At 40.2% G+C, this 288358-nt stretch overlaps 4 protein-coding genes across 7 annotated transcripts; all 4 read right to left on the reverse strand.

The window, feature by feature from the left end:
• Positions 1 to 7776: 7776 nt before the first annotated feature.
• LOC106925519 (ribonuclease inhibitor-like) lies at positions 7777 to 12143 on the reverse strand. Its single transcript, XM_014999917.2, has 6 exons — positions 11992 to 12143; positions 10578 to 10671; positions 9910 to 10080; positions 9017 to 9190; positions 8566 to 8736; positions 7777 to 8181 (listed from the first exon to the last, which is right to left on the reverse strand). Exons 1-6 carry the CDS (start codon positions 11999 to 12001, stop codon positions 8157 to 8159), a joined length of 645 nt encoding a protein of 214 aa, XP_014855403.2. The 5' UTR covers positions 12002 to 12143; the 3' UTR covers positions 7777 to 8156.
• Positions 12144 to 17647: 5504 nt separating this feature from the next.
• On the reverse strand, positions 17648 to 27145 carry LOC106925522 (ras-related protein Rab-18). Its single transcript, XM_014999921.2, has 7 exons — positions 25944 to 27145; positions 23627 to 23682; positions 21390 to 21451; positions 21146 to 21218; positions 20097 to 20215; positions 19238 to 19304; positions 17648 to 19100 (listed from the first exon to the last, which is right to left on the reverse strand). The coding sequence occupies exons 1-7, from the start codon at positions 26009 to 26011 to the stop codon at positions 18931 to 18933; spliced, it is 615 nt and encodes a 204-aa protein (XP_014855407.1). The 5' UTR covers positions 26012 to 27145; the 3' UTR covers positions 17648 to 18930.
• Positions 27146 to 27566: 421 nt separating this feature from the next.
• On the reverse strand, positions 27567 to 59514 carry itgb1a (integrin, beta 1a). Its single transcript, XM_014999919.2, has 16 exons — positions 59187 to 59514; positions 41454 to 41517; positions 41069 to 41154; positions 40041 to 40275; positions 39779 to 39949; positions 38085 to 38323; positions 37682 to 37837; positions 37498 to 37593; positions 36644 to 36733; positions 36264 to 36404; positions 34522 to 34724; positions 34166 to 34404; positions 33020 to 33242; positions 32355 to 32590; positions 32099 to 32265; positions 27567 to 28625 (listed from the first exon to the last, which is right to left on the reverse strand). Exons 2-16 carry the CDS (start codon positions 41515 to 41517, stop codon positions 28560 to 28562), a joined length of 2412 nt encoding a protein of 803 aa, XP_014855405.1. The 5' UTR covers positions 59187 to 59514; the 3' UTR covers positions 27567 to 28559.
• Positions 59515 to 65332: 5818 nt separating this feature from the next.
• Positions 65333 to 145355, reverse strand: nrp1a (neuropilin 1a). 4 transcript variants are annotated; one of them, XM_014999922.2, is made up of 18 exons: positions 143801 to 145355; positions 142193 to 142708; positions 140322 to 140496; positions 120993 to 121174; positions 112246 to 112473; positions 107832 to 107987; positions 104377 to 104543; positions 88467 to 88622; positions 85695 to 85839; positions 81236 to 81567; positions 78276 to 78420; positions 73233 to 73343; positions 72511 to 72561; positions 69653 to 69796; positions 69287 to 69564; positions 69103 to 69199; positions 68958 to 69011; positions 65333 to 68335 (listed from the first exon to the last, which is right to left on the reverse strand). In XM_014999922.2, exons 2-18 carry the CDS (start codon positions 142257 to 142259, stop codon positions 68043 to 68045), a joined length of 2781 nt encoding a protein of 926 aa, XP_014855408.2. In that variant the 5' UTR covers positions 142260 to 142708; positions 143801 to 145355; the 3' UTR covers positions 65333 to 68042. The 4 variants fall into 4 exon arrangements, with proteins under 4 accessions (XP_014855408.2, XP_014855412.2, XP_014855410.2 ...); XM_014999926.2 differs by having other exon boundaries at positions 73254 to 73343; positions 143801 to 145353; XM_014999924.2 differs by lacking the exon at positions 143801 to 145355 and adding an exon at positions 142835 to 143755.
• Positions 145356 to 288358: the final 143003 nt, after the last annotated feature.

Genomic DNA, 288358 nt, shown 5'->3' on the forward strand with positions numbered 1-288358 from the left:
AAAGTCTCTCTACAGAACCCCACTACGATAAATATTACCTAGCTCTTCAACTGTAATGGTGTGAAAATGTAACAAATGAATAACCGAAAAAGATTATTTTCTGAAAATATTCAGAAAATAGTTTTGTCTGATCATTTTCAATTTATATGCTGATTGACTAACAACTGGCTTTTTCATTCAAATGACTTATTCTAGTCCTTTTTATAATATATATTTATAATATATGATCACAGAAACAGAGGAAATGAAGCTACAAGGAGCCACCGCCCACTCTCCCAGCAGGAGGCGCTCTGACCTCTGAATGGCATAAAGCAGACGCTGGTAGTCAGGAGGTCACAGTCAGGAGAGCAGAGATGTTTGCATCAGGAAGGTGGGAAAATCCATATTAACAAACCAAAACAAGTTTAATAAACATCATAAATGTAAAAAAAATTAATGGAGAGAAAAAATATCAGCTGATGAAGATGAGCAGGAAGCAGCAGACAGAGGAGTGGGTTCACCGTCTGGATCTCCCTGAGTGGGAGCCCAACCAAACTGAGCGGAGGCGAAACGGCTCCCTGTCCCCGGCTGAGTCCAGAACCAAACTCCATCCCAGCAGAACTGGACCAGAAATCACTAAGCAGCAGCTGTCTGGAGGAGAGGAACGACCTGCAGAGCAGCTGCTGGACAGTTTTCCTGCAGGCCGGTGGGAGGTGGAAGACTGTTTCTGATTTCTGATTGATGAATCTCCTCACTACGAAGTGTTTGTGGCGTTAAAGGCTCGTTTTACGTGTCTTCTTGTTCCAATCAGGATCAGAGTGTGGTTGTGTGTTAAACCTAGTGCTGTCAAATCGGCAGTTAGAAATTGAATCACACTAGCGCTGTGATTAATCACGATTAATCACTCTGCCTAACTTTGTTAGCTTGAAATACATCCCTTCACAGCTGAAGGGTAACGTCTCTGCCCTTAAAGCGGTAGAGAGGCTTTTAGGTGAAGATAGCTAGGTCAATTAATCTGCGTTATGTAATATTACCACATTAAAATTTTCCGATTAATCGCATGCCTTATGAGATGTTAAAAACAGGAAGCAGGAAAGAAAAAAAGTGTCCTGACGAGCCGAACTGGGACAGGTTCACTCGGCTGAAATGTTCCAAACCACCAGAACCTCATCAGAACAATCCCTCAGCTCCGCTCCATGGAACCATTTCGAGGACAGGATCCGCTGTTTATTGTTTTATCGAAGTTTATTTTCTCACTATTTGGTTTCATGTATTAGACTAATCGACACAGACGTCTGCTGTTGATTTAGGCTGAACACATTAGACGGTCTGATCTTAAACGTGTCCATTTGTCTGCCCTCGCGTTTTCTCTCCAAATACTTTAATAATGAGGGTTTTCATTCAGTGGACACTTAAGACGCAACCTGAAATATTATTATGTTTTCCCTCCCTCATATCTGTTGATGAAACCGGAGATTTATGATTAAATAATTGTAATAACATCTCCTTCATATTCTTCAAACAGTGAGTTCCACTACTTTATCACTTGTGTGGTACAAGTATAGATTTAAAGGCCTGCAGATGGACCGACCACCACATCTGGAGGTGGGATTGTTTCTGTTCCTGTCCACATGTTTTATCTTTTCGGAGGGAGTCGATGTGAAACATTATTAAATATAATTACTTCAAATTTCCCTTCAATTTTATTCACGAGCAAGTCTCTTTTTTTCCCCCTCCACCATGGTACGCGCAGAAACACACAGACCTCGACACAAAAGCAGCACAGTCTTATTTCTCAAACTGCATTTCCTTTCATCTCATGCAGTGTCAGCAGAGACGACTCTTGACCCCGGTGTGCCCTAGTAACACTTCCAACGTACGGTAAGCCATAACTACTGAGAAAAACTAACAAATACAAATGTCATTCTGTTACCGTTTATTGTGTGCAGCTGCAAATTTTTATTCTTCTTTTTAAGCTAATGTTCATTTTGAAAGAACAAACTGAAAACCAACATGGTTCTCAATATAAAAAAAAAAAAACATCAAGCATAAAGGCGATGTTTATATGTCATAGCCAAATATTAACTTTGTGAATCATTAAAATGGGATTTAGTAAAGTGAAGTTTTTTTTTCTTCTATATTGCGAAAACTGTTGGTTTAATTAAGGTAAAATACCAAAAATAGAGCAGATGCTATTCACTATTGCCTCGTTTTAGTTGTATCTCAACATTCATATCTGAGTTGACAACTAGCTTTTCTCCACTAACTTGAAAACACACATGGCTGCCCAATAACTTGTTTGGTCAAATTCCCAAGTTTTCAAACCCCAGGCAGATTTAGACTAAAAAATATTTTCCATTTCGAAATCATTATTATAAAAATTCATTTCGGTTAACTGAACTCTCTGATCAGAACTTCCCCAAACTTTGAGCACTGCAGGTAAGATACTGACTGCTTATATGAACTCCTATACATTTCAAACTGTTTCTAAGCACAACACTGCCAAGCTGCAGTATAGAAAAGTCTCAATAATGAAGGGGTTCTGATGAAGTAGGATCTGCTATCAAACATATATATACCCAAATATATATTTTAAAGATTTCAACATTTAGTTATCTTTTTTTTTTTCTTTTTTTTTTTGTCGTTATGAACACTTTTAGATAATTTTGCAGTTGTACTACACTAGATAGGACACAGTTTGGCGTTTATTTGTTCTTTCCTTATTTAGAGCTACAGTATGTAGCTTTTATAATAAATAAATGTTTCTTACACATTTGTTGAAACTGTCACTATGTCATGACAGTATGGTATGACTCAGATAATCTGTGAAAAAAAATATTAATTTTGCTCTTTCTTCCTGAGCTACAATAGCAATCTGCAAAAATGCAGGTCAAAAACAACCAATCAGATGCAGGAGGCACGGCTTGGCATTGTCATTTAAATACTTATATATATTTTTTAAGATAATTGTGTTGTGGTTTCCTTTAAAAACTACAAACTACTGATTGTAGCTTTTCTAATTATTGACAAAACTTGTGCAGTTATGTCATTTTGACCTTGTCTGGACAGCCTTTGTTTGTTTCTAGCATTGTCCAGGGACAACAGAAGAAAAATAGCCTTTTGGCTAATTCTAGCGCATTTACAGCAATATCAATTAAAAGTACATTGTCCCTACCAATTAAATGAAATTAATCGACCTCATGTACTTGCTAAACTAAACATGCTGACAGTGGAGAAACAACTTACCATTACAGGAAAGTTGTAATCCACTGTCATATCAGTGGCCATGCTAACTAGCATTAGCATTGAGGGCCAGCTCTCTGAGCTGAGTGAAGCTGACACCAAACCCAAATAAAAAATTCCAGCAAAATGGAACGAGAGGTTAGTGGTCGTTTATCCCGGTTTGTCCCCTTAACATTTTTTTAGTTTGTTCGGCTTTGGTTTCTGAGATATTAAATTTTTTTGTTTTGTTTTTTTTAGGTCCAACAAGCTCCAAAACAAACCAGTGAGGCCCACTTCTTTTAGTGCTCGTTTGTGCCGTTAAAACTGTCGTTTGTGCAGCTGAATCAGATAAATTTCATTGTTGGCAAATTGAAAGGCGCCATATTGTAAACCGTTCTTCGTGTTTAACTTTCTTGCTGAGGCATTTACAAAAAAAAACAAAACAAAAAAACGAACAAAACACTCAGCTGGTGCTTATTACGACATGTCTGACTCTCTTTAAGCAGATCTGTAAATCTTTAAGAAAAAAAACACAAAACAACAATTTGTTCTCTTTCGAGGCGCTGTCTTAGGAACCTCCTAATGTCTTTAGTTATAATACGCTGACGTATTATAACACCTGGCTGGTACCGGTGCCGAGTAATCCGGGACATAATCGAGTCTGGGAGCTCGGGGACGCTCTCGACCACGATTCACCTGCGCACACCTTCGTGAGACCATCAAGCGAGGGACAGGGGGACAGGGTAAGCAGAGGAGATTTTATGGGTTTTATTTAGAAACCCGAGTCCAGCCCGGTAATTGGCCGCAAAGTCTGTAATCGTAAACTGTCTGGATTTCTACTCTGCGTGCGCAAATTTCCACAAGGGACTGAGGCTGCGGTAACTGCTCAACATCTGGATGGAGTAAAGCAAAGCGCACACTCTATCCATCCGAGCAGGTCCCAGCGTCCGTCCGGCTGTTGTCCCTCAGCTTTAAGCGTGTGTGTGTGTGTGTGTGTGTGTGTGTGTGTGTGTGTGCGTGTGTGTGTGTGTGTGTGTGTGTGTGTGTGTGTGTGTGTGTGTGTGCATGCGCCTTCTGGCAGATGTTTCACCGATGACAAGCTCGATAAGTCCCTCATTCTGACGTCATGCTCCCATCCACACACGCCAGTGAAATGAATACGCACCGAATTGTTCTCTCTCTCTCTCTCTCTCTCTCTCTCTGTCCCTCCTCCTGTGTAACGGGAGGTTGAGTGGATCTGGATGCGCTGCCGCTCCGTGTTGCTAAACTGTAAAATTTGCAGCGGTTTGTTTCTCATTTACCGAACTCAACACTGAAAACAGACCTTCTTTTCCGACCACAGCTTAAACACCAGCTGAACGGCAGCCTATGAGAGATTTTTCTTCTCTACCTTGAAATTAAATTTGGACACGGGGTCGGGAAAATTAGTCATCTTCAAGTTGTGGTTTGATTCCAGCTCCATCCCACACACCTTGGGACTGGACACTTACCCACCTAGTCGCCCGTTGATCTGCTGGCGTTTACGTGACTATTTGAGTGGCTGGTAAGAGCAGAACATCACCAGGCCCTGAAAACAAAGCTTATATTTTCAGTGAGTAACCTTTTTTATTTAAAGGGGCAGTATTATGTATTTTCCAGCCACATGGTGCCATTTTATTGCACAATTAAGTGCGTTATGTTACCTTTAGTTGTTATTAAAAAAGGCTGCATGCATGAAACATGACTTTCTGAAGCTCCGTGTTAGAATATGTTCTCATCTTAACTTGTCTTTGAGTTATTCTGTGTTATGTGTTCATGTTTTCTAATTTACTTTGAAAGGTAAAGCTGCAAGTTCTGTATCCTGTCACTTTGTTTATGTGCATGTTGTACTGCTGTTGTCCACCAGGGGGCAATGAGAGTGAGTTCTTGTGTAAAGGCAGCACTGTTCTAACAAGAGAAGTAGACATGAAGTTAACCGAAGGCTGAACGTTAGCAATAAAGTGAACACAGCTATCTAACGAAAAGAAGTGTGATTCATTTTAAAGATGAGTACTGAACAAGAAAACCCAACACTCCGCCTTCAGGAAGTCATCACAAGTGTTTTTCCATTAACCCTTTAATGACGTTTCAGTGAGAAGAGGTCATTATAGATAATGACCCCATCAGCAGACTGGGGTTGAACCAGGTGTTTGCTAATTGCTGCCACCGCTAGTCTGGAGGAGTTGACAGCAACCTCTAATGGTTGCCACAGGAGACTAAAGGATTTCTCAAACATGCAAATAATCAAAGTAACATTCCAGGTATGTTGTTGATGATGGAATATTATAACAAAACATTTGATTTTACATAGTACCGCCCCTTTAAAAAAAATGCTGTGAGCTGCTGGATCTATATATTTTGTTACTACATTAAATCGTTGAGTGTGTTTTTGAAGCAAACTCTGTTACTGAATGAGTTCCTTGCTGAAAGGTCCATACCTGACTCATGGTCCGGTCCGGTCCGGTCCGGTGGTTCCCCTCAGGCTGTGGAAAATGGCAGCAGCATGTCAGAGTGGTGAGTTGCTGAACAGAAACCCCACAGAGCGGCTGGACCTGAAGACGGCCTTTATGGACTCTAGAGGCAGCTCGTCAAATACTTCATCTACATACATGTGTGCTACAGCAGCCTGTCACCATGGAGATGAATATCTGTCATATCTAACAGACACGTGCATGTGTTTGTAGCTCAGCCAGCCGCTGACTGACTGACTGTGTGTTTGGCACATTCACACTCTGGGTGTTTACGGTCCAACAGGTTTTCCCCAAAGCTGCAGAACATCCTGCTGTGAACATGAGCCAACCACACCTCGCCTGAACCCAAACACACATTCAGCTTCACACACTTCCTTCAGAGTACATCAGAAACAAGGAGAACCTTATCCACTGAGGAGAAGGAAGGAAATGCAACAAGCCTGAGAAAAATCAGATTGAAACAAAATCATCTCATGTATTCTTTTTTTGCATTAGCGTCTCATCGTGGTCTTGTATTGATGAAGGGAGAGTTCACCCTCTTCTCAGAGCCACGTTCAGAACTTCCCAAAGATCTTCAGTGGGTTCAGGTTCACAGTCTGTGCTGAAAATGATTCTCCTCCCCTCAAGTTCTCTTTCCCAGCCTGAGCTCCATGAAACGTTATCAGTCATCCTGGTTATCACCGAGACGTCAGCGAAGAAAACATGACCTGATCATTCCGGATCTTCAGGTGGTCAGCAGTGAACTTGCATCAACCTCGAATCATAGTGCTTCCTCCATAGGCTGCTGCAGTAGATGCATGATGGATAATCACTTCCTACCCTGAAGCGCCCATCAGTCTGGAAGAGGGTAAATCTGAACTCATCAGATCACATGACTTTCTTCCATCGCTCTAAACTTCAATCTTTCTGTTCCCTATGAGATTGAAGCTGTTTTCTCTGGTTAGTCTCACTGATTGGTGGTTTTCTTACGGATCACAGATGTTCAAACCTAAAACCTCCAGTTTCCGTCACACTGAGTGGAAAGGCTCTTCCTTTCACAACTAAACAGCCTGAGACCTGCTGTTGGCTTTCCTCCGATGATCTGACCTTCTTATATAATCTCCACCACATCAGGATGTGTCTTTATGGTTGATGAAGAAATTAGAAGCTGCTGATTGCATCAGCTGGGGTTAAGTAACTTGCTGACATATGAAAATATAATGACGCTACTGACACCTCAGTCCTATCGGCCTACTTAAATCCAGTGAAGTGACATTCTCTGGCCAGCCAGTGTATAAATAGAAATGTCTTTAGACTGAGGTCCCTCTGTTTGTTGATTTTGCTGGAGAACCAGAGCTCGCAAGGAAACTGTGATGGTTATTAGAGAGGAAGGTTGAGATGTTCAGTCAGACCAAATTCAGCAGCAGGAGATTCAAAGCTGGATTTCTACACAACAAAGAAGAAGAAAGAAGCAGAGGAAGACGGAAAAGTTGGAAAATCAACCTGGAAGTTTCTCCAGAAGCAAGTGAGTTAATGACAGGTGTTAAAATTAAATTAAAATTAAAATTGGGTATAAACTTAATATTGGCTTATATTTCCCTCTTAATGAATCTGTTTATGAACTGATGTCTCATTTCTCATCCTATTTTCCAGGATATAACATTGTTTTCCTGATGAGTTGAGCTCAGGAATCCACAGAGCTTCAATTTGTTCTTTACGTCTATCGAGGTTTTTATTATTCAGGTTAAGGTGATCAGAAGATGCTGATCACATCAGAGCATTTCATTTCTCCTTCAGGACAGAGAAAATCCTCCAAACAAGATCTGAATGTCTGAGTCGCTCCAGAAAGTTTCCAACGTTACCAAAGGAGAAGCTGGAACTTTATCTTTACGAAGTTTTAGATTTTACCTTCAGAAGGAAGGAAATAAAAAAATATTTGATTTAAAATCATGAAGAAAATCAGAAAATCTTCTTCCTCTGACTGCAGAATCCATCACTGACTGTCTGAGCTGTTTGCAGCAACAGATAAAATGAAACATCAGAAAACTTAAAATATGATGACAACATCCAGAAACTGAATCAGAATGAATCAAACATGCAGCCTGGAAACTGTTGAATCGTTTTATTTTGCATTTCTGGTTCCAGGATGAAAATAAATCACAAAGAAAAAAGATCAGCTTTCCAGTTGAATCAAGTTCAGAACAAAACTGAGCCCCTCCAGTATAAAAAGTGATTACAGGTGAAAAAAATTACCAATGGTGAGTAAATTTGTGTTCATAGTTGCAATTGAAAGGGACTGATTAATAGGGATTAATTGGAGTTTGAATTTGATCATTGATCTAAAGAGACAAAATATCAGACATTAAATGATAGACATGAGAAAATAAGATGAAAATCTTTCAGGTCAAAGGTCACCATCATGATCCAGAAAGAGCCTCTTTAGACTCAAACTGCTGCAGCTTCAACCACTCAGCTCAGCTGCTCTTTTCAAACTGGTGTGTTCCCCCTCCACCTGCAGAGAGAAGAGATCAGATCAGTGAGTGTTTCCAGCTTCTCTCCAGCAGCAGTCAGTGACGCAGCACATCCAGTAGAAAGAGCAGCAGGGCTCTTTCAGTTTTGTTCAGAGCAGCTTCCTTTCAGCTCTCATCTTAACTCTTAACATGTTGCAGTGAACACACTGAGCTCCAAGCTCAATTCTAGAAACTTTAGTACATACAGCACTTGATGTCCCAATCCACAGCCACCCCTCTATTACAATTGGGGGTGGGGCTGCAGAAGCAAGGTCTCACTTACACCACTAAAATGGCAACTCAGCCCTAGATCTTTGTTTTAACCCTAATTTGACTGATGATAAAACTGCCAACATCAGCTGGTCTCACTCCAACCATCTACTCACCTCACAAGTCTCAGTGCGTATGGGTCTCTCTTTAGCTGCAACAGCAGCTGAACTTGAATCTTCTTCAGGTTGTTAAAGCCCAGGTCCAGTTCTGTCAGATGGGAGGGGTTAGCAACCACAGCTTGGCCCAGATAATCACAACTGGTGTCTGATAAATTGCAGTTCTCCAATCTGAATAAAGAATAAAAGATGTGAGCTGATGCCAACGTGCAGGTTAACCAGTCCAACAGAACCAGTTAAAGAATCTCATGAATATTAATTAATGTCTTCTCCAGTGGCCATCCCATCCCATGAGAATAGGACAACACATGTTGTGGTGGGCATTCTTATTTTAATTTCTGAAAGGTGGCAACCCTACTAACAAGTCAGGAAGTAAGTCAGACAGAAAGAGTCTGCAGTTTAGTGGCAACACAACTTTCACATCTGAAATTACTAAAACATGGTTACTTACTCTAACTGCACTATGATGCAGTCAGGATTTTGTAGAAAATCCCAGAGCTTCTTCACTCCAGCATCTTCAAGGTCATTCTCACTCAGGTCCAGTATTGACAGTTTGGAGGGGTTGGACTTAAAAGCTGCAACCAGAGAATCACAGCTATCCTTCGTCAACCCGCATCGCCTCAATCTGAATATAGAATGAAAGAAGTAAGTTGAAGCCAATAGGACACATGTTAAAACGGAAATATCAACAAATAAAATGTAGAAATGTATTTTTACTGAACGTAAAAGTCACAGAAACATGATGAACTGATGTCTCATATTTGATCCAGTCAAACTGGTTTATAGAGTCCAAACCAGCAGAACCAGAACATGTTATCATGACATGCTAGAATATTTCATTTGGGTCTTCAGTGGTTCTGGTCGGGAATTAAAATGGACTTTAAGAACCAAAGTGTGACATCAGAGCTGTTAATAAATGCTGTTTGCAACTATGCAGAATGCAGAGAACTATGGGGTCAGAGTGATAGTTTCTCCATGAGTCAAACCACTGGCTCACTGGGCAAATTCCAGTAGAATCCAGTAGAATCACACCCACTAATGAACAGTCTAATGGCCAACCCCCCCTTTCCCCCCCACATACACACACAGTGGTTTCTAGATGGTCCAGATAAGGGCATCATGGAAAGTACAGACAAAAACCCTGTGAGACCTATATTGTTGCCCCCATTTATCCCATATGCTGGCTGGTTTGTGTGGCCTGCTTATTGGATTTGTGTTGTTTACCATTATATCACCACATTACTTATGCACAGGTCTCAAACCTCGGCTGCTGATCCAGTTTGATATGATCGGTCCATGACTATACTTGAAAAAGCACAAAAACAGCATCTGAGATTAACTGACCTGAGGGTTTGTAATTTACAGTTTGGATTGCCCAGTCCTCCACAGATAATTTCCAGTGCATCAGATGGCATGGGTGTGTTTATTTCCAGTTCAATCATATTAGAAGGGTCGCCTTTTAGAGCATTGGCCACCTCTTCACAATCAACCTGAGAGAGTTCAATGCCAGAAATTCTGCAATTGGAGAAACATAACAGATAAACCAGGGTAAATACAAATGTCATATGATGACAAATAGTGATCTGATGAACATTTCAGTTCTCCTGAGTCACGACTCATCATCTACCTCTTACCACTTTTACATATAGCTGAGTACAAAGAGCAGAGCAGGAAGCATATTACTAGGGAAAAACATTTTACATCTGGTTTGTAAAATGTTTTACAAACCAATATAAATGCAGTATTGTAAGTCTAAGTCAAGATTTGGGGACAACAAAAGTCAGATCCATCTCTGCACACTCAATGATCTCTATATCCATTCTGGCTTGGATAGAATTAGGATCCCGGAGTTTTCCTCCCAGATCTATTAGCTCCCCAACCTGATGTAAGCTTTAGATCATTTCTAAAATACGTTTCTGGTTCTGTTTTCAATTCCTTTGCATTTTTGGTGTTTATTTCTTAAATAATGTTTTTTCTGCATGGACTAATGTTAAAGGCACATCTGGACTCACCGGACCCTTCTGTAGTTCTCCACACTTTTTAATGCTTCGTGTTTTTTCTCTTCTGTGTCATACATGTCCAGGTCCAACTCCTCCTGAATCACCTCTGACAAAAAAAGGAAACAACATAAAGAGAAAAGTTAAAAAATGTGAAAAATTCAAAGACTGCTCAGATTTTTTTGTTAAACTAAAGGAGGACTTGTCTTAGCTTTGGAAACCAGTTGTTTCCTACAATATTCAATTTAATTCTGGAGCCATAAAGAAATTCTGTTTAAAAAATGTTAATTGACTTCTTTTTTTTTTTTTTTTTTTTTCAGTTTCAAACTTCTGATCCTGTATGGGCCTGGCCTCAAATAAAGGGACAACAGCTCAACACAGAAACTGGACAAAATATTCCCTGCTGTTGCAATTAAGAAAAGTGGGAACTACAAATGTATTTTAAAAATAAGCAATAATCCATGTTCATGTTCATGTGATTGTTTCTCATAATAACCTGCTTCACAAATATGAGTTGCTGTGGTAGGGTAATATCTGATGATTTTATCTGATGGTCATAATTTTATTTTAATGTTTACGATTTTTCAGCAAAGGAATCTGAGCTGCAAACCCAAAGTTAGCTTCACTGGAAATGTTTCTTGCAGCTGCTAAGGAGCAGGACTCATGTTTATGTTCTTGGTATAAGAACGCTGACTGACTGATGTAGCTTTACTCTGAGCTGTTCACAAGTGTCTGATTTTGTAAGGTCATCTCATGGATGATGAAAATATTTAATGAGAAAAAAAAAAACTTAAAAATTACAGGTGACCAGCAGTGATGTTACTTTGTAACACGTTACTGACGTCGGACAACTTTTTTCAGTAACGAGTAATCTAACGCTTTGCTATTTCAAATCCAGTAGTCAGATTACAGTTACTTAACAAAATCACTTTGCGTTACTGTGCGTAAGTGATTTCGTTAAATTAAATTACAATCTTCTTTTGTAATTTAATTTTATTTCCTCTATGCATCTTGGGGAATGACTGCCATTTCTATGCGACAGCAGTAGCAGCGACAGAAATATAAATAATGGAGGGAAGAGGAGATGCAAAATTCGTTGCTATAAAAACAGCAACTAGACTAAAGAAAAATAAAACTAGAGTGACAAAGACCAACTACAAACAAGAATAAACATAACTAGAAGCACTAAGAAGACCAGAACTAAAGTATAACAGAAACAAGACTGATCAAAGAAAGAGATTAAGAAACACAAAATAAAAATCAAAACTCTGAAAGAATTCAACAACTTGGGATCATGAAATCAGTTTCTTTCAAAAATGATTTTGTACCTCCTGTACAGTGAGGACAGCTGATTGGTTTTCATGTGCCTCAATAAGATCCATATTTAATGAACAAACATAAACAAAAATAATGTGGAGTTAAAACTCACCCTGAGCCATATCTTCAGTTCTTCTTCTGCTTTGTTCACACAAATGGAGTCTGAGCAAACTGGACCCGTTTGTCCTGGTCTTATACCTGACCCACCTAAGGATCCGCCCCCCTGACAGAAGTGGTGTGAACCTCTGTGTTGCAACAGGTTCATTCTTTCAGCATAAACTGGCTTTAACCTGTCCAGCCCTCAGTCATCCTGATGATGATGTTCAGTTCAGGAGGCAGGCTTTAGGTTTTGTTGAACCAGTTTCTAACAGTCGAATCCAAGCTAGCGGTTAAATTCCTGCTGTTGTTCATCAGGTTTTAACTTTCCATCTGCATTTACTGTAAGATGTGTTAAGGAAATAAATAAGTCTTACCAAAGGTGAAACACTGTCAATTGAGAACAAATCAGAATGAATTTTGATTATTATTTTATTAAGAAATTAAGGAAAGAAAATGAGCAATGACTCCCATGGATAGTCCAGGGAAGTGAAGAAAACATGAAAGTACATCATTTTTAAACCCTAGAATCCGACGGACCCACCGGTGGGTCCAGCTGCCACATGACCTCGGCTCGCTCTGTAAACAAAGGCTCCACGTGCCTTTAAATTTGTTTTTATTTTTTATTATCCGCTAAAAGAGGCTTTAATCTTTCAAAAACTATTCCGCATAAAGGTTTTGCCCAAAATGTTAAGATTTAAATTTATATCCACCAGCCCTCTTACAAACATGGATATAAAGGGAGTATCTTTTAGCTCTCAGAGGTCTGGAAAGGAGCCGCTTGATGGATTCAGGGGTACTGAAGCAGGCAACAAGCTAAAAGTTGCAGGGTAGTAAATCTCAAGGACACGGCCACTCTTGCTGAAGAATATTTTGCTATTTAGAGGAGTTCATGATTGGGACGGTGTGATTTAGCTGTAAAATAAGGCCTCACCCAATCACTTCTCTCCTATTCTTTCCCATTAACCAGCTATTGGTGACATAATAAAAAATGGAGGGGGCAGATCATTGTATGAGAGTTGAAATTATCTCACTGCATTTTCTAACTGTTCGCCTTAAAATTTGGAGGTTAAATTTAACCACATCAGCCAGTTTTTAATCATCTTTTTTCATTTCTCCAGGAATCCTAACATTGAACACTAATTCTCTCTTTACCATCCAGAAACATGTTGAAGCATCTAAAGTTCAGTTGGTATAAACATCCTGCAGACGGTTCACAAGAAAAGTTGTAATGATTCCTCTCTGTTTCTGTCATGAACTGGGTTTTGTTATACTGAACAGAGGAAATAAAACTGGTCCAAAGACCGACCCCTGAGGGACACCCGAACATGGGGACTGTTGCTGAAAACACCTGAAAACACTGATTCAGAAAGGAGATAGAAAACATGCTTCCTCCATTACCTGAACAAACTTTTCTCCTGTTTGATCACATTTCTAACTAGTTTCTACAGGTGGAGACTCATTTTCATCATTCCAGTTAAACTGGGAATGTCTGAGAGACACGAGAAACCAAATCAACACCTTTCAAGGTTTTAAACTCAGGAGCCCAAATGTTTTTATGTTTGACATATAAACTAATCTCCATCTTATTTTCACATCAAAATGAAGGCGCCCCTACAGTTACATAGTCTCCTTGAAATATTTTCAACCTGTCATGAAAACCTGGCTGGAGGACTAAAAAGCAGACAGCAATATGCAGCAATATGCAATGTTTCAGTCAAATCCTGTTAATAATCTAAAACTAATCTTGTCCAAACACAATCTGGAGATAACGTTTGTTTTTTGCTCTTTTCACAGCTTCACCAGGTTATCACAGTTCACTTTATGCTGGGACAGGTCAGACTTGCTGCTGCACATCTTTTAACGGGTACAAGAAAACATAAACACATCTTACCGGTTCTCGCTGCCAGTACACTAAAGAATTTAGTTTAGAATTGCTCCATCCTTACGTCTAACAAAAAGACCATTGTCTTTTAGTTTTCCCAATATGTAGCTTGAAGCTCAGAGGAGACGTGGCCTTTTCTGTTCTCACTTCAAAATTGAGGAACAAGCTGCCATTGAAAACTAGACAAACTTCTTCTGACAATATTTTCTAAGTTTCTCTTAAAAACACTTGTTTACAGTGGCTTACGACAAAAAGAGAGTTAGTTGGTTGATTTCAGTTTTATTTTTCAGTAGTATTTTATGTTGTTAAATTTTTTTTCACAATTATTCAATCAAAAAAAATCATGTCAAATAAAAAAAACATAAAATAGTGGTCAAAACTTTTGGATTTGCAAAGACATTTTTGTTTCAAACAAAACAAACATATCTCAATAAAAAAAAGATGGTTCAGACTTTTTGAATAGTAATTTTTTATTATTATTACAATTAAAAAAGTTTCAACTACATTTTATTTTTTATTTTTTTGATGGATATAAAGGGAGCATCCCATCAGTGTCAGTTTACTTCACAACTCTGATATTTGCACCTGCAGACTGAGACCCTGGACGGTTCAAGCCCACAGCAGAAAGACCCTTTATTATGTGTTTCCAGTGAGCTGCCTCCAACATGAAGGGTGCTTCATAGTTAAAATTGATTGATTAATTGAAATAAAACAAAGTTTTGATATAACAATGTTTATCAGTCTCTCATCATGTTGAGCAACTATTTAACCCGCTCTTCATCACATCGTTTCCTCGTTGAGTTAAGAACAAGTTTCAGCTAGATGGCCTCACATTCAACTCTAGAACAGGAAGTTTCTAAGTTTAGTCCTCAGGACTTACCATCCTGCAGCTTTTATATTTCTCCGTCCTCCAACACATCGAACCAAATGGCTCATCAGCGTCTTTTAGCTCTCAGAGGTCTGGAAAGGAGCCGCTTGATGGATTCAGGGGTACTGAAGCAGGCAACAAGCTAAAAGTTGCAGGGTAGTAAATCTCAAGGACACGGCCACTCTTGCTGAAGAATATTTTGCTATTTAGAGGAGTTCATGATTGGGACGGTGTGATTTAGCTGTAAAATAAGGCCTCACCCAATCACTTCTCTCCTATTCTTTCCCATTAACCAGCTATTGGTGACATAATAAAAAATGGAGGGGGGCAGATCATTGTATGAGAGTTGAAATTATCTCACTGCATTTTCTAACTGTTCGCCTTAAAATTTGGAGGTTAAATTTAACCACATCAGCCAGTTTTTAATCATCTTTTTTCATTTCTCCAGGAATCCTAACATTGAACACTAATTCTCTCTTTACCATCCAGAAACATGTTGAAGCGTCTAAAGTTCAGTTGGTATAAACATCCTGCAGACGGTTCACAAGAAAAGTTGTAATGATTCCTCTCTGTTTCTGTCATGAACTGGGTTTTGTTATACTGAACAGAGGAAATAAAACTGGTCCAAAGACCGACCCCTGAGGGACACCCGAACATGGGGACTGTTGCTGAAAACACCTGAATACACTGATTCAGAAAGGAGATAGAAAACATGCTTCCTCCGTTACCTGAACAAACTTTTCTCCTGTTTGATCACATTTCTAACTAGTTTCTACAGGTGGAGACTCATTTTCATCATTCCAGTTAAACTGGGAATGTCTGAGAGACACGAGAAACCAAATCAACACCTTTCAAGGTTTTAAACTCAGGAGCCCAAATGTTTTTATGTTTGACATATAAACTAATCTCCATCTTATTTTCACATCAAAATGAAGGCGCCCCTACAGTTACATAGTCTCCTTGAAATATTTTCAACCTGTCATGAAAACCTAGCTGGAGGACTAAAAAGCAGACAGCAATATGCAGCAATATGCAATGTTTCAGTCAAATCCTGTTAATAATCTAAAACTAATCTTGTCCAAACACAATCTGGAGATAACGTTTGTTTTTTGCTCTTTTCACAGCTTCACCAGGTTATCACAGTTCACTTTATGCTGGGACAGGTCAGACTTGCTGCTGCACATCTTTTAACGGGTACAAGAAAACATAAACACATCTTACCGGTTCTCGCTGCCAGTACACTAAAGAATTTAGTTTAGATTTGCTTCCCTATACCTCTCCGAATTGCTCCATCCTTACGTCTAACAAAAAGACCATTGTCTTTTAGTTTTCCCAATATGTAGCTTGAAGCTCAGAGGAGACGTGGCCTTTTCTGTTGTCACTTCAAAATTGAGGAACAAGCTGCCATTGAAAACTAGACAAACTTCTTCTGACAATATTTTCTAAGTTTCTCTTAAAAACACTTGTTTACAGTGGCTTACGACAAAAAGAGAGTTAGTTGGTTGATTTCAGTTTTATTTTTCAGTAGTATTTTATGTTGTTAAATTTTTTTTCACAATTATTCAATCAAAAAAAATCATGTCAAATTAAAAAAAATAAATAAATAGTGGTCAAACTTTTGAATTTCCAAAGACTTTTTGTTTCAAACAAAAAAAAAAAAAACTTATCTCAATCAAAAAAACAAAAAAGAAACTGTGGTTGAAACTTTTTGAATTCTACAATTTTAACTTCATACACAAGGAAACCACATTGCAGCCGTCCAGATTACAGATACATGATTCTGTTGCTTTATATATTTTAGACATTTGCTGCGACAGCAGACGCAGTCTTTGACTTATTAACCTTGAATGATGCACATCCCTTTCTAAGCTGTGACAGGGTGATTTAGGGCCGCATTGGTGTAAATGATTTAGATGGATTACAGTCTGGGACGCCTGGGCTCTGTTTAAACATTTGTCTTTGCTCTGAGGACAGAGGAATGCAGCGCGCGTTGTGTGATCAAAACCCAACGTCTAACGGCGACATTTCCAGCACAGCAACGACGTCAGCAGAGCTATTTCTATGTCTGCCGACAACTTCTTACAGCTTACTCTCACTTCCCATAAAGGTCTTTATTATCAAAGGTCATATTTTCAACCGCAAATTTTACTTTATTTTGTTGGGGTTTTAAGTGACAGACCAGCAGAAAGTAGTGTGTCGTTGGGGAAGTGGACAGAAAACGTGTCGGACTCAGTTTTGTTTTGAAGTGCATAGATACAAACTTACCCTGAAGCTGTGATGTTGTCCTTCCTCTGTATAAATATGGGAACAAAAAGTGAAAACCATAATTATTCCTTCCGAGTGTTGGTCTGTCACATAAAATCCCAATAAAACAAAGTAGTAATGTGACAGAACACAGTAACAAATAATAGACTTCATTGATTCCCATTTGTTAACAAGCTACTTCAACCAAAACGTTAATAGCAGACAAAATTTATTTTAAAAAGTGATCATTTAAATATGACAAAAATGTAATTAATACATTAAATGAGTGGAAATATGTTGATTCAAAAATACTTTGATCCCAAAGATAAATTAAATGTAACTCATTAAATAGTAAATATATAAATGAGTCCAGAGCAAACTTGGAACTATATGAAGCTAAATTGGGGCTGTAAAGTTTGTTGAAACAAAAGGTAAAAAAAAAAAAAAAACTAATCCATACGTATAATATGTGTGTGTGTGTGTGAAACTGAAAAATACCTTAATTTGGAAAATGGTTTATCGTTTTCAGTTTAATTTTTTTTCCTTTGAGCAAACTTTTTGGCCCCAATTTAGCTCCAAAAACTTGATTGAAAGTCAATGTTCACTGAGTGGGAATATTTTTAAATGCATTTGTAAGAATGTGGCTTTTTTTTTTAATTAATTGAAATCAAGATATTCACTTCAAAAAGGAATTTTATTAAGTTTAATACACTGGGCGGATTAAAGTCAGATATGTGTACATTCAGCTTTACAATTCTTACATGAATTACCCCATTAAAGTCCTAAAATGTACAATTTACAAGGTTTTACATGGTTCAACTTGTTTCTAACCACAAAAAATAAAATAAACAGTGGTTTTATTTTGAGAAGTACATAAAAATCTAATTCAATTATATTTAGCTGATCTAAATTCAAACGCTCATGTATGAAGCATTAATATAAGTTAAAATCTTTATAACAAAACGGTCCGAGAGGACTATTTCCCAAGACGGACAAAGACGAAGACAAAGAATGGCACACACAAACATGCAAACATAAACTGGTTTAAAAACCGCGTCCTGTGTACAGATCCCAGTCAGGACACCGAACGCATCGGGAAGGAAAAGATACCGGCATTCAAACGCAACGTGTTCAGAGTCTGAACGGGTTTTCTCAGACACCGGCGCCTCAACGGTGTCGCTTTAATACTTCCAGATTGTGTAGAAACACAATCTGAACACTTTATGTCTCCGCACTGCTAACACTTCTGATGTCACCCGTCTTGTGAGTGAGTCTTTCTCCTCCTTCAGCGGTGCCCGCCTCTTTTGATTTATGCGCTCTTCAAAAACAAAGCAAAGGGTTACAGTCCAAGTCAATAACAGAAAGTAAAACGGCATTTCCAACACTGAAGTAAAACGAGGCAGCTGTGCGGACGACGCATGCTCCGAGCCAGAAGCGATACATCGACGGAGTCTGTGAGGAAGAGGAGAAGGACGAAGAGGAGGGGGCAGGATGAAGCACATCCCGGTAAAACGCTTCAGAGAAGTCGGGCCAGCATCGATATGGATGCAGTTGCTAAGGCAATGAGCTCTTAGGACAGAAAACAGCATGCTGGAGGCCGAGAACCCTGGTTCCCTCCGATCACACAGAGACTGAGAATAAAGACGTCTGACGAACTTTGGCTTCCACTTTTCGAGTTACTTTGACTAAAAAAAAACCCAGCTTGAAATAGAAGCAGAGACTTTGAACGAGGTCCTAAAAGATAAACAAAAAAACAGCAGGAAGAAAAAAATAGCCTGACTCATTTAAATTGAGACTGAGCTGCGCAGCATCTTTTCTAATTGTGCAAAACTAGTGTCTTAGTGGAAACGGTCGACCGTCTGGAGAGAGAGCTCAGCTCAGGACGAGAGACAGAGGGAGAGAGAGAGACGGGGTTTGGGGTGTAGATGTTAGCATGTGCTGCCGTCGTGTTGTGTGGTTTAAAGCATAGAGCAGTAGCCGCCGCAGGCTCCGCCCCCGGCGTCTTCGTCCGTCAGCTGCACCGCCCTGCCGTGGCCCTCGCTCTGCCACAGCCCAGGCGTCTGGATGATCTTCTCCACCAGCTCCTCAAACGCACACTGGACTCCATCCTTCGTCTTTGCGCTGGCCTCTGCGTGGATGGGGGACAGAGTTAGACGGCATGGACCAAAAGGACAGAGACAAGATGACTTGGAAAAGCAGCTTCCCTCGTGTGATATTCGGCTCTACCTCATACGCTCGCCAGGTCTGAGTAGAGAACTCGCTTACCGATGAAAAGCATGGAATGTTTTCTTGCAAACTTCAGCCCTTCGGCTCGGTCTACGTCGTGGTTATCCTAAAACAGGAAAGACGTCTTAGCTTCGTTTAAACCAGTTAATAAAGTCTGACTACTAACTGAACTAGAGATGCACTGATCCAGTATTAAAGGGGTATGTAACATTGACTTTTTTGTGGTGTTGCATCATGTTGTAATGTCAACAAAATCATATCTGGAATGTTATGCTTGAGAAATCCTTTAATCTACTGTGGCAACCACTTAGCTGTGCAAAATGCCTGGGTGGACCTAGCCCCGCCTTCGAGGCTCGAAGCTGCAGTTTTAAAGCTTTCAAACTTCCATCTTACAGAGCAGCCGTCCCCTTTGACTCAACTCCAGACTAGCCAGCAGCAATTAGCACCTGGAGGAGCTGAGCACCTGCTGAGCTCATCATAGGAGCCACGTTTCAGTGTAACGGCGGTAAAGAAATTGTTACTGTGTTAACAGAGGAGCCATGTCGTGATGATTGCCTGAAGGCAGAGTTTCTTAAAGAGACAGAGGCCCAATTGCAAGGTGTTACATTACAAAGTCAAATTTCTTGCATTATATTTGACAACTATTCCATTTTTCTAACAACGTGGCTGGAAACACAATGCTACCCCTTTACTATCTGTATCAGCCCGGATATTGAAAAAAAAAAAAAAAAATTGTATTTTGGCATTTTAAGCCAATCCAGCACTGATTTTCCGTATGGGACCTGTATTTTTAAAAAGTTGTGTATCGGTGCATCCCTACGTAAAACATTCGGCGGATTTTTAATAAACACTTCCTGTCAGGCTTGAACGTAGAAACGGTCGCGTCCGACCCGCTCACCTTATCGATTTTGTTTCCGACGAGCATCTTGACGAGGTCGTTCCTGGTGCAGTAGGTCTCCAGCTCATTGAGCCAGTTGTCCAGCTTGGTGAAGGTCTCTCGTCTCGTCACGTCGTACACTGCAGGTGATCAGAAAATAATGATAATAAAAAAACTGAAGCTCAGACCGACACGTCTCCAGTTAATAACTAAAACATTCTTCAAAACATGCTGGATGTTTAGTGGAGGCCTTGAGTCTGAAAGGTAATCACTGCAAATTAGTGATGCAGAGATCTGAGAATCTGATATTAATATTATTGATTACTACAGATTATTACCAATAATATTCATATTTTATTACACTTACAACACCTTGACAAAATAATACCACTGATTTCACCAGTGCTTTTCCACCTCAGTTAAACTACCCACAATTCTTTGCTGTATCACTTTCTCTGACACATGTATATACAGTAGTTTCCAAACTTCTGTCCACCTTTAAACGGATGTTTATCAAGTGAAATCAAACTGAAAAACATATATTTGAGTTAGAAAGGGGGAAACAAGCTAACACTGAATTGAAAGATGCTGTAAAAGAAAAAGTATCTTTTGATTCAGTAGCAGCACACCTCACAAACATTCAGTCAGATTTCTTTCTGAACTTTAGTGAGTTGATTCCCAAACATCATATTTTGTATTAAGTTTGCTGCATGACACATTTTGTGTAAAAGAGAATTCAAAATGCTTTAGAGAAAAATGTCAAGAGTTTGAAAACACATGCATAAATCAAACAAGATAAAAGAAATGGAATACAAGAAGAAACAAAATTGTCAAATTAAATTAGAAAAAAAAATTTGATAAAATACTGTCAGTGAGCACTGTTGACTTAGGTTTTTATTTTTATTTTATTTTATTAGATGTCATTTTGCAAGGCCAAGAAGAACTGTTTTCACCTCGTATTTAAAAATGGTCTAACAGTGGGATTCTACATTTTCCTGACCTTAAAGTAAAAAAAAAAAAAAAAAATTCTTTTTTTTTTTTTTTTTTTTTAAAGATGGTGGTTCACCTACCCAGGATGACTCCCTGGGCGCCGCGGTAGTAACTCGGTGTTAGGGTTCGAAAGCGCTCCTGTCCTGCAGTGTCCTGCAAAACAAAAAGCCATGCAAGGTTACAGTCTAGACAAGACATTCCTGATGCACAAGTGCCATCTTGTGGCAACTTAGAGGAACAGCAATCACACAGACAGGTTTGGTTCTCGTTTCTAATAGTAAAGAAATGAATGCCGTTAATCTAAATGTGAACATTTGAACTCACCCATATCGCCAGCTTTGCCTTGTTTCCATCCACTGATATGGTCTTCACCTTGAAGTCGACACCTACATGCAGCAGAAATTCAGACAATTGGTCAAATCGCCGTGGTTACCTCATGCTCCAGTGTGATGACTCTCACAGGTTTTAATCCATCAGTGCCAAGAATATCACATCCAGCAGACAGACTGCAATCATCACTGGGAGTCTGCCAAGACACAAAGAACCGCAAACTGTCTCCAAACCCCCGGTAACCCCCGGTAACCGGGCCCGTCCCACGTCTTTTAGATAAACGACGCTGTGACGGAGCATCCAAACGCCACACTGGGGGGACAGAGTGCTTTTTGTGTCTTAAACTCGAAACAATGGGAGTCTGTGCTGAAAACCGAGGAAGAACCAAATGCAACCAGCTGTCAAACGGCTCAGAAAATATTCAAGTCCAAAATCCCTAACAGGCCCATACGTCAGCGTGAACAAAGCAGAACACAGAAGAGTTAAGTCACTTCGGTGTCTCGGAGCATGGAGGGCTAATAAACGTAGAATAAAACCTAAAAATAAAAAAAAAGTGAATCTGAAACTACTCTGTAGCTCCACGTTGCAGGTTCATCCGCCAGCGAACCTACAGACCGAGTGTTGACGTCGTAAAGCATTTATATGGTGCATTCTTAGAAAGAACATTAGATCAGACAAAGTAAACAGGAAATCATGGAGGAATTTAAACTCTCTTCCAGTCTGACTCTTCACCGGTCTGACTCGTTACACAATCTGACGTGTGTTTCCCTGTCAAACATCCAGGAAAGCATCTGTTTGCAATCGCCCTACACAATGAGACGCCAAAACGGTGGAGGTCGAAGCGAGGTCGATCTGTGTCGGCCGAGACGGCAGAAATGTTTATCGTCTTTTGTGGAATGGATGTAAAGATCTGGTTTCAACTGTGAAAACAGGACTCTTATTTTGGTGAAAGGAAAGAACTAGATTTCTCTCACTGCTTTGAAATTCTCTATATGGCAGCATTTGGGAGAACTGGATACAAACAAAAAAACCATAAGTGGTCATTTTGAAAGGTTCAGTGTTGAGTACTCTGTTGGGCTAAAAAAGGAAGTAGTGGGCAAAGAAGGAGTTTTTCTGAAAATGTTGTAATTTAAAGGGGCAGTATTATGCAAAATCAACTTTTTTTTTTAGCTTTACATCATCAAAAACATACCTTGATTCTTTCATGCAAATTTGAGAAATCCTTGAATCTCCCTCAGCAATCTTTAGGAATGGTTGCCAAGGGAGATTCAAGGACCTTTAAAGCCTTGGTCTCAGCAAGAGTCAAATCCGTTGAGCTCATCATACAAACTACTTCTCAGTCCAACGCTCCTAAGAACAGTTGTAAACGGCATAATGGAGAAATAATGTGATGACTTTCTGAAAGTAGAGCATTGGAAAGAGTAGGAGCTTCTTAAAGAGGCAGAGCCCCAATTTCAAGGTGTCAAATTGTAAAATCATTTTTCTTAAGTCATATTTGACTTAAAAGAAGTTTAAGTCAAACTTAAACTTCTTTTAAGTTTAAGTTTGACTTAAACTTAAACTTAAGTTTAAGTTTAAGTCAAACTTAAACTTGACATAAGTTTAAGTCAAGTTTAACTTGACTTAAACTTAAGTTTAAGTCAAGTTTAAGTTTAAGTCAAATATGACAATTTTATTATTTAAATCTTTAAATATGAGACAGTTTTTATAAGTTTTTGTTAGAAAAACTGGTACCTTCAGTTTCGCCAAGAACTGAAGATAACATAGTTACTTATAAAATAGTGCCTGAAAAATACATAATGCCGCCACTTTAAACGTCATTTTAAGCTAGCGCATCACCCAGACTACATGGTTTAAAAAACAGAACTTGATAATAGTCTCTATGTATTCCGGTTTGTCCTTCACAAACTGCTTCATCTGGGTCGTCGTGACATTTTATCTCTTCTCATATATAACTCAAACATCTCACTGCTGCTAGATGAATTACAACTAAACATCTTTGAGAGAGGAGCTTGACTAAAAACATGCAAACAACAAAAAAAATTCACTTTATGTCTAATCTGAGAGGATGGGTATATGAGAACGTGCTTATTAGAGGGGACATTTTTCTCTTGAACATGTCGCAACAAAAGTGGGGAGACTTCAGGTTTGTTTCAATTCTTCAAACCCAATATTATGTGCAGTTCTGCAGCAGGAGCAGAAACTCTGACAGACGTGGCGTCTTAACTCACCTATCGTCGCTGACTGCTCCGGGTCAAACGTGTCATCTGTGAAGCGTAGGAGAAGGCTGTTGGTGGGAAAACAGGAAGTTAAGTTCACATCTCGTTATGACTCACTGCTTCTTTATCCCTTCATGATTCAGCTCTGGACAGTGCTTCCTGTTTCCTGGCTCAAATATCCACCAACCTCGTCTTTGTCTCTATTGATTACCTCGCCCTTCACTTACATCACTCACTCACTCGCTCGCTCGCTCGCGCACACACGCACACACGCACACACACACACACACACACACACGCTTCAGATGATGTCACCGCTACACATGAGCCAGGAGGACAGAGATCACTTCCCAACGGTGACTGATAAAGTTCAAAGTCCTTCTTCAGAAGCCTGATGAGGAGGCTCGCTTCTGACCTCTGACCCCAGCAGAACTCTCTGGGATGCCCCTATGTAGGGCGACAAACAGCACTGAGTGTTTACTGTGTAAGAGGGAAGGAGCTGTGCTGTGGAAATTACTGGTTCTAGGAAAAATCAAATGCGCATCCTCCCTGCCAAGCAGACATCTTCCTGACGATCGGAAGCAATCACATAAAACAAATCCGCTCGCTTCCCCCGTCCTAATGACACTACCTCGGCTTGGGATTATCATTATCATTATTGTGACATCTGAAACTAATCCTGAGCTGAACTTGTTTGTTTTAGCAAACAAAGGCCCACTGTAACCGATGACACCAAATAGCTTCGTGGAAACGCTGCCATTGGTCTGAACGACGAGCTAACAATCAGCGTGCAGAGCAAACCCTTCTGATGCCTGGGAACATAAGCAGACGTACAGTATCAGGGAGACGGGTGGGAGATATGGACGTAAAGTTTTAGCACTGCAATTTGTTGTAATATTGTAACGATAAGAACCATTTAGTACTTTTGTTTTTCAGGTAACTGTAGAGCTGTGACTCCATGACGTAGCATTCACAGCCCCAAAGACAAGTAATGCTCTTGAAAAACATTTACATTTAAAATATGCTTCTTCAGGACACCAGTATCATAAAGAAGTGGGACTTATATCAATAGAAACAAACGCAGTAACTGCATTTAATCATATTTTCAAGTTATTTGGTGTTCATTGATCATAGAGTGGAGAAAATATAGCAATAAAAACCTGACAGTTTTAGGGTTTTTTAAACATTAGAAATTTCAGTTTTTTTAACTAATTGATTGGAATTTATTGTGACAATGATAAATCAAAATCTTGATAAATGATAAACAACGCAATAAATATTAACTGCTACTCGTGGATTCGTCTGCAGTAACGAGCGCCTTTAAATTACCCATCCATCTACATTACAACGCTCCTTTTTGGGCCTGTTTAGGAATTAAAGTCAAAATAATTGCATACCAACTGTAATTACATATTACGGTATTTTTGCTTCAGTAGAAAAAGTATTATAATTGTCGGTGTTCTTGTTATAAAAGCAATTAGAGCAATTTTGTTTACAATTGTGCGTAAATAAAATGGTTTTGTGCAAGAAAAATCTCCCGTGAAGGCATGAAAGATGAACAATGGGCCAAAAGGATGAGCGGCTGGGCTCAGAGGGAAGGAGTGGATCATCCATCCATCATCCAGGGAAGAACCGGACCTGCAGCTCCTCAAAACGAGTCATGACTCCGATTTAAGCCTCTTCTTCCAGGAGAGAAATTCTGATCCCAATTTGTGTTCCGCAAATATTTAACTTTACAAGCATTTTCCCCTTTCTGTTTACTCATTATCCGTGTTCCATGAATGGTCCTGGATGACATGCTGCGGTGACATTTAGCACTGAGTGGTTGGCAGCGCAGGCTGCTCGTCTGGATCGCATTTATGACCACGGGCAGCAAACCCGAGCCAAGCTGCTTGGTGCGAGACTTAAACACTGACCAGGGTGTTTTTAGGAGGCAGTTGTTTAGCGTCATGGTAAAAACATGTGGCGGTGAAGAGAAGGTGAACTGGACTCCTGTGCGGTAACCTCATCCCGATTGCAACATCTTAAGGAGTGAACAAAGATGAGCTCACCCAGCAGCTAGCCGCTAATAGCTAGCCGCCAGCAGCTAACAGGAGGCTGCTACTGTTCTTTGGTGTTTATTAGCCCTGACAGCTTTGTAAGTAGTGCTAAAAATAAAAACAAACCCCGATGGAAAATGTTCCTTCAGGTTAAACTCAGCCCCACTGTCCTGTTTAGCATGTTTAGACGCCTTTAATAAAACAGACGCTAGCAGGCTGTAGCACTAGCCGACATCCAAGGCAGCGCTGATTCTTGCCATGTTCTTGACCCGAATAAAGCTTCGTCTTACCTGGACTTGCCAACGCCACTTTCACCGATGATTAAAATCTTCAGCGTCGTTAAGACGTCGTCTTCCATTTCCCCCTGCGAGGGCCTGTTTATCTCTTTGTAATTTCAAAAACAGAGAAAGAGAACTTGGCTCCTGGATACAGCTGGCTGGAAGCACAGATGGTTTGACTCGGTAAGACGTCTCACTCCAACCATATCCGGTGTGACTTGTTGGCACTTCCGGTTATCCAGCAGATTGCATAAGATAGAGCACATATGCGTACAGTCATGGAAAAGAAGACGGTTTTTTATTCTTTGGTTTTAGAAGTCGGAGCATAATGACATATGATGTGAATTTTACCAATTAATAGTAAAAAAAAAAAAAAAAAAAAAACACACACACACACAATAAAACATATATAAATTTAAAAAAAGTTTTTTTTAAATGTCAGTCCCCCGTTTTTTTTGTTTTTTTTTCTAAACAGCAGAATTGTTGGTTACATTACTTATCCTGAAGCAGCAGGATAAGTATAAACTGTTCTATGTCCATTTTCTGAAATGCTATGTTAGTTTCAAGCCAGTTGTAATGAGATGCACTTCTTCCAACAACTTCCACTCTTGATTTATGAGTCCACAAGATATTTTCCCTCAAATCTTTGAGATCAAGATGTTTTTGGCTTTACTGGAGTTAATTTATGAGCTTTTTAAAAAATTTTCCTTGGAACTCTCAATGGGAATAGTTGCCCAGTCTCTGTCTTGTTGTTGAATCATTAACGCTGAGGTCTGCGATGCTTTAGATGTTATTCCTGGTTTTCAGTGGATGTCTTGGAATAATCACCACTGTTCTATGTTTATTTTTTGTAGCTGATGGCTCGTTCTGTGGTTTGCTGCAGTCCCAAACCTTAGAGTTGGACATGTAGTCTGAAAAATATCACTGACTTTGTTCCTCATCTGTTCTTGAATTTCTCTAAATTGGGAGATTATCTGTTGCTTTTTGACAGCTTTAAACCTACGTCCTGTTGTAAATGTCTGCCAAAAACAGCACATTTTGAGAATGGTCTCAGAAATTTTCTACACAAAACCTCTAAAATTTCTGAACTCCAAAAGTAAAAAATATCTGAAAGAAAAAAAAAATCTGAAATTTTGAGATTGAACTCAAGAAATTTTCTGGGAAAACGTTGAAATTTCCGATTCAGAGGCCAAAATGTTTCAACTTTCGAAAGTCTGACGATTTCCAAAAGTCGGAATATTTTTTGACTTTTTTGAAATTTTTTCTAGACAATTTATGAGACTAAACATTTCAGAGCTTTTTCTGTCAAATGTTTGACTTCTCAAATTCAGAAATGTCCTTGTTTTTTCTAGAAAATTTCTGAAATTCTTTTAAAAAAATCTTTGTGGAAATTTTACTATTTTATTTTTCTATCTAGAATGGCTGTAATATGCCATCATAGTATGCTGCACATTGTTCAGACAATACAAATTAATATTAGACCCTTACCAGTATAGCATGGTATAATAAGAATTGAATTAATTCAGAAAAATAAATTTAAAAGTTTCCACTTTAATAAAGTGGACATAGTGTACAATGAAGAACTACTGTAATGGTGTTAAAGAGAACCACAAACTAGCCACACAGACAAAAACACCTTTTTTTTGGTATTTAATAAATATCTTGTGAACAGCACTGGGGAAAACATGGTAATAAAATTAAAAAAAGGCACTTTAAAAGCAATATTTTTGAAAGGCCTGTGTGTTGTAGTTTAGAGGCATCTGGGTGTGAGCACACTTTGAGGTGATTCAGGTGACATCTTCAGTCATTCAGTGTGAATAATAACAAAACTGGCACAGAAACAAATCGATAAGAAAACACGTGGGACCTGAGGATTAAAAAAAATGTCATAAAAAAAGAAATGTGATTACATCAGAGCTGTATCTCAGAGCTGTATATAACTGCAGAGATTTTTTGATTGTTCAGCATTGCTGTGATGTCGTTTTAAACAAGTGGTATACAATCCCTTTGCGGTAGCAGGCCATCTCAGCACTACAAATAAAATACTTCATATCTGTCTTGTGTTTTGACTTTTATAGTAGGTCAGCACTCTGCAAGAGTGCAAAACAAAAAACAAACTGAAATCATTTGCAAATTCAAAACTACATGTACAACCACTTTATTCGCTCCTATTGTCCAATTTGTTCTGAATTCTGCTCGACATTGTTCAGAATACCTTATTGCAATCGTTTTTCTAAATATACACAGACGCACGTGACACGAAGTGCAGCAACAGTGACGCGTTAAACAGGAGGCTTGACTGCTAAGAAGCACAAACTGGAGAAGTCTTTCTAAAGCCGTAGGCTCCGAATCGGACCAGTCCGTCAGCAGAAAACAAAACGCGACACTTGGAAGTATGTACAAAGACCGCATACTGTACATCAAAAATACGACACGTGGGGTATAAATTGTACGTGTTAGTAACAACAAACAGGACGCAGTGGCTGAGTGATACAATGCTACGACGAAGCAACAAAGACGAACGCACAAATTTTCCGCCACTCGCTCCCGCCGGACGCCGGACCGGCTGGTGTATGACTGCAGCTGTTGCAGAGATGGTGTCAGAGTTCAGGAAGGACCCCAGGGCCATCATTTGCCCTCGTACTTCGGATTGACCACAGTTGTGACAGCACTTTTGTAGATTGGATTTTCACCCTGGAGAGAACACAAAAATAACAGAGTTCAAATTCAAAACCCTCACAGCTTTGAAGGTAACTGAACAAGTACAGCTCCTTAAAAAAGTTTTTTTTTTTTTTTTTTGGAACGTTTTGTCATTTTTTACCACAAACTTCAAATCCCAATAACTTCAAGGTGTGTTATTGGGATTGTATGCAGTAAACCAATACAAAGTAGTAAATAGTTGAAAAGTGGAAGGAAAAGGACATAAAAGGGATGTGTATGCATTCAACACTGATTGAATGCATAGTTCTGGTGAAAGCTCAACTCTTGCCCCAGACTTCTCAGGTCAGTCTGAAATAGTTGCTCACCCAGTTATCTACCTCCAAACATCTTCTGATCAACTCTGAACATTTTCACTGTCCCTCTGGATAAAAGCCTTTCCCACCATTCCCCAGCATGGGCCACAAAGTGATATTTTGGTCTCATCCAATTATGGTAGACTTATTCTTTCCTTCTAGGAAGGTTTTATTGTTGTAACGCTAATGTAAACGTCAGCTTTATGGACATATTTCTAGGGTTTCACCAATTGCAGTTTTTTTTTGGCTGATTTTAAAAAGCCTGACCTGCCGATTCAGATACTCATTTGTTGACTGAAAAATCGCTAAATAAAGTGACCAAATTGCTAACTTGGCCACACTGGGGTGATTACTGTTAACCTGTTGTGCGGGTCGGTCAGTCAACCCTCTCACGGTGGAGCAAAAGCGGGCAGTGGCTGATTTTCAGACCTTTACCCAGGTAGATAAAAACCATAGAGAAGATCGGTTTCTCATGTGAGTATCGGCCAATCATCGATCTATCGGGGTGGATTTATGGGTTCACTCCTACATATTAAAATTTTTGGAGGATGGATTGACAAGGTTGGGATATAATTTTATACCTTAACTCTGCTTTAAAACTCCTGATAACTTCCTTGATAAACTGTCTAGTAAATTCCCTGATCTTCCCAGAACAGCTGATTCTGTGATTAAGTCGGTGAACTCAATACCAACCAAGTACCTTTTTAAGGCAACTGGCTGTATGGAATTTTATTGTGAGGCATCGAGGTAAACTACCCACCACTTTTCAAAACTTTATTTGCCAAGAAATTTGAAGATTGTGTTTTCCTTACTTTCCACATTCTTTTTGTGCTCTACTTAGTCTTGGTCTAAAAGAGAAAAATCTCTTGAGGAAATATTAAAGTTTGTGGTTTTAATGTGGAAAAAAATGCAAAAAAGTTCAAGAGGCACATATTATTTTGGGAATGTGCTGCAGTTTTAGTTTAAAAAAAAAAAACAACAAAAAAACGAACACACAAATTAGTCGCTGAATGTCAGTAGAGATCATCCCTTAATGAACACGTCTTGTATGCAGGTCACACTTTAAGGACATGCCAGACAGCCACTAAGCCTCATAAACACAATTATTCAAACACTTACCACATAATGCTTTAGTTAGACGTTTTTCATACCACCCAATATTTCCAAAGGTGAGTATTTTTTGCTGCATTGTTTTGTCACAGCACACTCATGCAGTCTTTTATAAACTGTAAATCCGAACAGGGATTTTACCCCTACTTCTGTAGCGGCTATGTTGTAAAAAAAAAGAAAAAAAAGAAAGAAATACAGAAAAAAAATAGAATGACAGAAGGAACTAAAGGCAGAGGACACACAGAAAAAAAAAACAGCCCATGCAGGAAGAACAAGAGGAGAGGAAAAGAAATACGAACTCAAAGGACAGCGCCTTTACGTCCATAGTTCGGGTTCTGGAACTGATTGATTGGACTCTTGTAAATTGGGTTTTCTTGCTACAGGTGGAGAATGAGGACAGAGGAGAGTTCACAAGGAACATCAGAACAGTAGAGAGGAATAAATAAGAAGCATACAGGGAGAAGAACAAGGTCAGGTGAGAGCAGAGGACGGAGGACAACGCAGCGCTCCCCGACGTCTTTCTAGAGAATGCCACGTCTGTCTGCCAACTTTTGAGCTATGGCCAGAGAGACATGATTTTAACAGTCAGTTTAACTTAAGAGTTACATGCAGAAAAAACAAAACAAAAAAACTAAGCTGATGACATACTCAAATGACAAAGTTTTCCTGCCACTCATGTAACTCCTACTGAATAACTGATCTGCTCTTGATGGATCCACCAGGCCAGTAGCAAGAACGGTAGAATACTGTGATCTACTGACTGGAAGATCCTGACCTCCACCGTTCTCTGTATGCTAACGCTACACTGCCGTCCTTTGACATCTGCCAACTTCACCTTTAGATGGTGACTATATTGCAGCGTGAATACCTTTGTAAAAACATTAAAAAATTAAAAAATAAATAATAAATAAAATGTCTGTTTCCTGGAATAATTTGGATTGAAATGAATTGTGAGAACTGGATAACTGGGGAGAAAAAAATTAATTTGTTAGTTAATAAACTGAGCTTAATGCACTTCTTGATAACTAGGACCAATTAGAATATATGAGTGAACTGAATTGAGCTGGTTTGTGTTGCTGTGTTCTGGCTTTCCTAAATCCCTTAAATCCTTGAATCCTTAGCACAATCAAACTATGATTATGCTGTAAATTTTTGTAGACATCCAGGTCACAATATGGTGTCAAAAGTGGGATTTCATCCTGCTGCTATTTTGCTTCTAGATGCATCCTAGCTGCATTTAGAATACATTTCAGACAGTCAGGTTGTGGGAATGAATACATTTGTAATTTGTTGAGAGGACATGATCAGCTGCTTTTGCTACAATATTTTCCTTGTTTTTCTAAAGGGGAACTTAAATACAATTATTGTCACTTAAATAAAATTAAAACCACACTTTTTGCCAAAAGAGTGTTTTTCTTTCTTTTTTTTTTGTTGCCTAAATCATCTTTTGGCAAAAAAAAAAGTGGTGATTTTTTTGGACAAAATCACTTTTTGTATAAAATGACTTAGGCCTTTATTTTAGGAAGGTGAATACAATATCAAATTTGTCATGTTAATCTGAATTCAAATCAACTGTGATATAACCCTGCCACTAGGTGGCGGAGTATGACTTCATATGGTCCTGAGTAAATTCCTGCTTTGCCTCCTGTTGATCTTGGCTGCCATTGTGACATGAGGGAGGAAGCGGGGCGGGAAGAAGGCTTGGCCCCTCCCTGGAAAAAGTTTTGCTATGCACAGAGCACATAGCATTCCCAAAAAAGTCCACACTGACTCCCAACATTTTTCCTTCTTCGGTCGAGCCCTGTTCAAAAGCAACAAATTCAATCTGTCTTCACAGCTGCCAGAGCGCTCAGAGCAGGAGCGAGGGCGCTCGTAATGATATAAACACGGCAGTAAATCCCATCTGCTGCTAAGAACAACTGATTACCTTCCCTGTGAAGGAACAGAGCAACACAGAGGGCCGAGCTGCACCTGTTTTCCACATCTGACTCGCCTCTGCTAAAATGCTGGCCAAAAACGTCGGCGGGATTTCCAGACACCCACCGTATCCCACTTGGCGTTCATCTTCTCTTTCTCGAACTTGGCGAACTCCCTCCTGTCGTGGATGATCATCAGCAGCTTCCAGATGAGCAGCAGCGCCAAGCCGATCAGGACGATGCCGGCGACCACGCCCGCGACGATCGGGATGAGGTCCGGGCCCTTGGGGCAGTCTGGAATGGGGCAGCAGAGTTAGGATCGCCAAAGATGTCCGGCTAGGGCAACCTCTGTAATCGCTATGGGGGCTGGGGTCTGTGCTCACCCGGTTTATCCAACACGTAGACCACCTTCTCCGAGCTGTTGGTGACGGTGTACACGTAGTAGATCCAGCAGTCGTTGGCGTCCTTCTCCTTGCAGTGCGTGAGGGGGTAGGATTTGTCGGTGGGCTGGGGAAACTTGTCTTTGGTGTCCACTTTACGCATGGTGAAGTAATTGCATTCCTCCTCACATACGTCTTTCTTCACCCCAGTAAGAAACATCCGGCACTCCACGCAATCTCTGAAGAAAACCGCATTAATCATAGTAAAAACATGTTAAAAACGGATTGTTACAGAGTCTTTCTGGGAAGGGAAGGCAAACAAGGTGTAGCTAAATCATATCTGCCGTTCTATCTAATGTTTCGGTTCCCCTCACTGTCCTCCGCAGAGCCCTCTCTACTCTACATTCTAAATTCCTTCTCTATGTATTTCAACTCAGGGAATTCCTTTGTAAAAACTTTGTGCTTTAAAGTACAGATGCGCCCGTCCAATATTAATACCTGTGTTGGTCCTGATATTGAAAAGAACAGTGGATTGGTGCATCCCTACTGTTAAGAAGAAATTCTACCAGACCAAAAAGAAGAATTCAGTGTTCTTGACTTTGTGGATGGATTCAGTTGTGAACACAGAAACTTAAAGGAGGTTTTTATTCCACACAGTCATTCCTTACTTGTGTTCAGCACAGGCTGAAGGACAGGTGGGACACGTTTCGCACTTTGGGCCCTGGAATTTGAGGTCGTCGCACTTGCAGATGCCGCATTCGCAGCGTCCCCTGCCGTTGCAGATCTGCTTGTTGCTGGCCAAACACGTGCTCTCGTCCAGGGAACAGTCACAGGCAGTTCCGTTCCACATGGGGTCACAGATGCACTTCCTGCACTCGCAGCGCCCGTGTCCTGAGCAGCAGAGAGAACAGAGGGGAGAACGACGGAGCTCGTCTCAGCATGATGTATTATGGTCATATTTCTTACGACACAATTAGCGTCATAAAAAAAAAATAATAATTCTGCGATAATCAATCAATTCTGAGGTTCACAAATCAGAATTTTTAATTCCATTTCCAGTTCATGCCAGTTTCAGACAATTTTCACTTCTCTTTAAGAACTTGAATTTAAAGAGAACAGAACTCGAAAGGTTTTTTTTTCTAAACTTCCTGCAATGAGCTGTTTTTATTTATCTATATTTAGGATCAGAGGCAATGTCATACAGTGACTTTATGAAGGAAGTTACTGTAAAACTAGATTTCAGAATTTTAAATGAAAGACATTTTAAACCAGAGTTGTCCAAAGCAGTAATGGGTGATATGGACTTAAAAGTTTTGTTACTATATTTTGTTTTATTACTGTGATAACAATAAAAGTGACACCAACAAAACAGAAAACACCCAACCCGAATAAGTTGTGTATATAAGATCCTTTAATTGTTTTCCTCAAGAAAATATTATGTTTATTTTATTTCAGAATAGATAAAACTAAAACAAAAAAGTCATTCTTTTTATAACTTGGAGAAAAGAATTGTGGCCATTAAGTATTTCCATGACCGATTTTGGTCCATGTGGATAGAGTTTAGACATGTAAGTTGTAACCTAATATTACTAATATTACTAACATCTAATGCTGAATACTGGGATGGTGTGTCAATGGCTGCATCAAACTATTAGAAAAGAGCAAAAATGATATTTTTGGTCATCTTTCGGTTCTTTTTCTGGTTAACGTTCAGTCAAGTTTCCAGGTTTCATGTGTTGCGCTCACTCACAGGAAAAAGACTTGGCGTGACTCTTAAGATCACGAACGGCATCCTCTCCCCTCCACAGACTCACCTCCACAGAGCTTGTTTCCAGAGCGGTCGCAGTTGAAGTTGTCACACTCGCAGAACTGCCCGCTGTACCTCTCCTCCGGGTTCTCCCTGGCCTTGCACTCGCAGGTGCCGCACACGCATTCCCCGTTGTTGCTGCAGATGTCCGTGCCGTTGTCCTTGCGGCAGGTCCGGTCCATGTCCTCCGTGGACACTTCGTTGCTGCTGCACTCACACTCCCTGCCCACGCGGCCCTCTTTGCACCTGAAGCAGAGGGTTAAGGGTCGCCAAGCGAACGGGGTTTCTTTAGACAACTGGAAGGGCAATTATGACCCAAAAAAAAAAAAAAAAAAAAAAAAGAGGTGTTGGAGGGATTCGTACCTGCAGGCTCCGCACTCGTAGGTCCCGTTCCCGTTGCTGCAGACCTGGCTGTTGTTGACAGCTTCGCTGTGGCAGTCGCACTCGCAGATGAAGTGGAGGATAATCTCCACCTCCTCTGTGAATCCCAGGGGCTTTATCTTTATAATCTCAGGACTGGTATTGTTTGGACAACCTTTAGAGGTGATGCTGATGTTAAAGTGGACCTGAGGGAACACAGGAGAAACGCTTATTCACTGATGTCAGACAAGCTGCTGGTGCCACTAGACATCTTAACTGACATGTTTGGGAAATCTTAATCTTAATTAATCTTCTTTTTCTTGAAAGGGCTGCAGGTTAATGCCTGAAAGACAGTCTTTAAAAAGCTGAAAAACTTTTATTTAACCAGCCACGTCGAATAAATTCTAATTTTCAACAACTTGTTCAGAAAACATTAATGCATTGTACAACAGAAAATAGATTTAAAAAATAGATAAATATCATAAAACAAACGTTGTAAATGCTTTGAAAAGGATATAAAGGTATGATTGAAAAAAATTCTAAAATAAAACCACTATAGTAAACGACAGCGTAATGAAGTATCTCGAATAAGATGAAAAAGAAAAAAAAATAATCAAACCAGAAAATGTTTCAGAAAATGTTCAATAGGATTTTTAGTCCTGTGTAACATGTTCTGCTTTACGCTGCTCTAAAGGTAAAATGGAAAATTGTTAAGGGTGGGCAGCAGTTCTTTGGCCGATTTTTTTATTTTATTTATTTTTTTGCTTGAGAAGTCGCAAAATATAGCATTTTAACAATACACAGAATACATATTTAAACAGTAAAAATAATGGCCATTTTCCCTTGTGTTTTCCTTCCAAAAACTTTGATATATAAAACAATATACATTCCTATGTTGAGCACAATTTTTATTCCAATCTTCATTGTTTGTCAGACCTAAAATTAATTTGCCTCCTTAGCGACTTCCTTTGCTTTTGCTTTGTTATGCAAAAATGCAGGGTTTCCCCCAGTGTATTATAAGCCTTTGTTTTTAGACAAATAAAAAAATAAAAACCGCTTAATTTTTTTAATAACCTGGACTGCAAGCTTCTCTGTTGCGGTGAGCGTTTCACTGGCGGAGCAGAATTATTCCTAAAAGATGGGTTTATAGTTGATGCTTTTAACAGGCCACAGAGCCAGAGAGCGCACCAATCACACTGCTGGCGTCTTTGCATGTTGCCTGCCGCTGCTTGATGTCTGAAGTTTACCTTATACTTACTTTAGCTTATACAGTTTTAGAGTGAAGAGTTACCAGAACCATTTCTTCCAAGGATGCCTTCTTGATGGCACTTTATTGAACATAGCTCACATCCCAATCTAGCAATATTAGAAGTTGCTTACACCCAAACTTTCCCACTGCATATTAATTAACACACTTTCTCACAATTTTTAAATCTCCTTTAAAAAAATGGTTGTTTTTTAAGCTTGTGTTTCTGATGAGATTTCAGCTTCATTTTCATTTTCATTGTTTTTTTGAAGCTCTTATTTTCTTATTGCTTGCACTGATTGCTATCAATCTAAATTCAAATAGCTCTGCAGGGTAAAAATAGGGCGTGTTGAATGTATTGTTATTCTTTTGCTTACTGCAGCATGCATGTTCAACATTGTAGAATTAATCTTTTTCTAATCAAATGACAATGCCTCTCTTGTCCAATGAAAGACTATATGATATCTGTGACATAAAAGCATCATCTTCCACATCCCACCTCATCTCCAATGGAGATATTGGAGCACTTCCTTCCATTTTCGCCCTTATTGATTACTCCGTTCTTACAGCGAGACGTGTACTCGATTGTCACGTTGTTTGAAACTTTGGTGTTCTCCAGAATCACTTCGGAGGAAAGAGCCTGGCAAAGAAAACAACACAAAAGATAATACGACATAGCTTATTCACTGGAATGCCATCTGGAAGCCCGGTTCAGACAGCAGAGAATAAACAAAGCATTAGCTGCAGATTAAGAAGGAATGCAGGCACAACTTAACTCGGAATGCTGCACAAGGTTCCTGTCGCTCGTTTGAGCAAATGATAATGTGATCAGTTTGACTGGATTTGAGTTGTACTTAAAATCCTGAAGAATGTACTTACATTGTAAGCATCTATGATGAGGTTGATGACGTTGCTCGAGTTGGCAGACAGAGTGCCCACTGCAGACTTTGGTATCAGATTTTTCAGTTCCTGCAGAGTTAAAGAGGAAATACCAAGAACAGCGTTTAACAAAAAACTCTTGTCCTTAAAACCAACCTCTACCAAGGCTGAAAGGATTAACATGATTCATTGATGATTGAAATAACTGTCAACCAATTTAGTAATCAATTAATTGTTAACAACAAGTGGCCGAAAAAATGGCCACTTGTTGAAAGAACAAAACAGTCAGAGCAGTAATTAAACCAAAACTGTTTACTACAAAAAACTCCTCAAATGGCATTTTTAGCTTCACCTGGTTTGAGTTCTGTAAGAACAAGCTCCTCAGTAAAGCATCTTTTATTATCTTAAATGGATAACAAAAGTGGTTTCATAAAAATGGGCCATTTATAAAACCAAAAAAAAATGAACAGATTAGTAGACAGTACTTTAGTACTTCAGCTGCAGATGTATCTTTAGCTACTAATGTTCAAGCATACACTAAATGAGTCATTGCATTTTTGGGAATACAAGTTTTATTTTCTTAGTCAAAAAAGTAACTGTAGTATTGTATAAAAAAACACAAGAGGTTAAATAAAAAATCTGTGGAATTTATCAATTTTCTTTATCCAATTAATCTATTAATCATTAGAATAATTAACAGAGCAATCGATTGCAAAGATCTCTAGGTATTTTTGCAGATGAATGTACTGAAACGGTACATTGTTGCCAACTTACGGCAGAAGTTTGAGGCTAAAATTTCATTATGATTACAACAAAAGCTTTAGAGGAGAAAAAAAAGGCTAATGTGTGCTAACCTGATAAACGGGCTGGAACTCTTCTGTGACGGCAAAAATAGTCTGAATGTTGTTGTCACTCAGCTTCTGAACCAGGTGAGCGATCGAGGGGTAGTCCTGAAAAGACAAAAGAGAGAGTAGGTTACTTGCACGTCACAGAGTCTTCGATACTGTCAGAACAGCCAAAACAGCAGACATTCCCTACATAGTAGTGGCTCATGGTGTAGATGTTGTTGTCTAGGTGGCATTTCCCGTCGTTGGGCAGCACAATGCCACCCAGCTTGCCGTCGCCAGCAAAGTGGAATCCGGCGTCAGTGGAAAACACCAGTAGGCGGGTTACGTTCCTCCAGCCAATCTGTTCCTGTAGAAAAAATGAACAGAAATACCAATCTGCAATCAAATCTCTGGAAACAGAGTTGTAAACGAGCAGCTTAAAAAGAAACATATGAGGGCTTGAGTCGCATCCAAAAATAGAAGACTCATAAAATATCTCCACCCATTTCAACGTTACTAGATACATCTGGTGAGGTGAAGCTGATAGAAAGCGGCGCGAACGGTGGGAAAATTACCCTCAAAACCTGGACCTCATGTTGAGGTCAGTGGCTTACCCCACACACGGCCACTTGCATGATGGCGTCGAAGCCGCCCTCGGGGGAGTCCAGGTTCCCCGAGATCTGCTGCTCCCCCACCAGAGTGTTGAAAGTGGCGCCATTGTTGGTCAGCGGCAGCACATTCTTGTAGCTGAACGGGCTGGTGCAGTTCTGGTCACCTGTGCATGGATTCAGCAGCTTGGCTGGAGTGGTGCTGATGTAAGGCATGACTGTCTTCTCCACAAAGGAGCCAAAACCTATGAAGAAAATCAGAGTTAAACTACAGGTAAAATAAATGTATCCGTGTTTTGGTGAAAGGATAATGCTCTAAAACTGCATCCAGATGGTGAGCCTATTTCTATTCATTTGTGAATATTTTGCATCAGTGCATGACATGAGCTGCGTTTCCATTACAAATGTGCATAAAACTTATAGTACTGCAATAAACAATATTATTACAATAGTATTGTTTATTGCGATACAATACTATACAATAAACAATAGTATCGTTTATTGCGATAAACAATACTATTGTTTAAATGGGTAATCATCTTTATTCTTAATTCTTTATTATCTTTATTCTTATAGATAGATACAGATAGATACAATAAGCAATTAAATCAATTAATTGCAAGATAAGTTCAAATGAGTTTGATAATTTCCATTTGAATGCCTGATTGTTTTTCTCTTTCTACCACAGTCTGTATGACAAACAGCTTCAGTCTGGCGATTTGGTCTCAATTAGCCTCTTTTTCAGGTGCAAATTTGCTTAGAGAGTTTTAAGTGTACATTTTATTTGTTGTTTCGGTTGTTTTGTTTATTTACTTTAAAGATTCAAAATGTCATTGAGTTCCAGTGTTAATGTTCGTTAGAAATGGAAGTTTACTGGTCTTTGAGAGGATGTACTTGCATTACTATGTCCTTACCATTATATCTCTTGACTATAGTCTCAAAACGACAATATTATTGTTTATCGCAATAAATTCCTGGACAATTTACCGACCTGTTTTCTGTGACAGGCCTAACTGTAGCCACTTGTAATTCAAGTGTGCTATGATTTTGAATACATTTAAAATCATGTGGGGATTTTTCACCAAAATCCCCACAACCTTTTAGCAGACTATTTTTTTCTGCACAACACAAGGAGTTTTATTCTTGAGAATGTCTCTGACTCTGTTTTACATGACTGTAAATAAATATGACCAGCCTCTCCCCAAAATAAGTGCATAATGTCTTAGCTATATGAGGTCAAACTGTGTCAGCGTGGAGAGATGCTTGTTGAACCAATTTCAAAAGCAGAATGAGGCTATTGTATAGATTTAGAACAAGAGGCATACATAAACTTAGGTTGGCTGAGGAATAAATGGGTTAAATCCCCCTGTTTATTACCACTTAAAATGAATTGTATACAAACTTGTGAGTAGTTGCATCAATAATGAAATAAAATGTGAAAACAGATTTGAAAAACAGGCACTGCTGACAGAATTTCTGTAGTCTGTTTCAGACTACAGAAATTGCCCTCTCATTGTAAAGCTTTCCAATGAGAGGGCAAAGAAGCTAAATGCTAAGATGATGAAGGTGATACAAAAAGAAAAGTCATACTTTGCAAAGCTCTGAGGAAGACAAGCAGTAAAATGTCCAAGCACAATCCATTCCCCGTTTCAGAAAATATAAACAACAATAAGAGACTTGAACTAATGAGATTTCCTGACCTATCTTGAAGTCGGATGTGATCTTTGACATCTCATGCATCAGACTGGTCCCCAGGTTCTTTACGTTCTCCAGATCGTCCTTCATGGAGTAGGACAGGTCCATCAAGTAGTACAGGTCAATGGGGTAATCCTCTGCACGCTTAAACTTCAACTCAAAGGACTGCGGCTCACCTTTATATAGTTATAGCGGACAAGAATTGTCAAAATTACAAAGTGACTGATATACATAGCTGGACCAGATGTGAAGTCGATGTTTACGCACCAGATCGGAGGGTGAGGCTGACTTTTTGGGGCTGGACCTGGGTGATTTCCTCTGGTTTCAGTTTCTGGTTTTCAGTTTCAGCTTTGGCTTTGCTGCGATCGGTCACTGGATTGTTCTTGAGAATCGTCCGTTTTCCCAGCGGGTTCTCGATCAATGTCTCGTTGCAGCCCCGTTTTATCAGAGACTGCATCTCGTCACACCGGCTCGACACGGTCTCACCCTGCTTCAGGAAGTCCTGAAAAGAGGCAGCACAGACAACATTTATGATGGGATTAACATTTTGAGGTGCTTCAGTCAGGGTCCGTTGGACGGATCGACAATAAATGGAGAAATTAATAGACAGCTTGTTCATGTAGAAAAATGTATTCCTATTCTTGGGAATTCTGAATCGATAGAAATTGCTCAAATCAATTTTAGTCTGCTTAAGTTTTTGCAAAATTAGGTTTTGAATATTGTTTTGATATCTTCTTTTTAATACAAAGTCAGGCAGCTAAGATAATCTAAATCTGATCATTTAAGTTATGAACAAACCCTATTTTTGTTTAAATATTAACTGATGGAATTTGATACAACTGGAATTGTTTTAAATGAATTTTCTATTTTCCTAGACTGCTTTTCCTTTTGACAGTCACATAATTAAAACAGAATCTCTAAATAAATTGGTTTCTGAATCAAACCATGACCCTACAAAACAGAATCAAATTGTAAGTCACTGAATAGCATCACAATACTCAATCATCCTTTTATTTACAATCTCACTGTTTTAATGGTTTCCTTTTCATTTTTTGTTATTATTCATTTAGTTTTTTACATTTACTGTCCCATTTGATTTGCTTAAAATGCAAAACAATAAGCCATGCCTGTGTTGTTTCCAATCAGAAACGGGTATGAAGAATTTTGACAATAGTTGGAAGACACATAAAAAAGACACTTATGTAAAGCAGAGCCTTCTATAGAACAGAAACACATGATTTCACCGCTGTGCATTACTCTGCAGTGAGTGTAGCTGACAGCTCTGAGTTACACACCGGGTCTGTACACCAGCCACATTTGGCTCCGGCCTGGATGCACTCTCCGCAGTGTTTGGCATTTTTGTTGATGCACTCGTTCCCCTCTAGATGGAAAACAAAGAAAAAGGAGTGATCAGAGTCAGAGGGAGCAGCGCTACAGAGCGGCCCTGCGACAGAAACTTCATACATTTACGCATCAGTAGGTGTGAAACACTGATTGAAGGCTCAGAATATTCCATCTGATTCCAGGATGCTACAGCACAACAGCTTCTTCTACGAGTTCATTAAACTAAAGTAGCAAACGCTTCTGTTATTATGGCCATTCACTAAACAACCCAATGACATCAAGTGAAAAAGAAAGTTTTAGCTTCATATTAGAAAAAAATAATAAAATCAACTTTACCTTTCTGAGAGTTACAGCAGTAAAAGAGTCCTATAAATGCAATGAAGATCAGCTTCAGATCCATCTGAAAACACACAAGACAAGACATTAGGGCTGAAACGATTAATCGTGATGAATCGATTTTTGAAACAATTGTCAAGTAATCAACTATTTGACAATTATTTCACCTAAATAATTGTTAAATATTTTGAGTAAATAAAAATATTGAGAATGTGCCAATTTTTAAATCTGATTAATCGATTAATCGTCAGAATAATCAATTACTAAAATATACACTAATTGCAGCCCTAAAAGATATGATCACAAGAAAAAGCACCTTTAGAGGTGACCGTGTTTTAGATCCAGTTGATAGGACTATGTGCTTGAAGGTCTTAATGTTTCCATGCGCAACACCACCGAGCCGAACGAAGCCGACCGCAGCAGTGCAGACGGATCTGCTCGAGGTAACGGGCTGCAACTGTAAATGGCCTGCCTGTAATTGGAGGTCATAAATTATCCAGGGACAGTTGCTTGGCTTCTCTCTAGCGGTCACGGAGGAACAGACGGCTAATTAAATTCAGACCACTTTCGCACACAAACATGTATCCACGCAAAGAGCAGGCCGCCACTCCTCCCCAGATTTCCCCCATTACTGTAAATAGCATCGTCTCCTTGGAGTCCCACCCCTCCGCTGTCGTGTTTATTGATCCCGCAGGCTTTTTGGTCGGAACCGTATTGACGCACCCTGGTCTAATCCTAATGCAGAGCTCAGGGCTCACTAATGGATGCGGTGACTGCAGGTCCTTCCCCTGCAAGAAAAGGTTGATTTGAGACATGTACAGCCTTGCTGGGCGTCTCAAAGCACATTTAATCTTTTATGTCTACTGTTTATTGTCTATAACCTACTAATAGTCTTTTCTTCAGTAAGAAAATTTAGATATATTACTAATAAATACTACACAGAATGATTACTGGTTGACCAGGAGTTCGAATTTGTCAAGAGTCATCTGTCCTCTAGTGATCAGAACCAAAGAAAATGGAAATAGAAACTCTTTGGAAAGAAATATATAATCAAATTAACTCACACTTGAGATTTGAGATCATTTTTATCAAATAATACATCAACTTTCCTTACTTAAAATAACTGTTTAAGTAGACGGGAACAAAAGGGCTTGTCTACAGGTACAAACCAAAGCAGGAAGGCGCACTCTTACAATGTTATCTCTGAGGTATTTGAAGACTGAAACTGTACTTAAATCACTTCCAGCTGTCCTAAAGAAGCCCTAAAATTTTAACAGTTTATGTTTTGGAGATGAATACCGTTCCCTAAACTTCACCACAGATGATTGTGGTGTTTGGAAGGTGCAAGAATAACTTATTTGTTTCCTGGAACAAAAGGTGGATGTGGTGAAACTGTCAGTGCTATAGAGGCCAGCAAAGTAGAGCGTAGATGTGAATTGAAAGGACAATGATGGATGGTTTTCAGCATCTCAGCATATGTTTCTATTCAACCGTTCCAGGCCTATAATTTGTCATGTCACCTTTCACTGCAAATACAACTGCTAGTCTTTAGCTGTACTTCCTCAGTAGTTTTTTCACATCTAGACTTAAATCTTTACCAAATGATGTTTGCAAAAACAGCTCAGTCTCAGTCAAATTGGATTTAGGGGAACAGCTTTTCAGTCTTGCCACAGATTTCCAATTGGATTTAGATCTAGATGTCGATGGCGGCCATCCTAGTTTATGAATCTTCTTTAAGCTTAATCATTCTGTCGCAGTTTTGGCTGCATGTTTAGGGTTGTGGTTCTGCTTACAATGGGGATGTTGTGTTTCGTTTTTCTGCCACACGCAGCATTTTGCTCGTCAGTCAAAGTCCTGATTTGGTCTTATGCTGTTGCATGACTTTTTTGACTTTTACACCTACTTTAGTATGAGTTGGCAACAGAAGGGAGATCATCCATCCAGCTGCCAACTTTTCCTGATTGTCTCTCTACTAATGCTCTTTAACAAATTTCTGAGGGCCTCACAGAGCAACTGCACCGAAGCTTAAGGTAATCAGGTAACAAACTATGTCGCTTTGGTGATGCTACAACTACAGTAGCCATGTTAATGTAATGAAAGCTGCACAACAGAAACAAACAGAACAGGAAATATTATGACCTCGAGAAACATCAGTGGTGTAAGTTTAGCTTTTATTACACAGGATAGCAGGAGCTTAAAAAATACCGCAGCTAAATAATAGCTGGAATGTGAGGCCAATGTTGTGCTTGAGCGATAATCAGAAACTCATGGAGATTCATTCCACAGAGAAGCTCCTGTATTCGACACTGGATATCAAAGCATGAGGTTCAAATTAAATCCAGAAGGACAGAGATAAGAGGACAGAAGCTTTTATTGTGTTGATTTCTTTTAACTACCAGCTTCTGCTGGTCTTTTATAGGGGCTGGATTATAAAATTACACTGCCTTACACTGTTGGGAAAAGAGGTTCTGACAGTAAGTGTGTGCGGTGTTGACCAGTGCATTCCTGAATGCCTATGTGACTGCGTGTGTGTGCGTGCGTGTGTGTGTGTGTTCATTTAAATAGACACAGAAGAGCAGACAGCCTGTCTGCAGCCCCCCAGATTAGATCAGATGGCTTAAATCTCCAGTGCTGCGCCTGGGACTTTTGTATTAGCCTGTGTATTTTCATTTAAAGTTAAAACGAATAATAAGAAAGAAAATGCATAACCAATGACTGACAATGTGACACAACTATGAAAAAACGGATTTTATATAACTTGAGAACCTTCTGTTAAAACAGAGACGTAGAGAGAGAGGTTTACACACAGAGTGTGGTCCATATTAAGGAGAATAAACTACTATTTCCAGAGAGACCACATTTCAAAATGATCAATTTCACACAACATTCCGGCAACTACAAAAACATCCAACTATTTTCTTTTCACCATAGCTCCAGTTCTGTTTTCACTTCAGGTTTGGCGTTCTGAAGGATTCATTCAGATGCAAACTAGGCCTATAAAACTCAAGCTGGGAGTCAAGTTATCTTCAGGCTCACGGCATTTAGAGGAATGCTGGTTAAAAATATAAAACAGAGCTGGAGTCAGAGAGCTAAAGAACAGGAAAAGAGCACAATGATGCACTGTTTCTAAAGGTCATTTTCAAGTGTTACATTTGACTTACTTACAGTTCCAACATTTTCTTTCAACATTGCTTTTAAAAAGCTTGATGTGAATTAGGCAACTAGGTATAACAGTATGACAAATTAACCATCAAATCTACCCAATAAGAGTCTATGTGATAAACTCTAAACTCCACAAAAGGTCCAAGTTAGCAAATATAAAATAAATATGGACAACATTATTGTGAATGAATAAACAATATGAGTGGGTTATTTTAGCAATGACAATTATTGTAATTTTCGTGTCTTTTTTATCAAAGCAATTAGATCTTTCCTACATGTAGTGATTTAAATATACAACTCTTCTCTGTGACGACAAAGAGTCACTTATGCTAACAGTGTTTCTTGTGCTTTTGTCATCCTAAAATAGGGTTAAAAAAGGTTTTTGTTTGTTTTAATTTAACACAGCTGATTCTATGTCTGAATCCGTTTGGATCACCTTATCAAATTTCTGTTTCATGTCTGTTTTTTTTTTTTTGAATGTGTATTCAGATTATTGTCTACAACAGCAGAATTTCTCCCTAATAAAGTATTCTGACTCTGATTTTAGTTTATCATATCATATCGAGAGTCTCATACCAAGTAACATGAAGATGCTATATCAAAATAATAATAAAAAGAATACTATTCCTATTGACCAACAATAAACAGTGTTTCTGCCAGTGTATTATAAGCCTGGCGGGCCACCAGGCTTAACTTGCCTCCAAATTTTTGTAACTTTTAAGATTCTTCAACATAAAAACGGAATGAGCCACTGGTGGACTGCACTAGTGCCCCTACCACTGGAATTAGCAGGTTTTCCAGGGGAAATCCTGAGTAAACCATTAAATGTACATAACTTTAAATAGGAACCCAGACAAAAACACTTATAAAGCTCAAGTGTATTCATTTCTTGTAAACAGAACAGTTGTGTAAACTTGATTATCACTCTTACGTTGCTTAATCTGTCCAAATCTAAATAATAATACAGTCTGAAGCTCCCAAAAATAATATATATAGCCCACCCTCGAGTTTCTAACTGGTTCATGTTGACAAAACCACAAAATGGAGTGAATAAGTAGGCATCTTTAGCCTCGCTGTCTTTTTTTCCAGTAGATTCCCACGGAGGAAGAGCAGTCTTCTCTGAGTCTACCCAGATTCCCAACCCTCCCACTTGGTCTCACAGACTAATGTCAGTGACCCCATGGAAAACGACAATTTACAAACCGAGTTAAAAAAACAAACAAACAAAAAAACACTTTAGTGCAGACAAGGTTTGGGGCTGTAAACTTAAAAAATACTGGTAAAGTGTTAAAAAAGAAAAACCATGCAGCCCCAATTTTCATAATATGTTGGGGGGGAAAAAAGGTCCCCTGCTCATCCAAAACACCCGAAGCTGAATGTCAATGTGACAAATCCAAAAAAATCTACACAGTTTAGAAACCGAACACATCATTTTGAAAGAGCATCCGATTGCCAAGAATACCGCACACTCTTCCATCATCCAGCAATACTCAGATTTACGAGGGTTGAAATCTACAAACAACTTAAATATTTATGAGCCAAAAGATGTAACAAAAAACAAATGTGTGGAAGTGAGAGGGAGGGGTCCAGCAGACCAACCAGAGGACTCCAATGTAGAAGAAACCTGAGAGAACCAGACGACGTAGAAGTTACAGACAGCTCCTTTAGTAGGGCGAGGGCAGCTCAGCACTGGCTGTTAAAAGTTTATTTAGCTGTCCTTGTCATTCTTCCACCGAGATAGCAACACATAACACACACACACACACACACACCTGAGCTGTGACTAAAGGCAGCTCGGCTTTTTATGGACTTCACACGGATCTGTCACTCAGCAGGAGAGGCTGGAACATGGCAGATAATTGCGGTGTGTGTCTAACAGGGGCAGAGATTCTAAGGCATTCCTGAGATGTTGAACACTGCTTGACCGTGATAGTGACCCATCATGCTGGTTCTGTATCCACTATGAATACCGGTTGAATTTGCAGAGAAATGGGTTTCCGCTTGCCAGACCCTAACCAGAAATGTACTAACTGGAAAGTCAGATGTGCCCTGTCAGGTCGAGATAATAGGAACACTCTTCGGTGTCAACGCTATTACCGAGTGAAGAAGCCTCAATGTTAGCCTCTTTTCAGTATCAGCAGGGTTTCTGTTGACCAGAATATTGCACAAATAGAAATTACAGTAATAAATTTGCTTAATGGAAACATGGCAATTTTGACAAAACTCACATTTTTCAATAAAACTTTTTTGAGCTATGATGATTTGCTGGATGTTACTACTGCAGAAAATGACATAGAAGACAACAAGAAGTGGTGGGAGGATGATGCTTTGTTTCTGTTATTTTTTCAGACAGTGTGAAGCTGACTTCACCAGAGCTCTCACAGCTCTGGTGAAGTCAGTTAAATTAAAATAAGCTCAATAATTTACATTCTCATGATTCATATTTTTTGAAGATTGAGAAAGAAAACTTCCAACACTTTACTTACAGATCCAGCTGTTATATTATATCTCTTAAACCAGCAGATAACTAACTCAGACATCCTCAGGAGACAGAGCTGAACTGAATCACACACAAGAACACGACAGGACCGACTCCCTTCTAACCTAAACCATACTGCCAAATTCTCAGGAGAGCTGACCTCAGTCACACTACAATGATTAATGACTAGTAGCATCAGGAAGTAAGCAGTTAAAGCATATGCCGCAGTGTTAAAGAACTGGTCATGGCTGGGAGGGGCAGTGAGGGAGCTGGTGCTTCCCTTACTGAGAATGGGTGCGAAAGGACAGAATGGAGAAGAAGGAAAACAGGAAAGGGCGGCGCACAGCTTGGTAGGAGAAATGGTACTTTTTTTGCCGAAGCCATTGCTTTCCATGGTGGTAAACAAGTTCATTTTAATTTAAAGTTATGAGGAAAAAGGAACCTAAAGAGGCCCATCAGTCTTCAGTAACATGATTAATACACTGTCAGTGTTCTGTGGTTTCAATTAAAGACGTTTTAGGGATCTGTTCAGCTATTCCACTGCTCTCCTCCTACCCTCTCGCATTGGCCACACAATAGTTCATGCTCCCCCCGTGAACCCCTTCCTCCACTTACAAGTGGAGCCAAACCAGTGGCCCCTATCCCTCTGCGTAACTTCAGCAGCGCCCAATGAGCAACATGCTTAAACTCTGAGATGTACAAGCGCAGGAGTGTTAAAGAAGAATACCAAACAGAGCTTGTCTGTGTCCAGCTCCGCCTCCACACCCCCCGGTCTGGCTTCCCACCATGATCCGATCCAGAGGACCTTCTCCTACCACACAATAGGAATGAATCAGGCTGCCCCCAGGGACTATAACACAGACTTTGACACTCCAAACACCCACACTCACTGCCCTCTCATCCCTGAAAGAATCTGTGTGAGAAGCAGCCCTAATGAGATGTACTGATGGCTTAACTCCGTTGGTTCATTGTAGGATTTAGGAATAATCTGAGGATTACAGTTTGATACAAAACAGAAGAAACTCTTTCACTGTACTGAGGAAAAAGTGGAGTTAAAACCGGCGAGTGACGGCAAGTTGGTATCATTAGATTCAGATCTTTTAAAAGGAATAAATCTCCTCAGTGAGTGATAACGACAAGTAGAAACCTGGTAATTACCCGTTTGTTAATGCTCAGTGAGCTGAAGCAGGAAAACAAAGCATTAAGGGTATACAGGTCTATACATCAACAGGCTAATCATATCCTTGATATTTCAGGAGATTACCCCAACAAGCCCCAACAATGAGGCTTGATCTTGGCATATTTGTTTACAACTTTATAAATTCAACAAGTCAATTGATTATGTGTTTCTTTCCATTATGTGTTCCAGATACCACTTAGAGCTGGGGCTACATTCACACAGCAGGCCAAATGTGACCCCAATCCGATGTTAAGGCCCATGCTCTACGTATCTGACTTTTTTTTTATTGCTGTATGAACTTCAAAGTTCATTAAGGCCTGCTTTGTGAACTCTTAGCATTAATCATAAGAGTTGCAATTTCTATCTTGACAGGTTTAACTGATTTCTTCAGGTTTCAGCAACTTAAGTTTAAGTCTTTCTAAAGAATTTTTTGAACATGTTAAACTAGATAAAGTGCCTGTGTCAAATTTTGCAATATATTTTGTAATCTTATTGAAATAATTACCACAAACATCAATTTGAAATTTCAATATTTTACAATTTAGTTTGTTAATCATATAAAATCCCAATAAAACACAACCAGGTTTGTGGTTGGATGAGTTTGATATTCTTTACTAGGAAACATTTAAACTTAGCTGAGGTAGATATGCATTTGTGTCTCAAAAAAAATATAGAGTAGAATACCTCAGTTTGATTCAGGGGAAAAGGAGAAATGAGAAAATGTAGTGAGAAGAGAGAGGCAACACCCCCACATGTGCTGATCTCAAATCTAGAAACCAAATTAAATTGCGAAACTGTCATTTCAGCTTTTTTAACAATATTCTAATAAGAGAAACACAGGCATAAAAATATCTTCTGGCTATTGCTGTAACGGTGACATGTAAAAGATAAACTGCATGCCCAGTTTTTTCTTGGCTAGCATACATTAGCATGGCAGCTCTCTGTGAATCCATATGAGGTGAAATACAGGACAACATACTAGCACAGTCTTCCAGAATTGTCTTGGTAGATAATTCTGGAAGTGTTTGGAAAAAGTAATGTGCATGTAGAAATATGGTTTGAACCACAAAGTTCTTTGTTAGAAATATCTGCTGAGATTTTCATAAACATAAGTTTTACAACCAAATTAAGTTGGTGTGGGGAAAATGCAGATGATTCACTTTAGTTTGGAAGAAAAATGTATTTTGATGCATCTTTCAAACTATCTGTAATGTTTCCTCAGAGGCCCACTGTTTGACATATTTGGAAGTAATATGAGCAAATTCAGTAGTGTAAAACAGAATCTGCTGCCAGTCCTGAAAACCAATCTGTTCTGTTTTTCACTTCCTGTAGCCCCAGATATTGTCTCCAATTCCACCAACATTCCTCAAGTGTTCAGCAAGGACTAAAGATACACCTCTGGAGGGGATGTGGCTTTGGAAAGACTGTAGTACTTCCAGACAGAAAAGCTACAACATTTAACCAGAAGTGATATCATTTTCTGCCCCTCAAAATGCAGCTACGTTGTACAGTGTTCACCTCTAATCAGACCCTACTCCTACAGAATATTTAAGGAGAAACAATGAAGGCAAAAACCACAACCTTTGGAGTGAAGCCAACTCGCTATTACTGTTCACGTCTCTATTTCTGGCCTGGTTATTTCTGACTCCCCATGTGGCTGCTCTTGTCTCTCAGCAACATTGACTTAAACTGTTTTCCCACATGAGCAAATACTTTCTTGGCATCTTCCTGAGGCCAAAAACTAAACTAAAGCTTGCACTGGGAAACATCCAGCCCGGCAGCTCGTGATCCGTTGGAACAGGAAGGGGCCTATGAAACACTTCTTCTGCTGTCACACCGCTTCATATCTTTCCACATATGTTGTATCTGAAAATGTGTTCTATGTGGGTCTAAGCCTGAAGGAATGGAGTGTAGTTAGAACATTAAGTCGCGTTAAGTCTAATAAGTTTGTGTAGGCTTATGGAGCGACCCTGTTTTGTACCCTTTATCTTGATTATTAAGCTAAACGGTAAAGTGATGATGAGTTGGGACAGATTAAGCTACTTTTGAGTCACTGTTTCCATACTTTGTGTGAATCACCTGACTGACAGAGGATGATGGTTCAATGCCCAAAACATTGGGCCAACATATAAGTCAATATTAGGGTTGTCCGCTAATAATGGTATCGGAAATCGGTCCCATATCAGCCAAAAACTGAGTATCGGAATATATCAGCCCACATCTAAAATTTCTGATCTAAGCACTTCGCTCCAAAGTTTTGCTGCAGGATTTAATCTACGTCAGCATAGCCCCATTATTATTAATTAACCTTTTTTTTCTAAATAATAAATGAGTTAATTTTTCTCATACCTATTGTTGTTGACTATTCTTCTTTGTTTGAGTAATATCACTTGATCAAGCCTTTTCTAACATTCCACACTACAAAATAAGTAATAAATGTAGGATTTGAGCCCATATCATTGTATCAGGTAAATATCGATATCGGCCAATACTCTAAGCTGCGATGTTGGTATCACATCAGATGTGAAAGCTGAAGTTGCCTTGGGACGCTTCTAGTCAGTTACCTATTCATAGATTTTTCTGTAGAACGTAATTATTCAAGGAAATTTTGTGTATTCATGGATCTTTTCCTAGACAGGGTTTCCCCAAATGTATTATAAGCCTGGTGGGCTTATAATATCCCCCTTTCTAAGCATTGTTTATTTATTTATAGATGACACATTTAACTGGGTGTGAGAGTGTGTGCACCAATTGTGCCATCTTGCACCTGCCCATTGGCCTCATATGGTATTATTTCCAAATTTTGATGCCTGATCGTGCACATTCAAATTTTTTTAACTTTTAAACATTTTTTTAATACAAAAACACAGTGGGCCACTGGTGGACTGAACTTGCATACTATCAGGCTTATAGGTTTTCTGGGGGAGACCCTGATAGACATCTGAAATAAAATTAATATTGGGAAGTTGGAAAAACCTCAGCACAATGCTACTTGACACATTATTGGCAGAATTCATTTTCCATTTATTTTCTTCGGCGTTGACTGCTAGCTTCCAGCCACGTTAGCTGGAGAAGGAAAAAAGAATGCTTAAGGATCAGATGAACACAAAATGATTCTTTAAGTTTTTTTTCCTAAACATATCTTCATATGCCTTGGAAATGTAAGGCAGACACACAAAAGTGTTATTAGATTCTATAGACAAAGAATATGCACCTCATGAATGCTTCGTGTCTTTCTTTCTTTTAACCAGATGACTCCTTTCAGGTTTACCCAACAACATTTTATTAAATGGATTATAGCGTAAGCAGTTTATTATGTGGCTACCACCCTTAAGCACTTTGTATTGCCTTGTTACTGAAAATGTGCTATATAAATAAAATTACCTATATCTTCACCTAATGGTTCCTGTAAACTCTACTTGGGAGGTTAAATATCTCATTGTTCTGAGAACAAATCTTCTGCACTGAAACCCACACTGTCACATCTATGTGTGAACACAAGGTGCTAAAACCACAAGGACCTGTTTTCTTCTCGTTCTGGTTATAAACCAAGGCTGGAGTCGCTGCATAGTAGATGCCATGTGAGAAACCAACTCAACTAATTTTTTTTAAGGCACATATTAGTGGTTACCTAAAAGTAGGTGAAGTAGAATATCTTAAGTTTTTTTATTCATCTGTTTCAATATTAATGCTGATCCAATAAAAGAAAGTGCACAGTAATCCTCCACAGATTCCCCACGCATGCTGAGGCTGCTTTTCCTCTACTCAAAACACAGTAAACTCAACTTGAGCACACAGGAAGCTTGCATCTAAATGCCCAGGAACGAGCCAACTCCCACTCAAAAATGACACAGTGGCTGTTCAAACATGTGAAAGAGAGACGAATAGAGGCCAAACTAAACTGCCTCGCTGCAAAGAGCATCAAATGTTTATTTTAAATGTTAAATGACCCTAAACATGTCATCACTGACGTCTAAGCATGGAAACTGTTTCATACAGAGCTGGAGAGCAGCAAACAACGGACGCAGATGTTCTTTCTCTGAATCGGTCGACAAAGATCAGCTCAACAACACTGTACTCTGGAAATATTTACATATATGACAGCAGCTAACGGCAACGCAAATATTTCCAGCTGTGAGTGTGACGCGATTAATGAAAAGCTGTTAGACAGAACAAGTTTAAAGTGTGTGTGTTAGCTGCTCCAGAACTACTAGATAGGCATTTCAAAGTTGAGTCTTAATCTAGTATAAGCCAAGCAAAAAGGCCATCTGTGGGCTGCTCCACTGTAACTGGAGCAATAATGACACTCAGATGTCTTTCATTAGGACCCAGACTTAACACTTTAACTCATGGCTGCTATTTCCGTCGCTGCAGGAGAGGAAAAGCGGCGCAGAGTTTAGCAGTAAGCACTCCGCAGTTACGCATATTTCCTCAAGGGAGCAGTGAAGGAAAACATGTCATGGGAGATTATCAGGAGTCAGCAATGTATTTCAATATCTGCTAGTTGTTAAACAGAACAGTGGACCTCTGTAACTGCTCTTAAACCTATTACAGTTTCTGACCTTGATGGATATTCAGACATTAACTAGTAGAAGCCCGTGTGTGTTCCTTTTTTACATCATTTAGACAACAGGAAAGAAGGGGGAAATTCCAGTAGATCTTAGAAAACACTCAGCATTTGATTACACATACGGAAAGAAAATCTAATCAACCATTAATGTTGTTGATCACATTTGTATGACATTATGTGTTCAAATAATACTAGAAATAGGAAATATTCTATCACTTATAAGTGAATAGTAAATGCTCATTCTGTAGTAATAATAATAATAATAATGACTAGCTGAACTGGTAGGGCTGTTGTGACAGAGTTTAGAGAGTTACTTTTGATCATTAAGTTAATATTCTACAGTCAGTAGGGACCAATTTATCAGACAGCCGACATATTACTGTACCCCTACTAATAGTCACTGCATTATACAAAATTAGGCTGTATTTTCATAAACGGCCTGCTAGTTTCTACACAAATCACTTGGTAATCAGCTGGTCAGCTTGGTAAAATGCTGTTTCTGTAAAGTTGTTTTCAACTGCCCAGAAGCAGCAAAGAAGCTTGTATTGTTAGTCGGGCAAATCTTCAGTACTCTTTGAACCCAGATTCCAATAACTTTAAAAAAAAGAATAACGTCCTGAATATCATATATATATATATATATATATATATATATATATATATATATATATATATATATATATATATATATATATATATATATATATATATATATAAGTAAAAACAAGTCAGAAGAAAGTATCATACTGCTGAATGTGAGTTGACAGGTAAGTTAGATGAAAAAACCCAGCACAACCTTGGATGATGATACTGCTATTATACTCAGTGCAGCCTAGCAACAGTCACTCAGACTAACCTGTGTTTGGATGACTGTGATGAATTCAGATTTATCACAGTATTAATTGTTCATCCATATCCCTTGTAGCTACAGTAATTAAAACTTTATGAGCATGGGGGCAAAATGAAGATGTAATTAAATGCACAATAAGCTGTGATTCGTTTTGAATGCGCATGAGTAGGTAGGTTGTTAGTATGCAAGATGTGTGGAGGAAACATTCAAAAGCATTTTAAAAATAAGAAGTGAATGTCATTTTTGGTTTCAAAAGGCCATTCTTAAGAGGAACTAACTACATTTTATTCTATTTTAGAGCTTTAGTTGGAAGAATGTGCAAAGTTATCTTTGTATCACAGCAAATTGCACATTTCCTCAGAAGAGAAACTCCCTAACTGGTCAGCATTCTGAAGATGGACTGTTTGAATGTGATAAGACATAAAAAAGTGACTATTATGGTAGATATGGTCAGATGGGTAGCTACTGTTAGGAAAGAAAAAAAAACATGATAGAAAGAGCAAGTTCCTTTTCTGAAAAAGAAAAACAAGTAGTTCTTCTTTACAGCTTAACGTTTTTCTCAGTCTACTGAGAAATTAAAATAAGCATATCTGCACTTTTCTAACCTGTCTTAGAGAAAATAAAATATTGAGTATTCATACACATCCATATTCAATCAAATAGATTATTATTAAGAAGTTCATTTACTTCATTTACTCCAGTTACTCAGTTCAATAAGTGAAATCGTTATATAGATAACAATACAAATGTGCGCATAACAGTTAATATTTGGCTAATGTCGAAAAAAAAAAAAAAAAAAACACAATTTCACAGTTGCTGTGTTTCCATTAAATAAGAAATGCAATTAAAATCAAATTAAAATCATGTGAATCAGTTTGTTCGCACGATAAGTCATTAAAAAACATGCGGCGCCATGATGCTCCTACCACTTCCTGTAGTCCTCTTTGCATTTTCCACCAGTAGCAACATCCCAACGCAAAACGTTTCATTGAAAGATTTGTCGGGTTTTTTTTTTTAAATTGGCACGTCATAAAACAAATTTATTTTCAAAAATCCAATCTGAGCAATTCTCAATGTTAACACAGCTACTAATGTTTTTGAACCTTTAACTTTGTTGATTAACAGGATTTTTTACTTACAGCTAATGAAAACATGACATTTAAAATAAGACCAATTAAAAAACTTTTTAATATCAGTAATATGGAATTAATAGAAAACACGTTTAATATCTGCTTCACAGTTGTTTTTAATCAATAGGCACTTAGTAATCTGACAAACAAGCTTCATTGGAATTAAAATATTTTTTATTTAATTAGTATACTGTACTGTACATACTTGCTGTTTTTTATCTGTTCTTTACATTTAACATCTACTTGCTGTGAGGATGTGAAACTTAAATGAAAATCCTCGTTTGTGGGAACAAATTTGGCTGATTCTAAACAGAAAATGACAAACTTAAGTGACCCACTCGTTGAACTCTAGTGTAAAAAAAAAAAAAAAGATAAATATAACAAAAAAGACACAAACTTTGAAAGGCTTAACAGAAAAATTAAGGTTATAAAGTTACAAAATTGCGAGTCCAGCTGGGAAACTTGGCTGCATGTCTCCTGACTCATTTCCTGCCTCTAATTGAACAAAGGAAGTTGATAACATGGCATTCAGGTCTGGCCTTGCATTCTGGTATAATGTACAAGTTTTTCTCACGTCATTTGTATTTTTTTATTCCACCAGGATCAGAGAAATAAAAAAATATTTCTGTTGTTTTCTTTTGATTCCAGTTCGGCTATTGTTCTCACTGATTAAAGAATGGCCAGCATGCACAGCCACATCTCTAAACACGTTCATCCATGTGGGCAGGGGCGTGGAAGGATGAAGGGCCTTAAAGTTTAGCCTTCATACGATCACAACAACAAATGCGGTACGAAAGAGAGAGAAAGAGAGAGAGAGAGAGAGAGAGACAGAGAGAGAGAGAAAGAGAGAAAGCTCAAAGGCTTCTACTATTTACCACCAACGCAGCATGTTTGGCTTGGTCTCCTCAGCAGACCATGGCGAGCAGAGGTCAGCTCTAACCACGCCGCTCCTCCTTGGTGCTTCAGAAGTTGTTTTTAGAAGCAACGGGCAACACCAAAAATGGCCCAGAAGAGTATTTGGAGCTCCCTGGAGTGTGAGACTGGCAGGGAAAGAGCGAAGGCAAAATAATGGAGCTAAAAACGGTTGTAGAGGTCATAAACACGCCACTGGGAAGAAAACCTACCCTTCAATCCAACTCTGAAAACATTTGTATTAGCAGTTTGAAAGACAAAGAAATGTGAAGATGTTGTGTAGAATTAAGGGGAAACGTAACTGTTGAGGTCACCATAATGTGCCAAGCAAAAGTATTCCCACCCTTAGAAGTTTTCCTTATTTCATCACAAGAAACCTCAATGTAATTTTATTGGGGTTTTATGTGATAGACCAACACAAAGCAGTAGATTATGATGTGGTGGAAGGGAAATGGTGTCTTAATCATTTGACCATCTTACTACCAATTTCATTTCTAAAACCTTTTTACCATCCATTAAACAAAAAGTGTCACCAAAACAAGACATTTAAAATTAGAATGTCACCAACTATATAATAGACTTGTGTGGTACTTTATTGCAGTCCATGCAGTTCTTTGCCATAGACACATTACATATACTAAGACTGATAGAACACTCAATTTGAGGAACAGGGAGATTGTTCAAACTTGAAGGGAAGATGTGTGAAAATAAAAGTTGGTCCCACCTGGAAGACACCACAGAAAAAGCTTGACAATAATAAATGGCAAGCCTATCACAATAACCTATAAAGTTAAATTAAAATGAGGTCAATAATTTCCATTCTGATGATTAATCATTTTCAGGGGTATTTCATTTAGTTTTGATTGTGTGTGGTTCTCATTTCTATTTTGTTTACTATTTTTGGTCATTTATTGATTTTTTTTGGTTGTTTAGGCTTTTGTTTTTTTGTTGTTTTTATTTGTTGTTGTTGTTGTTGTTTAAAATATCTTCAAAGCATCACATCCCATTGATGAATCTAACTATGCATTCCAAACAGACTTCTCTAGAGAGACTGCAGTCAATGCTCCACAGAAGATCAGTGCCATTGGTTGTGTCCCATTGTTTTTTTTTTATTAGCTGACTTAATATTATTATGATTCGGTGACGATATTGTCTGCCATCATTCCTCAGTCAATGTTGAAATCGACCCATAGACAGCGGCATCCATTAGTATTTTCGTAAACAGTGTTCTGCTGGGTGACGTCAATTAGAGTTGGGTGACATGGATTTTATCGCAATATTTTGTACTACTTGTTACAGACTTAAGGTAGGGGTTATACAGAGTATGTTATGGGATAAAAGGCTGATTATCTCCCCTACTCAGAGTCTCTGATGCTTCGATCTTTGCTTAGTTTCCCAGAGGAACTAAGCATGTGTCACAGACTGCAGTGGTTCACATTCATCACTTCTTTCCCAAAGGAACAGTGAAACACACATACTTGAGCAGAAAACACAAGGCAAAACATAGACTAGCTGTGCGAATGTGCGCAAAACTTTGTTAATATTCCGCTAATGTCGAGAAAAACACAATTTCGCAATTGTGGAGGTTTCCATTAAATAAGAAATCCAATTTCAAAAATCACATGTGAATAAGTTTGTTCACGTGATAAGTCATTAAAAAAACGTGCTCCATCATCATCCTCCTACAACGTCATGTCGTCTTCTTCGTCTTTTCCGCCAGCAGTAACACCTGGATGTTGATCATGTAACGCAAAAAAAAAGTTGTTTCCGTTGCAATTTTGCAGAATACATCTATTTCGTTAGGGCTGGAAAAACCACCTCATGCTAGCATGAAAGCTTCTTCATCAAAAACATGAGTTTTTTTCAAAATTGGCATGTCTCCATTAAGCAAATTTATTTTTGTAAATTCAATTTGCGCAATTTTATGGTTGACAGAAACGCAGCTCCTCAGAGGATCGTCCTGGGTGTGGCTCTCAGGGGAAAGAGAGTGGCCTCATAACTCATCTGGGATGATACAGCAGCTGTTCCCTCGGGGACGGGGGTCCCAATCAGTTCAGCTGATAGTTGCTGGCTCTGTTGCCATCTTACCAACCTCCACCCTACATCCATCCTACATCTACCCTCCCCCTCAATTAGCCTTTCCTCTCCCTCCCCTCCTGGCCGTCCTTCCTGGCTGACATCCTCCCATTCTCCGTCTGTCCTCGCCTCTCTTCCTGGCCCCATTTCCTTGATTAAACTGCGCTCCCGTGTGCCGTGTGGAGTCAGTGCGGTCGGCTGGATTTATAAGGCTTTCATCTTCCATCTCACTCTTCAGATGAAACAGCAGGAAGGAGTGGGGTGAGGGAGGAATTGGGGGTCGCACTGGGGTTGCTGCTTGGTCCCACTCAGTGGAAGTTGTACAACCTGCCAATCAAGGGCCGAGTTGTTTTAGAAAAGCCAACGTCTTTGTTCAAACACAAAGTCATCAAAAAGCGTTGTGGACAAATCCCCGCTGCGAGAGGCTTAAATACTCAAGGGTGGCTCTCTCCCCGCCTCATGTGACGAAACCCGACAGAAATCACAACACATCATGTGAGATCACTTGTTGAAGCCCCTTTCATATGACCAGGCGCACTGAAGGGCCTGCTGCAGATCCATTTAATCAAACGGAGAAGATAACATCTACGCGGGACTGCAGCAGAAATTCCTCCTGAACCATCACCCATGAGTTATTTTGGAAAAATAAACTGAATTTTTCCACAGAGTTCACATGTTTCAGGTCTCGTATCCAAACTTTCCCACCCAAACATACCAAAAAGTCTTAATCTTTTTAATACAGATACAAAAGTTGGGTGTGACTTCCTAAAGAGGCTTTTATGACCGAATATGACAAAAAAAAAAAATCAATGGATGGATGGTTGGAAATCAAATGAATGTAATAGATGAATAGCAAAATGGATGATTACACTAAACAAACATGGTGATAGAAAATAATGGTTGACAGAAAAATGGATAGGTGGATCAAAGGGCGGTTGGAAATCAAATGAACTGATTGATTATTGGGTAAATAAATGGATCATGAACAAATTGAGGGATGATGGAGATGTTGTGCCTGGGTGGATGAAAAACTTGGATGGGTGGAGTCAAAGTAAGAGATAGGTGGATGAATGGTGGAAAACAAAAAAAATAGTTGATATATCCTTTTTTCACACATATCCTGTTTTGGAAAAAGAATAAAACTAAGTGCAATACATTTTTCAGACTGTAGGAACTCTGGTTCAATTCCAAAGGAAAGCTCCATCACAGTTTGTGGCAGTAATTACACTTTTTCAGCTCACTAAGCGATTACACACCATTCAAACAGACGAGGGGGTGTTTAAACGTGGTTTTTTTTTAACCAGCTCAAATTAGTTAGGGGAAGAAAGAAAAAAAGAAAAGAGAAGAGAAAATTTCCAGTTTCAGCTTGCTTACCTCGCCGCTGTGCTGTTATATCCGATGCGACATACAGGAGCAAAGAGCGAGCTGTCCAGCTCCCTGTGATGTCCCGCTACACAGAAGCACTGAGAGCAGCGGCTGTCTGCCCTGTTGGCACCGGCGGACACTTTCTCCTCCGAGGACTCAAAGCTTCCTCCGAATCTTCATGCCACTCAACTTCCACTTGGACGTTGAAAGCATAAATGTTACCATGTATTTAAGTCGAAAGAGGGAGCAGAAATCCTTAAAAGAAACAACTGTATCCTTGAAGCGCCGGGAGCGGGTCTTCTCTCCTCAGACTAAATTAGGATAAAGCGGAGGGAGACACCGCACCGTCAGCAGCAAAGCGGTCCGTTAGGAACAGCGCTTCCCTCTTATTCTCTTCACAATAAAAGACAACTTTTAGAAAAACGAGTATAACAAAAAAAATAAATCCAATCAATATTTTCCTACTTACAAAGCACTATCTCATTTTGAACAATTTTATATATAGTAAAATTCATTAAGCATCGAAATTATTGCTCTAACATTGAATGAAAGTACTACAGTTTCTGACCATTCAAGATGCTCAAACAAATGTTGCAATATTGGTATTGTGATTTTTTTTTTCTGAGTAATATTGAGTTCAGGATTGCTTCACAGTCAAAGCCATGAAAGACAAAAACAAAAACACACACATAACAAATAATATGGTATTGGAATTCTGAAATAAATTACTAATAGATATCAATTATCTTTGTTAAATGAGGTCTATCTCTCTTATCTTGCATTCATATCCTTCATAAAATGTATGAGTTTCTGTCAGAAGGCGAGAAGAGGCCTGCAAATCATTTTAATATTTGGTGCTGCCATAGTGAAGTCCAATTCAGTGCCTTTTGTACATAGATTGGTTTTGTAATCTGTGTACAAAACTAAATATGTATAAAACTGAAACTGGACTGTTGCAACACATTTCAAAGTAAATATACTATTATATCATATTGAATGAAACATCTCACATTCCAGCACACTGAAATTAATTACACACTTAATTTTATTTAATTCTGTTTTTTTTACTTTTATTTTGAAGGCTGAGGCTGGACCGCGATCACGTCACTACCAGACCCCAAAACTAGATGCCTATTTATACAGATGCTGCTCATGTCGACGGTAACGCTGCACCAGTTTTAGTCTGTGCCATCATCACATCGTCATCATCATCATCACCATAGCAAAGCCCACCATGTTTTAGCTTGAAAGATTTTTTTACGCACTTTTGAAGTACTTTTTTCTTTCTTTCTTTCTATTCATTCCTAAAGACCACCATCATTTTTTAGCATGATTTTGACGAATCAACTTCTTCGTATTTTAGCTTTCCACATAAGTGCTTCTTTTGGGTCTCTTTTTGTTCAAATAGCAAAGTCAGTTTATTTATTTGCTTTAAGCTTAGTGGTCAGTGTTACTGTCTTTGCTCTGGAGACATGGTGGAAAAAGAATGTAAGAAAAACAAACTATCAGGTCCGGAAGCTCCTTAAATCCTGTTTAGTCTTCAGGGAATGTTTACAAGGGAATTCTTTCAGTCCCTGCGATGTGAAACAAACCCACTACCCCACGACAAGGATAAGACGGACGGAAAATGTGTCTATTGAATTTTTCTTATGGTTATAGAAAGCTAAACATCTAGATATTTTTTTGTCATTTGGTATAACTAAAAAAAAAAAGTTCCCGTAGGCACAATCAGTTAAACCGGAGTATGACAAAGCCGGATGAGGCGCTATAATTTAACTGATATGAATCAGATCTGCAGATTAGTCAACACCGTGGGGCAGCCTCATTCGTTCACATCCCAGATAGAGTTAAAATTACTAAAAAAATATCTTCCTTTTGACTAAGCAGCAGGAAATAGTAGTCGATGAAAGATATAGGCCGTCTGGAAAGCCAGACGTCCCCCACAGGCGTCCAAATATTTTGACATTTCCTGTCAGAGAATTTATGGAACTAAGCAGACAGTCCAGTAGATTGGGTATTTCATTATCATCTGGGTTTATCGTCTTTGTGATCATCTTACCTCCGATTTTTATAGGTTTTGGCTTCTCAAATGGGTTAAATCCAAAGAGGAAACCCCAAACAAACAGGAAAGGGAAGTGGTATTATTATCTAGTAACAAGTTTTGTTGTTAAATTTGTCCGACGCGTTTAGTGTGTACAAAGTCTAGTCATACAGTTTATGAGATGCGCTTTACAGTTTTCTCTTATATTTTACCTTTACTCTGATGCCCCATTGTGGTGGAATGTAGATACTGCATGATCATAGAAATAAATGCAAAAGAAAAATGTTTTTCACCAAAAATGCACACACACTTTTTCCAGTAAAGACCAAAACCACTTGATTGGTAAAATTATAAACTACAGTCTTCTTCTTCTTCTTCTTCTTCTTCTTCTTCTTCTTCTTTTTTTTATTAGATGCTGTTTTCATAATAATTTTTCCAAAAACGAATGAGACTCTCTGCCGTCCAAAAGATTTATCAATTAAGAGTAAAAACATATGTGGTGAAACGGTTAATATTCAACAATGATACTCAAAGTAATGTATATGTTACTTCCATATACTATCCCGTGACACTGACTTATGAATGGCAGAAAAGAGTCAAAAAGAAAGAAAAAGGCTAGAAGTATAAATGTTCTGTCGGAACAGGATGTCTCATATTATCATAAAATGTAGGAGTGTGTGTGGGTTTGGGGTATTTTTGGTTAAAATGTTTGTTCTTCCTTCAGTAAAGTTACTCACAGTGGGTACACTAACTAGAAATTTCACTCAAGTAAGAGCAGAGATGCTTTAAAATAGTATTTTTCCCAAAAAAAACATTACTTAAGTAAATGTATATGAGTAAATGTAGCTAATTACTACTCACCTCTCTAAATGTAATGGATCATTTGGTGTCGCTAATGGCAACAAGACACAGTGAAAAGGAGAAAAGGCCTGACCTAAAAAAATTTAAGGCTAGAGTTCAAAGTTCAAATCACAGTAATATCTGGTGTCTGAGCCTTAGATGAAAAATGACATTGAAACCAAAGTCAGCTCAATAAAGTCCATAATAAAATACTTTATCAAACACACTAATCTGTTTTTTTAAACCAAAAATGTTACGCACCTTTGCTTTGTAAATACTCTTGTGATCACTTTAAGTTAAAATTTTCCAAAATTATTGTTTCAGAATTAATTTATTAATGCATCTGCTTACAACTTACCTTACTGATTGATTGATTGATTAATTGACTAATTACCTGGTCTATATTATAAAGTCCCAGTAAATTTTTGTTTTCAAAGCTATAGTCAGTTCAAAGGGTATGAATACTTCTGAACCAGAGAATGTCTGGTGAGGATTGAATTTTATTGCTTAAAAATGTATATTCCATGTAAAGATGTGTTAATTCAGAGTTTCCCCCAGGGCCGCCAGGTTTTACTTGTGCCCCCCACCAGGCTAAACATGGGTTATTTCTTGAATTTTTTTTTAATGTTTGCTTTTTTTAATACCTTATAGTTGGTGTTTAAATATTAATATTCCAGTATTTTAATAACACATAATTATCATGTGATATTTTCACATGATAATTATGTGAAAATAATTCACATAATTATTTTCACATAATTTAAGCATTATTTTTAAGCATATAATGCTTAAAAATTATATGCTTAAAATAAGCATATAATTATTTTAATTATTTAATTTAAGCATTATTTAATGCTTAAATTAAATTAAGCATTATTTAAGCATTATTTAATTCAAAAACATGGCGGCCCGCTGGATGAATGACTGTCCTAACGTCCAACCACAGGACTTTACAAGTTTTCTAGGGGAAGTCTTGTAATTGCTAACAGATTATCTGAAATTAATAATATGTGTAAAGAAGTTGCAAATAAATCTCTTCTGTATTGCCTCTTGCTCTTATTTTTTCTCCTCTATTTTTTTCTACGCTACCAAAATCCCTCCCCCCAAAAAGGCAATAATTAAAAGATTTTTGCTTGGCTAAAACTAAAAAACAGTAAAAATAGATCTTTGGTTTAATATCTTCTAATGACAGGACATAGAAAGCCAACTGTTGGGCGGGGTATGGCGCTCATCAGTGTATCATTAGTGGTCGGTACCCTCTTCACTGCCGCTGTGAAGTGGAACTTCAGAGATATTGCTGGAGTTGCTTCCATCTATTCCTAGATCTGAGCACAAATCTTCACCTTTTCTCACTTAGTGTCAGACCAAACCGACTTCTAGTTACAGTAAAAAGAAGTACACCATGTGTTAAATCTGGGATTTTACTTCCCAAGATATGAAAAACAAATCTGGTTAAAAGGTCATTCTTAATTATTTAACAAAATCAGAAATAAAACCTTGGCATGTGATGTACTCCTTTTTATACCAGAGTATTTTCGGGTAATCTGTCCAATCCCAAAAATAGACAACCCCCCCACCCCCAGTTAGTAAATTCACAGCAGTTACTGATAAAGAAAAGAATCAGTGTCATAAAATGTTTTCCTTTCAAAGTCGTTTCAGCACATTTTGAAGTATCACGTTAGAAAAGGCTGATGTAACTGGCAAAATTTTTAATAACTGTCTCAGTTTTCTAAATAAAACAAAAAATTCTAAGTTTGCTTGAGGTGTTTTTTTTTTATTTGGTTTTTCCACAAAAAAAAAAAAAAGACTTAATGCTATAAAGGGAACATGGAAACATATTTACCGATTAAATTCTATAATGTAACAAATGTACCCACCCAATGGTGGGTCTGTGCCTTACCAGAGGCACAAAACTAGGAAACATTTCGAGGTCTGAACCTCAGAAGACTCTTACCGTTTGTCTGAGATGTATGGTCCACGCTAGTTTGTAACCTCTACATCTTGTTTACTACAGCCTTGCTTAACATGAACATCTGACACAATTATGCTTTGTGTAACCTGTAGATGGAAACACAACTAATTTGCATTTTCTCTCTTTCTTTCTTTTGTTGCGTTATCTTAGAAGGACGCTCCAAATTAGCATTATAATTGGATGAAAACATAGCTAGCATAGTGTCCATGCTTATAATTATTGTGCTGCTGTGGTGGAATATTTAAAGACAAAATCAGTAAAGTGAAGCAATGGAGCAAAGGAGAGTGGGCCAAAATTCCTCCATGACAGTAACTGCATTTCCTTTACACAATTTGTCATCAAAATTGGTTTATTTCTCAAAACTGCAGTGGAAATGTTATAGACACCAGGGATGGTGTCAGTGTAGCAGATGCTAAATTTCTTGTAAGGAGGATAAAACGGGTGATGTCGAGGCAGAAACAAATCCGTGCTTCACAAATTGTCCTGGAATCTGTCCTGAAGCCGGATGTCAGGTACGCAAACTCTGGAGCGATTACAAGCTCACATTGCCTCCTACTGGTATCTTTCTGCTACTGCAATAAAATTAGGTGCAAATTTTGATATTTGAAATATACATAAAAACGCATAAATTAATTCAGTAGCAAAATAAATACAATAATAATAATTTCATAACACCAATCATTACTTATTTTCGCATCACACATGTCACATGATCCCCAACCGGATGTTGTCGCTACCATGAAGAACAGGACAGGAAGTAGTGGGAGAGTCATGGCGTAATATGATTTTCAATGATTTATCACGTGAAGAAACGTATTCACGGGTGATTTCATTCGCGTTACTCGTTAAATGGAAACACCGCGTTGTGGTCTTCTGACATTAGCTGAATATTGACACAGTTTTGTGCACACTTGTAATGGAAGCACAGCTTGTGTGAAAGACTAATAAAGAACAAAATTATTTCAAATTATAGCCGTTTCTTGCTTTTTCATCGCACCTCTCATTCATGAAATAAAACCAGAGTGGAATCTGTGGGGTGTTTTTTTGAGTTTATAGGTTTAAATAACCTGGTAAAAAAAATTTGTATAAAACTCTTAAAGTTGTTTTATGTTTTTCACTTTAACAGAGTTTTTACTGTACTTTTAACAGCAGACAGTTGTAAGACAGTGAGTGGGCCCAGACGTCGCTATCACGTTACTCAAATGAACAAAACAGAAGTTGTGCTTGAAAAGGGCCGCTTGTTAACCCCCTCGCTGCCAGGTCATGGATGAATTCTGTACATAACACAGTCATACCCAATGCTTTTTAAGGCCTTTGCTGTTTTATTACTCTTTTTCCTACAACAGCAAATTACAGAAGCATTATTGAAAATAAAAGTCTCGTTTTTCTTGTAAAAAACAAACAAAAAAAAACAAAGAAATCTGCACAAAATCTGAATGACAGTACAAAATGAAGCGCTGACATGGCATGTACATGTAAGGGGAGGGATGTTCCTTCTTTTAAAAAATCTGTTCTGTCTTTTCAATAATGAAAACTTCTCTTTTTTTTTACATCTTGGATCCATTTCAGATCATCTAAAATTTTACTTTAAAAAAACGAGCACAAGTTGTTTTTTTTCTCTTTGACGTTTTTTTTTTTTTTTTTGCAAATGAACACTATAAACACATAGACCTCTTAAATATATTTCTCAGTGCAACATTGTTGGTTTCGAGTCCACGCTACAGAATCCTTTTTTTTTTTTTTTTTTTTTTTTTTTAGTTTAGCTTGCTTCAGCTTCCATCCTCTGAAAGTGAAAACTGAGGAGAGCGGGGCGTCCGATTTGAAATGGGATAAAAAAAAGAAAAAAAGAAGCTAAGAGTGTGTGTGTGTGTGTGTACAACACGGCACGACATACAAAGCACATGGATTTAAAAGACGTCATCCTTCTTAGATACAAAATTGATCAAGTTCGTGATTGGATCGGTCGGTGGTGAGGCAAACCGATGAGTTTCATCGTTGGGCTCGCAGGCCCCGTCGTGTGTGTGTGTGTGTGTGTGTGTGTCCTCGAGATTCTCACCATCCGAATGTGTTATGGTGGGATTGTCTCATCCGTCCATCTGCAAACATCTCGACTGAGATTGTAAAAGTTTACACTTTTTAAAACATTGAAATGACCTAGAAAAAAAAGCGCTTTGCCAGGTTTTGCAATTTTCCACAAGTGTCCTGTGTTTCCCCTTCCATGCCAGAAGGGTGATCACTTGATGATGAGCTGTGTTCTTGCTGTACTCTCTGTTAGTGAGAAGCCCCTGGAGTCAAGAGGTGTGTGTGTGTGCGTGTGTGTGTTTAGGGGCAACAATCCTTTGGTAAAGCCACGGAGGGATTCCCAGATAACCTGATTCAGGTGATGCCACTCGATCCCCCGCCGTGCCGCTCCAATGACATCGGCTCTGACATCACGTCGTTATGGCTGCTACATGTGAAACGCATAAAACTCTCGCAGGCCCAAGCGAGACCCGTCAGCTACACGTCTGGGTTTATCACGAGACACGTCCATGTCCGGCTGAACTACCGATAGCACCGTCGTTCAGTGAGTGGGTCGGCTCCTCTTCTTAAAAAATCGGCTTCCTATCAACAAAGTGCATTCAAGCTGCATTGTTCAGACAGTGAACATCCACAGTGATGCTGGAGGGACAATAAAAGACAAAAAAAAAAAATAATAATAATAATAGAACGTTGGTTGATGGTTTTCCTTTTGGTATGCTGGTCGACATATATATATATATATATATATATATATATATATATATATATATATATATATATATAATTTTTTGACATGTCTAATTTTACCCTTTAATTTTGTCAAATGAGACATTAGCAATGGAGGATGTTTTTCATGTGCATGTTTTACCCTTTTATTCATCCATCCTTTGAGTGTTTTTTTTTTTAAATGAAAGATGGCTTCAACGCACAAATTTAGCGTCACACACGCACAAAATCAGTCTTGCTTGCCTGAGCAACGGAATCTACGGCCAACGCCACACTTCTGCACAAAACAGTCAAAAGATTGTATTTACACACATACACAAACGTACTCACTCACACTAATGGAGGGGAAAAAAGGGATACTGCAGCTTTTTTTTTCTTTTTACTTTCTTTAAAAAGGGCAATAAAATATATTAAAACTTATTTACAAGTATTTTTTTTTCTTGGACAGAAAAACAAAAAAACAAAAGAAAAAGCGCTGCAATAAACTATAGTCCTGTTTCGCAGGAATTCGTAAGGTAATGTGCCCCTGTTTCCTTTCGTTATAACTTAACCCTAATATAATTAAAAAGAGAACTCAGTTCAACGGAAAAGGCCAAACAAAAGGTACTAAAGGCACTGTCAGAACCATACGTGAATGGGACCCGAACTGCAGGGTGGTCAAGGGGGGAAAGGATCGGGGTCGCGCTCGTTACGCCACCCTGCAGTGGCAAAATGTACAGTTTCGTCAGGATATGGTTCTTTAAGGGTTTGGATACGTCTCTTTCAAAGCGTGAAGAGAAACAACAGCTTTCATGAACTGATTCTACAAACAAAACCTCCCCCATCACATTTCTCACCCCGCCAAAACTGATAAATACTTTAAACATTATTAATAAATTGGTCTCAACACCAGCATCCGATTGTAGAAATGAATGAAAATCAAAATACAAAATTATAATATCATCTAAATCATCTGTACATACTTTTTTTGTTTGATTTTTTTTTCCTGTATTTTTATTTATTTATTTGTACACAGTGTCCCCTACTGGTAGGTTCTTTTTACTGCAGCTCCTGAGAAAAAAAGCGTGGATCAGTCCAAACCTCCCACTGGTTTCCTGAACCCTAACCCTCATCTGTTGAGCGGAGGGTGTTTGGCAGTTCTGTTGAGCCCGCTTACGGGGCCGGCATACAAAATATGCCTAGAGATGTTTCTTTTTTTCCTTCTTTTTCTTTTTGTGCGAGTGCTGCTCTGTCTTTTAGTCTTGTGACAGCAGCCTGACCCATCTCATGCCTCTGAGTATGAGTTCTGTACATTGAGTTTGTCCTTTTTTAGCTTGACGCCGTCCACCAACTCAAAGTTATAGTTCTCCAGGGCCGATAAGTTCCTCTCCGACATCCCGCCGTGCGAGCAAGCGCAGTACAGGACCACGCCGCAGATGGCCCCCAGGAAAACCCCCAGGGCCGACATGGCGATGATGGTGATGAGGATGGGATTGAGAGTTTTCAGCATGTTTCCAGCGCCGCTGATCTGGTTAGTTTCTACCAGGTCTGGATAGTCGGTGATGTCCTCAACCTCAACTGAAGGAGAGAGAGCAGAAACAGAGGAATGTGACAAATTCAGAGAAAGCCTATCCATACTTCATGAACTTCTTCACATTATGTCATGTCAGATCCATGAAACCCAATATGTTAGTTCTAGACCAGGAGAACAAAAGTAATGCAAATCTGCTAAGTGGAAGGAAAATTTTTCAAAATTTTACAAATAAAGATCTCAAAGGTAAAGCATACATATGTATTCAGAGTAGGGGTGCACCAATTGCAATTTTCTGGCCGACCACCAATTAAGACTTACATAAAGTCTGACCTTCAGATTATAATTTTGGCTGACATGGATTTTTTTGTCTGAAATGTTGCTAAATATAGTAAGAAAGTTGCTGAGTTGGCAATAATGTGGTGAAAACTGTTAACTACAAATGTTCAGACATGACTTAGTGTCACTCAAACCTCTCTCACAGCAGCGCAAAAGAGGACCGTGGTTGATTTTTAGACCTTTACTGAGGCTGATAAAATCAGTGGACAAGACTTAATTTCACATGTAAGAATTGGCCGATCAATGAGCTTCCAAAATTACAGAAACTAGGGCTGGTTTATCAGTGCACTCTAAATATCAACTATTAAAACTCCATTTGAAATGGCTTACAAATTTCGTTGTTATTGTCCTCCGGTAGCATTGGCTCAGTGGGCACATCAGGATCTATAAAAACAAGAAATTACAGATTAATCCAGTACTTCAGGGAACGTCTTCCAGAATAGCACGAACACAAGAACTGGACTGTGATCCTCACCTTCACAGTCTGATTTGCCAAGCCCGTCGAGAACCTTAATGTCATCCACAGCGATGTCTCCCCAACTCTTCCTCTGCACAAGACCCTCAATCACCACCTTTGAAATAAAAGCATATACAGTTAAAGTCAATCCGATGTTCAAGTTTCAGAGAGAAAAAAGTAGGTCAATTGACGAGACACTGACCTGATAGGGTTTGCTGATCCGCGGGACAAGGACACGCCCTTCCCTCCACCGATTCCCTTGGTGACCACTGACCGTCCAGAGCAGGATGTCGGCAGTTCCTTCCTCAGTCTGCTCGCGCTGTTTGATATGCAGTGTTCCGATGTGCGACCCGTGCATGTGGTACCAAAAGGACACACACAGGTCGGAGTCCTCAGAGCTGACCATGGGACTCACTAGTCGAGCCACTTCGCTCTCCTGGAGACCTGTCGCTAGTGTATAAATGAAGTTTCCTGACCCCCCTGTTGGATAGTTAAAATTAGTTTACCTTGGGGTAGAAATGGGTGAAAAGTTTCTTTTCTATGTAGGCCAACAGATTGAGGTACTCACCTGTGTGGTCCATGTTGGGGCCGGTGTTGAGAGTTGGGGTGCCGCTGGACTGGATCTGCCACCTGGAGCCAGTGTCCTCTGAAGTCCAGCGGCAGAAGGAGGGATCATTGGGCCAACCGAAGTCGCAGGCAAACCACAGAAAGGCTGAAAGCAAGTTGAAGACAGGTCTAGCTTTATTGAGAGATCTCATTTTATTACAAAAGGAGAAATGTCAATTGCTTCAGCTGGAATCCAGACAATTATTGAAAGGTTTGTAGCCTGTAGTCATGATTTGACCACGGGCTACAATCAAGAACATCCTACTCTACAAACTCTAGAGGGCAGCAGATCACTGTAGAACGAAAGACTCAGGTCCCACTTGTTGGTGAGGCAAAAGTTGGAAAATGAAATCAAAATGTGACACGAGACAGAGAGAAGTGTTGGTGAAGACATCACACCGTCCTTTTATCACGACTGCGCTTAATGATATCTCTTAATGAACGTAACAGGGTTGAGTAGGGAACAGACGGGGAGGCATGCTGGGAACACACGCCAAACAATGACGGGGGGATGGAGACGACAAGGTCTGGACACAGCTTAGAAAGAGACATTCAGAGCATCCCGCTGAGAGATGAGGATTTTAATGAGAGTGGGGACTTGAGATTTCAAGACGGCAGCGCCGAGGCGCCGTTCCAACTGCGCGGTCCCCCACGGACCTACGGCGTGCCGGAGCAGCCTCCGCAGAGGCCAGAAAACGTGCGAGAGCTTTTGGACAAAGAAAGACTTCCAATCAACACACAGGAGAGGGATGTTTGGGATGTTAGGCATGGTTTTAAGCTCCAGCAGGAGATGCCTTCGAAGATATAATGAGACTGCCTTCCAAGTGACAAAATATATGAGCCAATATTCCCTTTAATAACGGCGAGGGTTTAACTAGCTTCTGCAGGCTATGACTCTATTTACCCATTAAGCACAAAGGCTGGAATTCTCATGTGGAACCACATTACAGACTCCAAGCCACGTTCACATATATAAATCCCACTCCCAATTAAAAGGCGTTAGACTTTCTTTTTTTTATTCCACTATTGGAAGGCTTTGACTGAGGCGGCCAACAAGCCCTGGATAAGATGAGCAGCCACATGACGCATTTGGGCATTTCATTAAAAGAAAAGGAGACGTTTTCCTGCTCAGTACCAATGGAAACTAGATCCTCGGAGATTAGGATACATAGGAGACATGCACCACACAGACTGAGGACACATAAACATGAACACATGTATGGCTCGATTCTACTGACATGGAATGTCTTTACCCTGAGATAGAAGGTTCATTGAATCCAAAATAGGAAAAAAAGAAACCCAGATATTCTCATTCATTAGCTGCAGTGGCTTGCAAAAGTATTCATACACTTTCAACTTTTTACAACTACAGATGACTGTTTATGCTATTGGGGTGTTGTGTGATAGACCGACACAAGGCGGGACATAAACCCAATAAGTTGCTTCTTTCCAAAATACTTTGAAATGAATCCATGGATGGAGAGAATTTGAGAACATCAGGACATTTTGGTCTGGTCTCTACATGGGCTATTCTGGGATATGAATATGCTTCAGGCTAAATTATTGCACTGTACTTCTGACTATTTATGGCCTTTGATGCATGGATGGAGTGTTCAGCAGTGTTTTTGCATGTAGGCCAAACATAAAAACTATTTTCTCATCTTGCCAGGCCCAGGCACCTTGGTTTATCCCTTTCAATGTCTGTGGTAAACTGCAGACAGGACTTCTTTATTTGGTTATTTAACAATGGCTTTGCTTCCTGATACTCTTTCATAAAGTCGTATCAGCGGAGTGCAAGACTAATAGCCGTCCTGTCAACAGATTTCCCCACCTGATCTATGGATCTCTTGGCTGCTTGCATGATTAATGTGCTCTTTCTGCATCCTTTCACTTTAAGTGGACGGCCACGTCTTAGGAGGTTTGCTGTTGTGCCGTACTTTTTCCATCTTCATGCGATAGACAGTGCTACGGGAAATGTCCAAACTTTGGCGTGTTGTTTTCCAGTTTTCCACAGCTTTATCCCTGACCTGTCTGCTGTTCCTGGATCTCGACAGTGCCCTTTGTTAACAAACACCTGTTTTTATTGCTACATTAAATCAAACACAAGTGGACATAAAGTACCGAAACAAAACAGTAAAAAGCTCAAGGTGATCAAAGACTTTTTGTGAGGCAACATACACTCATAAAACGAGTTAATTCTCCTAAATCGCCGTGCATTTTCTCTAAGACACAAGGCTGAGTTTAAGGCAAACACACAATACATGTCACTTTTCTCCATTAGGATAGCCACTGCCCCAGCAGACTGCAGACAGACCATAAAGCCAGCTGACTGAGTAAATGGGGATGGGTGGAGCCTACGGACCATTAGCCAAGGTCAGACTGGGGTGCTTTCTCCCAGCTGGCTGCTGCCTCATCAGCCTCGCTATAGGAGACACTGCTATGTGTGCTTGGCTGGGGAAGTGGCCCCAGAGTCCACCTAATTTCCTCCGGTCATCTGCATCGTGCTTCCCTGCTCTTCGCGCCAGCTCCTTTTTTTTTGCGTGCGTCAGTGTCGGCCCGGTGATTAGTGATTATGCTGAGGAGGCAGCAGCGGAGCACCGGTGCTAATCATCAGCTAGCTTCACGTCGTGCAATCCCTCTCACCCCGTCAGCAGGAGCCTCTCTGGGCCATATCATCAGCCTTAATAACAGACCAACGCCAGAGCAGAAGAGGGACCTGCCTGGCGATGGCATTCATTACCTTTGGTCTGCTTCTTGTGGTTTAAAATTAAAACTCAGCAGGTAAACAAGAACAAATCCTACAAAACTTTAGAAACTTACCTGGAATGGGGTCCACTTTTAAAGTTGTGGTCTCTGGCATTGTGGTGCCACCTGTCACAAGATGGAGCAGCAGCACAGTTAGCATTGTTGGCAGGTTGATTCCCTTCTCAGACATCGTCTGCATTCATGCCAGATTGAGCTGATCACTTCATGCCACTTTCCATTCATTTCCTTCAGTACACCCTTTTCATCAACTATCGTCGCCTATGACTGAGACAGTGCCATGCTCCTCATTGGAGACTGCTGGTTAATGGAGAGCACCAGCGGCGGTGCAGGCTCATTGAGTTACTGGGTTAGTGGGAAAGGAGGCCAAGAGGACAACGCATATGAGAGAGCTAATGACAGAAAGAGGCAGAGCTCTGCTGCAGAGACGCAGAGACAGGTGTGTGTGGATCGGTGTGTCCCCCGTGAGTTTCCACGAGGGGGGTCGGGGGGGAATAGGAAGACTGACGAGGGAGGTGGGAACTAAAGGTGCAACTAATTAGAGCTGTATCTATCAGTGCCAGCTCACATATAGACGCATGCATGCATGCTGGCAAGCGTGCACGGGAGATGCCAGATTGGCTACACTAAGAGAACTCGGTGGCATTGCGTAGATGGGGGGAGGAAGACAGGAAGCAGAGTCAGAAACAGAGTAAGAGAAGCGGGGGGGTGGGGTGGGGGGCAACGGGAGGGTGATGGGGGGGAGTTTGGACGCAGTCTCATGAAGGCGATGTTAGCACCTGTCACGTCGTAGTCATCACCTGTGCCGCTGTGGCAGCTCGCCTGGTCATCGTCACACTCGTCCGAAGGGGTGGTGCTCGGGGCCGGAGTGGTCGGGGGGAATGTCGGCGCTGGAAGACAAAGAGTGAGGGGAGACAGCAATCAGCACTGACTGGATTTCTGAGCCAAACCGGTATTGGTGAGGAGGCTGGATGTTGATGAGTCTGACCTTATGCATATGTGACTGGGGGTCAAAGGAAAGTATTGCGCTCACTTTTATCAGGAAATAACAAGAAATCTGCATGCAATGATCGTCGTGTTTAAAAGTCCCCGGTTTTAATTTTGATCTGAGTCGTTTAACTCAATAAACAATATTAAAAAAATGCAGATTCAACATTAATTCCTGATTAGCTTTAAAATAAGATGTGATCACTCTTGAACATGCGGGTCCCATTTTTCAGCCTGTTTTGAACCATTTAGGCTTTCTACGTAATTGTTGGCCAGATACCTGTAAAACAGCATTATCATGTTATTGTAAAAGCAGCTGCATTTACATTGACCGAATAGTTGCCCATTTTGACAGTTCAAAAATAAATTAACTTAATGCAAACATGCCAATTAAAAAAAAAACTTATCTTTTGATAAAAAGTTTTGGCAGTAGGATAAGTTTTTTTTTTTTTTTTTTTGGCCGTATCAAAATTTATTAGTTTTGCAAAACTGCAATGGAAACAACAGGAAGTAGGCGGAGGATGATGACATATCGTGTGAACAAAATTATTCATGTGTGATTTTAATTGTGTTTCTTACTTAATGGAAACACCGCAACTGAGAAATTGTGTTTTTTTTTATCAATAGCAGCGGAATATTGACAAAGTTTTCCACACATTTGAAAAGGAAACGCATCTACTGTGGAATAACTCAGTAAGATTTTCTGTCATGGTGTTGGAGAACAGAGGTCCTCCGACCCAGACCTCCAGGGCCGGGGTCCTGCAACTTTTAGATGTTTATATGATAGATTGGTCTTTGTGGTTAAAAAAGAAAGCTAAAGAAAATAAAAATTAAATATGTGTAAGTACCCCAACCACAGCTACATACTGGCTTTCAATGTCAGTTTTTATTCTTTGTTTTTTTTTTTCTTCAGCTGGAGCTGCTAGTAATGCTCCTTTTATCAAGTTGAAGAGGTGTGGGTGTATAAATACAGCCTTGAAGTTAGTGCATGATGCTTGAGCAGTTGAAACTACAAGATGCAAAAAAAAAAAAAAAAAAAGACATCCAAATGGCTACATAGGCAGGGCAACCATGGCCTATCATTACAGCCCTGAATCACTTCGATGTGGGTAAGGCCCAAGATCCACTCCACGCTCCGCTGCCGCGCAGCCGTCCTGCGGTGTGAGCGTGCATTTGTAAGTTTTTATACGGTATGAGTAATGATCGGGCTTCCCCAGAGCAGAGGGAGGAAAGAGAACGAGGAGAGAGGTGGAGCAGGGAAGAGGCATAGACAAATGGGGGGGGGGGGAGAAAGTGTGTGTGGCGTCTGTGCACGCGAGCCGATCCTCCTGCTCTCGGCCTCCGCTCGATGAAATATGAGGCTGATCAGCCCCTGTCAGATTCAGGGTGGGAGAGGTCAGGGGTGGGGTCAGGGATGGGGTCAGTGCTGCGTTAGGAAACCCTCTTACAGAAATGAAGACTTAGCCCTCCTGCTGTGGCTCTTACTGATCACACGCACGCACACACTCTGGCACACGCTTGCAGAGACAGACAGGCCCTGTGTATGTGTGTAATTGTATACGTTGTCCTGTTAACCACAACCTTGGCGAGGTACTTGCGGTTGCTGTGAGTGCATCCGTCTCTATGAGTCTGTCTGTTTTTGGCATTAACTGTGAAAACAAGCATTATCATCTGTCTGATGCTCCTGCTGGGAGTCCATCAGGTTTATGACAGAATGGACTGCCCTGAAATCCAATATGTAAATCCACGACTATACCACTAGGCGCTTTCTGTGCTACACAACTGCACAAAAGTGTTGCTCCTCATTTCATTAAATTTTGTTTCCAACAAAAAGCACTTCTTTTATATATATATATATAATATTCTAAAATAAAAATGTTTACAAGGATTTTCTAAAGATTTTATTTGAACAGTAAATAAGTTTATGCTGTTTTTAAGCCAGGTTGTACATTCATCATAAGACTACAAACTAAACAGATGAACCAGTGCGATGTGTTCACCTAGCAGGGTAGTTGCAACAGATTGATTTTTGCAACCTGTTGCAAAAATCACATGTGTGTAATTGAATCTATCAAAGATACTGGAGAGACAAACATGTTCAATTACCTGAAAACTTGAGATAGCTGATCAACTGAACAATATCTGCATCTCCACTGACTACACAATGGCACAATTTGACATTTGAAAAATAAATTTGCTTAACGGAAATGCAACAATTTCAAAACAGATCTTGTTTTTTGATTAAAAAAATAAATAAATAAATTGTGGCACCAGGATGAGATGGTTTATCTGCTAGAAACAGTTTGTTAGGTGTGATGCTTCTGGTGAAGACCCACTAGTCATTTTTACAGAATACCTCAACTCAGGACTTGGAGAACCAAAGTGACAAGTGGCCTTGAATTCAACCTGCTACTCTTAATCTCCTAATGAGGCAGTGACAACGCTAAACACAGTCGATTTGTAAAAAGGTTCAAATACGTCAGGAACACCACAGTTCTCATCGTTAGTTTGATGAGTCAAGTTAAGGTGCAGTGAGACAAAACAAATAACTGAACTTTAGCCATGGTTACGGTACTTTTTTAGTAGCTGTGATGTGATCTAAAATAGTCTCTTTGCTAAATTTCAGCCACCATATCAATTCATTACTTGAGTTATGAATTGATAACTCATAAGTTGAGTTACAATGAGGTTTTTTAAAGCCTCATTGTAAGAGGCTTTAAAAAACCACATGGAAAAACAAGTTAGCGGTGAGCGCCGTTAAAAGAAAAAACCTTGAAATACCTTCATAAAGTCTGGGAAAGCCAAGGGTCAGAACCCTCTCAGGGCAAAACCTCAGACCAAGTCTGACTCCTTTCACATCGACGGAAAGAAATAAAGGTCAGCTCGGTCGCCTAACCCTAACCCTCGGTCGCACAGTACTCTACATCTGCTCCCAGAGAGAGACCGCTAATAGATAGAAACAATATGGATCAATTCAAATATACCAAAGTCCACTGGCTCCTTTGAAAGACCAAAGATGAGGACGGGCTGTGAAGAGGGTGATGGGGGCCAGGCGGCAACAAACCGAGGAGGCCAGGTGGGCTTTTATTTGATCCCCTCCAGAAGTGGCCGGCCATGAGGGCAGCTTTGATGTAACAGGGAGAGAAGACAAACCGTCCCTTGTTGGAATAAACAGCATGAGCTGGACAGCTGTGTGCTGAACACAGGGAGCCTTCATGCCCATCATTAAATAACCAGGGATGTTGTGAAGAGATGACGTGAAAGCTGTGTCTAGTCATGTTATTAGTCTGGTTGATAGATTGCTCACCTCACCGAGCCTGACACATCACACGCGAAGAGATGTAACACACTGTATGCTCAGACTGTGAGAACTCTTATCTAGATGTCCCTACTGTACTCACGTCATCGCTTTGGATAAAGTAATCACCGGTTTTCACCTGACCGCTGGGAAAGAGAATTTGATTATGCCGGCTAAACCTGTTTCTGCTGTCAACGGCAAAGATAAAAGGTTTCACTTTGCCACCAAGAAATCCCACCGGCCCCCACAGCAGCCAGCCAAAACCAGGTATTTACATACGCTGTGAGGAAGATGCATAACCATAAACTGTTCCTGCTTTGGGTCAGTTGGAGCTTCCAAATATTATTTGTGGTTTTAGAGTATTTTTTTTTAAAGTTCACATTAATTTCCCTAGTATTTAGGGTAATTAAATACTTTTTGGGGGTCTCACAATAACTTGTTGGAATTTTGGTCGATTCCCTCTTTCAGCTCACCAATCTCTCCCATCTGGTCACACTTGAGGAGTTCAACATTTCAATAAGTGATTTGAAAAAAAAAAAACAAAAAAAACATTAACTCTGCTCATTTAATTTTTATAGAACTGAAATGAGGTTTGGTGATGGCCACTGCAAAAACACAGAGTTTGTCGTCCTAAATCCACTTTGTAATTAAGTGATGATATGCATTAGGATAGTGTCTATTTGGATTTGGAAGACCCATTTATACCCAAACATTAACTTCCTGTGTTCTTCAACATTTCCACATAACATTCTTTCATCAAGATGCCATCTATTTAGTGACACGTGCCAATCTGTGCAACTCTCTTCCTGACGCCTCGATTGATTCCTGTTTTAGTTTCCACAATATCACGCAAGGGAGCAGTGTGTTGCCTTAAGTCAGATGTTATTAATTATTAAAGGTTTACAAACCCAATGACCTCTTTGTCTACGTAGGCAAAGTATCCTCAGTTTATGTAAATTTCAGAATTTGAGGAAATTTTTTCTCTCGTTGAGGAAATAATTTTGCTAATCCTATCAGACCGAAAACCAAGAAGAGCTCGGTCTCATTTTCTATCAAATAATATTGAAAAAGTGTTTTTTTCTTTTTATATCATGCTTGCAACCTTTGGATATTTCATCACTTCATTATTTATGATAATAAATTTCTTATCACGATAAGAATTTTGATTTATCAATATCAATTTTTGAAGTTTAAACCCCGTAAAACTGTCCAGATTGATGGTTTTGCTATTTTTTCCACTGTTTTGTTCAATGACAGTTTAGTGATGCAAATCACACTTCCTTATGTGACTGGTGTCCTGTAGATGCACATAACTAATGGAAGTTATTTTCAAGGTCCTTATTTGTGTTTGTGGGGTCATAACTGCTGTCATACAGTTATCCAAGAAAGATCTGGTAAATATGTTATCGTCACTTTTATCGTTATCACAATAGTTCCATCAAATATCGTGATGAAAAACTTTAAGCCCATATTGCCCACCACTAAGATCAAACAAGATTCTTATTCGTTTTTTTTTGTGTGTGTTGCTCATGTTTACCTTCAATCTCGCAGCCGAGGAGCTCCAGGCGCAGGCCCATCCCAGCAGGAGTGGCCCTCTCTGGATAAATTCTGATGAAACGGGTCAGCAGGGGCTCCACTGTCCTCAGCTCAGGAGTGTCGTAATTACTGTTACCTTCAAATATCTGGGACAGAAAAAAAAAGAAAGAGAGAGAGAGAACAGTAGGTACAACATGTAATATGCTGTACACACCCCCGAGCACGCTCTCTGGGATTCTTATTGCGGCATTCTGAACTTTACAGTAATACGTGTGGGTGGTGAGTGCTGGCTTTGGTGGAGAGTAACAGGAGACTGGCGGGAAATAAAAGGCGATCAGCAAATCTGCGGTCTTGCTGACATCTAAACCGCAGCATACGTGGGTGACACAGAGGGTAAGAAAACAAAACAAAACAAAACCAAAAAACAGCATGATGCAGACCTTTTTGTCAAAAAAGCAACTTTCAGCTCCCTGAACTCTGTTGCAAACAAAGAAATGGCTGTTGGAGGGGGGGAAAGTGGGAGATGTAGGATTTAGGAGCAAGGAAAGAGAAAGGTAGAGGACTGATGGAAGTGGATTAATGAGGGTGATCACGTGAGACAGCCTGGTGCGCTTTAGATGCTTGGGTACCTCTCTGGCGAGGTAAGAAAGGCAGCTAACTAGGACAGTCGGGGGTATGGATCTCTCCTGCACCCATCATAAATCAACCATCAGCCCATCTGGATGAGATTTATGCCCTGTCAGGGACAATTGTAATTGGGGACAGGGTGTTGCAGCTCCTCTTGGAAAAGTATGTGGCTCTTTATGAGAGCATGATGTGTGCATGATACATCGTGCCATAAGTGGAGTGTGTGTTCTGTGGATGCAGCAAAGCTGGCAGATAAATCTTTGGTCATTTGCTCAGTTCTTCCTCTCCAAGTAGGTTCTTACTGTCCCCTGACAGACCTGAAGAGTGTGACTCACATGTAATGCCAAGCGGCGTGTGGGAACTTGGGATTGCGATGTTTATTTTAATGTGATTCAAAAGCACAGCCGAGATTGACTCGCTGTGACTGCTTTATTACTCACAACTGGCAGGTGCGACGTTCTGGCGAAAGTGGACCAAATTCATCATAATCAGAAACAATGTACAGAATTATCCGAGATGTTTTCAGAAGCACCTTTAAATCGGGTCAGAAAACAAACCATCTATTTTAATTTGTTGCCTTGACAGAAATATGGACTTTTAAAGGGGCGGTGCTATGTGTTTCCCAGGCATATAGTGCCATTTTATTGCACAATCAAGTAACTATGATAACTTCAGTTGTTAGAAAAATGCTGTATATATTAAATATGACTTTAAAAATTTACTTTGTATGCAACACCTTGAAATTGAGCTTCTGTCTCTTTAAGAAACTCCTTCTCTTTCTGAAGCTCCACCTCCAAGAAGTCATCACAGCATGACTCCTCTATAAACCCTTTAACAATATTCTTACCAGGGTTTCACTGAGAAGTAACTCGTATAATGAGCTCAACCACCAAGTGTTTGCTAATTGCTGCTGGCTAGTCTGAAGGAGCAGAGTGGGGGAGTCACAAGGGAAGTCTGCTTTACATGCTGTGGAGACTTGGAAGCTTGAAAACTGCAGCTCTGGGGAGGAACTTCTTCTTGAAGGCGGGGCTAGGTCCACCCAGGTGTTTTGCACAGCTGAATGGTTGCCATGGGAGATTAAAGGATTTCTCAAACATGCATAAAATAATCTAGGCAACATTCTAGGTATGTTTTTGATGAGTGAATAACATCATGACATGTTGTAAAACTCAAAAATGTCAATTTAACAATATATTGCCCCTAATACATTATCTAAAGTTCTTAAGCAACTTGGTTCTAGCAGATGATTTGTCCAATCAAACTATAGGCTTCCATAGCATTGATGGAGCATTCACACTCTGAGGGTTAAATGTTTGTCACTGATCCACCTGGCCGCTTCGCCAGCCATCCATCATCTGTTGTTTAATCTAAGATCAGGTTGTAAGGGTAACAGGTCCAGGTGGGAATATCCTTCTCCCCAATGACACTTCAGCTGATTCCCAGGGATTCCTGCTTGTTCCCAGGCCAGAAGGTTCCTCCCTCCCCCCCACTTCACTTCTAGGTTGAACATGTCTGGAAAACCTCCAAATGTAGGTTAATTATCTCTACAGCTGAGCCCAGCCACCCTAAGAACGGCTCCCATTTTAGTCTGTTGCATCTGGAATCCCATATCTCAGTGCTATCAAACGTATTTTCATTTTGAGTCACATTAAGATTATGAATGTTTTCAAAGAGGCAGATTTGCTAGAATGTACTGATAAAATCAAGTTACAAATTGTTGCAATATTAATAAATACAAAATCTTTTCTCACTGATCAGACTCCTGGATTTTGCGATTGTTTTTTGTGATTTTTGTGTGTGTGCTGATATAGAAATATTTGTAAAGAACTGCAATATTTGTGCTGATCCATGACGGTAAATGTGACTTTTTGTTACTCGGCGCATCGATCATGGACTACAGCTTGACGTCACGGCAGGCTGAGGCAGCACTGAGGTGAAAAGTATCACTTATCACATATCTGCAGAAAATGTGCAATAAATTCACAAATATGCCATACGCAGGGATATGTTGATTTTGCGTTCATTTCTACAATTGCGAGTTGGGAAAAAAATTGGAGTGACTGATGTAATTTGGCAGTTTACAGGAAAAAGTTGCTTCGGTTTGATTGATACAATATTATTTAAGATATTTAAGCACACAACTGTTAACTTGAAGCTTCTGGTGTCCAGAGGGCCACATAAAAAGCTATGAATGCTTCATCCTTCACCCTCATCAGTTCAAGTGGTACCTTCTACAAAATGACAGATTTTTTGGTAAGGAATATGCTTCTCTGATCTCTTCAGAACTAAACAAATGTCCAATCGGTTTCTTATACCCACCCCACCCGAACCTACCTTTGGTTTATTTCCACTGGTGTCAGACACCACCCTCCAGTCAGAGCCGTTGTTGCTGTACCCGAGGCGGAACTTCTTCATGAAGACCTTGTTCTCACGGTATTTCCCTCCCTGGATGATGAACCCCTTCACCAGCTTCTCTTCACCGAGATCCACCTGCAGCCACTCATTGGTGAAGGGCTGCGGCTGGGGCAGCAGCGTCCACCCGGTCCTGCTGGTGAGAAGGCGGGCGTTCTCGGGCACCCAGCTCCGGTCGGTGTGAGAGGACGCCGTGATCTGGTTGTCTGTGATCAGGCCCGACACCATGCCCAGCATGCCGGAGCAGGGGTACTCTGAGAGACGAGAGAGGAACAGGAAAATGTGCTTAACTTTTTGTTTTTTTGATGGAAATCAACTGAAACCCCCGCAGAGATGCAACTTATGTACAGAAAGAACTTCATCTTTAACCAAAGGGGTCGATGTCCAAGATCATCTAGAGTGGTAAGAGGTTAGTCTGGGTCTGAGTCTTGCATACAGGATGGCCAAAGTCAAAGGGAGGAGGCTCATTCCCCAAACTCTTTGTGATGTTACTGTGATCTCTACCTCTGTTCTCTGTCTCTCTATGTGTTGGTAGCTCTCGTGCACACTAATTCTTCAGCCTGAAGCGATCGTCTCCAGGCAGCCAATTAAAACTCTCTTCCCGGCTGGTGCTTCCACCTCCCGCATTCTGGGAGCCCTGGTTTTTTCTTCTCCTTTCTATCTCTCTGCCCCCTCTCCATAGACTTACATGTATCTACACACGAAAACACAGTCTCTTTGTGCTGTTTTTGCTGCCACAGCAATCAACTCGCCTTCTGCTTCACAGCTGTCAACATCTGTGGGACTATATCTTTGAACATATCGTTGTTTGCCTGTCCGGTGTCCCAGATTTCCCTCATTCTTTGAACTACTTCTCTGATCTTGTCTTCAGCTCTTGATGAATTTTAGCTTTTTGCACCTTTTGCATTTGGTTCCAAAGTCAAAACGCATGTCTTTTCAGATTTACTTCATTTTTGTTTGTGAACTTTATTTACACTCGAAGTTGAATGGAGGAGGCTAGAAACCTTTTGGTATTCAAGCATTTTGCTGTTCTTCCATCGCTTCTCCAAATCTTTCATTCAAACCCAAAAACAACAAATCTAGAGACCTTAAGTAGCTTATTATATCTCCGCTATAGAAGAAAAACTGACGCTTGTGTTCATTTTAGAAAAAAGCGTACATTTTCAGCTTTGTAGCACTGTGGGAGAAAAACAGAAGAAATATTTGCAGAACAAGGCCTCTTTCAGCCAACCTCTGCCTATGTGAAATGGTTCCCATGAAAACCCATGAGATGAATTCCTGGTTGTGCAATCCAAAAAAAACAAAAAAACAGCTATCGCTGAATGCACAGAAGCATTTTTCTGGGACTTTCCTCCTGTTTTTCTTTCGTCTTAGGCCAAGATGTGTTGAAAGTGATCAGAGGAGCTGGCCTTTGGCTGTGTGAAACGAAGACACTGCGATATGAACGCCTTTGAAGTGAGGAGAATTCAAGGGAAAGGTGCATTTGTGTGTGTGTGTGTGTGTGTGTGTGTGCGTGTGTGTGTGTGTGTAGAGATAAAAGCAACTGATGCGACTTCCCCCCAACCCCCCAGATCATCTGGAGCTGTTAATCGAGCTCAGCTGCGATTACAGAGGCAGCGCACACGCCGTGACACGCCCCGGTGGAACAACTGTTTACATTTGTGTGTATGGGTAAGAGGAGTGACGATGATGCAGGCCTGCCGGCCACAACCGAGGTTTGGGTGGAGCTATTTTCGGCGCTGTGGCGTATTTACCAACAACTGGGTGGTGGATCCTTTTATTAATGAGTAGCTGTTTGCATCAGAAGGCACGCGACCATGGTCATATGCGGCGAAGAGTTTTGTGACATTCAACCCACCCTCTCTTGTAATCTCCTGAATAACTGCTTTGACGTTAACCGAAGACACGACCTCTCAGACCGAACGCCTTTCCTCTCTGGTCTCTGTCACATTTCGGTGCGTTGCTTTGGCTGTTCGTGATTCAATGAAAGCAACGATGAACTCAGAAAACTCTCCGTAGGATCGAATGTGGAAGAGGAGAGTCGAGTCACAGGGTTTGTGCAGCCCTGTACAGCCTCGGTTTCCCTCTGCCCGACCATGCTGGGAGCTGGCAGAGTCTTCAGAGAACCAACGGGCACTAACGTCATATTGGAGGCCGTGCGGTGACTTCGATCCTGTGATGTGTTTACGCGCGGTGCAGCGCTCTGATTATGTGCCCCGCACACAGGCCTCAGCTGTAACCCCCACTGCACCCACAGTGCCATCTGCTCTTATAGGATTGACCACACATATGTGATGCATAAGGGACTCATTGCCTAATAATAGAGAGGAGGACCACAAAGTCACTTCACAATTTTGGCTCCAAATAATCCCGATTCCATTATAGGCTCTGTTACCGATAATCAAGGTTTGAAAGAGGTTGCCATTTAAAGGCGCAATCATTTTTCATCATACCATTCCTGGGGTTGAAAGTCCTTTTAAAGTGATAGCGAATAAAGTCCAAGAGTGACCCGAGTCTTATCCAGCACTGACTGACACTGCAACGCCCTCTCCCCACCTGTTGCTGCACGTTATCATCAAGCTGAAAGAAGGCAATGAGGTTTGTTTTGTTTTTTTAAGGTTGCTTTCACACTAGCCCTATTTAGTACACTTTTATTGAACTTTGTTAGAAGTGAACTCTGGAAGGAGGAAGTTGCACTTGTGTCTTCTTCTGTGGTTTTTGTGTTGTTTCTTTTGGAAGCTCCCCATCACAGGTGAGGGGGTAAACAGGAATTTCAAAGGGTCTGGATCGGTTTACACAGAACCAATCAGTGAAAGTGAACCACATCAGCTGAAAATGTAACAAATGTTGCAATTTTGTTCTCCAATATAACTGAGACTACTGGACTATCAGGGGTGAAAACACTAAGAAGAATAAATCTGGTTGTTTGGGAATATTTCCAATCGTGAACACCAATACAAGCATGAACAGATACAGTGAAAGGATGATGTTGTTTTTTTGACTTGAAGTCACATTTGGTCCTTAACCCTCACACATTTCTTTAATTAATAAGTAATTTTTTGGCAAACGTTTTCTTTTTTGCATCATGTTAAATTATTTTAAGAATTTGAGGAGTTCATTTTTTACAGTCATTGCAATTTTCTTTAAATTTTCCCCTTCGATTATTTCTAGGAACGTCTTTATCCCAGAGGTACAGAGGTAAATGACCCAAGATGTTAAACATCCCAGTAATTCGCCATGCCTGCAGGTGTTTCTACGTCTGATGTGGGGCTAGGATCCAGATGAGTGTGTTTGTAACATAATTTAAAAATTGTAACACAGAAATTGCTTACACTGAAATCTAACACATACACCTCACTTGATAAAAAATAAAAAAAATAAAATAAAATAAGTCGCCCCCAAAACAGAGGCAGTAGCCCTTGGGCTACTGCCTCTGTAAGCCCAAAGTTGAAAGTCTTGCTAAAGCCATGGAGCTTCACACTAATTAAAGTCGCACTGTTGTCGATAAACACTCACTAAACTATGAACGGTGTCTGTTAAGCTGCCAGCTGAAGGTTGATTTGGGTTTTTTGTGACACTCCATAAAAAGCTCAACGCCAATATCTATAATCTTCCACCTACATTTGTTTCTTTATGTATCAAATTTCAAATATCTGATAACTGGTGCGGATAACATCGTCATAATGATAATAATCAAATTCTTCTGTTATTCTAGCAAGATCAGAAGCAAATGATACATTTCTGATAAAAAAATGTTTAATCATGATACACATTCTGCATAAATGCGGTGAGAACCTCCTTCTGGCCCAGACCCATTCAAGATGTTGACAGAAAAAAAAAAGACTAACTCTTTTCTGCCCTTAATTTAGTCAAGCAGGAATCCAAATTGAATACACATGTTCGTATCCCACAGAGACAAAGATAAATGCGATAAAGCCACACTAACTGGAGCCACCGGCATACACACACTAATTTAAAACATCAACAAAAGGGCAAGGGGAAGAAAACTGTTGCTAAAATCAAAGTTACATAAGCAAAAAGAAAGAGAGAGAAAAAAAGCTGTGGCTAACGAGAAGGCTGAGCGCAGATCAGCAAGAGCCCACCCAGCTCCATCAGCAGATGCATGCCAGCTGTTTACTCATTTATACTGAATGAAATTCATCTAAACACGAAGTCATGTTAATAGATAATTCCCATTCCTTTGCCACTATTTGGTATTATGCAGCTGGGGCCTGGACTGGGAATAAAAACCAGACAACTAACTGAGGCAGCAGAGTGAGTTTGGAGTTCTGTAGTCACTGCGGCTAAAAACGAGTTTTGTATTTTCAGGGATGGAAAGGTGAATCATGGGTAATGCAGACAAGCATCAGATGTAGCCAACCTGATATTTTGCAGCCGTAGACCTCGAAGCGCAGCGCTATACCCGTTTCCCAGGTAACTGGACGGATGCGGAGGAATCGCGTCAGCGTGGATTTGGGCAGCTTGGTCTTGGTGACATCCGTTGGGTTGGTGTTGCCCTGGAAAATCTGTGAAAGAAAGGCGGGAAACAAACTGATTATTGACAGAATACAGGGAAGGAGACACAGAGAGGGAAACTAGAGTTTATATTAGCTGCGTTTCCTTTAGCAATAAAATTGCACAAATCGAAATGAATGGTAACATGCCAATTTCGAAAAAAAAAAAAAAAAATTATTTTTGTGCTAGGATGAGGTGGTTTACCAGCCATATTGAAATAGTACTTGGGAAAACTGCAGTGGAAGCACTTTTTCACATCACACGATTCATGTGATCAAGTGCTGGATGTTGCTACTAGTGGAAATGCAGAAGAAGACGACAGGAAGTGGTAAAAGGATGATGGTTTGTTTTAGTTTTTTTTTTTTTTTTTTTTCAGACAACATGCAGCTGGCTCACTAGAGCTCTCACAACATCACACAGTTCATAAAACGTTGTGTGTCAATCCGACGTGTTGAATCCACAGCTCTTCTGTAAAATTGCGCACTACAATTTCCCCAAAGCACCATATATATGTAGCCTCTCCCAAGTGGGTGAGGCTTGTCACTCCAATGTTTCCTCTGATGACTGATAGATGATGAGTACTAATTTCTTATTTAATGGAAACTCAAGAATTGCAAAATTGCATTTTATCGACAATAGTGGAATTTCGACAAAGATTTTCATACATTTGCAGTGGAAACACAGCCAGTGCCAAAAAACAGCTGTAAGTTCAAGATGTTTCACGTAAATCTCAAAATTGCATTAACGTTTCCTGAACAGAGTGTCAGAAGTTGCTGAAATGTCAAGAGGAAAGGAGACGCCCTTGCTTCACATGTCACAGTCGAAGCAGGGGGAAATGCTGTGAAACCTGAGGCTGGATGTGTAACAATGATCAGATCCGATTGGCTCAGGGTGCCCTTTCACTGTCCTCCGCTCCCAGATCGGGTGTGGGGTTTTTACTGCGCCTGTCTTGTCGAAAGGTCAGAGACGCCGGTGTTCTCCCCTGGGGTCAGATGACTGTTTACTAGCGCTACACGACGAGGCCGGCCACCCAGCCGAACGACCGCCTGCGGTCCGTCACAGTTCATTCTGAGTAATTGAATCTCAAAGTTAACCGCGTGGCCTCCTGACCTCCCTGACTGAGGAGTTACGAGGCGGAAAGGATTCCAGCTGAGCAGAGTGGGATGCACAGATGGAAAGATGGCAGTTTAGCTAATCTAAGATGAACTGAAACGCGGCTGGGGCTGATCCATTAGACCAGGCGGCCTGCTACCAAGTCCCTCACCCGGCATACCCATCGTCTACATCGCTGAGGGACCCTTCTAAAGTCGGCCACTTCCTTAAATGCCGTGCAGCGTCTCCTCTCTGCTCGCTAACTGTAAAGTGGCTTTTTTCTTTTTCCTGAGCTGCGCTAAGACGCCAAACTGCAGGCTCAGCATGTAGCAAATGGTATCCTTCCACACAAAAGCACTTTAGAGGCCGGAAAAACACACGGCAAGCTTTAGGCGGCACCTTTAAGCTGCCACTTTACAAAGGGAACAGTGTACTCTGGAGAGAGGCCGATAAAAGAATCAAGCTTGGGGTGGGGGAACGATTGTTAGGATGGTTTGTTGAGGCTGGGAATTTTATTTGTACTCATTGTTTTTTTGTTTTTTTTAAAAAAACGCCTTATGGGTTTTTCCACACAAATGAGGGGACTGTGAGGGGTCCAAATGCATCTTTGGCCCCTCCGGACACCCGCAGCTGAAGCTGCCTTCGTCTGCAGATGGACAAAGCAGGGCCTTTTTGACGAGTCCGATCAGCGATCAATGGTTAGAGCCAGTCACACTCCGGTCAAGCATGTCACTCGTTTTACTTCCTTCCTTCCTTTTTTTTTCTCTTTAGTCTTCGAGGTCCTCCTCTACCAGCTGCTCAGACATGACAAGCTATTCTTTCATTCAACTTTCCCACCTATTTGTCACTGCAACTGACATCTATGCTATCCTGCAAGCAGCAAGCAGATATCAATTGAAGTCATGTGCCAAAATCAATCATCTAAAAACAAAAGTTTTCCAAAAATACTTATGGAAGTCAATATAGAAAAAAGGTTTAACAGTTTTGTATATTTGTTAAGGATACATCATCATCTGTATTGACTGATCTCAGTCATTTTTTAACTCATTGTTATTTATTCAATAAGTAAACACGTCAATATTAGTATCAAATCTTTTTTCAAATTCAAGTTTGAAAAATTTGTTGTTCCTCTTACAGCAACAATAATGAGTTTATCTTTAGTCACTGAAATGTTTCAGTTCAAGTCAAAGGAAGCACAAAAAGTTTCATTAAACTATTTACTAAAACATGTGATGTGTTAGTTTGATTCATTCAGCCTAATATTAAATCTATTAAGTTACCATGTTAAACCAACTCAAATAAATTAAGTTTGACAAATTTAATTAACTCTTTTTTTTTTTTTTTTAAGTTGGAGCGTCATTCTCTTTTTTCAGCACACACAGATGGGTGTTTCTCTGTCAGCCAAACTAATGATGCTAACTGGCTAATGCAAGGTGGTGAAGCCGTAAATAAGCGATTGGAAATTGGCCAGAAAATTCCCATTGTCGTTCTTTAAAAACCATTCCCACATGTGATTTGCAGTCTGAAGCAGATATTTGAGTCGTACCTTCTGTTTGGAGCCTTCTTTCAAGGTGATCCAGTCCTCTCCGTTGGAGCTGACGTCTACTTTGTAGGACTTGACAAAGTATATCTTGTGAGTCTCCTGGGAAATGGCACCCTGTGTCCCGATGGCAGAAATGAAGCGCAAAAAGCCGAGGTCCACCTGCAGAGGGGATGGAGATACAATTATAAATTTGGGTTTTTACAACATAGGTAACATGCAACACTCTGTTCAAATCAGGAGCAACCTTTTAAGAGAGGCTTATAATCCACAGTTGGTATTAATAAAACACAAGCAAGTAGGGGAAGATAAAACCAGAGAATCACCTCTGGCCACAGTCTCATCAACTTCTAGCAGGAATTTAATAAACAGCAATGAAACGATAGGCACATTAATGAAAAAGACACGGGATGACAACTTAATTTCCTGAGATGGGAGACAAGAGGCTGCTGGATGGGAGTAGAAAAACGTCTGGAATCACATTATCAAAATCGGCCAGGAGGAAAGAAGGGTACAGAGTGAATATAAAACGCTGTGCATTTAAAATATGCAGGAGGGGGAGGGATGGGGCATTTACGGACTGTGGTACCTTTCTGCACGGTTCATACATTTTCACACAGAAAAAGCCACATGCAGCGGGGTCAGACAGGAGCATGGGTCTATAGCTATGCTGAGTTTTTTGTTTGATTTATGCGTACGTGGATTTTGTTAATTTGAGCTTGTTTATTTCCAAAGATCCGCACACTGAGCCTGTTTACAAGGGTGACCACAGATGCCAGGAAAGAATGAGCGCAGACACCACTTTAAGTTCTGCTGACATCTGTTTATGTGGCAGCAACGGGATCCAAATTGGCTTCTGATTATGTAAATGATGCTGTCTATCACGAGTGGGACCAGAGGTCTGAATAATACCTAAGCTGAGAAACAAACATTACCCTTAAAAGTACTTAGTACTTCATCATGCTGCACACTGGATCTTAAATGTATTTTATTGGTATTTTATGTTATAAACCAAAAGAAAGTAGAGCATGATTGTGAAGTGAATGATGTGTTTTTATAATCTCATTAGTATTTTTTTTTTTGGTTACTATTTTGGGTAAAATTATCTGAGAAGTATACCGAATGGGTTTTGAGAAGACATAATGAAAGTAGCGCTTTCTGAAAAAGATACAGAGGGTTTGATTATGTGTTTGTTTATTCTGCAGCAACCCACAATGCAATGCTTATCTGGCCACGGAAAGGCGTTTGGTTCAAGGTTGCGGCATACACTTGGTATTTAGTTGGTTATGTTAAATTGACCAAAAATTCAGGCCTAAAGACCTGACTAAAAGGAGGACTTGTAAACTGATGTTAACAGTTGTTCTGCATCTGATTTAAGCTTGATGAAGAACGAGCAAAAAAAGCCTTGAACAAATGAGCAAATGTGTTTATATGTGCAAAGAAAATCCACATAGACTTGGAATTGCAGGTTTTGATGAAAACCACACTTTAGTAAAACAAAAAAATTTAAAGGGGCAGTATTATGTAAATTATTTTTTTTTTTACATTTACAACTTGTTATAATGTTATTCCCTCATCAAAAACCTGGAGTGTTGCCATGATTCTTCCACACATGTTCGAGAAATCCTTTAATCTCAATGGCAACCATTCAGCTGTGCAAAATACCTTTTTGGACCTAGCTCCGCCTTCGGGACGCAGACTCTCCAATTAAAAAACACCTATAAGAGCTACTTATTAGTGAAACGCTGGTAAAAAGTTTGTTAAAGCGTTAATAGAGGAGCCATGTGATGCCTTCCTGAAGGCAGAGTTCCAGAATGAGCAAGAGTTACTTAAAGAGACAGAGGCCCAATGTCAAGGCGTCAAATTACAACGCCTATTTGATAGTTGGTAAATATGGTATTTTAATAACAACTGAAGGTAACACAGTTATTAGATTGTGTTTTCAAATGGCACAATGTGCCTGGAAAACATATAATGCTGACCGTTTAAAACAGTGCATCATTTCCTTCCACCGCACATTAACTTTTCATTAGTCGATTGAATAAAATCCCAATAAAAGTACATTGACATGTGTGGTCATAGTATTACAAAATGTGAACAGGTTCACAGAGTACGGACAGCTTTTACAGGCTACTTCACCCAACTCAACTCAACCCCCAACAAAGACAAAAAAAAAAAAAAAAAAGTTTGAGCGAAGCTGAGAAACTTTCAAAGAATCCCAACCCCTCTGAGGAAAAAGCAAAGCAACTAGTTTTAACAAGCGTTAGCAGCACCTCTGACAGACTGAGCTGACATTAATGAGAAGTAATGGTGTTGCGTGCCGGCGCCACTGTAACGCAGGAGCGGTGCAGGAAGCCAGGGTGTCGGAGGAGACGAGTTTCCAAGATCACGGCGAGAGACGAGGGAGGCCCTTTGATGTTGACGTGAGACGGGAACGGGCCCTGATGGATGGAGACCGGCGGATTACTGAATCGACTCAGAGGAGATCCCCTGTGTTTGCACCTGAGGAAGGGAGACAGCTTCCAAGATCCCCGGCGCGAGAAGCGTATAGCAAACAGACACGGATTGTGCGAGCATACTTTGGGTAATTAAAGTCAGGGTTATCTGCCGCCACGCATCTTAACAGGGATCCAGCATGTTAAAGTCATAAAGGCAAGAGTCAGCTCCAAGGCCCCCCCACACCCCTGTCTGCCAGGCCCATATTCAGCAATCCACCGCACTTAATGATTCCAAGCTAAGAGAGCTGGAAAGGAACACAGGCCCTGCCACAGAACGCTGGTCACTCCGGCCCCCTTTAGGTTTCTTCCAGCGGTAAAAAGACATAAACAGATGGGAGCAATAAATGAGATTCCACCGTACCCGTTCTCTCTGTCTCATTCCAACGATTTGGATGGATGGAGCCAAACACACACACAGACACACACACAAGAAAAAAAAAATCAGTCATATACAGACAGAATACTGTTGTTCCTGTCAATTGGCTCAGGGGACTTTCACAGTTAAACCCCACATTTTTTTTTTTTTTGGATCCGCAAATAGAAGTAAAATCAAATCCTTTCGGCCTGAGACGGTTTAATGACGCAGGGGCTGAATTCTTCTCTGTGGGGTAAATGGCTGTTTGTGGCAGAGCTTGATGGGAAAAGCAGCGGATGGCAGCGAGGTTTGGACCGCGGGTTCAGCAGTGAAAGGTCTCCATTATCTACATCCAGATAGCTCTCCTGACTTGTTTTCTGTTTGGACCGAGGGGCAAAAGCACAATGAGGCAGCTTATGCAAATCTTTGGGCTGAAATAAATGATAATAATAAAAAAAATGTTTTAAAAAACTGAGGGGAACAGCAGAACAGAGGTTTGGAATACCTTCTGTGAAGCTGAGTCTTTAGGAAGAGATTGAAATGAGTGGGTAGTAATAGGGAACACTTGGTGCTTGCATTTCAAGCCATGTACTTTTCAACAAATTACTTATTTAAGGAGTGCTGTCCTAATACGCGACTTCAGTCAATCACTTCCCCCCCTTTATTTGGTTTTTACATCTGTATTTATATGATTAACACTTCGTTTAAGGCATTCTGCCATGCACCAGCACAAAGTTAGACACTAGACTCTTACATGAAACAGTTGTGTGAAAGTGTTACAAATATAAACTCCTGTTTCAGTCGCTCCTGGATGGACAGGAACCTCATTGACGATTTTGATTGATTGATGATGGTCAATCAAAATGGGGAGGGATCAGATCCCCGACTCCCACGTCTTTCTCTCCCCGCCTTTCTCACCAAAGCTTTAAAAAGGAACGGCAAAAGCCAGCGAGGTGGATCAGCAGTCTTGTCATTGAGAACTTCTTACTGTGAAATGTTGTCTCTACTGTGCGGATGAGCTATTAACATGTGATGACAGTCATGCATGACATCAGCAGTGTCTTCAGTGTCTTCCTGAGACACTTCTTTGAAAATACTTCCATGATATGAGTTACGGCAACATTTATTTTCCCTTTGGGATGAAGTATTTTTGAACAGAATTGAACAGAATATATAAATGTATGTTGGACATTTCCTATCCCAGTCGGTTTAGCTCATTACTGGCATGTTAGTAGACTGGTAAAAACCAGACTCTTATTCTATGCTTTGCTTGCCCAATCGCTAATGTTTGTTGGTAAAATTTCTAATGCACCACTTTGACGATATGAAGCTTACCATAAATTGCCTGTGCTCTAAACAACCATCATATGAAGAGAGAAGTGCCAATTCGAACAAGGCAGCTATTAATGCTAATTTAATATTTAGCTCCACTGCTATTGCTAAAACTACAGGCAGACTACAATTGTAAAACGATGTCATCGTTCACAACTTCTTCTGTTAGTTGATTGGCCTGATAGAAATTCTACTGGAGGAATCCAAGTCAGTGGGAGAAAGCCCAGAATGAGCTCTGAAGAGAAATTAGAATGGAACATAATTGCATAGGAAAGCAATGGCCAGGCTAGCAATGTCAGCCCCTTACTGGTTTTGTTCCACTGGCATTTAAGGAGCTACCCATGACTGAATTCCAATGATCTTGTTCTGATGAGCACAATTCACCACAACCCATCAAATGTGAGTAAACGGCTATCAACCCAGTGTCTTTCTGCCTTAAATCCACTGACCAGGAGGTTGGACAGACATCTCACTGCTTCATCACTCCCTAGAGAAGCCAGAAAGCCAGCTAATCCTTACATATGATGACAGATGCGAAGCTGGAACTACCTTTCTTGGCAGCTCAGAGACACAGCAGTAAGATTGACTTGCCTCTCCGTGCCGCCCTTTGTCCTTTCAGAAAACACCAGGGGACGATGAAAGGGGGTCTCAGTCGCAGCTTAAAGTGTTTTGTAAAGAGATCAGTGGCTGTTTAGATGCTGGCTTGGCAAGTAATTGGGTGATGTATCTATCGCTGTCCAACATGAACAAAACTTAACCTATGAAATCAGTTTTCCAGTGACGTCCGACAGCAACATGGCTCTCAAAGTCTGACACAATTCAACTGAATAACAAATAACTCCGGTCAAAGGAGAAAAAATATATAAAGTAGGTGTGCACATCCTTATACTAACACCTTGTGGAAGCAACTTTTGATTTGTTTTCCACATTTCAGCAGTATTCTTCAATAGGAGTCCATAAGCATTCCACATTTTGACAATAATAGCCTGGTTTGTGTTGCTGAAGTTCTCCACGTCCATGAGACTGTGAGGATTTCTCTTATTCACAGCACTATGCATCTAAGCAAACATATTTCCTGTGTAGACCGTTCCAACAATTGACTTTTGCTCTGAAAAATGGACTATTGTCCCATATAGAACACAATCAATCCTATTTGCAAGTTTCTGTAGCTTTTCCAGTTTTGGTATTGGTCTCCTGGAAAGTTATCAGAACTTTTTGCACCCTTCTCTTTACTGATACCTCTGCACAATGAGATCATTTCGGTCCTTTCTAATCTGTCTGCAGACTTGTTTGTTTTTCAGTTAAGTTGTGCTCACTACAGCCTCGCTTGTGGTCCAATACAAGTTGGTGCGGTTTGGTACTTTATTTTATTGTCAGACATATCCAACTGAACTCTTATTGGGCAGGCGGAGTTAAACCCAAATGCCTAACGTTGCGTCAGACTAGTTCGACGACAAGCACCGGCAGCTTTCCACTGACCATATAATTGCGCAAATTATATTTACAAAAATAAATTCACTAAGTGGAAACACAGCAATTTCAAGAAAAAAAATAGGTTTTCTAATAAAAAAAAAACATGCGCTAGGAGTAGGTGGTTTTTCAGAAGAATCAAAATTAGTGTATATCGCAAAACCGCAATGGAAACACTTTTTCAGCATCACAGGAGTCATGTGATCAACAACCGGATGTTACTACTGGCGGAAATGACAAATAAGACGACAGAAAGTGTTAGGAGGATCATGACGCAGCATGGTTTTAACAACTTATCGCATGAACAATCTTACTCAGTGTTTCTTATTTAATAGAATCACTGCAATCTGCAAATCTATCTACAAATTTTTGTAAGCATTTGTAATGGAGACGCAGCGAGTGATGTTTCTTTGTCCTCCAGTCAATGGACTGTGTTGTGTGGTGTCAGTAGCTCCGCCCTAATCATACCGTACCATTGTCTTATGAGCCTACAACTTCACTCAGCGCGTCCAGGAATGCTGCGTTACGGGTCGGTTGTATGGGACCGCTGTTGTTATGGAAACAGACAAAAGAGCGAACCAAAACGCACCACTCCATGGTTTACTGCTCAGTGGAAAAGGGGAATTAAATGTCACATTTTTATATGGCTCAATTTTTGTCTTTCTTATCATAGTCATTAACATTTTAACAGGGGTTTGTAGATTTCAGAATGTTAAAGTTAAGAGAGGATGGGTTCTTTTACTGTCTGAGGAATGTTTAATGGTACCGAAACTTGCCAAAAAAGTCATTCCTTGCAAATTTGTGAATGTCTTGGGCACCAAATTTGAAATCCCTTGCAATGTGAGTCAAGAAAGAAAAAAGGCTCATCGAGGTAAGCTGTCACAGGATGCATGTGGAGAAGGAGATGAAACAAAGCATGGTGGAAGGGAACAGGAAAGCGGAGATAGCGGAATGCAGAGGGGAACTCAGGGAGGGGAAGTTTTGCCACCGACGGCGAAGCCTTGCAAGATGTGAAGGACAGAAGCATGGGGTCTCCAGCAAAGAAGTGCACAGACTAGATCAATTCCACAGACAGAGGAGGATAACAGGGCCCGGGTAATGAGCAAAGCATGATTTATTAATGGGTGCTTCTTAGAAACAGAGGGAACGCTGGCGAGGCTGCGCTAACAGACTGAGGTTTCTCGGGTCAGGGAGGAAGGCAGGCTGTCAGGGTGCTTAGATGTGGAACAAAATCTTCCATAAACCGCAGAGGCCTCTGTAAAAACAAACAGGCCCAGATAATGATTACAACTGGGACTCCTTTTAACCCAACGCCAAAAACAGCACTTACTGACCTATAAATATAAACCAATAACATTTAGAAATCGTACGAAAACCCAGTGAGGATCTTGGGGTAAATAAATCCTCCTCAGATATAAACCTATTTGTCATCGAGAGCTGAAAGGCTGAATCGTGTTTGATGGCTGATGTAATCACTCGGAGGGAGACGTGAATTATGACTCCTGATCTACCATCGCTGCAGTCTGAGACTCTGCTGACTCAACAGAACCAAGCATTTATCTCCTCCACATTTAACATTTGGTTATATTTCCAGATAAGTGCTTGGACTCGAGCCCGTCTAAACAAATGACACCACACATTCTGGGCATGCAGGAGCACAGAGGATCGGTGAGGACCACACAGTCTGACTCATAAAAAAATGAGAGCCAGGGTAAAGAAATCAGCCCAATCTTTTCAGGCAGCTCAATATCAGAGCCAGACTTCTGTCTGTAATTGTCCTCCAGGAACTTTCTTTCTACTTCAGCATTGTCTAAAATATACGCTGGTGTATTAGGGCCTTTGTAGATGGAAAATAAAAAAAAGGGAGTAAATTTCCACTACAAAACTCAGAAGTTTTGAGAATAGTCTAAGAAATTTTCTAGAAAAAACAAGAACATTTCTGTGTTTGAAAGGTCATTGCTAGAAAAAAAACATCAGACATTTTTAGATTAATCTCAGAAATTATCAGAAGTTTCAAAAAAATTGAAAATGTTAAACTTTTCAAGCTCAGAAAATTTCCTAAAGTCAAACTTTTTTAACTTTTGAAACTTAAAAATTTCCTTGTTTTTTATAGAAAATTGCTGAAACTAATCTTAAAATTTCTGAGTTGTTTGTAGCAAAAGTTATGAGATGTATCTTCAACTTTCTGGGAATTTTCTCAGAATTTTCTTCATTTTTCAAACTCAGAAATTTTCTTGTTTTTTCAATACATTTTTTGAAACCGATCTCAAAATTTCTATTTTTTTTCCTCACCAATTTTTGACTTTTCAAACTCCAAAATGTCCTTGTTTTTTCTAAAAAAAATAAAATAATAATAATTCAAAGTTTTTTGGCCATAAACTTGCCCTGTCTTTTTTTTTCTTCTGTCTACAATGTCCCGAATAACTTGTTGTAAAAATAAATGTTTATGAGCCCATTTTTGTGTTTATTTTCCACCTTTTTGCTATGAGTCGAAAGTAATAACTCAAATCCTGTTGTGCTCCGACAGCCGCTCTGTACAGTCTCCAGTGGCTTCACACACGCTGATGAGACCAAAAAGGCAAAAAGAGAATCAAGTCGTGCTCAGACTTGTAACACCGTTAGACCTGTCAGTAGATCTTGCATGCGCAAATTAACTCTCAGCATTTAAACGGAGGTAAACACATTGAGCATGAGCGCAGGAAAGTAAATGATAGGACTAACAGAGATACATGGTATTTAAGTATTTATGCATGTTTGTATAGATATAGTTTAGTTCGAGATAATTTTCCAATTACACCCTTAAAGGCAGAGTGTAATCACTGGGTCGAGGTATTACTCAAGGTATTGTCACAGAGTTTGAACTATATGACTCAAAGTTGCATGACAGACTAAAGCCTCGTCAGGGTGGCTGAGAAAAACAACAACATGGTGAGAGGTTCGAGGCAGAGCTTCAGAAAAGGCATCTGAACACTATCTGTCCCTGCCTGATCGGCTTATAATTGAGTTGGATGCAGCAAACAGTTTTCTGCAAGATGAAATAAATGCATTTCTTTAAATCCATTTCTCTACTTCCCCAACCGAGTGGGGGTAGGGAACGGCTTCCGATTACTGCGTTTTGTGCGTCTGTGACTGCGTGTGTGTGTGTGTGTGTGTGTGTGTGTGTGTGTGTGTGTGTGTGTGTGTGTGTGTGTGTGTGTGTGTGTGTGTGGGCTTCTGCCGACTGAATAACCGAGGCCTCTACGGAATGAGTTTATTCGTCTTCCCTTACCAAGAACGACAAAAAAAAAAAGAGTGAAAATGGGAAAGAACAGAGTGCTCCTCTGTGCGTTCTGAATTCAAAGAGCAGCAGCTGGCAGGCCTCATTCCACCCAGAAACCTCTGGAAATGCTTTATGGATTCCCGATGATGGCGCTGTTAGTCACCAAGTGGATGTGGACACTCAAATTGCCTGTTTCCTCTTTTCCTCCGTATGCTAATGATAAAACGGACGACAGGCTATGAGCTGGAGGGTATGCACGACAACTGGTTGAAGTGATGTGCTTTCCTCACCAGAGGTGGGATGCTAAGACGGCCTGTCCCTATTCGCTCTCTAATTTCCCCAGTGTGGCTGAAGAGACGCTTTAAGGGTCTTATGTAATTCTTTACATCAGCATCTGTGTGTGGTTTGGACCTCACAGGCAGCCATATTTGCACTTTATTTGTCTCAGTTAAACTGCAGCGATCCCCTCAGAGGTACACATGTTTTGCTACAGCCCCACAGGGGGCACTAATGCACTGGTTTGTGAACTCTCGATTCATAAAAGAAGAAACCGACTGAAAAGAAAGAAAATATTGCTTTCCCACTCTGTAATTTATGTGTTTTTGCTCATCTCACTACAATACGTTTCATAAAAAAAAAAAAAAAAAAAAAAAAAAAAAAACCACACACACACACACACACACACACCCCCCCCCACACACACACACACACATTATTGCTGTTTTTCTTCCTCTGCTCCTGAAATGGTTTGCAGTTTTCTGTAAGTGCCGTGTATTTGGCGCCACCCTTTGACTGGGGGTGTTATTAGCACCGCAGTCAAGACAATCACAGATCTCTACACTACACATGGAAGTTCCCTAAGATTCCTGGAGGACCGTGGTGGGGAAGCACAGATGACAACATTTATGTCCTACAGGCATGATGCTTAAGCAAAAAGTAGTATGAAATGGGGGTTGGGGATGGGGGGCATAATTTTGCCTTAGGCTCCATTTCCTGAAAGTGTAATTAATCCTTCTTTCTTGAAAATGATATTACTTAGATGCTGCAGGACCTATGAGCTTTGCTGCCGACATTCCATTTATCACATTATTCACCTGACAGAATTACAGTTTATTTTTAGCTCCCCACACCTCTTTGCTGGCATTTAATTATGCATGTCTTCTCATGCACCGACGATCTGTTATGGTGACAAAAAGGGATGCATAGTTCAGATGACAGTGATAATAAGGTAAAAAGTTTTCAGTTTTTCTCTTCTCAGCTGTGAAGAGGTGCCTGATTAAAGGGGCAGTGTTATGTAAGACCAACCATTTTGAGCTTTGCATCACATTATAATGTTTTTCTGTGATTAAAAGCAGACCTGGAGTGTTGCTTTCAAGCATGTTTGATAAATCCTTAATCTCCTATGGAAACCATTCAGCTGCGCAAATCGACTGGTGGGACCAAGCTCCGCCTTCAAGGATGAAGCTCCTCCTCGGTTGCAGTTTCCAAGCTTCTGCCGCATAGAGCAGCCCTCCCTCAGCTCCTTCAGACTAGCCAGCAGCAATTAGCAAACACCGGGTGGAACTGCACATGTGCTCAGCTAAAGCTACTTCACATTACAATGCTGTTAAAAACATTAAGGGGTTGATAGGGGATCAATGTTTTGATGACTTCCTGTTGGCAGAGTTTCAGAAAGAGCAAGAGTTTTTAAAAAGACAAAGGCCCAATTTCATGGTGCTAAATTACAAAATCACAGTTCTTTTAAGTAATATTATATATATATATATATATATATATATATATATATATATATATATATATATATATATATATATATATATATATATCAAATATTACTTAAAAATGTTTAAAAATACTTAAGAATGCTTTATATATACAGCATTTTATATATACCAACAGAGTGCTGTATATCTACAGCATTTTTATAGAAACTTAAGGTACTCAAGGTTATTTGATTGTTGTGTCTGGAAAACACATAAAACTGCCCCTTTAAAGATTTCAGTTTTCCTCAGTCAAAGACAGGGGAAGGAAGGAGTCTGACTTTGAGGTTTCTTGACTTGTGAATCATCTTTGAAGATAAAACTTAAGGGTCATTCCTGAGTCTCCCTCCTTCCCCTCCTCCACATACACATACAACACACTCATGTGACTCACGCTTTGAGTCAGGATTTTGAAACCAACAGGCATTGATAGGGACGGAAAACACAGCGACCTGAAGGTATGTCATGTCTGGATTCTTTCCCAGGATGCCCAGCTGCACATGATCATTTGGTGATGACTACTGACTAAAAGGGCTTCAGGCTCCTCCACACGCCGTCTTCCTCTGTAAGGCAGACACTGAAAATGGCACTGATTGTGCCTGAGCTGAGTTTATTTTTTTGTCTCTAGGTACTTATGCAGGACTCATTTCATTACGTCATGCGACCACTCATGTTTCGATTACCGGCCGACTGTGGGTCTCTATCCTCTCATTGATTTTCCCATTGAGAGCGAGGGGCCCAGAAGCGGCGCGGCAAAGACAGCAGCCATTGTTTCCACTCGGATGGCATGATGATGATCTCACCGGCAGCTGCGTGCCAGCATCATGCTCTTTGCTAGACTTCATCAAGTGAGAAGTTGCTGTTAATTACAGGTCCGTACTTGGAGCACTCGGAGAACTTGTCACTCGACGGGTTGGTAAGACATCGGAACGAGGTGTCGATTTAAAGAGGGAGACAATGCAATGGGACAGAGCTCTTTCTCACCGATCGCCGATTTGAAGTAATGGAAACTGCATTAAGATGGAAAGAAAACAGGATGCGCTGGCTTAGCGTCGGATGTTGGCCTCGGCGTGAGGACTAGAGTGGCGTTTTCGGTCAGGAAGTGTGTAATTAAAGGTTGCTTACCCGGTCAGCCAGAGATGTTTGCTTTATAGATTTGAGAAAACACAGTCAAGACAAGCTGGCGTACCCCTCCCACCTTCCGAAGGTCCAAGGTTTAAGACTGACATGTTTCCATGAGTGATTGACTTTACCTTGGGGGGTCATCACAAACCGATAAGATAAGGGAACATTTTGTGACAACAAACAACGATACGTTTCTTTGCTTTTTGTGCTTTTATCTGTCAGGAAGTAAAGATAAAAGAGTCTCTCGCATGACATGAGCTGGGTTGTCTTTGTATGATTAAACCTTTCAAGTAATCACTGGCAGACAGACAGACCACTTGTAAATATATAAATACAGTTGCAGACAGAAGAAGCTAGTGAAGCAAAATCACCATTATGGGATAAGATATACAGGCTTTCAGGTATTGACACTTGGGCTCTCTCCAAAACAGTCTAAATTATTGATGCAGTGAGCATGTGCGATCAATGGCATCTGCCTGACGGAGGCTCAGCCTCGCAGTTTGTCTTTTATCGGCTCGTTCTCATTGCTCTTGCGGCTCTCGGTACCCATCACGTCCCCCCTGCCCACTGCCATCAAACACATTTGACAAACTCATTCTGCACAATGTCAGCGATTCCTTCAAAAAAGTTCCAGAGGAACCCTTACGTCAGTCTGTAAACATTTCGTTCTTTCCCTTACGGAGACAAATGTGTTGCACAGATGCAGGTGTTTCCATGCCAGTCAAGAGAGTCCGTAGACAAGGAGACAGCTCATTGACTCGTCTGAAAGTGTAATTTTGTGTATTTTTCCCTTGAAACCTCTGGTGGAGAGCTCCTACTGCTTAAACTATTGAGCGTCAGACAAAGGCAGTTAATATGTGCGATGAAGCTGGAAAATTCAAGTTCATAAGAAAGAAAAAGCAAAGGAATGAGAGCGGATGATGAAATTTAGTAGAGGGATATCCAGAGTCAATCGGAGAAATCGTAGCAAGAGCGGCGCTGAATTGTGTCACAAGACAGATCATCAAGAGAAAGAAAAAGCTGCTTGCGTTCTTTCTTTCTCTCTTCAAGCCATGATTCTCCTTTATAAAGGACATCTGTCCATCTGTGTGTTCACCAACGGGGGCTGATTAATGACCTGGCTAACCCAGCACTCAATACTCAACCACACTACACCAATCTAATTAGCCAACGAAGACCGCCCGTGAGTGTAGCATCTTGTCCTCCTCTCTGTGCATCAGAATGAAGCAGCATTAAAATGGATGGACAGAGTGAAGGAAAAGGCCTTGGACTCAAAAGCTGCCTATCATGAATAATAAAACCGTCTGGCCGAGACGGGAGTCAGAGAATGATCATGAAATATAAAATGAATTGATTGCTATGCATCTGACTGCGCACCGAGATGATTTGTACATGCCGGGAGGGCGCCCCGGCTTGTTGCAACGCCGCCGACATGCTTAATGAAAGAGAAATGAGAATTTCTACTCTTCTAATACCACCTGTGATGACTGGAGCTCGGACCGCTCAGCACAAGTGCAACTCATTCCTATGAAGAGTAGAAATCATTAGCCAACCGTAAACCCTGCCGCTGCCTTCGAGATTAGAAATTCAAAGGTGGTGGGTGGGGTGAGGTTGTGGGGGTTTGGGAGGGATTCAAGGGTTTGATCTGATTAGTGCTGGGAATTTTAGCTCAACCATTACAGCACAGAGACTTGAAAAACTAGATTTTAGGGCTAAGTCAAATCCTGAACATGATCAATACAGCGACAAGGCCAACAAAAAGAGCTAATTATTTTCATTTAAAATACCATGCATTTCCATTGCAAATGGAAAACTTTGTCAATATTCCACTGATATCGAAAAAAACACAATTTCGCAACTGCGGTATCATTAAAAGAACATGCTGCGCCTTCAACTTTAAACTACTTCCTGTTTTCTTCTTGAGGTTTTTACCAGTGTCAACATCCGGTTGTTGATCAAGAGTGAAAAAAGTGTTCCCACTGCAGTTTTGCCAAATAAACCAATTTCGATGCGACTGAAAAAAAAAATCATCTCCTAGCGACAAAACATTTTATTGAAAAAGGAGAGTTATTTTGAAATTGTTGTGTTTAAAGAAATTTATTTTCAAATTGTCAAACTGTGCCATTATATGGTCAATGGAAATGCAGCTTATGACTGGGAAGCTTGAAATTCTCTCCACATTTGGCTTTTAGCAAAGGACTTTCCTATGAGAATGACTAATACTTTTTAACAGAGGTTTTAAGGGTGGCCTTGCTTCTTCCTGATCCACTCAGACGCACAGTGAGTTCCTCTGCAGGACACGTTGGGCCTTGCCAAACCCTCCTACTCACACAGGTCGCCAAACACGCACACACACACGCACACACACACAAGAGGAAACACACAGAACTGTGTGCGTATGCGGTTACACACCGATTAAATTAGCTTGAAGGAATAACAGAGGCCCTTAGGACAATATTTTCATTGCAATAATAACGCAAAAAGCTTGCTTATGTCCCTCCCCGAGCAAATATTTGGCTTTGGGTCAGCTCTATTATCTATCCCTTGAGATATCCCCCTGGGGCCAAACTTTTAAGAAATGAAGCATAAGCTGCTGAAAAAATTCGAAAAAGAAAAACAGGCTGTGTATTTATAAGAGGTTGGGGTCTTGGGTTCATAAATCAAAGACAGTGCAAATGCATAGAGGTGGGGCTGTGATGGGGAGGGGGCTATGGGGAGTTCTTTGTGATGTGAGTGGACTCAGTATATGTGTCTTATCCCCATCATGGGATGAGAGAACTAAATCCTTAATCTTCCCACATAAAGTTCCCTTGGTGGGTGATGATCACTCTGTGAAGATAAGCCAAGAGACAAAAAATATGACAGCGCCTGAGCCAGTTTGCGCGCGTGCGTGTGTGTGTGAAGCTTGGCAGGTTGCCTGGATTAAATCTGAGCATCTCCGGAGGCAGTTTCAGTTCCAAAGGATAGGGGGGAAATTATCAGGTAGGACTGGAAGACAGAGGCAGCCGCACGAAGACAGGCTGAGAGGGACAGAGTGGAAACACCGATGTAAAAGACTGACTATGATAGGATGGATGGATGGATGGATGAATGGCTTTCTGTTAGGGAAAGTGAAGACTGTGAACATTTGGAGAGAGAGGGAGATTTTAGGTACAAACGAGAAACAATTATTTCTTGGTTTGGCCCAGCTGTCTGTGACAAAGTACAGTTTTATCCATCCATCCTGAAAGCATGGGGCTCTACTTGGACATGTAGTCAGTCCATCACAGGAAATATGACTCTCTCTTGCTAGAAATTCTGCTTAAGTTATGTGACTAACAAGAAAAGACAGTATAAACCAAGAACATCCATTTAAACCAATTCTATATTCAACTGTTTTAAGAAACGGGGTCTATTGGATCCCATTAGCTGCTTACGCTTTGCATGGTCCAGTGGGGTGGTACTGACCCCACGTGCGCTTATGAGAGGGTTTTTTTGTGTGTGTGTTTTTGGGAACTGATCATCAACCCAACCTTCATACCCCTCCTTCCCCACTGTCCAACCGTGGCATCTGCCATGCTCCTCCCGACTACTGTGCTAAAACCATGGGAGTGTTAAACAAAAATAGGTTTGTGCACTAAATCCTGTAACTTAAATTACCACTATTAGGTTAGTTTAGCTGTCTGACTTTTTCGTAAATAGAAAAAATACATATGGTAGGCGAGACGGCCTTATATGAGTGAACACATGATGCAATACAGAGTACACTTGCAAAAGGGAGCTGCAAAGATGTACAACTTAAACGCATTTTAAAATCATTTTTTGAGAATTCTGAATCGCTTCATAACTCCCACGACTAGGAAACTGCCATTCTTTGAGAAATGATTGTTTTCTGAGCTTCTACAGACGACCGTGGATTTACACATTCATTACTAGGGGCACTTTTGATTGGAAAGTGACCATAACATATATGTTTCTGAATTCTGGGAGGGTCTCATCATGACCTAAGCCCACCTTCAGACAGAGCAATTGGCAAATACTGTTGCATTTTTAATCTTATTTATTCTTCCATGGTCACTAACTTTGCTTTATTGAGGCAATTACTTTTAATACAGGAGAAAAGCAGAAGGTGTGCTACCTGAATCCACTCCTTGTTTGAGTCCTCTGCAGGCGTCCATGCATTTTCGTAGTAGTTGAGTCTGGAGCGCTCTGGGGACCAGCTGGGGTTGTACTGGGATGAAGCCATGATTTGGTCTGATGTTATCTCCCCCGACTCCATTCCCAACGGATCGCTGCAGTCAAAGTCTGAAAGGCAGAGGGAGAGGAGAGAGGAGATGAAAAGGGAATCAGAAAAAAAAATAGATAGAGGAGACAGTGAAAGACTTTCAGCTGAATTCTAAGCAGTCAATATGTAGTCAAAGAATGTGTCTTCTGTGTCGCCCCCCGCCCCTGCTCCCTGTCCTCCTCCTTGAATCCGAGCAAATCTCCAGGGCGGAGGACGAGGCCTCCACATGACTGGCCGGAAGACAACAGCACGTCGATGGCAAACCCCTTCTATTCCTCTTCCAGTGCTTTTTAATGGAAGCTGGAGGGAAAGTGTACGAGACGTAAAAATGTCTTCATGAAACATTCAGCGTGGTTTATGCTCGTATTAGGCGGTAACAGTGACTTTCGCTTTGGTTGTTTTTTTTTTTCCCCCACTGCCTGAATGTGTTATGTCTCCCTGAGGAGCATTTATCTTTTTTTTTTTTTTTTTTTTTTTTTTTTTTTTTTTTGTAAACCACAATGTTTTCTTGGTCCAAACAGGAATATGTAGAGTCGGTGTGTGAAGGAACGCTTTTAAAATAATTTGAATTCTTTTTTAGAAAAATCCCCTAAATATAAATTCCGTTGCTCATTTTGAGGCCTTTGGATGAAGAGCAGTGCTGGATGGAGAGCCATGCGGTGACAGCCTGAGAGCTAACACAGATGGACTCCCCCATCTGCCGCACCGCTAGCGCACCCTTATTCAACGGGGTCACCGTGTGTACGGCTTGCGGTCTTAATGTGCAGCTGCATGTGCGTGAGTTCATGCCTGTAAGTATGTCAGAGTACTAATAAACTGTCTCGCACCTCTCCCGCTTTCTCTCCGTGGAAAAAAACAACAACAAAAAAAACCCCCACATCTCTTTAAGCCAACATTATTAACCAAGATCATTGAAAACACAAAGAGGTGTTTTGTTTTGCCTGAGCTCATATCTGATCATGTGGCTTACCGAGCACGGCCGGAGCTTAATGACTGAGAAAATACAAGAGAAGGAACAAAAATAAAAAGGATAAGATAAGGCCTCTTTTCATCACTTTATCGCATCTCATCAGTGGTTTTCAGCTACCCTTCGCCTCGCCACGTAACAGCATAAAAAAAAATAAAAAAAATCTACTGTGCATTATGCATAAGGGGATTATGAAAGATTCAGTTGGTACAAGCTTAGAAAAGCAATGGTGATGTTTGGGGACTTTCTATCTCCAGAGCGTCTGAGATGATGATGCAAAAGCCAAGCAACTCGCTCTTCAATTGAGGTATTTACCGATGGCAGGTCAGATAGTCAACCGCTCCCGTCTAATGGCGAACGTAAAAAGTTGCATTGCACAAGCTGACTTAGGAAAACCACCAGCAGTGGCAGCTCTGCTCATTACTTGGAGGCAGGCCTTGTTTCTCTTGTTTTGTCTGTGCTTCAACATCATCTCCCTTTCCCCCTTTGGGCAAGACAAAATCCCTTTTGGAGATGATTAGTAGACTTGTTGAAAGTCATCTACCTCTGTTGCTATTCAGAGATGGACTGTGTGAGTGTGTGTGGGTGCGGGTCCCTGTGTGCGGGGTGGTCTGGCTGCCGGACAGATTTATGAGCCTTACCAGAGCTCGTCTTCCTTAATGAAATGTTTAGATGGAACGTTTTGCAAAATGGGGTCAGCGGGGGTCGAGCCCCGTGACAGCGATGTGGCATGTAAAAAGCCCTGGGGGTGTGTGTGAAAAGAGTGTGTGCTCGGGCAAGCTGCTGACAGAGACCGTCTAGGCAAACGTGTTCCGCGTGAGCCATCGCTGCAATGAAGAAGCGGGAGGTGTTCGTTTAATAACTCTTAAACTCTGCTCAGCAACTGGCAATTTGTCATAATTGGACAACATTTGCTTTCCGCCTGGATTATTCCTCCTCTGGTGCTTTAATCTGCTTCCCTGCAATTCTTTTACACATCCTTGCCTGAGTTTAAGCTCCTCAATTTTCCTTAACCTCTCTGGATGTATTATGTATGTTTTTTCTACCTCAAAAATGGTTATTGGTCTTCTGAGCCGTAGGAATCTAAAACATAGTTTAGGGGAGATTGCACAGGTGCTTTGAAAAAAGCACCATATCTTTAAAGGCAATAGTACCTTCTGTTTGCTTAACACTTAACTCCAAAAGGTAGAGTTAAGCGACAGTTTAGACAATATTGTGCTATTAAATGAGAAGCTGCAACGATTACAATGTTTCCTGACCGATGCTCACACCTTTAGGGAGAATCATGTAGTTTGACTATAAGTTTTTCATTGTATCAGGCAATGTGAAGACACAATAGAGAGTGAGAGAAATGTGGTAGGACTTACTGTACATCCTATTTGTAACCAACAGATAGCCCAGTCATAACAGTGGAACTTATGGAGAACCATTTCACTCTGCCCTTTGGGTTTATGTGAGTGCGTCTTAGAACCAGAGGCAAAAGCCCCTTTGAAAGAATATTTAGGGATGAAAGAGAGAAATGACTGAAATAACAGAGAAAATGTGTTCAAATTCATCACTGAATTAATGTGGTTGAATTAATTATTGTGGCCAACCAAAAGTTGTGTTTAAGGTTTTACCAATGTAACATTTTTCTTTAGATGTTTGTACTTAACCAGGAAGTGAAACTGCTTTTTGGATTTTTAAAAAGTCACACAGGTCTGGTTTAAGAACTTCCTTCTTAAAGAATTTCATTGAAAAGAATTCAAACCAAGCAAGAAACAGTAACATACATGGTAAAAAAAAAAAAAGGAAAAAAAAGGTCTGAAATAAAAGTAACAAATCATCAGCATAAAGTTTAACTTTCCTGTTGTCTTGAATAAGGACTATTGACCACGGCTATGTTAACTGCATCAAATAACAGTGGACTAGGCTGCATACCATGTATAGGGATGAAAGGTTTTGATTTTTGATTGTTAGGACACATTCAGGCTCTACTTAATGAAGTGCAAATCAAAAAATGACAAATCTTCCCAACACAAACAGATCAATTTCACAAATTTGACGGTTGTCGTATTAGTCCACATTCTCATTATTCAATACATTGAGAAGGTGTTGAATATTAAAATTTCAGTAGTAGAAGTGAAACATGTTTTTGTTTTTCCTTGTTTAATGAGCTTAAGAAGCTTCATAACAAGAAGTGTGGAGCTCGTCCTGTGTTAATGAATCTGAACAGAATGAATAAAAGTATAGCTATGACTTATGAGACAAAAGACTTATATAATGCTTGTTTATCATGGCCGTCAGAGTTTTTACAGTTATATCAACGGGTTCCTCTTTCTTTGTTATTGAGCCAGCTCACCCTCTGGGACGGTCCGGTCGAGGACAGTGAAGTTGGCAGAGAAGCCTTCCTTAGCAATGGCGCTGTCGGTGTTGATTGTCAGAGCCAAGATGCCTGTGTAGGAGATGATCCTGCCGGGGGTGTTCTGACCACAGTACCTCCCGATATAAGGCCCAACTGTAGAAGGAAGTGAGAGAAAACCACAGACATTACAATTGTGCACAAAACTTTGTCAGTAGTTCACAAGTGTCAGAAAATGTTTTTTTTGTCTTTTGTTTTTTTTTTTTGTTGCAAATGCGCTGTTTCCATTAAATATTAAATAAAAATAGAAATAAAAATAACATGAATTAGCTTGTTCACATAAGTTTTTTAAAAAAAACATGCTGCGCCACGAGCCTCCAACCACTTCCTGTTGTCGTCTTCTTCGTGGTTTGCGCGCCAGTGGCGACATCTGGTTGTTGGTCACATGATTTGTGCCATGCAAAAAAAGCTAAATAAACCGATTTCTATACGGCCAAAAGAACCCATCTAATCTTACAGCAAAACAAGTTTTTTCGAAATCGGAGTGTTTCCATTAACCAAACTTACTTTCAAAATATCAAATTAAGAAATTTTATGTTCAGTAGAAATGCAGAAAATAAGTTTGTCCAGGCGAAAAGCCTTTAAAAACATGCTGCGCCATCCTCCTCCTGCCACCTTCTGTCATCTTTTCCCCCAGTGGTAACATCTACTTGTTGATCTTGTGACTTGTGTGATGTGAAAGATGTGTTTCCATTGCAGTTTTGCGAAATAAACAGATTTCGATTCGGCCAAAAAAACTAATCTCAGCCTAACAACAAAAACATTCCATCAAAAAACTTCAAATTGCGCAGCTTTATGGTCAATAGAAACGCAGCTAGTGTTAGACTTAGCCTAACTCAATATTTTTTGGGTTGCCTCAGCCGTGTCACACAGGGGTTTAACTAGTAACTTCCCCCCTACAGAGGTGTGAAAACTAGTGTGTCAGTGAGGTATGGCACTGACCCCATAAAGAGGAATGAGAAAAACTTCCTGGCATTCCAGACCCGCTTGCCTGCCGGACACAAAGAGAAAGAAGGGTGACCTGTGGTGTGGGGCCAGGTCACCGTCTCCGTCTATTTGCTCGGCTGTAAATACCAGGAACCCCGGACTCATTTTCTTTGACGGCCGCTGCCTGGCTGGTTTTGCCAAGGAAGTTAAACAAGTAGAGGCAAAGCGGTGGACAATACGAGAGTATTAAAAAGATAGAGAGCAATAATAAAAGAGAAAGAAGTACGCCTTCTACTCAGAGGCTTGAGAAGAATGGGGGAAGATCGGGGAGAAACTTTTAACAGGAGAGAGATAACGAGAGAGGAACCTGGGGGGGAGAGAGCGATAGGAACGAGGGGGAGCAAGACAACACGGCGTCCTTGCTCCAGTACTTTGATGTGTGCCATGATCCATGCCCGTTTATGAATGTGTGTTCCTGTCAGTGCGTGGGGACCTGCAGCTTATCTGCGATTAGTAATGCTGTGATCAGCGGCGAGTGACAGTCCTGCCTCCCCAAGGCCTCCTGTCATCCAAAACATGCCACTTCCAGCACAACTCCAACATAAAAGGCAAAGGCCAGGCCGCGGGGTGCGAGACGTGGGAGGGAGGTGCTTATGGGGCAGTGGTGTGACGGCTCAGATTAATCTTCGTAAACCAGGTGTCCGGTATATATTTGAGAGAATACGGTGTGCATTTAGGCCCAGTAAGACCTGGGCTCAAGGAAAGGAGAAGGAGAAGGAGAAGAAGAAGAACAAGAACAAGAACAAGAACAAGAAGAAGAAAAGCCTATCTACCGGATTATCTGCATGACTCCACAGTGGCATGAAATTTTAAAGAACCTTGCCATAAACTCTGCGCCTTGCCTTCTGCAAGGAAGAGGAAGAAAGCCAGAGGTTCTTCTTTTCTTTGCCAGCGCCTGTCCAGCGAGGTGTACTTTGAGAGGTGAAGGGTGTGTGGGGGGGGAATAAGGAGGTGTGAATCCCCGGCTGCTTGCCCGGACATCTCCAATCTCGGCACACTCCAGCAGCAAGCATGCCTCCTGTGCTAATGCGCTATCGATCCGGCAGGCACAACAGGAACCGCCTGGCAAAAGGCAACACTCTATTTTCCTCCCGTGGTTTATTTTTATACACCGCTATCTGTCACGCACAGCAACCTTGAAAGGGAGTTATGGAGAAGAAGAAAAAGAAGGAAAAAAGAAGAAGTTCATGACAAGTTTCTGTCACTGTTGGACAAAAGGAGACCTCGTTTGTTTTATCCTACTACTGTCCTCAGTTAATTTTAATAACTGGAGAGGACAGGAGAAAATGGTCCCTGCTGTCTTCTGTCTCAGAAGGCGATAATAACCAGAAATGTTCTCTCTTTTTTTTTCTCTCTCCTCGACCCTCTGACAAGTCTTCTCAATCAGGCGCGAACCTTGGAAATGAGACACGCGAAAGCTCGAGGGGGAGAGCCCGCGAACGAGCCCCGCTCCGAGGAATCAAAAGGTCACCTCTACAAAGTTAACATCTTCAGAGATGTGAACTTTAACCAACCAACCCCACCCCCTCCGGAACAGGCGCCTGTGATTAACACTTCAACCTTATCACCCAGAGAACGCGCGGAGCAGCGAATACTGATGCGCACCGGGATAAGCGTAGCTAGATAAAAAAAAAAAAAAAAAAAAAAAAACATTCTTTCAGTTTTCAGCCACAGACGGGTGAGACAGGCTTTCATCTCGCCTGCACCCGGGGTTGGGATCGCCGGCAGAAAGAAAAACTTCAAGATGTGATTTTGCTCGCCGAGTTAAAAGACTAATCTCAGGCTGTGGAAGCAGTGCTTTGAACCCTCCTCGCCCTCATCTCAGCCCCATCCCGCTGACTTATAAGATGAATAGATTTTTGAAAACTGTTTCAGGGCAATGTTTGATTGTGCATGTTTGGATGAGTGTACGCCAGCAAGGTTTGGTTCGAGTCAGGTCCGAAACGGTTTAACTGAATGAATGAATTAGCTGGGGTAGCTTTTTTTTTTTTGTTTTTTTCTACCTCATTGGTGGGAATTGCAAGGAAGTTACCCAAGGAAATTCCTTTTTGAGTCATTTCCTGTGAAATGGAATTGTCAAACGAAAAAAAAACCCTCAGACCCAACATCCTAGATTAGACCTTGAACTCCCAAATGTATTGGCCCGAAAACATTATCACACACAGCCAGCCTGTGACATGAAAAACAAAAGAGCGGGAGGCTCTTTTTTGCCTCTCAAAGTACAGAATTATGTTTGGCACTGAACAACGACTAAAGTTAAGCTTATGACGTCTGAAAGACGTCTGCACACCACCGGGTCGGGGTAAAGCTGTCTTACTGTGCGGAGACGGTCATTTTCTAAAGAAAAGCTGTAATAAATGAAACTGAAACCAGTATTGTACAGAGAAAATCCCTTTTCCTTGGTGTTCACAATGTTTGGTAAAATCTCGTTTTACTAATAAAACTGCATTGGAAACCAGCGCCAGCAAACAGCTTGTACTAAGACCATTGGCATGTGAAACATAGCAGAGGCACAAGCAGTGAATAGATGGTAGACGAAAGGCGATATCTGCATTTCTGCTTCAACAAATGGTTCACAAACCACAAACTTTGGTGCCCCTGAGTTGGTGTTTAAATGCTTCTCCAGTCCTAAGGCAATTCTCGAAAACCATGGAAAGTGTCTTCGTGATGCGTTTTTCACAAACCTATTGAAAGTTTCATGAATCTGAAACTTTTCCAATTGCTTACCAGTTGTTGACTCACTGCGCCTATTTTTAAACAGAGTGTCCAGAAAGCTGCCACAAACCATTTAGAAGTGGTGGGAGCATCCTTATTGCTTTTTGTTACAACTAGAAGTCTTTACTAGCTCACCCCGTCAGCAGAATAGGGTGAGTCAAAAGCGACTGTCTTTCCAACACCAAAATAAGAGTGTCAAACATTTCTGGGAATAAGAACAATACTGACTTCCCCAGATAAAGTTATCAAGTCACAGTAGATGAATAGTGCTTAAATGACATATGTTGTGTTTAAGATTGCAATATCTTGTGACATGAGATTCTGTCACACCATCATTTTTCCAAAACTGATACTAAATTGTAATAACTGAGTAAAGCTTTTTCAATGAATAAGTAGACATTTTATGATTGAAAATAGCTCAGATACTTGACATGAATTTATTTTGCAAATTCGTGAAATCAGGCTAAAGTTTGATATACCTTTGACCTCTAAATGGATGGAAAATGTTTCCTAAGCAATGAGTAGAATATACGTCAACAGGCATCAGTGGTAACCATGACTAAGTGGTGATTTAGGATGAGCTAATAAATATAATACTACTATTTGAGTTTTAACTCAAATAGACATTTCAATGTGTTGTTTTTTTGCTCACCTCCTGGAAAGCCGTCCCAGATTTCCAGCCGGTCATAGCGGCAAAAGACACCAGTAGGGGGCGTTGTGTCAGGTTCAAGCTCAAAGCTCTCAAACTCCAAAATGATTTCCGACATCTTTGGGGCGAAGATCATGAAGGTGCAATCGAGGTTGTTGGGGTACTTCTCTGGAAACCCCGGAGACTTTATGACGCCGCTGTTGGAGGTGAAGTTCTTGGAGCACTCGGGACCTACAGAAGCAAAAAACAAGACAGTAAATGAGAGATTGGGAGAAAAAGGAAAGCTCAAACATATCAAAATTGTGAAATTGATTTTTTTGAGCTTCCTCTGCTTCCCATCTGGTCTGTTGAGACTAGAACAGTTTATGACCCTAAGTTGAGGGACCACCTTCATGGCTCTGTTCATAAGGTGCCACATCTGGATCTCTTAACTTTGCCCCTGAGTTACTCTTTGTTTTCCTCCACCGCTTTTTTGGACAAATGTCACTCCACATCCCACTGTGTATGCTAAATCAGTGATTCCTGGAACATCTGGACCAACCCTGTAAACATTTGTCAACGGCCTCAATCACCAGAGTCACAGAACGACAAATAAACAGTTTGAGTCAAGCTGTGATTCCTCCTTGTCTCACGCGCGCATGAGCCCTCATCCAGATATGTCGGCAAAACCTGTGAGAGGTGCTCAAGCCTGAACGACGGAAGGGTGAGCAATGGCTGCGCACACACTCACACAGTTTTACACGGAGGAAAGTCAAAATATTTATGCACAGCTCCCCAGAGAGTTGGCTTTCAGCTGATGAGGAACGTTAACATGCTTCCCATAGTAGCTGCCTCTCATGAGCACAAAATTATGATTTGAAAATGAATGACATGTAAAAAAAAAAAAAAAAAAAAAAAAAAACCCTTACTCCCAACAGCTGAAAGATGATTTTTACAAGCATAAGGGGAAACGAGGTTAGGATTTGCAGGCTCAAATCTGGGTCCAAGCTTTGCTCAATGCAAATACATATAACATCAGGAGAAGAAAAAAAAACGGAGAATTACTGTCATTCAGGGCAATTATTTGGGGCCATTAGCGGCAGAAATGTACCCAGGATAACATCATTTTCATGCCAGTCTGGCAGCTGGCGCTATGAGTGCAGATGGGGCCAATAGACACCAAAATTGCAGGGAGTTATCGCTGGATAGAGCCGCTGTGCTGCAGTCACTGTAGCTTAAATGAATGTGGCAAACTGCTTTTTCCAGCGTCACTCAAGCATCTTGCCCGGCTCCTAATTGAAGACCATCAGGCCCACTTGAGACTGTCCACCAGCAGAGTGAGTGAGGGGCTGGAGAGCCATATTGATTTTCTTTCTTCCCAAGCTGAAAGCCATGGCAAGCAGCATTTTGACTCGAAAAAGAGTTGACATTTAGCACAGCAGCTAAAGTGTGGCCTTCGAGAACAGTGGGTACCATTAATTTCACAGCTTCCCCCTTGTATTTACTTCAAGAAAATGGAGAGATTTTGCTGAAAGATGCTGTTCCTTGGATGTAGTCCTGCACTTACCTTCGCTGCATTTGAGATAATGTCAGACGTTTTGTGGTGGGGAAAAAAAAAAAAAAAAAACAATAGATGGAAGCCAATTCTGTTAAAATCGTTGCCAGAGAGTTGGAGTACTCTTCAGAGCTGTCGAATTTCCAATGGATATTGGCATTAAATCTCACTCACTTGCCTGCACCCTGACACTTACAGCTGCCCAGAACAGATTGGAGGTTTGGGGATGGTTTACTTACAAAGGGTGCATTCACACCACCCCCGTGTAGTCCGCTTTAATCAAACTCTAGTTTGTTTGCCTAGAAAGTCTGGTTCATTTGGGGAGGAACGAATGTGATCACTGGAACTCTGAAAACCCTAAAAAAAAACAAAAAACGAGGTCTTGTTTTGGTTAACGCAAACTCAGGCATTGTTTGAAAGTAGATGCAAGTGAAAAAGAACAGGAAGTGGACAGCAGCACAAAGCATACTGGGTAACTATACCTGAAACAAATGCTGGTGTCTACTGCTTGAGGGAGAAATAGCTCGTGATCTTTTACCCAAAAGAAGTCCTATAAATGCTAAAATCTGAAGCTATACTCCATTTTTATTTACATTTTGAGAAGGAGGAAGTTGCACTCTTCTTCAGGGGTTTTTATGAGGTTGTCTTCAGTAGCCAGCACCACCACAGGCGAGAAGGTGAACAGGTTTCTCAAAGGGCTTGGGTTGTTTGGCCCAATGCAGTGTGAAAGCAAACCTCACCAGCTGAAAATGTAGCAAACGCTGCAATTTTGGTCTCCAATCAAGCAAAGTCTACGGGAGTATCAAGTGTGAAAACACCATTAAAACCCAAATCACACAGAACTCCCATACATTACCTTAAATGTGCAATAAGCTGGAACCTATGACTTTTCAGTTCCGTCCTTCTGCCTCTACCCTCTCTACTCGGGTTGTGACGCCCTCAAAGTGACATGTGAGGCAACCAAACATTTATGCAGACATGTGTATTCTGAGTCTGTAAAATAACATTTAAGTACCTGGAGAGAATCCTCACAAGCATGTGGAGTATATGCAAAATTCTCATAAAACGTCCCTCGGCAGGATTGAACCCATGCCATTCTTGTGGGGACTTAACAGTGGTAACCATCTTTTTTTTTGTGTGTGTGTGCAGCTCCTCAACGCAAGTATCCCTAACCAAATAAGAATACATGCTTATATATGTGGTTGTTTGTCCCTTTTGCCTTGTCCCACATCACTTGTCTTGCATTTTTTATAAAGACATTGATCCAGCTCAACTGTGCGGTTTCTCTCTTCTTACTGAATTATCATGACTGAGGTAAAGCCAAGGGCAAACCTCTCTACTGACAGCTTTAGTGTCCCTGGCTGTATACAAAGGAAAACAAAAATGGACTGGCCAGAAAGACAGAATACTCCAGTTGCTCCCACTGGGCAGATTATCATCTGGCAGATCTCTTTTATCTGCTACTTCCTTGTAAGGGAGGGGCTCACTCCCTAGCTTCTCTTTACTACACCCACAATGCTTTGTGCTACAATCAGTGATGGGAATATGGAGGGGGCTTTTACTGATAGCAGTCATGCCTTTCTGTGGTATTGTCCGTACACACACACACACGCACACACACACACACACAGCTTGTGTTGACAGGGAGCTTCTGGAGACAAATATATTGAAGGGTCAATTGAATTCTTACTCCCTGCCCCCAAACTTAATCTCTGTCTCACCTTGTGTTGTTTTATTGGCTCACTGTTCATTGTTTCTCCTGGCGGACTCCATGCCGTCATGGGGAAAAAGGTTAAAGCAAAAGGCTTTTGTAAATACATCTGCAACAGAAAAGCAATAGTTTTGTCTGCAGTCCAACCACTTCTTCTAAACAAACAGCTAGAGTTATGGCCGGACGCTTAAGGAAGGAAAGAGAAGTGACCTTGAGCGTGCATTCACTAGCGCCTTCCTAAAGTGCCGTTTGCGACACGGCTCAGTGAGTGATTAGACTCTTTTCAATGGGTGAAGTTTGAACTTGGGGACTGGTACATAATGAAGCTCTGATTTTAATCTGGGCAAGTGTTCGAGAATTGGAACGAATCTTCAATAAATTTGCTACCAAGAGAGCGGGGTGTCTTTCAGGCACTGGCTTCCCTGATGACTTGTTTCTCTTCGACTCTATTAAACTGTTGCTGAAAGGCGGACCAGAGCTAATCATAGGAACAACATTTGGTCAAGAAAGTGGTACTAAATGTGACATTTTTTATAGTTTTTCCCTCTGCCTCCTTCCTTCTCAATGGCCCCACGTTGTTCTTTTTCAAGCTAATCACCGTTTCTGGCCAGGGCGACGGTGTTGATCTTGGACTGCAAAGGAAATCACCACTGTTTATGTACCATGTTGTTCTCTCGCTGATCATTACCCAGCCCCATTCCTCATGACTTCCGTATACTCACCCCTCACCCCTCCAGTTCATTTTCCCCTTATGTCACACTGACAGACGGCCTGATTGCTGGTGGAAAATTAACTCTTTCGGCACTACATCAACCATTAACCAGGAGCGTGTGGAGATCCAATCACTGAAACAGATGGGGTAAGGCAGGTTTACACTCACCGACACCCTTCCATACATCCTGAGGTTCAGCTATGCTGACATGGTATTTACCACATAAACTGCATTCTTGACAGGCCACTCCACCTCAGCAGAGGGAGAGAGGAAACCTGCCTGATAAGATGAGGTGCAGGCTGGGGTGCAGTCTACTTCCTCACCGCTTCAAAGAAGTTTGCTATCTGGCGTCACCATGCCAGATGCTGCCGGGCTTGTACCACTGACCAAAGCCCCAAAGTGCCCCATACACTCCTGTACACATGGCAGTGGCCTTTTTGTGAGATAACAACAGGATTTCTGAATGAAAAGTTTTGTTTTGTAGTGGGACATGGTGAACCTACTTCCAACAGAATTAGTTGCGTAATTCTGTGCGTTTCCATTCACCACATAATTGCGTAATTTGAAATTACAAAAATAAGTTTGCTTAATGGAATCGCGCCAATTTCAAAAAAGCTGAGATAGATGAAATACATCTATTTCTTAAGTAATTAAGAAATAGATGTATTTCTTAATTACATCTATTAAGAAATAGATGTATTTATTCTATTTCTTATACATCTTATAGATGTATAAGAAATACATCTATACAACAGACAATCTGCAGCTGGTTCCACCAGAGCTCTCACAGCAGTGAGAGCATGATTGTGCACAGTTGTGTCATCGCATGTGTTGAATCCATAGCTCTTCCGTAAAAATTGCAGACCACAATTTCCTCATACGTAGCCGCTCCCAAGTACAAGAGTCTTGTTGCTCTAATGCCTGAATAAGACACTGACATGTCCTAGCTAATAGAGCCACTGCTGCCAGTTTGACCATGTTTTCTTCTCTGGTTTATATAATTTATCTTGTTCTTCTGTGTTAAACCTGTTTTCTTTCCTGAACAAACCAATTGAAGGCACTAGTGCTGTCTGTGTTTCTATGCATTATTACTATGTTTTTGAACTCATGCTACTCCTTTGGAGCTCATCATTTTAGCTGTCACTAATGAGTCATGTCTTCCTATAGGTTTCTTCCTACTGACAGAGTTATTTTCCCCTATTGCCATCTGGATTCCGAGCATGAGGGATTGCCGTGAGTGAAGCTATATTTAGCATATAATTTGGCTCTGCATTGGTTATTGCAATGACATTGTGTTGTGAAATTGTGCCATATACATGAAGTCAATGGATTTCCGAATAAGACTGATCTCGAGAAACAAATGGTACATCTTTGTTAGTTTTAGGTAACTTGATGTTTTCAAGTTTTCCAAGTTAACCCCGTGTTGGAGTAGCACATTGAGGCTCTCCGGTACAACTCTAACCCTAAGAAGAACAATATTTTGGGAGTTATAAATCTTAATTATAACATCCTTAATTCATTATTTCTTCCAAAAAAAAAAAAAAAAATAACAACAACAACCAAGGCAACTCCTTTCAGCTCAAAAACTCCTGCATGCATCTCATTCCCTCCCCTCCTCTCCTACTCTTGCCACTCTGTAGCCAGTGAAGCGTCGCTGCCAATTTGCAGGCTATAAAATAAATAGCCCGTGCTAATTAAGATGGCTGGATGGGACCGAGGAGTGGAGAGGGGTAGAGAGAGTGATGTGGAAGCAGCCAAAGGGAGCCACAAAACAACCTGTTCCCTTCCAATTAAACACTTTGCAGGCCGCAGCTGATAAAAGCCAGAGTGGTGAGAGCCAAGCATTTTCAGGAGTGTGTGTGTATGGGACGGGGAGAGAGAGTGTATTTAGTTTATGGCTTTGGTGGGGTCAGCGTGCCCATGTAAACATACTTGTATAAGCTGGCACATGATCCCAAAGGAGGTGTGTGTTTACATATGTTTGCTTTGCGGGTTTATTTATCTTCCGTGTGACCTTTTGCTGGAGTTTAACTCTTTGGGACTATAATCATGGCAATAAACAGCCGGCGTTCTCTGTGTTTTCCTTCATTGACATGCACAAGTGCAAGCCTCCCGTTCCTCTATCTGTTATCAGAGCATCTGTGTCTCATCATTAACGTTACATGTGTTAGCCAACACAATGTGTTTTTTTTTTTTGTTTTTTTTCCCCAGCTAATACCCTGTGTTTGTTGATAAGCCGTGCTAATCAGCTAACTTTGTATCTCCCGTTCTGCGTTGGCTCTCTCTCGTTTTCTCTTTCTCTCTCTCTCTGCCTCTCTCTCTGACTCCAACAAACAGAGCTGCTAATTGATCTCAGAGCCCCTTCTTTTTGGCGGGAGAGCCAGCACCGCCGCAGTCAAAACACCGAGCAAATTCAAAGCGCAACGACGGTCTGGATCCACTAAGGAAGCAATGGCACACCCGTGGTTCTCCTCTCCACAGGGGGCCAGAGAGTGCTGGGTGCGAAAGAGCCAGATGAAAAGCTTTCTGCCTGCATCTCCTTCCCTCACCCCCTCTTCCCCCCTCATCCTCCCCAAACTCCCGACTCGACTTCGGGTTCAATCAGCGAAAAAGGCACAGCTTGTATTCAAGCTCCAACTATTTATACTCCGGTCTCTGTTGTAGCATATTTTCAGCTAGATCTGTTATTTTCTCATCCAAGCTGCTCGAGAGCGTGTTCTGCTTCGTCAAAGGACTCCCGCCCCAACACAGCTCATTTCTAATCAGCCACCGCTAATAGGGGAGACCGGGGAATACCAAGCTAATCGTGAAAAGAATGTAGCGATTTAGCCGGCCTGTATGGAGGTTGGGGGGCGGCGGGGGAGCTGGAATGGACCAGCGTGTGCAGATGAGTTTGCGTATGTCTGGGCAGAGAGCCGCTTTGATCTCTTAAATGGCCCCGCACTCCACCAGCTGCCCTGCCGCCGCGGCGACGACGCGCAACAAATCCAGCCACTCAAACACACGGATTAAAACGAAGGAGGAACCTCGTCGGGCTATTCATCAAGTCTCCGAGGTCACAGGGGGCCTTCCCCCATAGACTGCTGCTAAGGTTAATTAATGAAAGTGAAGACTATACCACCTGTCTGCTTACTAGTCACTCTGGAAAGGCTCTCCTCATCCTTCATCTCCCGCCAGTCCAAACAAAGGAAGGCCGCCTATCAGCAGGAAATTCTTCTTCCAATTCTGCTGTGCTCTGATAAGACAGACGTAACCTCATAACATTTGAGCCGACAGGCCAAGTTCTGCCTTTTTTTTTTTTTTTTTTAATGAAACATTGGGAACAGTGACATTATAAGGACTTCCTGACGTGGTGCCTGCTTAAAACGGACCGAGTTGTACTTTCTCCCTCAACTGGCTTTCCAGCTTTGCTTCAAACCGCCCCCCTGTTGACTGCCATCTGATGAGAAGGGAAAAAAAACAAAAAACACTTTAACAACATTTGTTCAATCACTGCTCAGCAAATTATAGCTTTGCTTATAGTGTAATATTTCACACCAGAAAAGAAAAAAAAACTGCTACAATTATGAAACATATGGGCCCATGATTCATTTGTTTTGAAAGAAGCATATTGCCTGCCATATTGCATTTGCATAATGTGGCGCTCTGACGCCTTGACTAAAGCACAAACAAAGCATGAAATTAGACAGAGTCTCGTTCTCCCTTCGTTATCAAGATCCTTCCTCCAGTTTCCAGACTATCGCAGATGCGGCGGCGGATGCATTGGCGGCTTCAACGGTCTTCTGTGGCATCTGCTTGCTTCAGAACACTGGGATCTGGATCTAGTGCTGGACGTCACGCTCACCTTCACTGCGTTCCAACTCAGCTTTAACTCGGACTGCTAGTCCAACTTCTAAACTTGTAAAAGATACCACAGCGCCTTGTAGTGAGATTGCAAACTGACAAAAGTGGAAATAAAGTATTTACTACAGCAGTTTCCATTACATTTTTTAAAAATACGTCAGGTCGTTATGTTGGAGTTCAATGTTGTGATTTTGATGGGTTATATACCAGTAGATTAGCAGTGCAGTTTTGATCTGCCCATTGTGATGAACCAAAAGTGCTCTGTGCATGTTAACATGGACATCTGGCAAAACAAATACTTTCTGCTGTGCTCACACTAGGAATCAAATAAGGAAAAACAAAAATAGCTGTTTTTTTTGTTTTTTTTAACACTTTCAAAATCTCTGTTTATGGTGTTTCCATGTGAACTGGACATCCAAAAACTGTTAAAAACATGATGTAGGAGCCCACTTGATTCATGCCCAATTCAGAGCTGGCATCTCAACAACACTGAAGAGTTGTTGAGATGCTAACAGTCGGTTTTTCCTGACTGTCGTTCCATAAGGCTTCAAATGTAAGCTAAAGAAGTCAAAGAAGTCACGAGCTACAATTCATTTGGTAAAATTTCTAGCCTTGCACTCCTTTAACCATGCTTAGATTCTTGTTTGATTGAATTTTGATGTGAATAATGTCAACGACCTTGCCTCCTCCTGGCGCAGTACATCTACTACAGTGTTTCTGACTAGAACACCCTGTCAAAAACATCTAAAACATTAGAGAAGTGGTTTCTCCCTTTTCCAAAACAGGAGGTTGCACCAATTCAATGTTTTGAATCAACTCTATTGGAGAGATGTCTAAAACTTGCAAAAGTATGATCCTTACGGACTGAAATTGGGAACCATTTAATTAAAAAAATACAACGCAGATACATAAAGGAGTTCAGGAAGGTGAAAGCATAGTTTGCAACTTACCCGTCTTAAAGATCTCATATCGGATGGAGAATCCGGCTCCGTGTGTCTCGTAGTCCGACACAAACTTGATAAACAGCTGGTTTCCTGAGGAGACGACCGCTGAGGGGGCGATCTTCCCGCAGTACTTCCCCACCAGCTGACCGTTCTCGTCCACACCATCTCGCACCTCCACGTAGTCATACCTGTCAGGAGCAGAGCGAACAGAGCCTCAGAAGTGGGGTTAACATGCTACAACATGGTGTTGCTCTCCATTAGGAGAGCTGTGCTTTTCAGTCCTCCACCGGGAATTTAGGGAGGAAGTTCAATGCCTAGACGTATATACACAGGAACAGAAACACCATGCTGCAGAGCATATTGTGTGAGTAATGTAGTGGAAATAAAACACTGTGCTAATGAGGCTTTGGGTAAAAGCTAACAGAACAGGTGGGGAGGCGATTTACGTTCATTACAATTTAGACACAAACAGTGAGAAGGTTTCCAGCTCCTATCAGCACTGATGTTAGGGTTCAGCAAACTACTTTAAACAGACAGTTTTTGCAGGTGCACAATGCTGTTTAAAAGCACAATAAAGTATCTATGTTATCTTCAGTTGTTAAAAAATGCTATATACATCTAATTTAACCCCCTGAAATTGGGTCTCTGTCTCTTTAAGAAACTCCTGCTCTTTCTGAAACTCCGCCTTCAGGAAGTTATCATAACGTATTTCCTCTAATAACCCTTCAACAACATTTTTTACACTGATTAGTAGCTCCCATAATGAGCTCAGTGGATGTGCAGTTCTACCAGGTATTTGCTAATTGCTGCTAGCTAGTCTGAAGGAGCTGAGTGGGGGAGGGCTGCTCTGTGAGGCTTCAGCAGCTTGGAAACTGAAGCTCTGAGGTTGAGCTTTGTCCTCCAAGGCGGAGCTAGGTCCACCCAGTTGTTTTGCACAGCTGAATGGTTGCTACAGGAGATTAAAGGATTTCTCAAACATGCATGAAAGAATCAAGTCAACACTCCAGGTATGTTTTTGATGAGGGAATCACATTATAACACGATGTAAAGCTCAACACAGGTGATTTTGCCCCTTTAAGTACCAAATTCAAGCTAAGTGGTTGTTCAGATCCAGTCTAACCACCGGATCACATTCACAGCATTCCTAACACATTTAGGATAAAATATAGGGCTGGAGCTTAATTACATTTTCTGTTTTCAGAAAGAGCAGATGTTAACAGGTATTTATAATCCACACACTTCATCATCTCATTCAAGCGGATTTTCAGACTACCGTCTATGGAATGGGATTACATTTAATTAAGTCAGAGTGGAGTTTGGAAGTAAGCGAGGTGAGCTTTGCAGGGACACGAGCCGCGGCGCAGAAACACGTCCGAGGAATCTGGCGTGCAAAGACCTAAGCTGCTAAAGGAGAAACACCGAAGGTCTAGCCAGCGAGGGTGGTCCCAACAGCCTGTGGAGATATCGGTGTGTGCGTGCGCTCTTGGGCTCTCGTTAAAGTCGACAATAAACGCTTTTGATTTGCGGTTTTCACTCCAGTGCCTGCCTATGGTGGCGTGTGCGCATGGGTTTGAAGGACAGGTAGAGACGACTTTTCCATGCCGTGTTTTCATTGAGTGAAAGCTCTCTTTTTTTTTTTTCCCCCCCTTTTTTTTGGTAGGTTTTAGGTTTCGACTCTTTCTAATTGCTCATAATGTGAATTTCTGACATTTTTCCAGCATTGCCGGCTACTTATTGAATATTTTCCCGGCGTAAAGGCTCGTGACCGTCACCTCCGTCATCATCAGGGAGCAGATGAATAAGCTGTAATTCAAAGACAGTCAAGCGGAGATTAATTTTGATGTATGGGAGAATAACAAGCAGCAGGTGTGTGGTCACGTTCAGTCATACACACACACACACACACACACGCACACACACACATCTCCTTCTGTCTTCTCAGAAAATGTGCGCCCCCAGGCAATAGGGGCCTATTTTCATAGTTTTGCCTGATTCCCAAATTACTGTCAAAACATCAAGTCTCCTTAGTGATTCTGAACTCACTTAATGCATGGCTTTTTTTTTTCTCTCTCTCCCACCAAAACGTGATTTACACTTTGAATGGCAGTGCTGTCGGGTGAAATCATTTAGTTGCGGTTTGACATGCATCAACACGCAGGATTTGACACCTTATTTTTTATTTTCTTTTTTTTTGTATCCTCCACCTGTGTTAAATTTTGAAAAATAATATTTGCAAGATGGAAGTCTTGTTACGGGGAAGGGATTTAGAGGAAATGGGAATGGAGGTTATGAATATTAAGGCGAGACGAGAGGACAAAAAAGCGCTGCTGCTCCCGGTGGAACAGAAACCGAGGGGATGACTCGGTTCAGCTCGACTCCAAAACATTCTCGTGTAATTTAAGATTCACCACAAAATAAGCTAACATTTTTGTCACCCTCCAGCCACAAATTTAAATGTATTTTATTGGGATTTTATGCGATAGACCAACGCAAATAAATGTCTCAAAGTTTGGTGTGCGGGTTTTTAAGATTCAGATCTTTATAGGTGTTTCACTGAAAACAACAACACGCCAACAATTAGTATTTAACAAGAGGGCGTGGCATTAAAATGCCACTGCTTCAGCCAATAGAAGTTCAAAATGCAAAACTTGCCGATCAAAAAACATTTAAAGCACTGGTTGGACTAAAAATGAATAAATACATAATTCTTAAAATGTGAAATCTCTAACTTTAAGAGACACCAACACTCTATTAAAACTCAGTGGTTATTGCTGCTGGTAATAGCAGGTATTGCTGCACTCCATAAAGTGGATGTCATATTTAAGGTGGAGAAATCCCTTCATATATAACTTCAGAAATCATCTGACTGTTTTTCCTCCTCCGTATTCATTTTGTTGTTTTTAGAAATCTATCTGCGTTTCTTGGGGTATCTTTGCCCTGCTCTGTGTTTTTTTGGTGTATCCATGTTTCTCCTGTGATTATTTTGTGATTTCAGTCCAGGTCTTTTTCCTCCTAATTCGTCAGGCCACCAGCTGTGGAAACAACCCCGCTCGGCTTCCACAGGCACCGCTTTGTTCCACCTCCCCCCTTTATCAGCTACGGCTCCGTGAAAGAAAACATTAGTTTTGCATGTTGTTTACAGTGTGTTTCTCCCCTGTGCTGTGATCAAACATCCAGGAAGTCACTCATTTAGTGGGCTCCTGTTAGAGTGATGTCATACCATCTATTTTGAATAGAAGTTGAGATTTTTTTTTCCAGCCACAAATGATTGAGCAGAAGTAGTAGGTATGAATATTTTTTGGGTCTCCTGGCTCACAGCAGAGAGCATTAATCTTCCCATAGCCCTCCTCTGGTCTATCAGCAGACTTATAATTCACCTCAGATCCTCTGTCTCTGCAGCTATCTCAGCCTTCCCCGCATTGCAACTGCCAAAAGCCGAGCTTTGCCAGACGCCTTGAAAAATTGATGCTGAGATGCATCACCGAGACGAGGAAGAGCAGGCCGCATTAGTACAGCCGGGGGAGCTCTGCCGAGTGTCGAAAATGCATATTGTGTCGGGTGAAACGGTGTGTTGGCATTTGCAGATAAGTAGCATCACTCTTCTTCTTTCTTTTTTTTTTTACCAATCAAAGAAGAAGAAGTTGTTTACTGCATTTTTACTCCGGCGTATCATCAGCTCTGATGGCCCTCGTTAAGACGACGCAGCGGGGGGGAATGGAAGGCAGATGGAAGAGAGACGCACCCGTTTCGGGAAGAAGGGGGGTCCTCGCTGTGAATGATAGGAACCCATCTCTTCAAAATATCTCTATTTGTGCCTAAATGAGTGGCGCGCCAACCAGAACTCCAACGGTCCCGCTCCAGTGCGTCCACACTCCCCCAGCTCGGTTAAACACGGGTCCATCCGGGCCCTCGTCATCTGGAAGGCGTTTACTGGGGGAAGCGCTCGGCTGGGCGGTCCGATGCCATCGAAAATCTCTCCCATTGCCAGCTGTGCTAAATGTAGCTCCAATCTGTCGCTCTAAGCACCTGTGGGTACTCGCTTCTGTGTTTCAGGGCCTTTTTGGGGATGCGACAACCTTGATCTGGGATCATAAAACAAGTTCGTGGTCTTGTCCCACTTAGCAAAAGCCCCAGACACAATCACAGTTTGGGTGTTTTTGGCACTGCTCTATTTCCCCCTGACCTTTCAAGTTAAATGTAGACTCTTCTTCTCAGCTGGATGTGAGGTGATGCTTACGTTTTATGACTTCTATTCCATTTTCCTCTTGACAATACAATCCAGTTGAGCCATGCAACTATTTAGCTTTCAAGTCTGCTTTGGGTCTTGGTGGGCAAAGGCACAACACACACACAGACACACGCCCACACCGATAAGTACACGCACATTTGGACACACGGTGAGCAGCCTACCACAGCGCTAATAGTGAAAACGCTTTGCCAATCCAGTGGGGAAATTAAAGAGAAAAAAAAAAGAAAGAAAAGGGGGTAGGAGAGTAAGGGGGAGAATGTAATTCTCAACGACCTTCGCTTCACCAACCCAAACATATTAGGCTGCCTTCTTTCTCCAGGCACAGAGAAAAAGCAATCCGCCAGTGTCAAACGAGAACATTAGTCCTCCGCGCAAAGCTGAAGAGAAGGCGACAAACCGGCAGTCTAACAATATAACAGTTATATTGCCTGAAGCTTTCCCATGGAAATAATCTGTCCTCCCGCTATAAATGTCTGCTTGATATGGTTCTACAAAGGCAATGCAATCTGAAGCAATGGAATAACGGTATGACAGACTGTATAAGCCTCATAGAATTGGTTAGCTTCCTTAATCAGACCATTTATAAGTCGGGGCCATTCTGCAGAAAACCCCAGAACAAGACCTTTTTCTTCAGCTGCATCCACAACTACAACGTCTGGCCCGTTTGCTCGGGTTTCTCTTTTCTGGTTTCTGGTTCTGACAGAGTGCAGCTTGTTGTTGGGGGGAGGGGAGGAGACATGTCACCTACAACATGTCAAAACACCTCCGGGTAACACAAGTGGAAATACCTTAACAATGAATTCAGGACAGCTCTGTGAGGTCCAAGGAGAGTTAGCAGGGAGAGAGAAAAAAAAAGGAACCTGGCTGTCAGCTGTCAGAAATCTCCAGCTCCAGCAGATCTCGGGTATTAACAAGTCCCCGTCTAACAAACGGTCACTTGGGGCCCAGGAAAAACATCATTAACATTTGTACTGGGGCCCAAAGTCATGTTGATCTCTGAGTTACTGAGAGGGCTAACCTCGCAGGACTTCCACGCTGCCTCACAACCGCAAGGGAGATTCATTAACCCAAGCAAGGCCAAGAGGTTCCCTTTTTTTTCTTTGGGATCAATTGAGCCATAACTCAGTTGCCCTGGGCAGATACAGCTACACTCTCCAGCCTCTTTATTAGATACACCTTGCTAATGCCTGAGTTGTACCCCCGTTTCGCCCTAGAACTGCCACAATCTTTGTAGCAGTGTTTCAACGAGGTGTCGAAAATGCTCCTTGGAGATTTTAAACCACATTGCAACAGATTTGTCAGCTATACATCTGTATACTGTTCCAAAACATTTCAAAAATCCTCCACTGGTCTGAGATCTGATGACTCTGGAGATCATTGGAGTGGAGTGAACTTACTTCTATGTTCAAGTTAGAGACAACTGTGGGTGGGTAGAGTACCCAATCATTGTACTTATGTCAGAGCAGAACATTTTTGTTACTCAAATAAAAAGTAGCTGTCCAAGAAATTCCTTAAGTAAGGATAAAAATGTATTTGGTTAAAGGTTACTAAAGTACTGAGTAACTGATCAAAACATCAATCATTTCATATTTAAAAATGACATTGTCACACAGACCAAAATATAAAGTCATGTATAAATAACAAATCCAGAAAAAGAATCAGTTTTGCAAATCAATTTATTTCACTATATAACTTGTGCACGTGACGTCACGTTGCAATGTGTCTTCATGTATTGAGCTGCTCCAAAGTGATTTTCTTATCTGTATAAATAAGCAGCAGAACAGATGCACCATCAGACATGAGAGAATATAGACAACCTCTGTAAACCATATCTACGTCTCTGTGCTTACAGCTACAAAAATAAAAATAAGAGAACCCTTCTATTGACTCGCACAAAGAGATTATTTTATTTTATTTTTTTCATCAAAGCACCATATCAAACTGCTTTGGCAGATGCTCGACCACAGAGCATTAAAAAAAAAAAAAATCTACAGACGTTTAAAGCTATCATCATCGCAACTAATGTTGGAACTCCGCAGAACATAGCTGCAGGAGCTCCAGAATGTGGCAAGTCACTCAGCAGGGACCAAACCACCAACCAATCAGAGCTGCTGGCTTCAGAAGTGGTTCCTCCAGGGCGCGTCTGTTTTACACACCATATATATTTCCACAAGCATGGACGAAGATGAAATATACGGATGCAAAAGCCGGATATTTTCCTCCTGGTTGGCCCAGCTGTGCCCGCTCCAATAAGCGTCTGCGGGTGTCGCCGCCGCTCGGCTCAGCTCGGCTCGGCTCGGCGCTGCCGAATATTTTTAGATGCCATAGCTCGACGTTCCCAATCTCGCCGTGGCCACGAGCTTGTAGAGCATATTCCTATGCTGCAATTATCATTAGCACTGATGGATTTAGCATGCTTGCATCCATTAGCTTCCCTAATTACACTGTCGAGAGATCTGCTGTCGCCAACAATCAAATTAATAAATTTGGCTGTTTAGGCTCTATTATTGCATCCAGCCTCCCTCTGCAACATGCACAATAATCCTTTATTCAGAAATACAAGCGCACAGTGGCAAGATGGAGGAGAGGGGAAAGGATTTCTGCCCCCAAGGGTGGAGGCACAGTTTATAAGTCAGAACAGGGATGGGTGGAGGGTGTGGAGTTTTGAACGAGCAAGAGAAAGTCTTCGATCGCTCCCACTCTAAGACTTCCAATGCTCTGACCCCTGAGCAAGCGCAGTTCTGTTCAGCTGAAGCACTTTCTGCTGCTATTACAGACCGCGACACGCCTTCGGGGTCGAAGAAGAGCTGCGCCTACAGCAATTCATCTTGCTAGGAACGAGTTTCTCTCCTAATTAAACATTTGAAGTGTGACAAATAGGTCAGAACAACCTGATTGTGTAGTAATCTCAACATACACCAGTTGCTCCAGCACAAAGACGGGTTTCGCCTGGTGTTCATTGTGACGTTTCTGGGTTCAGGAACAGTTTTCTTGACAGAATGTCACCTTTTCAGACCCAGTCTTCTAACCACCCCCTGCTTTATTTTCATACTTATCCAATTCCAGACTTTTCCAGACTCCTTGAGGCTGAGTTTTGAGCTCATGACTCAAGAACTGCAAACATTTTTGACACTAACCAGTTCCAAAGAGAATTGTTTGTGTTATTCTGTTGAAAAGTGAGACTTTTGCCCGAGTGTTCATTAAAAAAAAGGTTTGATGGCCCAAAATAAAGAAATGTGTCTAGAAAGCACAAAATGTTAACAAACAGGGCAACAAATGGTGATTATCAAGTTGTTAACTGTTATTGGTCCTTGCAAGGTTCATGATCATTTTCTTATTAATCATTGACTGCATTTACAGCATGACATATATCAAGAACCTCATCTCTGTTTCTATGACACATCATATTTTTTCCATCACAAATGTTGTGAGATTGACTAAGTGCCGTGATTTAGAAAACTGCTAGTGGCAAAATGAAAACACATTTCGTACTGCTAACTGGGCCTCAAACTTAAAAATTGCTGTGAACACAGCAAATCTGAGAGTGCAAATGTGAATATTCCCACTCGGAGTGTGTGCTTTTTACAAATGAAGCAACCCACCCTGTGGCTTGTTTAAAAAAAAAAAGTAAGAAAGAAAAAAACCTTCATAAACTTAGCAGTAATGGCCTTATATAGTCATTCTGACTAAGAGCTAATAGATCAATTATACACTCTCACTTGAAAAGGTTCAACGTTTTCCTAACACCACAGCCTGAAACGCTGTGATATGATTCACAAAGCACCCCAGCAAAGCTGGAAACTGGTATGAAATTCAAAGGCAAAAAAAAGTAACGAGAAGCAAAAGATAGAGGGGATGAAAGGCAGGCATATGTTTTCTCAAAGCGAGAGGGAGAGAAAAAGAAAGAGAACCTGCTACAGACCATTTCTGGCAGTCATTACTGGAGGGAATGGCTTCCATTTGTCCCACCTTGACATTTGAGAGGATCTCTGATTACACAGAGAGCGAGGGGGCGGGCAGAGGTGAGTGAGGAGAGAGTCCTCCACAGGGGTCGGTGGCGTGGCGCGGATGATGCGTTGTCGCTACAACAATGAGAAGTCAAGGGTAAAAATAACAGGGAGCTGGGAGGGAGGGACGATGTGGCCCAGCAGGAGGTGGACTTTTACAGTTGTGCCTTTTAAACAACAACCTCTCTGCCTCGTTCTTGTTGCTCCCTCTCCCCATGAAACACCTGAGTGACATGAATACAATGACATCCTGCGGGGGTTGGGGGGGGTTGTTTCTTCGAGGTTTGCTATCCGGTTTGAAACTGCATCTGATTTCATGTTCTGATTCCAACGTTACAGTTGTGAAATAAGTTTGGGGGATGACAGAATTGTTTGGTTTTGCAAACGATGCATTAAATTTAGTGCGTCAGTGATCTGACATGTAGTAGTTCATTACAAATTACTTTTTTTTTTTTTTTGCTAAACTACTTTATAGCAAATCTTAGGTGTAAATCTTGTCCCATCACAAAATGACCAACTATCACCTTGTTCCTGCAGCGAGTCACAACGCCACAAAGTGGCTCAAAAACCTTAAAACCCAGGAATCTGAACGCTATCAATAACCTGTGAATTAATCTACAAAAGCAAGGGGATCAACAGATACCATCAGACTGATTAATGGCAAATAGACTATGTATTATTAAGTCTAAAGGTCCCCAAAGCACTTCGCACTACATTCAGTCATTCACCCATTCATGCACACATGGTCGCTAGCTACTGGATACCAGCCACAGCTGCCTTGGGGCAGTCTGTCAGAGCCGAGGCTGCCACCGGATCCTCTGACCAGTGGGCACTCGGGTGAAGTGTCTAGCCCAAGGACACGACACTGACTGTGGGACAAACTCCTACCACCGTCAATACCCATCAAAATCTAACTAGTTAGACTGAATTTCAGAAATTGTAATTGTAAAAATGACTTTTTGGCTGTAGTGGTCTTTACTTGACAGCGAGTTGACAAGAAAACAGGTTGTGAGAGAGGGGGAAGACATAGGGCAAAGGTCAACGGGCCTAGACTCAAACCCATGACTGCCGCATAGAGGACTGAGGCCTCTATGCATAGGTCGCGCTCCTACATACGCTGAGTTCTAACATAAATGTTAATTTTATCTGTTAATAAAGGTATTTCAGAGCCACAAAACACAACATTCATGTCAACACCAATTTTTGGCATAAATATTGAGATATTTGAGAACAATTTGGACTAGGTGACTCAGTGAGATAAACTTTTAAGTAAGACTATTCCCATGTACTATTTATGGCTCAAACATTTCATGAGCTGGCAAGTGGCAACAGCAATTATACGCTTTCCTCCAAAACCACAGTTAGCAAGTAAATTGTCCGTCTGCTTCTGAAGCTAGCAGAGGGCCACCGACACGCTCCTGCATGCAAGGAGCGTATCGTACTTAAAGAACCCAAGAGGAGCAGAGGACAATAATGGAGTCAGAGCGGAGGTCAGGCAGAGGTAAAGTCATTGAAAGCTAGTCAAAACCACCATGCCTGCTCACAATGGACAGGAAGTGAGGAACAGTAAGGTGTGACTGCCTTTGGTGGTGTTATGGGAAACTGCTGAGCAAGATAGAGAAGGCATGCAGAGTTGTAGATTGAAGGAGCCAAAAAGACGATGGAGCTAGTTCCAAAACAAACTACAACATAACTATAAGGGGTTCAGCAACATGAGCTCTTGCATGCTAAGATTCTCACACAAGGATTTGCAAAGGAAAGGACGCTTGAGGGCAGTGGTAATAATAACTGTACTGGGATTTATTCAATTAAACACTCCATCCGTTCCCCCTGGTGCTCTTCCTCCTCTTTCTCTTCCCTGACCTCCCGGGAGTCTGTGAAAGGGTTGACAGAGGGGAAAAGCAGTGGGGAGGGTCAAAGAGCAGGCTTGGCTGGATGCATCATGACCCGGTCATCTGGCTGGACATGGAGGACTTGCGCTCACACCCCTTGGAAATGTTAAGGATGATGCTGTATGCACCTAACCCAAACAGTCAGAGCCAGTCTAAATCAACCCAGCAAACAGGAGACGGCTATTTCTAAATCTTTACAGGAAACAGACATAAAGTGAAATGGAAACATAAAAAAAGAATAGGATGTTTCCATAAGGGAAGGATATTTGCAGGCGCAAGCAAGTAATCCGCTCTTGTTCGAATCTGGCAGCTTCCTCTGAATGTAGATCAGTTCAAAGATGCAGAGTCTGACGTTGAAATCCCCATCTCTTGTGTCTTTTTTTAAGCCGGCAATGTTCCCTCTGCGTACACAGAGCTCAGATTTTCCAATGATGGAGCACTTTAGAGGCCAAAAAGTCCATACTGCGCAGGACACGTGCCAAGTGGTACACCTCCTCTGGCATCGGCCAAGGAGGGGAAATTTCTTGGCACTACACAACTGATTTAGTTTCTGCTGGTCAGTCACCTGCTGCCAACATTTGAAGGACAGTGTGACACTTCCCACTTGCTCTCCTGACAATCAAACACTGCCTGGCTTATTTGAGGCCTTCAGCACTGAAGAGAGAGCCTCTCCCGTCACTTATCTGGTGCACACCGGGGTCATCCTGGAACGGCTGGCCAGGCGCCAGAGGAGCGGGCTACTAATAATACTTTCAGCACTTTAGCCCACTGAGATAATGCCAGAAAAGATTGCTGTTAGGCTGTCCTCTTTCATATTTTCCCTTCTCTAATGGAAGAAATAGGGGGCTGCGAAGAGAATGCGATTGTTGCCGCAATGAAAAGGACAAACCACAACTAATGTTGGCAATTTAGTGTGGCGAGATCATACAAAGAGCAAACAAAGCGAGGGATTGTTGAGTGTCTCTAAGTCAATCAGAGAGCAGCTGGGTATCAACCCATCAATCATAGTCTTCCCCGCTGCACTGGCCCAATCATAGAGAGCTGAGTGGTGGAGAAACACAAGCAACACTGCAGCCTGCTGTGGGCAAACATAGCAACCTAAAGTAACCCCAGGGAACCTTCCTGTACCAGCCTCCCCTCTTTACCCACTACACACAAACTTTGGTTTCACCAAAGCACCTCTGGGAACTTATGAGTTAGGATCCCCATGGTTGCTGAGCCCTCCCTCTTGTACACCAGTCCGATAAGCACAGGGGCATCGGGGCGACAAACTACCTGTGCCGAACTGCAGTCACATCAATCAAAATCATAGGGTACTACTCAAGGTTAGACCACTGACGAAAACATGTCTGACAAGGCAGGACATGCTGCGTTAAAGTATCCAGAGCTCACCTCATCAGCTCAGCTAAGGTTGCATCACATCAAGAAGTTGCAGGACTAACATGTCTTCCCTATGCATGCTTTTCTTCTAATATAATGGTAATCTGCTTTTCTCGAAATTTCCAAACTGAATTTTGGTCATCCTGTAAGTCAGGATGGACAGGGAGCCTATTAAAGTTGTACCCTAGTGCTGACCAACTGGCCAAGGTGATCCTACGCCACCTACAAGCAACGACTTGAAGGAACTCATTATCATTCCCAAATTAGATTGTTATTTCTTGTATTTTGTGAAATGTGAGTGTGGGAGAGTCAAACACAACATCTAGCAAACTCTAAATCTTTTCTGACTAAATCACTGGCAATGGAGAGACTCCCCCTGTTTAATCCATACTATTCATTCCTTGTAATCTTTCCTGAATAAAAAATAAGATAGAAAACAGCTGACGTCTACAGTTTGTGTGGTTTGCAGCGTCAATATAGAAAAACTTCTATATGGAGAAGCTTGTATTGGTTCAAGGCTGAAAGGGAACAAAGAAAAGAAAAACATCAGCCATGTCCCAAAAGCAGCTCATGGACATTATCAGTCTATGAGTGGCTCTGTCCAATCAGATAAAAAAAGAAACAAAACAGACGGACATGTGAGAGTGTGGGGCTTTCATGCTGTCTCAGATTTCTGACTGGTGCTTGAAACCTAGTGGCTTATTTATGAGCAAGAACCTCTTTCTCTCCTCCTCTCCATCGGCCTGCCTTTCTCTGCTCCCTCCGCTGCGAGGGGGGAACTCGCGTCCCGCTGTGAGGCAGAGTGGCTCGCCTCCCAGTTGTGGTCAGGCTGTGCATGAATCAAAGCGGTGACAGAGCAGCGGGGAGGACGGCAGATGCCACGGCCAGAAAGCTTTTCAATCAGACTGCCCTTCCAAGCTACGGCCAAGGTGAAACACTTCACCGGTGGATTAAAAAAAAAAAAAAAGACATTCAACAGCCTTATGTGCGCACACACACTCACAATGACCTATTTTAATCCTGCTCATTAGCCAGGAAGTAACCCCTCTACAGTTAAAAGAAATAAAAAGAAAGAGTAATGAATGTGAAGGCCAATGGCTGTCTCATACAACATCTCTGTCTCCTGTCTGGGAGTCTTTGCCCTCGACTTAATTAACAAGGTGAGCACTCAAAAGCACATGAGCGCTGCAGTTTTGCTCCTCTTTTGTCTTTAAATGCCACCCCTTCCTCATCACTGAACAACACCGCCGCATTGCAAACAGACATTTAAAACGCAGGATGTCTTTTCTTTTTTTGTTTTTTGCACCATTTCACCATGCTAACAACATAGGGTATAATTGGCGTGAGGCGCAAACAAGTCGTACTTAAAGTGGATTGCTCTTCTGACAACCTCTTCTTCAGAGGGGCGCCCGCTTCAGTTTGCAATTTAAGGCCTAATTTGATTTCCACTGCTATGAACTGTGGGAGTCTATTGTTGTGGAAAATACCGGCTTGCACACTTTCTGCTGTCTTTGATGAGGAGGGTAGTTAAAAGAAGCGGCGGGCCTCTTTCGCAATCAAGTTTACCGCTCCATTTCTGTGCCTCCACTTTAGACTACAACGCCTCTTTGACTTGTGCTTTAAAGAGGAAAACAAGTCCTCTACCAGATCGTGATCAAGCCAAACAACTCCATGTCAACGGTCCATTGACAAAGAAAGGCTGCATTTCTCTCTTGTTTGTTTTCTTCCCTGACAACGGCTGATAAACCAATAATCTGTTGGTAGCAGCCTTACATTGATTGGTGAGAAGTGATTGTTCCTCCTCACTTTCCAGCTGTGAACTTTGAATGTTCTTTGTTATAGAGCCGCCAAATCAGAATGAATGGCATTAACAAAATGACTGAACCCCCCCCAAACCCTTCTGCTCCACACTTCCTAGAAACAGGTGGCTCTCTTCGCAGGACACTGAGTTGGTGGGATTCCACGTGACAGACCCAGCTTTAGATGTGGGGTCGGTCAACACCTCTCTTTCCCCTCTTGTGGGTTTGAGCACACTCAGAAAGGACAGGAAAGGCAGGATGTCTATTGTATGAGGTACACAGTGGCGAATGTTTTCTTTCCCAGCAGGCCAAGAAGCTCTACAAGAGGAAAACACAGTGGGATGTAGATGTAAAGGAGCAGTGAAATGGAAAGTGAGGAAAGCTAATATTCCTTTTCCAATTTTTCAGTTTTGGCACCTGAATGTAGGCGACGGGCTCCACTTTGGCTTTTGAAGTGTGGCGAGCCAAGAGGTTTTCACTCACTTTTCCCCCTGAAATAGCATTCCTCGAATCGCTCGGCTGCCTTATACATCTCATCTCAAACTTCTCTCCGTGTACCCCAAACACTGTCACAGTGGAATTTTCTGTGGCGGACCGGAAAGAATAACAACACCCAGGTAGAGAAGCACAGACTTAAGAGACGGCTGGGAAGGGATGAGTCTGCTTCTGTCTTCCGCTCTAGTCTTCGACCCAACTCTTCTGCTCCTCCAAAACAAACAAGACTGAAGCTCTGCCTGACTGCCTGACTGCCTGAATGTCTGACTGCAAGGAATTTTATTGTGTTCAACACTGAGCCACTTTCTGGTCTGGTCAGCAAATCCCACGCTATCAAAGATTCATGGTGTTGTCAGGAGCTCGTCGGATCCAAACATCGTTGGCGCTCCGCTTTCGAGTCAGCAGGAGAAGATGAGGTGGGAAAGAGCAGGGCATGGGGAGCAAAGCTGTAGGTCGGGATGGGAAACTTCAATGGACTTGTTAAAGTAAGTTCTGAATCTCAAACTTTACCAAACCTCTAAATAGAAAACAGTAAGCCATAGCATTCCTTTTAAAGCAGATGAATTGCCTATCAGGTCTGCCGCTCTGTCACTTGTGTAGATTTAAATCCACTGAAGTTTCCATTCCATTCCAGATGAGCCTGACAGGCCTTATCAGCTCCCCCCTCTGAGGAACAAAGACTAGATGCATGGAAGGGGAGTGGATCGCGAGCATATCTGTTTACCTTGTTGTCTTTGTTTCACCTCAGCTCAGCTAGCTCATTCCCCTGATTTTTGCAGCAAATTGACTTCAAATATTTGTCTTGATGCGGCCCGCATCTTTTCCCTCAAACTTCATTAGTTGGGAGAGGCGGCGGGGAGGGCGGCCCCACCCCGCGAAGTCTCCACTCCATGAAAGTCTACAACGGTGCGTGAAAGGTAAACACGTCATGCATTCAGAATCGCAAGGCTCACTTAGTCCCCCCTTATCTCTGTGATGGAGTGTTTTCCTCCTGCCGCTCTCAGGATACAGGCCTCTGCACTTCCCTAAACAAACCTGTCAAGGGTAGCGCGCCCATGAAACGGCTGCTCGGCAGCCAGACTCCACTCTGCAAAGACTTGTTTAGTTTTTTTTTGTTGTTGTTTTATTCTTTTTTACGAGCGCCGCTTTGAGTGGTTCTTGTTTGGTTTGCTGATAAGGCCCATGTCGGAGGAACATGTGGTGCATGTGTGTTCCACTGGCCCGCTAATTAGATTGTGTGGCAGGGCAGTGAAGCATGCATTGTGAGCGCCGTCCAACCCCCACTCACTTTAGCAGCCTATCAGATAAGGAAGCCATTCTGGATCTCATCAGTTTCCATTATGGAAGGGCTGATTTGGTGAGTGGCACTGCGATGGGGATTCTAATACGTCCAGCTCAAATGTTGCCCAACTGTACAACTGACACAAATAGTGCCTTGTAAAAAAAAAAAAAAGTGTTAATACCCTCTAAACTTTTTTCTCTTTGTCACATTGCAGCCACAAACCTCAGTGTATTTTGTTTGGATTAAGAGTGGTAAGAAGAAAACCAAAAGATGTTAGGTTGAAAGGGGAAGGATCATGTATTTTCCAGGCACATAGTGCTATTTTATAGCACAATGAAAAACGTTACCTTCAGTTATTATAAAAATTCTATATAATTCTGTATAATCAAAAATGACTTAAAAGAAATTTAGCTTTGTAATTTAACACCTTGAAATTGGACCTCTGTTTCTTTAAAAACTCCAGCTCTTTCTGAAACTCCGCCTTCAGGAAGTTATTACAACATGGCTCCTCTATTAACCCTTTAACAACGTTTTTACCAGCGTGGCACTGAGAAGGAGCTTGTGTAATGATCTCAGCAGACATGCAGTTCTACCAGGTGTTTGCTAATTGCTGCTGGCTAGTCTGAAGGAGCTGAATGGGGGAGCTGCTCTGTGAGGTGGAAGCTCAGAACCTTGGAAAATGCAGCTCCTCCTAATGCATTTAATGCAGATCCATTTTGATCTGCATTAAATGAGATCAAAATGGATCTATTTGACTAATACAATCATTACATATGGAGTAAAAGTAACAGTGCACAACAAAGGGAAGATGGTCACAGTAGATGAGAAAATCTGAATAAAGACTTCACCTTCAAGCAGGACTGTAGCCCTATGGCATTGTGTATATAATAGTCCAGTCAAAGTCCAGACCCCATGGACAATCTGAAGCAAGTTTTGAAAAGTCATGTTCAAAGATGCCCGCCTTGCAATTTGACTGAAGTTGAGCAGAAAAGGCATAAAGTTTTGCCTCCAGACCGGTGAAGCTGGTAGCGACACGCCGTGAAAGACCTGCAACTGGAGCAGATGGTGCTTCTATAAAATTTGGCTGGGTCTAACTCCAAATTCATGCCACATACTTTTTTTTTATGGTTTTTATCTGTGAAAATGTTGTAAACCATGCATCATTTAAATTTTATTTCACAATTATGTTGCGCTTTGTATTGGTTTTCACATAAAAGAGTATTACCAAAGCATATGTGTCATTGTAGTGTAATAAAGTCCTTTGAAGTTTGTAGCTGCTAAATGACAACTACAGGAAAGGTTAAGGGGTTTAAATATGTAATTGTAGCTCTCTACAATCACACTGACACCCTTATGTTGCAACTAGGCGTGTCACCATGACAAATTTTGCTAGATGATAAATTGTCCCAGAAGTTACTGCGAGAAACGATAGTAATGTTGTTTTGAGACCACTTTCAGGTAATATAATGGTAATGGCATAATAATCCATGAACACATTCTCAACAATCAATTAACTTTAAATTGTAACATTGAACACTGGAAGTGGAAAACATTTTAAATATCCAAGATAAATAAACAGAAGCAACAAATAAAATGAATTATGAAGTTTCTGTGAAAAAAACTGTCCTTCAAAAAAAAAAAAAAACAGGGCTAGCTGAGATCAAATTGAAGATTTGTGTGATCCAGTTTTTCAGAAGTTGGGATACATCACAAAGCGTGACTAAAACCCTGTGCACAAACAATATTAAAAATGAAACGGCTCATAGAGTAAAAGAAAGGGGGTGAAAGGAACCGAAAGGGGCCACTCCAGTTTTTGGGTGAAAGCTCTGTGAGGCCCACATGAATCGGTTCCAGACTCGGGTTTCACGGCCGTCTGCCAGGGTCATTTGTTAACGGATCCTGGAAACAAGCGATTAGGAACCTTTCTGACCACAGTGCCGGTGCTAACGACTGCTTTGAATGAGCGTTTCATCAAAGAAAAACGCTGATTGTCGCAAGAATCTTGGTCAATAGATAAATTAATTTTTTATTGCTTCTTTCCACTAATATCAGCATTAAATAGAGCAATTGAGTTGGGGAAGTTCCTCAGATATAGCCGAGTTCTGCTGACATTCAGTGTCTCCTACAGGAAGGAGGGCTCCTTCTCCCCCAATCCAGAAGAAAACTCACATCCAGGAGGCCTGGAGGAACCCAATCCTGCCTCCACCATGTCCAAGATGTACATTCCTGACTAATTAGATTAACACAGCCCATTGTTACTGACCCTTCCTCACCCTCTGTTTCTACATATTGGACCTCATTCATATTCAAACCCCCCTCCCTCTGGTGCTGACACTGGAACCAAAAGCAGTTTCAAAGAGCATCCAGCTGCTAAAAGACAGCACCATTCATAGCCTGCCATAAATCTCTGGCAGCAATAAAGAAAGGTTAAAGTGGAATTTAAATCCAAGGTTTGAAAAGAAAAAAAAAAGAAGAAGGGAAGCTGCCGCAAGTGTATACGGGGGACCATTCAAGGAGCACAAAGGGAAGCGTAGGGTCCCAATATTGGGTGGAGCGGGGATACAGTAACAGGATCCAGCAAAGCTCTGTGCTCTCTGGAGGCCCTGCAGCGTAAACAAACAGCTGAGACAGAACAGGGCCGACACACACACACACGCACACACACACACACACACACACACACACACACACACACACGCACGCATGCAAACGCTTGCAGAGAGACGAGCAATCAGAGCAAGGCAGTGAGCCCAGCAAAGCTCACCTCAGGGCACCCGCACTGACACAGCCTCATCACATTACTGACTGTCTCTGGTTTCAGAGGCTCAGGCTACCTGTCTGACAATAGGCCGGCTGCTTAGCCTTTTGCTGGATGCAACAGCTCGTGGCTCACGAGTCCAAGGACGATCAGTTACCGGACCATCACAGAGAGGTCCCGTTTTAAAGGTCGCTTTTATCAAGCTGGGAGTTTGGAGGCTGGCCTGTGGGTGAGCCCATCCTTCTGAGATGCATAAGTGTGTTTTATAGTTGCTAGGGATGGACCAATCACAGTTTTCCAGCTGACCTCCGATTACCAATCTTTACAAAAGTCTGACCTTTTGGACGATACCATTTTTTTTTGTTAGAAGTGTGGCTAAATATATAAAGAAAGTCACTGAATTTCCAACAGTGAGGTGACTAGTGCTAGTTGTCAGTCAAGTCTCTCTCACAGCAAGACTGTGAGAGACTGGTAGTCTATCAAACTGACCTCCCAAAATTAAGGAAATAAGGGCCGATTTATTAGTGCACCCCAATCAATTAATGTGGAATATTTCAGTCCAGTTTCAACTTTTCCTATGTATTATAGCTTGTATAGATGTCCTGATGCCAGAAAGTGCTAGAAACCTAATATTTTGGTGTTTTCAGACACAGAATAAAGGTTTAGGAAATCTTCAACTATGTTTTAAAGAATCTCTGTTCAGTGTAGAATCATCCACTCGGGTTTGACCAATCTAAGGTTTTAAAGTTTCAAACTAGACATGGTGAAATGCAGTCCTGATTCCTCAGGAAACATCAAATAGCTTGTTAATTCAGCAAAGAATGAGAATCTTGAAATTAGCCACCCCCTGACAGCGACACTCTGAGCCATGAGTCATATCACAAATATTGAAGCTGCCATTAGAGGAATATCTAAGCTTCAACTCTGATATCAAAAGTAGCAGTTAATCTCCAGGAACCTCTCACATCTTTATCGAGTAACGAGAATGTGTCTTAACTTGGGATTTGATCTTCACTTTCTCACAAACTAACCCCAGCTGACATATCTTTGAGAAAGAATTTGGCCCAGCAAAAAGAAAAAAGAAAAGTCTAATCAATATCACAGCCTGATGACTTCACACCACAAAGACGCAAAATGACGGACTTTCCCAAAACCAAACAGCAGGGACAAGACATTCCTTCATCCTTCTGTCTCACCGCAGAAAGGATCGCTTTATGATTGCTTGTTGGCGCTTTTAGACGCTAGATGGCGCAGTTTGGCGTGCAATAAGGGAGAAAGGGAAGAAGAAAAGTGAGGGGGTTGGGGGAAGGAGAATCTCTCCCACAAAATACACACACACCCACACCTGCCATGCACACGCACTTATGATCGGAACATAGGCTTTCTGGGTGAACACGGATCTGGACGGGGTTCCGAAAAACTGCACATCTCAAAGCATAAAGAAAGAAGGTGCATGTGTTTGTCATCACTCACTTGCACTCTCGGTCCTCCAGGTCGAAATGTGGGTTGAAGTTAATAAGGATCCGCTGGTGGGGCCCCGGCGCCGAGATGACCCACATGCACCTCTGAGAGGGCGGGTAGGACATCGGGTATCCGGGCGACGTGAGGTAGCTGGCACTGGAGATTCTGATGTTGCCTCCGCATTTATCTACAGAGGGGAGCGAAAGACATGCTCTTTAAAGAGTATTGCATGTCGCGCCAAAAAAAAAGAAAGAAAAAGAAAAAAGCCCTAACCAATGTCATAGATATAAACAGTCATCAAAAGATACTTCAATTCCTATTAAAAAGAAAACACACGAGTCAGCATTTAAGTTACACTGGTAAAAACCGACTGAGTTTAACCATGAAAACCGCGTTTTATGTGGACATATCTGAACCAAGATGTCTGCCAAATGACACGCAGTAATATTAGCTAAAGCCTATTTAATGAAGACGAGTCTGTGTAGTTGAAGAACAAAACATTATCATTACTTTGTTCCCATTAGGATGCCACTAGTAAGCGAATAACTTTATAAAATAATCTGCTTTAACTTCCATTGACAACCATGACTAAGATGTGGCATTCATGGTCAACAATTGCCTCAAGGTGGCTAAGCGAGTTTCGACTTTACTGCTGTATTGTCGTTAGCGCTGGAGCTAAACGAGTCCGAGCTGGCTACACACTTCAACACAGAGACTCTCTCAACCTTTTTTTTTTTTTACTTCTCCCAAGTTTTGGCCAATAAATGTTCTCTGTTGTACACCTCACATCTCAGGGTAAAGGCTAACCACGTTAACCACATCTTTAAAGTTAAAATGAAATTTGTTGGGGATTTGTTAACAAAGTAGCTAAGTGTAGTTAAAATTTTACCACTACATGCACAAGCGGCGTATAGTTGATTAAAAACGTCAATCATTTTAATGGGTAACATTTAAGACTCGTTTTTAAAGTGTATGGTCATGAGAAACTTCTTGTTTTGATCGTTTGTTTGTTTTGTTTTGTTTTTACCAATTTTGTTCGACAGAATACAGGGGTAGACAAAAAAAAAAAAAAAAAAAAACATCGCGTGTTGCTTAATCGAAACCGGAGATTAATCATTTAAAAACAAGAAAAGGAAAATTAGGCCAACAAATTATTTATCACGAGCGCGTTTTCCCCCCCACTAGAACTCCACTCTGCCACGCGCGTGTGGTAAGCGACCTCCAGACAGACAGAAGGCACATCGTCTTTGTGTTTAATATTCTAATAAGCATATAGTTACAGTTTGGAAAGGGAGGCAGATCACCCCGGAGTCTGAGCTCACAGACGTTTCTGCGGAAAGTTTGGTTTTGAAGTCAGGCTGATCTGTTCCTCCAAACTTCCCTCATCCTGACAGCGCGTTTCATCATTAAAAATAGGCAGAGTCTATTTTTAAAGGCCCACTTTTTTTACAGCTATATATTTATTTATAAAGCATCTGCCGTCAACATGAGCCCTTTGATTTTTTTGTTCTAAATAATAAAAAAAACATGTACTGGATGCTTCAATCTTTTCAAGCATCCAGTACAGTAAATAAGAAAAGTCCTTATTTAATAGCCTTTAAAGTGCCGATTTAGAAGCAATAAATATGGTGTTTTATTTGAGTTTAAAGTCTGATTAAGAAACTTTTAATGTTATAATTAAAAAACAAAAAAGATTTTCTGAATCTAAGTTTTAAAGACAATTCAGACGTTTTCCTTAGACTGACACCAGCTCGGAGTCAGAGTTTGCCCAAAGATCAGCGCAGATCAGAGAGGGGCTAATCTTCAGGAAAAACAGCGGGATTACGTGGCTTTGCTGGGTACATAACAGCTTTATTTATACTCGTATCAGATGTCACACTTACCGTTTTTAAAAGCCTCGAGCACCACGAGGATTCCCATGAACAGGACAAAAACTAATCCACAATGCATCCTCGTTCTGTCTCCTCCAAAATAAAAAAGAAGGAAAAACAAAAGCACCCCAAGAAAAGAAATATTAATTTTCTTTAAAAGAAAAATCCTCCAAAAGCTTTTTTGTTGTGTTGTTTCTTTCTTAATGTTTCTCCGTTATAGTTCGAGAAAACAAAACTAAATAAAATAAAAAATAGAAATGTACTTAAGCAGCAAAACAATCAAAAAAAATGTTTTAAAAAAGAGGGGGGAAAAAACTCCAGGCTGAATCGGTGTTCCGAGAAATCAGGTTGCGGGCATCCTGTCACTCAGCTCCGGCTCCGGCTCCTCTCCTGCGCCGGCTGCACTCCTCTCTCCAGCGCCCGCCTTGCCATTCCCACCGCGGAGACGCCGAATGATGCGAGTCCTCCACCCCTCCACCTTGTGTCCTTACTCCGTTGGATGATGGATAATAATCCTTGGCTGTGGGACTGCACAAAGAAAAAAACAGTAAAATAAAATAATAATAAAAAAAGAAAGCAGGAAGATTGTAAGCTTCCTGCTTACAATCTTCCTGTAAGAAGATTGTAGAAGGTGCAGAGGCGCGCGCTCTGCACCTTCTAACTGCTTCTATGCGCCCGTGGAGTAAAGTGATTGGCTTGATTATAGCCAACCTGTGTCTGGAAGGGTCCTTATATGTAAGCGGAGTTGCACACTGAGCAAGAGAGCTTCGTTAAGTGACAAGACTCTCTCTCTCTCTCACTCTCTCTTTCCCCCCCTCCCACTATCCTATCCTATCTCACAAAAACGGAGCCAGACAGTAATGGAAGATATAGTGACTCAACAGGACACTCTTGCTCCGGGCCACGGCCAGATAACAACAAGACACGTTGACAACCATAAACAGACTATTTTATTCATCGAAATTGGCTTCGCTTCTTGTTTTGAGGTGATTACTGCAAAACTTCCCCGTTGTGACTCCTGAATCCTGTCCAAACACTCTTCTTCCCATACAACTCAAGTGGAACTGGATCACATGTCATGTTATTTTCTCTCGTTTTTTTCTTATTCTGGAGCCACATAACTGTATTTATTTAATTTTTCTCTCTCTCTCTTTGTGAATTTTTATATATTTTTTTATTTTATTTTGCGCACCAGTGCGCCTGTTTGTTAAAACCTGTCCCGCAACCGTGACACCATTAAACCGGGCGCTCTGAAATTTAGAGGAAATCGATGAAAGTGAACATTTCAGCAAAGCCTGCAAGTCGTTTAGCTGCTGGATCAGAGAGAGAGCATGGAAGCCTGATGTACAACACGCAGCGCGGTGAAATTGGAAATTGTGACATAAAATAGTAGAAAAGTCTGTTAGATGTTAACCGTGTTGCATTTTTATTAACGACGAGGAACAGGAGAGAGTTTGATATTTGGATTTGGTCAAAACGGTCAAATTCATGGATTTCTGTGAGAGAGAAAAAAAAACAAAATAATGAAAAGCGGTTTTTGAACATTTCTTTTACAGGATTCTGCGTCGACTTTTCTGCCAATCTTGGACGTAAAGTCAAATAAAAAACATCTGCATTCACCTGCGTCTTGAGGATCCGCGGACCGGCAGGCATCCAGCCCTCCTCTCCTCTCTCTCTCTCTCTCTCTCTCTCCGCTTTCCAACAACAGCAGAACAGAGCAAAGTGCGCGATCCGAAAGGCTTCCCTTTTGATTTCCTTAAACAAGTGACAAGAAAAATATCTCCCAAAAGCGAGCAGAAAGAAAACTTATTTCATCTCCAACTTTGAACCGCCCGCAGAGTCCCGGAGGTTGGGAGGGGAGGGGGGGGAGAGCGCTTAGCGCACAGTCGCTGCCCGGGAGAGCGGCTCCTCCGCTCGGCGTGCAGACAAGTCCTCTCCCCGCTATGAGAACGGCTCTCTCCGGCTCTCATTCAGCGGGGCTGTCACAGCTCAGACCCTGTCCACAGTGAGGAGGGTGGGGACGGGGGAAAAACAACCAGTTCCCAAATACAACACCTCTATCAAAAAATAAAAGTAAAAAATAATCTTTCAAAATAACTTTCCCCCTTTCTCTGTCTGTGCTCCTCTCGGCGCGCGTCTTCGCTCCTTCCACTGACTGATGCAAATGAGGGAGGGTCTGAGTTCGTGCCAGCCCAACACGCCCCCCTTTACTAGAGGAGAGCGACGGATGCGCGCGAGGCTGGTTCCCCCGCGTGCGCGTGCGTCTCTGCAATCGATATGCAGATTTCACGCAGCTGCCTGGCCGCTCGCTCGCTCCCCGTCAGCCTGCAGCCTTTATTGGATGCGCCAGAAAGTCTCAGTAAACAGAAGAAAAGAGGAGAAAAAAAAAAAACACGCGCATTCTCAATGAGATCTATCTCCCAGTTGTGATCCATTCACCGACAACCTCCCTCCTGCCTGCCTGATATTCTCGTATGATAAAGAGCGGAGCAACGCCGCAGGACGGCGTCCAGAAGCCTTATAAGGATATTGGGGGAAGCCTCTGATTCCATCTCCCAAGTCCAGAGGAGCGGCGGAGCTCACGAGGAAGATAAAGGATATTAAGACGAGCGATGAGGTCACGCCAGTACAGCTTACACATACAGTCCCATTGGCATATCGTGTTAATATCACTGGTGAACTGTAGGCAACTTTAATGCGTTTTTCTTGTAGACCATGTAAAACAGCACTACTCTGTGATGATGTTTTTTCCTTCTCGATTCTTTGTAGCATGATGGCTCTATCCGGTTAGTTCCTTGAACGGAATTATGCGAAGTAGGTAACAAAAAAAATAAAAAATAAAATAAAATAAAAAACGGTTGAAATTAGCATAACAGCTTGATGTTTGCTAGGAACCATCTTCTCTGAGGACCCATAATGCCTAGTGAGTAGATACCTTATCACCAGCGGGATGACTTTGGGTAAAAAGTGGGATGTTTGGTTCTGAATATGCTTAACAGCTTCAACTGATCTCCTTAAAGGGGCAGCATAACGTATAATCGACTTTTGTGAGGTTTACATCATATCATAATTATTCACTCATGGAAAACATACCTAGAGTGTTGCTTTGATTCTTTCATACATGTTTGAGAAATCTTTTAATTTCCATCGGCAACCACTGATGGAACCAGTGAGAGGCTTTGTGAGAGCAAGCCTAAGCGCTTGCTCTCACAAAGCCCCGCCTATTTCCACAGAGCTCCTCCTCTTTTTCCTGACAGCTCACTCCTCGCCTTGTGCCTCCCCACTCAGCTCCTCCAGACTAGCTGCAGTAGTAACTAGCAAGCACCTGGTAAAACTGAGAAGAACTGAGAGTCTGATTAGCTCATTATAGGAGCTACTTCTCGGTCTAACACACCTAAGAACAGTTGTAAATGGCATAATGGAGAAACCAAAGGGTTTGGTCTGAATAGGGGCTTCTTAAAGAGACGGGCCAAATTTCAAGGTGTCAAATTGAGAAGTGAAGTTTTTTTCCACATTTTGTTCGACATATACAGCATTTTCATAACAACTGAAGGTGACATAGTTATGTGATTGTGCTATAAAATGGCTGGAAAATACATAATACATAATAAAATTCATAATAAATACAATACAATATAATACATACATTGTCCTTTTATAAATGGGCGGTATTATAAAAGCCCATCTCATACTAAGCCCTCCTCATAGGCAGTGTAGCTCATGTTACACTCTTGGAAACTAAAGAGATACGCTGAAGTTGTCAAAGAAATCCACAGACATGTCTGAAGATATCTCTGTTTATTACAAAAAAAAATCACTTTTGACAAAAAATGACTTAGGCAATTTTTTAAAAGGTGATTATATTCAAGCAAGACAGTTATTTAGACCCCTTCTAAAATCTGAGAAAAAGAGGGGATTGCTGGCACCTCCATGCTAAAAGTAGCACTCCATTTGTATTTCATAACGTGATTCGAGACTAATGACATCAAAGCTGTGAAATCTGACACCAAACTAATATCTGAAGAGTTGAAAAGAAAATAAATTCCAGCATTTCTTTTCTAGCACGAGGTTTCCAGTTGTCCATAACTTTTATAAAACATTAGGAAATATCTAAAAAAAAAGAAAGGAAGAAAGAAAGAAAAAAAGAAAGAAAGAAAGAGAAAGAAACGTGTTCATCTCATTGCGAAACTCTTATAAAAGGAAGTGAGAGTTAAACACAATACTTTTTTTTTTCAAAATAAAAAAACAACCGGTTCTTCTTTTTAAAACCCTCTCGGCCTGAAGGCTTAAACCTGACAGAGTTCGAAACTGAAATTCAATTGTCTGCAATTAGCGGAGATCTCCAGGCTGCTGACCTCCGTGGTTAGTAAACTTTTTGTCCTGAAGGGGGCGTAAGAGCTGGGGAGCACAGCTGAGCAGGAGGCACGCGCTTCTCAGCTTTCCTTACAGTCCGCTTTGCCTCTTTGTGAACTGCTGAGTTCATAAAGTGCAGTGCACTCATTAAACTGTCCTCACAGAAGGTTATTAATAGTGATGATAATAACAACAATAATAATAATCTGGTGAATAGTCTGGCTTTACTGTGTGTTCAAATCAGGGTTGTAATTTATTGGGTTTGTTTGTTTTTATAGTTTAGTTTTAATTCGTTATGACATTTTGTTCATCTAACTCAGTTTTATTTAGTTTTTGGAGTGTGTTTCAGAGTTTTCATTAGTTATGAAATATTGTTTTGTTTTGTTTCCCTTAGTTTTAATAGCAGTTTTAGTTTATTCACACTTTGGTTAATTCAAAAAGGTTAAAGTATTGTTTTGTGATTATACATCAATTTAGTAATGAACACTCAACAAAATATACTGTTTAAAAAAGAAAAAGAAAATAAATCTTTTTAATTATTTCCGAACAACCAACTGACTGGTGTTTTCTCCCAGCTTTTGCTGTCGCCATTTTGTGAACGAGTGTATAGGTGCAGTCAAGAGTATGGAATGACTTAATTTAACGACAGGTGACATAAGCTGCTTGTTTGCTGAAAAAAATAAATTTTACATTAGTTTGAAAGGCTAATAAGCACATTCCTAAGCACAAAAATTAAAATTATTAAATATATAATTTCAACATGTTTTAGTTAGTTTTATAAACCCACAACATAATCCTAGTCAGCTATAGGTTTTTGTTTTTTTGTTGTTTTGTTTTTTTTGCATTATTTACAGCTTTTATTTATTTCAGTTAATGAAAATCTTTTTCTCAAATTCAGTTTCCGTTCTTCCCTTAGTTGTAGTTACCTATGCCCTTGGTGCAAATCTGGGTACAAGTGAATTGCTCTGTGAAAATACAAGTGCCACTTTGTCATTTTGGAAGGCTTACATGTTAAACACAGAGGGCTCTATATTGAGATTTACTCTGCTTGAAATGAAGTTTTTTTTTTTCACACGTCTCAATAGACCAAGATAGGCTTCTCAATCCTTGCATGTTGTTATTATCACTTTATTTTATTCCCAAAGAGAGATGGAGACAGAGGCTCGAGTGGCTTTATTCTCAGTAATTCTCCGTCTCGCTGATAACAGTGTTCAAATTTTTGCTGGGCATCTCTATCAAAGGTAGCTCTAACAAGTCTTCGGTGTCATCAGGATAAAACAGGAACAATGGCTCAGAGTCATTTCACAAGGGGTCCCCCCCCCCCCCACCGGTATATCTAAAATGAGGGTGGAGGTTGAGGGGGCGAGGGAGTAGTAAGAGAACAATAGAAGAGCCATTTAAAGGATTTGCTTCTTCATATATATCCACGCTAATCTTTACTACAGCGCTGATGAATAATTAGCTCTGGTACAAAAGCAGACGTTTTACTGCTCCTGTCTAGCAGCTGTCTTGATTTCATTAGCTTGCCCTTTATTCACCGACATGAATGAGTCAGGGAGAAAATGGACAGACGAGGAGCGTCAGGCCTGGTTTTCGACTGAGAGGTCTGTCTCCGAGGCAGCTGCTAAGAATCTAGGCAGGGTTTTATTATTTCTGTTCAAACTTCTGTACTCTGTTGGCGCAGTCAGGGTAAAGTAAAAAAAAAAAAAAAGCATAATGGCCTCTGAATGGCTGAGTAAGAGGATAGCAGGCAACAGATGTTATCAGATTCCATTAGGAGTATGCAAAAAAAGGGACAAATAAATAAAACAACATATGAATGCGAGCTTTTTGAAGACTTACTGTGTTTTCACACCTGACAATCCAGTAGTCTCGGTTCGACTGGGGTCCAAAATCCAGTGGTGGGAAGTAACTTCCCACCACTGGAAAATTGTAATTGTACTTAAGTACAATTTTCGTGTATCTGTACTTTACTTAAGTAGATTTAATAATGAATACTTTCTACTTTTACTCCACTACATTTTACAGTAAGTATCTGTACTTTCTACTTCACTACATTTTTACAAAACTCTCGCGTTACTCGTTACATCCAAGTCGCGTTGCTCTTTTTGTCCGTTAAAATGTGACGTTCAGGGACTGAAGGTGGCGCTGTAAAATCCAAGCAATAACGTGACTTACGTGTCCTTTGTCACCCATGGCCTCCACCTTTACTCGCACGCGGAGCTCCAGACAGGCGCAGTGGTTTCCTCTGAGCGGGAGAAGAAGTCTGTCTAATCGTCAGTAATATAATAGCGCTGCATAAATCATAAGATATAGCGGCATGTAAAATCAGCAGCGCTTCGCTTTCACAGACGGTGGGGACTTCGTCCAACTTTTAGCGTCACTTCGAAGGGCAGCTTAAAGAATGGTAAGATCTGTGGACGTGATGCTGCACCAAGAACTACTGAAGGAAACGACACAAAAACCTCAGAAGAAAACTCGCAAAGTGTAAACAAAAATGGCGTCGCATAATTTTGTGGTGGTTGTGGGATTTCTCTTTTGTGTTTGGTAAAATACCACAAACCATTTTGACCCGCTAGCGCCAGACTCGCACATTTGTTTTGCTTGCATTTACCCAGAATGCCTTACGCTATTGTCCACTTCCTGCTTTTGGAAAATTCCGCTTGCTCCCCCAAAAGTATTCGAACCGCACGAAAGTTCGCTTTTGGGGTCTGCATCAAAGTTCGAAAACTTACTTAAAAAACTTAAAGCTTCTGTTCAAAATATAATGTGGAGCTCAGAACAGACAAAACGAACAGGAGGACAGGTTGAAAACAGAAAAAGGATTAAATCCGGTGTGCATAGGATATCTTTATCCTTCTGTCCTTTTTTCCCCTTTTGAATCAGCAGCAACCTAATCACTGTTGGGAAACAGCTTTAGCCTAGAAAGTGGCTACATAGTCACTGCTACACAGCAAATGGTGAGGAAACCTCATTCTGACAGACCGACTAAATCGTAAGAGCCGTGTTTACGTGCCTCCATCAGCAGGAGTATACCATGCTGTCACTGCTGCATGCATGCAATGATTTATATTACAGTTAATATGAACTTGTACATATGGTGCTTGTTGGAAAATGCTTGTTGACTCTTCCTGTTTTTAGAATTGTAAAAGCAGACATGTTTGTAGTTTTTTTTTTTTTAGGGTGTGGGTGTGTTAGGTTGACTAGGTGTCAGTATGTGGTAGTTGGGACTCCCACGTTCCATGCTCCATCTAATGCCTGGACCAGATTTTGTTTTAAAGTTGTGCTTGTGTCTGTCCCATTAATACCATAATCTGGTGCACATGTTTTAAATTAAATATGACATAGTTACAGCTAGTAAACTGGAGTGATAAAAAAGGCATCTTATTAATCTATAAATAAGCATTGGTCTCCTGCATAAGGGTATGATACGCTACCAGGCTCTATAACCTTCTGCCCTCCAATAACTCGGACCTTTGCCTCACAAAGGAAACAATTCTTTCTGTGCTATCACTGATGATTAGCTCTGAGTAAGTCATGAGGGATGCAATGTTCTCATTAAGAAACATTTCTGCAGAAATATTGCTGAGTTCAGTTTCCAGGAATCTTCAACTGATATTAAACTGGGGATTGTAAAGGGGCTGGCGAACGTTACTAATTACAACCAAGACTGCAATGTGTCTTTCTGGGATTGAATGAATACACAATAACTTGTGAATTTGGAGGAAAAAGATATGTTGATATAGATTTTATTATTTGAAAAAGAAAAAAAGAAATAAAAATCTCAGAAGTGTAGCATTCATTTGTATATTGCTCTCTTTGCTCTGATATTCATACATAAACTGTAAAACAATCAAGTGTTTTCAGAAGTCAAAGAGTTGACGTGTTTGGAATCTAATCTCGGTATGAATCCAGATAATGTGTGGAAAGGTTCCAGGCATTACATAATGAACATTAATAAACAAACATGGAAACCAGATGGGTCGGAAAGAAAGTTTGATCAGAAATGTGAAGCCAGGTTAAGTTCTGAAGCAAAATCGAAATGGAAAGACTCTGGCACCACTGCAAACCTAGCAAGATGCAGCTGTCCTCCTAAACTATAACTGAGGTGATCGAATCAGAAACCAGGACAACTGAGTCATACACTGCCAATTTGGCCTTTTACCTAACAAAAGAAAGCTTTTGTTTAAATCATGCTTTAGGAAGTCCCGTTTACATTTTTCCACAAGGCTTTTAGGGATCACAAGAAGATGAACACCGGGCGACATTTTTTGGCCTACATGCAAAGCTAATTACTGCACATCTCCCTAAATCCATCACGTCCATGGAAAAGCACGGTGGTGGCACCAAAATCATCTTTTTTCATAAGTACTAGGGAGGAGCTGATGGAAAAGATGGATGGAGCTACATGTAAGACTATCCCAGGAATGAAAAACAAATTAGACTGTAAAGGACTTAACTCTAGCTGTGAAGTTTAAGAAGTGGAAATTCTTTTGAAAGGCATTTCTCACTTAACATAACTGGTGCCTTAGTGTTATTAATGTTCTTTCAGTTTGATTAGATCTAGTTTGGTGCATATAATGTATCTGGGTTTGAATGCTCCATCAAACAGAAATCATGTCCATTAGACATGAAGTGACCTTAATCTGAACTTAAAATATGAACAAGATCAACAGAACCAGGCAACATGATAAATCAAGCAAATTAACTAGTAACTAGGGGCATTTTTAAGATGTCATTTTTGTGACTTCTTCCTCCAAAATGATTAGAACTAAATGTTGTCAATTGGAACACTTGTCTTTTTTACGTGCAGGAGGCTAAATCCGTGTACTAAAATAACAAATGAGTTCATCTTATTCCCTAAAAACATCCCTAAAAAGATTTGATCATCTCCTCCAAATATGAGGCTTAAGCACAAAAAAACTTTTCTTCTTTGTGATAATCAAATCTGCTCCTGTCCTCAGGGGAACGGGTCAAACCACGCATTCACAGATTCCGTCCATTCCCTGATTGCAGCTGCACAGTAATGTCGGATATTTTCAGCTCCGCTGCCCCAAATGACTGGTTACGGCGAGCCGGCCCTGATGTCATAGAAACTAAAGTAAGCTCCTGGTAGTCAGGTCTGACGTGCTGCTTTCATACAAAACGTTTAATCCCCGGAATGTACGAGCTAAGATGTGAGGTGTTTGCTTGCTGCATCGTACCCCAGTCACAACTTTCAGGGTCATTACGGCCGGACTTGTACGTGACTTGGAAGTCCATCTTAAATACCATATTTTCTTTATCATCCACTACTACTTAAATGCAGCATTTGTGACAAATAAAACTCCATGACAACTGCTGTCTATAAAAAGGTGCAGAGTGAGGGATTATTATGCACATGAATAGGAGCTATAAGAGCTCTCGGAGTGAAGCAGCTGCTGTACCTGTTTCACACTTGTGGCAGCTGTTGATAATTATCGGGCAAAGAACGTTTCACACACTCTCTCTGGCAAATTCCTCGGCGCAAAATGACACACCTTCAAAACTTTGTGTTGTAATCGCAGGCGGAATGTGCGCAGCTCGAGTGAACCCGGAGGGAAGGCGAGGGGTTGGATGGCTTCATAAACAGAGCAGAGGGAGAAGCAAACAGAGACCTCGGTGAGCTTGCATTCTTCCGATTGCGATAGAGAGGCCTGGGTGAGGACGCAGGAAACAGTAGAAGCCACAAAACATCCCCACTCTGCTGAGAACCTCAGAAGCAGGTTTGGTCTCGCCGCTACAGAGGTACGATTTGATCTCTGTGGCCAAGGCAAAACAAAAACGGGAACAGCACAGCACTGAGGTTTGGAAATCTGCTTTCCAGCCACCCTACTAGCTATAACTGTTCAAATAATTTGTTAACATAAAAAGAAGCAAATCAGCCAAACACAGAGGAGACTTTGAAAGTGAAGTGGTTACTGGTCTGACATAAACCTTAACAGTATCTGGCTTACAGAAAAATGGTCTGAAAAAGGAAAGAATCCACTCTTGTTGATGTAAGAGAACAGTTGAGAATGGACAGGCTAGTTTAAGATGAGAGAAATGCAGCAGCGTTTAAAATGACCACCAATGTATGGAGATACAGTGGGAGAAGACTACGCTGGGTGTCGTTACTGTCAGCTAATGACTAGAAACTGAGAGTACAAGTTACACAGCTTCACCAGTACAGGTCAATAACAGATTGGACAAATGTTGCCCAATCTAACAAGCCTTGAGTTTAGCTGTTCATATATTCTGCTTTGATTGCTAGTTGACTGGATTGGGAGGTTGGGCTCAGTAATTACACAGTAAATGGTGTTTCTCTCCAGACCTTACACCCCATGGGACTGACCTTTGCCTGAATGAGGTCAAGACATCAAAACCCAAGGTCCTTTTGGGTGGTGATGTCAGGTAATCGCAGGTGCAAACCAGTGTCACCAAGAGAGTTGGTGTGGCAGTCAATTGTCTTGCACCAGAATGTGTTTGGAGTCTTGCCGTTCAATAGCTGGTTGATGCTTGTATCGTTTTGGGATGGTGGCTTTCCCATCAGATCTTGATGAGAGATTTTAAGAATCCGATTGACTCCGTAGATGAGAAACCTTCAGTTTGCTCAAGTTTAGCAAAAAATGGTCCAGATCTAAGCTACGTAGAAAGATAGACAATATCAGAGTGTGATCTGCCTTGTTGAAGAGGCAGATCTTTGTCCTTGGGGATGATGAAGACACGTCCCCAATTCAACAATTGACCTCGATTGTTGAAGCTGTTTTTTTATTCTACTCCAAAACCACTGAGCGGACATGTTTAAACTCTAGGATCTGTTCAAACTGAACACCCCTGAGATAGACCACGCCGCGGCGAGGATGCCAGAGGAATAAAGTGAAATCTGAAATGTTTTCCAGGATATTCTGCTTTCTAACAGAAGCAGATGGGGCGGAGGGGCCACTAAGGAAGACAGCACAGGAAAGAACGCAGGGGGGACGGGAATAACAGGACAAACACATGAAGAAATGCCTTCATTAGAAATAGAAATATTTACAGTGACATTTAGTAACACAGGGAGGATGTAGGAATAAATATTCAGGACGTTGCCGGGAAGCATTGAGGGTTTCTCAGGGGCAGAAGGATGGTGAGAGTGATGGCTCCTGAATTAATAATGAGGAAGCCTCCTGTCTGTCTCTATGTGTGCATATGGGCCTGCATAAATGTCTGCACATGTGATAGTGTTTATCTGCAAATGTGTATGTGTGTGTGTGTGTGTGTGTGTGTGTGTGTGTGTGTGTGTGTGTGCGTGCGCATCATGAATTCACATACTCAAACACACATTTAGCTCAGTCTTGCAGCACCCCAATTTCTCATCATCACTGATGGAAATTACCCAATCCTAGATACCTAATCAAGCGATCATTTTTTTTCCTCTTTCTTCTTCTTCTGCTTTTTTTTTTTTTTTTTTTGGAGACAGATTCGCAATTGTCTCTGATGCTTAATTACATTTTTTGGAAAGCTATGGAGCAAACCGTCTGGCAAATTCTCATTTTTGGCATAGATATGTTTTTTCTTCCCCACCCCCCTTATCGGTTGGGTTAATTTTCCATCCTCCACATCATTTTTTTTTTTTACTTCTTCTTTCCAGGCTGAGATGATGAATATTGTGCTGCTCATCATCAAACGTGCAGGGAGAAGCCCCGGAGATCGGGGCAAAGGAGGGAGGGATGGAGGGAGGGGGATGTAGATCCGGGAGGGAACTGTCAGGAAGAAATGCTATGTAGGTCAATGAAGAATTGCACTGGGATATTGCCTCCTCAGCTCACAGTCTTGGAAGCTGATTTGATTTCCGGTGAATCCATCCGACTTGAATTATGAGAGATTACCCCGCTTAAAATCACCTTGGTGACTGCTGCAGGAGCTCTGGATCCTGGCACGAGCGTCGGCTCAATAAATACTTCTGGTCCGTTCAAGTTTACGCGGCACCTTACTATGGGCGGTGAAGATATTCTCAGAGACAAACGTTCATGAAAGGTTGTAAATGAAGAAACAGTTTGACATATCTATGTCCATCCGTCTCTCCTCAGGATAACATAAAATTTAATTTTCTTAGGCAGTGGACAGTGATAGAGACCTTTTGATCACAAATGTCGAGACGTTTTTATTTTTTTTTCTAAGTTCAAACATGAATGTGCCGATAGGTGAAACTCTGGGCCCCACCTCGCCATCCACTCTTTGTTTTGGTAGCAATCATCTCACAGGGTGGTAAACCTAGCTGCCCCCTTTTGACCCTGCGGCTTCATGGGAGTTAGAGAAACAACAGGGTGGGAAACTGAGCCTGAAACAGCAGCAGTGCTAGAACAAAGCCCCGTGTCTTGGTAATTAAGAGGAGGAAATCCTTAACAATGGCGGCCGGCGCTCTGAAGGGAAAGACGGCCTGAAACGGAGAGATGGGCCGGTGAGGAAGATGAGACGTTCACCTTTGTTCCGGTTTGTGAATGTTTTCGGAGTGCTGGAGGGTTGGGAGGGTTCTTGTTTTAGTTTGAAAGAAATAGAACGCAATCATGAAACATTTGCCTCTTTATCCTCTTTATATTTATTTATTTTTGTGTGTGATATTTTTCAAAATGCTGCACAGACTTCTTAAATTTCTATCGTTGTTATATCCAACGTGAAACCACTGTTGATCTACTAGATTATTTACAGCAGACGGGCAGTCAGGAGGTGACTAAAGCACCACTGAGCTCAAGGAGAACAAGCTGATATTTTTGCTCAAAACTCCCTTGGTCACGAGGTAGAGGTTGCGTTATGTCATCTTCTGCATGAGAAACAAACATGTATCACAAGATTGTAGTTCCCCAGGAATACAAGAGGTGGTCACAAGGCAAGCGAACCTTTTGAGCAATAATACACCACTTCTCTATTTTCCCATTAGACGGAGAAAGACTGTTCAACTAGGAGCAAACCAGCACATCTTAAGTGTCAAATTAAATGTGTTTGTACCAGAAACCCTTAAAATATAAAGTAAAACTACACATATGCTTTACTAAGTAGGTAATGTACATCGGAACGCTAAAATGGAAAGAAAAAGCAATATGATTCAAATTGAAACTGCCCAGGTTCTCCTTGGAACGTTCACTTTTATAACTTTAGAAAGTAGTAAAATAGAACAAACTTTCTGCTTAAAGCTGCTTTTATATTTAAAAAATGCTGTATATGTATTTATTTAAACTTTCACCAAGTCGTGGGAGCATGTTATGAGACAGATAATCAGTGAAATGAGACAGATAATCAGTGAAAAGTTTGATCTCCTCCATCTCCTTCTTGAGCTACTATTCCCGTCTGAAGAAATTCAGCAACCAATCAGAATCAGGAGGCGGGTCTTAGCGCTGTCAATCGATCTCATGAACCAGCTGCTAAATGTACTAATGGCAGAGAAACAAGTTACCAGTATAGGGAAACCATTTACAACTAGCCTTAGCATTCACAACATGTTCTGCTAGCAGTTAGGGGCTGGGTTGAGGGTGACTGACAGCGCTAAGACCCGCCTCCTGGCTCTGATTGGTTATTTCTAGTTGGCACTGGGAGCACAAGGAGAAGGAAAGGGTATTTCTGACAGAGTATCTGTCTCATAAACATACTGGCACGACATAGTGACTGTTTTAATAAATATGTTAAAAAAATAAAAAATAGAAACAAAAAGACAACATATTCTCTACAAAGGTTACATTCTGCATCTTTCAGCCCTATTTTTTTACTTCTTACTGTTGTTACTTTTTGTCATCCAGTGCTGTTTTCTAAAAAGAATAGTTGTTTCATGTGTTTGCAGGATGTCAAATTTGGAAACGACAGTAGAATAACAAAATCTTGAACTTCTTTCCTGTTGCGTGTCTCAGTCTTGCTGTGTGTTGTTTGCCATGTTCTGTAGTTTTCATATTGGAATATCAGAGAGAATACATTTAGTAAACCAGCTGGATCATTTGGACCACTGAGTCATATTGAATTGGTATATTTATCTCTGCTGGCTTTTTGCATTTCTGTTTCTTGCCTGTTGGACATCTTCACAGTCTTCTAATAACTATTTAGCGCTGGGAGCTAATGTGTCTGTTTTGGTTAACCAAGTCCAGCTTTTGGTGTTGATGTCTAAATGTGGCTTGAAGATTAATAGGAGTAAGGTGTTTGGTGTTTTGTGGGGACAACAAAACACCAAACATCAGTCAGTATGACCAGTCAGTATCTTATCAGCACTAGAAAAAAAATCTTTACTTTTCATAGTTAGAATTAATCCAGCCAGAGCTCTAAGTTTAATCTGTTTGAGAACCTGTGAAGGGAGATTAGGATGATGGCAAGGAGGCCCTCCAACCTCAAAGACTTGGAGCTCATCATCAAAATATCAACAGAAATATCTAAAAAGCAGGTTTGATGTAATTTTTTTTCTATTGATAACTGAGAATGAACTGAATGAAAATGTTCCACCCACCATTTTTTTTCTGAATAAATAAACTGATTTTCTTTCAAAATTGATACTTCATTTACACTATTTTATTATCCTGTGAGAAATTTGTGGTTAGTTGAAAATTTTTTAAATGTATAACAGCCAGGGGTATGATTCATGTGGATCCAGCTAATGTAGTCTACAATAAATTTTTAAATAGGTCTAAAAATTGTATGATATTCAATTTTGCCAATGTAACAAAATGTATATAGGTGCTATTATGGAATTCCTAAAAATGGACTTAGCTTTGTGAGTGGAAGACAAATTATTTAAGTTTTTGAATCAAAACTGAGTGGAAAGCTTAGAAACAAGATGCCAGGGTGGACCTTAGCCCCGCCTTCGAGGCGCAGCTCCTCCTCTGAGCTGCAGTTTCCAAGATTTTGGGCTTTCGCCTCACAGAGCAACCTTCCACCATTCAACTCCTTCAGATTAGCCAGCACCTGGTGGAATTGGGCTTCTGATGAGCTCGTTATACAGCTCATTGCAGTTAATGGGTTAATAAATGAGCCTTGCAGCGTTTCCGAAAGAGTGGGAGTTTTTAAAAGAGACAGAGGCCCAATTTCAAGGTGTTAAATTACAGTCAGATTTTTTTAAAATCATATTTGACATATCCAGCATTATTATAACAACTGAAATTAACATAATTATTTGATTGTGCTACATGGCACTACATGGCTGGAAAACACATGATACTGCTCCTTTAAACATCAAAGTTCAGAGTACTGTTGACATCACACATTGTTAGATTAGGACCTCTTATTCCAGATGAAGTTACAAAATGACAACCAGGCCAGACATGAAGCCAGCCCCATCACATACCGTCAAATCATCACCACAGAAAGAGTCAATTGTGTAACAGCTGGCGTCTTGATCTCAGTATTGTTGAGTCAACACTCTGAAGATTCAGACATTAAATGTAGCAACTTCTCTGAGATTCTTGGCCCAAACTTTCTGCTTAGAAACCTAAAAGAATCTTTTCACTCATGCACTCAGATTATAACAAGAAAGGAACTCAGCCAAAATTTGATTTCATCATCGAAAATGTGACGAAAACTATTGACATTTCTTTATATTTGAAATGCAGAATGGACATCATGAATGCGTTTGAAAACACGCTGCGATTTGCGGCTTCTTAAGAACAGGAACCCAGATTATTCTGACGATCAGACAGGTTGTGGAGCAACCGGCAGGCTTGTTAAGTCTATGAGGAGGAGAAGAAACAAGGCTAAATATTTCCCTCAGTATCCATGGCGATGTACAGTCTTTAGCATGCGGCACCTGTTGTGGGATAATCAGGTGTATTTGCTTTCATCTGCAAATCAAACTGTTCACATGATCTTGTTAAATCGTTGCTTGTTTACCGCCTGTCATGTTGCGTATCTCACTCTCACTGATGTGCGGCTAGACTTAGAGATTCCAGTGACAATCTTAAGAAGTTATTTTAACTGTTACAAAACAGAAAGATCTAATTAGTTTTTTCAATAAAACAATCATAAGCATAAAGTTAGCTATCAAAGGTGTCACTAATCCGTTTTTAAGGGTCTTATATGACACACCAACACAAATTAGTAGATAATTGTGACATGGAAGAAAAAGGATTGTTTTCCAAAAACTTTTACAACTAAAAATCTAAAATGTATTTTACTGCAAAAACCAAGTACCAAGTATTTTTGGTCTACATTTTTGTGTAAATATCTTAGTACACGTGAAAGAAGTCAAAAATAAATAGCAAAATAACTTTTCAGAAAGAAATCTCAATTGTTTTTAAGTAACTAATTCCTTAATACTGATGAAAAAGTTTGGTTCCATTGGCAGATTATTTCAGTAACAATGTTACTAGAGAAATAATCTGCCAGTGGAACAAGTACTTTTTCATCAATATTAATTACTTACTTAAAACAAGTTCCCATTTCTTGCTACTTGATCAAGTTACTTCTAATTTAGTTTTTTTTATTATTTGAATGGTTCTAAGATATTTACACTAGAAACTAGATCAAAAATACTATATTTTGTGTTTTTTTGCAGTGTTTGCATACTAGAAGCTACAATATGTGCCCTATCTTCTTTACAAAATAGGTGAAACTCATTCAGATTAACCCTCCTGTTGTCCTAGGGTCAAAATGACCCGAGGACAAGAGGAGGGTTAAATGGAGCAACTCTATATCTAATTTTGAAGTCATGAAACGGATTGAATTTCACTCCGGGCTTTCACCGAGCCACTTTATTATAATATTATGTTTTGATCTGAAGGATCCTGCATGAGCTCTCTGAGTTCATACAGGAACTTTTGACTCATTCTCAAGTTTTTGTGCAAACTCTGGCAGGTTTTCAACTTTGACTCCCTCATATTTGGCTCCACTCATCTTTTAATCAACTTTGGTCAACTTCTCTGTCTCTGCTACAGAAAAGCACCACACACTGTAAAAACACAAAATCTTACCAAGTTTCTTGAAAAAATATCCTAGTACACTTAAAAACTAACTTACAAGTAACTTTACACTGATATACAGGAGCTTGTTCAAACCAATAATTCCTTAACATTAATGAAAAAGTAACAGATTCACTTATATCATGGGGAAAATGTCTGCCAATAGAAGTATTTTTTTTTTCTTTTCTTTATTAAGGAATTGCTGACTTAAAAATAAGTAGGATATTCAGTGAACGCCACCTGTCATGGCAAGCTAGGTGGGTGGCATCAATTAACTTACTCACTCTTTGGTTACCTAGCAACATCTTATTGAGTATCTTCTCAGATTTCATCACTGTGCTTCATAATTGCTTAATAATAATTATATATAAAAAAACAACATTGTGGAGTTAAAACTGACTAAAACAGGAAAATTTAGGCCACAAGTTTGGCAGTACTCAGGATCTTTACAACAAAAAATCTAATCAATAATGATTGATATTGACTGATGTGAAACGCTGATATCATGATTTCAGCCACATTTTCCTTCTTCTTTGTGATTATGCGCAACTTCATGTTGGTCTTCCACTTCAAACCCCCCCACCCCAAAACACCACGAAGCTGCGTTAACAGGAAATTGACGAAATCTAAAATATTCCAGAAGTACGAATTCAGTTGAAAGATCATTAAATAGCTAAACAGCATCTGCGTCTCCCCCCCCCCCACTCCCCCCTCACTTCCTCCCCTGTCCGTATTGGCACAATAGAGACGTCACCCTGACTGCAAAGTGCTGCCGTCAGACCAAGAACAAACTAACTCCATTTCGGCGTGTCAGAGTGCAGCCCTGAGAGAAACCTACATGTCCACCGAGACAAATGGAGATGGACAGCAAAAGAGAGAGAGTGAGAGAGAGAAGGAGCTGGAGAAAAGATAAGAATGGACGAAGAGAGGTGGGACGTGGTGGGGCCGGTGGGGAGGCGAGACAGGAAATATTAGAAATATTTGGGAGTCGGTCGGTTGCAGCAGAAAAGGCCAGCGGATGAGAAATGTAAAATAAAAACAGTGCTTCAGGAGTGAGTGATGGAGCCGGGCGAAAAGCCAGAGATGGACGAGACTTTCGTCGCGGCCGAAAGCAAAGAGCCTGTAAAAAAAATAAATAAATAAAATAAAAGAAGAACGAGGGAGTGGGAGATAAAGAGATTTGGAGTTGGATGCAGACAGAAACACGGGCGCAGATAAATGGATGTTGACAGGGCGAGTTAAGAAAAAAATGTAATTGGATGCAGACAGAGAAACGGAGCTGGAGACAATGAGAAAGTGAATCAGAGGAGTGTACACGGCGTGACCGCATCGCTGCGCGACGCGCAGCTAAAGGGGAAGAGCTGGGCCGATCTCCAAGTAAAGTGCTGTGAAATTACTTTTGTTATGAATGTGATCTAAGGAAAAATGAATATAAACAATAACTAAACTGAAATGTCCCTCGTAGTATTGAATTCATAGTAAATGTTCACAATTTATTGGTCTGTTCTGACACTGAAATATGGTACAAATGACTATTTTTAAATGATGATAGTTGGTTTACTGTACCATTACTGTCCAAAAAGTGCTAAAAACAATGACCAGTTTGTGACCGTTACTACGATTGACATTGAGGTTCTATTAAAAGGTAATCAGCAATGAATATCTTGCTTCTATGCACCACAAATCTGGAACAGACGTCCAGAAAGCGACGAAAGAGCCAAAACACTAAGATCCTTTAAAATCAAGACTAAAAACTAACATTTTTAAAGTTGCATTTGAACCGTAGTTAATAGAATACTGACTGATATCTGGTGTGTATTGATGATGTTGATGATGGCACTCATCAAAATGCGATGTTTGTTACTGGTTTTCCCAATTGTTGACTGTATTGTGTCTTTTATGACTTTGTATTTTGAAGTAAGGCACTTTGAACTGCCTTATTACTGAAATGTGCTATACAAACAAACTTTATTGATTGATTGATAAAGCACTCATGAATTACTCCGTTCCTGAAATGTGCTATGCAAATACAATTATCTTCCGTTGCTATGTGTGTGAAAGCAATTGACATTCGATTTAATGCAAACAAAGTTGACCATCGCTTATTGACATGATTTCTTGTCAGTCTACTTTTGATATGAAATTCAGGAAGAGGTTCAATAAACATCAACCCCAATCTGAAAGACAACGAAGGATTAAGTCTACACTGGATGCCCTTGGTCTCCAGTCCCTCATTTGGCAACAAATCTACAGCCATCATTTATCAATAGCCAATACAACCACATGTGAAATGTGATTATTGTTGAACACAAGAAGTTCCACAAAAACAGCTTTTTGCTCACCTTGTCTAGAAGAACTAATGATTTCTCTCTGATTTGACAACTTCTAAAATAGATGTGGCCAGACAATTTAAGCCAGTGTACATTTTTTACAAGCATCCATTAGGTTTTTGCCATATTGATAAGAACTATCTGGGCTTCCGTCTTCATCAGATGAGAGGAACAGTTTAGATAAATAACTTGGAAATGCTGCATTTAGTGCTTTACAGGCCTTTTAAACACAGGAGCCTGTTATCAGAAAGCAAACCTATGTTGTTCCTGGTAAATATCAGCAGCTCTCTGAGGCACGGAGCCTGGAGAAGCACATGTTTATTAGTACAGACCTCCCACACATGTCACACCGGCAACTAAGTACTTTCACAATGGCTTTTTTTCCCCCCACCATTCTCAAGATAGGAAGAGAGTGGGCCAATATGGCCTGAAAAACACAAACACAGGCTGACATATTCCCACTCTTAAAAGCAAAACCAGGGATAGCAGCATGGAGGGAAATAAAAGCTCTACGTTTTTAAATTTTCCACAAAGACTCATGAAATCCTCCTCCGAAAAAAGAAAAAAAAAGAAAAAAAGGAACCCAGGCCATGTTTTCCTTGGACGGCGGACAAAAAGTGACATATTTTAAGGCTGATTACAAAGCGCTCTGGTGAGAGGAGGCCGTCTTAATAAAAAAATGGCCAAAAGGAATGAGATCGCTGCGATGTGCGGCAGCGTTCGCAGACCAGACATATGGCTGGGCGGAATCGCCACGGCGCTTTAAAGACACGTGTTGCGGCACCCTGGCACCACAACACGCAAACAAAACGCTTGATCTCGACATGTTGCCGTCTTGTTAAGTGCTTCTTTAATTTGCGATTGGCCACACGATCATTTCAGGCTCTGTTGATTTTCAAATAGAATCCCTCTGCCACCCTCCATCTTCCCTTCATCCTTCAGCTCCACTGATATGAATCAAACGCCGTACTATTCAGTGGCTTTTAGTGTGTCAGCCGAAATGCCCTGTTATCAGCTCGCCTGTCGGCTAGCGGCAGACTCAGACTGACATTGTAATGTTGTTGACCTCTGACCCCATTTGTTCCCCTCACCAGCGTCTCGTGCTTTATCGGTTTTTGTCCAACTCTGCGTCTTTTGCTGTCACTGTAATGGGCCTTGGTGGCAAATGGCCCGCATGAACGCCCCAGTACTGTGGTTTCATAGAGTGCTGTCGTTGTTCGGAACCACATACTTCCTTTCTCCAAATGAGGGCTTCTCGGCGTTACGGTTTCCAACTCTCCCTGTTCTCTCTCACCCCGTTACGCCTCCTCCTCCGTCAGGCTGTCACACTGAAGAAGTCCACCTAAGCAGACACTTAATTTGTCTTGTTTTGTTATTAGTGTCTGAGGCCAGAGAGCAGCCCACAAACACATGCGGCCCCTCCTGTATCGATTTGATGTCAACAGCAGCGTGGCAGTGATGCACAGATCACCGTCTCCAGTTTTGATTTTAGAACAACTGATACGGCTATATATTCTACCGAATGTCACAAGACAAGATAGAAAACCAGATGGGTGACATTTAATGTAGTGTTTTCTTCACCTTTGAGAAGGCAACACATATGAAAGGCTGGCTGATGAGCTAATGAAAGACAACTGAAATGCAGGAAGCTAAAAAAAAAATTTGTCCTTGACTCACATAGAAAAAAGAAATTAAATCTTGTAGGGTAAAGGGTCCTTTACCATCTTTAACGCGACATTTATCGTGCACTTAAGAAAAATAAACAAGTCTGTTATTTGGAAAAATCGCATAGGTGTGCTCACCAAAACAATACTTTGCTGAAACACCACTGGATTTTTTCCCCCACTAAATGTAAATGTTCTTCAGATTTTGCTTCTTCCCACGTTCCATGAACGCACCACTTTGCTCCACACAGTACTTCCGGTATACAGAGGACGCAAACATTTTCCTAAGGTCGGGAAATCGGAAGAGCTTTGAAACTTCGAGAATTTTGTTGTCATTTTGTAAGCACGAAAGCAATATAGTTGGGCCAGTTATGCGGAAATGCCACTAAAGGCGGAATAAGTTTATGAAGAATTTCCTGGTAAGTCGTTACATTTGTTTGTATGCATGTACATTTGTGCTGTTTTTTTTCTTTTATTTATGAACATTGTGTAGACTGAAGTTTGTTATTAGTAAAAAGACAAAGAAGAAAACACAGATATGCTGTTTGTGTGAAATTGTGAAGCTATGAGCTGCTAATGCGTTGTGCACTTTTGGTGCGTTCACACCAAATGCGTTTTGATCGTCAGGCGCGTCTGGTTTACATTCAAAGTCTATATGGAGCGTTGGACGCGCTCAACGCGTCAAACGCTCCAATCTCGCCGCTCCAGACGCGCCGCAGTGGCCCTCAACGCGCCTCCACATAGCTTTTGAATGTAAACCAGACGCACGTGACGCTCAAAACGTGTTGTCACATGTAAGCTAGCGCAGCCATATGGCTATGAGGTTTTTGTTTTTATTTTTTATTTTTTTTAATGCTGTAGAAACCAGGCCCTTGTACTACACTTTGCATTATTTGAGAAATAATGAGAAATCGTTGAGAAACGATTGAGTCTTAAATTTTATAAAATGGCTAACGTTGGCCCTTGACTTATGCGTCATGCGTGATTCTCTGAAGCTCACCGGAAGCTGCCTGCGCTGTAAACAACCGTCTTCCACTGCAGAGAGAGAAGCACCAATCCCAATTAGGCAGCTGTTGATGTTAATTCTCTGTTTGGAAGTGTGGCCAACACAGACTGTGCTGGAATCTTTTTTTTCTCTCTCTCTCTCTCTTGAGCAGAGTTGCACAGGAAGGTAATGGCCAGACTAGCTGTGAACCGGCTAGGAATTCAACATGTTTAGCTTTTATGAGTGATTTGATTGTGCTCTGGACTACTATTATAGTATTATACTATAGTATTACTGTTTTTTATGACAAAATTATATTGTGAACTGGGTAGTAACATTAATATATGGAAGTGGAAAACTAACATTTTGTAAGAGATGATTCATTTATTCGACTTATTTTATTTTGAAAATGCAAATGTAACATAAGGGTAATTAAGTTAGGTGGATGAATTATTTTATTTTATGAATTAGGAGTTGCTTGCTAAGGACTGAGCTGAGATGCCTGAGGACTAGATGCTGGACATATCTACACAGGACAATCCACACAATCGGCCACCTGTTCCCAGGAGGTGGTAGGACCTGAAAGGGTTTTTTCCTTTTCTTATCTGCCTCAAATTATTTCCAAAACTTTGTTATTATTTTACTTTATATCTCAACTTTTGTTTGCTACTTTTCTTTGGGTCAGGCCTGATTCCATAAAATAAGATTCATTAAAAATTAGGAGGAACAAAACTCTACTCTGTATGAACTTTAAGTGCAAAAACTGAGAGGAACAGTGGGCACTATAGGAACTGAAATGAGCTCCAGGGGTGAGGGAAACTGAGGGAATTGAAAGTATTGTTTTGTTTGTTCTGTCACTGTGTTTTGGGAACAGAATTTAAAGCCTGTTCATTAATGACCTTTGTTAAAGGCATGAACTGTTAAGCTTAAATTCTTATACACTGCATTCTTTACTTAAAAACTTTGGGTGTGTTTTATTGTGGTTCTGGTTTTTTGGAAGTACTTTGTGGACGTACTAGTTCCATTGGCAAATTATTTTTACTCATAACATGGGAAAAATGTCTTGTTATAAGTAAAAATAATCTGACAATGGAACTAGAAACTTTTCAGCAATATTAGGGAATTATTTACTTAAAACTGGCCCCTAAACCTATCTTAAAGGTTACTTATAGGCACATCTTTTTTATTATATTTCTAGTGTACTAAGATATTTGAACTGAAAACTAGACCAAATACTTGGTAAGATTTTGTGTTTAAGCAGCGTAACCTTTAGCCCTCATTACAAATAGTTTGTAAAGGACCAAAATACTTTAACTGCACAATGGCAGGAAGGAAAATGCCCTAAACTTCTCATAATTGATGATTTGAAACATTTAAGTGCAATGAAACATAAGAAACTTACCAAGACAAAACAAAAAAAAAAAAAACTTTTCACAGCACTTCAAGTCATTTTGTAACTTCAAGTCAGTCACAATCCAACTGTTTTTACATATATTCTCAGCTGTAATGATTGTGGCATTAATAGTTTGTCTTACAGACAAATGGCTCAGTGTGAACAAACCCGTTCATCCGTCCTGTGTGCTGTGAAATATTTGCGCCCCCGCTGACAGGTCTGAACATTAAACAGATGAAAAGCCGCAGCTCAAACACAGAACCACTTAATTGACTTATTGTTACAAAAAAAAAACAAAACAAAACAGGCAAATAATGTTGGGAAAACTCTGAAAGCAAGCAAAACAAATGATCACACCACATCACATTTATGAAGCCTGGAAATGATTACTAGAGCTGCATACAGTTTACTTGCTTAAAATCAATTCTTTAAAGAATGCTTTCTCGCTTGTCATTCCAGAACGTTCCGCCCGTTCTTGCACTTATCCAACAAAGCAGTCAGTCAACATGTCAGTGCCCAGCCCAGTAGCCTGACAGACTCATATATTACAGTACTGAGGGTCTGCTAAAGGTTAGATAAGACGTTTTTCCTTTTTGAGTTGTTTTTTCAGCTGGCCACTAAATACATTCTTTTTTCCGTTTGGCATCTTCCTCCACTCTCAGGGTTTGTTTGCATGAGATTGCTGTCGGATAACTCCTGGTATTTTTGGACGTTGGGAAAATGTCTCACGTGTAGACGCCACCGCTAAGACACATTAAATCCAGTGTAGCTGTCATGCCAGGGCAATAGATGGCGCTGTGATTTTAGCTTATCGTCGAAATGTGTATTCGACATTTAGAAATTAATAATCCATCTCCATCTTCAGTGAACAAAGTGCTCATGTAACAGAAAAGTTTTCCTGAGAATGGGTTTCAAGAAGTGCTTCTTACTGCACTATAACCGCATGGCTTGATTGCAACAAAGATGTTACGTTTTCACTGAAAACCGTCTGGGTGTAAACATGGCCTCTTTCTCCTCACATCTCTTTACAACCTCTTTTCCTCCTGTTAGTAATTTTTATCCCTTCTACAAACTAATTCAACATTGTCCAGTTCAGTTTCAGTCAGAGCCGGGCTGCTAATTGGGCATACCGGGCGTTTTCCAGCTCGGCATATTAAGCTGCGTTCAGACAGAACACGATTTGAGCATCAGGGGCGTCAGGTTTACATGAAGTGTCTGTGGATGCATGTCATGAAGTCTCGTGGCACGTCTTGCCCGTGTAGCACTGCACGTTTTGAAGCGATTCGAGTAATCGACACACATCCGATGTGACTGACACCAGAGTTTACTGCTGAACACAGTGTGTTAACCACTCAGAGAGACTCCCCTATCCAATGTAGTAGCCTGTCATTGGTGTTCTGCTAGGAAATGTAGGCACCGATACGGGTTAGCAGGTCACCAAGCTGGGCTCTGGTGAGACGAAAATAGCGCTGGTAGCGACCCTCGTCAGCTTGCTGCTATGTTGTGAATTGCAGCAAACTCACAACACCTCTGCATTATCTGTTCAATTCAAAAACAGTGTAGGGTTGTTAGACGACAACAACAATCTCTTGCTTTCAGTAAACAAAACCAAGACACTCACAATATTTAATCCGCCATTGTACAAAGAGACCAGGAGAGAGAGAAAAATGCAAGAGGCTTCTCTTAACATGTGTCTAGTGTGATTTTTGATACTTGATATCAGGTGTCTGACTTCAAAGTGCACAACTTTAAGGTGCTGGATGCATTTTTACATGCAAACTACATTTGGTCTGAACACAGAAGCAAAAAATGTTTGCGGAGGCCCAAGTTTGCAGGTGGAGTTGTTTTAGGACTGCACTTCTTCAAAACTTCTTCTACCAGCTGTTGAGTACAGCTTTTATCTGACCCATTTACTGCTTAGAACACAACTGCAATGCTTCAATCAAGCCTCATTTCTGCATTCACTTAGTGGCTGACACGAGAGAATCTGGCCGTGACACTCTTCCATTATATGGGCCGCCCAAAGTCATTCCTCAAAGCCCAGTGTCCTGGATGTTTTAGATCTTTTCCTGGTTCTGCACACCTGAATAAAATGATGGTTAATTAGTAGGCTTCTGCAGAAGTTTTACATGCTGAGGAGGTCAACCATTTGAATCAGCTGCACTGAACACAGATTCATCTAAAACTGGCAGGACATTGACCGTTGAGGATTGGCGGTGGACACCCATGAAGAGAGAGTAATTGGTGATTGGTAACATGGTCATATTCACACAGCTGTGTTCAGGAATGTATGTGTGTGTGTCTCTTACCTTCCTTTCTGCGGGCTGCATTCAGCAGGTGTGTGTGGTTCCAGTGGCACTTCATCAGCACCAATCAGGGAGGAGCAGTTAGCAGAGCAGATCCCCTGAGGCAGACGCCAGATTGTTTTCTCACTCACCAGTGGTAATCAGGCCTCTAGTTTGAACTTTTGTTTTGTGAGGTAACTTTTAGTTGCCCACGCCTCTATTCCTTCCTCGTCAGCTGTCCAATTCTGGCTCCCCGTAGTTACCTTCCTCTTTTTCTTCGTCTGCAATTAATCCTTCCGAGACCACCTGCTGTGTTTCTCCTCCATCCTCCTCTCTGGAAACACCAACCTCGCCCTCCAACGCTCAATCTGTTCCCCGCATACTGGAAATAAAACGGAGACACCTTCTTGAGCTCGCTGCTCACTTTTAACCCATTTTCTACTTTTTTTTTTTTTAGGTCTAGCGATAACTAGACATTGGCGCTGCTAGTAAAATTTTAAAGGGGCGGGATTATGTAAAATCAGCTTTTTATTTTTATTTTTTTAGCTTTACTTCATGTTGTAATGTTAACATGATGAAAAACACACCTGGAGTGTTTGAGAAATCCTGTAATCTCCCAGGGCAACCATTCAGCTGTGCAAAAAGCCTGGGTGGACCTAGCTCCGCCTTCAATGACGCAGCTCCTCCTCAAAGCTGCAGTTTCCAAGCTTCCGAGCTTCTTCCTCACAGAGCAGCCCTCCCTTGCAACTCAGCTCCTTCAGACTAGCCAGCAGCAATTAGCAAACACCTGGCAGAACTGCACATCTCATTATACTTCTCTCTGCAGCGATGGTAAAAACATTGCTAAAAGGTTAATAGGAGCCATGTTGTGATGACTTTCCGAAGTCAGAGTTTCAGAAAGAGCAGAAGTTTTTAAAGAAACAACGACCGAATTTCAAGGCATTAAAATACAAAGTCAGAATTCTTTAAGTCAAATTTGACATAACTAACATTTTTGTAACAACTAAAGTGAACATAGTTACTTGATTGTGCCATAAAATGGCACCATATGGCTGGAAAACAAATAATACTGCCCAAATATGAGCTTTTAAAAAATATTGTTAATGACAGCTAATTCCAGATTTTAAAAGAAGGGAAATTACTTTGTCACGGTTGCTTTTGTATTTGCTCAGGCTCATGTGTTTTTTTCTGATGTTAAAATTAGTTTGATGAAATGAAGCATAGCCCTGTTGCCCTGCATCAAGAAGGTCCTGGGACTGAAGCCGGGTGTATACATGTCTTCTCTGAGGGTACTCCAGCTTTCTACCGCAGTCCAAAAACACGTCACGTACATTTAGTGGATGGATGGAAAGGAAACATTTAATGGCAACAAAAAAGCCAAAACAGAACAAATCTGTAAGAGAAAAAAATAATTTCTACAGTGTCTCCCTAAACAGAATTTTGTAATTTATGAATCCTGGATCACTATGATGGTAAAAAAAGAAAGAAAAAAAAAAGATGAAGAAAAAATGTTTTTCTTAGTTCAAAGATTAATAGCAGTGTAATAGTGTGGGTTCTGCTTAGCCTCGGGATGAAACCACTAGAACATAATCTGCTTATCATATGATTAACCTTATCATCTCTATCCAACTCTTGTATTATTGTTGATTGTTTTCACATTTTAGTCATAGAGGTCTGGCTCTTAGAAAAAAGAAAGAAAAGAAAAGCATTCCCCAAAACATTATCATCAATGCTTTGATTGACCCATTTTGTTTGGTAATAATTGGTCTATAAATGCAAGACATGTTGTAACCTAAACCACATCAGTGAGGGTTAGTTAATGCAATGAATGCTCAGTCTTTTGACTCCTGTCTGTATTTCAAGATTTGGTCAAAGCCTTTCAGGGCAAGAGGCTGGACTGTCACAGAATCCTCATGTTTGAGAAACTTTTTTTTTCTTATATTCCTCACACACACACACACATTTCAGGATTTGTGGACGGGATCACTGCCTGCGGAGGCAGAGGAATTGCGCCAGAGGGGCAGAACCAGAGCTCGACTCAACTAGACTAAACAAGGACGATTTGCAAGCATCCTGACATTATGTGGAACTTCCATGTTTGTGGAGAGATTTTTGAGTCGACCCTCTGCGGTCTTCACTTCACACAGCTGTGCTGTTCAGCTTCACTTATCCCAGCCTGAAGTGAGCTGACCACAAGCTTATTCAAGTGATTTAGGCTGGATGAGGATCACTGGCCGTAAAAACGGGAATACATCCGTAACCAACTTAACCTCTGAGATCCCAACAGTTGGCTCCCATCAAGATTGTTGTTTGAAATTGAGATTTTTGTTTGTCTTATACCTTCTTCGCTGAAACGTATTCATACACCTTCAGTGTTTCTCCTTTTTTTTATGTGTTGTGTGTCAAACTACAGTTTATTTTTGTTCCTGGTTGTCCTGGATTTAGCTGTTATGGTGGAAAACCACTCTATATTTTCATCAACTGTGACAAAATACCAGCTGGATAACATGACACTGCCACCACCATACGTAATGGTGGGGTGGTATGTTCAGGGTGATCCACAGTAGTAGTTTTCCAGCATGCATAGTGAGTTGAAAAGGTTACCGTAATTTTGCTCTCAATCAGACCAGAGCACCATCTGCCACAAATTTGGTGTGTCCCCTGTGGGACTGAGCGTGCTAACAAACTGCAGACGTATGCTCTCATTGGTTTCTTTTAACAAGGTCTTTATTCTTACCACTATTCCAAAAATATCAGATTTGTGCAGTGCACAGCCAACTGAGTTGTTTTTCTTGAAAAATTCTTCCAACCGAGCTTCAATTCCTTTAGATACCAACTGACCTCTTGGCTGCTTTTGTGATTAATGCTAACCCAGATTTTGGGTTAGCATTAGACAATGTCTTTAATGTCATTAATTTGTCACTAGTTTTCTATGAAGCCTTTGCACAACATCTACAGAACCTGTCAAAAATACACCCACCTTGACTGGTGCCAGTTGGTTGAACTGACTTTTTTGGGGTAATTGAAAGATTTTAATGTTAGCTTCCTTTATTCACTCGTCGACCTGATAAAAGAGCAGACTATGTCCAAGCTGTGCCCATCTGAATAAATCTGTCACCAACATATAAAAGGAATTTGGCTTTAATGTTCAAGAAGGACACAATCATTACAAAGACTCAAACTGACCAGGAACTTGAAGATACTTAGACATATCTGTCGCTTGCTACGTTTTCATTGACCGTATAATTGGAATTACAAAAATAAATTGGCTTAATGGAAATGCAGTGATTGTCCACAGTGTATGAAATGTAATGATATCAACATGGATTGAGAAGGAAAAAGAAAGAAGTCCCTATACTCTATCAATATTTACTAAAATGTGAAAACTGATAAGCCAATTGTCGTCTTGAGAAAATCTTTAAGGTGAGGTGTGACGAAGTTTGAGCTGTTTGGTCACAATGTTGATGGAAACATTTGGAGGTGAACCGAAGAACACATTGAGGGTTGGTACTGCTGCACCATAAAAAGTGGGTGTCACATTCAAGATGGAGAAATATTTCCAAATTTTTTAAACATTTTTCTCAGATCAGTCACTCAATGATTGAAACTTGGATACCGTCATGTAGTTGAGGATATGGTATCCCTTATTTTAAGGCCTTTGTTCTAAGAAGCAAGGGCCTCACACATACATTAAAACTAGTTTTGGAATGATGAAGCAGGCTAGCATTATGCTTCGGGAATGAGCAGAGTCCAAACTTGCAATTGAACGTGCATGCAAGGACCATAACTGTCCACTGTTGTACATGTTAATTTACCCAACAGGGCGCTCAAATTGCTCCTTACTTTGACTGTATAACTTTCCATGCACTTTCTGTAACTAGGTTTGTTGTTTTTCTTTGCATCAGAAGGTGTTCTCTGGCTCTTCACATGTCTTTGTCATGCTCAGTTTCCAGGCAACTGAAGGGCATGGTGATGAGAAAAGCAGAACATAATACAGGGCTGGCATTGCTGCAGCAGGAACTTGACAAGTTTAATGAAGACAGGCAGGGAAACAAAGAGGGGAGACAAGGAAGGGAAAAAAAAGAGTCAGCATTGACTGTGGGTCAAATGAATGAGGAGAGAGTGGAGGAGTAGGAGCACACAGAAGGCTTCCAAGCTCTCACAAATTGAAGCAAAAAAAGAGCAAAGCCTGGCCTTGATATATGTGGCAATAAAGTTGTTAAAGGCCTCAAAGGCATTTTACTTCAGGGGGTGATTCAACGAAATGACCTCACTTAGTTATGATGCTGCTTTGGAGAGGGCCCCTACCGCCTGAACCCACCGCTCTCCTAGAGATCCTCTGATATCAGCACATGAGAAATGTTTCTCTTGGCCCGGCTCGGCTCTGCACCCGAGCGCTCGGGGTTTATTTGGGTTTCCAGCGCCGGTTTTGTGCGCCGTACCCGATTCGAGTGCCAGGTGGGTTTTTTTTTTTTTGAAGGTTCCGAAATGGGATAATTCGATGAGATGTTTGTGGATTCTTAGAACTTTTTTAGTGCTTCTTTAACAATGGGAGCCCCTTTCCATCTATCAACACTGAGTCTGGTTATGAGACTTAATGACTGAGGAAAGCCACAAAAAGGTTATGTTTGTTGTGAACAGGACTTCTCACTGCGTTGAACATAAACACGTTTAGCTGGCCCTGTAAAAACTCAGAGTGAAACATGACAAACAAAAGCAGAACTATAAAACCTCTAAAGCCTGAATCAAGGATCAAGGCTCAACTTCCCCAAGCTTAACCAAGAAGAACCTCTCTGAAAAAAGAAAAATCAGTAAACAGGGGTGTGTCTAGATTTTTTATTTTTTTTTATTTTTATGGGGACCAGCCAGAGGCACAAACTGTGGAAGGGTGATGAACAGTGGGTCAACATTTGAACCCAAACAAAGCACACTGAACTGTTTAGCATGTGAAAACTATGCAGTGGCTAAGGGCACAGGGTAATTTTTCTTGTCACAAAACTATCTTGTTTAGCTTAGCCTGTTTAGCTTAGCATAGCATAACCGTATACAACTCTGTTTTTAGTGCTGTTATGCTAACTCTGTTCAATTCACTTTCAATTTCATGTCAAAATCATTGAACTGTTATAGACAACAAACTGCAAACAACTTCATTTTCTCCTTTATGAAGTTATTTTTTGTGTACAGTAGTCTGAAGTTGCTTTTTCTTGTTATTAGGGTTAGTATTAGGGTTAAAACAACAAAATGAGCATTTCTGTCATTTTTTGACATGGGGTGTAATCTTTGAACACCCCCACATCTACAGAGAAGATGGAGGTTTGAAATGAAGAATGTGTGTGATGGGTTTTATTATAGCAAGTTATAAATAATGTTTTGTTTACCTACAAGTATGGGGATTTTTTTGAGACAAATTATGTTAATGATTGCTCAGTTGGCTTGCAGTAAGTAGGTCTTTGGTTGCCAGATGAGATGGGCACCAGCAACCCTGAAATCATGTGAGGACAAGCATAGACAAAGGATGGATGTCAATGACTTTTTGGAGGAATCACTTCAAACACAGAATATTTATCTGTGTTGAAGCCTGCTTTAATTCTGACAACATATTTCAACCAAGTTATCAGTTTTAGTCGTTTGACTGGAATGTCTTGTAGTTTTAGTCAAAACTGAGCAGACGTCAGTAGCTGTTTATTTACAAATATGCACAAAACATTGTCTATATTCTGTTAATGTTAAAAGCCCCACTATTTTTCAATTGTGTTGTTTCCTTTAAATAAGAAAAGTAATTAAAATAACATGACTAAGTAATTAAAAACATCATCCTCTTACCACTTCCTGTCGTCTTCATTGTCGTTTTCACCAGTAGTAACATCCGGCTGTTGATCATTTGACAAAATAAGCAGTTTGCAGTTTTTAAAAAAATACACTAATTTTGATAAAACCAAAAAACCTAAAATCCTAGTGAAAAAACTCATCTTGAAACAATTTTTTTTCGGAATTGATGTCTTTCATTAAGGAAATGTATTTTTGTAATTCCAATTTGTGTAATTATATGGTCAATGGTAGCACGACTTGTTTGCTAATTTAAGCAATTGACTCAATCTGTGCTGCTGCTTCACATGTGATTTTTCTCACTTTCATCAGAAAACCCCAAAAACAAATCCTGTAGATTTAGGCAGCTTGTATAAGTTGAAAACTGCTCCTGCCTGATAACTTCTGCTTGGTTCTCCATCCACACCATCGCCCCTCACCCCGCCCGTGGGGATCAGAAGGTCTCTCCTCACATGCAGAACATACAGAAGACATATTCAGGGGGTAGAGATGAGCTCATCTCTCCATATGTTGAGCAGCATGGCCATGCTGTGACGAGATTAGCTAATACATACGGATTTAAACATTTACACGAGTTGTCTGACTAATGCTCTAAGTCACTTCAGCTGTTGTTTAGCTTTAGATGACTGAATCCTACTGTGATATGAAATTTACACTGAGGTAATCAAAATTTCTAATCTGTCATTTTCATCATAGTTCAAGTTGTCCATTTTTAAAAATCTCTATTAAGGTAATTTTACAAACATTTTTGACAGCAAAATTACTCCTAGTAACAGTTCTTCATCTCAAGTCTGCTCTAGAATTACTCACTATTTATTTTCATTCATCTTCCCAACAACTCTGATTTCTTTTTCTTGTTAAAAAAACTGCCCACACAGCATGATACCACCACCACCATGTTTAATGTGCTTTGTTAGTTTTTCGCCACCCATACTGACTTGCATGTAGATGAAACAGTTGCATTTTCTTCTCATCTGACCAGAGAACCACGTTTGCTTACTTTTTCCTGAAAAGTAAAGTTTTTTTTTTAACCATACATCATTTTATCATCCCTGTTTCTCATCTGCTGACATAGAACATTGGAACTGGCTCCACATATTGCAGGCAAAATCTCTGTTTGCTGTAAACACGGTCAAGACTTTTCTTCTTCCAAAACAATCTGTCTCAGAGATGAACAGAGATTCCCACCACATCTTTTTCTCTTTCTCTTTCATGCTGTCAACACTTCCTGCATGACTCCCTGTTTATCAGGAGGGATAAATGTGGAATGTGTTTTTTTTTTGTTTGTTTGTTTGTGTGTGTTGGCTCAGTCCACATCAGAAGGAAGATTGTGGAGCTTTTGTCTGAGTTAATTACAAAAAAAACCAACATCAAACAACAGCACAGAAACTGTCTCCCTGGACAGGTTTAACTGGCTGGACAGCTTGTCACCACTGCAACACCACACCCCACTGCCAAGATAAGATATGTGTGTGTGTTTGTCTGCGTTCCCCTGATGTGAAGTTGGGTCTTTTGTCATGCCGGGTGTCCTGCATCAGTTTTACTGGTAAACAGATACGGAAAGTGTCCAGACATTATAGCTGCACACAAAGAAAGAGATTTCTACAATCCTCAAATCTGGGAATATTACTCAGAGGCAGAGTGTCTTCTGCTTATGCCTTTTGAATTTGTTACCAATTTAATTGATTTGTTATCAATTTAATTGGTCTATATCATTTGGATATAAGGTTATACATCAGTATTGAAGGCTTTAAAGAACAGTATTGTGTTTTCCAGGCACATAGTGTGATTTTGTAGTACCATCAAGTAATTTTTTTATTTCAATTGTTATATAAATGCTATTATATATATATATATATATATATATATATATATATATAATTTTGGGAATGTATCTTTAAGAAACTCCTGCTCTTTGTGAAGCTCTGCCTTAAGGAAGTGGATTACAACACTTCCAGCATTACAACAGTGCTATAACGTCTCTGGCAAGATTTCAAAAATTCTCACTGAAGCTCTTGATCCGATCTACATGCGATTAACCCATTTTGTGAAGACCAGCAAAAATATTAGTCTCCTCCTGCTGTAACTGCCTTAGGTTGACAAAGCATTGGCTCAATTTGTCCTGTTTGTGCTTTACTTTGTACGACTGCATATTGAGGCCATTGTAGACAGGAAAAAAATAGGAGTAAATTTCCACTACGAAACCTTAGAAATTTTTAGATTAATCACAAACATTTTCTAGGAAAAACTTTAAAATTTCAGAGACTAATCTCATCATTTAAATTTTTCTTCTTAGCAAATGTTTGACATTTGGAGCTCAGAAATGTCCTTTTTTTTGTTTAGAAAATGCCTGAGATTAATCTCAAAATTTCTGTTTTTTTTTTGTTTTTTTTGCCAGAAATGTACTACTTTTTTTTCTATCTACAATGGCCATATTATACTGTCATAACTGTGTGTTTGTCTGACGCATGAAGTCCATTGAAGCTTGTGATTTTGATATTACAGAATCACAAGCTGAAAAAAGTTCAAAGTCATGAATATTTTTGCTAAGACGTGTACCATAGTGCTCTCAGCCACAACATCAATCCATTGTGAGAAAAGATAAATGAAGCTATAAACTGAGATAATCAGACTTTAACTCTGTGATGAAGAGAACAGACCCAGATACTGGCTGCCATTTTAACCAGTAGTAAATAAACATGTGGACAACCAGAACATGAGTAGGTATGTTAGGGATTAAGTTTCCTTCAGATCTGTTCATCGTTCATTTTTCAAACCTATCAAATGACCATAGAAAAACGTACACACTAGAGCTTAGTAGTAGAGACATTTACAGACGTGTTTCCACATTACACAGTCGTTTCACTGACTTGGTGCCGTCTTTCATCTTGCACTAAAATGAATTTTTTACGTTTCTTTTGATCTGGGCTGGTTTGAAGTACTTCTGAGGTTGGGAGTTTGTATCCTGAGGCTGGCAGCGGTCAGTCTAGGCAAGCAGCGGTCAGTGCAGTAAGAGGAAAAGGGAAGGAAAGGCATGATGGACTAGTCTGTTTACAGCTGCTCAAGATAGGAGATGATTGACAGCAACTGAAACTCGAAGATTTATTGTTTATTTTTACCTAACATGACTTTACTTAAAATGAATGCATATCATTATGGCAACATAAAGGTTGTTTGTTTAGAAACGAAAAAGAAAAAGAAAGTTCTGACATTGTGATGTTTGCCTCGCATCACAAGACACATCTCTGATCTGTGGCGACAGTGGTAAGTTTGTCTTGTAACTGGATGAGCCTCCACTCCCTCCATCTCTGTCATTGTGTCCTTGGCTAAGACACTTCACTTACCTTGCCTGCTGGTTGTGGTCAGAAGCCTGATTCAGCTCACGGTGAACTGATGGACAATCCCAGCTTTGTCTTCACTCCAGAAAGGTCTCTTCCTCCCTTGCAGAATCTCTTCAAAGCCCACAGGAGCAAGCCTACTTGGGCAGAGCTGGCACTGCAGGTTAGTACAGAGGGACAACGGAGGAAATCCCAGAAGTAGATGAGAGCATCTGACATTGCTTCAAAACTCTGGCCAAATTCCCTTGGGATTAGAACATTGCTCCAAAAGTCAGAATCAAGAGCTGGTTGGTTTGTCAGAGAAGGCAGAGTGGCAGACTTACTTTGGGATATAAGACAAGACAAGGAAGTATAAGAGGACAGGGAATGTTTCAGGATCAAGAAGGCAACTTGGAAAACTTGGTCTGACGAAGCTTAAGCAAGGATTGTAGTTGTCAAAATAGAAACTGGGTCATACACTCCATTCAATGATAGAAAAACTGCTGGAACGCTGTGACAAGGCAAATGTACAATCTGGCACTGGGTATTGGACAGGTGAGTGATGCTATGAGATGAGCTCAACTGAGTTACATGATCAATTACAAACCATGACAAAGCAGGTCTGTATCATGTTGAAACCCGAAGATTTATTTTGAGTGCTCCAGTAATACTACAATCCCTCACGCCTGTAAGACTTCTATGAAGACCTACAAGACTTCTACGATCCCATTTCCAAAGTTTCACTCTAATTTGTTGTGGAAGTGTAAGCAGTTTCTTGGGCCTGGCTTTGTATTTTTTTATTTTATTTTTTACTGGCGGTAATTGAATCTGCACAACTACAAACTGCATGGTATGGGTTAGGACAGTGTTTCTCAACCCTGGTCCTCACTGCCTCCCCGTCCTGCATGTTTTAGGTATTTCCCTTCTGCCACACACCTGAATTGTATCTCTGGGTGATTAACAGGCTTCTGCATTACTTGATGGTCATGCAATCATTTGAATCAGCTGTTCTGGAATAGAGGCACATCTAAAACATGCAGAGCGGGGGGGCGCTGAGGACCAGGGTTGAGAAACACGGGGTTAGGGTGTGGTATAAGCATATCTACACCACCACAAGCAGCCTTTATTTCTTTTTCTTTATATAAGAAAAGGTTGTAAATACACATAGATAATGTTCCCTTTACCCTTTAATTTTTGTTCTTGAAAGCTTACTTATTTACTGTATGCTAAATGAGGCTTTGAACAAGTAAACTGAAGTCAAATTACTTGTTTGTGTACACAGCCTTAACCAAAAATGCTAATTATGATGCCGAACAGTTGATGAAACTGTGACTGTGTGCAAGCTCTGTGCAACAAATGTTGCTAAGGCTGTTGGCAGCAATACATTTTGAGATTTTAAGACCATAACTGAGATTACATTATTCATGTCAAGGTTTAGGAATCAGCTAAAAAATTAACCAGAATTGTACTCCTTTTTAAAAATCATAATTGTTTTGATTCAGTAGTTTTAAGTACATTGTTCTATATCTTTTATTCCATTGTATTTCTTGTTGATCTTAACTGTTATAGATCCTTCTAGGGACTAGTGTTGCTAATTAGCAACGGCTGTATGCACTGTGATGTAGAATGTCTTGATTGTCAGTGTGACAACTGAAAGTACTAGGATTAGAGGCCACAAGGAAAGAAAAAGAAACTGCTCATTGCAGATTTTAAGCTGAGATGTAGTCAGTTCACAGAACATCAGTGGAATATAAAGACGGCAGGAACACTGTACTTTATCATCAAGGAAACATTGAGTTAAGATTGAACAGTGAATTGCTATTTACGCTTGGAGCAGGAATGTAAGGTAAACAGTTTTAAACAGTGAACAGTGCTAAATACCAAACTGCCTTTCTTTTAGGTTTTACATGACATGACAAGTTCTTCACAATAACTCATATTTTAAAAGTCCCAAATTGTGGATCATCTTTGTTTCCTGTGTATGGTATTTCTAGAGTGTAGACAAAATAGAAAAAAAAAAACAACGTGTCCATGAAACCATAAACCAAATCAAAGAGTGAGCCCTTCTAAACAACTTTCCTCTCTTATTTTCTTTTGTTTGAACTAAACCAAGAATTAGCAAGAGGGTTGACTGTTTGAATATTTCTGAAGAAAGGTTCTGTGAAGTTATCAGGAATGGCTCCCTTACAAGGCAGATGATAGATAAGGGAGCCGCTAACAACCAACTTACTCTGAGGATTTATTTCCATTTTGGCAAGCTCACAATGATATAACATTGAGTAGAGGTAAGGGAACTACAGCTGATTACTTCACAAAACATCTCACCTGAAAAATATCCAATCCATCCCTTTAACGAGAATCCATCCTCCGGCATTCTGGGAGTTAAAAACTTTCAGGTATTTGTGCCCTTTCCCTTGCATACCTGACAGCCGACATCTCTTATATACTCGGATTAGACATTTTGTCTCGTTTCCCCAGGGCTTGACATTAGTAAAGTCCTAAATTGCCCCTTAGCTGTGCCCTGCCAGTTGCTAGTGTGGCCCACAGGGTGCTGTGATGAAACCTTGCTTGAGCTCTCTGGCTTTTTCTCTCTATCTCTTTGTCCAAAAGTAGTAAGTGAGAAATTTAGACTTGGAATTTGAAGTTTGTTGATATGCCTCTAAAGGGCAATGCACCTTATGCTGCAAGGCCGGCTTTATTTATTTTTTTTTTTTTTACTCTTAACAGACTGACTGATCAAAGTTTTGAAGCCCTTCAAGATGGTTGTTAAAACTGTAGAAGAGAAACTGAGGAAGGATTTGGTGTTCTAGACAGGACCTTGTTTTTTAGAATACTAATCCATTGACCATATAATTGCCAAATTTCTCATTTTGAAAATAAATGTGCTGAATGGAAACATGCCATTTTTGAAGATTCTGTCAGCTTTTTTGATAGGGTGAGGTGGTATTTTTTTTGGCCGTATCGAAATGAATTTATTTCTCAAACCTGTAATAACACTTTGTTTGCATCACATGAGTCACATGGTAAACAACCAGATGTTGCCGCTGGTGCAAACCACAAGGAACAAGGCGACAGGAAGTAGTTGGAGGATTTAGGTGCTACTTGTTTTTAATGACTTATGTGAACAAACCTATTCATGCGTGATTTTAATTGCGTTTCGTAGTTGTGGAAACACCGTAATTGTGAAATTGTTTTTGTGCACACAGTCGTAATGGAAACACAACTACTGAATTTGCAGTAATGTTCTGACTGGTATTCAAAAGGGAACTATAAAAAAAAATCAAACAATACTGTGAGGGACAACATGCTTGTTTGAGACCTTTAAGAAAATCCCACCCTGTATGTGCGGACATTTTGTGTGCTCAAGATAAACAGCTATCAGTTTGGCAATAATATTCTTCACACGCCATTGTTGGAAGCGTCTTATCAACTTCAGGTAGAATCATATCTTGGGCCACTTTTATTAAAAACCACAATTTCAATATCTTATTTTCCAGTGGAGTCACGTCTGGGGACCAGTGAATGATACAATAAGTCGGTATCTTATTCAATTGAAATGCCATGGAGCAATAACGATTTGCTACAGCAAACAGCTTGCAAATAAAGCTTGTCACCCTGAGCGGTAATAAAAAGCCTCATTTGAGAGAGGTGATATTAGAGCCGTGTGGAATCAAATAGATAGAATCTGAAGTGCTCGATTTCTCTCTGTTTTGAATGGAGGCACTGTGAAGGCTTTTCTGGGCCCCAATAAATATTCACATTTTGAGGGGAAAAGCTGAGAGAGTCAAGCAGCGTGGCACAATGCTATTAGAGCTCAGCTTAAAAGTTTCACTCGTCCTTTTACCTTTGACAAAAGGTATGTTAGGATAAATCTGCAAGTGTGCTTTCATCTAGATGCAACAACGTCATAGTGGAAATTAATCATCTGGTTATGATCCCACGGTGCGGGAGCTTTGATTTTCATTCATGTTTTTGTTATATTTTTTTATTTACTTACGTGCATCTTGGAATTTAATTTATTAATATGTGTTAGTGCTTTCATGCTTTAAATCTTATCTGTGCAGTCGACTTTTCTCCTTAAACTTTCTTGCTCTTAGTTTTCTGTCCATGGCATTTTACTAAAGGAGCAGTATGATGTGTTTTCCAGTCTGTTGGTGCCATTTAGTAGCAACATCAAGTAACTGTTATTTATGTATGATTGGAGTGAGACAACAAGTGCTGCCATCAAACTGTGATGAACCAGTGCCACTAAACCTTCAGCATAAAGAAATCTGGTCAATCCAGAAAACCTTGTGTTAATCTGAAACCTGGTGACCTTGTCTAAACTGGTAAATCCTGCAACTAAGTTTGACATACACCCGTTTTTCTGCTGCACCTATGTTTGATAAGCGAGATCCACTGAATGCAAATACAGGGAACGGATGGCTTTTTGGTCCCATTCTCTGTGCCGTACATAAATCTTTACTCGATTACAATCTGGCGTTAAAAACACACTGCCCCAGGTCCCCTAAAAAATGACACGGGTGCCTTTTTATTTCACCTTCACCTACCATACATATAACCCTAAAAACAGTCATTACAGACTTGTACAATTACAAATGTAGAGCTCCATGTTTGCACCGGTTAAAAACACGACTTTTATCATGTCAAGTGTTAACCTTTAACCTCCCGCTGCTTTGAAGTTTCTGCATGCGCGGTGGCAAGCAAGGTCACACAAGCTTAACTGTCCTGTTCCCATGCCTGCGGGGTCCAGACTCTGCTTTCTGCTGCAGATAACCTCCCCAAACAATACAGGTCCCAGGACCCACAGGGCCATCCGAGTCACAGATTATCTGTGTTTACAGAGGTCACAGTCTTCACTGTGTCTAGCAGGTTTATCTTTTACCTGGCCCCTTTGGTCAAACAGGCTCATGTGTGAAGAGTTCAGATCAGAGCTGTCAGACGATCCGTAGATGGTAAACAAGATGGAACTCATCTAACTCTGCTCTGAGAGATAACCAACTGAAAAAAAAAAAAGTTCTCTAAGCCCCCGGGACTCAATTAGACTCCCTCATTGCACCTAGTATAACATTTTAGTGAGTATTACGACTCTGGGGTTCTATTAAGTCCTTTGATTAGCCAGCCCGAGTTTGTTGTTGAGCTCTGCCTTCATCATCTCCAGCTATGCGCCTTGTACCAGAACATGCATTTGAAATGTAAAGACACACATGGTGTGTGATTTGAGTTTAGTTTCTTTGATGAAAGTCAAAAGCTGGATGAAAACATCAAAACATCAATGCAAAGGTTCCAGCCCTCCACGTGCAAGTGTGTATATCGTCCTATCATAACCATAGAAATGGAATTCTGCCTTTAAAGGAGCAGCATTATCTAAAAATTAACGTTTTTGAGCTGTACATCATGCTATAGTGTTATCCCTTCATCAAAAACACACCTGGAGTTTTGCTTTGATTCTTTTATGCATGTTTGAGAAATCCTTTCATCACCATAGCAACCTTTCAGTTGTGCAAAATGCCTGGGTGGACATAGCTCCGCCTTCGAGGACGAAGCTCCTCTTCGGAGCTGTGGTTTCCAAGCTTCCGATCTTCCTCCTTACAGAGCAGTCCCCCTTTACAGCTTCCCCACTCAGCTCCTTCAGACTACCCAGCAGTAATTAGCAAACACCTGGTAGAACTGCGCATCTACTGAGCTAATTACACAAGCTACTTCTCAGTGAAACGCTGGTAAAAATGTTAAACGGTTAATAGAGGAGCCATGTTGTGATGACTTCTTACAGGCAGAGTTTCAGAAAGAGCAGGAGTTTTTAAAGACAAAGGCCCAATTTCAAGGTGCTAAATTAGGAAGTCAAATTTCTTTTGTCGTATTTCATATATATATAGCATTTTTATGTTAACTGAAGTTAACATAGTTACTTGACAATAGTATAAAATGGCACTATGTGGCTGTAAAACACACAATACTGCCTCTTTAATTGCAAATTTCAGTAGATAAAGAGATTCGCTACATAAATATGTGCAACTAGTTTCTAAATTGCCAAATCATTTGGAATGCAAAAACTAACTGTCTTAGTTTCCGGCTCCCTCACATTCACTCATACACACACACACACACACACACACACGCATACACACACACACACACACACACACACACACACACATGCACCCACACACAAAACACAGACGTCAGGTGACATGCCTTATCAATCAAGCCCGTTGCAAACAAAGAGGTGACCACAGGGCGATTGCCATCATCCTTGTACACCTCTTTTATCTTGAGTAGAACGAAGACAAGATGATCACCTGCCTCCAAATAAACTCCGTTTGTCTTGCGCTGTCCTGCGACGTATGCTAATAGGCGACAAGAGACACGTGAGCCTACATACTCAAGTGCAACCTGAGGGGATCGCTGAAAGTGGGTGAGGTAAACAAAGCGGATTCATGTAAACTGGGTGTAAACAAGGAGGGAGGAGGAAGCGAAAATGAAAGGGCACCGCTCTGTAGGCAGCTGTGCAACTTGGTTGTTTTCAAGTTGTGTGGCCAGCGGTGAGTGATGTTGGTAATTATTTTTTGTTTAGGATTTACTTTAGTAAGGAAAACACAGCACACAAGCTCCTTTGACCAAAACTGCAATTCTACGGCTGGGGTGGAGCATCTTAATCAAAGATGGCATTTTGGGATCAAAGGATTTGAAAACAGTTGCAACAAACATACCCCCAAAAATAACAAAAAACAAATCAAGAAAACACATTATTGGTTTTTGCAGATTGTCAAATTGTGAATGCTTTGTCATGGAAAAAGTTTTTCACCTTTTACAGTGTCTCACTGTTTATTCAATGTCACATGCTGTTTTTATTTTAATTATGTAAAGCACTTTGAAATGCCTTGCTGCTGAAATGTGCTATACAAATAAAATTTGACTGATTGAAATATTAAAGAAAACATATTTGCTGTAATTTTTATTTTAGATAAGAATGCTTTATGAAAGTTTGTTTACTTGTATAAAACATTTGTTTTACCCCTGATGGTAAATGATTTGTACTTGTTTAGCATTTTATCAGGACCAGAGGATCCCAAAGCATTTCACTCTACACCCAGTCATGCACCTACTCAAACATAGTGATGTTCCTAAGCTACATTACAGATGCCCTGAAGCAGCCTGGCAGAGGCGAGGCTGCCATGCACAGGCGCCACCGGGCAACCGCCTGATTACAGGACGAACTCCTACCACCGTCATTGAAACCTGACTTTACAAATTGCTTTAAATTTGGCCTCTGTCTCTTTAAGAAGCTTCTACTCTTTCAGATGCCTCCCCCTTTAGCACATGATCGCAATAATGATGATGCCATTTACAACTGTTCTTAGTTGCTGATGTTCGTATAATCTCAGCAGATGCACAGTTCCACCAGGTGTTTCCTAATTGCTGCTGCCACTAGTCTGGAGGAGCTGTGTTGGGGGAAGTCACAGGTGAGAGGTTCAGGGGGGCAGAAGCTCAGCTGGGAACCGAAAGCTACAAAGCGGAACTTTGGGTAAACATGCAAGCGTTTAGGCACCCCCGAGTGGTTGCCATGGAAGATTAAATGATTTCTCAAATATGCATGAAAGAATCAAAGCAACACTCTAGGTATGTTTTTGATGAGGGAATATTAACATTATAACATGATATGAAATTCTAAATAGTTGATTTTAAATAATAGTTTTGCAATGAAAACCTGGGATCTTTCCATATGGATGTTACTTGAAAACACATGCTTAAGCATGCTGTGCACACCCTTTCATGGAAACATTGATCATGAGAGCAAAAAAAATGGTACAGTAACAGCTTAGGAAGCACAACATTGAAGTCGAGGTCTCAGCTTCTGAGTTTCCCAAAAGTCAATCAAATCAAGTATTGAATCACATCCGTGGTGGCCTCGGTTACAAGACTTGAAGCAGTGGCGTCCAAACCTCAATATCCTGCATGTTTTTGATCTATCCTTCCTCTGTCAAACCTGAGTAAAATAATGACTAATTAGCATGCCTCTCCAGAACATTGACATGGTGTTACTGCCAATGTGTTGAACCAGGGAGAAAACTAAAACAAACATACCTGCCCCTGAGGACTGACTTTGGACACCCTTGTCTCATCTTGATGGCAGATTCCAATGGATATCTACGATCTTCAAGGCTTTTAAAAACAGCAAATGGGTGAGCATCAAACCATTTGGCAGATTTGCCTATGCGATTCATGATATTCTGCTGCACTTTATCTGAAAGGCAGTTTTTCAACCATCCGAAATATTCACTTGAAAAATTCATTGAGTATTCTGATTTCCATGCAGTCTACAGCTCAAATCACATGCACATGTTTGAGTAGAGCATGCTTGTCAATTTGTCTCTCGCTTAATTTTTTTTTCTTTTTTTTTTTTTTTCTCTCCCCAATCACTCCCATCGCCCCTGATTGCCGCACGCAGCCCACACTTTAATGAGGCCATTTCATTTGCTGGAAGCTGTATGCAAAACAAAATGTCTGGTGTTGACAGCGCTGGCTAGCTGGAGGCAATCCCATCATGAAACTTTTGCTTCCTCTATTTGCATTAAGCCCAGAGCTGTCATCGTGACCTGGCCGTGCCCCAGTCTTTGGGATTACCCTTCCGACGTCGCCAATCAGTCCGCTCGTTTGCGTGATGTCATTACCGAACGGTGAAGAGATGTTGATGTCAGACGCTTACCCTGTCTTTGGAAACACAGTAGTTGTTCTGATGGCATGGAAAAGAAAAGGCTCTTGCTTTGGACCCTCGCGGAGACTTTAGAAGAAGCGAAGTCGAGGTCTGTAAGGTGGCGACTGATGGATTTCAACTAGCTGATGGCTTTGGAATAGTTTGCAACACGCAGCCCAGAGAGGAATGCGATCTGTCGGCTGGGCACCCCCTCACTGAGTTGATGCGCCACTTTTACTCCAACCTCCTGCTGCTGCAGCTAACGCTCTGCAACACTTACTCATTCACCGCTTCATGCCTAACATTTGCACATTTTCTCCCTTTTTTTTATTTTAGTAACTTCTTCTTTCCTTTTTTCTCTTACTTTCCTTTGGCCTATGTTAAGGCATTTCAAATAAATTATCCTCTCTTTTGCTGATTGCCTCTCCACTGGTTGAAGGGATAATGTGCATGGGAGGTGGGGACTGCCAGGCTTTCTCTCTGTTTCTTGTTGGTGGTTTAATGCTTCCTGTCTGCCTGGATCTTTCTCTCAGACAGGGGGACTTGTGGTGATGAAGATGCTCATCTCTCTCTCTCCTCTGGAGGGCTAAATTACAGTGTTGTGCCATTAACCAGAAGTTGTGCTCGTGCCTTGGCAGCTTATTAACATATTTCATCTGCAAGCTCTTTTTTCCCTTCTTCACAATTTATCCCGACTTCGTATTTTTCTTGCGGTGACACGCGGGTTATAAGTTAGAATAACTTATTTGGGTAATTCAAGTGAAATAATCACCGTTTCCACATAGGAACAGAGGAAAGCTTATAATTACAACGTGGAAGAAAGAAAAGGAGCAAAAATTTGGAGGCTCAGATGAATTGTGGAGATGTCTGTAATGCTTAGGGTAAAAAATAGAAAGACACGGTGACCACACACATCCACAGAGGGAAAAGCAAATGTATACCCACACACTGGCACCAAACCACACGGCGTTTGTCACATGCGCCTGTGAACGTATGACAAAAGCTGGGGAAAGGAATCCGCGGTGGAATACTGGCAGTGCATCTGCAACACTGTCAGATTTCTGGGACCGCACACGCATGGGTACTCAGAAACAAACCCACACACACATCCACACGCACACACACACAGGCATATAGATCCACCTGCCTCCACCATGCCTCCTCAATCTTTCACTCTCCTTTTGTCCGCTCGCTTTGTTCGGAGGTAATGGTCCGGAATAGTTTCCGGTCATCCGGAAAGAAGAATGTACAGATCAACAAGAAGGAGAGTTAACTGCAACAGTGTTGCAATGGATTACACTTTGACCCGGAGGGCAGAGCTGTAAAAGCGGCGGAATCTCTGGTGAAGATTGCGAAGGCGTGCGCGGCTGTTTGTTGATTCAGTGAGAAGGCTATCACAGAGCCTGGAGGAGCAAGTGTCAACTCTCAGCAGGACTTTCCATAAGCCGGCCAGGATAACACCTTGTCTATAGACAACCTTCTTCAGACAGAATCGGTTGCAGAAATGGTGCAAAGAAAAATAATGGACAAAAGCTCATATTGTGAAACGCCCGACACAAAACGTTTCCCCATTTCGATGTGACCAGGCATGCGCAGTGGTAAGACTAAGCTGTCCCTAAAGACGTTGAGTGGAATCCATTTTTACCATTAAGACGTCATCAAATCATTTCCTAGAAAAGGTGGCATCATTTAGATCTCATGAATATGTAATGTATTTTAAAATATGTATATAAGATGGGAAATTCTCATGATGTTTAATCTATTTTTACCTTAATTTACATTCTTGCCATGAGTTAAATTAGTGAAAAATGACTTGAAGTCTTGAAGTTTCAAGTCGTAGAAGTTCTATAAAAACCAAGCACATATGTATGTGTGTATGTGAAAATGTCTTTGTATATTCTGGTGAGTGATGACTCTTTGTTTAACTGAGGGTTATCTGAGCCTCAAAAATAACAAACTTTATTTAGAAAGGGACAATGTACAGCTCAAACATAAATGACACCATTTGATGTGCTGTACCAGATTGTAGCATAAGCTAATTTGCCTCTGCAGCCCCTTGACAGGTTATAAATAAACAATTTCTTCCAATTTCTGATGAATATTTAGTTTTACCATGTCATGGCCTAATCCTACAATCCTATCTTTTTCCATATTGTGGAACACAACAACCAATGCAGGAACAGATATGTGTAAACTAAAAAATAAATTGGATAAAGTTAAGCCTGTTGAACTTTGTCTAAACTGGCGAGAGTTAGACACTGATGTAATTTTAAGCCAAAAAAACTCAAAAGTACTTAAATAGAATCTTGTTTTCTGCAATGAAAGTACAAATAGTAGCTTAGCATAGTTCAATAAAAGTGTCCAAGGTTTATAAGAAAATGATGTCAATTGACATAACATCAAAGTACAGGTTTTATTCACATATATCAAATTTTAAATTATTGAACCTGACAGTGAAAAGAGGGCCAGTAAGTTATTTTAACATATTAAAATAGCACAATTTTTAGAGAAGTCATGAGTCTTGAATAAAACCAGTGATTCAAACTGCGTTCCTATTACAAATGTACACAGATCTTTGTCTATATTCTGCTAATGTCGGAAAAAACATAATTTCTCAATAATTTTAAATTACATGTGACCACACGACAAGTCATTAAAAATCATGGCAGGCACTGCCATGAGCTATTACATGAGCTATATTCATAATTCATTCATGGCGCCAGCGCTCGTCATCTATCAGCCATCAGAGGAGACGTCGACATCTTACTCAGCGACAAGTTGGAGCAACAAGTCTGTTATATTTGGGAGTTGCTACGTATGTGCCGTTTTGCAGAAATTGTCGTCTGTGATTTTACTTAAGAAATGTGGATTTAATATGTTTGAATGACGCATAGCTTTTTATGAACTAAGCGATGCTGTTAGAGCTCTGGTGGAGCCAGCTACACATTGTCTGGCTCCTTTTACTACTTCCTGTAAACTTCTTCATCATAGCGACATCCGGCTGTTGATCATGTGACTTGTGTGATGCGAAAAAAGTGCTTCCATTGTAGTTTTGCAAAATATGTCTATTTCAATACGGCCGAGAAAGCACCTCATCATACTGCAACAATTTTTTATCGGAAACTATAATTTATTGTCGTAAATTCACTTTGCATAATCTACGGTTAATGAAAATGCAGCTATAGTCTTGTCTCCTCTCATACTAAAGCCCAGGGTTGTGTTGTATTGAAAATATTTTATAAATGTCACACTATCTAGTTAAGTTTTATTGTCAAACACCTGAACGCCCATTAGTTTACAGAGCTGAAACCCAACAGACCTCACATTATACATTTTGTCCTTCCTTGTTCTTTAGTCTACCTCTAAAAGAAACCAACAACTCATGCAGGAATATTACACTGATAGAAGTTATCGGAATGGCACAGCACCTGTGAACTACACAAACCGATTAACATTTGCTTCTATTGCACCCGAGTGTGAAATCATCAGAAAAATACACGTGTTTCATTCCATTAATGGGGTACGAGTTAGCGCTATACAAACTTGCCATCAGTGGCTCTCCACGATCAAGCTAATTATTCCTCATCATATCCAGCAGGTAGTAATTACGCCTTTGTTACTTGCTATCATATTGTTGATACAATACGCAGCTCTTAGGCGGCAATTGTTCTCTGCAGTTGTGAATTGGGTAAAGGAGATTGTGCACTTAAATATGAGAAACATGAAAAAAATAAAAAAAATAAAATCAAACCAGTGAGGAGAGGGGTGACTCTCTTTGTGTTTATTGCAGAGCTTTCACAGTGGAATACGTGAGAATATCATCATTCCAGATGCTCAATCAAATGTTCTTGACGGCCACTGATGATCAATATGCAAATGTATCAGCTGATCCACTTTAAGAGGGAAGCAAAGAGCAAATTGGCTGGTTAAATAATCACGGAAAATCTGAAACCCGACTTACTGAGACCTGATACACCAGCAGAGCATGTTTTGAATCATGCGAACATGCTGATTCTGATTACACTTCTTAAACCAATTCCTTTACAGCGAGATGTACACACCCTCTAGGATTTGTAATATATAAAAGATATTAAGCATTAAAAATTCCACATTTAAAAACTTACAATAAATAATATATGCAGGCATTTTATTAAGATAAAATTTCTTAGATTGCAATCTACTGTCATTAAATCTATCTATCTATCTATCTATCTATCTATCTATCTATCTATCTATCTGTCTGTCTGTCTGTCTGTCTGTCTGTCTGTCTGTCTGTCTGTCTGTCTGTCTGTCTGTCTGTCTGTCTGTCTGTCTGTCTGTCTGTCTGTCTGTCTGTCTGTCTGTCTGTCTGTCTGTCTGTGTATATATATATATATATATATATATATATATATATATAAAAAGATATATATCTATATATATATATAGAAAAAGAGCTGATTGCAGCAGTGTTTTTTTCTGAAGATGTTATTTGTCATACAAAGGGATGTCAAGAGATGGACTAGCTGATTTTTGGGAGTGGAACACTCTGAGGACTCTTAGCTGATTGCTGTTACACCCACAATCAGGGCTGGCAGAGTCTCACACACAAACATTTCTATTTCATTTTAAAGGCTGTAGGTTTGTGTTTGTGTAGGAACAAAATGATGCTCTTCAAAGAAAACAGCATGATCCAAGACTTCATAAAAATGTTTTTTACAGAAATACCACATCATTGTCAAAGTGCAATTTCTCTTCTGTGATGAGCTGGACCTTCTGATGTTTGAGTTTGCAATAGAGTCATGTTTTCTTACATGTAACTAAACCTACTGACATTTAAAAACATATGTGATTCTTACACATATATAGCAAGACAGAATATACAGTGTGTGTATGTGTGTGTAAATGAAAAGGGCACAAAAGGAATTAAGACGTTACAAGGAAACGGGGTAGAGGATTTCGAGCAGTAGGGTCAATGGTCCAGAGCAACGGAGAGTGAAGGGAAGTCAGGACGTTGGGGGAATAGTGTCAGGTGTAATAACAGGGTATCGGCTAGAATGAAAGGAAAGGTTGCACAAGACAGTAGTGAGACCAGCGATGTTGCATTGTTTAGAGACGATGCCAATCTGGAAAAGACAGGAAGCTGAACTGAACGTTTCAGAGTTCAGGTGGCAAGCTTCAGTTTGGGATTGACGAAGACAGATAGGATCGAGAATGAGCACTTCAGCTCATGTTAGATGTTTTGGAGATGAAGTCAGAGAGGCCAGACTGAGATGGTTTGGACATGTTCAGTGGCGAGTCAATTACAATGGAAGAAGGATGCCGAGACTGGAGCCACAGGGCAGCAGGCAGTGGAGAGGAAGACCAAAAAGGAGATTTATGGATGTGGTGAAAGAGGACATGAAGTTAGCTGGTGTGAGGCTAGAGGATGCAGAGGATAGGAGTAAATGGAGACGGATGATTCACTGTGGCGTCCCCTGAAGGGAAACTCCAAAAGAGAAGAAGATGATGATGAGTGGTCTCGAGCTAAATGTGATGAATTTCAGATGACAAGTAAACCGAAGAAAAGACACCATGGAAATAATACAACCAGAATTTGTAGAAAGTAATGGAGGTTATACAATTTTCAATTGTTTTCATATTCTAAATGTCTAAAGATGCCACAAATGCCAAAAAGTCCAAAACATCATTTGGTAGTTGTTAGTATCTCATCTTCATGTGTGAAAGAAATAACAACCTGTCCATCATAACTTGCAAAGCTCAAACAAAAATCAAAGTGACTCCCTGCAGTTTTTAAAGGTTTGGATGTCAAACAATTTCTCATCATGTTTTTGCCTCCAGCTTCATTTTTTTATTTTATTTTATTTTTTTACACTTTGTTGCCAAGAAACAAACAAAAAGACTCGGGCGCTGCTAAGAGAGAGAAATAGAGAGAGGAAGCTAGGTGTTTGTGTTGAAGCCTGGTTAAAAGGTAGGAGAAAATTAAAGCATGTCAACAGCTATTTTAACTCAAGGTCATCAGAGAATGAAGTCTACCTGGTTGTCATGGAGATAACTGAACTGTCACCAGACTGTTATCTAGATTTAAACACAGTTTTGTTGTATTTTAGTGAGGGTAGAGATGTTTACCTTACCCCCTTATTCTCTCAGTACTACATTATTGACGACTGTCTGATTTTCTGTCTTCTGAACTTGGTATTTGATTTTCTGTAACACTATTTTGCACATTATTATTATTATTATTATTATTATCAGTTTAAGCTACTTAAATTATAATCTCGGTCCTTGTTGATGCTTTTATTGGCCAGTTTCAGACTTTAACCTTGCTAAATTTACAACTACATGACAGAAGTCCTGTTCTCTAGCATACATGAGTATTTAACTTTTTTCCAACATAGAGAAACTATTTTGAATATTTCGAGCTGCTGGTTTTATGGGCACAAGAGAAATTGAATATAACATTCACTATAATTTCTACTAAATTGTTTATCATAATTCAAATTTGATGTCTATTCATTGACTTGACAATGTTAGCCAATGTTATTTGGAACTGGAAAATGTTCTACAAAAGTAACTTAATTATTCAACAAATATTGATATGTAATAAAAATGGTAATAATCCAGATCTATTAGTTACCAACCAATTTTTTTAAAAAGACATTCCATCACTGATTGCACCCCATCCCTGCTGTGGTTTTAAAACCTGCTGGGCCCAGTTGATCAAAGCAGAATAACTGAGTGGTCTCCTTTTTGGATATATTTTATGCTGGTGTCACTTTACCCCCATTTCGATACTGTAGGCTATGAGGAGACTGTAGTAAATTACTTTAAAGTGTCATCTGTCAAAGCAGGTAGAGAGATTTCTATGTGACCCTAAGGCGTAAACGAAAAGGTGCTTTTGTGAGTAAAAAGAAGGGAGTGGATGGAGGTTCTCTTCCCCCAGTAAAGCCTTGGGAGACGAGACCAAAACTGCAATGCATGAGGCAACAAAAGAAGTTAACAGTGCAGAATGTTGAGCGCTCACACCTTTTTTTTTCTCTCAAGGATTTTCTCAGATTAACCAGCTTCAAAGTGTATTCTATTTTTCAAAAAGTGAAAGAGTCAGACGTGAACGGAAGCTTAAAAAGTAAATCTTTTTTGTTATCCGGTAATACCTGAGAACTCTGCCTGGGCTTTGCTTTTTCAAGCTTTGTGCGTGTTGTATCAAACGATCTCAGTCAAATCATATTTGTTGAGGTAAGTTTGCTGTAAAAACATTGCCGGTGATGATGAGATGGGGCAGTTTCATGATGTATAAAATGACACAGAAGTGCTTGTATCAGGATGCTTCATGAAAGCCATGAAATTCTCTTTAAGTAGCAGAATTATGTTTTTCAAGTAAGTAAGTTAACTTCAGTTCTTAAAAATGATATGAAGATATACATATATATTTAATATGACTTAAAAGAAATCTAACTTTGTAATTTAACACCTTGAAATTGGGTCTCTGTCTCTTTAAAAATTCTAGCTCTTTCTGAATCTCCGCCATCAGGAAGTCATCACAACATGGCCCCTCTATTAACCCTTTAACAATGCTTTGGACTGAGAAGCAGCTCGTATAGTCAGCTCAGCTGAGCCGCAGTTCCATCAGGTGTTTGCTAATTGCTGCTGGCTAGTCTGAAGGAGCTGAATGGGAGGGCTGCTGTGTGAGGAAGAAGCTGGGAAGCTTGGAAACTGCAGCTCTGCTGAGGAGTGCCATCCTCGAAGGCAGAGATAGGTTCAACCAGATGTTTTGCACTGCTGAATGGTTGCATATTTGAGAAATTGAAGGATTTCTCAAATATGCATGAAAGAATGAAGGCAACCCTCCAGGTAGGTTTGGTTATGATAAGGGAATTACATTATAGCATGACAAAATGTTCAAAAAAGTTGATTTTTACACAATCCTGCCTCGTTAAGCAAAAAAACATTCCAAGGTAAAGTCTTTAAAGTCTGCTGTTTAAAACACAGTTTTCAACAATTTAGTATATATTTTTTTATCATACAGCAGGAATCTCTCCCACCAGACTGTCCCTATGGTAACCTTATTGTCACGAACCAAGCATTTAATCACATTCTGCCTACGATGGATTTGCAAACTGATATCACCCTCGCAAACTTCTACTTCCAGACAGCTAAAAGTTTAAACGGCTTCCCGATCCGCAGAATCTGATTCTCTCCGACCGTTTCGCATTATCCAGTTGTTGGAGCATTTTACTGCCAAATGATGCAAACAGCATCCAAACCAATGTAAGATTACAGATTACAGATTACAGTTTTCCCCTAGATTAAAGGGGCTAGCGAGCGCAGCTGGCGCGGCTGCGATCAATCAGTTGCCGTGTTTGTGGTTCTTTTGTACTAATGCGTTTGCGGTGAATGCTCCTCTTGAGCCCTCTTTTTGTATCTGTATTGTCCTCTCCGTGCTGATGCTATCAAACACAACAAATGTATCCACCTGTTATATTTCCTTTCGAGGCTTTCATCTGTGTGCTCGCCGTTATCTGAGGGGAGAGCGCGGACGGGGACCGGGGTGACATTTATCGCCATGTTGGTAAGTGAGCGAATGTCTGGGTAACATGCGGTCCTTTTCTCTTTATCTCTTGAGGGCGGGCGAGATGCACGTTGTGTTAGAGCAGCAGAAAGATGAGGATAGTTACAGGAGGTGGAATGCTGCTATCTTACTGTGTGCTTCTACAGCTGCTGAAAAACATTACAGTGCCTCGTAAAAGTATTCACTTTTTAATCTATTTTTCCCCATTGCAACTAGAGATGCACCAATTCGATATTGATATCTGTATCGGTCCTGATATTGAAAAAAAATTCTAGGTTGGGTATCTGACGATGTGCTCAATCCATTAGAGCAGGTCTATTTTTGGTGCTCTGCGTGACATCATGGTTTATTATTTATTTTACTATATAGAATTCTTAATTGTTCTTTCTGAACCATTTGAAAGAATGCTTGTTATACTTTATTTTTACATGCTTGACCAGGGTAGTCAATGTATTGTTAGAAATTAAAGTGTAACAGCAGCAATAGATAAAAAGGTTTTAATGAAGAATAATAATAAACTTTGGGGGTTTTAAGGTGAAATAGAAAAGTCACATTTAAATGGGCATAGTTGCCTATTTATGCTATATTTATGTAATAACTTTCTTGAGCCTTATTTCATGTTATGATGTTCCCTCATCAAAGACATACCTGTAGTGTTGCTTTGGTTTTTTCATGTATGTTTGGTAAATCCTTCAATCTTCAATGGCAACCACTGAACTGTGCAAAATGCCTGGTTGGACCTAGCACCACCTTCAATGACACAGCTCCTCCTACAGTTTTCGAACTTATGCCTCAGAGCAGTCCTCTGTCACGACTCCCCCACTCAGCTCCTTCAGACTAGCCAGCATCAATTAGCAAACAACAAGTGGAACTGCACATCTACTGAGCTCGTTACACAAGCTACTTCTCGGTACTACCCTGATTAAAACCATTGTTAAAGGGTTAATAGAGGAGCAATGTTGTGATGACTTCTTACAGGCAGAGTTTTGGAAAGAGCAGGAGTTTTTAAAGAGACAAAGGCCCAATGTCAAGGCGTTAAATTACAAAGTCATATTTCTCTCAAGTCATATTTGATATACATAGCATTTTCTTAACTGAATTTAAGATGGTTACTTGTTTATGCTATAAAATTACACAATGTGCCTAGAAAACTTAAAACACTGCCCTTTTAAAACAGATTTAAGAGGTATGAATACTTTTGTTTTCCATTTGCTAAATTCTGTTTTGGCCCCAAAATTATCCAAATCTAACTCATCAGCGCTGTACTAAAGCCCCATTGTTGAAATTGTGACTCATTCGACAGTTGACCTTAAGGGCATTAAATGCCATGTGATTAAATTCCTGCAGACAAAACTTCTGGAAGTGCTTAGGAATCTCCAGATAAGAGCTGCTGCGGTTTGCAGAACGTGCTGTCAGGCACGGTTAACCCCTTTTCTGAGGACTGAAAGTCGGCAAGTCTGCTCCTTTGTGTGGGTTTCTGCGCTTTTCTGATGCCCCATTTATCACTGGGGCTTCCTGCTCGCCCCTTAAGCAGCTCCAGGACTCGAACAGAGCGGGGAACATCTGTCTCTCCATCAAAAGTCCTCCCCAGTAAGTGCGACGCACGCCACCGAGCGCACGAGAGGCAGCCTGGCTTCGACGGGCTGGCTTTAAATTACTCTGTTTAAAAGTTCTGATGTGGTGGGGGAGACTTCTAGGCAAATGGGTTTCATCAAAGCACTTCAATGAAAAACAAGAGTGGAACAGTATGTGTTTAACTTTGAGAGAGATCAGAGAAGTGTATGTATCTTGTTTAAAGCTCTCGTGTGTCACTCTAGGCTTTCTTTCATCTCGCTTTTTTTAACTAAAGGTATCAAGTTAGTGACAAGATGCTTGAGTAACAGAGCGCAAGAGCTTCTTTTTTTTTTAACGGTGCCTCCTTTCTGGCAGAGGCGATTGGCGCTCTGATGTACCGTCCGTGTCAGAGCAGTCGTCTGCGAGCAAACAAGCAAATTACAGCCGCTCATTTCGGGTGACATCTGAATTAATGAAATAAAAGACTGGGGAATAAAAAAAAAGCAGCAATTTAAGGCTGAGAGAAAAGCGCCGTCTGTCCGCGTGTTGGAGGCGAATGTATTGACGGCGCTGCGGCTGAAAAGTGGCTAAAATGCTAATGTCCGCTGAAATGTCATCAGTCAAATCGGCGCCTTCATATTCTGCTCCCAGTGGTGTCCAACGGCAGATTTCTTTCAAGCCAGCATTGATTGACGGGGGAGGGATTGATGTGGTCTTCTGATGCGCTTGTCTGTCCGGCTTTGAACAGATGTCAGAGATGAACAAAGTCTCTGTTTGACTGTTTGTGCATTCCGCTGGATTCCCTTTGTCCGACCAAACATCAGTCATTCTCGGCATTGCTGTTGGCTGCTCAGACGTTAAAACGCAGAGCCAAGGAAAAGCCTTCACATCTCTAGGGTGCTTTCGCATTTTGTCACATTACAACCACAAGCTCTAACGCCTTACATTGGGATTTGATGCGATAGAACAAGAAAATATTGCATCAGTTTAATGTGGAAGAATTGGTGTTCTAATTTTTTTTTTTTTTTACAAAAAATGTCTGATTAAAGTGTGGCTTCTATGCATTAGTCCCCATTTGGTCAATGCTGTGCCTTTTAAATAGACTCTTTTAGAACATATGTACCATCTTTACATCTCTAGAAAAATGTTGGCTAAATTTTCCTTTGTGCAACATCTCAGACAATATCATTCAAACATCTGTGAAGATAAACAAAGTATCTACTTTTTACTTTATGAATGAGCAACGTATCATTTTTCATCAGTGTTGAAAATGAAAAAATATAATTGACTGGACCTCATAAAAACATAAACTAGATGACTTACTTAGTTGTAAAATCTCTCTAGGTTTTAAAATTAGACTTTTCATTTAGTACATGTTTAGAAAATCTATCTTTTTTGTGGCTCTAGCCAAATTTAATGCTGTTGCAGTGGGAACAAAAGTGGTTGTTTGAATTTTAAAGGCACTAGAGTTTAATTAACACCTAAAAAACCATCCATGTCACAGTGTTCAGATTTTTATTCTAAAGAACACATTTTAAACCGTGCATCATTCATATGTGCTGTTTTGTGTCAGTTTATCTGCCAAAATTCATTTAGAAACCTTGACGTGTGCCTCTCCAACGTGCTGAAATATAGAAAATTTCATGTTGTACGAAAGCGTGGGACTTTGTATTTATACTTTTACAACATGTTACCTCATCGGTTCCCCTTGGCACCGGCCGTTGACTCGCACAAAAACACACAGTTGGCAAACAGAAGGCAAGGAGGTGTAAGTAGGAGCTCCAAAAAAACAGGCAGAACGTCTCAGAGGAGGGCTGTGTCTTGCAGGCATGTGGCTGGTCGTGATGAGAGACTGGCACCTGCTCTGGAGCCAGCAGATGGCCGGGCAGGGAGGTGGTGTATAACCTTGCCAGCGAGGTGAAGGGACACTGTGTCACTATCTGCATCTGCAACCCCTTGTCAGGATTTTGGCAGAGCGGCGACGTTCGGCCGGCGATCGACACATGGAGTCCTGCGGCTGAAAGGGATGAAAAATTCAAGTTGGGCAAAGGATGAATCGAAGACCAGTTGCACACCTGATGCTGGGCGGACAGCACGCAGGCAAAAGGTGGCGGTCTTCCAAACATGATCTGAAAGTATGAAGAGAAGTCCGAGTGAGATTGGCTTGGGCATCTGGGCAGAGTACCTGGGTGAAATCAAAGTTAGAGCTCATCAGAAAGTTCAGATTAATTAAAGACTTGGCAGAGTGAGTAGCAGTGCCAGAGAGAAATAAAGTAGGTGCTAATATTCTAGCTAAGTAAATATTGAGACTCAAACACAATAAAACATGGAGACATCCCAATGGTTAAAACTTTAAAAAGGTAAACAGTAGTAACTAATAGTTTTACTCTTTTATTTGCCATTTTATGCAGAAAATTTGATGTGTCTTATGGTGGGACAGACAGGTATGAAAAATATCTGTGAAAAAGAATTGCCTCTTGCTAAATCACAAATTACATATTTAGTTAGTTTTATTGTTCAAAACGCAAACCAGGCTTGATTCTTGCCATACTCTCAGAAAAAAGAAAAGACTTGAATAGAATCTGTCTGACAACACAAAGTAGGCTTAAAGATCTCAAAAAGCAACACATCATTTTGGAAATTCAGAGAAATTAATGTACAGATGAAGTACATTAATTCAATTCTCCCCATAGAGAGAGACATTATCCCCAAACAAAAAAGTGGGAAAAGTGGTGAACCTTCCTTGCAGAGGCCAGTATATCAAAATTACACCAAGAGAGTATCAATGACTCAACTGGGAGGCAACAAAGGACCCAGAACAACATCTAAAGCCCTGCAGATTTTACTTGTATGAGTTAAGTTCATTGTTGATGATTTAACAAAAAACAAAACAAAAAAAAAAGACTGAGCAAAAATGACCTCTGTGGAAGAATTTTAAGGCAAAAAAAAAGGCAAAAGCCTATTTCGCAATATACCAAATGATCCCCAAATTTTCAGAGAAGATATTCTTAGACCAATGAAGCAAAGGTCATTGAAGGAACTGTCATTTGTGCTCTCTAACAGAATAGCCTAAAGAAAAATGTCTAGTCATCGTTGTGGCCTCGACTTCAGAAATATTTAGGTGAAATGGTAATTCAAGTTCACCCACAAATCCACTTGAATGGCTCAAAGAAAGTGAACAAATAAAGGTGTTTGTATAGTCAAGTAAAAGTCAAGACTCAAATTTTGAGCACTTTGAACTACTGTGTTGCTGCAATGAGCTATACAAAAAACCTGTATTGATTGACTGATTTGTAATCTAAGATGTCAACTCAACCTTAAACACCTTAAACAGCTGGTTCAGGCTCAAACCAATCTTGGTAAATCAAAACAAGTCGGCATGAAGAATGGGCAATGGGTAAAAGACTCAGTTATCCCACCATAAAATCACTTTTGAAAACTATTTCTTGTAGTCACTCAGATTCAGAGTGCTTAATTTTATAATTTCAAATCCCAACTTGTGGCATATTTGTGAATGAAATCCTTGGGTATGTCAGTTCCTACTCTAAGACAGCAATGAACTTGGACAAAAGACTATACGAATGATCTTTTGACCGTCACTGATCAACCATCCACCCCGGGTTCATCCTCAGGGACCTGTCACCTAGCAGAGCTAAACAGAAGATCAATGGACGGATAATGTCCCCCTTTATTTCTCAGAGGACTCCTACTGTGATCGAAGCAGCAGGAGCGTCTACTGATAAAATGCAGACAAACCTGCAAGTCTTTTCTCTCTTGCTCTTTGTTGCTCCATCATTCCCATCCACCGTCGACTCCTGCCGGCATCTGACAGGCTGATGCTAACCAGCTCACAGACAGCTTCACTGATCAATATTTGAGCAGCTGGGCTCCCCATCCATGTCATCAGGGTCCCCGTCGCTCTCTCTGGGACTAGATCCAGGACATGCCGGGCTGTTTGAGGCCTACTAACCAAGGCGATCTTCTTCTAGCAACTTCTAGCAACTTCCACTTCTCTTAATCCATTATAAATTAACTTGTGAATATGCTGGAAAATGTAAGCATGTAATTTCAAGGCAGGAAGGCTGTAGCGCTCCTTCATGGGGAACAAACATGTATGTATGCTGTACACAGGCCAAATGCAAGAGCCCCAACGTCACAAACCGCTGAACCTGACACCCAGTCAATGTGTGACAGCGACATCTTATCGGTGAGTCACAGAGGTCTGAAAAACATTTTGTAAAGAAGAACGTTGCACTGGTCATCTTGGTAGTTTTTTGTGTTGTTTCTTTCAGTAGTTCTTGGTGTAGCGCCACAACTGGCGAAGGGGTGAACAGGTTTCGCAGTTAGTTTGGATCATTTGATACAGTTCAGTGTGAAAGCAAACCGCACCAGCTGGAAACGTAGCAAATGTTGCAAAATTGGTTCTCAGTCAGATCAAGTGTACTGGACTATCAGGTGTGAAAACAGCCTTTCTAGAACCCCTCACTTTCTTGTAACAATGAAGCCGAACAACTTAAGCATACACAGACTTAAGACAAAGAAATGCGAACAAGTAATATTACTATTCCATGTGAAAAAAAATCCGCATTTATTTACAACCAATTCTGAAATTCCTATAAAATTGTTACTTGAAACTTTGTCCCAGTCTAGATGTGTTGTTTTTTTTTCTACTGTTATAGTATTTGATACTTCCTTCTGCCACACACAGCATCAAAGGCTTCCCGCCTTTTTGTTCCATCGCCACTCATCGCTCCGCGCTATGTGTTTGTGTTCGCGGGACTCCACAGAAATTTCAGATTCAATTTCAGATTCCTGGTCTGCGGTCTTGATTCGTCGAGTCTCCTTCACCCCTCCTGACACCAAACTGTAGATTTATTTCATTCACTGTTTCCTTGGCAACTCTTTCTGAGAGCCCAGCAAGGTTCCAGCAGGAGACAGAGTGCAGCAGCGAAGTCATTATTTACTGCAGGGCTCAAGCTCTGATATTCATCGGCATGCTTTTACAGCATCATCGCCTCCCTTCCATGCCTATTTCCACCCCTCCAATCATAATGTACATAATTGCGGTCTCCATGGCGATGTTGTTGATCTGGTTACAGGCTGACCGTTTTAGAACAAGAGCAATTATCTTTAATGAAAAACAAGGAGATAATTCATTTATTGTTTCGCCGTTTGTGGAAACGCAAGAAAAACAAACGCCAGCATCCAAAAACAGTACGCCTCTGAAAATGAAACCAGAGTTTGTAAAGCCTTGATTTAAAAAAAAATTTTTTTTTTCAAAACATGTACTTCAAAACTAATTAGTAGAGTTATTTTACCTGATAATCGCTGTTTTGTGGTTCAGTCACCCCACAATGAGGCATTGCAGGCGCCAAGGCCACCTTCCACTGGGTGATAAATCTAAATTTGAAAAGTGTGAAATTCAATAAGCCGGCCCCTTAATTACCACCCGTGTTCACTTTTTCCCACTCATCCATGACCACAAACTCAACACGACTGCTCGGAGCGGCTGCGGCACATAACGGGGAACGAATGGAGTTCACCGTGTTCCAAAGCCATACATCACCGGCTGTCAAAAACCGTTTGATCGTTCCACCAGCGGCTTTGGGAAAACACCGCCTGAACTTGGTTTAACAATTAGAACCTGTACGACAAACTGGCATTCTGGAGAGACGTTTTTGCAACAAACCATTAAAACCAGAGAAAGCAGGATTTTCTTCCACATGATCTGTTTGGAATCTTTTCCCAAGGTCTGCTGTGGAGTTTGTTTTTCTGTAGAGGCCCAATGCTTTCAGTCGCATTTGGATTTGCATTTAAAATAAGACAAAACTAACATACAAGCAACTTTTCAGCAAGATAGTGGAGTTTGTTTTAAGTAAACAATTCCTTAGTATTGGAGATAAAGTAATAGTTCCATTCACTTCATATCAAGACATTTTTCCTCGAAATTGAAATAATCTGCCACTGGAACTAATACTTCTTATCGTTATTAAAAACGTACTAATATATTTCACAATAGAGATCAAAAATACTTGGTAAGATTTTGTGTTTTTCTGGTATGTGTAAATAAAAACTATTTCATACACTGTTTAGTTCTGTTAGTAGAATAAACTTTTAGTTAACTTTTACATTCTCCAGTTTGAGCAACTCTGTGTCTCTGTTGTTCCGCCAGAGAGAAAACAGAAAATCTGAGTGTAACCTTGGTAACCACAAGGATGCAGAAGCAGGTTGCGGGCAAACCCACACAACTTAGTCTTTTAAGCTTGTGTTTGATACCTTCACGTTTAATCGTAAAATGTAATCAGTCATTCCAGAGCCATTTTCTGACCGGACTCTTTCCCCAGGGAGGCATGGACTGGAAGTTTCCATAAGACAACTAAAATCTACAAAATACAAAAAATAACAGCATGCTGTTAGATTTACTTGCAGACAAATTAACAAAAGGAAGAATATACGGTTAAAAAGTGCATAACTGTATTCTTCTTTTTCCAAAACAGAAAACTGTGAAAATAAAATCCAACTTTGTCTGATTTTGTTGATTTGGGTTGATTAAATATGTTGCTGGAGTGATTTTTGGAGAGCCAATTTCTTGAAAACCTGTCTATTTGTATAAACTATGGAGTATACAATAACAGCAATGAGCTCCACTAATTTGACCATGTGTACTTTTCACATACAAGCACAAAACTTTGAAATCTATGCGAGTTTCAAAATGTAAAAAAGCTCTCTGATTTCCAAATATCCTTGAGATCAAACAAAATGCTAAAGAAACAAACGAGGAGAAAAGAAAGCCTGAAGCGACTGCTAACAAGCATCACTGCTGACCACATTGGATTATTTATTCACACTTTCACTTATGTGAGCTGCATGAAAATCTCCACGCAGCCACTGCAAAAAAAAAAAAGTGAACATCTCCATGCAAAAGCTTCATCCAGACAAACCCTCAAGGTTACCTTCAGTCTTGTTTTCCTGTGTTTTTTTCCACATTGTTTAAGCTGAAAAACAATAAAAACCTGTTATTTCTAGGGCCCGCCATCACCCCCTTTTCCCCACCCGTCTTTCTTCTCTTTAATAACGGGTTGTGTCGCCTTTCTGTCGTCACACTAATGGATCACCTTGAAATAAAAGCATTTTGCCTGTCAAAACGACGCGACTTGGAAACACAGACCGGGCCCAGACGGGCACATGGGCGTTAGCGCGTCCTTCGCCGACCTTCAGGGAGGGGGGTTGCCTCGCACCCGAACGCGGCCTTCGTCACCGAAACTGCGGCAATTAGCATCTGGAGCCGAGCAGAGGGGTGATCCTGAACGAAACGGAGTGAGAAAACGTCTGCATGGGGGAGCCAGAAGGTCAGGGATAATTAGGAGCCTTTGTGGCCCCTCTCTAGAGGCTCAGGGGGAAGGCCTACAGATGGGCCCTCTGCTTTTAGACACTTTTGCTTTTGATTCGATCAAAGCCCCACCCAGAAACACCTGAGGGATCCCCTAACCCTCCACCCTTAAAAATGGAAACAAACAAGCGACAGTGAGCACAGGTGTATTTGAAAGAAAAAATAAAAAAGAATCTTTCTCTAACCGGTTATTGTTTCCTAAGTCTGTGTTTTCAATGTTTTCAGTGCCCTGACCAGACCAGACCGTCTGCCGGGTTTTGCTCATTCAGAACACATCGCTGTCAGAATGTCACGGAGTTGTGCCAGGTGATTTAACTTTGTGCGTGCCGCCACTGGTGCTTGACTTTTAACATCCAAATGTCAATTGTGTCACCTGTGCTCACATTCAAGCCTTTAGCTTGGCTTCTTCCAGTGACCTCAGAGGGGGAAAAAATCAATTAGAGGAAGAATGATTCGCTTGACCTCATGCAGCAAAAACGGCCTAAAAAAACCGAGGCGCCGGATAACAGCCGCTCCGGCTTATTATGCAAAACAAAAACAACAAAAAAACGACAACTGCTGCGGTATCTATCAGTGAGGGAATGATATAAAAGATTGTGTTGTTGGGACAACCATTTTTAAAGGGGTAGTGTCATGTAAAATTGACTTTTTTGAGCTTCACTTTCTCTTATAATGTTATTCCCTCATCAGAAACATACTTGGAGTGTTGCCTTGATTCTGTCATGCATGTTTGAGAAATCCTTTAATCTCCATGGCAACCATTCAGTTGTTTTACATTTGAACCTAGCTCCACCTTCGCAGACGAAACTCCTCCTCAGAACTGCAGCTTCTGAGCTTCTGAGCTTCCGCTTCACAGAGTGACTCCCCTACTCGGCTCCTTCAGACTAGCCAGCAGCATTTAGCAAACACCTGGTGGAACTGCTCATCTACTGAGCTCATTTCATGCTGGTAAAAACATCATGAAAGGGTTAATAGAGGAGCCATGTTGTGATGACTTCCTGAGGGTGAAGTTTCAGAAAGAGCAGGAGTGTCTTACAAAGACGGAGGCCCTTTAAGAAACATTAAGTCACATAATCAAATTTCTTTTGAGTTCTATTTGATGTATACAGCATTTTTATAGCAACTGATGGTAACAGTTACTTGATTGTGATATAAAATGATTCTATGCCTGGAAAACATACAATACCCCTTTAAAGCTTGTGTGACCCAATTCCTTATTCACCCTAGTTCTCCGTCTGTCTGTCTCTCTCTCTCTCTCTCTCCCTCCCTCTCTGTCTCTCTGATGGCGTTGCTGATATCTCATTAGGGTCGGGGACCCTCCAGTTTGCTCACAATCTCTCCCTGTTTTCATCTAGCAATCATAAAGTTTGCAGTTAGTTCTGCGGAGGTGAAATGATTTCTGAGAAAGCGGAGTTCTGAGAAGGAGAAACAAACATCCCTTGCTGCCGGAACCCAAACATCTTCCAGTGTGTGTGTGTGTGTGTGTTTTTCTTTTCAGGCCTATGTGGTGGGAAATGTAAATGATAAACAAACGTATTATGACAGAAGGTCAACATTGGACTGCGGCGCTGACAGGCGAGGCAGTAGGAAGAAATTACTTCTGATTGATATTTTGCCTCTTGTCAGCAGAGCAATTTCAATCTAAGCAGACGAACAGGAATGAGAATTCTCCCCACAGAGATGCTGTGTTTCACTTCACTGCTATGTAAATAACCTGTGTGTGTGTATCTGTGTGTGTGTAACATTTTAATGAAGGAATGTTGGCTAGCTAAGACTAAGTGGATGGTCTTGGGTAAACTCTGCAGTTCACTTGTAGTAAATTTTTTTGCATGATGGATGGTGTGTAATTGCTAAGCTTTGTTTAATCTGAAGCTTAGTGTTCGGCATGCTAATTCAGCATCATGCGTGGCATGTAAATATCAGCTAAATGTCACGTTCATTAAGGGGCATCTGGATGCGGGACGGCCCTCCATAGTGGATGCAGATGACTGCACATAATACTGCCTGCGGTGGGGTTGGGGGGAGTCAGGAGGGGACGGGGGTTTCCCCCCCAGCGACTCCATCCGTCTGCATCTGGGTGTGACTGTATGTCTGTCCAAGTATGTCTGAGCTGGCTGTCTCCATCACGCAGCTGCTTTTCCCCTCGGCAGCTGACGAACGACGACTCGAATGTTGGCTTCAGTGTGAAATGTCAGCTATCTGTTTTCCCTGGATGTGACATGTCACTCTGACGGGAGAGAGTCTGCTCAGTTTTCCTCGTCGCCTGTCCGTTTGGGTGTTTGATGGAGCTCATGTGTTCATGGTGCAGCGGAAACCACTTCCCAAACTCGTAGATCATCCCCACTGCTCACGGAACACCGCATTGGCGACGATTGTTGACTTTTTCTTCTACATCAGTTCTTCTTGTCCATCGTGTTACAAAAAATTTATTCATACCTCTTAAAGCACTCAGTTTCTATGTACCACAAATCTAGAGCAAACTTCCAGAAAACTGCAAAACAGCCAAAACACTGAGTTCCTATAAGTCAAGACTAAAAAACCACCAGTGTAGAGTTGCTTTTGAACCATAATAAATTAAACATTGATCAAAATATTTGATGGTAATGATGATTTTTAACATTTGCACTTTACATATGCAACGTCTGTTGCTAGTTTTCAAAATTGTTGGCACTGTAATGTGTTTAAGAATCACTTTGAACTGCTGTGTTGCTGAAATGTGCCATACAAGTATGTACCATACATATTATTTGTATGGCACAACTACTCCAGTCAGCTCCTTCAGACTAGCCAGCAGCAATTAGCAAATACCTGGCGAAACTGCACATCTGCTGAGCTACTTTTCATCTCAATGCTGGTAGAAACGTTGTTAAAGGGTTAATAAAGGAGCCATATTGTGAAGACTTCCTGAAGGCGGAGTTTCATAAAGAACTGGAGTTTTTAAAGAGACAGAGGCCCAATTTCAAGGCATTAAATTATGAGGTCAAATTTCTTAAGTTATATTGATTTATGTTGCATTTTTATAACTAAAGGTAACATAGTTACTTGATTGTGCTATAAAATATCTTTATGTACCTGGAAAATAGTAATGTCCCTTTAAATGTTAATTTTCGTGATGCTGTTTGTTAGTTTTGTTGTTCTGCAATAAACATCAAAGGACAATTAGCTGCCATGGATTTTATAAGGTTATTTACAGGGGTTTGGAACATCTGGTTTAGATTTTGTTGCATGAAAAATGTAAAAAATGATAATAATCAAGTCGGTAAAGTGAAAGATTCCTATAGCTGGAATACTTTTGCCAGACATTTTTGCATTTATATCACACATGTTGTCTCAGCTCTACCAAACAACAAAACACAAGTTGAACTCAGTTTAATACACAAACACCTCACATGTGGAAACAGTACATCCACCAGAAGGTCAGCCAAATCGTCTATGTCCTCTTACTTCCTGTTCCCATCATCATCCATCCCGGGGCTCACTAATCTCCCTCCGGTGAGGAAGAAGCTCCCCATGGTGTCCTGCTGCTCCCAACTGGCAAAGCTGCAGCTCTGGCCTTTTCCTCCTCAGGAAACCACAGAGAGCAACATGGAGTGTGCATCTGTGTGTGTGTGTTGGACAATTATCTGGAGGTGTAGACATGGGTGCCGCCCTGATAATTAGCTAAATAGGACTCTAATCGTGGACTAGGCCATCTGTCCAAAGGGGGCGGAGCACAGAAAAGGTCTCACACATTTTTAATGAGGCTTAATATTCACACAGGGCTCATTATGTGACCCAGACTCCTGGTTTCTGGCTCGCCTTTAGTCGGATGTATCACCCATCTTACTTATTTATTCATGCTTTTTCCCAGCATGCCCCATTTCTTTTAGTTTCCTCTATGTTTTGTGATGTAGAGCAGCAGAAACACAAGTGTAATTTTTGGAGTTGTATTATTTTTGTCTACAAAACTATCTATATCTTATGATGGCATATTAGCACAATTGTAGATAAAAAGGAGTACATGTCTGACAAAAATGTGACATTTTGAGTTTAATCTCAGAAAAAGAAAACACGGGAATTTATGTTTGAAAAGTTGAAAATTTGTGAGAAAAAACTCGCAAATTTTGAAGTTAGAAAAGCACTTGGCATTTCCTGGATTTGAAAAGTTGACAATGTTTTAATTTTTAAACTCAGAAATGATCAATCTCAAATATCTGAAAATTTTTTCTAGCATATTTTTATGGGAGATTCAAGAATTTATCAAACATGCATGAAAGAATGAAAACACTGCATATAACATAATTTGAAGCTTAAAAAAAGTTATTTTAAACCATACTGTCTCTTTAAAAAGTTGTCTCACTCTTCTGTCATACAACAGTTACTTTCAGAGGAATGAGAACATGGATTTCCTTTTATTAATTTTTTTTTAAATTATAACAAATGCCTTGTTTAATTATTTTATCATATAAAGTGTTATAATTGTACATTTAGGAAATAATGTTATATTTCTAAGGTTACATTAAGTGTTTGTAACTGTTTTTGTAATGATTTTTTTTATGATGTTGACCTCAGGAAGAGTAGCCATTGTCATGGCGATGGCTAATGGGGATCCATATAAACAAACCAACACCAGTAGATTAGAAATGGTGCACCAGCTTTGTCCAAAACAGAAAATATAGGGGGATGCAACTACAAACCAAACATCTCCACAAAAGATTCAACATTAGCAAAAAATAAATAAATAACTGAAGGATGGAAAACAAATTTCAATCCAGCTGCAGTGAGCCAGTAAGAGCAGGTCTAATGGAAATGATGAATGGAAGTTCAAGGAGGCTCATCTGATAATTACAAACCTCAGAGTTTGCTGTTCTAAAATGGGGAGACATTACAGGAACAAGACAGTTTGCTAAATCAAAGCTGAGGTCATCTTGCCTTTTTCTTGATACAATATTTTACTTTTCACCGACGGCTTTTTTAACGTTGCACCATCATCTCTGTGGGCCTGCCACGCCGCGACTCATAACCAGAAACTTCTGCACATTCGGTGAAAACGTTACCATCAAAACAGCCAAAGAAGATGTAGAGAATTCCAGCTGTGCCAACAAAAACCAAAACTATATGCAGTGGCTTGCAAAAGTATTCCTACCTCTAGAAATCTTTTTTGTTGTTGTTGTTGTTGTTGTCACATTACAACCACACCACAAACCTATTTAGTGACTAGCAGTTAGAGAACTTCTGAACTGGATACTTTTGCACACCACACTTTTCAGGTTTTTTTTAACTTACAAATAGGGATGAGCCGATCAGGTTTTTTCCTGCCGATACCGATACCGATCACCCATGAGGGCCGATACACCGATACCGATCACCGATACCGATCACATAATTATTATTATTTATTTTTATTTTTTTTTATCATAAACACTACCGGTTACATTATGTGGAAAAAGGAACCATGAATTCACCTTAAAAAACTTGTTTTTAATAACTTTTTTCAAGAAGAAAACTAAACAAAACAGGCTAAATAATGCAAAGAGCCAAAATAAAACCTCTCAACATTGCCAAAAAAAATCAAGTATAAAACTTAACATTCAAAGGCAAAAACAGATTCCATTACAATAAACAATCCAGATTTACTGAATGAAAACTTCCTGATAGCATGGCGGCTAGCTGATTACTGCTAGCTCTGATTGGCTGTTTCTGACTGAGCGGAGTAATTATGCAGAACAGGGGGGAGATCGATTATTTTTTCAGAGATTATCTGTCTCATGTTAGGACAGCGAAAGTTTTAATATGTAAAATGTTTTTTTTTTTTAAATTAGATGCTGCAGCTTTAAGCAGAGGTTCGGTGTGAGAGTCACTACCAAGTGGAGCAGAAGCGACGCTCCGTCTGTGAAATAATACTACCTGTAGCGTAGCAGCGGTTCAACAGGAGAGCAGAACCAGCGTCTTACATCGCAGCTCGAAGACTTAAATCATTTTCCAGGTTATTTGTTTAGCTTTCTGACCTTCATGCTAATCCGGGTGAGTGTTTGTAGCTGTGCGCTGCTTTACCTGCTATCTGATCCTCCGTATGTCTTTATTACTGCAGTGAGTCTTGATGTAGCCAAACTCCGTCAAGTATGTCATTGTTTTTATGTCATATTAGCTTCGTTGTGTTGATGCATTTTGACCTGCTTCAATTTTCCCCACAACACGCAAACTTCCCCATTAACTCAGTGCGTTATAGTTCCACATCGCTTAGGATTTGTTGCTGCGCGTTTGCGCAGAGTGAAGTAAAGAGGAGACCAGCTGCACAGGCAGGCTGCAAAATGAGATGATCGGTATCGGCAACAAGAGCCAATGATCGCCGATCACAGATCATGCACTTTTTCACGAAAATCGGCCCGATTATGATCGGTGACCGATCGATCAGCACACCTCTACTTACAAACAAACGTTTTGAATAGGTCTGTCTTGATAACACATTTTGCTGGTCGATAAATTTCCCCAGACCAGAAGTAATCGCGATAAATGCTAATGTTGCTTTGAGGCAACTTTCAAGTAATAGATTAGAAATGGTAAAATATTGCCATTAAGAATACATTGTCAAAGATAAAAAATTAAATTCTAACGAACATTTAACAGTGGAACTGGGAGACATTTATCAAAATAAATAAACTAAACAGAAAAACAGATAAAATGAATTATGAAGTTTCTTAACGACATTGTTCTTCAAAAGAAGAGGATCAGACTGAAGACTTTATTCATACAGTTTTTGGACAGAGGAGAGAGAAAAGAGAGAGTAAATCATGCAAGTGTAAATTATTGAGCTCATTTTAATTCATCATTTGTTTAATTGATTTATTGCTTATTGCGACAGGCTTAGTTTTGAATTGTATAATTCTCATTGAGCTTCACAGTTGTGTACCACTTTGTGTTGGTCTTTCACATTAAATTCCAATAAAATATATTCATGTTTGTAATAGTAACGTGACAAAACATGGAAAAGTTCAAGGGGTATGAATACTTTTGTGAGCCACTGAATATATATATTTTTTGTTAATAGCTGCAGTGATAGATGACGACCAGTGAGCGATCAGAAAGTCACCACGCCGCAATCAGTTGAAATATTTTTTAAAGTATTTTAAGCCCAAGTTTCCTATGTCTGTTTTTTTTCTTTCTCTTCCCGCTTTGTGGCACAAATACTCCATTCGAGCTCCGATGTCAGACGCAGGCTGAATATCCAGAGGACCAAACGTCTGCAAGTCCTTACATCAATGACTGCTGCGCTTTCTTCACTTCACTTGTCTGTCTGAGCACACAGGGCAGCGTATCGACCGAGCGTATTGAGGCGGGTCACGGGCCAGCCATTAGCGAACACTGGGCTGGAGCACAACACCAGGAAACGGGGTGGGTGAGCGCCGGCTGCTGGCTTTTTTTTTTTTTTTTAATAAAAGACCATGGAGTTGTCATTTTTAACCACTGCCGGACAGGACTTGTCTATCGATTTCATTCTTCAGCTGGAAATATTGATAGGCTCTGTGCTCCATGTCGAGGAAAATCAATGACGAGATGCACAAAAAAAAAGAAAGCAGAAGAAGCAGAGATAGAAAATACAGATGGGTGTGAAAATAAATAGAGGTGGGGGGGAAAGGTGGAGGAGAGTTGTTGCTTATAGCAACCAGGGGCGTTTCACTGGACAGAGTGTTCAAGGAGAAGAAGCTGGAACCGCAAGGGTGTCATTTCCACACCAAATATGGAGGAGCAGAGGAAGTGAAGGTGAAGAAAAATGAGAAGAATCAGGATCTAAAAGAACAGAAACAGAAAAGCAACAGCAACAAACTTGAAGTGCAGTAAAAAAGTTTCTTCTTACAGATTAGATTTACTTCTGCTTGTTTTAATTTACACTTGAGTTCACACAAATGTAGCATGTATCACTGTCGAGGAAAATCAATGACGAGATGCACAAAAAAAGAAAGCAGAAGAAGCAGAGATAGAAAATATGGATGGGTGTGATGGCAGTATTATGTGGATTTTAACACACAGTTGATAAATCCTATATTTATCAACTATGACTTAAAAGAAATAAGATTTTGTAATTTAACACCTTGAAATTGGGCCTCTGTCTCTTTAAGAAACTCCTCCTCTTTCTGAAACTCCGCCTTCAGGAAGTCATCACAACATGTTTCCTCTATTAACCCTTTAGCAAAGTTTTTACCAGCGTTGTGCTGAAAAGTAGCTCCTATTATGAGCTCAGTAGATGTGCAGTTCCACCAGGTGTTTGCTAATTGCTTCTGGCTAGTCTGAAGGAGCTGAGTGGGGGAGTCACCATGTCATGCTCTGTGAGGAGGAAGCTTAAGAGCTCTGAGGAAGAGCTCAACTAGTAACAACTATCACCATGCAGGTGTGATAAGTGGCAGTGAATGTTTTGCTTAAGCCTAATGTCGAGCCAACAGTCTTTGCAGAATTGTTTTAATTCAGCCACATTTTTTTGTGTGTTGTTTTTTTTATATCCCTTCTGTTCCTGTCTCTGGCTATACCAGATTACTTCAAGTCCAGACTTCGACTACGCCACTTCAAGACTCTTCTGGTGCTTAATGACAGGGCAGATTGGCTTACGGTCACAAACAGATAGTCACATTATGATTATCCTTGTCTGATACTGAAAGTTGTTTGACAATCAGAAATATTAAATTAACAACGAAAGGGAAAAGAAATCTGTAAAAGGGGTAAAATAATATTTTACATTACTGCAGATGTGGAAATGTATACTAAGAAAGATGAGGAAAAATGAAATTGTTTTTGGGGGTGATGTTAGGATAAACACAAACGAACTATAACTTTTTCATAATTATTAAGAGATTATTGACTTAAAACAAACTCCTACATCTTACTGAAAAGTTACTTATAAGTCAGTTTTGTCTTCTTTCAAGCGTAATAAGACATTTGCACTAAAAAAAACTCTACAAAAATCCTTGGTAAGAAGTTGTGTAAAAAGTGAAGAATCAAACAACAGGGGAGGGATTAGGGAAAAGAACAAAAGGAAAGACTAAATCAAAAGCGCTAACAGGGATAGATGATATTTGCACACCTGGGCAGTTTTAAATGCAGAGTGTGTTCTCACATGAACCCCTCGGGGCCCGCCGATGTCCCTGCAGGGAGAACTCTGAACACACACACACACACACACACACACACACACACACACACACACGCACACACACAAACAGAGGAGTCCCCGGCCTTAAGAGCATCAACGTCGGGCCGTCTATGGCTAATTACCCCTCAGAGACATGAAAGGAATCACTCTACTGCGTCTCACACACACAGAGATTAACCCTATTCCCTTCTGCCTGTGGTGACAGAAGGACTCCATAATGAATCCAGAAAGCTTTATAAAGCATCTCTCGGCTTTCCCTCTGCCTCTCTGATTTTGTTTGTAAGCAGACAAAAAAAAAAAGCAAAGATTTTTTCAGACGGACAATCCATAACAGCCGCCTGTTTGGATTGACCTGAGCCACATTGTTCAGATTCAAACATTTATATGTGTCGACGCATTCCGCCGTCTCATTTCTATGCCTCCTGTGCCAGTTTTTGTCTGATTTGATAACTCTGAGAGAACTGAAGTGATCAGCGTAATGGCCCCTTTGCTTAGGTTGTGTTCAATAATTGGGCACTTTTCTACTCTGCAATTTGATGAAAACCCTCATTCAGACCGCAAGATGACAGACGTTAAAACTCAATAGGTTGTTGCAAAAGTTAAATGTGGCTAGAAGAAGAAGAATGTGCACCACCTTAAGAACTTATCATTATCTCTTATTTTTTATTTATTTATTTTTTGAGTGTGCAGCTGTCCTAATAGTGCTATAAAATTAAGGAAAAACAGCAAATTTTGTGTTTAGGGATTTACTAATTACTGTCATCACTTATTGGGAAACCAAAATGAACAAATTAAGAAAAGTCGTTTGTTAAAATAGCCTCCTTTTTTTTTCCCCTGCATATTACGTTTGGAACTAATTTTAAGCTGTCTGATGGATTAACAGTAACACCCAGCAGGAGAGTAAATAAAAGTGGAAAAAAAATATAGTTTGATTTCATGAAAAAACAGTGGTATTTATTAATCTGTCACTTAATACCACAGCTTGTGTCACTGCAGCTGACACAAGCTGACAATAAGTTCATGTATTACATAATGCAACATCAATGGTCCATACAGTACCATGAAAAAATATCTGCAAGAACCTGGAATCTCAGCCACCATTATCACACTTAAATGCTAACAGAACACAATGTGAATTAATAAAAAATAAACCATAAAGACCTTGAAAGCAAATGCCAGTCTAAACAGAGAAATAACAACCTTGCTGGAAGATGAAACTTTCATGTGCTGCAGCTTACACTGTGGCCATGGCAAATATGTAACGGAATGAGAACTGATGGTCTTGAACAGTGGCGTACACTGTTGCTTCACAACTATAATAACAAAATGTCACCTTGACATTGTACATATCCCTTTTGCAATTGTGGATTTTCTCTGGGTACTCTGGCTTCCTGTCACAATCCGAAAAACCTGGGTTGGACCCCGACTGTGGAATATGGAGTACGAAGGATTCCTCAGTGCAATTTAGCTATTGCTCTGTGTTTGGTATGGTTTACATCGAACAATGCCTTAAAGAGGCAGTATCTTGTGAAATCTACATTTTTGAGCTTTACATCATGTTATAATGTTATTCCCTCATCAAAAACATACTTGGGAGTGTAGCTTTGATTATTTCATGCATGTTTGAGAAATCCTTAAATCTCCTGTGGTAACTATTCAACTGTCCAAAACGCCTGGTTGGACCTAGCTCCGCCTTTGAGACGAAGCTCCTCCTCGGAGCTGCAGTTTCCAAGACCAGTCCTTAAATACTAGAAGCAGTATCTTATTTTTGGTTTGGTTGTCAGCTCTCTGTTACACCTTCACTGCATGGTTACTCATGCCACCACACCTGACGGTCGTTGTCAATTTCTAACTTGTTAACCTACATGATACTTTGTCTGCAAAGGGAGTGTTTTATCTTAATTTCTTCATCTTACTGTTTCATATCACAGATAGCAAAGTTAACCTGACATCTGCCCCTGTTTCCAGTCAAAGCATACCATTTCAGAACTGATTGTGCGAGATTTGATTGCCGTGTCCGTGGCAAAAGCTGTTTGTGTGCCACCAGGAAGTTATGGGCCCCAGGAGACAGAGCCTGAGTGATAAGCTGTGTGCCATCATTATGCTTCCTCCTGTCGGCCCCTCGGGAGTTGTTCCCCGAAGACAACACTCAGCCTGATGAGACAGAACCAGAACAATAAACAGCTACATGTCAGCTGTTACAGTGACTCTGTACTGACACAAAACCCTGTTAATTATTTGAATAAACTGATGAGACACTTTACTTTTAGACAGACAGATAATAGCTAGCTAGCTAGGTAGATAAGTCACATTTATTTATGCAGCAAATTTCAGCAACATGACTGTTCAAAGTTCTTTTCATCTTAAACAAATTATACAGCCACCGATTATGGAACAGAAATAAACATGACATTTTTTCAAATGTCAAAATCATCTAGAAAATACTCATGTTGATCGATGTTCCATTTAGAACTAATCAAAGGCAACTCTAAACCAGTAGGGTTAGTCTTCTTTATAAGGAACTTAGAGTTTCAGCTGTTTTGCAGTTTTCTGGAAATTGGTTCCAGATTTGTGGAGCATAGAAGCTGAATGTTGCTTCTCCATGTTTGGTTCTGGGGATGCTGAGCAGAAACAGAAGACCAGAGAGGAGAGGTCTGGAAGGTTTAACACCAAACAATATTCTGGTGCTAAACTGTTCAGTGCTTTATATACTAAAATACGTTTTTTTAAGTCTGTTCTCTGAGCTCCAGGAAGCCAGTGTAAGGATTTTAAAACTGGAGTGATGTGCTCTGTCTTCCTGGTTTTGCATAATCATTGCGACTAAAGATAAGATCAGTTTCTCTAGATCTATCTGCAACATTAGTCCTCTAATCCTGGAAATGTTCTTCAGGCGATAGAAGGCTGACTTTGTAACTCTCTTTATGTGAATCTGAGAGTTCAACTTGGAGTCCATCATTACACCCAAATTTTGGATTATACACATGGATAGATCTTTAAGGACTGTATCGTACATCACAGTTTGGAATACCTGTGTATAGCTCTGTTGTATTACTGTCCAGCCCTACTGAGAGCTATGTGTATTTATAGACATTCATGCAAAAAACATAAACTGGAAGAAGTGACACAATGAACCGGCTCTAGCGCCAAACAAAGCCCCGAGCTTCCGGTCCAAAAGTAGCAAGCTCTGCCATTTCTCCTATCGGTATCTCTCCTGAGCAGCGTCTTTTCAGAGGCAAACAACACCTGAGCATTCAATCTTCTTTCTGGTGTGTGTGCGCCCATGTGTGTGGGTGTTCAGAGAGACACACACACACGCCCTCAGTGGGCCCATCTGTCCGTTGTGGCCACACAACAGAAGATAATGGGCCTGAGTATTCCTCCCCGCTGCCCCGCCAGGACCACGGAGGTGTGAACACATTCCATTCCCATTTCATTTAACAGAGGTGGGAGGATTCTGAGAAAGGAATGATAAAGAAAGTGTCAGAAGGTGGGAATGATACTTCCTTTTCTTGTCCAAGGCCAGAGAGGGCAGCGTGCAATAAACGGTTTCCAGTCGGCTTTTTTTTTTTTGTATTTTGTCATTTATTTCCCTTCCTCCTCCTCTTCCTCCTTCCCCCTTGCTTTCATTCCCTCTCCCTCCCATGCTACTACGCTAACACACGGGTTTCTGCCTTCCATTTTTCATTATTCCTCAAATGAGGCCAAGCCTGATCCGCCCCGCTATGAGAGACTCTTCATTTTCCATTTGGCCTTTTTTTAATAGCATACCTGAGAGTCCTGAAGCCCGCAAACTTAATTGGAAAACTAAAAATATGAAGTAAGTGCACATTCAGGGGCCGTCCAATCACTGCTAATAAGACCCTTGTAAAAGCAGATAGCTTTGAGATAGAGGTGTGTATGTGTGTGTGTGTGTGTGTGTGTGTAGGGAAGGGGATGGGGATTGTGGGTGGGGGCTTTCAGGTCAACTCTCAACTCCCATTTCCCTCACAACACCTGCGCACGGTGCCTTCTTCTGCAATTAGAGGCTTTGCACAGTCATTTCTCTCCCAGCACTTTTATTGCGGCTGCTGCCCAAGACAAACAGCAATAAAGCCGGGGGGTAACCATGGATACATAAGGGCCATGTCTTTTTTTTAATTTTTTTTTTTACCACCTCCTTCTTTCTTGCCGATGCTATTGAAACATCCCTCTTTTAAATTTAAGTGGTAGGAGTCGTTTATTTCTCCCCCGTTCCTCAGGATGATGATGAACAATGTGTGGGAAGGAAACAAAGCTGCTCAGGCAGCGATAAATAACAAAAAAAAAAGAAAGAAAAGAAGCCTCAAAGGTGAAGTTAGAGAAGTTAAGAAGAAAAAGAAGAGATTTTTTTTTGTTTTCAGCCTTGCTTTTTCCTCTCTTTAGCAGAGCTGTTAGTAGTGAAAGCGGTGGAGCGGCAATAACGATCGCAGAGACCTTCTCGCAAAAACCCGAATAAATAAAAGGGGAAAAAAAAGCAGCAACATTAAGCAGGCGTGTTGCAGTCTGCCACCCTGACTGACTGAACATCTAATCTGCTGATGGAGCTAATGAACACATCAGCTAATTAGACACATAGACGGGCGTGCGCTTTTACAGTCACGCAGCAAACAATAGTCGGCTCAACGTAGCCATCTACGATGCCATGAGGCGTTTTCATCCACCCTGAGGTTTTTCACTTTAGTCACGTTACAAGAACAAACTTCACTTTCCTTATTGATATTGTTTTTCACAAATAATTCTTATAAATGTGGTTTGTGTTCAGCTTTCCTGAGTCAATACTTTACATACATTTTGTAGGAACTGGAATCTTTTATTGCTGTGTATGTTAAATCTGTTGGTCAAATGTTTGAATGATTTACTGTATGATTTATTTGTTTCTGTCGTGTCTATCATCATAGTCGCTATTCTCCCTGGAATCCACACCACAAACATTACAATAAATTAACACTTTTACAAACATTACAAAAAAAAGATGTAATAAAATACCTTCAGACGCAAACAAAATCAAAAACACAATATTCAAATCAGCCACATCAATAATTGCAACATTTTACAAACGTAACAGACGGACATCACAAAACACCTTAAAACAAAGAAAATGAAAGCAAACAATTTCAACAATTCAGTATTATTTTGAAAATACATTTGCTTAATGGAAACACGGCAAATTTGAAAAACATTTGTTGATAAAACGTTTTAGTGATACGATTTCAGCTGTATTGAAGTAGATGTGTTTCGAAAAACTGCAATGGAAACAAATTTTTCGCATCTTCACCAGTTGGGCTTTACTACTGGCAGAAACACTGAAGTAGACTAGAGGAAGTGGTTGGAGGATGATTTTTGGGGGTGGGGGAGCGCGGGGGCATGCAATGTGCAGCTGGTTCCATTAGAGTTCTCACAGCATCGCACAGTTCATAAAAACGTTACATCATTCTAACATGTTGAATCCATAGCTCTTGTGGAAGATCCCCATAAAGCCACATTTGTAGCCCCTCCGTAGTAGGCAGGGCTTGTCGCTTCAACGCCTGAATAAGACGTAGACGTCTCCTCTGATTGGCTGATATAACTGTTTACATTCTTTGCTGACATTTTATTTAATGTCTTATTTCATGGAAAGACTACAATTTTGCATTTTTAATTAAATTTTCTTTTTACATTGTGATGTAGCAGATTAGAGGCAAAGATTTGTGCAAATTAGTAATGGAAATGCAGTTTATGTCCCAAAAACATGCACATTAGATTAATTGCCACTCCAGGGTTTTCTTAAATATGAGTGTGTGCGCATCGTCATTTGTCCTGTGTGTTTCTGTGTTGCCTTGCCTCTCGCCCTCCGACTGCAGGGGACGGGGACCAGTTCACCTGGAAACAGATGAAGGATATCTCATTAAATCTCAACAGCACACTGAAGAAGTTTGTGTTTGTAACATGATGAAAAGTTAAACAGTTCAACACATATCAGTGAGTTTTCTACTCCTCCCCTTTGCTTTAGAGCCAGCAGAGCAAACTGAAGGCCATCATGTAGTTTCTGTTGCCGCTGCTGTTTTTCTCTCTCACAGACATAATCGACTGCAGGTCGGTGTGGCGAATTGGGTATTCCTGTGCCATAACCTGACAGGAGTCTATCCCTCTGTCCACAAAGATGATTTAACACTGTTGTTTTTTCACATTTCTTGTTTTGTCTCCAAACACCTCACACTTGCACTGAGCGATCGAAGAAAATTGCGTGATAGTGCGGGCAAACTGCCATGGTGCAAAAATAAAACCTGATTTTAGGGAAGATAAAGTTAAAAAAAAGAGAGAGATAGGAGGATTGAGGAAAGGTCAGGATATGATTGTCCCAGAGAGGGAATATGACAGTGGTAGTAATAGATTCTTCTCACACCTTTCCTGGAGATGACGTGCCTGTAGGAGAAGGCCTCTTCACTAATCGCTGGTGAGAGCCCTGAGGAGGCAGCCTTCAGAGACTGATCCGGAGGTGCGATCCATTTTCACCTTTCTGCAACTGTGGCAAGAGGCATGCCAAAAGTACAACTCTATTTGTTACTAAAAATAAATAAAAAAAATCCTTGGTTTTAGTCGAGCTATTCTTTTTCATCCCCACCGGCTTCAATCAGAGAAGAAGCCGGTGGGGATGAATGTCTCTCTCCAATATTGCCCCGTAAAGAACGGCTTTTCTTTAGTGACTTGTAATCTGAAGTGCTGTGAAGAACCGGAGCGGGTTCACTTCCCGTCCTCTGCTTTGCACCGCGCGGCCTGCAGTGCCGATACCGCGAGGGGTTTTATTATCCCATTCCATCGCCGGCACAAGCTAGCAACGGAGTCATCCGGGTGATTCCACTGTGAAAGATTCCTAATGTTTGCCAAGTGCTGTTACAGCAACAGTTTCTGTACACCAGCACACACACACACATGCACGCACACACACTACCCCAAATCCTCGCTTTCAGTCTCTAAATCAGTCCTAATCCTTCTGGGTCTCACCAAAGTCCTGCAAACAAACATAATGGGCAATAATCAGCTCTGCAGCATGCCGGCTGTTGGCTTATTTTCGCACGCTCAGATGACCAGACACAATGATACTGTTTTCCTAATAAAACTGGAGGTTATTAATCTGCTGATCTCCTGCTCCCTGTGTGCGCTGAAGACAAGTCCCCACTTCTCTGGTTTGATTCCTTCTCTTTTTGTTTCTTTACAGGTGGGTTTGTGTCTACGTGTGCGGTGGCCATTACTGAAAATACACTGTCAGTAGCAATAAATCACTCCGTAATTTATAATGAATCGTTTTATTGAGACCTGACATTTGAAAATGTTCCTATGCAAAAAAGGACAACTGAAGATTTTTTTTAGAAACGTTATTTATGTAGGTGTTCTGTTGTACAGGTCTTGCTTAAATGGAGAACATGATGGAGAGGAAAATATTCAGATGCAAACACTTTGTGCTCTGGTTGAGATAAGCCTAGAACTGCAAAAATACAAAATCTTACCAAGTATTTTTGATCTAGCTTTTAGTGAAAATATCTTAGTACATTTGAAAGAAGAGGAAACTAATTCATAAGTAACTCAGCAGATTATGTCACTTATAATATGGGAAAAATATCTTAAGTGAAAAAAATCTTCCAGTGGAACAAATACTTTTTCTTTGAGTCGAAACAAGCTCCTATATTTTGCTGAAATCTTGCATGTAAGTTTTGTTTTACTTCAACTGTACTAACTTTATTTGCACAAAACTAAAACTGCTTGGTAAGGTTTCATGGTTTTTACCGTGTGCAACCAGGTAAACATATTATAAATATACAGTCAGAGTCATAATAGAAAGGTTAGATTCAGCTCATTCATGTAATAAATGGCTCAGTGAAAGTCCACACTGGAGGCAAAATGCAAATCTGTTGCAAGACTTAACATGTGCTTGTCATCCAGCCTGACTGATGGAAGACCGGATTTGAGTCCAAATGCATTCCGCAATCCTTAATTTTGATTTTAAAACCATATTTCTATTCAGCATAATGTATTATTTGTGTTAATCAATCATTTAAAATCCCAATAGAACGCAGCAAAGTTTTTAGGTGTAAATGTGCGACACTCTAGACTTGTTTGTTTTCACTCTTTCCCACAATCCTTATGCTTAAGAAATCTATTTATTTTCCTCACACATTCTTCCTTTATGCCTGTGTTTTTTGTGGGGGTTTTTCCCTCCCCCGTGTCCTTGGGGGTCTCTGCAAACACCGGGGGCCCCGCGGCGGTACCCTGGCCGAGTGCGGCCCAAACAATGAAAGCCTCATCAAATTCAGTCTGGCATGTGGTCCTGCCTCTCTGAATGGAGAAGCGAGCAGCACCTGGTATCTCTTGTGCCTCCATTACGCACTGCCAAGATTGGAGAAGATTGCTCTGCCAAGACAATAATGTGGACAACCTGCAGAAGTGGAAGACCCCCGCAACCCCCCCGTCTCCTCTCCCCTTTCAGCCGCTGCTCACTTTCAAGCACTTGTCAGTAAAAATGTATGTGTTACCATAGTTTCTTCTCTCCTCCCCCCACCTTCTAGACTGCCCTTTACCGAATAAGTCATCAAAGGTCTTTATCTCTCGTCTCTCTCTGTCTCTCATTGTAGGCTGTTAGCTTTCCTTATCACGGTTGAACAAACTGCTGGGCCCCATCCGTTCCTTCAGTCCATTACTGCATTTTTTTTTTTTCTCGGTTGAAGAAAGTGGACTCTGCCAAATGTTCTGGCAGTGACACAAATGCCGTGTTCTGCCACGTTTACGTTTTTCTACTGTATGCTGAAAAGCAATAATCTTTAACAGGCTCTTATTTGCGAATGTGTCAATATTTATGGCCTTGACCCTTAAAGCTGCAGTATGCAACTAAATGTTTTTATATTGAAACTGTCTCCATGTTGTGGCAGTATGGTGTGAGACAGATAATATGTAAAGAATCAAGCTCCTCCAGTGCTACTTGGGAGAAGGCAAAATGCTGCTCTAAGTTGTAAAGTTCTGTCTGGATATTAATATGATTCATTTTTGTCTGGATAGTGGAACTACTTTTGCAGAACTCACCTCAGAGTCTCAATGGGCTTTGGATTTAGCAGGTTGTCACTGTGTTGATGTTAAAGTCCGTTTACTGTCACAAAGTTGTGCCTGGATTGTTGGAAGAAGTTGCTTGTTGATCCCACACTGTTTCAGGACCGTGTGGATTCATGGACAGAATAAGGAGCGATCCCAGTCACTTGGATGAGAAGCAACTCCACACATGGATCTTATCAGGACGCCTTGACTGATAGCATGACGGAGAACTTATGGCCGAGCTCGACTTTTGTTCTTTGCACAAAATGATTTTCCAGATGTCGTAGAAGATTGGAAAGAGGATTCATCAGGGATAATAACTTTGCACCGGTCTTCTGTTGTCCATTCTAATGCTTCCTGTTCTATTTCAGTCTGCCATTGATGTTTTTATTGGACTAAAGTAGCTTCTTTGCTAACCATCTTGCCACATGGCCGTTGTCCAAAAAGTCTTCACCTCTCTGTGTGTGCAGACACCCACAGGACATCAATGTTAAACTGTCTGAACTGAATTCTTTGCTGTTCTGTAGCATATTTATTTGTAGGAAATTATTCTGGCACTTGTTGGACCTACTTGCTTTCGGACATACAAAGGCCTTTTCATGTAAACAGTTCTTCTCTCTTTAAAGTTCTGTAAGATCTGTAAAACCTGTCTTTATACGGGCAACAGTCTTAGAAGCAACTTCTTTTCAAAGGACAACAAGAGTCCAGTAGTGCAAAATATTGATACTTTATAAAGTGTACAAAAACTACATTAACCATAAAATTGCGCTAATTGAAATTTTGAAAACAAATTTGCTTAATAGAAAACATGGCAATTTCGAAAAACCGTATGTTTTTCAGAAAAATGTTTTCATGACAGTATGAGGTGGGCCGTATCAAAATAGATGTAGTTCCAAAAATTCCAATGGACTACAACATCTTTTTATTCAAATGAGTGATCAACAGCCGGATGTTTGATCAAGGACAACAAGAATGTATCCACAGCTCTTCTGAAAAATCATCTATTACAATTTCCCCAAAATGTCGCATATATAGCTGCTCCCAAGTAGGCGGGGCTTGTCGCTCCAAAGCCTGAATAAGACGCTGACGTCTCTTCTGCTTGCTGAATTATGAATCTGTTTGCATTTGTCATTGTCATGACAAGCTTATTTGTGTTTGATTTCAACTTTATTCCTTATTTAATGGAAGCATCGGTATTGTGAAGTTGTGTTTTTTGGACTTTAGCTGAATAGCAACAAAGATTTTCCCACATTTGTTTTGGAAACACAGCTAGAGTCTTGTTGTGTCCTTATCATCAATCTCATAAATGCAAGTTAGGAGAGTGAAAACACATCTAGCTTGTTTTTTTTTTTTAATTAACATTTTTATTAAGAAAGCACATTAAATTACAATATTATAATTATATTGATTTCATTCTCATTTTTTACATTCTTTCTCGTTTTTCACACTTCACAATCATTGACATCACATTTCAGATCAAAGCATTAACCTGAATGATGGCAAGGTTTACAAACCCAGTCTTCAGTTTTTGGAGGTTCCTGTTTGAGCCATTTTCTTGTGAGGGCCTTTCCCCCTTGTGGACAAAAGAGTAGTAACTAGTTAGGCCTTTTGAAACCCATTTCTTCAATATATCATCATGTTGATTTAAATTTTAGAGGCATTTTCCAAACCACAGATTCTAATTGCCTTGTTACAAAATTTATTCTAAAAGTGGCAACCCGATTTCATTCCTGTTTTAAATTGAGAGGAGAAAAAAAACATATTGAACTATTACATTATGTTGACCAGCTTTAGCAGATTTTTGAGACTAAACATAATAGCACGTGGTTTAGCTAATTAGCTCCCCTCTGACATCTGTGCTTAAGGATGATGCACACAGCCTCTCAGGCTCCCGTCAGTGTTGTTTGTCATGACTTGGAGATGTTGCTAGGCAGATTGGTTGGTGAGTTTCTAGGCATTACTTTAGCATGTTAGTTGCTCTCTGAATGCTGAGCAGTAATGAAGGTTGGGGCTAATGTGCAGCTGAGAGCTGATTTTTATAATCAGTCTGCTGTGGAGATGGACCAAAGTCTTGTCACTGCAACAATAGAAGATCTTACTCAGTATATTAGGTCTAGTTTGTTGTGTAAATATCTTAGTTTTATCTTAATTTCAAGCGTACTAACTTACAAGTACATTTTCAGCAAGATATCAGAGCTTGTTATAAGACAATAATTGCTTAACTTAGACTAAAAAGAGCTAGCTCCAACATATTTATTTACTTATGGGAAAAATGTTTTGCTATAACTGAAGAAAATTATTATTATTGTTATTATTATTATTATTATTATTATTATTATTATTATTATTTCCCCCCTTGTCCAATCAATAAATTAAACGTAAAAAAACTAATGTTTTCTGGTCAGTTTCATGAGCCACAGTCAAGCCTGACTGCTACCAAACCTGCAAAATTAAGAAATCACATATCATCACCTTCATAAAATTATGAACAAAGCCATTTTTATCATTGTCAAATGATGATTTAAAAAAAAAAATCACTTTTGGTAAAAAATTATTTAGGCCATTATTTTAGGAAAATGGTGATACATACAACTTATCTAAGTATTTATCTTAAAATGCCAAAGATCTTGCCTCAGTTATAAGTAATTCATGAACAGGTGCAGTTTGCAGTGGTTTGGAGCTCCACCAATGGGAATGTTGCTCTGCTGTTCCAGGATCTGGACAACTTTCCGTAATTGATTAAACCATGAATTCGGCCATAACCTTAAGTTCACCTGCACTCGGGTTATGCAGAAGGATCATAATCCTGGAATTAAATTCAGTCAAGATTCAGTTGTCGTGACCTTAGGCAGGTCATTTATACTCAAATAATCCTCAAATCTGATTAATTTAATCAGTTTTCAAAAGAAAGTGAGCCAAAATTCCCCCACAGTGACGTGAAAATTCGCCAGTTATTAGACGTAGTTTACAACTGGAACCAAGTTGGTTAGATTAAATAAGCATTTGAAAACTGTACTTCTTTAGTTTACTGGTTTTATAATCGAATTAGTTTAAGATCTTTAACGATTAAACGTGATACATAAAGCTGCATGGAGGCATAATCTTCCTTAACCCAACACAAACCATGAGGTTGCCCACCATGCTGGGTCATTATATAGAAAAGTGAAATGAAGTGAAGGCATTAATGTAGAGCAAATTACAGCATCGCTGCCTTTTCATTGCACAGTAAACTTTAATGGGCTTATTAAACGATGGCAAAATGTATCGCCACATGCCAATGATGTAAGAGGGGATCTACTTTCATAGGCCAGGCAAATGTAGTTAATGATTTATTGGCAGTGCAAGGGGATTATCAACAGGTCAGTCGATGGAACCACGGTCCCCGCATCATCTTGTTAATAAGTTCAAAGCAAACAATCGCTAATCACAGAGTGCCAGGAAATGTCGTCAAGGGAGCTGACCCTGATTCTATAATGGGAAATCAAGGCTGACGGTACTTACTCACCACATAAGGAAACGATCAATAGTCAAGAATAATGGGAGTTCTTTTTAATCCAATGTGAAATCCTCAATGAAATATTAATGTAAGAAAAGCAGTTGTTTGGTCAGACGTTTGCTGTGAGCTGCATGGCCATAAAACATCTTCACCCAAGCTTTAATCTCCAGATCAGAACGGTCATCGGACTGGGAAAGATACGGGAGCGGGTCCTTTTTTAAAAAAAAGAAAAGAAAAGCCCAGAGATTGGGAGATTTCATCAGCTAAAAGGACAGCGTGACTTCCTGTCGAGAGAGAGAGAAAAAAAGAAACACGGCAACGTGACTCAAAAGACGACTCAAAGCCTCAGAGGAGACACAAAGGTTCAGAGACGGTTCACTCACTGGCACCCGATAATCAATGTGCGTTAGCGCGACAGCATCAGATGGGTTTCTGGGGCACTGCGCATAAGATCCCAGGCCGTCAATAAAAACAACTTCACTCGTCTCCACAAGTTCTGACGCAGGTCAATGAAGGAGAGTGCATCAAAGGTTTTGATTCGGATTGATTTTTGTTAGATAATCCTGTGGGAGAACATCCTGTGTTGGCAGTTATTTACAGACACGTTTCATGCAGAAGTCACAGCACTTTCAGAAAGCGTATACAATATGTCAATCTACAACCACAAACCTTCAGGCATTGCATTAAGATATTAGACCAAACCAAAGTGTTTCTATGGGTAAACTCTACATTTTTACCCCAAATTCCCTTCATAAAATCCATCATAATTACCTATATTTAGAAGTTGCAAATTACTAAATTGAGCTGGTGCTAATATCAATGGCCAAAAATATCCATATAAAAAATTGGTAGAGACATAAACCTAAAACACTCGCAGCTTTAAATATAGCAAAACATGGTTGGACAATTTAAGTCGAGAGTGAATACAAATGCACACACTGCACCTTTCTGATTTTTATTAGTAAAATATTTTTCAGAAGTATTTTCTTTTGTTAATTTCATACATGCTTAATGTATGAAATGGTTGGTCGCACATCTGTTAATTGAAAACAACCTACAAGAAAAATGTGTCAGAAAGCGGCCAAGTCTTGTTTTCCAATGAAACTTCCCAGCACAAGTTCAGTTTAATACCAACATGTTAGAAATTGAGACTTATTTTTGTCTTCAGTCACCCCTATGAAACAAGATACTGCCAGCATCATCATCTCATTTCTTCTTGCCTTACTTTAGATCAGTGTTTCTCAACCCTGGTCCTCACCGCCTCCCCGTCCTGCATGTTTTAGGTATTTCCCTTCTGCCACACCTGAATTGTATCTCTGGGTGATTAACAGGCTTCTGCATTACTTGATGGTCATGCAATCATTTGAATCAGCTGTTCTGGAATAGAGGCTCATCTAAGACATGCAGAGCGGGGGGGACCAGGGTTGAGAAACACTGGGTTAAATCCTTAGAACTAAGCTTTGGTTCGATTTTTCACTGCCGTCTTTCGCTCAGAGGAAACTGTACAGTGGCTCCAATGCTGCTGCTGCTGCACAGTAAAGTCCAACAAGTGTTTATTGAAATCTCCCCAAAATGTTCTGTTATGTATCGTTTTGCCCGCACAAACAACCTCTTTTCCCCGCTCTCACACACATTGTTGGGACCTATGTGTAGCCGAATACATCTGATTGACCTTGACCTGGTAAAATATTTGAGTGCGAGAGTGTTTTGTGTGCTGACGGTGCTGCCTGTCAGTAAGTGACTCGACTGTTGAGAGGCGGTTTTCTTACAGGCGATGCGGATTTACATGCTCAGCAGTTGAGAGACTTAAAGACAAGGGGAAGCGGGGGTGGTACTGAGGGGAAGGGAATGAGCTACCTATCATCGGATGCTGCCTCTCTTGCATAATCCTCTGCTTTCAAATGGGGGGAGAAAATGCTGATGAAGCTACGGGAGCAGAACAATGGAAGACGGAGAAGGGGGAAAAAAACAAGACTGCCCTCTGCTTTTGGTGTACGAGTGTGAATTCCTGACAAGGCAGGCATCTCCTTCTCTTGCTAAGTTTGTGCGTTCTGACTGGATCAGCAGTCTGATGAAAGACGACAGCGCCCCAAAGCTCGGTTTGAATCCCTCGATCAACAGTCAGCAATTGTCTTCTTTGTTAATATGCAACTTCTGCTGCGCACCTGTGGGTAAAAAAATAAATAAATAAACTCCCTGGGATGAGGGAGACGTGTTCTTCCTTACCGCATGGAAATAAATAAATCCATCGCCTTCATCCGGCTAGCTTTGAAGCGATGCAGAAGAAAAGTCAAATTTATTACAAATGAAAAGAGAAAACTTCTCTTCATTCTTTCCTGCTTATCTTGATCCCTTGGGTTCTAAATGAGCCTCAGAACCCTTTGGATGAGGAACAGAATTCTCCAGAGAATGCAGTGAACTCCAGGCTAGCTCTCTGTTATGCCTCCATTCAACCTGGAAAACATTAACATCTCAAACCTGCAGAGCTTCAAACCTGCTCCTCCCTGGATTGATGCAGTGAAACAGCCTCGGGCTCTTTCATTTATTATTTCTGTTGCATAAAGAAAGTGTGTGCATCCATATGTGTGTGTGTGTGTGTGTGTGTGCGTGTGTGTGTGTGTGTGTGTGCGCCGTTACATATCGGTTAGCAAAACGGAAAGTATTTACTATTTCTAAATTACTTCTGTTGAAACGGGTGCTGACCAGCTGGTGAGGCGTGCTTGTCGGGGTTTTGGCGTGTTGCATGTCGAACAGCAGGAAACTCTGGCAACTGGTTGCTATGTAAAATTAACAGGCAACACCGGTAAGCCAAAAATCCTTGTCTGTGTTTCATACAAGCTATTTACACACCACACAGCATGCATGAAATCGAGAGAGAGGTATGATGGTGCATATTTTAAGTGCTGCAGTATTAAAGAGGGAGTATGAAGTGTTTTCCGTCCACATAGTGGCATTTTACAGCACAATCAAGTAACCGTGATAACTTCAGTTGTTAAAAATATGCTACATATATTAAATATTACTTCAAAGAAATTTTACTTAGCAATTTAGCATCTTGAAATTGGGCATCTGTCTCTTCATAAATGCCTGATCTTTCTGAAACTCCGCCTTCAGGAAGTCGTTCCGACATGGCTCCTTGTGGCTCTGTGCAGATTGTTGAGAAGTCATGGCTGAGTACACCTGCATTGACCTACATTTCTCATGACAAATTCCTATATTTCCCACAATCCAAATGGATGCTAGCAAGTTGGATGAGCTACTTGGGAATCTAACCCAGTTTCTAGGGTCTAGTTGCGCTGACTCTCTGCGTCGTGTACAAAAGAGTTTGATGTTGAGTCTGCTTCAAGTTCGCTTGGACCTTCGCAGAGTGAAGTGAACCTCGATATGTGGGAGTCTTTACTTTCACTGGGACTAAAGGAACTTGGCCCAACTTCTGAAAAACTGCTCCACATCATAATTCTCTCTCTTCTCCACTTTACACTCAGACAGCCCAGTCAACCAAGTGTTCTTCTCTTGGCAACTGCCTGAACAAGACTTTCTGACCACTGGACTTCCTAATGGAGATATGACTTGTCACTCCAGAAAATACATGTCTGTTGGTCTATTCTGGATTGGCAACGTCTTACGTTTCTGTCTGGAGAAAGCTTATGACTTGTTTTGCACTCCTGGTACATCACAAAGCTGACGTTGGTTCCCATTTGCAGCTTCTGGGTGAGGAAATGTGTAAAGGATGATTCCACCTAATTTTTAACTACCTTCACCATCTCTAGGTGTTGTAGTTTTTTAGCTAGACTCTTCAATCCTGGGTTAGATTATTGTCAACCAATATCAGAATATTTAAAACCAAATGTAATTTGTGAAACATTTATCTGATTCATGGAACTTCAATAAAGGGCAAGTTCACCTAAGTTTTCACTATCTTGAGTATCTTTTATGAGAGAAAACAAAAAGCTAAAACCGGGTATAATGGAAAAATAATGAAAATGTCAGAAAGATGAGTTCAGTTATTACATGGTCCAGATGCAAAAAGAGGGCTGAAATTGTCCTTTACTGAATCACATAAAGGTTTCACAAATCCCACACTTGGTTTTAAATATTCTGATATTAGCTGAGAATAATCTAGTCCAGGTTTGAAGAGTTTAGGTGTTGTAGTTTTTTTTTTTAAATACAGTCAATTAAAGATGCTGAAGGTGGTAAAAAATTAGGGGTAATTGCCCTTTAGCCATTTCCCGAATCGGAAGTTGCAATCAGAAACCAACCTCAGCTTCGTTGGTACAGCTATATTCAATAATTTGGAGCGATAAACAAAAACCTCTTGTAACGTAGTAGTTAAATCATTGCTGCTGAAGTTATCTGCTATTATTTGAACCAGCTTCATCATTGTTAAATTTCATAGTCCTCAGCAGCAAGGTTTTACTCTACCTGATGATATGAATGTGAATGGAGCCACCTGTCTATTTAGAAATCCAGCCTGCAGCCCATGAAATCAAAGTTCCATGCAAACCACTTGGCAAGAAATTGACACATGGAGGAATGAGGCAGGGCCCCGATAACCAAAGATGGCATTTGTTTGAACACTCGCCCGCTGCCTCCAACAGCTGAATTAGACTGTGCCTGGGAACTGCCTCAGAGCGATCCGCGAACAGAGACGCGGCCAGCTCCACACCTGTTCCCTCCCATGAATTCTCAAGTCTTTTTTTCCACAAGAATACAAATCAAAGCGGCCGTCTCCCGACGGGAACGGCGTTATCAAACACTGGAGACGACGGGGGCAGATAGAGAGGGAAGTGGTGAAAATCAATGTTTGCGCTTGTTTTGCATGGAGAACGGGATAAAATGGAAAGAATGCATTTAAAGATTACCTCTCTCTGATCTATTTCTATATTCAAATCAAACTCGTTCCTTTGTAATAATCCGCATTCTCACGCTTTTTGCCGCCGCCCCCCAACATCACGCTACATCCGACATTCCTCATCTGTGTGGTAATTTCTTTTCACGATTTCCTTCCTTATCTCTCACTCACTTTGCTTTCATCCTCTCATTCTGCGTGACGTTGAATTGAAAACGGCAGTGGAAGTGGGTGCTCAGATTGTTCTTTATTCATGCATACTTCCTTTGCAAACACAGAGAAGTGGCGCATAGACTGAGTTTCTGCAGCTGGTTGTCACAGCGCACATGCGCAAGGAACACCGCCGGGACAGCACACAATCCCCACATTGGTTCCTGCCATGCCTTCCTGCCATTCAGAACCAAACACACCTCACCAGCCGTATTGGGATTGTGTCGTTCCTCTTTTCAGCAAGTTCAACTGAACCCAGCATCTGCAGATCGTGGGCAGAGCGTTAACAATAACACGGATTGTTATGTTTGTTTCAGGTTTTTCCTTTAATCTTGCGGACTGGTTAAAACACGGATCCAGGCTAACCGCTGAACGAAGTAATCAGCCCTTCGTATGTTAATTACAGATAGCAAACAGCTCCTTCATAATGACCTCCCCTGGGCCTCTGCATGGTTATGGCGCGGTGTTGTAATGGGGTTACTCCCACTCCTCTGTGGCTTCCCAACCACCATCTATGAAACCAAATAAGCATTATTAGAGTAAACACAGAACATTTACATATTCATCATCACAAACATGACCTAAAATTGTACCACCGAAGCACAGAGAGATGAAAGTCTTAAGACTTTTAAACAACAGCAGAGTGTACAAAAGAGGTGAAATGAGTCCGGATGTCATTGAGTCGCATCAAGATATTATTCCATTACACAGAGACCAGCCTGGTGCCTGGGAAGAGAAAAAAACTGTTCCAAGGTTCATGGCAAGGTCTTGTTTTAAACATCTTGGTGTTACTTTGACAATGCCATGGTACAAATTACATTAATCACTACTTTATTTTTTTAAATAAAATAAAAAACTAATAAGAACAAATCTATCTGGTTTGGGAGCCGTCTTTAAATCCGTGTTACCTAGGTGTTCTGGACTTCATACCCAGAAAGCTTTTTGATCTACCAAGTCCAGTTATTGAGAGTTGTCTGTGTGCTAGACTAATTGCGTCCCCTGATGCCGAGCCGCTCCTCTTCCAGGAGGAGGATCACCCTAAAGTGGAAACACAGATCTCCATCCACAGCAACTGCAGAGTTCAGAGACAGGTTAAGAACAGTGAAATGCAACCAGTTCAGCATTAATGTGAAATAGATTTAAAAACCCAACGGTTCTCTCTCATATTTCTCTTGAGGAAATATGCAACGCCAACAGATTTTCAACCTCAGCTCACGTGTGTGGTGGCAACTTTTAGATAATGACATCTGTGATTTCCACTAATGGTTTCCATTGCTGCTTTTTCACAAATTCCAGCCACCAATATTTAAACACTTCCTGTATATTTGGTGCAGTTAAATCTACTAGTACCCATGAGTGTTTGAGATTCTTACTTTAATAGAAGACAATGAGTGGATCTTGATCAATTTGTAAGCACTGCGAAAATACTGCGACTGGCTAGCCATTAGCCGCTAACAATGCTAATGTTGGCAACTGCTAAGCAGCTTTCAGTGCTAAGCTAATGCAGAGTCTTAGAAATACAGTTGGAGATTTATGGCTTTTAAATCATATTTGATAAATATAAAATAACTGAGGTTAACATAGTGACTTGCTTAAATGCTATAAACTTTCATCAAATGTTTTCCTTTTTTTAATGAAAGGAAAACTTTTGGTGGATTTCCAAAGGTCATCGTCTTTATCGTCTCGTTTCCTGAGCTGGATATAGTGTCACATAGACAGCAGAGACAGATACCTTAAATTGCTTATCTATGTTCCAACTAAAGTAGCAGCAGCTCACTGGCAGGTGATGATAATTTTGGAAAAAAAAAATACTGATTAGGGTCTTTGGTTCCAAACTACTTAGAACACAAAGAACTTCTTATCTTGTCATGCTTGAAAAAGTGAAAAGTGCCCCCCTATTGTGACCCTTGAGTGACTCCCAGTCATTTTGTTAACTCCTCCTGCCAGAATATTTACCATCAGGCTCTAAACTGACACACAGGCACCTTCTCAGCGTTTTGTATGTACATGTCTTTTCCTTTGTGCATTCCATCCTACTCACCCTGTCCTTTTGTCCTCTCCTCAAGGGAAAAGCTATTTTGACCATACGAGATAAGCAAAGGGAAGGTTTTCAGAATCACACACACACACACGCACTCGCACACGGAGAGAAACGGAAAACAGGGGAAGAGTTGTTACACGCTACACATTCCTCCCTTTTTTGCAGCCATGTCTTGTTTGTACACAGGGAACGTGGCAGAATCTCATGTTTCACCAGCTCCTGTCAGGTAGCTGCACCGCCACGTCGTCTGGCGCTGTCATCCCTGCAAACCCAGTTGTTAGGAACAGCACTGCAGCGTGCCGTTGGACTGCTTTGCTTCTTTCGGTCGACGTCACGAATGGGACGCAAAGGGGAATAAACCAGAGCAGGCGTAGGATCTGCATTTCCCGGCACCGCTCTTTGTTTGAAACCTTTTTTTTTCTCTTATTCTCCCAGCGTCTCCAGTGATGTTACGTGACACCAGCCCGATGTCTATCACGGTCCTCATTACACCTCTGTTATCTTTTCACCGGGGCCACACAGAGGATCCCTCTGTCTCAGGTGGTCATTTTTCTAAGCAGCCCCCACTCCCCCTTCAACCGCTCTTTCACCAAGGGCTATTTCCTGTGCAAAGATTGTACAGCTTATGTGAATTTCTAAAGGTCAGGCGTCTGGATTTGCACCAGTTACATTCAGAAGTGCAGAAAATGTAGTACACTTGACTTGTAATGACATTTAGGTCATGACTGCGCCGGCGTTGAGGAGGAGGAATCTCAAGTCGGGCCCAGAATGACGTGGAAAGAAGAACAGGTTCTGAAATGCCTTGCGAAATCGTTCACACCACTTTAAACCTTTTCGCATTGTTTTTTGTCACAATGTGAATATTTATCGTATACCAATGCTGAAAATTTGTGTGACAGTCCAACACACACAAAATTGTAAAAGGGAAGGAAATTTTTATTCTTTTAAATGTCTTTGAACTGAAAAGTTCATAGGGTTTCACATTAATTTGAGGATATTGCTTACCTGTAATGAGTTGGACATACCGTTCACTCTAATGAACCAGTTGCATCCAGAAGTCACCTGTTCTTTTCACATAACTCTCTTACAAATAATTTATTCTCAGAGTAGTTCAGTTCATAAAACGCCCAGTTTTAATTTTGCACGTTAAATTTATCTCTTTTCCTTCATTAAACATATTAATAAGGTTGAAAACAAACACTGCACAGAACCCCCAGCATACCATCTCCACTGTGAAACATTGTGGTGGCAACGTCCTTTTGTGTGGATACTTTTTTCTCTTAAATGTCATAACTATTCACTTCTATTTAAGTCAAATTGTTAGATATAATTTAAGACAAACCATACATTCTAAAGAACAAGACATAAAAGTCAATCTCCAAGCTCAAGAAATACCACAAACCACAGAGGATTTTCCAAGGTTTACAGAACCTTGAGTCAAAGTTCTTATTGTTATATGATCTCTTGACTCATTGAAACTACATTTATACATAAACTTCCTCAGCAAGGCATAAAAACTTGGGACATTAAGAATCAGACACAACCAGTGGCTGTCAGTCTTGGAACCTTTTGATGGATTCTGAGTGCATCTTGAAAAGAAAAGCCACCTGCAGCAAAATCATTACGACTTAAATGTAATTACGCCACAAGTGAGTGATATAAAAAAAGGAACAGTTTGATTGGAAAAAAAGCCACTTTAACATAATCTGTGCACATGTAAAATGTATGTGCCAACACATTGGCTTACATGTCATCATCTTATGGTGAGTATTTCATTTTCCTCAACATGTAAGACTTCATCTGCAAAAAAAGAGGGTGGAAAATTTATGCAAAATGTAAAAGTGAAGCAAAATGTCATACCAAGTCCAAATCAACTGCATACATTAAAAAGAGATGATTTGCAATCAACCCTACAATCATTCAGCATACAGGGCTGGAAACCTCTAATTAATTTTTTTTGCAGGTCTTTGTAACTAATTAAACACATTTTATTTAAAAACCCTATATTTGCAAAATAAGCAAAACTTTTGATTCCAAAACACTCTTATTCAATCTCTGTTGCTCAATAGCAACAGAGATAATTGTTGCTTTCAATCTGTTATTCAGGTTATTCAACAATCAAATTGGTGATAAACAATCATTATATTGTTTCCATGTGTTAGGATAGCCCATTGTTATGACACAGCGTGGTATGAATACTTTTGCATAGTCAATTGTCACGTCTAAAGGACAAAGTAGTGACGCAGAGTCCACTTTGGAAGGACGACAACCACTGCAGCGGTGAGAGCTAGAGATGCTAATCCAGCCTGAAGTGCCACTTTAATCAAATGACCATCAGACCTCTGAAGAAAGAAAGGGGAGAAAAAAAAATCTACATTCATGAGGCATTTTAAGTTTTGTATGCAATGGAAAAACAAGTGGAAATCGAAACTCTCAGACAAACTTAATTCTCAAAGACATTCTTCAAACTCGAGCCTGGAGGGAGCCGCCGCAATTGACGGCGCACTTTCCACAGGCAATCAGCGTCTCCTCCCCGAAAGTTTGAATGGTTTGTGATGATGATTAGTTGACCATGTTGCGAGGAGCGCCGAGGAGTGGATGCAGATGCGGCTAATTCCGGGGGGTTGGGGCGGGATGGAGGAGGTTCACGGAATGCTGATTGTGTGGCACACACGGTGCTAGCGGCTAATCAATACAGTCAGCATCGCTAGCCCTTGCATCTTAATTTGAGGGCTCAACACCTGTGACTGCGAGCCTGGTGCTAATTTCAGCTTGATTACTGTTAAAGCTCATCTGTTTCTTTACGATCACACCGCCCTCCCTCAATTAGAGGACTTGCCAGTGCAGTTAAATCAAAGCAAACAAATGTATTTTCATTTGAGAAACTTAGTTAAGTAAACAGCGTGCCACACAGCATATTGAGTGCATGCATAATGCAAAGGGAGGACATTTTGTTGTTCTTGTTGCTGTAATTATGAAGCTTTCTGATGAATCTGGCAATAAATATTTCAAACATAAAACATGTTCCTCAACTCATTTCCATACTTGGGAATGTTTACAGTAAATTGCATTGTTTTGAATTTGGCATAGGGATATCATTTGCATAGCAAAATGACTCCTTCTGTACCATTCACTCAGCCCTATACACTAATGTACTGTATAGTCTGTCAAACGGTGGTGTGCATGTGGTTGGGGGGCGACAAAAAGCGCTTGCGGCTATCATTCCTTAGCCTTTTGTTTTCGTTCAGTTTGAAGCAGGAGCCGGGGCCACGGAATGACTCCATTAATGCAGAACCTATTTCTCCCCAAATCAAAGAAACACCCTACCCAGAGTAATGACAACCGCTTCCCTCCTTGCCTCTGGTCGTTCTCGTTTGCTCATCACAGGGAAGGAGGTCACGGAGCTACCGGCGGCGTACAGTAGAGCAACGTTTTCTTTAACAAAAAGGCTGGAGTGGTACTTTCATCACTCAAACAATACGTGCAACCGCAAGACTTTCTTGTTTTCGAGGAATTACCTCACACAGAATTGGTCAGCCCGCCTCTCACCTAATGACCGCTGGAGTTGGATAGCAGAATATTCCACTTGCAAGGTTAAGCCGGTATTGACGGTGGATGTTTCAACATAACTGATGAGTATGACTCACTATTTGCAGGACATAAATACATTTTATTGCTGCGTGGAGTAGGTGTTGACGGGCTTTGTGTAATTTCCTTCATTCGTGCTCTGTTGTGTCTGAAGTTATTTTCAACAAATTTCCTCTGCTTTTATCCACCTATTTCTTAGAATGAGCACTAACTGTATTTGTAATTCAAGTACAGGACCTAGAGGTTGTTTTTTTTATATAGCAACATCTGAGCAATGCAGAACACAGAACTCAACTACTGTGAGTTGTAAAAGATGTAAAAGTTTTACAACTCACGGTCAAATCTTGCTCAACTACAGGTAAAAGCTGCTAGGTCAAAAGATTACGTAAGTTGAAAATATCAAAACTACATCAATTTAAAAATTCTAAAGTATGCAAAGTACAAATTATATTTTCTAATAGTACTACTTGCTGTGTTGCTTTTACAAAATTGCAGAAATGACCTGATGACGTATTGACACGTAGAAAAGCTACAAAATGTCAACACCACCTGTAAAAGCTTCAGCATAAAATTGCAATAAAAAATGGCAGCTATTTTCATTGTTTCTTAATTTAACGACCCCCTGCCGCGCCCCCCCCCAAAAAAAAAAAAAAAAACTTGAAGTGACTTTTTTTCACCCCACAAACAGCCATACTTGTAACAATAAGTAACACCACACTTGACACAGAACCTTGCAAACATTGAGCTAAGATCTGGTTTCTACATGACATAATTGTAAATCCCAGGTGTGAGCAGCGACTGTGATTGGTTCTCCTTTACCAGATCTTTAAAACTGCATTCTGTTGAACTGAGGCTACATGTTATGGCCCTCTTCCCTGGTCCTATTCAATTCCACAAAGTATCCAGGTGTTCTTTGCAGATGGTCACCTGTTGTGGGACTCTCCTGAAACCACTGATGGTTTCTGCCTCTGTGGCCTCAGCCCTAATTAAGCCGGTGTGAAAAAGACGTTAATTGTTTATTGCAGGAAAAGGTGAAGACAGTAGAGTATTGAATGATGACTTAAAATGAAAAGGCTCACGAAAGCAATCACACCAAGAGTAGCTGTTTCCATTAACCAATATGACTGTGCAAATTGGAATCACAAGAAGAAATTTGCTTAATGGAAATATAGAAAAAATAAACTCAAGTTTTTCAATAAAAGGCTGTGTTTTTTCGACTGCATCAAAAGTAGTGTATTGTGCAAAACTGCAATGGAAACAATTTTTGCATCACACAAGTCATCTTACCAAAAACTGGATATTACTACCGGCAGAAAAGTTGAAGACGACAGGAAGTATTTGGAGGATGATGGCATGGAATGTCTTTTAATGACTTACAGAGTAAACATTCACATGTAATTTTAAGTGCATTTCATTTTTAATGAAAACACTGCAATTGCAAAAAAAAAAATTTTTTTGACATTAGCAGGATACAACTACATTTTGCACACATCTGCAATGTAAATACTGATACTGTCTTACAATTTATGTGGCTGGACATAAAATTAGAGAACGTTTTCAGACACATTTTCTGTTTAATGTGGTTCAAAGCAGTTCAGTGTTGCTCAGTCATGAATGATGCTTTGCTACGTTGTTTCGTCAACAACAGTAAGATAATTTTGGGGTTGTCCTTGTGGTTGTTCCTGAGCTCTATCTACAGGATACAGGACAAGTAGAGGAGAGAGAGTGGTGCTGTTTTCAGATACTTCTTATTTTAAGAAGAAGGAGATAACGTTCAAAATAACATTCAAACTGCAACACAGATTTCATCCAAAAATACAGAAACCAATGCAATTAACACGTCAAAAAAAGAAAAAAATTATGCTGTTAAAAGAATGTGAATTAACACATAGATTTTAACAGCCCCACTTTGAAATGTACATTTGGTCAAGGTGCAATCATAAGTTCATTGTATTTTTATTTGGATGTTATTTGATAGGTCAACATGAATGGGTGCACTATCAAGATGTGGGAATCATACAGGCTTTTCGAAACTCTGCATTAAATGCGACTTGGGGCATAACTACAGACAAAATGCCCATTTGTCATTAAAAAGTATGTCATGCCTAGTGTCATTAAAAGGAAATCATCTCTGGACATCACTAGGTAGTTTTAGGTCTATAGATAAATATGTAAGTAGGTAGATAGACTGGACCTTGTTTATGCTCAGTTGAATTTCCTTATGGTGTTTTGCTCTTAGTGTCTTTTTTCTAAAGGGAAGACAGAAGAAAAAAGAGTGGGTTTTGTGGATGGGGATTATGTGCATGTGTTTGTGTTGGGGGTTTCCTTTCATATTCCCAGCATGAATCCTCCACAAAGTCATTACCTACTACAATAGACTTTCTGCTCTATTTGCCTGTCATATTTTTCCATCTGGCCTCTGAAGTGTGCCACCCTCGGTCCAGACTCTAAAAAAAGAAGTGGCCCCAGACAAACAACCCTTTCTACCGTTGCAACAAACCTGCCTTTGTCTCTGACTCGAAGATGTGCTGGGAATACACAACTGACATTTCACTCCCCACTCATGACAAACAGTCTCGCACAACAAGGCCACCGAAGGAGAGGATCCTTCTCTCCTATGATTGCCATGTGTGTGTCTGCTGGACCAGTGATTTCAGAATGGAAGCCTCTTGGTAAGACATCCAGCAAAACTCAAAACGTGGGAAAATCAGTATTCAATCTCACAAGGCTGGAAGGCTCTAGAGACTCCGGGTCTATGCTGCAGTGCAGAGCTTTTCATTAGGACTGAACAATGCGGTGTATCAGTCGCATTGAAGACAGAAGCAGGGCTGTCTATAGTATGTGTTGAAAACTCAAAATTGATTTTCCAAATGTGTCTCTACTAAAAGTAACTCGCTTCTCTCTAACAACTAAGTGTCTGCGGAGAAACTGAGCGGATTCGGTGGATCCAAACAAAACACTTGGCAAACCACAGCAAAACCCCCAGTCTTTCCGCTGATCTCAGTATGTGGGAACTTTTCAGACCACGGAAGGGAGAGCTCTCACCTTTCCTCCCATCTACCCTTCCAGTGTTTCATGTAGTTCCTTATTCTGTCATTCAGTAGGCAGTGGGAGGAAGATGGTAACCTTCTTGGGATTGGCGTTGGGGTTCTGTTGTTTGACTGAGGCTCACCCTTACCACATCACCACTCATCTCCATAGGAAGTAGTTTCTATTCTGACTTACTAAGGTAAGGTATGGTAATTTTATATATATAGCACATTTTCAGCAACAAGGCAATTCAAAGGGCTTCTATAGACACATTGTAACACGATGTTGCACACGTATAATCCCATCCTCCAGCTCCCTGCTGGAGGGCAAAAAAACTGCTTGCAGATGATGACTACTATTGGTTTTAGCTGTCAAGTTGTCAACATAATGCGCTAAATCTTAAATGTACACATGATCTATAAACAAAAACGAGACTCAGTACTTAGCTACTAATTGACAACATAACAAGGTCAGGAAAAGATTTTAATAAAAAAAAAACAGCAAGGGAGACGGAAGTAGGTTAGTTTTGCTAGCTTGACTTTGACAACCTTAACATGTAGACGGGCTGTGGAATTTGGTGTGTTTCAGTTCAGTGAGGAAAAGAAGAGGTGACCCACACATCAACTCTGACAGATCATCAGCAGAGCAAGGGTTTAAATTGTGAGTGTTTGGATAATCACTTATCAATAATTGCAAAATAAACATCAAACCTGTAACATAATACTGCAACAGACTGAATGTTCTGTTGTTTGTGTGGGGAATATTTGCGTTTTTTGTTGTTGAATCCTGATACCTGAGTAGCTTTGTTGCCAGTCGGTTACTGTGGCAATGTGTCTGTGTAGAGTAGCCAACACTGAGAATGAGAAAAAAGAAGTACATCAGTAGTTTTGAGTAGTTCTTCAATGGTTCTTCTGCATTTTCTCCTTTTACTGTGGCGCACCGCACTAAATTAATAATACCTACTCCTCCAGGTTTCATTTTATTAACAGAATTGTTATACCAGCGCAACATGACTATGGATGGCAATTAAAAGAATCATCTTTCTGCCCAACAGCATTGTGCACACCCGCAACATTTCCAGATCTAAACAATAACGTGCAACGTGTCTATAGGGATTCATCTCACTGCACACACACACGCGCACGCACACACACACACACACACACACACACACACACACAGACGATACAGAAAAACACTTTTGCCACTAAACCCGCCAAATATCTGCCTTGTGGCATTCTTCCAGCACCCCAACGTTTCCCGCTCATCTGTAGTTATTTAGGTGAAGATTTCTTTTTTTCGGTGTGTGCCTGTGGCTTTGAAGCGCCTCCTCTGTATGTTTGGAATATGTTTGCATTTTCTGCTCCAAGACAAAGCCTCCTTGTGATTCCGATGGCTGTTTCCAATTTTGGCAGACGCTGCTCAGATTTGCATAGCAAAGTGTCCCACCTGCTCTGTGTTTGTCAAACACAGATAGACGGATATAGTGTCTTTATTTTAAGAAGGGAGATTTGATTAAAAGATTACTAATTCATCCTCACAAAGCTTGGGTTTCGGGGGGGGGGGGGGGGGGGGCGCATGTTCTTGGATTTGTTCATATCTTTAATTCTGCTGCTTCTGAAGTGAGCAGACATGACTTTGGAAAAAAATAAGAAAGAAAAGCTCTATTGATACAGGCTAAATGAAACTTTTCGACGCAATAATTTTGAGGACATATCTTTCCAAAAACATGCTTTATTGGAAATCTCCAAGCTAAATATCTGCAAATTATATTCCTAAATATAATTTTAACCATTATATTTAGGAATTAATGTGGAAATGTCCTATTTTATTCTTCATTTGACCGGTCATTTTCATGATACATATTTTCTCCATCTGTTATTTATTTTACTTAAATAAGTTAAGATTACATTTCATATATATCAGTATCCATTGTTCCTAATGGTAAAATGTCTAATTGAAATGAATAATCGTCTCCTAACTAGGAGGTACGAGACGATCTGCCATCATTGATGTTCCTGTTTGAATCATGTACTGAAAAGTGAGAATTCAGTATCTGTCTGACAGCCATCTTTCTCCTACAAACAAAAAGCTTTGATTAAATTACAGACTGGGCTGCTGGTTATTTAACCAGAACCACTTTCTTGCATGCAAAGAAAAAACAAATGGCTCACCAAAGAACATGCTATGAATGGATACATTTTTATACCTTTAGTGGAATAAAGTAACCCTATCAGTTCCTTCATCTGTCAAAACCTAGGTTAACCTGTAAAAAAAAAAAAACATTTACTAGCATATTTAACTGCAACTCCTTTGGGATGGATGCAGAAGCTCTGAGCAATCTAAAATGTTCTGAGTCTTACGAGTGCTTACACAGTTAAGAAGTTTGGTTGTGTTTTGTTGAAGGAGTTCGGGCACAAGACGTGTAGCTCCAAGCAGAAGTGAATTGGGCCCGGGTCTGGGCTTCATCGCCGGCAGAAATCCAGACAGTTGGCTGTTCTTGTGTTGAGGGACCAGGGCTTCCTTGCAGCCACTCAGCTGGACTGCGAATTGTTTAGAACACATCTGATGTTGGACTCACAGAATATCTCAGAGGCACATCAGGAATTGGGGTTACTTTGTATTTGTAAGAAAATAACAAGGTAAAAGTGAAGCTATCCTGGTAACTCATCGGGGGATTCAACACATTTTCTATGAACAGTGTAATGCGGTGAGAGCTCTGTCGGAACTAGCTACATAAAAAACAATCGTCCTCTTAGTGCTTCCTGTCGTCTTTTTTGACTCTTTCTCCAGAAGTGACATCTGGCTGTTGATCATGCCACTCGTTTGAAAACCACCTCATCTTAGTGCAAACCTTTTTTTCTGAAAAGCGTGTATTTTTTCGAAATTGACATTTTTCCATAAAGCAAATTTAAATAATTTATATTTGCCCAATTCTATGGTTAATGGAAAAGCTGTTGATTAAAAAAAAAAAAAAACAGTTCTAGCTTTCAACATCAAACTGAACGTGATGTCAAAAACTGTCGTTTCACAGTTATGTAAAGGTCTCTGGTAACTGTGGGATTTGTCGTGGCTCCCCACAGTGGAATACACAAAGACCTGATATCGCTCTAAATGTGAGGCTGTCGCTGTCCTTCGTCATCATTTCTGTTAGCATTTGCTGCTAAGAACACACACCGGCATGCCTGTGCGGCAGAGCACATACTCTCCCGGTTAACTCTGGCTTTATGAAACATTTCCCAGGAGGCTGTAGAGAGTGTCACGTAGATCATTTTCTCATTTCTCCTTTCTGATGAAAGCTTGTTTTGAGAGCCCCCGCCTCCCTGCGCCCTCTTTGAAAGCACAAACTAAAGTGACTGGAGTGAATGAAGATGCTCAACAGGATATCATAGCTGTCAAGGCGATATTACATTCCAGGAATTGTTCCTTGGACCATTGTTAAATTTAATTACGCTCCAACTGAATTGTCGGCGTCATCTGCCTGCAAATACGCGTTTAGATTGCGTTGTGATTTAATGAGGGGGAAAAAAAAGAAAAAGAAAGTTCGACAATGAAGTTTGGCAATAAATAACCGCATTTATCATTAGCGATGAGGTTTGTCGCAGGCTCGGAAGTTATTTAAAGTCAAAGTATCGGAATGATCTCCTTCCACTGCGAGCTGACCTATTCTCAGCAGCATGGGGGGGGGAGGTGGGGGGAAGAACCAATATGTGAGCTGACTCCCGTCTGGCAGCGGACGGGAATGAACGGAGCGATAAGGAAGTCCAGAGCCAGTCGCCCACTGCCCGTCACAGACAGCTAGACGTGTGACAGATCATAAAATTAACAGGCTGCTCTTTTTTTTCTTCTTCTTCTTTTTTGACATACCGAGACATTGCACAAACAGAACTGCAGTCCAGAGATAGCAAGGCGAGGCAATCACCGCGGAGAGACGGAGGGGTCAAGGGGAGGGGGGGAGGGGAAATTTATTGTGCTTGAGCCGCACCACTGTTTCCTGAAACTTAGATGTTGTTGGAGGGAAATGATTCCGGTTTGGCGTCCTGAGAGGCAAAATTGCATTTCTCCTTAAAACATTTGCTGCAACTATGTCCGTTTTTTTTTTTCCACCACGTAGAAACAAACGGTCAGCAGGAGGATGCAGAAGCAGATGCCTGATTGTCATAAAGATTCAGACTGTTCCGTTCTCCTCTGTAACACTTCCAACAGTCTGATTTGACAAGGCTCATACAGTATCATACAAGAGTAATAATATTCCGTTAATCTTTCATGATTCCCCTAAATAAAAAAAAACAATACAGTTCACAGTTCCTTCAATTCACAGAACTATAAAAACAATCTTAGGCAGACTTGGTAATTTTTTTTAACATTTTAAATTCACAGTAAGTAGGCTACAAACATCCAGTGACTTTTAACTTAAAAAATAATTTTTTAAAAAAGGACTGGGGTTTCTTTTTACTTTAGTGAAGCACCTTTTGATCATGTTGTGAAGACTACATATGGAGCCAGAGAGTAGAAGAAGGATTTATTTTATTTTTTTTTGTATTCACCAAGGTCCTTCCTCAGATATAATTCATAGATATCCATCAGGCATGTCTTCTTGTTCAGGCCGTCGGAGCTGCTCTGCAGGATGACCAATGGGGCTCCGCTGTGGCCGTCTCTGCTCTGGCTGATAACCCGTTACCAAAGCAGAACCCGCGCGTCACTGTGGGCCAAAGCAGCACAATGTTTGGAGCACGTTTTCCACTCGAATGGACCCAGTGTCTTTTGGAATCCTATTGAGTCCGCCGCTGGTCGGCGTGAGGATAAAAAACGAGGGCAGTCAACAGTGGAGAGATGAATGAACATGCTTTTTTCTGATGGAAGGTGAGATTGGGAAGACCAGGGGGGAAACGGGCGGCTTCAGGCTCCGGGGTGTACCACCTGTTCTTGTGTTTTGTTTTGTTTTTTTTCTTTTCGGCTTTCACAGTTGAAATGTTAAATCTGCCCTTTTTACTCAGATTTTTTTTTTCTCTAAATACAGTACATAGCACAATCCCCCATTGGTTTTCTTTCTTTTTTTTTCTTTTTCTTTTTCTTTTTGCTTCCATACATCATGTTCTGAGTTTGCCTGAAGATTAAATAAATTTCAATTAGATTTTCCCACTCTAGTTTTCAATCTTGCATTCACTTCTCATTTCTAAATTTGTTTCACCAAAAAAGGGAAATTTAAAGGGGCCGCGTTACGTAAAATTGACATTGCATGTAATAATTGTATTCCCTGATCAAAAACGAACTGGAGTGTTGCTTTGATTTTTTTTTTTTCTTTTTCATGCATGTTTGAGAAATCCTTTAATCTCCCGTGGCAACCATTCAGCTGAGCAAAACACCTGGGTGAGCCGCTGGTAAAAACATTGTTAAAGGGTTAATAGAGGAGCCATGTTGTGATGCCTTCTGAAGGTGGAGTTTCAGAAAGAGACAAAGTTTCTTAAAGAGACAGAGGCCCAAGATACATTTTTTAAATCACTAAGTCTAATTCATTTTAAGTTCTATTAGATATATAGTATTTTTATAACAACTGAAGGTAATATATTTGGTGACAATTGTTGTCTCATGCAGCATCAAATTGTTTTGTTGCACCAGACATCAGTGAGAAGCAAATTTTTCAATAAAACCTTGGTAATATGAATATTTTTTTAACTTCTAAAAGCGACTCTTTAAGTTGAGTTGCTGTTTGCTGTGAACCCAAAAGCGGAAAGCAGATGGAAATGAGCATCTTTTAATTATTCATTAATTTATTGCAAGTCATATAATTATCACAGCATGTTTTCCTAACATCACTTAGAGCAGTGGTGTCTGGAAATGTTTCCACTCAGGCCAAAATCACCAAAAAGAGTGAAAGCTAAAAAAAAACAAACAGATTAGAGACTTTTTCTACTTTTACCTGTTTGTAAATAAGTAAATATAGCAGCAATATTTTAGTGACGCAAACAAATTAGCCTGAATTTATAAAAAAGGAGATGTATGAATCATTGTAGTTCTAAAACATAAACTGGATCAAGCAGTTTTTCTTAGAAGAAATGCGCACTTTCCTGTAATCCTCTTTGTTGTTTTATATTGTTAGTCAAGAAAAGCTTTCTTCCCCTCTATACGTCACATCAAGGACAGGATGTGAATCACTCTTTTCTTTGAAAACATTTGCTGCTCTTTGGCCAAGTTTAATGAAGGCATTCCAAGGCAACCTCTGTGTGAAAGTCACTGGATTTTAGAGGTCCTACTTATGAAAACAATCAAATCAGGGTAAATGTGTTAATTAAAAGGCAAGTACTTCCTGTTGTACCATTTTTCAATTCTTTGGAGATTGAAATTAAAGGCTAGAAGCTAACCCTGGGAGATTTGAAAAGTGTCCACCTGAATCAACTCCCTGTGCTGGTGGGCCAAATTGGCACCACTCTTCAAATGCAGTCAGGGGCCACACAAAATCATTGCAAGGGCTGCGAATGGCTCCCAGGATACACATTGGACATCCCTACCTTAATAATTCCCATTAAATGGCTTAGAATTAGCCTATCAATCATAGCTCTAAGGTTTCTAAATATTGAAAAGGCAGTAGTATGCGTTTTAGAGACACATAGTTTCATTTTATAGCACAATCAAGTAACTGTGTTTCCTTTGGTTGTTGAGTCATTCATGACTTAAAAGAAATTTGACTTCATAATTTATCTTTTTTTTGGTTCTAGTGGCCTTTATTTGATAGTTAATTGACAGGAAAGTGGGTAATGAGAGAAGGGGGAAAACATGCAGCAAAGGTCGCCAAGGCCGGGAATTGAACCTGCAACATCTGCCTTTAGGACTAAGGCCTCCTTATGTGGGTTGTGCTTAACCCCTGCGCCACCACAGTACACCCACTTCATAATTTATCTTTAAGAAATTCCTGCTCCTTCTGAAATGCCGCCTTCAGGAAGTCATCACCACATGACTCCTCTATTAACCCTTTAGCAACGTTTTTACCAGCACTGCACTGAGAAGTAGCTCATTTAATGAGCTCAGCAGATGGACGGTTCCACCAGGTGTTTGCTAATTGCTACTGGCTAGTCTGAAGGAGCGGGTGGAGAAGCTTCATCCTCAAAGGGGGGGCTAGGTCCACCCAGGCTTTTTTGCACAGCTGAATGGTTGCCACGGAGATGACAGGATTCGTCAAACCAATGCAACAGTCCAGGTATGTTTTTGATGAGCAATATAACAATGTAAAGCTCTAAAACGTCTATTTTACATAATACTGCCTCTTTAAATCACTAATTTGTTCATGGCAAGGTTCAGTTTTCCTAAATCCCTTTGCTTCAGAGGTAAAATTTTAAGTACTGATTTGTAGGCAACTGAAATCAGTCTCATGAAAAAAACAAAAAAAACAGCCAGAATTTTGTTAGTTTATAGTCAGTTAATATCTTAACTTGGCAGTTTAACTTATTTACTTAGCTAACAGCTAGTCCAAGAGGAGCCAAGTGTGAACTTATATCTTAAAACTATTTTCTCCAAACACCATCAAGCATGCAAACATTATTTCACAAACAAACTTTACCTCCCTGTGTATTCATGAATAGGCTTAAGAAACCTACATGTCCTGAAACTGGAACATTTAAAGCAGTTCTGGCCAGACTAACCCTCTTGTATTAAAAGCAAAGCTGTGTAAAAAATACTGTTTTATTGATTTTTAGAATGCCTTGTTTTTCTGTGTGGTAGGAAATCCACCCCAGAAATGCTTTACATATTCCATTATCCAGTACTTGTTTTGCTCAAACAGATTACTCTCAGTGTACTGCCTTTTTGGAGCCTGGAGTTCAGGAACACACAATAATAATTCTGTATTTCTCCACGTTGTATGCATTCAAACAAATGATCTACGTTAGATTTCGAGGAACCTTACACTTTCCCACTTGATGTTCCAACTGTATTAATCGTTCTGTAGGATTCATTTTTACTTCTCAAACAGTGTCAAAGTGGAAAATTTACTTTGATTTATTTTGCTTATATGCATTTTTATTTAAACATTTTTGCATTTCAAACATCTTCTGCATCTTCTTGCCTACCATTGTGACAGTAAATCCATTTATAACGTGACAACATTGATCCCGACACCCCTTAAACTGTTGTTCACAACGTCGTTGGCACATTGTTTTCACATTACCCACAAATCTCTGAAGTAATGATGAATATGTATAACCGCCAATTCTTTGGATGTGGAGGGCTGCTCTCTTCACCAGAACCAGCATGGTCACAGTACTGTGAAGAGACCACAGTTATGAAATGCCACATTGAATTTAGACATTATGTTGAGACACCAGACTTGTCAGGCTGTGTGAGATTTATAGCATAATGAAAAAAAGGAAAAGAAAAAAGGGGGTCCACACTGTGGACTGTCTCATTTAGCCCCCTCTCCCCCGTTTGTTTCCCATAATGCTGGGCCACAGGGAGTCAAGTGCTCCAAATGGTCCTCTCCCTTGGAAATAATGTGTGCCCCACGCTGTTGTCAGGATGACTTAGTGGTTACCTGGTGAGAGGTGCCAAGCGTCACCTGGGCTTTTCTTTTTTTCCAACCGTGTGGCTGAGAAAGTTGCCTCCCAAAGAAATATGTCTAAAACACTCGGGCTGTCAACATTAACGCATGTGATTAATCTAAAAATTTTAATGCATTAATGTTGCATAATGCTGATTAATCACTTTACCTATTTTGACCTAAAACCCTCTATTACTTAGTTGAAAGCAGCGGTTACATGGTCTTGTACTGTGGTCAACAGTGCAAAGTCACAAATGAAATTAAAAAGACGAGTGACGAGAGTAAGACTGGTGCGCTCAGCATTAAATTTTGCTTTAACCCTCCTGCAGTCTTAAGAAGATGCTCAAGAGGAATGTGGCAGATACAGAGTGGGGGGGTTGTCCCGTTAGACCGTCAGTTCCGGAAACCACACACAGTCAGAAGCATCGTAAAAGCAGACGTGGGCTCAGTGTGACCCTGCTGGACCGCTCACAGAATAAAAAGCTCATTGGGTCCAATTGTCTCAGTCTCTTAAGACCGGTGGAGGATTAAAAAAAAATCACTGCGGTAAGAGTGGGTGACCTCGATTCAGTTCAGCTCCCGTCTTCAGTTCCTGTCAGATTACTGTCAAATAAAGGCCACTAGTGCCAGAAAAATTCTCTTAAAAAAACACATATCGCAAAGGATATTTGGATAAAACCAGGGTAGTATGTAGCTTGTCTATTGCAACTGAATTTTCTTTCCACCGAACTACAACCAGTTTGTAGTTAACATTTCTACATTATGTTTGGGACAAAAATAATAACTTGGTTAAACTCGATCCCTTCCTTGAATGACAAGTCTTCAAGAATGCCCCACCCACTGATTCTGTATGTAAAGTAACAGATGCATGGACTCAACTCATCCTTCACCCATTCATGTGTTCTTCTCTTTTCTCTTCTTACTCGCTCGATACAGCTCAGTACCCTGGTTCACTTAAGCTACGTAACATCCTGACTGATGGTTCCCTCAGCAGCACTCTAAACGACTGGGCCCATAACCATTAGGAATTATGGAACATGAGCTCTTTGCCAGCATTCAGAAACATACACTGCTGATTAATCAGCAGTGTATGCTAGCCCCTCCTTCATGCTAGCTGCTGTAATACATTGACACAAGGGACGACTGATCAGCGAGGCACCCGATTGATGTTGGGCCGTCCACCATCGGGAGAGTCCGGTGATGTACCGGGTCATTAAAAGCTGTTCTCATCTCAACTTTTACAATTTAGCTGGTTCTTTGAGAGAAATCCATGTACTGAGCTCAATGGTAATGAAGTCATAAACATGTAGACAGATAAACAAGAAAAATGGAACTCTATCCCCATAAGGGGCTAACTGCTGTTAGCTAATCAGAGGAGGCAAAACGGCATCAATTCAAATGACTTTAGAGGACTCACTGTAGCTTTCAATGCAACACATTATGCAATGTGATCACCTGATGGAGGAAAACAGGAACTTCAGCGTCTTGCACTTTAGAATTAACCATGTTAAAATGAACCTTGTAAAAGTATTAATTCTGAATGGAAATGCAAATAGGGCCCTTTAATTTTGGAGGTGGTGAAGTGAAGATGTCACAATGGTTAATCCAATTGATATTTTATGAAACTTTAATGAGGGGTAGATTTTCTGAAGTGACATCCTACAAATTCCCCATTATCAATAACCTCCTTACTTTTTGCAGGCAGACAAGTAACATTATGGAACATGAGCACCTGTTATAACCTCAGTGTGGTGGAAGGCTAACGGCTAGTCAGACAAACCACTGTTTTAGTTAGGTTTAGCTATTTCATAAACTTAAACTTTGATGGGATACAGCGCTGTCAGGTAGTTAACTTTTTCAGTAGTTTTCTCTGGACAACTCAGTTAAAAAAAACAACAACAAAACTTCAGTGCTACCACACTTAAGTCACACTAGCTGTTGAAGTAGCTGTTGGCATTCCATTGTTCCTAGGATTTCTTTTTTTTGTTTCTTCAGAGTTGTATGAACGAATGACAATATAACAACTTTTTATCACAGACGGGAACTATTTCTAAACATAAAAGTCCCAACTATCCCCTTAAGCTGGTGTCATGTTTGGAAATAATCAGTAAATAAATAAATATGTAAATAATTAGTAGTTTGTGTAAATTAGCATTTACACATAAACTACTGATTATTTACATAGGAATTGGAGGTTGGGAAATAACTAATAGATGGAAAAACTTTTACTAGCCAGATCATTATTCAGATACATTCTCAATGTAATGGGGCCCTTTGTCATTCAGCCTGTTGCATTAATATTTGTACTGATGTTTCATAGACTTTTACTGTTTTGCCAATGTTGCTGCATGACTGTATCTGTTTGTGTTTAAATTTTTATTTTCTTCCCACCTTGCTGCAAGGAGGATTTCCCTAAGGGGATAATAATAAAGTGACATACAGAGATACTGGAAGAACATCATCTTGTCTTGATACAAAAGTAAAGCTAGATAAACACCCAGAATATTATAGTGATAAGTTAGTAGGACAAGAAATTCTTTAGATGTTCCATTCTTACCAAGTGTAGGAATGATGGTTTTCGGGGGGCAGGGAGGTTTGAACAATGTCCAGCTGCCTCCACCAGAGCTCTCACAGAGTCACACAGTTCGTAAAAAGTTGTGTGCCATTCAAACATGGTGAATCGATACCTCTTCTGTAAAATTGCTGACTATAATTTCTCCAAAACGCCGTATACATAGCCATTCCTAAGTCGCTCCAGTGCTTGAATAAGATGACGTCATCCCCTCTAACGCCTAAATTATGAATATAATCTCATGTAACTGTGTACATCCGCCACTGCCGCCACGATTTCTAATGACTTATCGTGCGATAAGCTTATTCATGTGTGATTTAAATTTTATTTATTGGAACCACCACATTTGCAATTTTTATTTATTTTTTTTTTACATCGACCAAATATAGACAAAGATTTGCACGTTTGTGTAGCTGTGTGTTTGAGTAGCTGCGTAAATGAAGCGCAGCTACTCAAATACACTCTTAAATAGCTAAGTACTGCCGTTAAGCAGTGTTGTTTTTTTTTTTTGTTTTTTTTTTTTTCTTTTTCCACCTGCTTTGATTCTGCAAGGAGAAAACCCGTAAAACACCAGGCCTGGATTTTAGGTAACTCCATAGACCGCCGTTTGACAAGCAGCTGGGGGAATACTACGGTAAGTGCAGTTTTGAGCCTGAGTCGGCTGCTGCTGCGTCGTTGTTTATTTCCCCACAAACAGCCAGACGCAGACCGCTCACCGTAGCTGACACATGAAAGCCTGGCCGCATTTCAAAAAGTTTCCGCAGAGAACGCGGTCTGCAAAAACACCTGTGAGATAACACTCAGGGAGGATTAAACTGCCATTTGATTCTCACTATCCCTTTCTTCCCCCCCTCTCTCTCTCTCTCTCTCTCTCGCTCACTCGCTCTCTTTTCATGTGTTGCGTTTCAAGTAAAAAAAACTGCGATTGTGGCATTCCTGCTGCCTCCAAAGGCCAGCCTGCTGATATCATTCAGAAATGAGCCTCTCGGATTTGTTTATTTAATCCAATATTTATGGCCCCTGCGCATGTCGGAGAATGCAAAACAGCTCATGCCTCTACGGGCTTTGAGATAAATCTAAGTTTAAAAAAAACAAAAAAAAAAACGTTGAAAAAGAATACAGAAATGGGAAAATAAGAGTATTAAGAAGATTTTTTTTTCTTTGAGGATTGTTTGAAGCTCAGTGCAGAGAAGATAGCTGGAATCGACCCTGAGAGGAATTATCACAGCGGGCGAGATGAATTTTTACTCTGCATTGTCGTAGTTCATTTGCACTGCTGCTTGTTGACAAACTAATCCCCACGTCTGGTCAGAGAGCTTAGGCAAAATTGCAGGAGAAGTGTGAAAAACTAATTTGGGGCTCAAGAAGCCCCAAATTATTATCGCATGCTCAAATAACTGACTTATTAAGCAAAAACAAGTTGGAAAGTGAATTTACTTATACTGTAGAGAGCAACCAAGCTGATGGCAAATATAGACTTGAAAGCATGAAAATAAATTTGCTTAATGGAAACACACCCATTTCACAAAAATCCTCTTTGATTGAAAGTTTTTGCGTTAGGATGAGGTGGTTTTCCAGCAGTATCAAATCAGATGGGTGATGTACACTGAAAAGGAAACTTTTTTTGGATCACATGATCAACAGCTGGATGTTACATCTGGCTAAAACACAGAATAAGACAATAGGAAGTAGTAAAAGAATTAGTTTTTTGTTTTTCTATGGGATGATGTGCACCTGGCTCCACCAGAGCTCTCACAGCGTCACACAGTTCATGAGAAGCTGTGTGTCATTCAGTGGTGTTGAATTCAAAGCTCTTTTAGAACAACAATTTCCCCAAAATGCCGCATACCTAGACGACCCCAAGTATACGTGGCTTATTGCTCCAACGCCTAAATAAAACAATGAGCGCTGATGGTTAAATTACCAATATATCTCACATAACTGTTTACATCTGTCACCGCCGTAATTCTTATAGTTATTGCATGAACAAGCCTATTCACGTGCGATTTTAGTTTCATTTCTTATTTAATTGATATACCGCAATTGCAAAATAGTTTTTTCAGCATTAGCAGAACATAGACAAAGATTTGTGCACATTTTTATGGAAACTCAGCTACTAACATCCATGTATTTTAGACCCCCCCCCACACACAGAACAGTATTGCGACACCCTTTCTAGGGAAGCGTCCGAAATATTCTGTCCTCGTTTGATCTCTCCTGATCTCCTCCCAGTTGGCTGCATGTCTGTCGGCTCTCCCCCTGCTTTTGAAAGCCAGCCATGATGTTCTCCCAGATGGGAGTGTGGAGCTCTCTCTGACTCCTCGCTGCATGTCCAGATAAATTGGTCAAAGGTCTCATCTGCCGCTGCTGTTCTCCCCCCTCTGTGGCTCCACGCCTCACAGGACGCCTCCCGCCACCTCCAGAGAGACGATTCACCGAGCAAAAAGCCACAATTTGGTTCGAGAGAAAAAGACATGTTGCTGGATACTCCCATGATCATGATGACCAATCATCACAGGTAGTCTGATCTGTTTTTAACATGTTTGGGTTTGTATTAAAAGCCCTGAAACATCTGATCAGACATGAATACAGATAAATACACAAAAAACAGAAGTTAGATGTAAAGTAAAACATACTTGGTCTAATTTTTCTCTGGCCAGCCAAATTATATCCATCTCTCTCATGAAAAAATAAGCACTCTGAAATAACTTAGTGTTAAATCGACAGAAGGTTTTGCTCGCCTAGAAATGTTGCCAGTGGTAGTTTTACATCTGCAGTTTTTCAGTGTCTGAGCATTTCAATTTTTGAAATGATAGTAAATGCTAGCTACTGGCTGGCATTTACCACTACCTTAATCCTATTTAATTCAGGTGAGTTCCTGTAGGTTAGACAAAAATACTCACACCTGTTTCTGCCCATTTGACTTTCATTTCTGTTGTTGTACATTAACTTTTCAACTCGTACTGCTTTGAGTTTTCCATAAAAACACCTCAGTGTCTACCTGATAGCTTTTCTTTGTAGAAATCTCTCCATTATATCTGGACTTGCTCCACATTTTAGATCCAGCTGACTGGAAGAAGAATAAGTTACAACTCTTCCTGGGGTTCATGTTTCTTTCTAACATTTCACCAGACTGCATACTGCAATCACTAAAAATGTCCTTAATTAGACTTGTGTAGCTATTTGCTTACAGCATTATGTGTAATTTATCCCTGATATGTCCTTTATTATTTATCTTACAAAGCCAGAATTGAGCTCAACAGTCTGTTAAATCAAATTGTTTTGTCATTACTGGATTTGTTTTATTTTTTATTTTTTGCTACACAGTAAAACAAAGCTTTAAATATCTTTCCAGTGCAGTGATTCAATACATTTTACCTAGGATTCTAAATGGAGATCTGACAGCACTTTACCGTAGAAACATGTTGTGAGTCGCAAAGCGTCAAGATGATTGCAAACAAAAAAGATCAAGAATGAAAAATGTAATGGCTCAGCATTCTCTCACCCTAACAGCAGATAACCGTGTCCCACGTGGGTTCTCACTTGATTTAGTGGTCATGGGAAAGAAAATAAAGGAAGAAGCAAAAATGGCTTGCCTGGCAGAGTTCCTAGACAAAAACCATTGCTAAGGAAGAGGCTGACGAAGAAGAACTCGTCGTTTGTCTTTTACTGAGGGACTATTAAGAACCTACGCAGCACAAAATCACTTAGCACAAGCAATTGCAAAAATTTAATTGGGATATTAATTAGAATTTCTCATTAAAGCCCCCGTTGTTATAGGAAATTAGCTTAATGAAAGGGAGGCTCTGGGTCGTCATCCTTTCCCAGCAGGTGCACACTTCACCTCGACAAGAAGAGTCGTGGTCCGGGCGAAGCAACACGTGTTAGTGGGAATACCAACACCAGGAGGAAGAAACATGGTAGTCGTTCACAGAAGTGTGGAAACAAACTGATTCAGGAAGCAAAGAGCGATATTTCATCACAAGCTAATGCCCTCGAAATGCCTTCAGATTTTGTACAGTGTAACTAAACGTTGACGTGTATAACTGAGTCTTTATTACGATGGAACACAAAGATGTGAATTTTTGAAGCGAAAGGAAAATGATATTGATTTGTAATGTTTTTTTTAAACTAGCTTCAATCTAAAAAGTGTTATTTATATTGCCACTTCACTCTCAAAGCTTGAAATAAAATCCATCTCATTACTGTCTACAAAGGTCTTGTAATTGGTAGAGTTTCCCTGTATGGAATCTTAGATATCTTTATATATCTATACTTATTTTCACCTGTAAGAAAAGATTACAAACCATTCATAATTGTTTTTATTCATCGTCACAATTTGAATCTACGTCGGTGTGTCATATAAAATGAGTTTGGAAAAAAAAACAAGTACAAATGCATTTACAGTTTTCTCTGAATATTCACATTTACTTTGTGTCTGCGTATTTTGAGTTTAGATGTATAATTTTTATTTATTAATTTTTTTTTCCATTGATGAGTGGGGTCTTCTACAGAAAAAAAATTATCTATTCTCACCACCAAAGGAATTGTGCTGTCTTCCACCCCTCAGCAGACCAGTGAGCAGGCAGAGTGCAGTTAGCGGGAGACCTTTTCATTTGATAGGACGGTTTAGTGAATAATCAGCAGGCGCTCGCCATGACGCCGGGCCAGGTGCTCCAGTTCACAAAGTTATTTATTAACCAGAAATCAGCATTCTAATTTATTCTGCCACCACAGCTGCCATTCCCACGGTCATCTCCCAGTCACCGCACGGACGCCCCGCATGTTTATCATCTGTGTGTCCCTCGGTCTTTCTCTCTCTCTCTGTCTCTCTTTCTCTGTCTCGCTTGTTCTCATTCGCCAGCGTACCTCCCAACCCCCCCACTCATCATCCAGCCTGCCCCCTTTGTTTTCATTTGCACAGATTGCACATGAATCCCAAATCCACAAAAGTAACAAAGTTTTGAATTTGAATAACTTGTCTGACACCAGGGTTTGTGAGACGAGGTCCATATCAAAGCGTTCTGCTGACAGGCGTAGTTGTGGGACACGAAGCCCTAGATTTGCAACGTGTCCTCAGAAAAGTTTAGAAGCAGTTCATGATTTCCTTGCAGTGGAAACTGCAAGGAACGCAGCATCACGGTATAGATTCAGCTAAAAAGAAGGCAACTAAGTATGACCAGGTTCCATTACAAATGTGCGCAAATCTTCGTCGTTAATCTGCTAATGTTGACAAATCACAATTTTGAAATTGCAATGTTTCCATTAAATAGTAAATTTACACATAGCACATGTGCCTACTTGGCTGGGGCCTATTTATATGGCAATTTGGGGAAATTGTAGTCGCCGATTTTACAGAAGATATATGAATACAACACTTCTGACTGACCTGCTGTACGATCCTGAGAGCTGAAAAAAACAAAAGAAAAACATCCCATCGTCCTCCTACCACTTTCTGTTGGCTTCTTTGTCATTTTCACCAGTTGATGATCATTTGACTCGTGATGCAAAAAAAGTGTTTCCATTGGATTTTTGCAAAAATAAATCTATTTCAATAAGGCTGAAAACCCACCTAATTCTAGCGCAAAAATCTTTGTACAAACTTTTTTTTTTTTTTTTTTTTTAAGTGTGTTCCCATTAAGTACATTTTCTTCCTAATTTCAATCTATGGAATTCTGTGGTTAGTGATATCACAGATATTTTGTCAAAAGCCTTCAATCTCAAAAATATCACGGCAGTCTTCATGAAGGCTGTTTTAATTTTGGCATTATATTACTTTTCCATCAAATAGCTACTCGAATGGAAAAATGGTCTAACACATTCTGTTCTCAGTATGTGCTTTACAGAGAACAGTATTGATAGCCATAACTAGCATTAGCTTTATTTCACATGTGAATAATCATTCTCTTCAATGTAAATAATTCTCCAATGTCACTGTGATGATGGTTTAAAACTTCATAACAATAATAGTGTTTGCTCAAACCATTTCGGGTATAAGCAACTGGGTGGTCTAGCTAAGTGCTAGGTGTTAGCCTCAGTATCCAGGACAAGCTAATCTTGTACATTTTTGAAGTATATATCCCCTTAATCTTTAATTACATAGCTACGGCAGAATTATAAGTCTGTTCTCAAAAGCGATCAAGACTGTCACCTCCAAATGCAGAATAAGTTTTTTAAAATAGATGATGCGTTCATTCCTTGGTAACCTAGATACAATACCACATAGCATGAAAATGTGTCAGGCCTGTCAGCCATCAAAGCAATTCCACTGGCTGGCCAAGAAAACCTATTTCACTTTAACTAAGCCTGCAATCATTTACAAAGCCTTCCATTTGACTCCCTTTGAAAAATATATCATTTTGACAAATAAACCCACAGGTAAACAGGCGAGTCCATCCACTCTGTGTGAAAACAAAACCAAGGCAATTTGCATGAGTGACTCGAGGTGTCTATGCAGAGGAGAATTAAAGCTATGAAACCGAGCTATTGATGCTTCGTATGCCTCCACTGAGCTCAAAGAAACGCCTTTCATCTTTTGTCAAGTCACACAATGCCGTTTGCATTGTGGAGCAAATGTATTTTTATCTTTTTTGCTGAAATGATATGTTCCAAATGTGCCATTGTACAGTTTTCCCATCAAGTTTCCATATGTAGCTGACAAATAACAACAGGAGGCACACGCTGAGGCGAAAGGCCACACTCTGCGCGCTGCAATTTCTGTCTTTACAGAAATAATTCAGAGTAGATCATAATGCTCTCGCCTTGGGGCATTGTGCTTTCCAGTTTCACATTGCATATCGCGAATTATTGAGCTCCTTGTGCTGGGGAAACACAAGCCAAACGCGCGATCGCTTCACTTCCTTTCAGCACCTCTCCCAAGAAGATGACAGTTTGAAACCTTGCCAACCGAAAAGTGCCGACTGATATGATAGCAGAGGAGGAGGATGACACACGAAAGATTCACACATACAACATGGTTGTATACTCTGACTGCTCGCAGATCTCACTATGGCAAGTACAAGCTCCTGTATGTCACAAACCAAAAGCTGGTAACATCACAACACCATCCATCCATCCATTTTCAATACGGGGCCCAGTCATTGGTCGGGACCGGAGCATTCCTTTATTGCAATAGTTGCTCAGGGAGGTGGAGGAAATCGATCTTTTCACACATTTTCTGTCTCATAGCAGATTGTCATGACATGGTCATATGTGTAAAAAACATATGGTAGTAAAAATTACATACTGCAGTTTTAATATTTTGTTTCGGTGGGGGGTGGAAACATATTAGAAATTACTGCTTTCAAAAATAATAGGAAACATTTAGGGTAACCTATAAAATAAATGTAAGTGAATAAAACATTTTTTTTATATTTGAGTGTTTTTTTTGAGTGCTCTTAGGAATCTTTCATAAATAATCTATGAAGATGGCTTTCAAGTAGCAAAGTTGTGCGTTGATGTTCATAAATCTGGACATGTTTACAAGTAAATAGCAACCAAGATGATTTATATCAGTAATGATAAAATCATTACTGATATAAATTTGTTATAAAAGAATTACTGATTGCACTTTAAAAATTAGGTATCTTTATGTTATTAAAGGTAAAGTTTAAACAGTAATGATTTCCTGGTTAATATCAAGTTGTCATAACAAAGACATTTTGAATAATGTCAACTTTGTATTAAAAGTGTCATAATTTACCGAATGACGCTTTATGACAGTCATAAATATTCATGAAGGCTTATTCATGTTCATGACAGGTGTTATGTCATGTTTATGAAAGTGTCATGACAGTCTTATTCAACTCCCTTCAAATAAAATGTTACCCAAATATCTAACATTTACTCTCCTGCATTCAAATTCCAAGGATTAAGTGCATTCCTCTTCTGGGAATCAATGTTAGCTTCCCTGGCAAAAGGCAACCCTTTGGACTGGAGTGTTTGAACAACGCATTACAAAACCAATCTTATCATGTCTCTGCCCCGTGACCCTGCACATCCAGGTGGTAATAGGTGAAGTGGAGGCTGTTAGACCCCCACCCAGTTGCTCATAAACCATTTACACCAGTTTGTAAATGGAAGTAGCCGTCTGCGTGTTGACCTTGCCATGCACCCGTGAGTACTGGAAGCTCTGGTTGTCTCCATTTATTAGGAATGGAAGTGAATAGTAGAGGAGTTGATTGGACTGACACCAGACACCAGGTACCTTCCCCCCCAGTGGTCTCGGGTCTTCCACCATAACGCTAATAGACACTGACAAGTTCTCTGAACACAAAATGTTAATGACCAACTGTGTTAGCGAGATGCTACAAGCTCAAACTGATATTATCAAAAGCTTTGCAAGGGGCAGGACACTTAGAATAGAGAGTAACTTAAAGACATAGAAAATGACGTGATAAAGAAGAAAGAAAAGGAAGATGAATCAGTCAATACCAATAAGACATCAGATCTAAAGCATTATATGCTAGACTTTTCTTTGCTAAAACCTTAATTCGGTTATGTCTGCTGGACAAGAATTGCTCAGTCGAACTTAAATCATCAGAACACATCGCCACAGCAAAACATTTGATCATGGGCGTTTGGTTAAGCAGTAATTTGCCTGTAGGCTTCTAATAAAAAGGAGCACTTCAATGCGCCATAGACGCTACTTTATCCAGCCTCCCTGAGGCCTCAAAAGTGCTAACTCCAATCACCGCATTCAGGAAAAAAAATTACAGGAAAAGACGTCATTCGTGTTCATTTAAGACCCTTTGAAAAGCCGCCTCCCACTGTGGAAAGAGTAATAGTCATTCTTTTGGAACTCGGCGAGGGGCCCGCACATTTTTTTTTTTTTTCTGGGGAAATAAAGAGTCAGAAATCGCACTGTGATATTCAAAAGATCTGAATAAAATGAAAAGCAGGCTGGTCTGTCGCCATGGAGTTTGTGTGGCAAGTGGTTCAGTCAGGCCAACTGGCTGATCAGTCATAAAAGATATGGACTTAAAAGTTTCATCCATTTAAAATTAATTCACCATCCAACGTATGTTAATGTGCTGCTTTTACCATAAAAATAGAACCATGTCAGCTCGAGTTTATCACCAGGTGTTGTTGGTTATTCTTAAATGTGTGTAAATGAACATGTGTAAAGCCTCCATGTTATTCATGTGAATTAGTAAATGGTAAATATTTTCTCCAGTTCAAATGTTTTTTTGACATTTTGCTGTGCACTGCCAGTAAAACATTAGCTGCAGACTGGTTTGTGTTTATGAAACCTTTTGTTTTCATATTGGTATCATTATGGATTGTTAAATGAAGTTATTTCAAGCAAATTTACTTTATTTCTAGGAAATATTTCATGACAAAAGAACGATGTGGGAATATTGAAGCAGCGTCTAAAAATATCAAAAATAAAATTAAAAAGAACATAAATATATTTCTATCAAAAAGTTACTCCAGTAAATGTAAACGGTTTAATTAAATTCACGCTTTGTTCATACTTCACTAATTCACATGAATTATCAGTTAAAACAATACATTTTTAACTGCTCTGGCATCAACAGGATGCAAAATAAAAATAGCCGACCTGAATAAGTAGATGTTAACGAGCTTTTTCGAGACAATTAGTAATTTATTTTCGACCTGGCAGATGTTCCCCTTGGCCTATTTATGGAGGAAATGCTGTCCAACCACCAACTATGTGGTAGACTCATCGAAGTTGTTTCAGATGGAAAACATAACCCTGAAGTTAGCATCTGATTCATACCCTATTTAACAGCAGCTAAATAAGTAAGACACAAGTCTGTTTCAGAATTCAACACCAAAAAACATGCAAACACTTCCCACACGAAGAACAGAACACTGAATCCATGACAGTTTTATGTTTTGCAATTATTAATGTGTGATTGTCTGAACACAACAGTGGTAGATTAGCTAATTATAAAACCTTCTCTACTGATGATCTGTCAGAAATTTGGATTTGGAATTCTGCTGCACATCTAAATGTCAGATTGTCAAAGTCATGCTAGCTTAACTGACCTACTTCCGTCCTCGCTATTTTTTAAATTTAAATTAAAACTTTTCACTGACCAATGAAATGTGATTTATTGCAATCTAGTTGTGGTAGCATTAACAGTTAGAAGCAAAGCACTTTTTCTTTTATATTTGACACGTACATTTAAGATTTAGCGTGTTATGTTGACAACTTGACAGCTAATACCAGTGGTAGTCACCGTCGGCTAGATGTTTTACTTTCTTGCGTGCGTTCAATGGTTTGATTTACAGACATTGTGGAGTTCAAAAAAAGTTTCAAAAATTTAAAATGTTTTTCATATGAAAAGACTTTCATTAAACTTTTGGTTTTGTTCTCATATTGGCACAACTTTTCCACCAAATTTAATCAAATCAACTTTTAGGATGAGAGGTGTAAAAATCCTTACTCCGCCCTAACTGATGTTATAAGCCTCCTCAGCAGTGTGGTAGGAACGTATTAACAAATAACCACAATTATATGCAAATACCATAATGATTTTTCAATTTATTAAGATGTATGGATGATAATAAAAAATATATTCTGTTCATTATGATGAATAATGTGCAGACTCTGCTGATTGTTTAGATTATATTAAGCTCATTTGAATAACATGCACTTAAGAAAAACTAATTTATCACTGCAGCTATTTCACACAAACACGTTAATGATATTTGCTGAATAAAATCTGCTTTGTAAAAAGAAAGCAATCCATCATATGATCTTCCATAGCAATATATATATATATATATATATATATATATATATATATATATATATATATATATATATATATATATATATATATATATATATATATGTAATAGAAACAAAACATTGGCACATGTAATTAGATTGTATTGATGGAAATTAAACAGTTTTGAGGTTTTACATAATGAGACAGCAATGCTGCTTTTTCCAAATTTATATCCAAAACATATAAATTCACATCAGTGTGAATATGTTTTTAGAGGGAAAAAATAGTTCTATCTTCGTATCCTGCATTTAAAAGCATAAACAGGTTGTTCAGCTCTTAACGGTCGCAGACAATAAACAATTAACATCGTCTTTTCACTGCTCCTCTTTTTAGAAATTTAGCAAAAGCACATGTCGCTTCACATGTTACGCGATTGTTGTGAAAAACAAAAAGACAAAGTCCAACAAAAACAACATATTTCCTTTTCAAAAAATGCTCCGGCTCCAAGCAACTAATAACACTAATAATAAGCACAAGAGTTGCCTAGTTACCTGCACTTATGCTATTTCAAGCATCGAGAGTCTTTTTATCCTTCTACCTCCTAATAACTAAGCTCTATTGATTTTTTTCCCTCTAAACATCTGTCCTATTAGTTGGTTCTCATCAAACGTCTGATGATGAAGATGAGGGGTGAGCAAACCGCTGCCGCCATAACAACGAATCCCCATTATTGCGACCCTGGAAAAATACATAGAAGTAGATGGGAGAGGATGGCAAACGGGAAATAATAATGGAGCACTCATGGAGGAAAAGAGGGAGCAGTGTTGCATCTGGATTGTGAGTTGTTCCCTTTTGAAAGGCCATCATTTGTTATTAGGTCTACCAGTAATGAACCATGAAGGGTCCCACAAGGTAACTAATTTCTATTAGCTTCCAACAGATGAGATAAGCTTTGGGAACACGGGGAGGGATACAATAAACCTTGTAACTGCACTAAACATGTATTTCTCAAACCTAAACGCCATCATTTGTCACCGGCAACCGCTGTTTAAAGGGCCAGTAACATGTAAAATTGACGTTTTTTTGAGATTTACATCATGTTATAATGTTATTCACGCAACAAAAACACACCTGGAGCGTTGCCTTGATTCTTTCATGCATGTTTAAGGAATCCTTTAATTTCCCATGGCAATCATTCAGGTGTGCAAAACACCTGGGTGGACCTAGCCCCACTTTCAAGGATGAAGCTCCTCCTTAGAGCTGTAGTTTCCAAACTTCAAGACTCCCCCACTCAGCTCTTTCAGACTTGTTGGCAGCAATTAGCAAACATCTGGTGGATCTACTGAGCTCATTATGTGAACTACTTCTCAGTGCAACGCTGGTAAAAATGTTGCTAAAAGGTTAATAGAGGAGTGATGCTGTGATGACTTCCTGGAGACAGAGTTTCAGAAAGAGCAGGAATTGTTAAAGAGACAGAGGCCCAATTTCAAGGCGCTAAATTAGGAAATCACATCTTTAAATTATATTTTATATATATAGCATTTCACACCAACTGAAGTTACTTGATTGTGCAATAAAATGACCCTACATGCCTGGAAAACACATAGTACTGCCCCTTTAAACTGAGGTTTTACTGGTCAAGAGAAGCTCAGTAAATACTGCATTCCCTTTGAAACGCTCCAGCGCACCGTTGCTATGGTAAAATACAATAAATAGCTTTTAAAAAGAAGGTGGGTTAAGCGAGGGGAGAGGCGAAAATCATAAAGAATCTCAGGAACCTCCGGAACATCTGTGCAACCTCCATAAACGCTCCATTGGGACAGATGCTCCCTAACATGGAAATATGCCCCTTCTCCCCCCCAAACCACCACACACACACACACACACTAAAAGAAGAGGCCCCGTTTCAAGCAGGATGGGTGAAGCAGTTCTCGGTTCACCTCTGTTGACCCTACGTCCTTCAAAAAGATGAACCTCAAACACGTCAACGTTTGAGTAAAAATAGAGGGCGGGGTTCGATTACGGGATGTGTGAGGTTCATCTCCCCTTTTTTTTTGTTCTGGGGGAACACGCAATCAGGGCTAAAAATGGCGATAGAGGAGGTACCGATGCATGAAAGAGAGGCGCGCATGCTGAATGCTGAAGCCTTCACCGTCTTTAACAGCTCTTCAATCAAACTGATGCATTTGCCCTTTTTGCAAACTGAGTCTGTGACAGCCAACCCGTCCCTCCCAGACCCAGAACTCAGCCCCCCCACCCCCCACATGAAAAAAAAATAATTTCAATGTGAAAGTAGGTAGAGAGGGCCGGGAATTGGACATGCTCTAATGGCCTTGACCCAGTGTTTTGTTTTGTTTCTTTCATGATATTGATGTGTCTGGTCGTAATTTCTACGCCCACATTTCATGTATACCACACATTTCACACAGCTAAATGTTGAGTTAATAAGACTTATAGTCAATGGCATTTAGACAGTTCAATCCAATTCAAATTTATTTCATCAAGGACAGCACATTAAATAATAATACATGTCAAGAAACAGAGCAGCTGTTGTTTTGAATGTAGGTTTGCTAACCATGTGCTAATTAGCAAACCCAGTTGTTGATTGGACAGCAAAATTTAAGTGAAAGACTCCTGTCACACAGATGCTTACAAGCTGAATATCTGCGGCTATAAACAAGGAAAACATAAAAGAAAACTAGTTCTTCTCAACAAAATACGTTGGCAGACATCAGTGTTCACGCAGCCATTTTTGTCAATGTGAATCAATCAATTCAGTCCCTGTGAAAGCCTACAAAACTCGGTAGCACCAGGTTTTACCATATTCCAACAAAGCAAACAAGTAAGCTGACTAAAAAAAAAAGAAAGGAAAACCCAACTTTTGTGGATGACACATCGCAGTGTTAGCTGCATATGTTTTATCCTCCCACAGTTTAATTTTTCATTTATTTCCCAAAAGCTGCTAGCTTAAACCATTTGGCATGTTTACTTCATCACTATTACAAAGACAGAAGCTTTAACATTTTCACCTTCTATAAACACAGCATCAGTCCTCACTATCCTTTTGCTTTTTTAGCTAATCGTCGTGATTGCTAAATATATTTCCAAACTACAATTATGTATTTACCTTATCTGCTCAAGAGTTACTTCTAATTGTTCAGTTCTAACACCAGCTTATTGTTTTTGATTCTTCATCATAATCGTTCAGGAACGCCTCTGCTAACAAAATGGGAGGGACTTAATATTGGCGTGTTTTTGTGAAGCTGTGTACCGTCTGAGATGGATGAAAATTGGCCTATTGGAAAGAAATATTTCAGAACTTTTTTTTTCCACTTTAGCTTAAATCAAAAATGTAAAATATTTTGACAACCTAGATGAATCAGTTCTATAAATATCAGCTTGTGTATTTTGGTTTGGTCACACTACATAACCCCAGTAATTTTTTAGTGTTTAGCAGGTTGTTTTTATTTTTTCATATCGTGTTAATTGAAATTGGCAGTAATTAATATAATAAGCATGTTCTAAGTTTTCATCCAATTTTCCTGTTTTTCTTAAAAAAACAGAATTAGGAAGATAAGAACTGACCCGCAACAAAGAAAATTTAAGAGAATCTTCAAGAACGCTCCACTAATATTATATCACGGCTTCACATAATTTAGCTATAATTCGTGCAGGCAACTGAAAGTGGAGATCAGAAACAGGTGGAGTCGTGAATCAGTCAGCTCACTTCCCAGGCAGCAGCCTCCGCTGGGTTAAGAGGTTAGCAGGTTGGTACATGACATCCATCTCCTGCCAAGTGGTGTTATTTCTGTCTGGGCACCTGCTTTGAAGCCGGCTGGAGCGCCATGCGAGCGCAGGCCGTGTCCTCCAACACTTCGGAGCACCTGCACTATTCAGGCGTGACACTCGGCGGCATCCCGCCGTCACTCCTGAACGCGACGTGCTGACACGTCCTCTGCTTGTCCCGCTATATTCGGCCGATCCGGGTTCCAAAAATGGGTCGCAACTGCTTTGGGGGTCACAAAGGAGTCTGATGCAGATCGTGTTTAAATGTTTTTTTTAGTAATTCATATACATTTTTTTGTTTTTTGTTTAATTTCTTTTTACATTATGTTGTGTTTCTACAGTATTTTCCCCAAAGACAACATGACTCCATTTTTACCAGAGTATTAATGAGAAGTAGCTCATGTAACAAGCTTTGCAGGTGTTTGCTAATTGCTTTTGGCTAGTCTGAAGGAGCTGAGTTGTGGAGTCATGGAGTTGGGGTCCTCTGTGTGGTGGAAGCTTTGAAACTTCAGCTCCGAGGAGGAAAACAAAGCAACATTCCAGGTATGTTTTTGATGAGGGAATAAAGTTTCAATATGATGTAAAGCTCAAACAAGTCGATTTCATGTAATACTGCCCCTTTAAAGCTTATCCAGATCGCAGTGCAGTCCCATAAACCAGGAAGAAGGAAAACAGAATGACTGGTTTTAAATCATAAAAGATTTTTTCTCTGCTGGCGGCCCTGTTCTGACATTCTTTGTGAAGTTTCCAAGAGTTCTTGCATTTTTGTGGAGCACAACAAACTTTATCGATTACAAAACATTGTTCTTTTTTTCCCTCCTCCTCCTACGCAAATCTCCAAGCGGACCGTTTTCCATGAGCTCTTTCACAGATGTTTGCTATCAAACTGCCGGCTCTTTAAATGTTTCATGAAATGATTAAAGCTCACTTAACATGCTGTAATTTCAGGGATAATTGTTGAGTAAATGCTGAGAAAAACAAAGATGAGGGGGAAAAAAATTAAGGTCCCTTTCTATGTTGGTGCTGAAATTAGAGTTTCTCCTTGTAATGAGGTAGACGTCCAGTTGTTACGATTTGTTAAAGTGGAAAAAGTTGTAGCTGGATTATGGTTCATCTAAATTAGTGACTTTTAAATATATGGTTTCCATTTAAATCATTGTGTCCAAGCTGAGTATTTTTCAGATTAATTGTTTTGTTCAAGTAAAGAAGCATTTACACATTATGTCACGCTCTTCAGAAAGCCGCCCACTCCGCCATGACAGACGTCAAAACAAACTATGCACACATTAGCTTCTATAAAGGTTGGCAACAAAGAAAAACTTGTTAGTGCAATATTGCGTTTAGCTCATCATCTGGACAAAAGGTGTAAGGGGAAATACCAATAAAATCATGTGACGTTAATTCAGGCAAGCTCTATGACTTAATCAAATCAACAAACATCCTAGGCGCGAGAAGTTAGTAATTTTTTAAGCTAGCTAATTCCAACTGTTGGCAATACTGCTGTCCATGAGCCCTGAGTAGGTGTGATACTTCCACAGACAAATTATCTTGACTTGCTTGTTGGCAAAAACAATTTGGGAGCAATTGCATTCTCCCAAGATGGGAGTTCAGTCCTCCCATCTCCCACTTTCTACGTTTGACATGGCGCCTCAATGTGATAAAGTGACGTAAAGTGTGGTGTTTCCATTAAATTAAAACCACACATGAATAAGATTGTTCATGTGATAAGACATTAAAAAATCAGCAACTAATATAAACAGTTACATGAGATACAGCCATAATTCAGCCATGGCTCTAGCAATCATCATCTATCAACCACTAGAGGAAACGTCAGCCTCTTATTCAGTCGTTGGAACGACAAGGCGCTGATATTTTGGAGCTGCCTTTTGGGGAAATTGTAGACGGCGATTTTGAACAAGAGTTCCAGATTCAACACGTTCAAATGACACAACTTTTTATCAACTGCATATTGTCCACATAAACAAAAACAAGCCATCAACCTCCAACTACTTCCTGTTAACGCGTGACTCATTTGATGAGGAAAAAACGTTTCAATACGGCTAAAAAAGACACCTCAATCTAGAGCAAATCTTAATAGAAAACGTGAAACATTTCAAAATTACTGTGTTTGTGTTCAGGAAAATTATTTTTGTAACCTTAGTGCGCACAATTTTATGGTTAATGGAAAAGGCAGCTACCTGATCAAGTGTTAAGTTTGGGCCAGCGATGTTTGTAGCAGCTGGTTAAGCCAATCCCAACATATATCAAGTTTCAGGTCATGTGTTCTCGCTGTTTAAATGCTGTACACAAGTCATTATCGACTGGAAATAACAAGAAGGAACAGAAAACTCATTTAGCAAAACTGGCAGAAAAGTTTCATTTTATTTTCCTAAGCGCCTTTTGTCATCCAATGCTTCCCTGGGCGACATCACCTCACATCAAAAGCAGTCACTCCTCTTAAAAGATGGTGAATCTCATCCTCCTGTAATACTTTTTCTGTCTTCAGAATCATGTTTATTTTGCAATAATTTTTAATCAGTACATCCCAAAGGCAGCAGTGGGCAGATCAGAGCCATTAGCAAAGACAATAGCATGTGTAGGGAAGGTTTGGCTAACACTGCTGCTCTATTGGATTAGGAGGCCAATGAGAGGGAAAGGCGATACTTCATAATGATGTGTTGTGGCTGCCTGAGTAGGCATGGTCTGTGATGAATCGGAAGGTCTGGCTTCATAAATTATAATTATTTCGTGCCAACATGGTTTGAGCGAGCTACTTAGCATCGCAGCATCTATCAGTCGACCCATATGGCTCAGAGATTAACAGGGGACTCTTTTTTTTTTTTTCAGCCACAAAATATTTCATGTCGGAGAGGAAAGAAGAAAGGAAAAATAATATGGTTCTAGAAGTAAGGAGTCAGAATTCCACACACATTTTTTTATTCCTCCTAATTTTTTGGTAGCTAATGTTCAAATGTTCACAAGAGGTGGGCTAACCTAGTGTATCGGCTAACTTCAGCAGGTTAGCCAGTAGGCTAGGTTAGTCCACCTCTAACAAAACATTTCCCTCCTTTTTGTTGTTCTGCTCCAAATCTGTTATTTTTGTTTGATTTTTTTTTTTTTTTGAAATTTGTTTTTATAAAATTGACACAAAAGGTAACATTTCTGAAAGTGTTCCAGTGTGTTTTGAAATGTTATTTTCTCAAACAAAAATATCTTTTAGTTAATTTCTTTGGCTTGAAATGGATTTTCTAAATTTGTGCCCTTTCTGACAAATGTTTTTCTAAAATACTGAATCTGAAATAACTTAAAAAAAAAAAAAAAAAATCATGTTTTTTAAAAAAATCATTGTGTTTTATGTTCTTGGTAATTGTTTTCATCTTTGCGAAGGCTATGTTTAAACAATCATCTTCATATTTTTTTGTTCCATTCAGATTATAGCTCATATTCAAAAGGCTGGATTTGAAACCTGGGAACAGTGGAGACTTTTGCAGCCATTTGCTAAAACACAAAATCTTACCAAGTATTTCTGCTCTAGTTTTTAGTGCTAATATATTGGTACTCTTAAAATTAGACAAAACGAGTATCTCTCTCTCTCTCTCTCTCTCTCTCTCTCTCTCTCTATATATATATATATATATATATATATATAGTTTTAAGTTAAACATTCCTTTATATTGATGAAAAAGTACGAGTTTCACCTGTAGATTATTTCACCCATAATATGAGGAAAAATGGAAGTAGTGCTTTTTTTAAACATTAAGAAAATTTCAACTTAAAACAAGCTTGCTGAGAAGTTTGTCATATTTGAAGTGTACAAAAATATTTGAACTAGAAACTAAAAACACAAAATCTTATCAAGTAATTTTGGCCCAAAGGGAGGCGCTTCATGATCATTATATGATAAAACCTGTGGTTCAAAGTGCTTTGTTCTAGTATTTGTGTGATGTTTGTTTCTGATGCGGGCCCAGAAGGCTATAACTCGCTTTTATTCTGGAATTTACTAGCTTGGTTGTGGTGAGTTTTTAATTCCATTAGCTATGCGTACATTTCTCGCATGCTTCCTTTTTGCATGTGATTCCCCTTGAATTCCCGGCTATTGTGTAAGTGCCTGGCTGCTAAAGTCAAAAGTAAGAAGGAAAAAAAAGATGAAGTCCCACTTGAGCAGAGCGACACATGCTCAGACAGGCTTGTGGAGCCAACACTTGTTCTGGGGTTTTGTAATTTCTAATTACCATGCAATTCCAAGTGATAAGTCTGTCCCAGCCAGCCCTCATTCCCCAAATCATGTAGCAAAGTCATGCTTCATGTCAAAGTAAGGCTTCTACTGTAGGTATCTACGACAAATAAACACTGAGCATGTCGACATTAGATGAACTGGCTAATGTGAATCCTCAAGTGAACACTAAATTCCTAATGAATACGGAAGGGGAAACCCGCAAAGACGATAAGCGACGATCCAAAGTGAGAAGAATTGCTCAGAGTAAGTTTGGCTTCTGTCCTGAGGCTCATCCAAAGCTTCCCTGATGTTTCCATGCAAGCAGGCAACAAGTCGCTCCGAGCTCCAGCAGGTTTTAACATCTCCTCTGTGGTTTCCCCCCGCCGCCCCGCCCGAACCGGGCCGCCAGCGCTGAGAAAAGGGCCCATTGTCTGAGGCAAGAGCATTTCTTGGCCTTGAAACAATCATGCTGTGGGGTTTTCTCCGCTCTCGATGAGTTGCTTGAAACTCTGCCATTTAGCGATCAGCTTTTATGGTTTGCAGGTTTGCACCTTTGAAAGCAATAAAACTTTAGTTGGTTTGTTGGACAAGGCACGCCGTGTGTCTGTGTGAAACATGAAATGTTCAGTTTTCTTAAAAAAAAAGAAAAAGCTTTAAAAAGAAATGCGTTGCAAGACTAGAGTGAAAAAAAATGGATTTAAATCGAGAATTATTCCATTTAATTTTAAAATTTAATCATGTAGATTAACAACGAATACAAAACGAACATGTTCACAAGTTTAATTTAATGATAATAGTAGCCAAATATATATTTTTACCACTTAACCGTTAGGTTTCTTGAAATCATAAGTAGCCCCGAGCATGACACCACCACCACCAGCAAGTTAAATCTACACCTAGATTTAGCTTAAATTTAAGCTCAATCTGAGCTACAGTTGCATTAAATGTAAAAGTTAAAGTTAAATGTAAGATGCAATTGTCTGCTAAATATAGCTGACGTATATTTAGCTAAATGTAGCTAAAATATAGCTACATTTGACAAGTATCAAATGTATCATTTGCTACTTTGCTACATTTGTTAAATGTAACCGTACTTAGCAAATGTAGCTTAAAAAAGCCACATTCCCATGCATATGTCTACATTTAGCTAAATTAATCTAAATATTTTATCTTCTACATGTCGCCATATTTAGTTAAATGTGGTTAAATGTAAAGTATATTTAGCTACATTTAGCTAGTGTAGGTAAATGTAACTTACATTTAACCACATTTAGCTGAATGTAGCTGTATTTAGCTGATGGAGCGGAAGATAGCTACGCTAGATAAATGGAGCTAAATTCAGATAAATGTAGCTTTAAAACACTGCAAGAAAACCTTGATAACTTTGTAACAACTCCTCTGTTTAAGTATAAATGTAAGTCTGTCATCTGAATATTTGTGTCTTGTACAAGATACAATCATCTGGCTCCAGTCATCCTGCTGTTTGCAGTGATTCTTTTTTTCTCTCTCTCTATCCGAGCGCTCTTGCTGTGAATCCCTGATACTCGGCGAGGAGTAACAATCGAACTGCCGGATCAGTTTCAGCTGGGATATAAAATTAACACAACAAACAGTTCATCCACAACATTTCCTGCCTTTCCAGCCTCTTTATGGAGTCGTAAGGGGGGGGGAAAGAAGAAGAAGAAGAAAAAAATCACCTTCAGAATTTAAATGAAACGGTGTTGGGTTTGACAGAACTCGCTGAAAGTGAAGTGAGTCTAGAATAGCCGTGGCTCACAGATGAGCGGGAGGGGAGAGCCTGATACGGACTCTTGTTATCATAAGCCATATGCCTCCTGCAGCCTGTGGACTGGCTGTAAGGTAAATAAAGCTGATGACAAACAGCAGCAGAGAGCACTAGCTGTGCCGCCCCCTTGCTCACCTCCTTCCTCATCCCGACAACGCCGGCCGCCAAACGAATTAGCATCAGCTGGCTGATACATTTGTAATCTATTCCGAGCATGGCAAACAATACAAATTGGATTTCTAATTTCGCCTGACTCATTTATGCGACGCGAGCGTGTCGCCATGGAAACATTTTTGGACACGTGGCAACTTTCATCAGAAATACCTTTATCTCCCGTTTTCCACTGAAATTGCTTTCAAAGTGTGTGTGTGATTTCTTTCTTTTTTAGGTTTTTTTTTTTTTTTTGCAAAATGAGTTTCACATATTTGAATTTTAACAAACTTTTTAACTCCTGTTATCTCCACATGCCTCCACACACAAACTCCCTACTTTATATACACAAACACACACCGTTCTAGATACAGAAAAAAAGTTTGTCCCACAAACAAACCCAGGTTCATCTCAAACACACACGTAGGTCTCTTAAGCATTGATTGGCCAGATTAATTACAGCATAGCTTCCGGACACCTATCTGCTCCTAAAGCAAATTCCCATTAAGAAAAAAAAAAGAAGAAGAAAGAAACAGAAGTTAAAATCAATTCCCAGGCCTCACAATGCAAGCTAAATCTCAGCCCCCAACACACTTTTGATTATCCGACTCCGAAGAACAACAAAAGCAATTAAAGATACCGTTCTCCGGCTCCATTGAGCCATCCTCCCCACGCCAGATAACCTAGAGACACCAAGTGTTCTGATAAATGGGCCGTGAACTTCTATCTGCTAAAATAACAACGCGGCCTAATGTGTCCACCAGGATGCTTATCACAATGTAATCATTGTTGCGTTTGCACTGAGAGTGTGATGTAGGTCAGGGCTGTACGCGGGGGGACAGCGGTTATTATTTAGCTTTGCTTTGACATTTAAAGTTTTCAAGTGTATCCTTGAGCCACCCTGATAGAGCGGCTGCCGTTTCTGTGTCGTGAAGGAAATATCCTTAGCTTTACATTATGTTCTAATGTTATTCCCTCATCAAAAACGTACCTGGAGCGTTGCCTTGATTCTATCATGCATGTTTGAGAAATCCTTTAATCTCCCATGGCAACCATTCAGCTGTGTATAGCCCCGCCTTCAAGGACAAAGCTCCTCCTCAGAGCTGTAGTTTATATTTCATGGCATGTTATATGCTGGGAAAATGTGGGAAATGCTGTTTATGTTGCAGTGTATGTTTGTGATGCTACACCTTTGTGAGATGCCTAATTTATTTACATATTTACATCTGTGGCTTGGAAAATGAAACAGTGTTTGGGAAACACTGTGCCTATGGGACAAGAAAAACTCTCAGTATATTTATTTATTTGTTTTCCTGACTGTTTTATTTAAAATATCCCTGACATTTGAACATTATTTTGATTACTAACCCATAATTCATCCAGATACATGACTAGCGAGGTCTGAAATGCAATAGTTTAGGTTCTGACCCATTTAATAAATTTAATTATTATCGAAAAGCCCAATTCTTTTAGGAACTTTATCATCAAGTGAAAGATGATTATGTTAATTATGATGGTTCATCTGATTACAGGTAATGAAAGCATGACATTTAAAATTAGAATATCAAACCAATAAAAAAGTATTTTCAACAAATGGGCTTAATGAAAAGTACATTTAATACCTGTTTAAAGGTTGGCACTTTTAATATGACAAACGAGACTCATCGGGCCGTGCATTGAAATTAATTGAATATGTACATAGGTACCGAGTTGGACCAAATAGCATGACATGGATGCTAATTAAATTGGGTATGTATGTCTAGGATTACACTGGTTCATCTAAATGTTCTGCAGAAACCTTTTATTGAGTTGCAACATGCTTATTCCACAAACGGAATTTGAGCAGTTTGATTATAACTTTAATCAAAGACGCCTTGGGCAAGTATTCAGCAGATGAGACATGATATTAAAAGGTGATGGTAATTGACTGGAACCTATTGAGTGATCAGAGCGAATCCTGACTTGTGGATTTCAAAGTATCTCTGCAGCTCAAACGAGTCGCACGCACACAAACATGCCTCGCCGAAGACAGAAGTCATTTGGAAACCGGTTTACAAATCTGTGTCGGACATCCCATCTGTGCCGCCGGATGGTGTGTCCGTGCGAACACACGACTCGTCCAAGATCCACATTCATAAAGTGTGGGTTAACATATTGGTTCTCTTGTCACGCAACCAATCTTTTTGATTTGTAGCCAGTGAGTTTTTCTCTTTTTTTTCTTCCCTTCTTTAAGGTTCTCCTGCAGTTCATGCAGGATACTTTTTTTTCTTTTTTTTTAGATTACAGGAAACATCGTTGGCTCTCAGAATGTGTGTTTAGCTCAGAATGTTTTGGCCCAGGAGGCTGAACTAAACTGGAAAAGGCTTTGAGAATCTAAGATCTTTGATTAGATTTGGCAAATTAACAAAGCTGCACAATAAATCACTAAAACACAAGGAATTGCCATAATAAAAACAGACATTGATATTTCTCTTTAAAAGGACAGAAGTATCTCTTTAAGGTGAATATAATAAAGTTTTTTTTTATTTCTCCATGTTCGCAGCAGAAATGACATCGTTTTGTTTGCGTTCATGTCAGGTGTTTGTCAGGAATGAGTTGGAATATTTTGATCTTAAACATCAGAGACACAATAACTTTCCTTAAAGAGTCAGTATCATGTAAAATTGACTGTTTTTACATCATGTTATAATTGTTATTCCCTCATCAAACTCATACCTGGTGTGTTGCTTTGAGTCTTGCATTTATGAAAAATCCTTTAATCTCTATGACAACCACTTAGGTGTGCAAAATGCCTGGGTGGTCCTTGCACCGCCTTCGCAGACAAAATTCCTCCTTCTTGGAGCTGCAGTTTCCTTCTGAGCTTCCGTGACTCCCACATTCAACCCCTTCAGACTTTAATAAACACCTGATGGACCTGGGCATTTGCTGATCTCATTATAGGAGCTACTTCTCAGTACAACGCTGGTAAAAACGTTGCTAAAGTGTTAATAGAAGAACCATGTTGTAATGACTTCTTGAAGGCGGAGTTTCAGAAAGAGTAGAAATTTTTAAAAAGAAGCCAAATTTCGAGGTATTAAATTGCGAAGTCCGATTTATTTTAAGTTATATTTGGTATGTGTAGCATTTTTATGGCAACTGAAGGTAACATTACTTGATTGTGATATAAAATGTCTGTGTGTGGCTGGAAAACACGATACTTCCCCTTTAACTCTGAGGCTTTGGTCAATTTGTTAAGACCAAACAGCTCATAATGACACAGCCAAACGATGTCTGAAGTGAGCAATGACTTCATGCTGTATCACATGAGAAATAATGAAAAAGCTTGACAGGGAGCGAGCACACTACAAACACCAGATCACCACAATCTCAGCAGCCGAAAGTTTCTCTTTCTTTAAATTTTCCACTTGACCAAACACCTGAAATTGTCCAAACCTCCACAGCTGATTCAGGCATGTCAGGCAATTTACTCACTCCTGTATGTCTTGTCTCCCTGTCCTCCCCTCTATCTTTTGTTCTCTGTCAACATGGCGAGATGAGCCGCCTCTGACACTACAGAGTGATTTCTCTGTTCAAAGTGAACAAAGAGATATGTTGCTGAACAACGTTTTACTGTCATGGGAACAAGGAAAGGCTTTATTACCACAATACAGTCTTGGAAAAGATAAATAGGTGCAATCTTGCTCCTTTTAAAGAATTTAAAAGACAAAATAGCAACCAGTTGCAACTAATCAGAAAGTATAACAACATAACAGAAACTCACAAGTCACAAATTGAAACTGTAAAATGTGGTGTTCCTCAAGGCACAGTCCTAGGACCTAAATCATTTATACTTTATTTTTATATTTATTATATTCTTACAGTATCCAGTATTTTTTAAATTTTGAATGGCTGCTAATAATAGAAACTTTTCCTTCTTTAAATATTATGAGCAAACTACTACAAATAGTGGAAAAAGACCTAAATTTAAAAAAAGTGAAGAGCTATCCTTAAATGGGGAAAAAAAGCTAAATTTATGGTATTTTCTGGTAATCTGTTCAACAATAATGTAAAGTTACATGTAAAAGGAGGTGAAATTGACAAACACATTTTATGAGCTTAGTTTATTTGAATATGCCAAAGAGAAAATTAAAATAAAATGTAGATGTTTCAGTTATCAGCATGACACTATGGAATGAATTACATTATCTCAAATTCTCCACTTTTTTAGTGAGCTTCAAAATGTGAAATTGTAAAAGCCCATTATTACACATTATTTGTGTAATGTGATTATGCATATTTAAATGTAAATATGCATACATAAGTAAACTTATAATTAATTTATTTAAATGTATTAAATCATTGGTTTGTTAATTAGTATTTTATTTTTTCTTTTGCAAGTAAATGATTAAAATTCAAACGTAAACTCAGCCACAAGGATCACAGCACTGGGAAAAACTATAAAGGCCTATTCCAAATGATTTGAAGTACATCATTTTCAATCAAAAACATTTAATTTTATTCCTTCGTATTTTTTATTTGTGGTAAGTAAAGCTTCAGATTTTATGGTCGGAATAATTTTTTTTTCATGCATAATGCCGTATCTTAGCGCTGTCTTGACCTGCTGTCATTTTGACCAGGATGTCCTTGTAAACAACATTTAAAATTTCAAGGGGTCTTTCCTTGTTAAATAAAGTAGAAATAAAATTTAACACGGCTGTCAAACTACACTGGAGTGGAGGTCACAGTAAATTGCTGCCCAAGGTCAGACTGAGCAATTCACAGAGAAACAGGAAAAAAAAGTTTTACCATCCAGTCATTTAGACAGAAAACACCAAAGTAGGGATGTTTGGACATATGTACAGCACAATGTGTGGCACAAACAACTTCTACTGATTTTGACTTGTTTTGTAGTCATGGGACCTTGCAGTCAATGGTTGACTGTACCGATGGTAGACATTGGTACAGAGTTTTTGTAAACTCTATCATGATTATAATTCCCAAACTCTGACTCATAGTAACTCATAGTACCCCCAAGAAATTAAAACTACTTTCACCCCTGGTAATAAGTACATGCTGGGACTCAACAAAGACATTGAAAAGCCTGTGTAAACAATAAAAAAAAAAAAAAAAAAAAAACACATCTAATTTTTGCTTAGAGGCCAGATCACTGACCTGGCCTCTGAGCAACAGGAACAGAGTTTAGGGAAGCAAAACCAGAGTTACTGGAAATAAAACCGACCACTCCTCTAGAACAACACCGGATATGCTTTTGAAAAATTTTGAATCAGTAATAATGATATAGCAAATTTACTTCTGCATTTTGGCTGTGAATGTAAAAAAAAGAAGAGAACAGCAGCATATGATGTATTTAAAAGTTTATAGTGTTAGAAAAGGATGATATAAATATATTTGATTAAAATAAAGGGGCAAGAAAAAGAAAATTGTGCACCGTACCGCTAACAGAACTCATCCATTATAGTATGACTGGGCCCACTCCATTGCTATTACTTCTAATCAAGAAAAAGTATGGATTTACAAAAAAAAGAGGAAGAAAAAAACAAACATTTATTTTCCTTTCTAGTTATTTTACAGTGGTCGGTCCGGTTTCTCCATCACATGAAGTTTTTGTTTAAATCTCTTTTTGTCCACGTACTTAGCTTGCCTCGTAGGATACAAGAACTTGCATGTTAGGTTAAATAAGGACATAAATATAATACTTTCGTTGTGATGGACTGGTAATTTGATTCTCTCCAAATAACAGTTTGGATTAACTCACAACCTGTCATGACCCTTAATGGAACAAGCTAGCGTGGGAAAAAAAAAATCAATTGAACGTTACATTACCAAGGGAAGGGATTTTGCATGTTTGCCCAAATTAAATCCGTTTTCTATACCCCCTTGTGCCATGCATGGTCATGTGAGGTGGTACAACAGTCAGAAGGTACACTCTGGACTGGTCACCAGTAGATAAATATATGTGTATATACAGTGTATATATTAAAAACAGTACATGAACAACATTTATCAGCTTTTGCCAAGAACGCTCCGTTTTGACCCGTGCCTCTTTTTACCTCTCTCTCCTACAAATCCCTCTTCTCTGACTGATAAAAAAGTGGTGATGCATGAGGAAAATCCCCAGTCCTTGTTTATCCCTTAAGCAAGCATTATGCTAATTTGTTACGCTGTGATGTCATCCATGGCTCCATTGCCAAGGATGCCTTAAAGCAGAGGTTCCCAAACTGTGGGGCGCGCCCCCTACAGGGGGCGCCATGCAATTGCAGGGAGGGCGCGGGAAGCCGTCTGGATGGATTAAAAAAAACAAAAAACAAAAAACATGAACGCTGTATGCGCTGGGTTTTTACCTTAGAATGGCCAACTCTGTTATTCCTCTGTCAATTTGATGCAGTAGGGGCTTCCGCACTTCCCATATCTGTGTCCTCTGTCACTTTTATCAGCAGTTAAAACTGTTTAATCCGTTGTTAACCTGTGGTAACCTGTTTTTCCGAGCCGCCTTTAAATGCAACATGAGCTCTATGACGCTCGCGCTGGGTTTACACCTGTGCAGCAGTGAAGGAGACCTGCTGCTGCTGTACAGAGCTAGACAGGTATGTTAGAATCATGGCAGCAAACCAGCAAAACGCAAAAAACTTTTCACAGTTTTTTCCCTCAAACTAACCGACTGTTGAGTAAAGCTGTTGGATGCAGGTAAAGTTAACTATAAGATGACTAGCTAATATCAATACAGAACCTTAACCTTAACAAGTAGCCTGTAGGCTACCGATGTTGTTGTCTATGTCCAGCTACTTACATTCACCCTGCTCTTAGAGACAGGAAGTCTCTAAGAATCCTCTCCCCCCCACCCTCTCACAAACGTCGTTCAACCAGACAGCTATTTGTAATTTGTAATCCATAGAGAGCGGGGGGAGAGGGGGGGGGGGCAGAAAATGTTTGGAAACCACTGCCTTAAAGAGTGTTTGGGTGCAGTCTTTAGGACAGAGATAAAGTCTCCTTGTTTCTAGACTTTGAATTTTATGACAATCTGCAAAAAATCCAAGACAATATTTCAAATTAAAGGGAAAACTCATGCAGTGTACAGCCTATTCTTATGTTTTCATCTTAAAGCATGAATGATTACAAGGACTTAGAAGAATTGACCTACAATCCATGAGCTACATGTTGGGAGGTGATTGTATCTACATTTTTAAACAGGTTTGTGAATATTTTGCACTGCCTGTGTGATCATTTCAAACATCAGAACCTATTTGTATATCCGGTGGAGAAGTTGCTGAAACCCCGATTTATTTTTGAGATTTTGAGATCTCATTCAGGAGATCTTGATTTCTCAACTTTTGGATATCTTTCAATGTTCTGAAAAAAAAAAAGGTTGAAGTCATATTCAAAGTGTTTCTTTACATATGTGACTTCAAATTAATTGTCTTGATGCTAAATGATTCATTGTGGCAGAAACTAGATAACCCATTGGTTTGACATGTATGGTAATGAATGCCATCAATCTGAAGAACGATGCTTCCAGACCTGTGGAGTTTCTGGGGACTCCTGAGGCCTTTTTGCACTGCAGGGCCTGGAGTCTTTTCTTGTCAGTCATTTTGACTGACAGCATTAAAAAAAAATCCGCTATAATATATTTCTGACCTGTTGAACAACTGCACAGATCCACATCGTGACATCACACATCGAGCAAATGATTTTAGGCTATGTAACTTTTTCTCCACAATGACAAACTACATATAATTAAAATTAATTAATTAAACACTTGCCAAATGTTTCTCATCAGTGGACACTTTTTTTTTTTAATAATGAACACTTCTGAATCTGAATGGACCAGATTCAGAAAGGAAAGGATTGCTGGGTGCCACACCTTGGAATCGGAGACAATAGAAAGTGAAGTCGCAGACCAGACTGGGGATTTTTTCCCTTTAAACATCAGTCCTGCAACAGTCAATATCCTTGCTCCAATTTTTATAAAACCCTATTTAATTTAGTCACAATTCTGCCTCGTTGTCACTGCCATCACCACAGAATCAAGTTCACGGTAAACATGTTTGGCGATCTTGTCCGACTGATGCGTCAGGTTTTTTTTTTTTGTTTTTTTTTGTGTGTTGTGTGCCAAAGGTCATGGCAGATGTTCAGCAGAGTGCTTATTCATGACATTTATCCTTTTTACTGTCAGTTAGCCTTACTCAGGCACAATGCCATGACAGGTTATCCATGCCATTAGCAGAAGACACAGAGACGGCAGACAACAAAGACGAGGCTGTCTGATCGGCGAGCGGGGGTAATATGTTTACGGCGGAGAAGAAAAAGGGCGGAGGGGCTCCAGAAATGACAGGGAGAGAACTGAGGCTCAGAACTGGGATTTGTCTTACATTTCCCTGACGCTGTCCTGAATGCTGCCTATTATTATCCTCAGAAGAAAGAATTTATTTTCTATTTGTTTGGCGGGCTTTTTTCTTTTTTGGGTCTCAGGCTTGATATTTATTTATTCATTTGTGCCACCAGTGGCGCCTGAAAGGGGAGCTGTGAAGTGCATCACATTAACTGTATTGACATAAACAGCTCACCAAGCGCATTGCCTCTGCCTTTGATGAGGGTTTAAGTAGGAAGCCATTGAGAGACTTATGGAGAAATGTTCCCATGGGATCAATAGATTAGAGCCCTTACTAATCTTAGTGAGCAAGACAGCAGCTCTCATAAGGAAAAACTCCAGTGATATCGCTAACATATGCTGCGCCATCACTCCCCACTGCCCTCAAACCGTAATTATTTTTCACTCTAATACAGGGCACGAACTTGGAAGCACAAGTACTGCCATCTTTTTCCATGTGTTATGGTATTGCTCTTAGGCTTTAAAAAAGAGAGAAATGCTCCGATGTGCTGTGTTGTTACTACTTTTTATTTTTCAGAATAGTCTGATGTATTATTCCAGGTCGGGATCCAGTGTGGCCCAATAGCAGACAGTGTGCCGTTGTTGTTTTAGTGTCACTTTAATTTAAAAGAAAAATGATACAAAACACTTAAAAACAAAAGCGTGTGTTAAAATCTGCTTTGTAACAATCATTTTGGGCTCAATATAGATTAAGTCAAAAAGCACATATGTCTTCTTTTGAGTTGGTCATCAATTATTTTTAAATTTAGAAGAAGGTAGAAAAGAAACGGCTAACTGGAAAAGTGACAAAATGATATAAAGGTAAAATGTAATGCAAGGCGGGGTAAGTTTATTTGAGTAGCACAGGTAAATGAATAATATTCTCACTCCAAAAAAATACAAAATCCTACCATGTATTTTTGGCAAATATCTTAGTTTTGTCTTATTTCAAGTGTTCTAACTTTCAAGTAATGTTTCAGCAAGATATAGGAGCTTGTTGTAAGTCAATAATCTCTTAATATTGATGAAAAAGTATTAGCTCCACTGGCAGATTATTTCACTTATTGGACAAATGTCTTACTTGAACTCAGTGGAACTAGTACTTTTTTAAAAAAAATCAATACTAAGGAATTGCTGAAATACTATTGCATGATATGTAAAAACTCCCTTATGTACAACTGTTCACATCATATTCAAGGTCAGATTGGTAGGATCACTTAAAGTAATTCAGAGGACATGCAATATGCTCACAAAAAAGTTATCCATGTGTTAGCAGTCTGACAATTTGGATTAATATTTTTCTCTTCTAACTTTTGGAAACAAAATATGAAACAATCAACATGTTTTTTTTTATTATTATTATTTTTATTTGGCTACCAATATTGGCTTACAGAAAAAAAAAAGAAAAACTCAACCAAATGGGGCTAATCTTTTTTTTTTCTCAGGATCATATGAGTTTTTCTTTACACCCATTTAGTCCACAAGCGATTTCCTGAATGAGGCGCCCAGAGTGTGACAGATCCAAGGTGAGTCGTCCAAGACCGAGTTTCAATTAGACTTCTCTGTGGGCACTGATCCTCAGCACCATTAATCAATTCATTTCAATTAAAGCCATCCAAGAAATGATTAAATAATTACCTGCAGGCTCAGGGAGTCATATATCCTTATTATGGGAGCCCATTGGTCATCAGCTTGAGAATATCTGACCAGCGCCAGATGTGGCACAGCAAATGAGGAAGCTGGATGACGAAGACGGTGAGTAGGAAGGCAATATTTAATCATCTGTATTCTGTTGAGCTGAAATGGAAATGGAAGATAGTGTCAGAGAAAAGTTCTCTGTCTGTAAATCTGAAATGTGTGTTTTTATCTCTGTGTGCCGTACAGGTCCACCGTGGCCAACTGAGGCGCGATGACAAGGTCAGCGGGCGAACATGGATCAGTGGACATCGAGGGGCGGCACAGGAAATGTCATGGATGTCTGCCTGCGCTAATGCAAGGTCCTGTTCCTGTCATCATGCAGATGTTTGGCTCTGTGGGGAAGAATGAATGGAGATGATGAAAGGTAAAAAGGGTTTAAAGTCTTCAGAGATTTCTGCTTCCTGAAGCGAAATGGTCAAATGGACTAGACTTTACTCTTTAGAATATTTACCTTCTTAAAGTTGTAGTTTGTGTTTTTCAATTTTCATAACTTCCCTTATTAGCAGGAGAAACTGTAAGCTTAGTTTGTCGACAATCAAAGAAATCTTGTCTATCTTGTCGTCAGCTGCAACTAGTTGCTACAACTACAAGATTAGTTGCTACTTAATGTAGCTTAAGAACCTACAAAGTCAGTTGATGGCTAAAAATGAAAAAATCATTATACACAGATTGACTAATATTGTTTTAAATGATTCTGTGTGGGCAGAATCATTTATGTGTGGGGTGGTAGTGTGGGGCCAAGCGGGAAAGACTTTCCCATTTCCTAATTCATTGAAAAACTGCCACTTGTACTTTGCTCAGATTGCCCTTTTGTCTAAGTTGTGTGCCAATAAGTCTTATAACTCTCCATTCCTTAAAAAAGCAGTAATATGTGTTTTCCAGGCACCTAAAGACATTTGATAGCACAGTCAAGTAACTATGCTAACTTAGGTTGATATAAAAATGCTGCTTATATCAAATATCATTTAAAAGAAATTTGACTTTGTGATTTAAAGCTCTCTTTCTGAAATTCCACCTTCAGGAAGTCATCGCAACATGGCTCCTTTATTAAACCTTCAACAAAGCTTGTACCAACGTTGCACTGAGAAAATGAGCTCAGCAGAGGCGCAGTTCCACAAGGTCTTTGCTAATTGTGGCTAGCTAGTCTAAAGGAACTGAGTAGGGGAGGGCTACTCTGTGAGGCAGAAGCTTGGAAACTGCAAATCCAAGGAGGGGCTTCGTCCTCAAAGGTGTAGCTAAATCTACCCAAGCGTTTTTTATAGCTGAATGGTTGCCATGGGAGACTAAAGATTTCTCCAACATGCATGACAGACTCAAGGCAACACTCCAGGTACGTTCTTGATGAGAGAACAACACGATGTAAAACTCTAAAAAGTCGATTTTACACAATGCTGCCTGTTTTAGAAAGAAGAATCAAAGACATAAAGAAAGAAGGGACAAAAATATTGCCTTCTTTATGAAGTCGACATTGTGTTACTTTTTAACGGTAGTAAGGACTGATTCTCAGAAGAGGCCATTGCTCTGGACTTAATCAGTTCACGCAGACTTTTTTATGACAAAAACACACATAAAACCTCCTCACGCAGCATGTACAGTGAGGCCAGTTGGGTTAAATAGCTGTCATTATCAGGCTGTGTGGCAGTAGAATGGAGGTGACCCCAGACGGCTCTCTATCTTCCAGCCCCGCTGCTGCACATTAATGGTTAATTGATGTCACAGGGGACTGCTGATCAAAGGCTTTCTAACCAGTCCCCCCTTCTTCAAGCACGCTCCGCTGCCATTCTATTAGCAAGACGCGCACGTCAGACGGAGGCGGGGTGGGTGGATGCTCCCGTCCTCAGTTCTAACTCAGATACCCCGTGCCGCCACATGCAGGCACACCTTCCTCCCATGCGATAATTATCACGCCCCAAACACACAAATATGCACAGGCACACACAGCGAATCCCATATCTTGAGCCGCAACCATATCTGCAGCTTAAAGCACCGCTGTTCTGACAGCCATCAGCAGAAATGGAGGCAAATCTTATTTACCTCGCTAGGTTTTCAATTTTTTTTCGCCCTCCTCTGCTCCCCCCTTCTCACCCTCCAATTCCATATTAATGACATTTTCATGGTTTCTCTCCTCACTGCTGCCCGCTCACCCAAACTTCCTCTCAGCAATCATGCTAATTTAGCAAGCGAGTGGCTTTTAGGTGCCCAGCTACGATGGCTGCTGTCACTAAAGATCACAGATCTTTTTTTTTCCATAAAAAAGAAAAGAATTGAAATGCTGGAGATTTGCCTTGGTTTGTCTATTGATCAAAAGGAACCAATTCTTCCACTTAGGAGTTATTTTATGTGGAAAATATGTTCTGCAAATTCCTTTTTTTTATTTTTTACATTTTAGCTTCTTTCTTCATTTACTGGGTGAGGAATTTTAAGTGAATGAACACTGGTGTTGACCACTGAACTTTGCATGTTACGCTGTTCTTAATATTAATATGATTTTTCTTATTTTATTTATTGGGCTGAAGTAGATGGTGAATTTCTTTCAAAAATGAGTTTCTGCAAAGACCTTAGAAGTCATGAAAATCTTAACCCTCAGTGGATTTATTTTCACTTTGACGAAAGCTTAGCTTACTAGCTAGCTGGTAACTCAAAGGGGAGGCCAAGACTAAAGTACATTTCCATAATATTAAAATAACTGTAGGGGAAATATTGCAATTTATGCAAATGTTTTTTGGAAACCCCTAAGCCTCTTTTGCAGGACGGCTAGTGTCATAGCTCTTTACGGAAATGGCACCACTAAATCACGGATCAGTGCGTGCATCCAGAGCGGGCAGCTGGGATAGCAGAACCAAAGAGGCGTGGCATTACCTTCACCTGAGCGACATATAAATGTATCAAGACGTTTCAGGCCACTCATACGTGTTCAAATGCATTCAGTGCTTTAAATAAAATTGTGTTCAGTCGACATTCTCTCCATTTCAACTGATCACAAGGTATAAAAAAACGTGAAGATTAAAGATTACAGTATGTTCTAAGAACGGGTTAGTGACTATTACCTTTGAAAATTTTACATCAAAACAAAACAAGAAAAGCTTAAGTTATTTTTTTTTCCAAATGGAGTGACTAAAAATTTAAAAAATAGTGTTTGTTTGTATTGTTTTCTTTTTTTGTATTTAACTTAATTTCACATTAGAAACAAACAGTAGCTCAACAATTTATTTTGCAGTAGGATGTTAATATTAAATGGTTGTTGTTACAACAGAAGCATTCTGTAATTAGTTTATCCACTGCAAACAATGAACTTCTTCAAAGACTTACACAATTGTAAGTATGTTTGTGAACTCCTGTGTTATTTTTGAAGCTTGAGTTATTGTGCTAGTTTTTGTTTTCGGATGCGACTCACATTATAGTTAGTTTTTTTTTTTTTTTTTTTTTTTTGTCCATTTCTGGTCTTTTCTTCAATCATATAAATATAGTTTTCTGTTTTTTCCCATGGCTTTTGGAACCTATTCGAAACCGGTGCTGCTGAAAGTCGAAACGACTTCAATCCAGAAATCCGTTGTGTGTCAGCACACTTCAGCATGACTCATCTAATTTGTGTTAAAAGCGGCAATTGATGTGCAACAGTTGATGTAATACGTGATCTCTGATGTTCGTTTCTGCTCCTCGTTACGGCTGTCCATCAATAATAATCATACCTGTTTTTATTCATTTTGTAATCACCCAAACTAGCATATTTGCTCCTTTATTTCTTAAGTATGACTCCTTGATCCTGGACCCTGGCATTATGCCTGTGTGACTAAATCAAGTCCTTCATTCTTCATCATTCAATGCTTCTGTCTACACCTTATACTCTATTTTCTTGAACAGTTAATCCACAGAACTATACCTATACTTGCTGTGTAGCAGAGAGAAGATATTTTTTAGACAGATGTGGACAGCCCAGTCTAATATTTGCATTGGACTGAGTACTTGGGCTAACCACCTATCCAAACAGTGCAGTTTATGGTGATGGATGTCATTTTTTGACATATTTCTATAATAAAAACCCCACAAGTCTCAAGGGTGTATGCAGTTCCAGCCGCTCTGTGAACTACGTGAGGCTTATTATGTCATTTTCAGCTTAAGTTGTGAATATTTGTACAACTGAAGGGTATTGACACAAACTACAGCGGAATAGCTGACAGAATGTGTTTTTTATTCATGTTTGGAAAACAACACTGTGTTAAAGTGTCAGAAAATATCAGCAGAGGCAATGGTGGATATCAGCTTCTGTAGAGCAATGGTGGTTTTTGATATGGGCAGTTGCCCAGGGCGGCATTAGAAAGGGATGAGCCACCCATGAACTACAAGATAGGCTATGATGCAAAGTCAAATTTTCTTTAAATTGTTTTGATTTGTACAGCATTTTTAATAACACCTGAAGGTATAAAATTTCACTATGTGCCCGGAAAATATATAATGCCTTTTAATGTGAAAACAACTTGGAACACACTTGAGCTATGAACTGAATACGCAACACAGAAACTGATGGTGTTCGTGGATGCTTTGAAAATCTATCTTTACTCAGCAACCTTTCCAAGAAGAGAAGAAAAAAAAACCATATGAGCCAAACAACATTTGGTGTGCTCACGGTGCAGAAACAGTCAGAGACATTATTCAGCTTGTTGGTACTTTTTAATGCACTCATATCATGTTTACACATTCAGTTTTCATGTGCACACCTGCTTTTCATGTGTTCAGGCTTTGAAACTAATTAAAAAACCCCTGAAAAAAAAAAAACACCCAACAGAAACTAGTGGAAGCGCACTCCTTCAACTGCGTTGTGAGGCTGTTATATTGTGAGTTTGGCGGGCCGCCTGGAATAATTAGTGTTGCCCTGGGTCTGAGTCTGTGTTTGCTGGGCTCACTGAATATTCCCTCTTATGCTCTTTGGCTGCCAATTAACTCACACGCACAAACGGTCTTTCACGTGCCGCAAGCAGTAATTTGACGAGTGTTTTTTAGAGAATAAATCAGATTGTTTTGTGCATCTCTCACATTGTTTCCAACAGATTCAGGTTTTGATGAGATTCCAGAGGTTTCAACGAGGGCCGTCCGAGCCGACTTAAATTGGCCTAACAACACCTACCAAACGTCTTTTAGCACGTCTAGAGGAAACATACTCGTTGTGTTGAGGAATGAACTCCGGAGACCGTGTGCCGCTGTTGGTGTTAGCCAACCCTGAAAAGCGCCTACGATATGTCAGGAGAATAAAAGGCATCCAACACGCGGGCGCCTCTGAGGCCTCGCGGAGCCGGTTATGCATCACAAAGGAAACTAGATAAACGCATCATCCTCATCGCTCTCGCGCAGCAATTTCCCAGTAGTGGGTCTTCTTGATGAAGTGCCAGATCCCCTCCCTGTTATTCTCCTCGCGCCAGCCAGGTGTCCACATGCATGACTGTATTCATCAGTCAGGTGGCTGCGGCCTGGCTTTCTTTCCTCCTTCTTTCCCATCCTGCCTGCTGTCCCCAGCTGTGAGCGAGACTCTGCTGATTTATCGTTTATGCTTTATCAGTCGCCGTTGCCGATCGCCAAAATGAACCGCCATAAGAGGCATTGATTAAATAGATTGTTATTTTGCGAGGCATGCTGCACGGATATGTTTCGAAGTTTGAATATATTCGCATGATTAATGCATCACCTGGGAAATCCTGGCCTATAATCGACAGGTATGATGCCAGATGAAAAAAGGTAGAGAGGTATGCACGATTCCAGAGGATGAGCAATAATTACAGTAATCAGAACGAGGCCTGGAGTTATTGGCGCATGGGCATGAGGCTTCTCTCCCTTCGACACCTGCGTGAGCCTTGCAGTTGCGCCACTTCTTTTGTTCAGACGCGAAAGTGATTAACGACAAGACGGAACATTCGTCTTCACTCTTCCTGTTTTTCTTCGTCATATCCAAATCCACGCAGCGTACCTGTAATTACACTAAATCCCACATAACTGCAGACTCGAGCGCGAGGAAGCAGTGTTGAGAAACATCCGATCTTACCTCCACCCCATGCTGTCAAAACCTTGGAAGCCTTGCACAATTTCTTCCCCTCAAACATTAACAGTAACTGGATGTGTGACGATACAACGTGATGGTAGGTTGAAGAGAAAAAAGAAAACAGTCTGCTTTAGAGCCATTCAGCATCTTGTATCTTCACAACATTCGACCTGTTCAGGTGATCCTCACAAAGCTTTTGTCAGATTTTGTTCTTGTCTTGTAGGCCCATTCCCTATCTCTAACTTTCTTCTGGTGAAGCCATGGTACTGGGGATTTGGGTGTATGCGTCAACTCATTTTGAGGCTTACTTTTCTCCTGACTGATACCTTTGTAGATTGAAATCCCTTTGATCTTTTGTAACATCTCTGCAAACCATGCATTCAACTAAAAACAAACAAAAAAAGCCTGAGGATTAGTCCACATGTTTCCGGATATCTGGGGAAAATAATGAAAACTCTGTTTTATGTCGCTAAAAATGACTATTTATGAAAACTCCAACCAAAGTGGAGATTTGAGAAAATTCTATATTTGTGTTTACATGGGAAAATGGTGCTTTGGTGTTCTGTGCATAAGAGTCTATTACACAATGCGCCAATATATCCACGTACTTGCTTCAACACCATTGCCAATCAACATCGTCTTGTTTTATCAACTTCATATTCTACTTTTAACTTTGCACATATGCACACGCTGAAGGGCAAAATGACAGTTCTTTTACTTGCATCCATAATCACGCTGCTGCGGTAGAACAATTTAAAAAATATAAAAATTAAACCTGGAGATGTAGGCATTAATTTAGTGGTTCGCCACACACTGAAAGGGGGGAAAAAACCGCAGAAAAACCATTGAATAACAACGCAAAACAACTTGTGTTCTTTTTTCTGCCTCTGTGTGTCGGCTATGCCACAGACTTGCTACCATAGCAACTGACAACAACATCACAAATGTATCAGGATTCAACACCAAAAAATGTAAAGATTTCCCACACAAAGAACAGAACATTGAGTCCATTAGAGTTTTATGGTTTCTGGCTTGATGTTTATTTTACAATTAATAATGCAATTATTTATAAGTGATTCTTGTGGTAGATTAGCTGCTGCTGTATAGCTAATATATCACAGCAGTGGTTAATTAGCTAATTTGAACACCTGCTCTGCTGTCAGAGTTGGTGTGTCGGTCACCAAAACACACCGAATTCCACAGCACATTTACATGTTAAGGTTGTCAAAGTCAAGCTAGCATAGCGACCTGTTTCCATCTCCCTCACTAATTTTCTTTTATTAAAACTTTGTTCTGACCTTGTTATCTAGTTGTCAAAGTACTGCAGTCCATTTCTTTTATATATGTATACATTTAAGATTTAGTGCATAATGTTGACAGCTTGACAGCTAAAACTAATAGTAGTCATCGTTGGCGAGCAGATTTTTGCCTACGATCCCTGGGGTTCGTTGTCTTGCACACATGATGTCTTACTGCAATTTGTCCGTAGGGAAGATTTCCTAAAACAGACTCAACATGTTTAAGGGTATGTACACCACCACGTTATTGGAACTTAGTAGCAATTGCTTAAGCACTTAAGTATTTCAAATACAGTTCAGAGTCATAAAAAAATGTTTTAATATTCTTATATTTTGGCACTAGCAGGAAGCTAGGAGATGGATCTTGCTAACCTTAGCATGCTTTCTACTG

This window comes from Poecilia mexicana, unplaced genomic scaffold, assembly GCF_051168715.1.
Source record: "Poecilia mexicana isolate PSO_F unplaced genomic scaffold, ASM5116871v1 scaffold_20, whole genome shotgun sequence".
Classification (NCBI taxonomy): domain Eukaryota; kingdom Metazoa; phylum Chordata; class Actinopteri; order Cyprinodontiformes; family Poeciliidae; genus Poecilia; species Poecilia mexicana.

What these genes read in the sequence shown, in the direction of transcription:
- LOC106925519 (XM_014999917.2), bottom strand. An exon ending in TGTAAATTACAAACCCTCAG is followed by an intron (nt 9,191 to 9,909) that starts GTCAGTTAATCT and finishes TTCTATATTCAG; the next exon opens with ATTGAGGCGATGCGGGTTGA. An exon ending in TACGCACTGAGACTTGTGAG is followed by an intron (nt 8,182 to 8,565) that starts GTGAGTAGATGG and finishes TTCTCTCTGCAG; the next exon opens with GTGGAGGGGGAACACACCAG.
- LOC106925522 (XM_014999921.2), bottom strand. Translation starts at nt 26,011, where the DNA reads ATGGAAGACGACGTCTTAACGACGCTGAAGATTTTAATCATCGGTGAA. An exon ending in GGAGCAGTCAGCGACGATAG is followed by an intron (nt 21,452 to 23,626) that starts GTGAGTTAAGAC and finishes TGCTGCATGTAG; the next exon opens with GTGTCGACTTCAAGGTGAAG. An exon ending in CGCCCAGGGAGTCATCCTGG is followed by an intron (nt 20,216 to 21,145) that starts GTAGGTGAACCA and finishes GATCACCTGCAG; the next exon opens with TGTACGACGTGACGAGACGA.
- itgb1a (XM_014999919.2), bottom strand. Translation starts at nt 41,517, where the DNA reads ATGGATCTGAAGCTGATCTTCATTGCATTTATAGGACTCTTTTACTGC. An exon ending in ACACCATGAGCCACTACTAT is followed by an intron (nt 37,594 to 37,681) that starts GTAGGGAATGTC and finishes TTGTCTTTTCAG; the next exon opens with GACTACCCCTCGATCGCTCA. An exon ending in TCAGCCTGTGCTGAACACAA is followed by an intron (nt 32,591 to 33,019) that starts GTAAGGAATGAC and finishes GGTTTTCTTCAG; the next exon opens with AGATTGCGTGGAGTGCCGGA.
- nrp1a (XM_014999922.2), bottom strand. Translation starts at nt 142,259, where the DNA reads ATGCATTGTGGATTAGTTTTTGTCCTGTTCATGGGAATCCTCGTGGTG. An exon ending in CTACGGCTGCAAAATATCAG is followed by an intron (nt 81,568 to 85,694) that starts GTTGGCTACATC and finishes CTCGTCTCTCAG; the next exon opens with AGTACCCCTGCTCCGGCATG. An exon ending in GGACAATAACAACGAAATTT is followed by an intron (nt 68,336 to 68,957) that starts GTAAGCCATTTC and finishes TCTCTCCTTCAG; the next exon opens with TTGAGGTTGAGGACATCACC.